The following is a 248,148-nucleotide window of genomic DNA, read 5'->3' as shown; positions in this document are numbered from 1 at the left end:
AGTGTAAGGTCGAGAAAAAGCAATAGGATCTGGGAAAGACCCAGAATGAAAGCTAAGAGAGCGTTAACCAGCTATGGTTCCTTTCTATCTAGGTAATTTCTCCACAACTTCTCTCATACTCCCTCTTGTAGACAGGCAGTCTTTATTCTGCATTCTCTCCACAGGCATGTTATTTGCATTATATTAATTTAAACATTTGCTTGTTCCTTTGCGGTATTCTCAAATCTTGGTATGTTTGTTCTATTTCTCCCCTTTTCCTGATCCGCTGAATGGAAATGTATCTTTATTTACCCTGGGTATCCAGTACAGAGATCTGTATCTGATGATTTCTTAATAGATCTTGTTTGCTCACTTTCCTTAGCATGTTCCCTTCCCGTTAGGCAGATTCTGGACTACTTGAATCCTGCGACTTGTTACTGCCTCCTACCCTGCCTGAAGAGCCCCCTGTAGCCTCAGAAGCTCCTCTCTGCCCCACCTTCCTCCTCACTTGGTCTCAGCAAGATTCTCCCAGCAGAAGCTGAAGATGCTGAAGGAGTTCTCCAGGGCATGTGCACACTCGTCTGGCTTCTTATCACCAGGAAGGCCAAAAACACAGAGGAACATGCAGCCCTGGGATAGATGATAAATAAAGAAATGAGACGTTTACCTAGGGAAGGAATATGACTTGCTTGAACTAAACCAGCTCCCCAAAATGAACCCAGACCCTATCCTTGAGCATTCTTCTGTTGGAAATAAAGGATTCTGCATGATTCATAAAATGGAAACTCTGGGCCACAACATAGACATTTTTATAAATCTTGATTTAACTAACTATTCAAGGAACTGAAATCTAAAACACAAGAAAAACTGCTATCAAGAACTTTTCAAAAATTTACTTTCTAGTATATATCTTAAGTCTATCTGCTCCCATTTTCTGCACTTACAATGTCAAGTATTAAGATTCTGCTTTTTTCCAAGATCCTTAATTATCTGAGAAAGACTTGATTACATTTACTTTACTAATAGAACCAGAAAAACATTCTTTATGCTTTCACAAGGATTCTTCAACAAGAATTTAATAAAAAATGACATGGAGAGTAACCCTCAGTAAGGCTGAAAATTAAATTAACAAGAACATCCCATTCCTTAATTAACAACATTAGTTAAAGTTTTAATGTAATATAGCTTGTTACAAAAGAAGCAGCAGAAAATTTGACTTAGACTTGTGTTATGTGGGAGATCAACTGGTCATAAAAGACCATTACTCCTCACTCAGCTTTCATGCTGATGGGTTGAGTTTCCTTGTACTTACTTTCTCAAGCATAAAGATCTGACTTAGCTGACCACCCTCTTTCTCAATGACCATGGAGATGTATAAGGCAGCCTCCTGGATAAGATGACACAAATGTAACATCCACGCTGTCTTGCAGAACTCTAGGCTGACCAAAACCAGAGTCACCGTACGGAATTCAGATATATACTCTATAGGCTGGCCTTCATCGATCTGTAAAGACATATTGAGTTACCTTGCCTGTATTTTCAACTATCAGTATCATGTTCAGGCATTTTAATTATGTATTTCATGGTATGTATGAGAAAATAACTTATGGGTCTCAGTCAAAACTTAAAACAAAATGCAGTATAGAAGATACACAAACCAATGCACTTGGATTAGAACTGTTTGTTGACTTTAGGCAGAATTCACTGATAAAATCTATCAAGATTTACTCTTTAAGAGTTAATTTGACACATCCATTAGTCATTACATCTCTTACTAAGGAATTCACATATATTCACATACAGTCAACTTACATTTACTAAACTTACACTCTCTACCCTGCTTACAGTATACTAAATTGTTGAAGAACAAACTAAAAAGCAAATATGGCTTCTACTTTCTAGGACTGAGAAATCTATCTAAAGGTTTAAGACATGTTCACCGTAGTATTATATTGGCACAAATGGGTAAATCTGCTGGAATTACAATGGGGAGCTGGAGATGAACCGAATAAATACAAAAAACTTGTCACTTATAGTTGTACACCTGTTTGCATGCACACACACACACACACACACACACACACACACACAGAAAGAGACTACACAAGGATTCAAGAACTAGAAAATAACCTTTTTCAAAAGGTTTTTCATTACGTGCTTCCGCAGTGTTTGGTCAAGTTCAGAGTGTGGATCCAATTCCAGTGCAGTTCTTAGAGTCTCTGAGAAAAGAAAAATAAAATGTCCCTGGCCATGTGGAGAATGAATGTTTATAATTTTGGGTTTAGGTAGAAAGGACAAAGTAACTTACCAGCACTTGTACGGTAATGTGGCAGATAATCGAGGCACTTGTCAAAATGCTCATCGAAATCAAATGGGTCAATGATCCTTGTATCTCTTAACTACAGAAAGGAAGTGGCTTAATTCTGTGCCCCACACAAGAAAGCCTGAGGATTCTACTCCTGTTATTTGCTTTTTATCTCCCCAGCCTCACTGTTCTACTACATCTATCTTCATAGGAGAATATTTCCAACCTCCCTCCTAAATTGAGTTCCAGTGGTTGTTGGTTTAGTCAGTCAATATGTGAACACTGCCAGATCACTGCCCTGTGCAGTAGGAAGGCATTTTCAGTATGTGAATAGATGAGGCTAGCCTCCTACCTTCACAGCTTCATCCTCCCTCATGACTTCCACTTCAAACTTATACTGCTCGCAGAGCATCCAGCAGTTCCAAGACAAGACAATCTCATTTGCCTGAGCCAAACGCTGAGCTAACTGGACATCGTCTACATCCTGCCCAATCACCAAGAGGTACTGCTGCCGCTCATCTCCAACAATAACCTGGGAAATCCGACCTGCAGACAGACCTATCCAGAAAAAATGAGATAAGTGGAGAAGAGCCAAACTCAGTCATGAGAGTAAAGCTACAATTTAAAAAAATCTTCCATCAAAGAAAAGCTCAGAACTAACCATGTCACTGATAAATCCTACCAAACATTTAAAGAACTAATATCAATTCTACTCAAACTCTTCAATCAAATTGAAGAGGAGGGAATAGTTCCAAACCCATTCTATTAGCCCAACATTACCCTGATAACAAAATCAGGCAAGGATACAACATAAAAACTACAGACCAATATTCCTGGTGAAGATAAAGTCCTCAACAAAATATCAGCAAACTGAATTCACCCACATACTAAAGATCATTTACCATGATTAAGTGGGATTTATCCCAAGACTGCAAGGATGACTCAACATATGCAAATAAAACAATGTGATACACTAGATTCATAGAACTAAGAACGAAAACCATATGGCCATTTCAACAGATGCTGAAAAAGCATTCAATAAAGTTTATATTCCTTTATTATAAGCAACACCCCATCCCCCAAAAAAATGAATATAAAAGGAATACATGTCAAGACAGTAAAGATTTATATGACAAACCCACAGCTAACATCATACTTAAAAGGAAAAAAATCCAAAGCCTTTCCTCTGATATATGAAACAATACAAGGATGACTACCTTCACCAATATTACTCAACATAATACTGGCAGTTGTAGCCAGAGCAATCAAGCAAGAGAAAAAGGAAAAGGCATTCAAATGGAAAAGAAAGTCAAATTATCCTTGTTCACAGAAGCCGTACCTTGTATTCAGAAAACCCTAAAGACTCTACCAAAAAAACTGTTAGAGCTAAAAAACAAACTCAGTAAAGCTACAAGATTAAAAAAAATGCACGAAAATTAGTGGTATTTACATATACTAGCAGTGAACAATCTAAAAAAAAAAAAATCAAGAAAGCAATGCCATTTAAAATGGGAGGAAGGCAGCAAACCACATTGCCATGTATGTACCTATGCAACAATCCTGCATGTTCTTCATGTATCCCAAAACCTAAAATGCAATAAAATATATATTAAGTAAATAAATTAATTAAATGCCTAAAAAAAAATAAAATACCTAAAAATAAATGTAACCAAAGAAATAAAAGATCTCTACAAGGAAAAGTAAAAGCTCTAATAAAAGAAATTGAAGAGGACAGAAAAATAAAATAAAAAGATATTCTGTGAACATGAATTGGAAGAATAAATATTATTAAAATGTCAGCACAACCCAAATCAACAGATTCAATGCAATCCCTATCAAAATGCCAATGACATTTTTCATAGAAATAAATTAAAAAATCTTAAAGTAAGTACTGAGCAACAAAAGACCCTGAATAGCCAAAGCAATCCTGAGCAAAGAAAACAAAGCTGGAGGCATTACAACCCTTGACTTTGAAATACAACATAAAGCTGTATTAACCAAAATAGCATGGTACTGGAACTGAACAGAGAGACTGGGAATAAATCCCTCCATTGATAGTTGACTCATTTTTTACAAAGGTGCCAAGAATATACATTAGGGAAAGTATAATCTCTTCCATAAACGGTGCTGGTAAAATTGGATAACCATATGCAGAAGAATAAACTTAGGTCCCTATCTCCCATCAAATACAAAAGTGAAATTAAAATGGATTAAAATCTAAGACCTGAATCCATAAAAATTCTAGAAGCTAACATCAAGAAAACTCTTCCAACCATTGGCTTAGGCAAAAAGTTCATGATCAAGAACCCATTCATAGGTGGGAACCAAAAAAAGTTAATATGAAGGTAGAGCAAGAATAATAACTACCAGAGACTGGCCAGGGTGTGTATGTGGATGGAAAAAGATGAAGAGAGAGTTTGGTTAGTGGTTACAAATGCAACAAAAATAAAAATAAGTATTTGGGACTTAATTAAACTAAAAAGCTTCTGCACAGTAAAAGAAATAATCAGCAAACACAGTGAAAGAAATTTTTTGCAGCTATGCAGCTGAAAAAGGACTAATATCCAGAATCTACAAGGTAATCAAATCTGCAATATAAAAATAAATAATCCCAACTGGGCTAAGGACATGAATAGATAATTATCAAAAGAAGATATAAAAATGACCAACAAACATGAAAAAATGCTCAACATCACTGATTATCAGGAAAATGCAAATCCAAACTACAGTGTAATACCACCTTACTCCTACAAGAATAGCCCTAATTTAAAAAAATTTTAAAAATAGATATTGGTGTGGACATGGTAAACAGGGAACACTTACATTGCTGGTGGAATGTAAGCTAGTGAAACCACTATGGAAAACAACGTGAAGATGCCTTAAATAACTAAAAATAGAACTACCATTTCATCCAGCAATCCTAAACATGTATAGCAACACAACTAACAACTGCAAAAATATGAAACAGTCCAAATGCCCATCAATCAATGCCCATCTTAAAAATATAAGATATATATACATACATATATATGTATCACTTTTTATTTTTATTTTTTTTTTTTTTGAGACGGAGTTTTGCTCTTATTACCCAGGCTGGAGTGCAATGGCACGATCTCGGCTCACCGCAACCTCCGCCTCCTGGGTTCAGGCAATTCTCCTGCCTCAGCCTCCTGAGTAGCTGGGATTACAGGCACACGCCACCATGCCCAGCTAATTTTTTGTATTTTTAGTAGAGACGGGGTTTCACCATGTTGACCAGGATGGTCTCGATCTCTTGACCTCGTGATCCACCCACCTTGGCCTCCCAAAGTGCTGGGATTACAGGCTTGAGCCACCGCGCCCGGCCAGTATCACATTTTATATATGTAAATATGTTATATATTTTATATATGATATATATGTAATTAATATAGTTATATATATATATGTTATACATCCACCCCCCCACACACACACACCATGGAATACTACTCAGCCATATAAAGGAATGAAATAAGGGCATTTGCAGCAAACTGGATGGAGCTGGAGACCATTATTCTCAGTGAAGTAACTCAGGAATGTAAAACCAAACATCATTCTCATAAGTGGGAGCTCATCTATGAGGATGCAAAGGTATAAGTATGATACAATGGACTTTGAGGACTCAGGGAGAAGGATGGGAGGGAGTTGAGTAATAAAAAAGACTATACATTGGGTACAGTGTACACTGCTCCCCCAAAAACTATTGAAAAAAAATCTGGAAAAATTTTTAAAAAGAATGAAATCCTGTAATTTGCAGTGACACGTACGAAACTGGAGGTCATTATGATAAGTGATATAAGCTAAGCACAGAAAGACAAATATTGCACATTCTCATTTATAGGTCAGAACTCAAAAAGTTAACATGGATGTAGAAAGTAGAACAGTAACTACCAGAGACTTGCCAGGATGTGTGTGTGGATGGGGAAAGATGAAGAGAAACGTTTGTTAATGGTTACAAATATACGGTTAGATAGAAAAGCTAAGACCTAGTATTTGACAAATCAGTAGAGTGACTACAGTAAATAATAATCTATTGTATATTTCAAAACAGCTTGTAGAGAATAGTGCAAATGCTCCCAGCATAAAGAAAAATTTTTAAGGTGATGGATATTTCAATTATCCTGGTTTGATTACAACCCATTGTATGAATGTATCAAAACATAACATGTACCCCACAAATACATACATCTATTATATATCACAAAAATATGAATCATAAACCAAAGCAAAATTTGTATTTTAATATAAAATGGATCAAGTTTTTCTATTACATCACAGTTGTGTTTGATGATGTACTGCTCAGCTTGTCTAGGCTTGTTACATTGTATCAAGGAACTATATTGGCTGCACTTGTGATCGCTGCTTCAGCAATTAATGCTCTTTTGATAAGTAAGCATCTTTTAGTGTTTACTATAAGCTATGTTGTAGAAATCTCTAATGAACTAGCAATCTGTAATACTCTCATTAGATAGAAATTATTATTCCTAATATGCAGATAAGAACCTGGGACTAAAAAAGGTAAAATGACCTTCTAGTTTAATTCCAGCGTTTTTATATCTAACGCTGATGCCTCTAAGATCCAGAATAATTACCATAGAATTTCAGTCCCTAGAGATACTGCTCAACAAAAGCCTTCATTGGTTAAACAAATTTAGTATACATTTTAAAATAAAATATGTTGTAGAATCCCATTCTTGAGAGTTTTCAATGCATATTAGCATACTAAAGGCTCCAAGAAGTCCTGCTAAGAGAATTGTTTAACTCAGCATTTTCCAAATTAATTTAGCCATAGGGCTTTTTGAGAAAAACTCAGCACTCCTCATAGCCAGCATTCCATAGAACACATTTTAGGGAACCCTGTACTGAACATACATTCTGCCTTGTTTTAAAATACTTGCTATTTCTATAAACTATGTAATCCTGTAAGCCTGGCACCGAAGTGCTGCTGTGTCACAAAACTCAATGAACAGTTCACTTATATGGCATTATAGCTCCTTACTAATAGGGGTAATAATCCCTATGGCCAAAAGTAGTAAAGTGTGTGTGTGTGTGTGTGTGTGTGTGTGTGTGTGTGTGTGTTTTCCTGTGGTTTCAGAATATAACCCTAGAGAAGTAGCAAGTTTACACCAAGTCTGAAGGCAAGCGCTGTTAAAAGAACAAGTATCTCCTTAATAAGCTTGATTTTCACCTTGAATAGTGTACTATTGTGAAAAGTTTAAGAAAACAAAGTCATGGTGGGGAGAGTTTCTATTTAATTAATGTAAAATAGAATTTAACGTATACCAAATAATGTACTTTCTTTAAATCTCAGTCCCTGGTTTTTAGTTCCTATTGCCTGTGTCTCTACATGGCTCATATAACATACCACATTATATTACTTCCTACGACTCTCAGCTCAGATGTGTTTCTAGACAGACCCCACAGTTTCTATTCCCTGTCCTTGAAGTCTACCCTCTGTCAACTAGATATTTAAACAAATGCTGGGTAACGAGTGTGAGGATGATGATGATGGTTTTAGATGCAAAGTTATGGACATACGTCTAACATAATGCCACACTAAGTGCCTTTTTTTCTAAATGTTTTTGTATTAGTCCCGTTTCATACTGCTATAAACAACTGCCCGAGACTGGGTAATTTATAAAGGAAAGAAGTTTCACTGACTCACAGTTCTGCATGGCTGGGGAAGCCTCAAAAACTTACAGTCACGACAGAAGGCAAAGGGGGAGCAAGGCACCTTCTTCACAAGGTGGCAAGAAGGAGACGTGCTTAGCGAAGTGGGAAGAGCCTGCTGTAAAACTATCACATCTCGTGAGAACTCACTCACTATCACGAGAACTTTTTATTACCTCCACCTGGTCCTTTATTACTTTTATTACTTTTTTATTACCTTCACCTGGTCCTTCCCTTGATACATGCATATTCTGGGGATTATAATTCAAGTTGAGATTTGGGTGAAGACACAAAGCCTAATCATATCAGTTTTTCATTTTCAATACAATTGCAAAATTAGTCAAATACACTGTTCTATTTTATAGTCACAGCACACAGTAATGAGCAAACCTAGGCTAGTCACTGCTATGTTACTCTTACAAGGAAAAGGAAAATTCACCTTTCTGTTCCAGCTTACTGGTATTTCCATTTCACTAGGCTATAAATAAAACGAATACTAGAATTACAAAACTTGAATGTTTTTCTCTTTCTAGTGGTAAGTGTAATTAGTGATTTGTTTTAAAGATATTTTTAAACCCCTTAAATGATTTAATTGAGATCAGTAACCCATGTAGCAAACAGCATGTTAGAGACACAACAATGGCTAAAACCCACTTTCTCTAAAAATTAATTAAAATTAATATTATTTTATCAAAATATAAGGAATGCCAAATTGAGCTACAATAACTAAGACAATACTTAACTTTTAATAGAACTAGCTCTAATTTCTACCTATATAGTTTAGACCCTTTAAAAGTATTCTATATAGAATATATAGAATAGAATATATAGAATACTTTTAAAGGGTCTAAACTAAGGCATTTAACAGTGTCAGACACAAATTTTTACTAATTGAACTAAATTAAGATGCTTTCATTTGCTATTACTAAAATTGTTTTCAGTGGGTAAATTTTACTTCCGTGTCCTAAACTACTTAAAGCATATAAAATACACTTTTTAATATACCAGAACTTACTGTTTCCCAGAATTTGAAGACTGGGTCATTAGAGTAAGCTGCACACTAAAGTGGAGCAAAATTTAGCCTAATTTGAAGTTCATTATTTGGCTTAAAAATTAACCAAATTTTACTTTGCCTTCTAATTTTATAACATTTTAAAGCTTATTCAGGTCACGAAGCAATGAAAATAAAAAACAATTGACAAATACACTTTGTTATTCTATTTAAACACTTGTCTACCTAGCAACTTTAGAAGTTTTCATACAGAATACAAATATGCTATTACCTTTCCAATCGTAAGCTGATAATTATAATACAATTCACAACTTAAAATTCTAAATTAGCATGCCATCTGTTGCTATGAATCTAAAAATATTGCCACATTTGGAAACTTTTAAACTTTTATTACATTAAAGCATGAAAATTTGGATTTCTGAACAACCAGTAACTTGTAAAAAAAAAAAAAAAAAAAAAAAGCCCTAAATTCTACTTACAGAATACGTTTAGGATGCACATGTTCTTGTGATTCTAACAATTTGAGGCCCCGTGGAACACAAAATTAAAACCAATTTTTAAACTTAACTTTAATAGAAATTGGCACAAGTATTCATAAATCTTAACTAATTTTGTTACCCTCCTTCAGATCAGTTTCTTTACTAATTGGCAGTCCAGTTAGTAAGTTGCTAAGTTACAAGTGGCTAAGTTCCTAAGTTGCTGGTTAGTAAGTCCAGTTGCTAAGGCAACTCAGCAATTAATGTATATTAGAATTGATTTCTTCAAATGTGCTATAACTACATGGCATAAGTTGGTCATTTATCAGAATACATAACTTGTCTCTCTGCATTAATGCATCATAATGGATTCAAAGGTTTACCTTTAATAAATTTTAAAACTATGAAACAAGTTTAAATGGTGTAAAACAAGAGTTAAGCCCAGCGCAGTGGCTCGCACTGGTAATCCCAGCACTTTGGAAGGCCAAGGTGGACGAATCACCTGAGGTCAGGAGTTTGAGACCAGCCTGCCCATTATGGTGAAACCCTGTCTCTACTAAAAAAAAAAAAAAAAAAAAAAAAATTGCTTGAACCCAGGAGGCGAAGGTTGCAGTGAGGCGAAGGTTTCAGATCATGCCACTGCACTCCAGCCAGGGCAACAGAGTAAGACTCTGTTTCAAACAAAAACAACAAAAATCAATATATGTAAATAACCTACAGAGACTTTGAAAAGATCTGGTAGTTGCAAAACAGGGGTGAAGATAGATGCATTTTCAAAAACTGGGTTTATTTCATGAAGGAAATTTGGCTTAATTAGAGCTTTCATGTTAACCAAGTTCAAAGTAATTGCAGATAGTCTCAAATTTTAAAATATTAAAAACATAAAGTTAACATTTACATTGAGTAAGAGTTATCTCTGGTTCTCTTTACCACAAAGCCATCTATGTACTTACATTTTTGAGCTTATAAATTTTTTAAATTATAAAAGCAATATATTTGCATAGCTTGAAAAAATCAAACCTTGTAAAAGATTTAAACCAAAACAGTTGTCCCCTGACTTGAGCCCAGAGCCAAACAACTTCCACTCATTTAATGGTCTCTTCGTTCTGCTTTGTTTTCTGCTGCCTCTAGATAATGTAACAGGTTGCTTTTTGTTGTTTTTAACTCTTTGGATAAAATATTTAGCCAACCTTTGACAGCTCTGTAAAGCTTCTCGCAACATTTTTCCACGTGTTAAACCTGTCAGATAATCCAACTGTCACTTTTTGTGTCACCTTCCTAAGGCCTGCCTTTCTCCCAACTCCACCAGAATAGGTTGCTCTCTGGGTGTGATGAACTTTCCCTTCTCCATTAACCAGAGATTTCCACTTGTCTCTCCATCTTTCCATTGTTGGTTACCCTATTTCCTGGATATCATGTCTTCCTATCTATTTCTTCATTTAGTGAAGTACATTCTCCAGCAGCCTCTAAGAAAGGGTATTATATTGTAGGTTTACTAAAGACTTTGCTTATTTGAAAATACCTTTATTCTATCTTTATACTTAAGAGAGCTCTGTGGCCGGGCACAGTGGCTCACGCGGGTAATCCTAGCACTTTGGGAGGCTAAGGTGGGTGAATCACCTGAGGTCGGGAGTTCAAGACCAGCCTGGCCAATATGGCAAAACCCTATCTCTACTAAAAAATACAAAGCATTAGCCAGATGTGGTGGCAGACACCTGTAATCCCAGCTACTCAGGAGGCTGAGGCAGGAGAATAGCTTGAACCCAGGAGGCTGAGGTTGGAGTGAGCCGAGATCATGCCACTGCACTCCAGCCTGGAAGAGAGACTCGCTCTCAAAAGAAAAAAAAATGAAAGAAATCCTACTGCACATTAAATTGTGCCTCAAAGTCTCTACTAAAAGGAAAAAGGTATATCACCTCCAAATGTTTATTTCATTTTTTCACATGAAGATGAAGGGATTTCAGGATTCCCTTAATTTTTTCAGCCTTTTAAAAGGGTATTACAGATATTTGCTATTTCAAATGCCTTTCTTTTTTAAATGAATATATTTATCAGGTTTTATCTTTTAGGGCCTCCAAATACACTCTAAGTTGAGCACCACAGCTAAAGTACATTATAAGTGTTTTGAAAAATACTCGCAATATAAATTTCTATTCAAAACAAAAATTTTAAATGTATCTAGTTCTTAATTTCCTATGCAAATCAAACTAAAAATTAAAGATAATTATACCAGTGTAGGATCTAAAAAGCACATACACACATAATTAAATGTATAAAGAATGGGTGAGCTGAGTGAGAGAATGTAAAAAAGGCACTTACTTGATTACTTGGCAACTGATCATTTATTTGAAAATGAATCTGGTCCTATAATTTATTTCACATCTTCTTAGTCTGAGCCATTTAATTTTTATCTTCTAACAGACCATGTAGCTGGAAAAACGTTTGTTTTCTTCACAGAAGTTACAAATAATTAATAGTAGTGAACTCTACGGCACCCAAGGAAACCTCAAAATCTTTTCAAATTGTACTAAATGTCTGAGATTTTGAAAGTAAGCAACTTACAATTATCACTATCAATTAATGACATTTTGCTATCAATTAATGAAAAGCCTTCCATTCCCAATTTAGTAATGAACAAAATTTGAGGCTTTTAAATTTGTATAGCAAATGTTTTCCACTCTCTTCCAGTTACCAACCCTTGCTATGCAACATAAAACATTTCTAGACTATCAAGCCTGTGCATATCTTCCCATCTCTTTTGCCTTAAAATACATAATTTAGCACACATCAGAATCACCTGGAGGGCTTGTTAAAGCAGATTACTGGGCACCCTTCCTAAGTTTCCAATTCAGTAGAACTGGAGCGAAGTCCATTAATTTGTATTTATCACAAGTTCCCAGTAAGGTTGATGTTGCTACTCTAGGAATCAGTAAAATTATCCTCAATTTCTTGCCCTCAGTTTAAGAAAATTTAGTAGCACTTCATTCCTTTCCCATAGGTTTTACTTTGTCTCAGCTTTATCTTCATTCTCCTTCTACCATTATTTCTGTATTTCCAGTATCTCCAATCTCTTTCTATATGCATTGACTCCCCCCTTTCTGCCTTCTAGACACACAGACCTCCTTTATGTTGTTGTTGTTGTTCAAACTTCCTTTTTAAAATATATACATATAAAACAAATGCACCACCTATTTAAAAGCTACCACCTATGCGTCTCATTAATCTGTTCACTGCCAAATTTCTAGATAAAAATCCTGGAATCAAAATCACTTGAAGCCAGGAGTTCGAGACCAGCCTGACCAACATGGTGAAACCCCATCTCTACTAAAAAAAAAAAAAAAAAAAAAAAAAAAAAAAAAAATTTAATTTAAAAAAATAGCCAGACATGGTGGCACATGCTTGTAATCCCAGCTCCTTGGGAGGCTGAGGCAGGAGAATCCTTGAACCAGGAGGCAGAGGCTGCAGTGAGCCGAGATTGCACCACTGCACTCCAGCCTGGGTGACCAGAGCAAAAGTCCACCTAAAAACAAAACAAAACAAAACAAAAAACCCACAACAACAACAACAAAACTCTACATTCTATTACTTCTCTCCATTACTTGGATCATCTTTCAATCAATTAGAGTCCAAGCAGGAAACAGACAGCACTCTCAACTCGGGAGAATTATTATTTAACTCTTTATAAAAGTGTGGGCAGGATGTAGGAAAACCACAATGGACACTGCAGTTAGTTGGCCTAGATACGATGCGACATCCTTTGCCATTCTTAGGCCTGAGGGTGAGGGAAAGCAACATCCCCAGAAGCTGGAGAGACTGTTGTATGAAGAGAGCTGCCTGACAGGAGCTGTGCCCTTCCCATGATTATGGCTCAAAACGACATCATGAGGGAGGGAAAAAAAGTTTCATTCTCTGTCTCCAGCCAACACGCCAATATTCTGATAGTGCTCCAAATGGCTATCAAGCCTCTGCAAATCTTCCCTTCTCTTATGCCTCAAAATACCAACTTTAGTACAAATTAGAATCACCTGGAGGGTAGTAACTGGATGTCAGAGAGAAAATAAGCTGATTGGTAAAGTTCTAGAGGTTAATCTCACAAGATATAGTGGCGTAGAGAACAAAGAATGGATCTGCAAATAAGCAATGCCCCATACCATACAGTCCATCTTTTTTGTTCCCAGCATCTTATCCTTTATTTAGGTAGATAAATTTATGTCCTCAACATAGGAAACATATGAAGTCCTACAAGCTACTATTTCATAAGACTGAGGTCAATTCAGTCATATTCTTCTGCTGTACACACGGAACATTTTCCAAGACTGATCATATACTCTATAGACTATAAAAGATATTTCAACAAACTTAAGACTGAAACAATGCAAAATATGTTCTCCAAATTAACAAAATTAAATTAGAAATCAATAACAAATGGATATTTGGTAAGAATGCACAAATATTTGGAAATTAAACAATATACTTTTAAGTAATCCATAGTTCAAAGAAGAAATCAAGAGGAAATTAACAAATATTTTGAATTAAATGAAAATAAAAACACAACACAAATAAATTTATGGGATGCAGCTAAAGCAGTGCTTCAAAGGAAATCTACAGGTCTATATGCCTGCATTTGAGGAAAAGAGCAATCTCTCTAAGTTTAATTATATAGAAAAAGAACAGCAAACTGAAGCTAAAGGAAGTAGAAAAATAATAATAATAAAGAGAACAGAACCAATGAAAAAGAAAAGAAAATAGAGAAAAATCAATGAACCTCAAGTTCCTTTTTGACTTCAATAACTTCTTTGACAATTTCAATGTTGATTGATATGATTAAGGAAAAAAAAGAGAGAAATTACAAGGATTGTAAGGCACTACTATGAACAACTTTATGCCAACAAACTAGACAACGGAGATGAACTGGATACATTCCTAGAAAGACAAACAAATGAAACTGAATAAAAAAATGTAGAAAATCTCAACAGGCCTGTAACATGTAAAGAAATAGAAAAAAATTAATAATTTAAAATCTTTCCACAAAGAAAAGCCCACACCTGGATGATTCCACCAGTTAATTTTATCAAACATTTAAATAGGAAATAATACCCATCATTAATGAACACTTCCATAAAAGTGAATCCTTCCTAATGCACTCTGTAAGGCCAGTACTATAATGATATCAAAGTGAGTAAAAGATAGAGGAAAAAAAGGAAAAGAAAAAGAAAACCACAGACCAATATCCCTCATGAATACAGATGCAAAAGTCTTCAATGAAATGTTAGCAAGTCAAATCCAGGACCTCTTTCTGAAGTCCCGTCATGGTCCACTTCTTGACTTACTGGTAAATTACTTAGCTAATATTTTTGTCTTGCACACGTATGTTATGGTTCAAGATTTTAAAAGATTTAAACATATACATATACAAGAAAGAAAAGAATGCCTGGTCTATGTCCTCAAAGTACAAGTAATTTAGTAAAAGACTAGATTAATAGAAAAACAAAAATAATGGCAGAACGACAAGTACCCTAAAAGGTCAAGTGTTACAAGCAAATGAGAACATAGCTGATACATGTATGTTACCGTTTTTATTTCATGTTGCTTTATGTTTGAGGGTGTATGGAGGGGAACAAGAAAAACTAAAAAGAAAATTATGATTGCCTTAATTATGGATATTGTATTGAAATTACTGTATCTGAAAAAGAAAGAAAAATTTAGGTAGGGATCTGCATGAGCAAAGCTTGAAGCACATTTGGGAGAAACATCAGGTCAAGTTTGGCTCCACCACTATATATATACTTTTTTTTTTTTTTTTTTTGAGAAGGAGTCTCACCTGTCACCCAGGCTGGAGCATAGTAGCATGATGTTGGTTCACTGCCACCTCTGCCTCCCAGACTCAAGAAATCTTCCCACCTCAGCCTCCCAAGTAACTGGGATTACAGGCGCCCACTACCACACTTGGCTAATTTTTGTATTTTTAGTAAAGACGGAGTTTCACCATGTTGGCCAGGCTAGTCTTGAACTGTTGGCCTCAAGTGATCTTCCAGCACTGGCCTCCCAATGTGCTGGAATTACAGGCTTTAGCATGACACCTGGCCATCTTTCTTCAATTTACAAAATGAAGAGAATATACATAAAATTAATCAGTAAGGCTTCAGATCTAAAATTTTATGAAACAGCTATTCATTACACTTATCATGAACAAATATATACACCCTGGCCTCCAAAAGTTACAGGGAATCAACCCAGACATTAACTAGCAATACATTTCTCAACTGACTGCATATTGCTCCTAGATAAAGCTAGATTTTCTTAAATTTATTTTTAAAAACCATCTCTTAAGGACTTGAATAAAAGTCCTGAAACCCAGTATTTTATCAACAAATTTGACTTTACCTAATTAGAAGTCTTCTGCATTTTGCAATTTTAAGCATATTCTGCCTCTGACATGCCCTTATCCCAATGTCTTACCCAACCATCACTTTTTCAGGCTTAATAATTCTGACAGGAGGAGAAGGTTACAGTCAGCCAAGATTGTGCTACTGCACACCAGCCTGGGTAATGGACTGAGATTGTGCCTCAAGAAAAAAAAGAGTTCTGTAATTGCTTTCATAAGTCTTAAAGATCTCTTTGTCCCACTGATCTTTTAAATTTGTCAATTTCTTCAATTCCATCAGGTTTTTCTTGAGGTTATAGAATTAGAGATGAACTGGAGCAGAATAATGTTATTTTGTTAGAGGAGAAAAAAAAAAAAAAAAACCTATCACTTTCTTGGGCTTTTTGACAACAATGTGCCAGGTAGCTATCTTCATGGAATTACTGATGAAGAAATACAGTTTACAGCAGTGTTTTACTAGCAAAAGAACTCCTATTTTTTCCAAATAAAATTATATATAATACCTCACTACATAAAACAGACCATAAAGTGCAACTGCTCTGGTTGTGGTTTGTAAAGGCCTAAAGACTAACAGAGTCGGTTCAGCTCGTGCCCCTTTCACAAGCCATCTAACAAAGACCCCCCGCAAAGAGTGCTTCCCGGGCAGCATGGAGGACAGCAAAAAAATCACCACTTTGGCCAGGCACAGTGGTTCATGCCTGTAATCCCAGAATTTTGGGAGGCTGAGACAGGTGGATCACCTGAATAAGGAGTTTGAGACCAGCCTGGCCAACATGGTGAAACCCTGTCTCTACTGAAAATGCAAAATTAGCCGGACATGGTGGTGCATGCCTGTAGTCCCAGCTACACGGGAGGCTGAGGCAGTAGAATCGCCTGAACTCAGGAGGCAGAGGTTGGAATTTGGAATGAGCCAAGATAGTGCCACTGCACTCCAGCCTGGGCAGTAAGAGCAAAACTGTGTCTCAAAAAAAAAAAAAAAAGAAAAGAAAAAGAAAAGAAAGTCATCACTTTATAACATCTGTAAGTATTAAAGATGTCAATATGTACAGAAGAATCAAAGCTTCAAATGAAATAAATCAATTACTTCAAAAGGCTTCTTAACTGCAACATCAATAAAACATTTATAAAATTCATTTCTTCTCAATTTACTCAAACACACATATAAAAATCCACAAGGTCATATTTAGAAAATTGGCCCTTTTAAACCTGCGTTAGAATAAACACAGCATCAACTTAACCATATACTGGCTATTAGTGTAGCACATCAGGAGGAATAATTAATAATTATTTCCATAATAAATGACAATATAGGAAAAAAATGTCAAACACATCAGTGAAATGGGTCATGATCATTTTTTATTGCACATTTGCTTACAGGTCTGCTGCTTTTGGGTAGAGCTAACCCTGAAATATTGAGTTAGTTTCTGTCATTTCACATCAACTAAATTATAGCGGTGAATTGCTTACGTCTCTCCCAGGCTTATCTTCCAGAAACTAGAACATTAACCTTTCCATTTTATCTAGGTACTGAAGCACAAATTTAACATTTGTTTTTTAAAAATTTAAACACACTGAAACAAACCAAACAACATCCTTTAAAGAAAAATGTCGATGTACAACTGAGGTTCAAAGAACTTCTGATTATGCAGTATTGTAAAGATAATGATAATCCAAACCCTCTTCCAAACTATTCAATTCCTGTATGTGTAATTAAGCATTTATTTTCAGAAATTGTTAACACTTTTAGAAACTGACTTTGTCACAATTAGGCTTTTTTAAGATCCTCCATCCCACCAAAAATAACCCACAATGACTCCAAATCTTATATTAAAAAAAAAAAACAAAAAAAAAAACTATTATCTTCAGACTAACTGTTCAGAATAATCAGTATTCCTATTCCCTTTCCACTGTACTCTACGGCTTAATGCAAAATGGAGAACATGTGATCCAAATAGAAATGTGGCATTTGTGCAGGTAAAGTTTTGAATAGACATGGACCACATGCATAGCCTGATTTTTAAAAAGCAACAACAATGGCGACACAACTATTAGACCAAAACAAAATTCTGGCCATTAATGAATCAGAAGTAATAACTGATGCTCCTACTTTAAACTCACCAATGCCATATTTAAAAAGTCAAGCAACAACACATACTTGGCAAAATTTTCTAAATTCTCAAACAAAAAAGTTATTTTTAATACTTCATCCCTGCTTATTTCTTACAATTCAATCACATATTTTCCTCTGTTAGATTATTCAGGAGAAACAGTTATGTTTAACCTTAATCTTTTTGTCTCACACATTTTTATATCAAGTTACTAAAATCACAATACTGAGAAATTTCTTTTTAATCATACAAACATATGATTTAACTGCAGTAAAGAAATTAGATCCTTTCTTAATCTATGTAGAATGATATCACAAAATCTCTAAGAACTCTTTTCCACAGCTTTTCCTTATATGAACAAACTCATAATTAAGAAAAATACACGTCCACTCCACAGTGAACTAGCATCCATGCTTATTCCACATAGGTACTGCCAGTGGTCCCTGCGGTGTCCTTTCAACAATGACAAACTCTTCAGGGTTGCCAAATGCCTCATAGAAAACCAATAAATCTTGTATAGCATGCTCCTCAATCTGAAAAGAGGAAGAAAAAGAAGATTCTTTACTCTTTTAATTATAAACTAAGCAGGATGTATTTGCTTTCCAATTTCCTTTTAAGGAACTACCACTTTCCATGGATACAATACAGTCTAATTAAATCAGGTATCCTGCATTTTAAATCAGGCATCTTGCTATCTCTGTGGCAAGGAGAAAGCCTGAGACCTAATGTAGAATAATGAGATACCCATGCTCTCTTGAATTTGAATCTTGAGCAGAAGGAAAAAGAAACTGAAAATGACTGCTAAAATTCATTCGTTCCAGTAGTTTTATTCTGTGAGATACTTTCTGTTATTGTATAAGTCCTCTAAATCTTGCTTCTGAGTTCTCTAGTGCTACTACGGGTCTTCTCTGTTTCCAAGCTGTGTCTGGTCTTTCAGTTAAATCTCTGGAATCTTAATATCCCTCGAATAAATTCTCTTTTCCTTAAGTAAGCCAGAATGAGCTTCTGTTGCTTACAATCTTAGAATCCTTATGATACAGAAACCAAATGTAGCACTAGATAATACTCCCAAATTCTCTGCTGATCACTTTTAAAAACTAAATGTAATCCAAAGCATCACCAAAGCTAAGCATATAAGCTTTATCCTAACTTATTAGTCATAAATTAATTGCCCTGAATATCTACAACTAATACATAAACTGCTAGATGCCTCAGTTGAATTTTACCTGGCATTTACATTTTAACTTCATAGATACAAGCACCTGTCCAAAGCAAACAAATGTGATTTTCTTAAAATCTAAATATGAAATGTAATTCTTCTCTAGATTAAACTCTACTAGGTAAGCCATTTACCTGAATCCGAGCCAAGGGTTTTTCTCGACTTCTAATAAGAGCTGCTTCCTGTTGTAGTTCTTCTTCTACAATAGATGCAAAAGTGACGGGGGCTACCATGGACGGAGCAGTCACTGAAGAAGATAACCAGGGACTGAAAGAATAAAAATAATGAGTTTCACTCATCTGTCTAAATTTTTACATGCAAAATTTTCTCTAAAATACTCTTCAGCAATGCTACAACTTTTTCCAGTGACCTAAAATATGAATGAACCTGGAAGCTTCTGCAGAGATTACAGAATGTTGAGGTGAGAAACAGAGTAAGAGGAGAACTAATGTTTTATTTGGACCAGTGTTATAGAACAAATTATGGAAATACCAGGAAATGGGGAGGGAGCAGAAACGACATAATTGAACAGAAAGGTAATTCAAACTACACTACAGTGAAGATTCAAGTAATACATTCTACTCAACACCATACTATTCCCAATTTTTTTAACATTCTCTCATTCTTTATTTTTTTGAGATGAAGTCTCACTCTGTCGTCCAGGCTGCAGTGTAGTGGCATAATCTTGGCTCACTACAACCTCTGCCTCCCAGGTTCAAGTAATTCTCCTATGTCAGCCTCTGGAGTAGCTGGGATCACAGGCATGCACCACCATGCCAAGATAATTTTTGTATTTTTAGTAGAGACAGGATTTCACCAGGTTGGCCAGGCTGGTCTCTAACTCCTGACCTCAGGTGATCTGCCCATCTTGGCCTCCCAAAGTGCTGGGATTACAGGCGTGAGCCACTGCACCCAGCCTTCACGTTCTCTTTCAATGCTAAGCAGCAACTTAACTTTGGAGGCCCATAACTTATCAATTAACCTTACTTGGGACTGTCTAGAAGTGGTAAATCTGAAATATGGTTGCTTTCTGGTCCTGGGGTACCATGAGTAGAGCATCTGCAAAACAAATGCCAAAATTAGTCAAACAGCTTATTAACAGATAAAGAGGAAGAATCGTAAGCTCCTGACTCAGGAGGCAAATTAAATGAGTGCAGTAAGGCTTACCTTTAAAATTGTAAGTAAACAAAATAATCTATATTTATAAAATGTTATGTATAAAACATCATAGAGCAAGATTCTGCAAAAAAATAGCCTATTTTTCTAATGATATTATATATATACCAGATAAACCAATAATCCCTAAATCAGATAATTAACAGTCAAATTTTGTGAGCAATTAATATACTACAGACTGACCTAATTGTGGAATTTTACAGCTAGAAAGGTCCCTAGTACAGATTATCTAGATTAATCCAATGCTCTCTTTCAGCAATGAGCAAACTGAGGACTAGACAGGTTTAACAACACAAACAGGACCTAAGATACTGACTTCATGATTCATTTACACACATTTATTGAGCATGTCAGGATTATTGTAGGTGCTGAAAATCAGGCTAAATAAAACTCAATCTCCTTCCCTCAAAAAATTCTGATAGGGAAGATCTAAAAATAATCATAAGCAATGATAAAACAATGTATAAGAGCACTATAATTAATCTACATTAATATGCATAAAATACTATAGATTTACAGAAGAAAAAACACAATATAGAAGATGGTATATGCTGATGGTTTCACTGAGGAAATGCCATGAAAGCTGAGAGTAACAATTAGAATTTTGGTTGTACGAATACATGGACCTATAGAAGATTTCGGTGATTAAGTAAAGGCAGGCTCTTCTCTTCAATAAACAACAACAAAAAAAATGCCTGAATTCAGGGTAAGGAAGAAACTTAAAGAGAAATAAAGTTAAAAACAAACAGTAGGGTCAGAGTACAAAATGCACTTGAAGCTAAAATGTTTAGCCCTGATGTGTGGGCAAACAAATTTACTAAAAGCCTAAGTACTTCATGTTTATTATCCCATTTAATCCTTGTAATACCCTGTGAAGAAAGTGTATATTATCCATTATAGAGATTAAAAAACAAACTCAAAGATTATATAATTTGATTCACAAATTAGATAAGTAGCAGAGAAATAACAAAAATCTGGTCTTTTGAATTTAGAATACAGTGTTTTTAGAGTACAGTGTTTTTTCCATGATCACACAGCTGCCTTTATTTTTACTATTCCCCTTATTCTGGAATACATTCCACTTCAAATGTCTTCTCATTCTTTTGGAATTGGCTCAAATGTCACCTTCTCTGTCCTCCTACAAAACTTCAATGATTATGATAAAGCATCATCACACACTGTTATTATTGTTTACATGTTTATTGTTTACATGTTCGGTCTGTTTTTTAAAGACAGTCTTGTCTGTCACCTAGGCTGGAGTGCAGTGACTCGGTCTTGGCTCACTGCAACCTCAGCCTCCCAGGTTCAAGCAATTCTCTGCCTCAGCCTCCTGAGTACCTGGGATTAAGGCGACCACTGCCACGCCCAGCTAATTCTTTTGTATTTTTAGTAGAAATGAGGTTTCACCATCTTGGTCAGACTGGTCTTGAACTCCTGACCTTGTGATCTACCCACCTTGGCCTCCCAAAGTGCTGGGATTATAGGCATGAACCATGGCGCCCAGCCTATATGTTCAATCGTAACTGCTAGACTAGTCTCTTGGGGAACAGGACTGTGGTTTATTCACCTCTGTATCTCAATGTCCAGCAGAATTGTTGGAAATAGTTGTTTATAAAAATTAACTCAGCCGGGCGCGGTGGCTCAAGCCTGTAATCCCAGCACTTTGGGAGGCCGAGGCGGGTGGATCACGAGGTCGAGAGTTCGAGACCATCCTGGTCGACATGGTGAAACCCTGTCTCTACTAAAAATACAAAAAATCAGCTGGGCATGGTGGCGTGTGCCTGTAATCCCAGCTACTCAGGAGGCTGAGGCAGGAGAATTGCCTGAACCCAGGAGGCGGAGGTTGCGGTGAGCCGAGATCGCGCCATTGCACTCCAGCCTGGGTAACAAGAGCGAAACTCCGTCTCAAAAAAAAAAAATTAACTCAAAAATTAATGACTGAAACAGAAATTCAAAAGGTATTTCTGTAGTCTACAACAAAGAAAAGCAGCGTTTTTTTAGGTTCTTTATTGCTTTAAATTACTGATAGCTTTTCTTAGAGATACAGGTACTAAATTACAAACTGATACAAGCCTTATAGTAAACCTGTGTGACAGGCATTATCACTCTCATTTCCATATTAAGAAACTGAGGTACAGAAAAATTCAGAAAGAGTAGTATAGTTATATTGAAACACAAATCTGTTTCCTAAGACTACAATTCCATAACTTTTTCCACTCACGATTTTTCAGCGTTTTCAATCCAAACAACGTGGAGTATGTCAAAATTTCATCTTAAAATGAACCAAATTTGTCAAATAAAATAGAGCTATGATTAAACAAATACCAATAACATTCTAAGCTTTCAAATAATAAATACAGCATTATTGTTTCAGATACTAGCAACACAGAAGTAGATAACCCAAAAGACGATCTGTGTAAAATTTAACCTTCTGAAACTAAACAGCAATATAAAAAGGTTAACTGAAATTTTCCTTAAAAGATTTTTGTTTAAGCTGGGCGCAGTGGCTCACGCCTGTAATCCCAGAACTTTGGGAGGCCAAGGTGGGCAGATCATCTAAGATTGGGAGTTCCAGATCAGCCTGACCAACATGGAGAAACTCTGCCTCTACTAAAAATACAAAATTAGCCAGGTGTTCCCCGAATAAAAAAAAAATTTTGTTCAAACCAAAAAACATTAATATTGTCACATTTACACTTTAAAAGAACTAAGTTATTATCTGCTCATATAGTTGGCCTTAAAAAATTGTACTAGCTTAATTAGAAAGATTTTTACGTAAGATTAGAACTCATATAATCATAATTTTTTATCTCACGAGCAGTTTTTCTCTTTTTTTTTTTTTTTTTTGAGATGGAGTTTCGCTTTTGTTGCCCAGACTGGAGTGCAGTGGCACAATCTCGGCTCATCAAAACCTCTGCCTCCCGGATTCAAGTGAAATTCTCCTACCTTAGCCTCCTAAATTCCTGGGATTACAGGTATGTGCCACCGTGCCTGGCTAATTTTCTATTTTTAGCAGAGATGGGGTTTTTCCATATTGGTCAGGCAGGTCTCAGACTCCTGACCTCAGGTGATCCGTCTGCCTCAGCCTCCCAAAATGCTGGGATTACAGGTGTGAGTCACTGTGCCCAGCCTCACAAGTAGTTTTCCTTACTAATTAGAAACACAAGCTCAGCCAGTCAAGGTGGCTTACACCTCTAATCCCAGCACTTCGGGAGGCTAAGGTTGGCAGATCACCTGAGGTCAGAAGATCAAAACTAACTTAGCCAACATGGCGAAACCCCGTCTCTACTAATACAAAAATCAGCCATGTGTGGTGGCAGGTCCCTGTAATCCCAGCTATTCTGGAGGCTGATGCTCGGGAATCACATGATCCCGGGAGGCGGAAGATGCAGTAAGCAGAGATCACACTATCGTACTCTCGCCTGACTCCAACTTAAAAGAGCGAGACTCCAACTCAAAAAAACAAAAACAAAACACAAGCTTATATTTTCTTTCCATAATTACATAAAAAGGCATTTAAGTGAAAGGAAATGGGAAATAAAACACATAAAATGAAAAAGAATACCCAAGTAACAATAAACAAATAAAAATTATACAAATTGCTCACTTTTAGATGCTAACACCCTCAAACAACATTGTCATTCTTGCCCTAACCTTGGAATAAACTCACATTTTCTACAACCAAAACAAGAATGTATAATTTGCGGAATTTCCTGAGATGAGTCCCCCACCCCTGCCACCCTAACTCCCCAAAGGACCATAAGCATTCCTGTCTTAACTCCCACGATTTCCTCTATTTATACTGTCCCATCTTCTATTATTTCTTCTTTTAAAAATCCTATCCTGTATTCAAAAGTTTATGACAATGAAAGGAATCAAATATTAAGTGATCTCTTTTTTTCTAATATTATTCACATGCCTATAAATATAATAATGAAATATTTAGAAATGAACATAAAAAGTGCTTATGATCTAACACAGCTCAAGCCCTTCTTCTCCAGTGAATACTTCCAGGCAACTCCAGCCCGTGTTCATTTTCCTTCTCAGAACCACTCATTTGGTACTTCATCATATTGCAATCTCTTTAATACTTCTATACCGTATCATAATTTCTTTTTTTTTTTTTTTAATAGAGATGGGGTTTCACCATGTTGGCCAGGATGGTCTCGATCTCCTAACCTTGTGATCCACCTGCCTCAGCCTCCCAAAATGCTAGAAATACAGGCTTTTCTTTTTTGAGATAGAGTCTCACTGGAGTGCAGTGGCGTGATCCCAGCTCACTGCAACTTCCACTTCTTATGTTCAAGCAATTCTCCTGACTCAGCCTCCCTAGTAGCTGGAATTACAGACATGCACCACTATGCCTGGCTAATTTTTGTATTTTTAGTAGAGATGAGGTTTCCCCATGTTGGAGAGGCTTCTGGCCTCACGTGATCCACCCCCCATCAGCCTTCCAAAGCGCTCAGAATACAGGCATGAGCCATAGCACCTGGCCCTTCTATCATAAGTTCATTCTTATTCTGTCACTTAGTTTCCATGTATGTATATTTATATTTATCAACTAGATTTCAGATACATTAAAGGCTGGGCCTATATATTCTACTTTTACTTATACCCAACAGAGACCAGTACCAGGTAGCCCATAATTTGCAAATTAATGAATATTCTGTCTGTAATGCTTTATATTTCCTTTTTTAAAAAAGTGTACTTGTTATATTTCCTATGATGGAAAAAAACTCTGAAACTCAAGCTACGTGTTTTCTTTCTCAGAATCACTATCAGTGACAGCCAGTTATTTAAAACATTAAATCCCATACCAAAAATACTGAAGCTATGGATATGTGATACTATCATAAACTCCGTTAAGTCAAACTTCCAAAGCAGTAAAACAGGGTACACTTCTCATAATTAAGAGCCCTGATGTTATAGCACACTCTAGTGATCAACTATAAAACCACAGATTCATATTTTAAGTTCCATGACATATCGTTATATATCCAAAAACATTTTTTTTTACATTTCAATGAATATTTAAAATATAAAAGTACAAAAATGATCTGAATTTTTCATACCTTTAACTTGATATATCTAAGACATGCAATATAACTAATTACGTTAGAAACAAATACTACTTGAAACAGAGCTACAATTTTAACTAATTTACTCATTCAGTCATTCACCAGACTCACTGAGCACCTAATACATGCTAGGAGACATTCTAAACACTGGTAGTAAAATGATGAACAAAGACAAACATCTTCCTTGCTCTCGTTGAACATATAATTAAACATATAGACATGAAAACATTTAGAGTACACAATTATTAAAGAATCACACTAATAATAACTGTGGAATGTACCAACAAGAAAGAAGTACTATGAGAACATACATCAGCAAACTGCCCCAGTAAGTCAGACTTCTCCAAAGAATATGACTGAATAGATAATCAAAGAAGAGTCAGAGTCAGTCTGTCAAAGGGTAAAAAGATGGAAAGAAGCAAAGTGCATCTGCGAACTAGAAAAAGCCAAGATGACTAGAATACAGAGATCAGGTTACAAAACCAAGTTAAAGATAGCTGGCAGGAGACAGACTATGTAGGGCTTAAAGGTCATATAAGGAACTCTATAGCTTTTATTTTAAAAGCAGTAAACGCCGGGCACGGTGGCTCAAGCCTGTAATCCCAGCACTTTGGGAGGCCGAGGCGGGTGGATCACGAGGTCGAGAGATCGAGACCATCCTGGTCAACATAGTGAAACCCCGTCTCTACTAAAAATACAAAAAACTAGCTGGGCGTGGTGGCGCGTGCCTGTAATCCCAGCTACTTAGGAGGCTGAGGCAGGAGAATTGCCTGAGCCCAGGAGGCGGAGGTTGCGGTGAGCCGAGATCGCGCCACTGCACTCCAGCCTGGGTAACAAGAGTGAAACTCCGTCTCAAAAAAAAAAAAAAAAAAAAAAAAAAAAAAGGAAAAAAAAAAAAAGCAGTAAACTCCAAATTTTCAAAAAGAACACAATGGCTTAATATATTGGAGGAAAGAAAGAAAGGAAAGACCAGTTAGGAAGGCAACTCTCATGGCCCAGGTGAATTATCACAGTAGGCTGAATCAGAGGTAATAACCCTGGAGATAAAATTTAGTATATGGATTTGAGAAATATTTAAGAGATAAAACTGGAATGCTCTCACAGTAGACTGAATATTTGTGAAGAAAATGGAAGTGCCAAAGACACAAATTCTTCCTCTTGACTGAGGAATAAAATTCAGAAAGAATAGCCTGTCCTTTGTTTTGTCTCTATTTTTGATTTTGGTTTTATGTGAGGGGTATGAGGAAAATATCAAGTTTAAATTTGGACATGAAGTTTGCAGTGTTTCTGAACATCCAAATAGGATGGTAGGGTTAACAAGACAGATAATTAAGTCAAGCTCAGATGACAGATATGGGCAGGAGTTTTGAGTCTTTAGCACATGTCTGGTAACTGAACATATGCTCATAAACATATGCTCATAAAATGGATAGTGTAGAAAAAATATAAAGTGACATAAGAAGATGACCAGTAATTGAACTTCAAGTATGATGAGTCATATAAAAAGTGGATGGTGTTGGCAATGTAAAGGTCACTGCTGAACTTAGCCTGGAATGTTTCCGTTTAGTAATAGGGCTGGAAGACAAAATGAATTAAGGACTGAGTAGGAAGTGACAACTCTTTGAAGAAATCTGGCCGTGAAGCGGGTGGAGAATTGGTAATGATAGAACAACTGCTAGAATAAAGTGTGCCCAGACCACATGAGAGACCTGAGCACTCAAAACCAGAGGGGAAGAATCTAGTTAAAAGGAAAAGGTTGAATCTTACATAATAAAGGAAAGGGATAATTAATAGTTTTAAGGTTTCTGAAGTGGGAAGTATAAAGATAAAAGCAGAGGTATTGGCCTAAAATAGGAGAGATAACTTTTCTACGGCAAAACAAGAAAGGAGGATAGTTCTACATAGGCAAGGGCTAATTTGTTCACCACTGTGACTCTAGTACTTAGTATAATGTCTGATATAAGGCTGATAATCCATAAATATTTGATTGCCAATTTTAAGACTATGCTTCTAGTTTTATATTTATTAGCTTATCATAATTATAATTTTAATTTATAAATTAATATGCAAAAAGGCTTAATATTTGTTTCATATGTTAGTATTCCATTTAAGGTTTTTGAGACGGGGTCTCACTCTGTTGCTCAGGCTGGAGAACAGTGGCACACTCATGGCTAACTGCATTCTTTACCTTCCAGGCTCAAGCAATCCTACCACCCCCACCTCCTAAACAGCTGGGACTATGGGCACATGATAATCTAGGCCCAGATAATCTTTTTTCTTGGTATTTTTTGTAGAGACAAGGTTTCATCATCTTGCCAGGCTGATCTCGAACTCCCAGACTCAAATGATCTGCCCACCTCAGCCTCCCAAAGAGCTAGGATTACAGGTATTAAGCCACCAAACCCAACCTAAGATTTTTATTGTAAAATAGTATTTTAATGCTAGAAGTATTTGACAAGTTAGGGAGACGACTTCCGATCTCTTCTGCTCTCTGATTTTCTGTATGGCAAGAAAATAGCTCAAGAACTCTCCTCCTAAATGTAAATATCTGTAAAAAAGAAGACAGTCACAATACTAACAATAAAAATATGCCTGAACATTTCATCTAAATCAGTAGTTTTCCAACATTGTTGTTAGAAGACTTTGACAGTTCCTCAGGGCAGGTAAGGTGACATTAAACTAGTATAGTTCCCAGTGCCCTCTCCTTGCTTCAGTCAGAAAAGTTTATATTATCTGTTTGATGCACTTGAATTGGACATAATATTTTTTATTTTGTTCTGTTTTGTTTGAGACCAGGTTTCGCTCTGTTACCCATGCTAGAGTGCAGTGGTCCAATCACAGCTCATTTTCAGTGAGAGCATTTTCAGTGAGCTGTGATTGGACCACTGCACTCTAGCATGGGTAGCAGAGCGAGACCTGGTCTTTTAAATTATGCACAGATTTTGATGTTTCATGGAGGCATTTAAAATATGAAACTTTTTTTTTTTACATACATTGGACTTTCTAAAACAGTAACAAAAACAGCTCGCCCAGGTATGGCAGATCATGCCTGTAATCCTAGCACTTTGGGAGGCAGAGGTGGGGGGATTACTTAGGGCTAGGAGTTCAAGACCAGCCTGGGCAACATAATGAGACCCCATCTCTAGATTCATAAAAATAAAAATTAAAAATTGCTAGAGAAAAAACTGCAAATACCTAAAGGTCCATCAACAGGTGCATGGATAAACTGACTGTGGTATACCCATACAATGAAATACTATTCAGCAATGAAAGATAATCAATGGATACACATAACAGTTTAAATAAATCTCAAAACAATTACACTGAGTAAAAGATGACAGATTTTACAACAGGTACATACTGCATGACCCCACTGACATAAAACTCTTTTAAAACATGCAAGCTAGTCTGTATTGACAGATTAGTAGCTGCTTGGGAGGGGGAACAGAGGGAAGAGAGCAATGGATTAGAAAGGAGCATGAGGAAACATCTGAAAATGATGCTTCTGTTCACAACCTTGAATGTTGTGGTGGTGTCATAGGATTATACATATGCTGAAACTACAGACTGTATACTTTAAATAGATACAACTGATTTTAAGTCAATTATCTCTCAATAACTATTTCAATGTTTTAAAGTGGAGAAGGAATTTAAACATGCTAATTTCATTCTGAATGTAAGAGTGTACAAAAATCTGCCTCATAAAGTTTTAAAGATTATTTCAGAACATAAAACCACTATACAATATCTTAAGGTAGAAAATACATTAGTTTTGTTTTATTACCTGACAATTTTTGACGACTGAGCATTTTTAATTCCTTTAAAATAAGCTTTTTTGACATGATCGCCTGAACTATGACTAGTAACAGACTTTTTTTCTTCTAGTAAGAAATCCCGGAGTGACTTGGATGAAACTGAATGTAGAGGAGATGCCCTGCAAAAGAAAGCAAGTATCATGTTAAAACATCCATTTTGTTTGTTTCCTATGATTTATGTTAGAGGAATAAAAAAGAAAAAAAAAAGAAGAAGAAAAGAATAAAGAAAATTTTAAAAAGAAACATCCATTTTGTAAAAGGGCACTGCTGGAAGTTATAAGCGAACAATAAGAGAACGCATATCAAAAATTTTACAATATATAATTATAGTTTTCAATGTGAAGTTGGATTCTTGCTGCCAATTGTGAAATATCCGAAACTATGCAATAAGAAAAAGCAATCAATGAAGACCAAGTCTAGAGATAACCCAGATGTTAAAATAAGCAATAATATTAAAATAGCTATTATAATTATGCATCAGATAACAATAACAACAACAACAAAAGCTTAGGATGAATTTAAAAATAGGTAAGCTCAGCAAAAGAAATGATTAAAAAAATAACAAAAATTCAAAAATTTTTTATTTTTTAAAATTCACTGTATACATTGAAGAGTCGGTAAACTTGAAGGTAAACCAACTTGAATCTGAAAAAAAGAAAGGAGAAGTTGAAGAAAATTATCCCATAGTGAGTTATAAGATAAAATCAAAAGGTCTGCCATATGTGTAACTGAAGCCATGGAAATAAACAAGAGAGAGACGGGAGACAAAAGGAAACAATGGTTAAAATGTTCCCAAATTTGATAGAAGATATAAAGATTCCAGCATTTTGGCAAACCCCAAAAAAGGTGAAACAAAGAAAACTATACGTAGGCACATAATAAATACACAGCTGGAAACAACGCTAAACGGAAAATCTTGAAAGCAGCCATAAAAACACAACAGAGAATGAAAGTGAGTAGTGTATTATTTGAAACAATGAAGCCCAAAAGATAGTAGAAAGGAATCTTTAATATGATGAAAGAGGTAAAATATGTCAACCCAGAATTCTATATCTATGGCATTAATCTTGAAATTAGATCCTCTTCAAGTCATGCCTTGAAATGACTACAGCCCTAGCCAAACCTTAACTGTGTCACTGTGGAAGATCCCAAGTCAGAGGCATTCAGCTAAGATTCCTGACCTAAAGAAATTATGATAATAAACGCTGGTTGTTTTAAGCTGTTGTTTAAGGATAATCTGTTATGAAGCAATAGATAACTAAAACAAGACTGTACAGAAATTAAGAGGCTAACAAAGAAATCTTATAGGGCTAAATGGCTCATGCCTGTAATCCCAGCACTTTGGGAGACCAGGCAGATAGATCACTTGAGCCCAGGAGTTTAAGACCAACCTGGCCAACATGGTGAAACTCTGTTTCTGCTAAAAATACAAAAATTAGCTAGGTATGGTGGCACATGCCTGTAATCCCAGCTACTCAGGAAGCTGAGGCATGAGAATTGCTTGAACCTGGGAGGTAGAGGTTGCAGTGAGCCGAGATTGGGCCACTGCATTTCAGCCTGGGTGACAGAACAAGTTGGGAAAACTGGCTAGCCATGTGCCAAAAGCTGAAACTAGATCCCTTGCTTACACCTTATAAAAAAAAATTAACTCCAGATTCACTCATAGGTGGGTGTTGAACAGTGAGAACACATAGACTCAGGGAGAGGAGCATCACACATTGGGGGCAGTTGAAGGGGTAGGGAAGCAATAACATGGGGAGAAATGCCAGATACAGTATGCACCTAAAGTTAAATAAATAAATTTTTAAAAAAATAAATAAATAAGACCTAACACCATAGAAACCCTAGAAGAAAATCTATGCAATACCATTCAGGACATAGGCACAGGCAAGGACTTCATGACTAACACAACAAAAGCAATGGCAACAAAAGACAAAATAGACAAATGAGATCTAATTAAACTCAAGAGCTTCTGGACAGCAAAAGAAACAATCATTAGAGTGAACCGGAAACCAACAGAATGGGAAAAAATTTCTGCAACCTACCCATCTGACAAAGGGCAAATATCCAGAATCTACGAAGAACTTAAACAAATTTAAAAGAAAAAAACAACCCCATCCAAAAGTGGGAGGAGGATATGACCAGAAACTTTTCAAAAGAGGACATTTATGCGGCCAACAAACATATGAAAAAATGCTCATCATTAGTGGTCAATAGAAAAATGCAAATCAAAACCACATTGAGATACCATCTCATGCCAGTTAGAATGGCAATCATTAAAAAATCTGGAGACAACAGATGCTGGAGAGGATGTAGAGAAATAGGAATGCTTTTAGACTGTTGGTGGGAGTGTAAATTAGTTCAACCATTGTGGAAGACAGTGTGACAATTCTTCAAGGATCTAGAAATAGAAATACCATTTGACCCAGCAATTCCATTACTGGGTACATACCCAAAGGATTATAAATCATTCTGTTATAAAGACATATGCACACATATGTTCACTGCAGCACTGTTTACAACAGCAAAGACCTGGAACCAACCCAAATGCCCATCAATGATAGACTGGATAAAGACAATGTGGCACATATGTACCATGGGATACTATGCAGCCAAAAAAAGGATGAGTTCATGTCCTTTGCAAGGACATAAATGAAACTGGAAAAGATTATTCTCAGCAAACTCACACAAGAACAGAAAACTAAACACCGCATGTTCTCACTCATAAGTGAGTGTTGAACAATGAGAACATATGGACACAGGGAGGGGAACATCATACATTGGGGTCTGCTGGGGGTGGGGGGACTAGGGAAGGAATAGCAGAGAGTGGGGAGATTTGGGAGGGATAACATCAGGAGAAACACCTAATGTAGGTGACGGTGGATGGATGCAGCAAACCACCATGGCATGTGTGTACCTATGTAACAATCCTGCACGATCTGTACATGTATCCCAGAACTTAAAGTATAATAATAAAATAAAAAGAAAAAAAATGAAAAAACAGAGAAAAAAGATGTTATAATCAACACAAAAAATTTGATAATTTACACAGAATAGACAAGTGTCTTTTTTAAAAAACCAAATTACTGAAGATAACAGAAAATCTATGTACACTGCATCTATTTTTAAAATTGAATTAATCTTACCTAGGTTTTTTAATTGCAGGAATTGACAAACTGATTCTAAAATTTATATGAGAATAAAAAATCCCAGATTAGCCAAAGCATTCTTTAAAAAAAAAAAAAAACCATGAAAAGTTGGAAGAAGACAAAACCATTTATAGTAATCAGGATAATATATGCTAGGTCTGAATGCATTGCCTCCAAAACTCATGTTGAAATGTAATTGTCACTGTGATAGTACAGAGAGATAAGACCTCTAAGAGGTGTTTAAGTTATGAGAGTGCCTCACAAACTGACTAATGCCATTATCACTAACAGTGGTTAACCCTTTTGGCTCTCTGTCACCCTTCTGGCAGATGATACCTTCCACTATACTATGAAGCAGCAACAAGGCTCCTGCCAGATGCTGGCACCTTGATATTAGACATCCCAGCCTCTAGAACTGTGAGCCAATAAACAGCTGTTCATTATAAATTCCCCAGTCTGTGGTACTCTGTTACAGTAGCACAAAATGAACTAAGACCATGTGATACTGGCATAAGGATTGACAAACAGATTTCTTCAAATATGTTCTATTGTTCTTTCCACTGACTATGCCATAATTTGAAAGTTTCTGATTTCCCTCAATTTTTCTTTCCTAACTCACAAGCTCCAGCTATTTTCCACCTTAACAGCCACAGAAAATTTATGGAGAAGGATTTTAGACATTTGTACCTACATAAAAATTAACCAGAATTTTGTTTCTCAGCTAAAGCAGCACTGTAATTTTGCTTTAAAGAATAATATTTTTAGCTTTAAAATGTTAACTAACTGAAATTGTTTAATATTGCATGTGTTAGCTCTAAATGGAATTTGAAAGAATTTACATTCAAACATCAAGCCAGGCCACAAAGACTATGTATTCTTCCACTAAAGATGACTGGTGAGAAATGTTCTATTATTTCTCCAAGTAAAACATTTAATTTTAGTCAAATCCCATAAATAGTGTTTTCACATTACATTTAAAATTCTCCTGGTTAGAACTTCAATCTAATGCAAAAATCCAATTATCTTTAATTCTTTCCATTGCCACACCTAACTGCCAACAGCAGGAATACAACTATACACTGGGAATTGTATGGATGAGGTGAATGAATGTGTGAACAAAGTAGTGAAAATCCTACCACAACCACAAGTATATTTAGAGTGTTAACTTGTAATTTGCTAATGAACTGCACATTTACCTTAATATTAACATAAACATATTTTTAAAAATCTTTTGAAGAAATAAAATCCATTAGATGATACTTCAGATGCTGATTTATCATTAAGAATGATTTTTAAAAGCAGATAAATCAGCCGGGCGCAATGGCTCATGCCTGTAATCCCAGCACTTTGAGAGGCTAAGGAGGGTGGATCACGAGGTCAGGAGTTTGAGACCAGCCTGGCCAACATGGTAAAATCCCATCTCTACCAAAAATACAAAAATTAGCCAGGCAAGACAGTGTGCACCTGTAATCCCAGTTACTCCGGAGGCTGCGGCAGGGTTCAAGACCAGCCTGGCCAACGAAGTGAAACCCCGTCTCTACTAAAAATACAAAAATTAGCCAGGCATGGTGGTGTGTACCTGTAATCCTAGCTACTCAGGACATTGTGGCAGGAGAATTGCCATTGCACCATGGCATTCCAGCCTGGGCGACAGAGCAAGACTCCATCTCAGAACAAAAAAATCACAGATAAATTACCACAGTCATGAATACACTCTGTAAATCTGATTAAAATGTTAACTTTAGGCTGGGTGTGTTGGCCCACCTCTGTGGTCCCAGCACTTTGGGAGGCCGAGGCAGGCAGATCACCTAAGGTCTGCAGTTCGAGACCAGCCTGACCAACATGGAGAAATCCCGTCTCTCCTAAAAATACAAAATAAGCCAGGCATGGTGCCACATGCCTGTAATCCCAGCTACTCGGGAGGCTCGCAGGAAAATCACTTGCCCAGGAGGCGGAGTTTGCAGTGAGCTGAGATCATGCCACTGCACTCCAGCCTGGACAACAAGAGTGAAACTCCATCTCAAAGAAAAAAAAATGTTAAAGTCAGCCATGAACAGTGATTCACGCCTGTAATCCCAACACTTTGGGAAATCAAGGCAAGAGGACTGCTTGAGCCCAGGAGCTCAAGACCAGCCAGGGATACACAGGAAGACCCACCTCTACAACAAATAAAAAATTAGCTGAGCATGCAAACCTGTGATCCCAGCTACGTAAGAGGCTGAGTTGGGAGGATGGCTTGGGCCCAGGAGGTCAAGGATGCAGTGAGACAAGAATACACCACTGCACTCCAGCTGGAGACACAGAGTAAGACCCTGTCTTAAAAACAAAAAAGTTCCAATTTTTTAAAAAGCCAATATATATGAGAGATGTTCTCAGGAAAACAATCTATTCAATTTTTACTTCAAGCATATATTACAAGTATTTATATTCCATGTGTATCTGATTAAAATTCAAGTGATATACTGAATTATGTGGTTATCTCATAATTTTGTAATCACATGAAAAATTATATCACATTATATTCACTCAGTAATTAATGCTGTATCTAGAGTTTGGGTTAAAATACTTTGTAGCCTTATAAGAATTCAAGAAAGAAAATTATTCAACAATTTAATAATAGACATTTCAATTTACACTAAAGTGCTTTGCTTTTTTGTACTTCATAGTTTCTGTGTTTTTAAACAGGATAAAGGTTTGTGGCAACCCTGCATGGAGCAAGTCTATCAGTGCCATTTTTCTAACAATACATGCCCACGTCATGTCTCTGTGTCACATTTTGGTAATTCTCCTGATATTTCAAACTTTTTCATTGTTGTCATATCTGTTATGGTGTCATATTGTCACATCTGTTATGTTACTATTATAATTGTTCGGAGCACCATGAGCCACATCCAGACAAGTTGGCAAGCTTAATTGATAAACGTTTGTTTTCTAACTGTTACACCAATTGGCTGTTCTCCCATCTCTCTCCTTCTCCTCCTTAAGTCTCCCTATTTCCTAAGAAACAACAATATTGAAACTAGACCAACTAATAACCCTACAATGGCCTTTAAGTGTTCAAATGAAAGGAAAAGTCACATGTCTCTCACTTTAAATCAAACGCTAGGAAGAATTAAGCTTAGTGACAAAAGTACCACCCTGATGAGTCATCAGTCATCCACATCAAGGCAAGATCCTCCACCACAAAAAGATTATGATTCGCCGAAGGCTCAGATGATCACCAGCATTTTTTAGCAATAAAGTATCTTTACATTAAGGTATGGTTTTTTTTTGTAAATATTATGCCATTGCACACTTAACAAACTACAGTATAGTTTAAAGATTACTTTTATAGGCACCAGGAAACCAAAAATTTCCTGTGACTAACTTTATTGCAATGTTTGTTTTATTGAGGTAGTCTGGAATTGAACCTGCAATATCTCCAAAGTATGCCTATACAGTTTTAAGAAGCCTTAAAAAAAGCATAAATTACTGACTGTAGACAATTCAGATACCTCTCACCTTGATGATAATAATTCAAAATAGCTATAATTCTCAAAAATTCAGAATACCTATAATTATCTAAATTATGTATAATCGGTTAAAAAATTTTCTTGGTGTCCTAAGATACATAAAGCTCATTACTCAAGTTTGTACTTAAGTTTTCCAACCATGTTTTTATAAAACAAATGTATAACAAATATCACTTATATTTGATAAATATTAAATATCACTTATATTTGATAAATATCAAATATCACTTATATTTGATAAATATCAAATATCACTTATATTTGATAAATATCAAATATCACTTATATTTGATAAATATTAAATATCACTTATATTTGATAAATATCAAATATCACTTATATTTGATAAATATCAAATATCACTTATATTTGATAAATATGAAATTCTTTTTTTTTTTTTTTTTTTGGAGAAGGAGTCTTCCTCTGTCACACAGGCTGGAGTATGGTGGCATGATCTCAGCTCACTGCAACCTCTACCTCCTAGGTTCAAGTGATTCTCTTGCCTCAGCCTCCCAAGTAGCTGGGATTACAGGCACACGTCACCACACCCAGACAATTTTTGTATTTTTAGTAGAGATGGGGTTTTGCCATGTTGGCCAGGCTGGTCTCAAACTCCTGACCTTAGGTGAGTTGCCTGCCTTGGCCTCCCAAAGTGCTTGGATTATAGGCATGAGCCATCATTCCCAGCCAGATAATTATCAAATTCTTTTCAAAGAAAAATACCCTATGTTTTTGGTCAAAATTTATGGTGTATTTCTTCCCATGTTTCTAAAATCCTCTTTAATATGCCATAATAGACTCCTTTTAAAATTTAGATAGTCCCTTCAATGTGGCACTCTAAGCTTATGTTGCTAATAATTACTAAGGAAAAATTTTTCTTATATTTGAAAGTTAGTCATAAGTTTCAGAAAATGACTACCTGAATACCTTCCTCTGAATTCCTAACATGTAAAGCAAAGTAATCAGAAAGGTATAAATCCACAAGGGCAAAAAGAGTAAGATATTAAGACAATGGCAGACTAAAAATAGCAACACATTTTTGAATGATAGCAAAAGAGATGGAACGATAAAACTGATGACGCAGAACGGATATAAAGAAAACTTGGCCGGGCGCGGTGGCTCAAGCCTGTAATCCCAGCACTTTGGGAGGCCGAGGCGGGTGGATCACGAGTTCAAGAGATCGAGACCATCCTGGTCAACATGGTGAAACCCCGTCTCTATTAAAGGTGCAAAAAATTAGCTGGGCATGGTGGCACGTGCCTGTAATCCCACCTACTCCGGAGGCTGAGGCAGGAGAATTGCCTGAACCCAGGGGGCGGAGGTTGCGGTGAGCCGAGATCGCGCCATTGCACTCCAGCCTGGGTAACAAGAGCGAAACTCCGTCTCAAAAAAAAAAAAAAAAAGAAAACTTGGCAGTCATCAGGTGGGTGGTGGCAGGAAGGGAAGCTCAGAACTCTGGAAACAGGCATATACTGGAGACAGAGTATGTATCAAATCCTAAAGTCGACATGAGGATGAAAATGTGAAAATTGCTGTAGTTTATTTAAGGAGGGGTTGAGAGTGCCAGATGTACTCCCTATCTCCCTGTGGTCACATGACTACATCTCCTTTACTTTTGCAGAAGGAAAATTTGATTCAAAGTCACTAGTAATAGAGGAAGGCAGGAATGAACTGTTGTATACAAAGTCTATAAACTAAATGTGAAAACCTATTACAAATGGCGACAAGTTTAGTCCCAGCTCTAACCTCCCTACCCTGAGATCTAAGGTTCCAGAATGCCAGCACCAAATGTACACCTTACAAGCAAAAAAAAAAATTAAAAGGCTGCTCTTTAGAAAAACTGAAACTAAAGAGACCAAGGAGAAAAGATATGGAGATAACCAACATATGGGAGGATTCAGGGTCCCTAAGAAACGGATAGGTGGGCACACCTATCAGTCTACTTGTACCACACAGGCACACAGAGCTTCCAATCAGCACTTAAAAGCAATCAATCAATAAATTGACAAAATGAATAAAATAAAACATATATAGAGAAGAATGAATAAAACATGGTTGTAAGTCAATGGGTATTTTTAGCTTGCTTTCTTTTGGTTGTTTATTTTGTTCAATATCATATTGGTAAGATTCATCCACACTATTGTATTTAGTCATGATTTATTCCTTTTCATTACTGTGTAGTATTCTACTATAAAAATAAACTAATTTATCCATTTACTGCTAATAGACATCTAGATTGTTTTTGGTTTGGGCTACTACAAATAATATATTATCAACATTCTTATACATGTTGTGCAGTACATAGGTGCATACATTTCTGCTGGGTATATACTAAAGAGTGAAAATGCCTACAGAGTACAGAGATCTTCAACATCAGAATGTTAAAGGGCATACTAACAAAAAAAAGGCATCAACGACAAATGAAACTCTTGATAAGGATTTTAATGCTTTAAACAAAGTCATGCAAATGTTCCAGAAAGTAGAATTGGAAGCATATATGTGGACAACAGAAGAGAAAAAGTGTGGTGTCTCACACCTGTAATTCCAGCACTTTGTGAGGCTGAGGCAGGCATATCACTTGAGGTCAGGAGTTTGAGACCAGCCTGGCCGACATGGTGAAACCATGTTTCTACTGAAAATACAAAAATTAGCTGGGTGTGGTGGCGAGCACCTGTAATCCCAACTATTCAGGAGGCTGAGGCAGAAGAATCGCTTGAACCTGGAAGGCGGAGGTTGCAGTGAACTGAGATCGTTCCACTGCAATCAAACCTGAACAATAGAGTGAGACTCCATCTCATAAACATAAAAAGTAAAAAATTTAAAGAAGCCCAGGAGGACCAGTATCTGACTAATGTGATTTGTAAAGAAAACAGTGAAGAGGAAAAGTATCAAAGTAATATTAGCATTACACAGGATTTTCCTAGAACTTAAAGACATGCTGTTGCCAATTAAAAGAGCCCAAGTATCCAGCATGTATCAAAAAACACCACTATTATGATACATTACTGTAAAATTTCAGAACAGTAGAGATAAAGAAAAGACCCTATAAACTTTCAGGGAAAAAAAAAAAGGTGGAGAAGAAAACAAGAAGTAACATAAGAAGATTTAGGAATTAAATGACACTGAATATATTCTCCAAATGATTTCCAATTTAGAATTCTGTTCTCATCTATCAGTGAATAATGAAGGCCAGAATAAAAACCTTTTCATGAATATACAAGCTCCAAGAAGATGTCCTATACATCCTTTATCAGAAACCTACTAGAATTGTGCTACATCAAAACAAGGAGTGTATTAAGAAAGAAAGAGAAAGCCACAGGATGAAGAAAACTGGGGCTCAAACACTGGAGAGAAGGGAAGAAAATCTGCAAGATGACAGTTAAAGAAAATCTCAAGATGACAGATATTCAGCACACCTGGAAAAGACCCAATTCAGATCACAAAAGAACACAGGACTCTAAGGAATATGCCTCCAAAACACTAAGTAAAACAACTTTCACTCATTTACTTTTTGCTTAAGGAAAGTGATTGATGCCACGGTTACAGCTATATTACCATGCCCAAAGAAGCTTTATCATGAGCTTAATTCTCTCAAACTTCAATTTAGTACTTGACAGTTGTTCCAATAACTTTTCTCCCTTTTTGGTCTTTCCATACTTTTGTTTAGGGAAAGCACAACTCAGTGTTGCAGCAGTCACACCATAAACCATACAACGGTAATGGCCAAATCTGTCTTATTTATTGCCTTATCATCAGAAACTAGCACAATCCCTTACATTTACAGGGTAACAAATGCTGTTAAATTTTAAAATTCTGCTAAACTCATCCTCTCGAGTTTTACCCTCTTTTCTCTTTCCCTTGGGTGTTCCTACCTCTTATTTTACTTTCTTTTTCAGTGACCATTCTTTGGACCTATTAGTAGCCATAACAGGCACTGATTTAGTTCCATTGGCAACGCTTAGAATAAAATTATTTGCCACTTTCTTCAAAATAATTAACGTTTTAATTGAGAAAAATATTCCTTCTTACAAACAAAATAATGTGGCCTTAGAAATACTGAAGGGATTCCCCTAAACCATGGGTAGCTGCCAAGATCCTCCCCAAGCGTTGTGAGAGAAAGAGTGTTCTACTGATCTTTTCATAAGGCTTCACACTCTTCGTATACTTCTCCAGTACTGGTTTCCAGATATTTTAAAACACGAAGAAAAGGAAGGATGGAAGAAAAGCTGGAGTACAACCTATTCTACATATCTCAAAATTATATTCTGAATTCTTTGGAGAGTACTCCAATTAATGTTACCTCTACGTGTAAATTCTAATGGAGAAAATGTAAACACAATGTTAAGAGCAGTGTTTTAAAAAGTGAAAAAGAACAAACTATGTTTATAACCATGCAAAGATACTTCTGGAGCATGCAAAAGGACAAAAAATTGGCATAGCGTAAATAAAATTATCTTTTCATATGTGTCTGACATATTTAATTTCTTATAAAAAAATAAATTAAATTTTAAATCATTTTAGCAAGAAAATCTAATTAGAATATCAAGAAGAAATTGTATCTATATATGAAAAATATATCCACGGTTTCATGTGTATGATGATGTATGTCATCATGATGTGTATGTCAAAACATCCCAAATCAAAAGAAAATAAACAACAACAAAAAAAAGTCTTTGTTTCCCAAGTTCCAATTTTTAACTTAAAAACAAAAGGGGAGGTGAACTATTTGAAATGACTTTAGAAATACTGGGGTTGGGAAGGAACTCCAAAGTCAATAACTACCTTAAAAGTGAACGTACAGATCTATATTAATTTTAATAAAAATAAGAGCATACCATGCATTCACTGGCTTGGGGGCTTTTGAAGGAGTGGTTAAAACTGTTTCCATGCTATTCATTCCTGAATTGTTTTCCTTGGAAGTCAATGCAATCATTTTTCGTTGCTTCTGAGAAAGTTTAACTCCATGAGAGACTGTTTTGCTGGAAATTAAATGAAACCAATTAGTTTCAGTGGTTTCTTCTGAGAAAGTTTAATTCCATGAGAAATCATTTTGTTAGAAATTAAGTCAATTCAATTAATTTCTGCTTTATAAAGGTTACTGGTAATAATAATGTTTTCTATTTATTTGTTATTTTACCATTATTGCATTAAAATGCCCACAAGTTTCAACAATGAACATATCAGTTTATACTAACAATGATCAAGCAATAGCTACATATGAGACCTCCAACATATCATCAGTTTCAAGAAGAACTTGCACCACAAGCCTTAACTCTTTGGCTTTCATAGCCAATAGTCCACAATGATCATTTTAGAGCCAGTTTCTGGGATGTAATACTGCATTCTACAAGAGCTGGCCTACCAACTCAACTCTATCTTTAGAACATAATTAAGAAATAATATTATGGAGGCTACATTGCCCAGAAAAGGATGTATAATTAACCATAACATCAAATGCAGAAAAATAATAGAAAACATGCAATAAGTCTCTCCAATTCTTAGGGTAAAAATATAACATGATATGATTTTTTATAATTTTTTTAACCAACCCTAAATTTGACTTTGGTGTAGCTCCACATTTTTGTCTACTTTCTTCAGTTTCCATGATGGTTCTGAGATCCACAACAGGAGGACTGACAGGACTAAAAGACATAAAAGGTTATTTTGCAAAGTATTCAGTTACCTATAAAGTCCAACCCCCAACTTCACTGAAACTACAAGTGATATGTAAGATTAATTATAAGAGTGTAGTTTAGATTTATCAGCTGTGGGCCAACTTCAAAAAGGATTTTTGAGTAAAAGCTACTTTAATATACACATATATAAGTATCAACTAATATATATCCAAAGTCATAATGTTAAGTGATACAGCACATATAACAGCTAATATGCATCCAAAGTCATAATGTTATGATATAACTGAAATTCCTATATTAAAGAAAACATTTTTTTAAGTGAAGCAATAGAAAGATTCTTAACTAAATCAGGCAGAACACACCAAAGTTCTAATTAAATTCTTACCTTTAGGTTGAATAATAAGGTTTGAAAATTACATTCTTTCCTTTCTATTTTTAATGAACAAAACTCATACTGCTGTTTAACAGTAACAAAAACAAACACTTAATAGAAAAATTGGGGGATACTAAATAATATTGGAGGCCCACCAGAGGGAGTTATACCATAATAAGGAAAAAATTCTACGCTCTTTAGAATTAGATGATTTCTGGCCAAGCATGGCGGCTCACACTTAAACAATCCCAGCACTTTGGGAGGCCAAGGTGGGTGAATCGCCTAAGGTCAGAAGTTCAAGACCAGCCTGGCAAACATAGTGAAACCCCACCACTACTAAAAATACAGAAATTAGTTGGGAGTGGTGGCAGGTGCCTGTAATCCCAGATACTCAGGAGGGTGAGGCAGGAGAATTGCTTCAACCTAGGAGGCAGAGGTTGCAATGAGCTGAGATTGCACCACTGCACTACAACGTGGGCAACAAGGGCAAAACTCCACAAAAAAAAAAAAAAAAAAAAAAAAGAAAGAAATACATGATTTTTTACCTAAATGAAATCTATGCTATGGACAAAAATAAGTTAGTCAGGTGCATTGGCTCTTGCTGTAATCCCAGAAGTTTGGTAGGTCGAGGCAGGTGGATCATGAGGTCAAGAGTTCCAAACCAGTCTGGTCAAGGAGTTCAAGACCAGTCTGGTCAACATGGTGAAACACTGTGTCTACTAAAAATACAAAAATTTGCCAGGCACTGCTGTATGTGCCTGTAGTCCCAGCTACTCGGGAGGCTGTGGCAGGAGAATCGCTTGAACCCGGGAGGCAAAGATTGCAGTGAGCCAAGATTGTGCCACTGCACTCCAGCCTGGGCAACAGAGAGAGACTCCATCTCAAAAAAACAATAAAAAAAGTCATATTATTTCACATTAAAGGGTAACCTGTTTCCTGTACTTTTTTTTTCATCAAAAAGAAATTCTACTTATTATTTACACTAGGAAAATACTTCAGAAGGAATGTAGAAATGTTTGCGAATATGTTAATATTGAGAATGTTTATTGCATATTGCTAAGCATTTTGTCAATGAGCGTAATACCAAAATAGCCAATCTATCTTTTGCTACCAAGCTATTTTTAAAATATGTTTAACAAAATATCCTAACATTAGCAATCAGAAGATGCTTCCAGATGTTCCCACATATTAAATATGCACCAATAAGGGTACTTAGGCAAAAAAAAAAAATTGAAGCAATTTCTGAACTAAACTTTAAACCAGGAAGCATGTAAAATGGAACTGCATAATCTTTGTTCCAACTCTGCAAAACATGGCCTATTTCAAAAGAATTACATAAACAGTCCAGATGATAATATAATCCGTAAGTCAATTAACAGATTCAGACCTTATCAACCATAGCAGGCATATAAACATGAAGTACAAGCTCAAATATTTTGAAAGAACACTACATTCTAATTATATCTACTCTTTCATTTGACTTTTCTTTTTTCTTTTTTTGAGATGGAGTCTTGCTCTGTCGCCCAGGCTGGAGTGCAGTGGCACAATCTGGGCTCACCGCAACCTCCGCCTCCTGGGTTCAAACAATTCTTCCACCTCAGCCTCCCGAGTAGCTGGGATTACAAGTGCACACCACCAGGCCTGGAGAGTTTTTTGTACTTTAGTAAAGATGGGGTTTCACCATGTTGCCCAGGCTGGTCTTGAAGTCCTGAGCTCAGGCAATCTGCCCACCTTGGCCTCCCAAAGTGCTAGGATTACAGGCATGAGCTACCTCGCCTGGCCTTCATTTAACTTTTCTAAATAAAAGAAAAATATATATAAAATATAGGCAAGTTAAAAGGACAATATAATAACATCAAATTAATATCCTCTGAAAATTAACTGTAAATAGTTATGTTTTGTGAAATTTTAAATACCCCTTCGCATGCTATAAGAGATAAAGTCTATCACTGACAAAATGGTCTTCCTGTGTAGCATTTTTAACCAATATATATTATCTAAGAAATAACTGCTGATATTAACTTTCTCTCTCTATATATGTAAAATACGATATTTGCTACTATTCACTGATGATAATACAAAAGCAACTAAATTTTGCCTGGCGTTGAGGGGGAAGCCTATTATAGCTGGTTGGCAATTTGTAGGCATTTAGGTAATTTTCTGTGCATGAGAAATTTATATTAATATTTCTTAAATGTTCACCATTGACATTTTTTAATTAGATTAAAAATGAACAATTATTTCTCAAATTAACAGTTACAGAATAAATGAAAATCCTACCTGAAAGAACCAGCAACCCAACTGGCAGAGTTGTTATTATCAATTCTGTTACTGGGAATGGGCTGTGGAGCAGATATTTTAAGTATTGGTGACTTTTCCCATGGTTTTAAATCTTCCCTAGAATACATAGATGATGTACCATTAACATATGGTTTGACTTTGGCCTGGGGAGAGAAAAAATAAACAGAAAAAGGTTAACAGGCACATAGTACAGTAACTAACACATAGCTGGTACTTAATAAATATTAGTTAAATTATAATGAAGAGTAAAATCTTATGACAATAAACCATCTAGTATTTTTAAATCATGTTCTTCTATAGTTTGTGCCTTAGCCAACTCTCAAATCACATTACTGACTATAACGAAATTATAATGAGCTTTGAGAATAATTTTTAGGGAAACCAGTTTGCGTATTAAATCTCTATAGAAATAGTAAACATGTAATATATAAAAGTTGTACAATAAGACACAAAGCAGTAATTTTAAAATTAATATCCATGGCTTGAGTATGAAACAAAATGAAAGTTTTTTATAAACGTCATATAATTCATTCTGATGTAAAGTATGGTGAATAAAACTAAAGTCAAATAATACTGACATCTCAAAAGGAACCCTAAAACTATTACTATTATAATAGGTCAAGGAAGTTATTAAAATGGTATTTCCACTGCCAAGATAGATTCTTCTGTTATTGCAAATCATTCACAATAAGCTCTTAGACTTCCTTTAAACCTCAATTGTCTTATAGACCAACTTAGTGTGAATATAAATTACTCCCAAACTTCTATCCTACATTTAAAAAACAAAAAATCAATCCTGGCCAGCCACCGTTGCTCATGCCTAAAATGCCAGCACTCTAGGAGGCTGAGGTAGGTGAATTGCTTGAGCCCAGAAGTTTGAGACCAGCCTGAGCAACATGACAAAACCCCATCTCTACTAAAACTACAAAAAAATTAGCTGGACGTGGTGCATGCCTGTAATACCAACTACTCTGGAGGCTGAGGTGAGAGAATCACTTGAGCTGGGAAATCAAAGCTGCAATGAGCTGATACTATACCACTGTACTCCAGCCTGGGCAACCAGAGTAAGACTCTGTCTTAAAAAAAAAGGAAGCAGGGCCGGGCACCGTGGCTCAAGCCTGTAATCCCAGCACTTTGGGAGGCTGAGGCGGGTGGATCACGAGGTCGAGAGATCGAGACCATCCTGGTCAACATGGTGAAACCCCGTCTTTACTAAAAAAATACAAAAAATTAGCTGGGCATGGTGGTGCGTGCCTGTAATCCCAGCTACTCAGGAGGCTGAGGCAGGAGAATTGCCTGAACCCAGGAGGCAGAGGTTGCGGTGAGCCGAGATTGCGCCATTACACTCCAGCCTGGGTAACAAGAGCGAAACTCCGTCTCCAAAAAAAAAGGAAGCAAATCAATCCTTGATGACTGGAACTCTAAAAGAAGGGGTAAATTTCTGTTGTCTCATGAATTCCTAAAGTTCCAATATGTTTTGTGGATGTGTAGGGGTTATGGAAAAGTGACTCTATCTCTATTAAGTTACACATTTTTTCTCTAATAGGTTAACAACTATGGAATCAAATTTTTAAGGAGTGTCTAAGAAATGCCCTCCCCAGAGTTGATCAGCCTAGGAATCCTGCAGCTTATTGTGCTAGACTAGAAGAAGAACTCAATCATTTCCAAATTGTTTTGCTCCGGTTAATACCCTAGAGGAAAGAGTCCGGAAAATTTGAAAGTAGGCTTATTTTCAAAACCATTTTTAACTGATGCTAACTGACGTTTCACAAGATAAATTTCAATAATTTAGCTACAAATATTTTTTCAATATGTCTATACAGTTATATTTTATATCAACATATTTTAGTTGCAGAAAGATTAGAAATAACACTATAAAGGGCTCAAAATTGCCATTAAAATCTTTAAAACTAGAAATGCTATGCAAACCTAAGAAAACTAACACAAGGACAGGCACGGTGGCTCATGCCTGTAATCCTAGCACGCCTGTAATCATAGGCCGAGGTGGGTGGATCACTGAGGTCAGGAGTTCAAGACCAGCCTGGCCATCATGGTGAAACTCCATCTTTAAAGAAAAAAAAAAAAAAAGGCCGGGTGTGGTGGCTCATGCCTGTTAATCCAAGCACTTTGGAGGCCAAGGTGGGTGGAACACCTGAGGTCGGGAGTTCAAGACCAGCCTGACCAACATGGTGAAACCCAGTCTTAAAATAAATAAATGAATAAATAAAAAAGAAAACTAACACTATATTGTGTGATTCTTATATACCAACCTGGAGACTGTTTTAAAACTAGAGCAAAAAATAAGGAAATATTAAGGATAAGCTATCTATAAACCTAAGAACTGAAGATAAGGAGGTAGTGCTTTAAAAAACAAACCTCAATCTTATCTGAATGAAATCCTGTTGTGAAATCAGGTGACTGTAAATCTCTAGGACTACCCACTCCTGCGTAGCTTCCTTCAGAGTCTGATGTCAATAGCTCTGGAAGAGATTCCATAGAATTGGTCTTACCAGCCTTTAATAATCCTAAAACATGAAATTAAAAGAAATGTAAACACACATGCATTAAACATATATGCATTACATCAGTAAACCAAACAGCGCTAAAAGCTTTCATCTATCTAGATTTAATAACATTCAAATTATATTGCTGGTACAAAAATCTTAATAATTCAAATTACCTGGAAAAAGAAATCAGTTTAAGTGGAAAACTGAAACGGAGGAGATTCTAAAACAACAGTTTTATTCATTACAAACACATACTAATTGTGTAACGAACCTGAGAAAGATAGGTCTTTGGGATGTGCTTTAAAAAGTGATTGAAAACATTCTTGTCCTCATGAGAAACAAAGGAGAAAGGCAAACTTATTAAAGTCCAGACCTCTCCCCTTTCCCTTTCTCATCTGCCTCTTTGTACAGTGGTCCCTGCACCCATCATTCTATGTGGGAGGAAACCTGGGACCTTTCTGCTTCTCACTTAGCCACTGACTGCTGGCTCCTTCAGAGGCTCCTGAAGAAGATGACTGTGGCTGGTTTGAGAGTGTTTTTCCCTGAAATCTCTGGTGACTGAGAGCTCGCTTGAAGCAAGAGGGTTGTTGTGAAATCTATATAACATTTCTTCTATTAGGCAAGCTAAATGCCTGTCCCCATGCCACACCTGGTATCCAGGTTCAAACTTTTGCTTAGAGTCAGGTGTTCATTTCCACCCATTTCAAATTTATTAGAATCTAGATGGAGTACCAAAATAAGATAAAATAAAGATGTTATCTAAGTTGTAACTAAAAGGTGTATAACTGATTTAAATATAAAACCTACCATCTCTTACCCATTCAAATAAGTGTTGGTCACTTTAAAGTAAATCACCTTAATAAGCTAAATGTTTCTTTTATTGTTATCACTGCAATTTGGAAAGAACATTAAAAAATTTTTTTTCCACACAATCTTTTTGAATATTTTTATATTTTTTAATTTTTTTTCTTTTCGCAAATTTTCATCTAAGAGAATACATCTAATTTTAGAATACTCTCAAAAGTCAGTTAGGTTAGAAATAAATCCAGAAAATAAAAAAGACAATTAATGTGGCCAACAATTACTTCTGGTCAAACACAGTTTCACAGAACATTGTTTGTCTACCTTTAAGATCAACACAAATGTTAAGCTTTTATGCAACCCTCTTTGATGGAATTGGCCTCATTCTCAAATTTTCTTCCTTAACAGGTCTTTTTGGCGTCCAGTTAAATTTAACCTTTCAGTTATCTTTGACTACAGATAACTTGGCCATAAAAAGAACAGTACACCAGAAAAACATGGACCTGAAATCAGAACAAATTTTATTTATTTTTTTCACTACTTCAAATCACTTAACGTTTTCTGCATTTGTTTCCTTAGATTTAAAGTAAGGAACATAAATTATTTCATGTCTCTTCTAGCTCTGAAATTCTAAGATTCTAACATATATGGTAAAAATAACATTATTTAAAACAAACCAAATATCTGCTTTTATGTAAGTCATGTAGGTGACTGTCTTTCAAGACTGTCTATCCATTATTCATCCTTCATCAATCCACCCCTGCATCCTTCTAAAGACTAAAGGTAATTCAGACAACAGAGAACACAAAATCACAGAACTTTAAATTTAGGAAAATCCTAAGATATGCCTCTAGGTCTTCTGATTGCCATTTCCAGTGCTTCATAAGTAAATTTTAGGCATAGGATCTATCCTTTTTATATCATTATCTAAAACTATTCTTGATATTATTAGTTTGAGCTTTAGTGAACATATCAAGCACTTCTGAAGCATCTCAGTAACAAATATTAAAAAAAAAAAACAAAGAAAACCCTTCTTCTTTGCCCTCCCTAACAGTTTTTTTTACCAAAGGGACACAAAACAATGTACTCTTCTATTTTTCAAAGTTGTTTGCATACGGCTGATTGACTATGACGTACTGTTAGTAGAAACTATACTAGGTTATGTCTTAGTGCTACAGACAAGAATACCCTACCATTTCTGAAAGCCATACTATAGTCTCATTACTTTATAGTCACACTTCATGTTTTATCTAAAGAAACTATTTAAAATGTATATAGTTTAATCTAGATCAGATGAATCTAGAATGTGAGACAGTCTGTAACACAATTACCCTGACCTTTCGGAAAAGAGAAAGCAAAAAACAAAAAGGTACAAGGATACTATACTAGTTAAAAGAAACTAAAGAGATACTAATAAGCAAAGATAATATGAACCTTTACAAAATACCAGTTTTGTTAACGGTAAAACAAAACAGACCATAAAAACATTTGTAAACAATTAGGAAAATCTGGTATGGAGTGTAATACTAGTTAACCCTAGTAATATCAACTGTCTTAGGTATGATAATGGTACTGTGGTTGTGGTTGTGTAGAAGAGTATTCCCATCTAAAAAGATTCATATTCAAGTATTCAGGGGAAAAGTTTCATGTCTACAATTTATTCCAAGTGGAACAATTTTTTTTAAAGTCTCTGTATTAACAAGTGTGTGTGTGTGTGTGTGTGTGTGTGTGTGTGTGTGTGTGTGTAACACAAGGAGGAAAGAAGAAACAGCAAGCAACAAAGAGTTTGCAAGAAAATGCAAATATGATGAGAAGTTAACAATAAATCTGAATAAAATGTACATAGATATTCATGGTATTTTTCTTTCATCTTTTCAGTAAGTTAAATATTTTCAAAACAAAAAAACCGGGGAAAAATATTTTAGCAAAACTATGTAACCTGGCCTTTACTTTCTAACAGGCTCACATAATGTCTAAATATATTTTATATTCTACTACCAGATTATAAACCTCTTATGCAGATGAATGGCATCTTACTTGGAGCACTGACATATTTAAATTGAATCAACATGATAATAGTTATCTCTGTCATGTTCTGTCAACCTCTAAACCCTTATGCCCCCCCAAGAAAGAGTGGTCTTTCTAAAAACAAATCTCATCCAGTCACACCCTATTTTAAAAATTCAGCAGCAGCCACCCATGGCCTTTAGAATAAAAAACAAATTCCTCAGTTTGACAAATAAGACTCTCCAAAATATGACCCTATCCAACCTATCTCCCATACTGAACTGTATGCACAAGAAATGTGCAACTCTTTCTCTCGCTACTAAGCTTGGGAATATGGCCCCCTTTGCTTAATACATTTATCTGCCTCCTTTTCTTAGATAACTTCATTCTTCAAGCCCCAGCTCAGCATTACTTTCCTCTAAGAGGACTTGTTTGGGTGCCTCTTTTGTACTCCCAGAGCAGACTTCAATTGGAATACTTATCATAATACACTATCACTTTTGGTACCTCCATAAGAACTGTTTTCTATTTCAGTAGCCCCAGCACATGGCATATATGAATAGAGACATAGAAGATTAGAACTGGAAATATATGCTCATTTTTCACGAACCTGTAGATGACGGACTCTGAATAATATCTGAAAGGTTATAACCTCCAGAACTATCTGAACGTTTTCGTGGCTTCTTTTTAGCTTTTGTTTTTGCCTTCTTGAACATAGTTTCCCTAGGAAAAAACAAACATAATTTCAGCAGAGTTTAGGGAGGTAACTAAGATAAATGCACATATTTAACCCAACAGCTACTTTTTTTTATATTTATACTTTAAATTTGATAGTCCTACAGACATTAGTTATATATTTACTTTTTATTATACTAAGGATAAGAATAAACATAAATACCTATTTCTTATGTCAGAATTTCTCAATTTCATCTGCCAATATCAATACAAAAGTGTCATATGTCAAAGATGGGAGTGAAGGGACACAGTGGAGATAAAAAGGAAGAAAAGGAGGAAAAGAAAAAAAAAGAGAGAACAGAGCTTACGAATAATTTTGTTCCATATTTATTTCTTCTTTCAAAAAGATATCTCCATCTTCTACTTCCAAATAGCTAATATCTGGTCCATCTTGATATGGTGTAATGACCCTTCTATCCATTGCTGGAATCTGCAGAATTGAAGATGTCACTTTTCAAATATAAAATCTATGAATTTTTCTTTTTTGGACAGACGGGGCTCTTGCTATGTTGGCCAAGCTAGTCTGGAACACCTGGTCTCAAGCAAACCTCCCGCCTTGGCCTCCCAAAATGCTGGGATTACAGGCCTAAGTCACCACACCCAGCCTAAAGATGTTTTTTAAATATGTAAGATATTCCATTTTTAATAAGAAAATATTTTATGTTTTCTATTTATACATTGCTATTAATATTTAACAGAAAAACCTTGAATATTCAATAACTTCCTAAATTTAGAAGAGGGGGTTGAATTTTGAACTTTATTCCATAAGCGTGGCAAAAAAGGAAACTTGAGAGAAAGTTCCACTTTATTATTAAACATAGATTAATCCATTTCTTAGGTATCCTATGAATTCCTGTTTTTGCACTGTCCTGACCTTTGGTAAATAAGAAAATACTCACTCTGAAGCTTTCAGTAACTTCACTCATAAAGAAATTAATAAATATTAACTTTATTATTAAGTATCTTTAATTTTAATTATCATACTTATCAATGAGATCTGTAAAGGAATCCTATATTCTCAGTTTTTTTTTTTTGAGACGGAGTTTCGCTCTTTTAACCCAGGCTGGAGTGCAATGGCGCGATCTCGGCTCACCGCAACCACCACCTCCTAGGTTCAGGCAATTCTCCTGCCTCAGCATCCTGAGTAGCTGGGATTACAGGCACGCACAACCATGCCCAGCTAACCTTTTTCGTATTTTTTAGTAGAGACGGGGTTTCACCTTGTTGACCAGGATGGTCTCGATCTCTGGACCTCATGATCCACCCGCCTTGGCCTCCCAAAGTGCTGGGATTACAGGCTTGAGCCACCGCACCCAGCCCTATTTTCTCAGTTTTAAAAGATCTTAACGTTATTAGGAAATAAGTCACTAGAAAATTATTCCATTGGTAAGTGTGATCTAATATACTACTTATCTGCTAAAGCTGGTAACATACTCACAAAAATCTTAAAACATAAATAAACCTTACCATTTTTCGGTAAAACTCAGAGAGATCCTTCAAAACACCATCACTTAAAACATCAAAAGACCTAAAATAAAGGATACAAAATTCTATCTTAAAACTCAAGTGACTTAATACCTGTCAAGATGTTTACATATGTAGATATTTCATATTGCCAAATAAGTAACAAAGTTATTTTTTAAGTATTATATATACCGGTTCTTTGGAAATAGATGTAGTTATACGTTACATATTTCAAATACACAGCAAAGCAAACATATTACACAAATATCTTGAATAAAACTCAAACAACCCTTTTTTGTGTGTGTATGTAATAGAGTCTCATTCTGTCACCCAAGCTTGAGTCCAATAGTGTAACCTCAGCTCACTGTAAGCTCTGCCTTGCAGGTTTAAGTGATTCTCCTGCTTCAGCCTCCCAAGTAGCTGAGACTACAGGCATATACCACCATGTCCGGCTACTTTTTGTGTTTCTATTAGAGAGAGGGTTTTGCCATGTTGGCCAGCCTGGTACCTACCTCAGCCTCCCAAAGCGTTCGGATTACAGGCATGAGCCACCACACCCAGCCTCAAGTAACTGTTATGAATAAATGTACAAAGAATCTTTTCTACTAAAGTTTTCATAAAAATTAACTAAATTAACCTGTGTAATGCTTTTAGAATACTGTCTAGCACATAGTTAATAGTCATTACTATTGAAATAAAATGGGCCGGGCGCGGTGGCTCAAGCTTGTAATCCCAGCACTTTGGGAGGCCGAGGCGGGTGGATCACGAGGTCGAGAGATCGAGACCATCCCGGTCAACATAGTGAAACCCCGTCTCTACTAAAAATACAAAAAATTAGCTGGGCATGGTGGCGCGTGCCTGTAATCCCAGATACTCAGGAGGCTGAGGCGGGAGAATTGCCCGAACCCAGGAGGCGGAGGTTGCGGTGAGCCAAGATCGCGCCATTGCACTCCAGCCTGGGTAACAAGAGCGAAACTCCGCCTCAAAAAAAAAAAAAAAAAGAAAAAAGAAAAAAAAAAAAGAAATAAAATGTAAAAATAAATTAGACAATGAAGGCTTAAAAGAAAACTGACACCAGGAACTCTAATCTCATATTTCCAGGTTTTCATGTTCTCATCAATGACTTTACAGTAAGTATAAGACTTTAATCTTATATTTAAAAAAATATAAATTTATTTCATTTTTAAAAGATCACTGTTAAAAACATTTCAAAAGTTTTCAGTAACTCTCTAATTTTAAAATGTATATAACTTTTAATCATCAACATTTATCAAGTTCTTTCCATCCAGGTAAACATCATTATTCACATTTAAATCACTAATAATATCTGCTTTTATATATAAATATCTGATTTTGCAACAATCATACAACACATGCACCTCACCTACCTTGCTTCAAGCAAAGCTGCCATATTCAATCCTATAAATTGTAAACATGACAGTTTCAACTGTTTTGCATTATACATTGCTGCAAATTCTAGGAGCATAGCAGCATTCTTCAGGGTAACTACAAAGAAAGAAAAGATTTGCAAAACTAGATGAAAAGCATGTTACTATAGCAAATTAAAGCACATTTATGTCTAAAGCTGTAAGATTTGAACATTTAGAACGAAGGAAAAAAAATATGTTCTTGTCAAAAATAAGTTAATACTGGGGCAAATATGTAACTCTTCTATCCCAGTATGCCAAAGTAATTTCAAAACATTGGCTATGAGGAAAAATCACACACAAGAATATTCTAAGCAAAACAAAACACAGAAAGAGCATAGTGCCACCCAAAAGCAAACACATAAAAACTGACAATCTTTTACCTAATATTTTCTGAATATTTTTTAAAAGCTTTCATTCATGAACAATTTTCCTTTTCATTTACATAGCAGTTATTCCCTCTTCCATAAAACTAAAATATATCAAACTAAGAAAAACTGATGAGATAATTCTATAAAATATATTATCTATCGAGTTTATGTGGGTATTTATGTAAGTATATAAATATATACATATTTTGAAAATACGTACATCAGAAAATCCGATATACTATGCAAAAGATTATGGATTTAGTTACAATCCTAGTAACGTTATATACAAAGTACTCATTTTCCTAGAGACTCTCCCAGAATATTCTACCTACATAATAGGTAACTTTCAGCTTCCTGTTCTCTCCACTATTTTTCTTACTTACTCTATCAGTACCAGCCAATAGAGGAACACAGCTGTTTTCTACATCTGGCTTCTTGCATTTCTTTTTCTTTCTCCCCTGTAATTCTGCGAAAAGTTGCAACTGCAGTCAATAATGGTCTCTGCCTCACTCCTGACTAATCTATATATTCAACTAATGATGAACACAGAAATGGAAGAAATGATAAAAATTAGATCATATAAAAACTTCTTTGGAGTTGTTCATTTGGGAACAAGTATCCACATATTCCTAATAATCAGAGACCAAAAGAGGTGGCAGCCTCCTTTTCCTAGGTTCTAGGAACCTCAAGGAATTAATAAAGGCAACTGTGCAGCCATGAAAGAACATCAAAGAAGAAGGCCAGGAAAGCCAACTGTACAAGTGTAAAATATCCCCTACATGTATATCTTATACTTGTTGTATGCTGTGTCCTTTATTTTAGAATATTTTTCTTTTCTTGCTTAAAAGGAGATCAGGGCTGTTGTTCTCTTTTTAATAACCAAGAAGACAGTCTACAGTGCTCAAGAAAAGTAAAAACAAAAAACAACCACCAAAAAAATGCTAAAGCCAAGACAAACTCCTAGCAAGTATGAATTAGAAAAAAATTGACAGGAATTCCCTTCACACTTCCTAAAGTAGCAATGAAGCAGAACACATATAAGATTTGAAAGCCAAAAAAGCTATCATGTGGAGGCTAAGGAAAGTTAACCTTTATTCTAGAGTAAGCAATAATAAATATGTAAACAGGGGAAGACATAATTACCTCCTACCGAAAACATAAAGAAACAGAAGACAGGAAAAAGAGCATTTAAAATACTACTGCAACACTACACAGAAGGAACAGATCAGTGACCTCAACTGCATAGAGACAGTGAGAACCCAAAGGTAGGCGAAACATGGCCAACATAGTTAAGAGGAATCAGTTTTGACAGATGAATGAATTTGAGTGTCAGGGCCAAAATAACAAATAAAAACTAATTTTGGATTTCAAAGTAGAGTGTTCAGGAGGACAGCCATGAAATTAACTAAAATAATGAAAGAACAGGAAAGAAGAGTTCAAGAAAAAAAGAGATGTGCTTTGTTCAGATATGTAATAGGAAAGCTGCATTTTAAAAAATCACACAAACAATAGGCCATGCACAGTGGCTCACGCCTGTAATCCCAGCACTTTGAGAGGCCAAGGCAGGTGGATCACAATGTCAGGAATTCAAGACAAGTCTGACCAACATGGTGAAACCCCATCTCTACTAAAAACGCAAAAATTATTTGATACCATCTTTATTATTAAAGGTTTTATGACATTTCAATAAAAATATTACATTTTAATTCTAAGTCATATATATTTTCACATATTTCTAAAATAAGAATTCACTTCCAAAGTATGTAATAATTTACATACTTTGGCAGGTTTTCTTGGTACCAAAAAAATGGTCTATTTTACCATAAGTGGAATCATAAAGTCAATAAAGTACATACTTGATGAACCTGAAAACACAGTTACTCACGTTTTTCAGTTAATGCTACTTCACAAATCTCTTTTAATCGGGTTATGAGAAGTTGGTCAGCCACCACAAGAACACTACAAATAAAATCTACATTTTGACATTCTAAAAACAGAAAGAAAACAAACATCAGTCTTTATTTCCTTGTAAACATTATACCTAGAAAAAAATCTGAAGTAATTAAGACACTAGAAAAGAGATTTAAGATTATTTTCTTAATGTTGAAAGGGCAACTATAATAAAAAGTAAATATATCAGAATATATTTCTAATTTTTAGGCAGAAAGCTGACAAAATTACACCAAAATGTCTTGGCTCATACCAGGACCATAAAATGGTCAACTTAAATTGATCACTTCAGTCTAGAAGGCTATTAGTATGCCCGACTTGTTTATAATCTCTCATGTTGTTAGAAAAACACTTCTCAAACTAATACAAAGAGGAAAAGTCACATCTTAGCATCACACTTCAACAATACATATAGGGTGGAAAAATAATACTCTCATGCTTTCTTATTTAAAACAAAATTTGTTATCTATGAGTACTTTTTTGTAACTACAGGAGTTACTTAATTTAAAACAACTTTCTTGGTCCGGGCACGGTGGCTCATGCCTGTAATCCCAGCATTATGGAAGGCAAAGGCATGAGGACCACTTGAAACCAAGAGTTAGAGACCAGCCTGCTAACAGGGAGAACATGTCTCTACTAAAAATTCAAATATTAGCTGGGTGTGGTGGCACACGCCTGTAGTCCTAGCTACTCGGGAGGCTGAGGCATGAGAATTGCTTGAACACGGGAGGCAGAGGTTGCAATGAGGCAAGATCTTGCCACTGCACTCCAGCCTGGGCAAAAGAGTGAGGCTCCATCTCAAAAAAAAAATAAAAACTAAAACAACTTTCTGGGTCCTAAGTTCTGCCCCTGAGCCACTGCTAAAATAACAACATAAATTGAAAGAAAAAAATAACTACAGAGGATGAGAAAGGAAAAAATGATTAAGAGGAAAAAAATCTGAAATAGAAAACAGCTTTAAAATATGAAGAAAGGAAAAAGTCACTAGGAATGACAGACTAAGAGCTTCTAATACGCTTATCTAAAAAAGCAATGAGACAACTGTGGAAAATTGTCATAATCAACTTTTTCAGAATTCTGGAAATCAGCCAAAAGCTTGCAATGATCTACGAAGTCTTTACTTAAGAAAAGCAGTTGAACTTCTGTTAAGAACAGTAGAATTTGGGGCACTGCAGCCTTTCCTATTCAGATATTCCTCTCTCCTTCTCCACAACGGTGCTGAAAATCAACAGCTCCACAATCACAGGGAATCACAGTGACAGCTGAGTAGCCACAGAAGGAGACAGAACAGTTAGAGAGCAACAGTGTCCTTATTTGACCTGTCTGTTAGTTTCCTGAAAATCCCACTAAAATGCTTATCTTTATTTGACCTGACTCAAAGCTTGCCCAGTGAGAACAGCCATTTATCTGGGGGAGAACAATTAGCAATTGGTAAAGATATCGAATTAGTGATCAAAAAAGTTCCTACAAAGAAGAGACCAGGACCAGATGGCTTAATTGGTTAATCTGACTGAATAAAGATGAATAATACAACTGATGAATTAATACAAGACGAATTAATATAATTCTCCACAAACTCTTCAAAAAGTAGAAGATGATGAACACTTCCCAACTCAGGTAAGGAGGCCAATATCATGCTGATATTAAAAACAGACAGGGGCATCACTGGAAAACTAAACCTATACCCCTTACAATTAAAGATGCAAAAATCCTCAACAAAATGCTAAGAAACTGAATCCAGTGACACATAAAAAGATATTATGCAACATGACCCAGCAGAATAAATCCAAAATGAAAGGATGATTCAATATATGAAAAATCAATCAATATGGTACACAAAAATAAGTATAATAAACATGTGACCAAAAGGAAAGAAAACAAGCATCATTCTTTAGTTCTTTGAAACTTAAGTAACAGAAAAACATTTGACAAAAATTGCACACCCTTTCACGATTAAAAACACTCAATAAACCAGGAATAGAAATAATCTTCCTCAACGTGATAAATGGCAACTACAAAAAACCCACAGGTAACATCCTAATTAATGGTAAAAGACTAAATGCTAGCTGGGCGTGGTGGCACGTGGTGGCGTAGTCCCAGATATTCAGGACGCTGAGGCTGGAGGATCTCTTGAGTCCAGGAGTTCTGGGCTGTAGTGCGCTATGCCAATCGGGTGTCCGCACTAAGTTCAGCATCAATATGGTGACCTCCCGGGAGCAGGGGACCACCAGGTTGCCTAAGGAGAGGTGAACCGGCCCAGGTCGGAAATGGAGCCAGTTAAAACTCCTGTGCTGATCAGTAGTGAGATCGCACCTGTGAACAGCCACTGCACTCCAGCCTGGGCAGCTTAGCGAGACCCTGCCTCTTAAAAAAAAAGAGAGAGACTAAATCATTTTTCCTAGGATCAGAAACAAGGCAAGGATGACCACTGTTGCCACTTCTATTCAACAAAGTACTAGTGATTCATCTAAACAGGGCAATTGAGCAAGAAAAAGAAATAAGGCACACTCAGATTGGCTTGTAAGTAAAACCATTTCTATTTATAGAAGACATGACCTTGCATGTATAAAATCCTAAGGAATCCACTAAAAAAACTACTAGAATTAGTGAACAAGTTCAGCAAGGTTGCAGGATATAAGATCAATATACAAAAATCAATTGTAATTCTAAACACTAGCAAAGGACAATCCAAAAATAAATTATTTTTTAAATTTCCTTTTAAAATACTATTAAAAATTCTTAATAATTCTTAACTAAGAAAGAGCAAGGCTTGTACATTGAAAACTACAAAAATCATTGAAAGAAATTAAAGACTTAAATAGACGTAAATAAATGGACAGAGAGCTAGTGTTAATGGATTATAAGACTTAAATATTAAAATAGCAATAATTCTCAAGTTGATCTACAAATTGAATGTGATTCGTACGAAAATCCCAGCTGCCTTTATTGCAGAAATTGGCAAACTAATCCTAAACTTCACATGAAAATGCAAAAAATCCAAAATAGCCAATACAATCTTGAAATCACAGAAAATAGGAGAACTCCCATTTCTCAATTTCACAACTTATAACACAGAAATGGTAATCATAAAGTGCTGTACTGGCATAAAGAGAATTCAGTGAAACAGAATTGAAGAATTAGAAATAAAACTTATTTGTCAGTTGATTTTTGACAAAGGTGCTAAAACAATTCAATGGGAAAATAAATGTCTTTTCAACAAATGGTGCTGAAAAAATAGGATATAGAGATGTAAAAGAATAAACTTAGACCCATAACTCACAACAAATACAAAAATTAACTTAACGAGAATGGTAGTTACTAGAGGTCAGGGGATTAGGGTAACGGGGAGATGTCGGTCAAAGAGTAGAAAATTACAGTTATAAGATGAATGAATAAGTTCTGGAAACCTTATAGACAGCATGGCAACTACACTTGTAATAATGTACTGCACACTTGAGATTTGCTAAAAGACTAGATCTTAAGTAGACTCACCACAAAACAAAAAAGGTAATTATGTGAGGTGATGGATTTGTTAATTAGCTTGATTGTGGTAATCATCTCTCTCTCTATATATATAAAATACATATTTAATATATATATTTTATATATTATATATATGAAATGTATATTATATATATCAAAATTATATATAGTAACAATGTATAATGTGGTGCTTTGATATAAAATATATCTGATATGTATATTTGATACATATTATATATCAAAGCACCACATTATATACTGTTACTATACACAATTTTTACTTATCAATTATACCTTAGTAAGACTGGGGGAAATATTAATTCAAAATGGATCAAAGACCTACATGTGAGAGACAGAACTATAAAACTCCTAGAAGAAAACACCTAAGGTAATCATCATGACCTTGGATTTGACAATGAATTCCTAGATATGACTCTAAAAACATGAGTAACAAGTAAATATAGATCATTGGGACATCATCAAAGGCCTGTAGTCCCAGGACTTTGGAAGGCTGAGGTAGGAGGATCACTTGAGCCCAGGAGTTCCAGACCAGTCTGGACAATATAGGGAGGCTATGTCTCTACAAAAAACTTGCATAAATTAACCAGGCATGATAATGCACACCTGTAGTCCCAGCTGCTTGGGAGGCTGAGGTGGAAGGGTCACTTGAGCCCAGGAGGCCAAGGCTGCAGTGAGCCATGACCATGCCACTGCACTCCAGCTTGGCCAACAGAGTGAGACCCTATCTCAAAAATAAAATAAAAATAAAAGATTTTGTGTTTTAAAGACACTACCAAGAAAATGAAAACAGCTCCGAGAAGGAGAGAAAATTTTTGCAAATCATATATCCTATAAGGGACTAATATCCAGAATATAAAAAGAACGCTTGCAACATCATAAAAAGACAAATAACTGAGAAAAAAGGTAACTGAATGATGTATTTATCCAAAGATACACAAATGACCAAAAAGCATATGAAAAGATGTTCAACATCATCAGTTATTAACAAAATACAAATCAAAACCACAATGCTGTATAACTTCACATCCATTAGGATGGCTATAATAAAAAAGGTTAATATTAATAAGTGTTGGCAAGGATGTGGAGAAACTGGAAACCTCACACTGTTAGTGGTAAAGTTAAAAGGTACAGCTAGCCACTGTGCAGTTTGGCAGTTCCTAAAAAATTAAACGTATGACCCAGCATTTCCACTTCTAGGTATACGCCCAAGAGAAATGAAATCATAGGCCCACACTAAAATCTGAGCATGAGTGTTCATAGCAGCAAGATTCCTAATAGCAAAAAGATAAAAACAACCCAAACATACATCAACTGATGAATAAATGTGTTATATCCACACGATAAATACTATTTGGCAATAAAAAATAATGAAGCATTGGTATCTGCTACAATATAAATTTTAAAAACTTTGTACTTAAGGAAAGTAAGTTAAATACAAAAGGTCACATGTTGTTTTATTGTATTTATATGAATTGTACAGAACAGGTAAATCCATAGAGACAGAAAACAGAAAAGGGGTATTCCAGGGACCAGGGATGAGACAGTGGGAACTGCCTGCTAATGAATACAAGGTTTCTTTCTGCTGTGATGAAAATGTTCTAGAATTATACAGTGATGATAGTTGCACAATTTTTAAATATACTAAAAACTACTTATTGTATGCTTTAAAAGTATGTTTTACGCTGCAAATAATTTCTCAATTTTTAAAAAGAAAGAAGTAGAGAAAAACATATCAGTGTTTCAGTTATCTTACTCTAAAGTATACAAATCTTCAGAAATCTAGTCCTCATTAAACTCTCCTTTACAAGACTACCCAGATTTCCTAGGCAGACTCAGAGGCCAGCTTCTTAAAAATGCATCTGTTTTTTAGAGGATTACTCTGTTGGATTATATTTGTTTTCTTATACGTTTGTCTTCTCCACTAGATTGAGTTTCTTGAAAATAGAAAGAGGTCTATTCACTTTTTTAAAATCCCCAATATACAGCTGCGGTTAAAAAAACTAATGGAATATGACAGAACATCTAGTATCATGCCAATGACTAAATATGCCTTGTAACTAAAACTTAGTGTTTTGCCTAACAAAGTATATAAATGGCCTATCTTCATAAATTCTGGTACAATTTTTAATCTGCTTCACTCTCAAGATGTATAACCATAAAGGGGAAAAATAGGTAAGAAAGAACTTTTATAAGTATTTGTTGAAACTATCCCTGTTGTCAATTCACTCATCTCCAGCATAGAAGTAGCTGGAAATTGAACTACTAAATCTAATTTCAACCATTACATACAATTCTTTTTCCTTTTTTTTTTTTTTTTTTTTTTTAATGAAACGCTTCACAAATTTGTGTGTCATCCTCGAACAGGGGCCATGCTAATCTTCTCTAAATTGTTCCAGTTTTAGTATACTTGCTGCCGAAGCAAGCACTAATTCTCCAAGAGTTCATTTTCACATGGGTAATGAAAACTTTTTCTGCTCCTTTACTATTAGCAATCAATCCTATTGCTTTTCTAAATTAAGCCTTTATTGGCCAGGCACAGTGGCTCACGCTGTAATCCTAGCAGTTTGGAAGGCTGAGGCAGAATAATCACTTGAGCCCAGGAGTTTGCGACCAGCCTGGACAACATGATAAGACCCCAGTCTCCACAAATAATCAAAAATAAATATTTTAAAAATTAAATAAATTCAGCCTTCAATGATGGTTTTTTCTAGTAGAAGTAAAGATTCATGTTGATTTTACCATTATTTCATTATATCTGAAATATCTACAATGTCCTAACTCTTATTAATACCTTTTATCACCACAGCTTCATCAGTATAGAGGTAGTCCAAAATAACTTTTAATATATCAGAATGTATTGGCATTTCCAGAGCTGCACAACTGGAAGCCTAAATAAAATAAGACAAAATAAAGTAAAATAATTCATTCTAAACAATAAAATATTATTACATTCTAATTTGGTTTATTGGTACAAAACACTCTGAACAGGATCAAATGCAAAAGAACATAAAATTTACAAAACACATGGCTAAAATAAGGTTAAATTTAATTTTAAAACATAATATGAAAAAGGAACAAAAAAAAACTCAGAAAACAAGAAACACAGTGGTATTCCTAATACATTTCTAATAATGGACAAATTTTTATTTAAGCAGCCTCTTGACAGTAGTTTTAAATTCTAAATGTTGCTATTTTCCAGCAGCCTCAAGTATAAATAAAGTTTAATATAAATGAAAAACTGAGCTAAAATATCAAGTTCTGATTTTGAATTTCTTTACTACATTATTTCCACTAAAGAAACATAGTTACCAACCTAGGTGCTTTTTACTTAAATCTTACCTCGATCCATGAGCTACTCAGCATACTATGAAAATATTCTAAAAGAAAAAAAAGTTTAATGCAATAAGAACAGTGAAACAATACTACAGCAAATAAATTAACAGCTTAAAAAAGTGCACCTACCAAGTCTAGCACAAAGAACACATTTATGACAAGGAAACTCCTTTCCATCCACTGATTTCATGGTCACATCACACAAAAATGAACTGCAAGAAAATGTTTAATTGAAGCAAGAGAAATTTCTTTACATATTTAATGAAAAACGTTATAGGATTTGGCTTGACTTTCAATTTTCTCTTAAAGGTAGGAGAGAATAAATACCTTCAGGAATACATACAACAAAACACTTTATCTTCCTCCACCTCAGGGAAGATAATAAGGTCCTTACAGTAAAGACAGTATTTGAAAAGGGAGCTGAATACAAATATTCAAAAAGTATTTTTTCTGATTTTCCTTTTTTTTAATTTCAGACAAACTGTTACTAATATAATACCAAGTGATATCGTATTTAAGTCTCTGTAATTCACTCATCTGTAATAGCTAATCTGGGCCAGTTTAAATACCTCCACAGTTTATCCTTCTCGAAAACCTTTTCATTTATAGAGGAAGTATGAACACTAAAAACAAACTTTTCTTTTTCTGAGATCGAGTCTTGCTTTGTCACCAAGGCTGGAGTGTAATGGCACGATTTCGGCTCACTGCAACCTCCACCTCCCAGGTTCAAGCTATTCTCCTGCCTTAGCCTCCCAAGTAGCAGGGATTACAGGCACCCACCACTGCGCCTGGCTAATTTTTATATTTTTTTAGTAGAGACAGGGTTTCACTATATTAGTCAGGCTGGTCCCATACTCCTGACCTCAAGTGATCCGCCCACCTCGGCCCCACAAAGGGCTGGAATTACAGGCGTGAGCCACCACACCCGGCCTTAAAAACAAAACTTTTAACCATATATTTAAAACAGTATAAAACTTAAAACTTTCTTATACTAGAGAAAATAATCATCACCATGATGACATATAATTTGGGGCTATTAACATTGCCTAATTATAACAAGACACAAAATTCAGGCAAGAAAAAATAAAAAGTTCCTCTATTAGAAAGTTATCAGAAAGAATAAACTCCTTTGATGTCTTCAGCAGTTAATATTTCATCAATTTACCTCAACAGTTCCCCAACATTTCCAGAAATGCAGAAGACTAGAAAAGGTAAGAGTGTATCTATCTATACATTTTGCTTCATATGTGGGTAAACAGAGCCCTATTTCCACACTTCTGTGCTAAAATATAGAGATAAAAAGTTAATCTTCCTTTCCTTACTTACCATTTCTTCTGACTTAGCTTCAGTTTATTACCAGTTTTCTTGGCAATAACATTAATTTTTTCATTTTCAAATCTGACTCCATCTAACCTATCAAGGATAGATAAAAATTAACAATTGACATATACATTCCCCTACAAAAATAAACATACAACAAAAAAAAATCCAACAAATTAGCTTACATCTAACTATAGTATCTCAAAATACCATACTTCTTCCATTCTAATTAGAATTCAAAATATATTAAATATTACTGACAACAAATCAAAGCCATAGCACAAAGTTTTTTTTTTTTTTTTGAGACGAAGTCTCACTCTTGTTGCCCAGGCTGGAGTGTAGTGGTATAATCTTTGCTTCCTGCAACCTCCGTCTTCCAGGTTCAAGGAGATTCTCCTGCCTCAGCCTCCCCAGTAGCTAGGACTACAGGCACTTACCATCATGCCTGACTAATTTTTGTAATTTTTAGCAGAGATCAAGTTTTGCCATGTTGGCCAGCCTGGTCTCAAACTCCTGACCTCAGGTGATTCACCCACCTCAGCTTCCCAAAGTGCTGGGATTACATGCGTGAGCCGCCACATCTGACCCCTTCATTATTTTTAAACAGAAAGCATGGTACACACTCCTCTTCTGCTCCCACCCTAAAACTAAAGTTTAACTGCCACGAGCAACATAAATACCTTAAAAAAGGAGAGAATTTCAAATAATCTGATTCAATATGATACTATGGTATTAGGCACTTTACATATACCAACAATATGAGGTAAATATTTTCTTTCCCACTTCATATACTGACAAACTGAGGTAAAAGAAAGAAAACTGCACCAGCCAGGAACAGTAAAGCTAAGAGACACATATGTCTTTCGAACCTGAAAGACCTTTCCAGCATACCACACTACCTGCCACTCCAGATCCCTGTTATATACACAAACCAGAGATCAAACCCACCAACAGCTTTCCTGTCCATTAATGTAATCCAAGAAGTCCCACAGAGATAGCTCTGCCAGCAAATAGAGGAATGACACATCCATATACCTCACCCAAAAAAGGAGGGGTAGGGAGAGAGAAGGGAGAGAAGGAGGGGAAGGAGAAAGAGAAAGAGATGGACCAAGTGGGAGGAGACTGGGGAAGGAGAAAGGAAAGAAAATTAAGGAAAAAAGGGTGGGAAATTTTGTCAAGTAGGACTGAATAAGGTACAAAAACAGATAAAAAGGAGCTATCATACCTACTGCTCAAATTACTGAAGCCAAATTTCTTTGCAACAGTTTGCAACATTTTTACAGGATCGTCTTCCCCAATATTTTTTCCTTTTTTGCAAGATTTAGGTTTGCTCTTCTGCCTTTCACTAATTGTTTGAGCTTGATTACTTTTGTAAACTTCAAATGCAGACTTCTGGTTATTATCTTCATGGAAATTCACTTTATTCAAGTGAGAATTCAGAGTTCCCTGATATTCTTCTGGGTTTTTGTTTAAGTGTATTCTTGGTTTGAAGCCATGAGTTAAAAAGTCACAAGTATCTGTGTATATAAATTGTAAAAGGTATTCAAACATGTCAGGATGAACCTTCTCTACCACAAAGAGATGGCACCCTGAAGAATCTTCATCTTTCCGGTAAATATCTGTACATTCTAATGTAGTATCATCTGAAAGAAACAATTTCTGAAAAAAATCAGAACGCGCTGCCAAAATATATTTATGTGCAGGGAAGATTCTATTGACAACTTGAAATGTCACATCATGAATGTTGTCCATTTCATCTGTTTCCCTCAACAGTTTGCCAAACTCTTCAAAAAATGATGATGAGGACACAGCTGGAATTTCATAAAGGCTAGAAACAAGACAAAAATAATTTATGCTTCAAAAAAATTAAGGAAATGCTTTTTCATACCTACCCAATTTTCCTTTAAAATGCAATTTTTTTGTTTTTTTGTTTTTGTTTTTGAGACGGAGTCTCACTCTTGAAATGCTTTTTCATACCTAGCCAATTTTCCTTTAAAATGCAATTTTTTTGTTGTTGTTTTTTTGTTTTTGTTTTTGTTTTTGAGACGGAGTCTCACTCTTGTTGCCCAAGCTGGAAGGCAATGGCACAACACTGGCTCACTGCAACCTCCGCCTCCCGCATTTAAGTGATTCTCCTGCCTGAGCCTCCCGAGTAGCTGGGATTACAGGCACGTGCCACCATGCCCAGCTAATTTTTGTGTTTTTAGTAGAGGCGGGGTTTCACCATGTTGGCCAGGCTGGTCTCGAACTCCTGACCTCAGCTGATCCATCCGCCTCAGCCTCCCAAAGTGCTGGGATTACAGGCATAAGCCACCACGTCCAGACCAAAATGTAATTTTTTAAATAGAATTCAGAAAATTTTAAATTTGGCATTTCCTAAAATACAGTAATATGGCACAAAGTCCTAGATACTGTATCATCCTTTTTTCTATTCCTTTTTATATTTGTTTCTTCTCTCAAACTAAAATAAGAACTAAGTTGTCCATAACCCTGGTTCTTACAGCACTGTAGGAATGCAATTACACCTTCTCAATCAACATTTCACCCTTCTCAGTAGGAAGACCAACCCTCCTGTGGTTTGCCTTGGATTGAGGAGTTTCTCAGGAAATGAGACTTTCAATGTTAAAAGGGGGGCAGACCTGGGCAAACTAGGATGCATAATTACCCTACTTGTAGAATTTCTTCCCTCTTCAATAGTACCCCTGATGTTTATCCTAACCAGATACTTAGCTCATGTGACTTAAAAGATAGGCACTGGGATTTATAGATGGCTCCACAACACTTCTTTTGCCAATTCTCATATTCAAGGGTCAGAAATTTTTGCAAACTGTATAAGAAATATTTATAATACTTTTTCAGAATCTGAGAACCTAGAGTACATCACAAAGTATGAAAGACAAAGACGGTGGGGTGTGGTCGTTCACGCCTGTAATCCTTGCACTTTGGGAAGCTGAGGCGGGGGCAGATCACCTGAAGTCAGGAGTTTGAGACCAGCCTGGCCAACATGGTGAAACCCCATTTCTACTAAAAATACAAAAATTAGTTGGGCATGGTGGTGGGCACCTGTAATCCCAACTACCCAGGAAGCTGAGGCAGGAGAATCGCTTGAACCCAGGAGGTAGAGGTTGCAGTGAGCCAAGACTGTGCTACTACACTCTAGACTGGGCAACAGAGCAAGACTCTGTCTCAAAAAAAGAAAGAAAGAAAGACAAATAAACTTTGTGAGTGCATGTACAGATATTTTCAACAAATGTCAGTTTGCAAACTAAAGGAAACATTCATCACTCCCAGTATAACAAATTCTACCTCTGGATTATCCTGTAAACATGATTATCTCTAAGGTCTCTATAGGTCTTGGCAACAGCTCCTCAATTAAATTTGCACCAGAAGCTACTGAAAACAAAAGAAAATTCAGTGATTGTTCCTTCTAAAAAATGAAATTTAATATACACAAGTATACCTTGTTTTAGGATCTGACTGCAAGATTGCAAAGTTGCATCCACTTGGATCTGTGCTGACACTAACAGCTCTATGTGCAAAGGTAAGTTTCTCAAGTCGAATTCTTTCATACACACTATTTATATCAGAGACACAAGATACGTCTGATGAGGAATTATGAAGGTTTGATACAATCTCTGTTTAAAAAAAAAAACTACCATTAATCAAGGTTTTATTGACACTACTAAAACGACTGTGGAGTAAATGGAATAGAAAAGCAGTTAGGAAAATATGGAAATCTCTTTCACATAGATTCAATGTTTTTGAAGAACTATACCCTCTCTTCAATGCATTTTGCACTGAATATATTGGTTGTATTATAAAGAAAATTTTTGGTGGATTGATCTCAATTATCTATGATTCCATCTCTTTCAACAAACACATCCTCCATACTGCAACCAAAGTTAGCTGTCTAAAACCCATACCTAGTAATTTATACTTCCTGTTGCCCAAAGGGAAAAAATTTCAACTTGGATTAAAAACATATAAATCTAGTTTATCTTCATAATCTGCTTGTTTATTTGCTTCCTTCCTTTCGTCCCCCTTTCTTGTTTGTATTCAGAAAATATGTGAGTGACCACACTGGGCTACCCTGTTAACAGTAGTGATACAGTAGTGAAGAAGAGAGATGTGTTGCTACCCTCATAGAGCACACAATCTAGCAGGGAAGACAGACATTACACAAATAATTACATAATTATAAGTAAAATCAAGACTATAAAGTCAAAGGATATAGTGCTTTCCACAAAGATATGAAATTTACATGAAAGAAATTACTCTGGCTGTAGTGTGAAGAATATTTAAGGTAAACAAAGCATAAAGAGGCCATTAAAGGAATTACTGTAAATCCAGGAAAAGAATTAAAAAATGATATAGGTTAGGTTATAGCAATGAATCTGGACAAAAGTGGAAAGATGTAAGAAAGAGTAACAAAATTTCATGACTGATTAATTCTACAGTAAGGGAATCTTGGTGTTAAAGATAACAATTTACTGAAATAGAAAACACTAAGAAGCAGAAGTTAGAGCATGAGATCATGAACTCAGTTTCAGATCACTAAATATGACTAAGACACAATTTTAAAGACTTCAACTTATAAGTTGAACCTATGTTCTAGTTACTCTCTCAAATTCACTCTATCTTAGTCTTAAGGGGCTTTACTAATATTCCTCTGACACTCAGCTATTCCAACTGCTATTTCAAGAAACTTATTATGTGGATATTAACAGTAGTCTCAGTGAACTGTAAATATTTACAAAATGTCTATTGCCCCTACAAGCTTCTGAGTGCCTCGGAATAGAGGCCCATTTTATGTGTTTTTGCATCATTAGAACTTTCCCCTATATCTGGCACATAGTAAATACACATTAAATGTTTACAGAATTGAATAATCTACAAAGAAGTAAAGGAAATATAACTAAATCACTAAATTTTACAAAAGTAAAATTTCTTGTGGCTTTATGATTTTGAAGAATATGTTTGTAATCTTCTGAGTAATTATAAACCTTCTTGATTTTGTTTTAGCACATAATAACTGAGTTATTCATATAACAGATGATTTAATGAGTGACTACATGTGCCAAGAAATATGCCAAAGGCTAAGGATATAGAAGAATATTCATGGCCCTTGCCATCACTAACTTTATACTTTAATAGGAAACAGTAATTAAGAAAACTAATCACAAAGATAAATATATAAAGGTAAACCTACTAATACTTGTCAATTGAAGCTAATACTTGTTAAAGGATAACTGAAAGGTACTTTTTATGTATCATTCACATATATGAACTGACCTTTCTTTTCAGAACTCTTCCTTTTTTCTTCAAACCATCTCCCTCTAAATCCTTCTCCATCTTTAGTTACAAATAGAATTTCATTTCTATTTAAAGCAATATCAGAAATGAAGACCTGACGTGGATAGGCCCACCGACACTGCTTCAGAGAGCTGTTGACTGATCTCCAGCAAAACACCTAAAATAAAACCAAATCACATTGAAATATAAAGCAATGTAGCATTTGAACAACTGAAACCTAAAATCGACATATCAAGAGACAAAACGGTTAAAGTAAAAGCTCTCATTTGAATGTTTCTATGTTCATGTTTCCACAGAAAAAGATAGATATTGTAAAAAAAGCAAGGTGATTTTAAAGAAATATCTTTCAAAAAAGTATATTAAACAAGCCTGAAGCATTAGAAATTATTTCAAACAGCACTCCTTTTAAGAAGTAGCAATTTCTAGTATTACTTTTTTGTGGCAAAAAGATCTGCTACAATGCTGAAGAAAAAGAAAATCTTAAAGCTACAACTTACAACTCAGGCTTGTAGTAATATCTCTTTACAAAAGAATAATCCCTCTGAAATGAAAATCCAAACTTTATTCTCAAGAAAAAAAGTAAATGTATACATAACTCAATTATACAGCTAAAACAAAATCTTAGAAAAATCATTACAGAATTCAATGGTTGTAAATGGGTTCTGCAAACTCCAGAGTTCCTGAGAAGTAGATCTAGGGGACTTTCGGAGGGATGGAGAATGGTGAGGAATGAGGTGTATTCAGGCTTCCCAATCCAGCTTTCTCCAGAGCAGCAACTGTTTTATCTGTTTATATAGTGGTATTCCAAGTATAATTTCATTTGAAAAAATTAGAACTGCTGATTTTTAAAAGTTTAGTTCCCTCATAATCAAGCTAAGCAAACTAGAATACAAAATGGTTATCTGACAAGGTCACTAAAAAGTTATTCACACAAAAAAAGGACTATACCGACAGAGACTGATTGATGCCTTCAGAGCTTGGTTTTCTTAGTGAGACTCTATTTTGCAGGAAGTAAATATCCAGAAGTATAAGCTATATCCATTTTAATGTGAGTGATACACATCCCAAAGTCAAATACAAGTTTTTATATTCAACTCTTTTGTGTAACCCCATTTGTTTCCTGCCATTGGTACAAATTAGAGCTCTAATTCTTTTTTTTTCCTTCAACTTTTATTGTACATTCAGGGGTACATGTGCAGGATGTGCAGGTTTATTACTTGGGTAAACGTGTGCCATGGTGGTTGGCTGCACAGAGCATCACAGCACCCAAGTATTAAGCCCCGTACCCAACAGCTATTCTTCCTCAGATAGTAATTCTTAGTTACTACTATTACCACATAGTTACTAGTATTAAAATCATCTTCATTCTCCATCCCTTTAATGTATGCCTATAATGAACCAGTAGGTGGAGCTTTATGATTAATTCTTCAATTTCTAAAATGTCAAACTTTACATCACATTACAAACCTCAGAAAACATTATTTTAATTTTATAAATAAAACTAGAAAGTTATCTGTTTTTCTACTCACACTGTATATTTTTCAGTATCATTAGTGTATAGTATATACTTTTAAAGATAATTTTTAAAATCTAAATATATTAGAGATGGCTCCCACCCTCACATCCTTCAAAAAAAAAATTTAGAGATGTATTTTATATAATATATATTAACATACTAATTGAAGCACCTATTTAAGAAAGTAATTTAAAAAAATATTTTAAATTAAGGCCAGGCATGGAGGCTCATGCCTGTAATCCCAGCACTTTGGGAGGCCGAGGTGGGCAGATCACCTGAGGTCTGGAGTTCCCAACCAGCCTGACCAACATGGAGAAACCCCATCTCTACTAAAAATACAAAATTAGTAGGGTGTAGTGGCCCATGACTGTAATCCTAGCTACTCAGGAGGCTGAGGCAGGAAAATGGCTTGAACCCAGGGGACAGAGGTTGCAGTGAGCTGAGATGCCCCTTTGCACTCCAGCCTGGGCAACAAAAGCAAAACTCAGTCTCAAACAACAACAACAACAAAAATTTTAATTAATAATTTTATTAGAGAAATGTACTGATATGTTTGCATAAGGAACTAAAATTAGAAATTTTTCTTTAAGAGATAAGAAATTCCTTACATATGGCTGGGTGCAGTGGCTCATGCCTGTAATCCCAGCACTTTAAAAGGCAGAGACGGGTGAATCACCCGAGGTTGGGAGTTCGAGACCAACCTGACCAACATGGGGAAACCAGTCTCTACTAAAAATACAAAAAATTAGCCAGGCATGGTTGCAGGCGCCTGTAATCCCAGCTACTTGGGAGGCTGAGGCAGAAGAATCGCTAGAACTTGGGGGTGGAGGTTGCCAGTGAGCCGAGATTGCACCACTGAACTCCAGCCTAGGCAACAGGAAGAGACTCCATCCCCCCCCCCCCAAAAAAAAAGAAAAGAAAAGAAATTCCTTACATATTAGTGATCCAGAAATCTTTTATATATAATGTGGATAGTTATATAACGTGTACATATATTATAATGCATACATTTGTATAAAACTAAATCTGGAAAAAAATTTCTAACTATGCATCAAATTTATCATACTACCCTATCTTTACTTTTCTGAGAATAGTTACATGAGGCCAGGCACAGTGGCTCACACCGGTAATTACAATACTTAGGGGAGCTAAGGCGGACAGATCACTGGAGGCCAGGAGTTTGAGACCAGCCTGACCAACATGGCGAAACTCTGTCTCTACAAAACAATACAGAAATCAGCCAGGCATGCTGGCATACACACTTGTAATCCCAGCTACTCAGGAGGCTGAGACATGAGAGTCACCTGAACCTAGGAGGTGGAGGTTGCAGTGAGCCAAGATCAAGACACTGCATTCTAGCCTAACCAACAGAGTAAGAATGCCTCAGAAAAACAAAATTACGATTACATTACATATCTCTTATTTATGCAATTCAGCCTCATTTATCAGTATTCAGTGTACATACCAAATAACAGCAAAATCTCTTTTCATTGTAAGCATAATACATAAAATTTTTTATTACAGTTTAACAAATCAGTATTGTGCAACATTAGATTAAACGCTGTCTGTCATACTTTCTCTAAATCACCAGCTGCATACTAATTAGTAATGGATGACTAAAACATACTATTTTGGCACCCAATACTAATCATTAAAGTCAACAGGAATCATCACTAACACAGGAATACATTTTCATGTTACCAGGTCTGCTATAGCAGATAGTTATAGCTATCAATTGAGAGTAAGATTACACTTTTACATAAATATATACTTACCCTTCCAGCTCCATCCATGGCAAGAATGCAAATTTTTTGACCCCCATTTTCTTTCAAATGTTCAGGATCAACCTTGTATTCCATATGACCCCCAGACACAAGAACTTTTTTCAAGTTCAATTGTCTACATGAAAAAAAAAAGAATCCTAAATTAATATGTTCTCTAAAATACACATGCCTAAACTTCAAAGAAGTTACTATTCAAACAATAATCTACAGGCAATTATTGTGAAAGGTGGAAGTAAAACGATGTGGTCTTTGGTATCCCTAGTTTTCCATTCTATAAATTTCCCCTATAAGGTGGCTGTTCCTTCCTATGGCATGTCTTTTTCTCTCAAATGCCTTTACCCACACCAACACACACATTAAATACCTAAAGTTCCACTTGCAATTCAAACATTCACTCTGGAGTTTAAATAACTGGTATGGACCAGGTACAGTGGCTCACGCCTGTAATCCCAACACTTTGGGAAGCCAAGGCAAGGAGTTTGAGACCAGCCTGGCCAACATGGTGAAACCCCGCCTCTACTAAAAATACAAAAAAAATTAGCTGGGCACTGTGACAGGCACCTGGAATCCCAGCTAATCAGGAGCCAAGGCAGGAGAATCACTTGAACCTGGGAGGTGGAGGCTGCAGTAAGCGAAGGTAGCGCCACTGAACTCCAGCCTGGGCAACAGAGGAAGACAACATCTCTAAAACAAAGAATTTAAGTTTCTACACAATTGACATTTTCTGCTCATGAATAAGTTCATGGACGGTATCTGTTTTACATATCAAAAGTATTTTGCTGCATTTAAATTTAGGTCCCTAATTGTTTTTTAAAAGTTACACCACTATTCTCTAGAATCCCTGTACACAACTCCTTCCACTAGTTGAGTTATCCCATTCTCTAGAACTCCTGCACAAAATTGCTTCCACTAGTTGAGCTACCCACCTCCAGGAATCATTTATATTTGTACAAAGACCTATTTCTGTACTTACATCTATTTAAACTAATAACATATATTTATAATGAATTTATCATAGTAAAATATTATGTAAATAGTAAAATATTAGTCTGAAACCTTTCTATAAAAGTTGTATACTTTGGAATGATACAATAAATAAGAGCAGCAAAAAACTACTATCAATTATAAAAGATTCAAAATGTATTAAAAATGTAGAAATCTGCACTTACATTACTTCACAATTGTTTTTAAGCACTGGCTCCTCAAAATGAAATGACAGGTGACACATTAAGAGTACGGTTTATATGAAAAGACAGGGAATTCCAGTTGGTGCACCCACCCATACTTAAAACTTTATGAGGCTAGGTGCATTGACTCACACCTATAATCCCAGCACTTTGGGAGGCTGAGGCAGGAGGGATGCCTGAACCCAGGAGTTCAATCCTAGACTGGGCAACACAGTGAGAATCTGTCTCAAATTTTAAAAAAATTATGGATTCTCTGCTTTGACTTGTCAACCAACTGCTAGTTTACTGCATGTATAACATGCTTTTTAAAAATATATATACTTATCAATTATAAACGTTGAGGCTGGCTAGAGGTTCATGATATATGATTACTTTTTAAAGACAAATAAATGTTATTTATTTATTAAAAAGTCTATACAAGAACCAATGATGAGAGTGTCACAAATCAAGAATTACAATTAATCTATTTCTGTGCACCTAAAGCATTAAAAAATATATATATATATATAGCTCATATTTAACTATATATTAAACGTAATTCAGAAATACCACTTTACAACTTACACAGAAATTTTATATATATTCACTGGATCCATGCCAAAAGACAAAAATCAAAGACAAAAATTCCTGATGTTTCTCCTCATTCAATTTTTTCCATTTGACATTTATAGAACACAGCATAAAGCTGACACTTAGCTATTTGCTTGAACAGTTGAATTATTACTCAAGCTATGCTTCTTTCACTGAAATACACATACTTAGAAGCCATCTTCTTGCACTGGTAGTCTGCAAGTAAGTAAACATCTCCCCTTGTGGTAACACAGACTGTGGCTCCATCACTTGCAGCAACCAAAGACACAGCGATGTCCTTATGGTGAAGGGCAGAGACCTGACGAGGAGCAGTTATACACTTTTCTCCATTGGGATCTAGTAAATAACCTAAAAAATTATACAAATGAACAAATCACAAAATAGCTCTTTTAAGAGTCCAATTTGGCCAAGGGTAGTGGCTCATGCCTGTAATCCCAGCACTTTAGAAGGCAGAGGCGGGCAGATTACTTGAGGCCAGAAGCTCAAGACCAGCCTGTGCAACATGGTGAAACCCCATTATTAAAAAAAATAGCCAAGCATGGTGGTAGACGCCTGTTGTCCCAGCTACTCGGGGCACTGACATGGGAGGATCATTTGAGCCCAGGAGGTCAAGGCTTCAGTAAGCCGTGATCGCACCACTGAATTCCAGCTGGGATGACGGAGTGAGACTTTGTCTCAAACAAACAAAGACATCATTCATAATCCCATTTTAACCGATAAAAATTAACAAGAAACAATTTTTAAGAGTCCAATTTAATTTCCAGATATTATCATTAAGGATTTCTTACCCAGTTGTCCACCATTTAGTCCCATAGTATAAACAGCTTCTCTAGCCCACAGGACTGTATGAAACCTGCCTGCTGCAACGCCAATGATTGTCCTTCCTTTCAGATATTTTGCCTGTATCTATTCAAAGACAAATAAAACTGCAATTTACTATATATCTATGATCTAGCACAATTTTTCAAAGATCCAGCAGACCAGCAAATATATGGTATAGTTGCTGTTAGTGCCCCCTCAAGTGCAAATGGCAGCTGTCACTAACAGAGCTCAGCACTTATACTAAGAACTGAACCCTTCTCAGAACACAAAACACTGTAATGCAGCCACTACAGTCAGCAGTTTTAACTAATTTTTATACCATGTCTGTTTTCTAATTTAACAGAAATTTTCTAATTTAATAGCAAATTGACATGGTACAAATATCAAATTATTAAACTTTTAGCTATATTTTTTTCTAACAAGCAGTATGCAAAACAGCCAGTCTCATTCTTAGTATAAAATACAGTGCTTTTAAATTTGATACTTCCATGATCTCTCAACAGTGGAACTACTGACATTTTAGGCTAGAAGACTTTTGGGTGAGATTGTCCTGTGCGCCACTGTGCACCTTCTGGAGAGGGCTGTACACATGAGAGTAAGAAAGTAGAATAAAGAACACTTGTTTTTGGACCCATGTCTCCTCATATCAATTTGTCACATGTGTTACCTGTGCAGGGGCAGATTTAATGATGCAAATAAAACTTAAGTCTCTGGGTTCCTCACTTGCATGAGCCCATTTTGTATGGATAAATTTCATATTTTTTCTTAAGGATGGCCTAAAAAGTGTTTTAAGTTTCAAACCCAAAATATCTGGACCTTCCTTTGCTTATAAATCCTCAAAAGAGACAGTTTGGTGGCTAATCTCCCAAGTGCTGAATTTCCCAAGTGCTTTCTTTCTTACTCCAAACAAATGCTAATATGTATTATGCTTAATTTCTCCTGTTAAAAATATAAGATAACAGGCTGGGTACTGTGGCTCATGCCTGATATCCCAGCACTTTGGGAGGTCAAGGCGGGTGGATCACCTGAGGTCAGGAGTTTGAGATCAGCCTGGCCAACATGGTGAAACCCTGTCTCTACTAAAAATACAAGAAAAAATTAGCTGATAACAGAGGTGTGCACCTGTAATCCCAGCTACACGGGTGGCTAAGGAGAGAGAAACCAAGAGGCAGCGGTTGCAGTCAGCCGAGATCACACCACTGCACTCCAGCCTCGATGACAGAACAGGACTCTGTCTCAAAAAATAATAATAACAATAAATAATAAAGACATTATATACCACTGAAGATAAAGTTAAATAACAGAAATAAGTTGCTCTGTTGATAACTTACATTTTTTTTGTCCATACAGTATTTATTGCAAATGTAAAGCCTTATTATTTAAAAGAGTCAAGTTTACCTGTCTAGGTACATTACAACTGGAAGGAGGAGGAATAATTCCTAATTGATGAAAAATATTTAGACCAAATGTATAAACACATCCATCTTCAGTTAATACAACAGTATGATCCTTAGCAGCTGCCACTTGGGAACAATTATGACCACTCAGTCCTTCCACAAGTCGAGGGACCTACAAAATAAAATTAACTTTAGTATACTGCATTAACCATATATAGAGATATGCAAATAGAATTTGATGATACTACATCCAAAATGACATGACTGATATATAGTTATATCTATCATAGGTAAATTCTACATTTCAGCAAAGGGAAGATGAGTTTAAAAGGATATGGTTGCAAGTTTATGAACAAAATAGAAAAGCCCAGTAAAACATTTCAGTGAAATAATTCAATTCAACAAATGATTTTTGAGCCCTTACCATACAAAAAGTACAAATTTGTTTGGTAAGAATAAAGGGAGCTCATCAAAATATTCACTGGTATATTGAAAAAAACAAAAACACAGAATCAATGCTTCCCTTCAGGGAGTAGCCAAACATATACCAGATTCCTTTGAAGTCATTTATCTGTCCTGGTTTCAAATCTTACTTCTGTCACTTACTACCTATTTGATCTCAACCAAATTTTTTAACCTCTATGTACCTCATTTTCCTCATCTGAAAACATGATTGCTATTACTAGTACCATCATCATACATAAAATGTAAATAATACCTGTGCCTCACAGGGCTGTTGTGAGGCTTAAGTTAATGTAGTAATTACGCATGAAAAGCATAAACAATGCCTGGAACAAAATAAACTCTCAAAAATGGAAGCTATTATCATTGCAGCTTTCCCTCCTTTTTAAAGCACCATTTAATAGATAAGTATACCAGAAGTCCCCACAAAAAAAAAAAAAAAAAAAACCTAAAATAACCTAGTGAACCAATTTTCTCAGAGGTAATGAAATAGATTTCTTCTAATTAGCACTAAGTTTCAGAAGCATAAATATCAACTTTGTGACCATACAATGCAAATACTGGCTCAATTTTAAGGCCACAGAAATCTTAATGAGAAGTTAAAAACAAAAACCAGAACTACTTCAGGAAAAGCATTTTACAATTAGTCTGCCTGCTTTCCTTTTTTTTGTTTTTGAGATGGAGTTTCGCTCTTGTTGCCCAGGCTGGAGTGCAGTGGCACGACCTTTGCTCACCGCAACCTCTGCCTCCAGAGTTCAAGCGATTCTCCTGCCTCAGCCTCCCGAGTATCTGGGATTTACAGGCATGCGCCACCACAGCCAGCTAGTTTTGTATTTTTAGTAGAGACAGGGTTTCTCCATGTTGGTCAGGCTGGTCTCAAACTCCCGACCTCAGGTGATCCACCCGCCTGGGCCTCCCAAAGTGCCAGGATTACAGGTCTGAGCCACAGGCCTGGACTAGTATGCCTTCTTTTATTTCAACTCTGGAAACATTTTAAAGCTTACTTTATATACTCTCCAGACTCAGTATTTGCTATAAGTAAAGTATTATTTTTCTTCGGTACTTCTGCATTGTATATAAATCCTTAATTTGAACATGATATCCAGGAAACAGATCATTTTAAATCTATTATTAATTGGTGTATAATTTCTTGCTTACAGTTGAAAAAAAATTTAGTTAACTGAATCCTCAAAATAAACCCTCAAAAATGGAAGCTATTATCATTGTAGCTTTCCCTCCTTTTTAAAGCACCATTTAATAGATAAGTATACCTAAAGTACCCACAAAAAAAAATCGTAAAATAACCTAATGAACTAATTTTCTGATAGGTAATGAACTAGGCTATCAACATTTGAGCTTATGGTAACTATTTTTCTAAAGTTACCTAAACAGTGTAATGACATTTCAATTACCAAGCATGTCTGTTCATCTCCATGTCCTAATCGCCCTCCAGGACCATGACCACAGGTATAAACCTGCCCTTTCTGAGACAGAAACACGGAGTGAAATTTACAAAGCACCACCTGAGAGAAAATAAGAGAACATTATTAAACTTCTCTGAATAAAATATCCTTTATTTTATAAAAAAGAAATAGAATGATGCTAATTGTTTAAACTGGATAATGTATACAGGGGAATTCATAAGACTTCAATTTCCACATGTTTTAAGTTTTCTGTAATAAAAAGAAAAAAATATATATATATATGTCTTAAAATTATGTCTAAAAACACTGACATAAAAAAAAGAACAAAGAAAGAATTAAGCATGTGTTACCTGCTGAAGAGATTAGCCAAAGGAAAATATAATTTTAAATCTTCAATTACAAAAATTAGTAGCCAGTTGTTTTTCAATTTCATGGAATACCAAACAGCAAGAAATGAGGAGGGTGCAACAGGCAGCATAAAGACTACCAAAAAGTAATATATGGTATTAATAAAAATAGTAGAAACATCTTCAGAGTATTTTTAAAAAACAATAATGCCATTTATACATAGGGTGGGGGCAGTATGTCCTTTTCTTTATCTCTAGTTTTATCAATGGATCTTTAATATGATACATTTATATTTATTTTCAAGTTTTTCTCTTTCCCACTTCCTTTCTCCCTATCTGCCTCAATCTCAGTCCCCTCGCTTGCCCCGATACACAGACTTACTATTCACATACTCCAGAAGACAAAATACTGAAACAGTTGAACTGCATCAGCAGAACACAGTAACAGGAAACTATCAGCAGTTTTAAATATATATATATATATATATATATATAAATTTTTTAAAACATATTTAACCCCAGACCACATACTGCCATTTTTCAAGCTCTGGTATTTTTTTTTTTTTTTGAGACTGAGTTTCGCCCTTGTTACCCAGGGTGGAGTGCAATGGCGCGATCTCGGCTCACCGCAACCTCCGCCTTCTGGGCTCAGGCAATTCTCCTGCCTCAGCCTCCTGAGTAGCTGGGATTACAGGCACGCGCCACCATGCCCAGCTAATTTTTTGCACTTTTAGTAGAGACGGGGTTTCACCATGTTGACCAGGATGGTCTCCATCTCTCGACCTTGTGATCTACCCGCCTCGGCCTCCCAAAGTGCTGGGATTACAGGCTTGAGCCACCGCACCCGGCTCACTTCACCTTAACAGTATTTTTTAAATCTTCTCATTTTTAAAAATTGTTTGCATTTATATTTCTTACATCATCTGCAAATATTTCTAACGTAGGATATAAAAAGACAAGTAAGAAATAAAGAAATCCTAAAATCATTTCCAGAAAGTCAAGGTCTTTTGGAAAACAAAACAATTATAAGCTAAACAAGCTCTAAATATTTACACATATCCTAGACCACTCAATTTTGTAAGCACAATATAGCTATCAAAAAAAGTAATGAAAAGATTATCTCACTTAGCTGTACCATAAATATCTAAAAAGTCTAAAAATAAAACCCAAATTTGTATTTTAAATTTACAATTTGTCAGTGAAATTCATTTTGTGAAATCAGAAAGAATACATTTCATTCAATTTTATATTCAATATTAGAAAGCCATTCTGCAATTGCTGACTTCGACTATTAAACAATCGTAGCAATACTAGACAGTTTTAAGTCCTCCAACTTTAAAACCCCTGAATTTTTAAACAGGAACTGAGCATGGCTTTTCACCTTAATTATCTGGAATACGTAATACTAACATTAAATCTCTGTCTCGTGGTAGTTAACTCATCTGGTTAACCCTTTTCAATAACTAATGGGGCTCTCTATATATTAACTGGTAATCAGTTAATATTCCCATACTTGCTTTCCCTTCCCTGACTGAAATTTATACTGATTTCCTTCCTCTCAAACCTATCCACGGTGCTTGCTTCACCCTCATTCTGTGGTAAATAAAATCCCTTAGATCTGTACCTTCACAAAATACTCCCACTGCCTTGCCTTCCCTGAAATGTGGCTTTCTCTTTGAGTACACTAGTTCACTCACAACCCAGGTAAGTGGAATATGCTGATATATTCCAAAGTACATGTACCTTAGGATCAGACATTTCAATCACCCTGTGGTTTCCTAATGTCATTATGATTCCTTCACTCTTGCCGTTAAAATCCCTGCTCCGTAACAACTCATGAAATAATGGTATATCACGTACTACCTCAGAAAAGGAAAAACAGGTGTCTTTCTTGTGCCACAATTCCAATCAATCATTAGCAGCTGCTAATGGTTGAATTACCATTTTAAGGAGGAGTCCGAGGACCTGCTCAAGCTCAGGAATAAAAAAAAAAATTTTGACTAGTATGTCTGCAAAAAGCTCCAGACTAGTTGTGAGCAGCTTGTATACTTGCTACCCCTGCTCTGATTTTTCACCATCTTGCTCACCCCTCTCACATCCACTACAGACTGGGACACCAAGCTTGATTCTTGCCCGTCACAAGTCCTTTCATTACTCTAAGTTCCTTCCAGGAACTTTTCATTCCTATATGGGCTTTTATGCCTATTCTCTTAAAATGTAATATTCTCTAGAGTTTAAGGATTCTATTTCTTTTTTTTTTTCCAATTGCTGATTGTGATGCATAAGGTTGTGACATTTAGTTTAAAAGACAGTGCTCTACAGAGTCCTAAACATAGTGGTCATGTAATTTATCATGCAAACATTTTTAGAATGAAAGGGGATACTAACAATTACACTAGGAAAATAATCATAAACCAGAACTGTCCTGGGCAAACTAAGACTATGTTGTCAAAGTAGCTCTAAAAACTGTCCGATAATTCAATCTCAGAATATAAGTTATGCATGATATATATGAATAATAAGTGAAAGTTGGGAAAAGCCAATACTACAGTGATAAAAACAAGCTCATATTCTGGGTCAAAGAAGCTTTATCAACTTCAAAAGGCAGAAAGAATATAACTAGGAAGTTGTAGGAAATATAAGCTGACATGGTAATTTAGGAAGACTTGAAAAAGTTCTCACATTCCAAGCCACAGAGTTTGGACTTTATCCAAAGGTGACTTAGCAGATAAAGACATAATTAGCTCTTTTTAAAGACAATTACCGGGGGTTGGAAATGAATGGAGCCAAGGAGTCAAATTAGGACACTGTTGTCACTGTCCAAAAAAAGAACTTGAAAAGGACATGGCACCTAGGTTCATGAGACAGAGAAGAACTAAACAGACACGCTCTGAGGTAGCATCTTCAGGATTTAGAAACAGATTTATAGCATTAAAAACTGAATAGAGTAGTTTAGGAGTGGCAAAAAACACTTCAGAAATTCAAATTTTAAATATTTTGAAAGAATATATACAGTACAACTGAAATAAAGCTCAAGAGAAAAACTGGGGCTAGAGATACACATACATACATACACATGTATACACAATGTTATACAGAAGGATTTGTCAACAGTAGTGGAATCTAGGGAAGTAGAAGATATCATGCATTGTAAGGATATGAGACCACAGACCAAATCTTTACAACAATACCAATTAAAATTTTACAAGTACTTACATTTAAGAACTCAGGTTCATAAAAAGCAGCTCTCATGTCTAGAGCATTTACAGACAACTTTTTGAATCCTACCCTTCCAAAAAATGCTTATCTGTCTCCATAAGTGATGAAATTTTAGTTCTATCTATTATCCAGTCTGAGAACCGAGACTTAGACATTTAATTATTTATTGTCAGTGTGAATATAAATAATTAAATAGAATGGCTGGCAGTTTACCAAACCCTCAGTTAAAAAATTCTACAGCCTTTCCAGACTGCTGTTATTCAACTTCACTTCAGATTAAATATATTCTTTTCATGATAAATAATAGCTTGGAACCTAAAAATGTTATTTTGTTACAAAAAAAATTCAAGAAAGGTGTTGTTTCTAAATTGAAATTAATTTATGTTTTACCGCCACCAAAATAAAAAAAGAACTCTGGTTCACTTATCAAAGATAACACTGAGCGTCAACAACAAATTCACTTGAAAAACAACTTAAAGAATTACAATGTTAAGGCCAGGCGTGGTGGCTCAAGCCTGTAATCCCAGTACTTTGGGAGGCTGAGGTGAGTGGATCATGAGGTCAAGAGATTGAGACCAACCTGGTCAACATGGTGAAACCCCGTCTCTACTTAAAAGTACAAAAAAATTAGCTGGGTGTGGTGGCGTGTGCCTGTAATCTCAGTTACTCAGGAGGCTGAGGCAGGAGAATTGCCTGAACCCGGGAAGTGGAGGTTGCAGTAAGCCGAGATCGCGCCATTGCACTCCAGCCTGGGTAACAAGAGCAAAACTCCATCTCAAAAAAAAAAAAAAAAAAGAATTACAATGTTAAACAGAAAAGCTAGAAAATCAAGAGGTCTACCTTCTTAAACTACATATATGTATAGCATTTTCTAATTTCTAATTTCTAACACGTGTTGCACAAATATCTCATATTTTAAGGTACTATACACTTAAATATAATTAAGGCTAACTAAAATAAAATTAGCAAAGTTCTGATTGATTTCTTCATTAAAATATGCGACTGTACCTTAAACAAGGTTATGTAATCCACATGAAAAGTTGAATAATCAAATGCAGAAGTTCTTTCTAATCTCTAAAAGTATGCAGACTGTACTTCAAAATACCTGCTTGATATAAATCCCACTCCTGGAGAACAGATCCACCAGCTCTGGATGATGTTTGCTATTCTGACTTCCATGACCCAGGGTAAAATTTGTATTATCGCCCCAAGTATAAACATCTGTAGGATCTAAAATGAAAATTAGTTTTTACACTTTTTATATTTTAAAACAAATATTAAGAGCTAATGTAACTACAATATTTAGAATATGCCAACACTCTTCTGTAAATGATTCTATTAATATGATATTAGATAATTCTAGAAAGGGAACATCTAAAGCATCGTACAGGTCTGTCTCAATGCAAGCAATAAAAATATTTGTTATTTGTTCCTTGCTTTTTTTTTTAATTGTTGAGACAAGGTCTCATTATGTTGCCCAGGCTGGTCTTGACCTCCTGGGCTCAAGTGATCCTCCTACTTTGTCCCCTCAAGTGCCAGGATTACAGGCATGAGCCACTCAGCCCAGGCTGTTTCTTGTTTTTTAGCAGTTAACGTTTAACTGCCAAATGAGTAAAAATACCACCTGCCCTATCTACTTAGTTTCCATAAAAATAATATCTAGAACTATATCAAATGTAAGATATTATTAATCCACACACATAGAGGTTCTAAATGTAGCAAATGTGATATTACTGTTTGTACAGGAACACTAACTTTCAATACATTGTATTTCATAGACACAAAATCATACTAGTGATTAAAGTGATCTCCATTAAACTGGAATAAAAATCACAGCTAAGTTCATGATATAAATCTTCATTTTTATTTTAGAAGATAAAGTCCTATAATGGAGTTACCACTGTTACCTGCAATGCAGTATTCAGGGAAGAAGTAAAAATACAGAATGTACCCTTACTTAGCTTGCTCACTAGTTAAATGCAAACTGTATAGTGCCCCAATTAAATCTTTCTTTTCTGCCAATTCCCACTTCCAAATCTCAGAGAGCAAACAAACTGTAGGGATTAGTGAAACTGAGAATGTGTGAATAAAACAGTAACTGGGGCCAGGTGTGGTGGCTCATGGCCGTAATCCCAGCACTTTGGGAGGATGAGGCAGGCAGATAGAGAAGTCAGGAGTTCAAGACCAGCCTGGCCAATACGATGAAAACTGTCTCTACCGATAAAACAAAAAAATAATAGCCTCGTGTGGTGGCAGGCGCCTGTATTCCCAGCTACTCAGGAGGCTGAGGCAGAAAAATCGCTGAACCCGGGAGGCAGGAGCTGTAGTGAACCAAAATTAAACCACTGCACTCCAGCCTGGGCTACAGAGTGAGACTCTGTCTTTTAAAAAAAAAAAATTTGGCTGGGCATAGTGACTCACACCTGTATTCCCAGCACTTTGTGAGGCTGAGGCAGGAGGATAACGTGAGTTCAGGAGTTCCAGATCAGCCTGGTCAACACGGCAAAACCTCATCTCTATAAAAAATACAAAAATTAACTGAGCATGCCGGAATGTGTCTGTATTCCCAGCTTCTTGGGGGGGCTGGAGTGAGAGGATGGCTTAAGCTCAGAAGGTTGAGGTTGCAATGAGCCGTGTTTGTGCCACTGCATTCCAGCCTGACTGACAAAGCAAGATCCTATCTCAACAACAACAAAAATAATAATAATAATTTCCAGAGACCCTGCTCAACAACAACAAAAAGAATACTAATTTCCATTCATTTTTTCCTCTACCTCAAATGCTGATGTTACTTTCTGGATATACATCAATTACTTCACAGTAGTTACAATTTTAACAGTCTTCTCATTTTAGATTGTACTTTTATAGACATAAATATGGACTGAAATTTTAAAATGCAAAATAAAAGTGTTCTGAATATGAAACAAAAAATATCCAACATAGACCAAAGTAGAATTTCTTGGCAGATATCCACACCAAATAAATCTTTCCCACCACTTTAATAAGAATAAAATTTCATTAATATTTTCTGAGCTAAGCTGTACCCTAATGGAATACCTCTGTAAAATCTTTTTTTTTTTTTTTTTTTTTGAGACAGTCTTGCTCTGTCACCTAGGCTGGAGTGCGATGGCACGATCTTGGCTCACTGCAACCTCCGCATCCTGGGTTCAAGCGATTTTCCTGCCTCAGCCTCCCAAGTAGCTAGGATTACAGGTGCTCACCACCACATCTGGCTAATTTTTGCATTTTCAGCAGAGAAGGGGTTTTACCATGTTGGTCAGGCTGGTCTCGAACTCATGACCTCAAGTGATCCACCCGCCTCAGCCTACCAAAGTGCTGGGATTACAGGTGTGAGCCACCATATCTGGCCCATTTGTCAAATTTTCTTACCAGTATTCTTGAATACTACATGAGTTGGTCTATCCTTCATTACAAGATCCAAAGCTGACAAGCCTTCTTTATCTTGAATATACAGACTGACACCATGCTAAAACAACAACAAAAAAAAGAAAAACACACATAAATATATATATTTTACCAATTACCTATAATCAGTAACTTCCTATTTTTATATATAATAAACAAAAAAGTCAGATGATCAAGCCCATAAGTACACTGAAAAAAAATTAGTAACAATTATCTCTCATACTCACATACATTTTTCTTTCACATACTGAAGAGAATAAGAAAAATCAAATATCCAATTCTTGCTGGAATAAGGAAGGACCAGAAAATGTAAAGAAATAAGAAAGGTAAATTTTAAATAAAAATTAACTGCATGTGAACATTTTTGATGGTGAAGCATGTCTGATGCCTGTAAGTCCCTAGGTCTGGGTCTGTGTCTGTGTGGAGGCGCACGTGTACATAAACATATAACTCTTTTCACATTTAAACAGCCATACTCAGCTGGACGCAGGGACTCAAGGCTGTAATCCCAGCGCTTTGGGAGGCCAAGGTGGGCAGATCATGAGGTCAGGAGTTTGAGACCAGCCCAGCCAACACAGTAAAACCCCTTATCTACTAAAAATACAAAAAATTAGCTGGGCATGGTAGCGGGCACCTGTAATGCAAGCTATGTGGGAGGCTGAGGCAAGGGAATGACTTGAATCCAGGAAGTGGAGGTTGCAATGAGCCAAGATCGCGCCACTGCACTCCAGCCTGGGCGACAGTGCAAGACTCTGTCTCAAAAAATAAATAAATACACAAAAGCAGAATCTAACTCCTTAAGTACAAATATAAAATAAATAAATAAATAAATAATAGAGAGCCATACTTTGCAAGGCATGATGGCTCACACTTGTAATCCCAGCACTTTGGGAGGTGGGCAGATAACCTGAGGTCAGGCGTTCCACACCAGCCTGGTTAACATGGTAAAACCTCGTCCCTAGTAAAACTACAAAAATTAGCTGGGTGTGGTGGCGTACATTTGAAATCCCAGCTACTCAGGAGGCTCAGGCAGGAGAATCACCTGAACCCAGGAGGAGGAGGTTGCAGTGAGCTGAGATTGCTCCACTGTACTCCAGGCTGGGCGACAAGAGAGAAACTCCACCTGAATGAATGAATGAATGAATGAATGAATGAATAAATAAATAAAATAAAGAGCCATACTCCAGGTCTTTACACATAATAACTATAAAGATTTCAAGACAATGGCAGTACAATATTTATATTAGGATTTAATCTTTATAATGCAATCATCCACATCTCATCTCTTTTCATCTTAAATTCTACTATATCTATTACTGATATTAAGACAATTATATTCTTTCATTTTTTTGTTTTTGAGACAGTCTTGCTCTGTCACCCAAGCTGGAATGCAGTGGTGTAATCTTGGCTCACTGCAATCTCTGTCTCCCAGGTTCAAGTGATTCTCCTGCATCAGCCTCCCAAATAGCTGGGACTACAGACGTGTACCACTACACCGGCTAATTTTTTGTATTTTTGGTAGAGACAGGGTTTCACCACGTTGGCCAGGCAGATCTCAAACTCCTGACCTCAAGTGATCTGTCCGTCTCAGCCTCCCAAAGTACTGGGATTACAGGCATGAGCTACCGCGCCTGGACATATTCTTTTATTCCTATATGTGTAATACATATTTTCTTATCTGTCTACTTAAATTTTCTATCATTGTTTAGTTGTGGCCTCCTGTAATTCACATATAGTTAGACTGTATCTAAAATCGAATCTGAGTGTTTCTATGTTTTATTTAATCGTTATGAGTACATAGTAGGTGTGTCTATGTATGTGTGTTTTAGGAGGAAATTTAAAGTAATTTGCAATTTGTAATACCCACAATTCAAATTCAAACACAAAATGTTTTCTGTCTCACTTACGTAAGGCAGTTAGTACACCCCATCCCTATCAGCACACTTTTCTCTTTGTGTCTTTTTAAACATGATATAAAAATACAGCAATGTTCAATTCAGATTGTTACTTCATGATAGTTTTTTAAATATAAAATGAACTCTTTTTCAAGAATAACTTTTAATATTTGCTTACAGTTTGAGTATTTCAACGTTTACTTAGACTTACCCATTTTAACTAGTTTAAGTCATCACTGCCTATACACACATAGTTTACCTAGGTACTTATAGACTGCAATGAACAATGAAGGTTTTAACTTCTAATGGTAACATGTTGGAATGCCGTTTGGGTTACTTGAGACAAAAGGGATGTGTCCGCCTTGCACGACCAGGCTCCAGTCAGGACATGAATTCTAACACCCTCCCTCAGCTGGGGGGCGTGAGAGGCGGCGGAGAACCGGGGAGGGGCGGGTGTCGCAGGAGGGAAGGAGCGAATGAGCGAACTGTAGAGCATCATCCTGACAGAGTGACGTCCGCAAAATGGTGGATCGCTTCTCCCGCTTCTACGAGGACCCACACTTCCCGGGTAATCACTTTGGTCAATATGAGGAAGGACACTTGGAAATTGAACAAGCATCACTTGACAAGCCTATAGAATCGCATCCTGGGACCAACACTAACACAGGCGCTCCAGCCTCCTCCTGCCTCCCGGCCCAAAGATGGTGGCTCTCAAACTCCTCTCCTCTGAGCTTCAGCTCTGCACCTCTGCCTGCGGATCCGGGGGAGCCTGGTATAAGGGATGTGTTTGCTCCTTTTCTACCGGTGCTCATTGCCATAACATACTAAGTTTTATACAGATCCAGGGGAAGCTGTAAAAGACATCGCTGATAGTGCAACCATTCTGGTTGGTGGTTTCTGGCTATGTGGAATTCCAGAGAACCTTATAGGTGCTTTACAAAAAACTGGAGTAAAAGGACTAACTGCAGTCAGCAACAATGCAAGGGCTGACTACTTTGGTTTGGGCCTTTTGCTTCGGTCCAATCAGATAAAACGTATGGTTTCTTCTTAAGTGGGAGAAAATGCAGAATTTGAACGATAGTACTTATCTGGTGAATTAGAAGTGGAACTGACACCACAGGGCACACTTGCAGAGAGGATCTGTGCAGGTGGGGCTGGAGTTCCTGCATTTTATACCCCCACAGGGTATGGGACCTTGGTACAAGAAGGAGGATCGCCCATCAAATACAACAAAGGTGGCAGTGTTGCCATTGCCAGTAAGCCAAGAGAGGTGAGGGAGTTCGACGGTCAGCACTTTATTTTGGAGGAAGCAATTACAGGGGATTTTGCTTTGGTGAAAGCTTAGAAGGCAGACCGAGCAGGAATAAACGTGATTTTCAGGAAAAGTGCAAGGAACTTTAACTTGCCAGTGTGGAAAGCTGCAGAAACCACGGTGGTAGAGGTTGAAGAAATTATGGATATTTGGAGCATTTGCTCCAGAAGACATCCATATTCCACAGATTTATGTACATCACCTTATAAAGGGAGAAAAATATGAGAAAAGAATTGAGCGTTTATCAATCCGGAAAGAGGGAGATGGAGAAGCCAAATCTGCTAAACCTGGAGATGACCTAAAGTAACGAATCATCAAGAGGGCCGCTCTTGAGTTTGAGGATGGCATGTATGCTAATTTGCGCATAGGAATCCCTCTCCTGGCCAGCAACTTTATCAGTCCAAATGTGACTGTTCACCTTCAAAGTGAAAATGGAGTTCTGAGTTTGCGTCCATATCCAGGACATGAAGCTGATGCAGATCTAATCAATGCGGGCAAGGAAACAGTTACTGTTCTAGGAGCCTCTTTTTTCTCTGGCAATGAATCATTTGCAATGATTAGAGGGGGACATGTCGATCTAACAATGCTAGGAGCAATGCAAGTTTCCAAATATGGTGACCTAGCCAACTGGATGATACCTGGGAAGATGGTGAAAGGAATGGGAGGTGCTATGGATTTAGTGTCCAGTACCAAAACCAAAGTGGTGGTCAACATGGAGCACTCTGCAAAGGGAAATGCACATAAAATCATGGAAAATTTACATTACCATTGACTGGAAAGCAATGTGTCAACTGGATTATTACTGAAAAGGCTATGTTTGATGTGGACAAGAAGAAAGGGCTGACTCTGAGCTCTGGGAAGGCCTGACAGTGGATGACATACAAAAGAGTACTGGGTATGATTTTGCAGTTTCACCAAAACTCATGTCAATGCAGCAGATGGCAAATTGAAATGTGGATATTTGTACCAGGCTGCGTGTTTTTCATTTTAAAAACACAGGATTTGGCCGGGCGCGGTGGCTCAAGCCTGTAATCCCAGCACTTTGGGAGGCCGAGGCGGGTGGATCACGAGGCCGAGAGATCAAGACCATCCTGGTCAACATGGTGAAACCCCGTCTCTACTAAAAATACAAAAAAACTAGCTGGGCGTGGTGGTGTGTGCCTGTAATCCCAGCTACTCAGGAGGCTGAGGCAGGAGAATTGCCTGAGCCCAGGAGGCGGAGGTTGCGGTGAGCTGAGATCGCGCCATTGCACTCCAGCCTGGGTAACAAGAGTAAAACTCCGTCTTAAAAAAAAAAAAAAAACCAGGATTTAATTGAAAGGACATCAATAATTATAATTGTGTATTTAACAAGTGGTTTTTGGTTAGTTTTCTTCTAGTGTTTCAGGCTTTACGCAGCCATATAAATTGTTCTCTAGGCATGCTGTGACATTTTAATAAAAAGAAAAAGGAGCATTAAAAAAAAAAAAAAGCATCCTGGGTTCATGCCTGTAATCCCAGGACTTTGGGAGGTTAGGGAGGGAGGACTGCTTGAGCCCGGGAGTTCTAGATCATTCTGGGCAACATAGTGAAATCTTGTCTCTACAAAAAATAAAAAAATTATCCAGGCATAGTGGTGTGTGCCCATAGTCCCAGCTACTTGTGAGGCTGAGGTGGGAAGATCGCTTGAGCCCAGGAGGTCAAGGCTGCAGTTAGCTAAAATTTTACCACTTGCCTGGGCAACAGAGCAAGAACCTCTGTCAAAATAAACAAACAAAAAAATGTGTCCTGGTTTTCCCACATCAATGAAATAATCAGCTCCTTTGCCCAGTCTTCCAGGTTACATGCTGTCATGTTATAATCTTAGCTGCTCAAGAGACTGAGGTAGGAGAATTGCTTGAACCTGCAAGGCAGAGGTTGTAGTGAATCAAGATTGTGCCATTGCACTCCAGCCTGGGCAACAGTGCACGACTCCATCTCAAAAAAAAAAAAAAAAGAAAGAAATTATAGGAATCATTGTATCTCTACATATGGTCATGTGGGAGCTTATCGTATAAGAGCATCTTGAGGGAGAAGTATGCTACTGTTGACTATTCAAATTTTGGAAATGGATTTTCACAGTCTGAATGCCAGAGTCTGATCAATTCAAGTGTGTTGAGAGGAACACAGGGACAGGTATAGTGGTTCATGCCTGTAATCCCAGAAATTTGGGAGGTAGAAGCTGGAGGATTGTTTGAGGCCAGGTGTTCAAGACCAGCCTGGACAATATAGCGAGACCCTGTCTCAATTCTTTAAAAAAGAAAAAATTAATTAATTAAAAAGAGAGAAACCAAGAGGACAAGGCTTGAGATAGGATTTTCAGTTATTAAAATCTTTACTTTTTAATTTATACTTCTACAAATTCTATTCATTGATGAGATGTGGGAGAGATGCTCAATAAATATATTTTAATGAAAAAAAAAAGGCAAAATGATCCTCCTGCCTCAAAGCAACAGATTACTAATAAACTCTCTCTATTCACCCCAAAATAGGTAAATTCATTCATAAGCCTATTAAAAGCATCTAAGTATAAAATAAGTTTATAAGCCTGAACATTTCATGCCAATGCTCTATAAGGAACAGATTGATTTTACCCAGATAGTCTAGTACAAAACAGTGGTAACCCTATTTGAGGTGTCTATCAGAAAATATAGGAAAGTTTTGACTTTCTTCCCCAAAAGCAGAGCATAAGATAAAAGATTTGCATGCAGGTAATATACTTGAGAAGAGATCCTATGAAGTAGTAGCAAGTGATCAGGAGAGTAAATTAAGGAAAGAGGGAAAATCAATACAATGATATGGATACTTGTGCATGACATTGACAGGACATTCTAATAGCCTTATACAGTATGTCACAGAATAACTGTACAATTATTGCTCTACAGGGGCCTAACTTTTCTTGTACTTTCGGTTGGCTATGCATGAATGCAAGCACAGAAGCATAAAATAAGAAGCATACGGTACATGCCAGGAACACGTACAGGTTATACCTACACAATGCTGCTAACAGCCTATGCACAACTGGACACTACAGCTATGGTTAGAATAAGAGATGAAACCGGGTGTGGTAGCTCACGCCTGTAATCCCAGCACTTTGGGAGACCGAGGTGGGCAGATCATGAGGTCAGGAGATCAAGACCATCTTGGCCAACATGGTAAAACCCCGTCTCTACTAAAAATAGAAAAATTGGTTGGGTGCAGTGATGTGTGCCTGCAGTCCCAGCTACTCGGGAGGCTGAGGCAGGAGAATCGCTTGAACATGGAAGGTGGAGACTGCAGTGAGCCGAGATCGCACCACTGCACTCCAGCCTGGTAACAGAACGAGACTCCATCTCAAAAAACAAAAACAAAAAAGGGATGAAGTCAAGATGACATGAAGTGGTCATCTGATGCACCAATCTTTTCGAACTGGTTATGAGCTAAGGTGAATGAACTAAGGTGAATATATCTCTCTGACTACTGTCACCCCCATACTGCCAAGAAAGTTAGGATCACAGTAAGTACCTCTGAAGTTCCAAGACACATGTGCAGGATATGCAGGTTTGTTAAACAGGTAAAAGTGCGCCATGGCTACACAGGTAAATGTGTGCATAGCTGCACCTATGAAACCATCACCTAGGTATTAAGCCCAGCATGTATTAGCTACTTTTCCTGATGCTTGCCCTTCCTTAAACCCTGCCCCGACAAAATATCTTGAGACTACATATTTTCCAGGGGGACAGAAGAGAGTTGTATTCTCCTCTCCTTCTTTCATGTCATCTATTTTTTTTTTTTTTTTTTTTTTGAGACAGGGCTTTCCTCTTGTCATCCAGACTAGAGTGCAGTGGCACAATCTCAGCTCACTGCAACCTCTACCTCCCAGGTACAAGTGACTATCCTTTCTCAGTCTCTTGAGTAGCTGGGATTACAGGCGTATGCCACCATATCCAGCTAATTTTTATATTTTCAGTAGAGATGGGGTCTCACCATGTTGGCCAGGCTGCTCTCAAACTCCTGACCTCAGGTGACTGGTAGCATACCTCAGTATCCCAAACAGCTGGGATTACAGGCATGAGTCACCACGCCTGGTCTCAAGTCTATTATTTATAAAGGTTTGATCACACAGTACTCTAATAAACTAGCCAGATGCCCTCCTACTAGAGAAAAAAGAAAAATAAGCATTATTTGATATTCAAAAGACACTGTTATAATATCATAAGCCAGGAATCATTTTAATAGACTACTAGTCCTGCTATTTAATTATCAGGGTTGGGGACTGGGCACAGTGGCTCAAAACCTGTAATCCCAGCACTTTGAGAGGCCAAGGCATGTGGATCACCTGAAGTCAGGGGTTTAAGACCAGCCTGATCAACATGGTAAAAATATTAGAAATATAAAATTAAAAATACAAAATTAGCCAGGCATGGTGGCACATGCCTGTAATCCCAGCTACTTGGGAGGCTGAGGCAGCATAATCACTTGAATCCAGGCGGCAGAGGTTGCAGTGAGCCAAGATCATGCCATTGCACTCCAGCCTGGGCAACAAGAATTAAATACCATCTCAAAAAAAAAAAAAAAAAATTAAGTTATCTGGGGAAGTAGGGACACAAAATTTTAATTGTTTATTATATTTAGTTTATACTTACTCTATTTTAGTTTGAGGAATATTTCCTTACTTATAATTTAGTTAATTGTTTATGGCCTGTTTCTCTATTCTGTGAGGTATCTGATACCCCTTCAATAGCTTTTGCTTATGTTACCATAGGTGGTTACCATAACACGAAAAAAGAACTCTAAATACATCAACATTTATTAAGTATTTTCCTATTTGTTCATTCCTTTTTTTTTTTTTAAGACGGAGTCTTGTTCTGTTGCCCGGGCTGAAGTTCAGTGACATGACCTTGGCACTACAACCTCCACCATCTGGGTTCAAGCAATTCTCCTACCTCAGCCTCCCGAGTAGCTGGGATTACAGGCATGTATCACTACACCCGGCTACGTTTTGTATTTTTAGTAGATATGAGGGTTTGCCATGTTAGCCAGGCTGGTCTCCAATTCCTGACCTCAGGTGATCTGCCTGCCTTGGCCGCCCAAAGTGCTAGAATTACAGGTGTGAGCCACTATTCCCAGCCATTGTGGTTTTGGTTTATCTCCCCCTCGTAGAGTAAAAACTTAAACGTTTAAGAAGAGATTCTGTCTTGTTCATTCCAACATCCCTAGCACCTGGATTACTGCCTGGCACATATCCGGCACTCAAAAAATATTTGTTCCAAATGCTTCACAGACAGTATATCATTTAATCCACATAACCTAGGATTCTGTTAAGTCTTCTGTTTACAAATGGGAAAAACTAAAGCAAGTTATTCCAGAATAATAAATAAACCGCCAGTATAAAAGAGCAATGGTATAGCAACAACAGATACAGCAGGACCCCACAAGCACAGTCTTTACCACCCATGCATCCTGTCATGGAATCTAAAAGCCAAAAAAAAAAAAAAACCTGCACAAGATAAAATGTCTCTATTCCAGCTTTTTGTAGGCAACAAGTTTCTGCTAAGGTTTTTTATAACTTTGGCAATCAGGAACTGACAATTTTACTGTGCAATTTAGAAATGTTATAGCTGCAAAGTTTTATCAAATGCAAATCCAGTTAAAATGTGTGTGGTTTCTTCCCGATAATCCATTAATACCTGAAGTACTACAGCCAGCATAAGAGATGGAACTGACATGAAAACACCTATCACTGCATCCCTTCCAATTCAAGAAGTGTTAGGTCAAAGGAAAAAAACTAAGCTGAACAAAAACAGTCTACCAACACGAGAATGCTGAATGGTCAAAAGAGGATTTAGGGGAAAACTTATCAGTAGAATTCATCCACTGTTATATAGCTATCACTGATCAGCAGAGCTCTGATGCTAATAAGACAGTCAAGCTAAGGGCAAGGTGGCCCAGGCACAATTCCCTGGCTTCTATGAGCCAAGGTGGTTAGAGTGATTGAGGATTTCCATGGGGCAATAAAATCCCAAAGGGAGGAAAGGACCAAAATTCAGTCCAGACCATAACTATTTCAAACTGTAGCCCTAAATGCTAACACCTGAATGGCAACCCCTAGGATGGCAGGAAACCCAAACTCAGGGACCTTCTCAAGCTCGACAGGGTTGGCAGTCATCCAATTTTCCAGCAGAAACTGAAAACAACAAAGCCAAGGTTTCACAGATGGAAAGGGGTAAGAATGGAGGTGACAGATGCTTTAACTCTTACTAACCTAGCTTTCCCTATAATTGCAATAAGGGAACTAAATAGATGCCGCAAGGTTTCAGATATAAGAGAAATAAACTCTACCATTAACAAACTTAGAAATGCTTTTCTTCATGGATAGTCCCTGGGGGAAAAAAGCAAGAAAAGTACTATTATTATTCTCTTTTTATAGATAAAACTGAGGTTCAAGATTCAATAATTTGTCCAACATGATTCAGTAAGTAGTAGTAGCAGATCAGCAGAGTTTAACTCCAAAAAAGAATATTTTACTATTACTATATAATAAAAATTCTTCTGATCAGTAAATGTTACCACATAAAAGCCTCTACAGAAATATTTTTTAAGTCAAAATTAAGTGAAGACACTGAAGGTAAGCTTCTTAACTTGACTACAAGTTCCTTACGGATCGGAACTGTTTTGTTCTTTTCTGTGTCCTCCACAAACTTGTATGACAAAATGCCCATCCAAAAAAAATTGTTAAATTTAAGGATGGACGCGGTGGCTCATGCCTATAATCCCTGCACTTTGGGAGGCTGAGGCGGGCATATCACTGGAGGTCAGGAGTTCAAGACCAGCCAGGCCAACATGGGGAAACCCCGTCTCTACTAAAAATACAAAAATAAGCCAAGCACAGGCCTGTAATCCCAGCTACTCGGAAGGCTGAGGCAGGAGAATAGCCTGAACCGGGGAGGCGGAGGATGCAGTGAGCTGAGATCGCACCTCTGTGCTCCAGCCTGGGCGACAGAGTGAGGCTCCGCCTCAAAAAAAAAATTGTTAAATTTAAAACTCATGACTTCTGACAGTGAGTTTGTAATTTGCATTCATTAGTGAAATGACATTGGGGTGTATCTCAAAACACTTCACTATTTGCCTATTCAGTACAACACACGTAATCTACTAGAAAGAAAACTTAATATAAATTAAACAATTTTAATGATCAATTTTGTTTTTTGAGACAGAGTCTTGTTCTGTCGCCCAAGCTGAAGAGTAGTGATGTAACCTCAGCTTACCGAAACCTCTGCCTCCCGGGTTCAAACAATTCTCCTGCCTCACCCTCCCAAGTAACTAGGATTACAGGCATGTGCCACCACACCCAGCTAGTAATTTTTGGGTTTTGTTTTTTTTAAAGATGGGGTTTTACCATGTTGGTCAGGCTGGTTTTGAACTCCCGATCTCAGGTGATCTACCCACCTTGGCCCTCAAAATGCTTGGATTACAGGCATGAGCCACCACGCCCGGCCCAATTTTTGTGTTTTTAGTAGAGACTGGGTTTCATCATGTTGGTCTGGCTGATTTTGAACTCCTGACCACAGGCGATTCACTTGCCAACGCCTCCCAGAGTGCTGGGATTACAGAGATGAGCCACCACGCCCAGCCATCAATTTCTTTTTTTGAGACAGTCTCGCCCTGTCACCTAGGCTGGAGTGCAGTGGCATGATCTTGGCAAACTACAGCCTTCAACTCCTGGGCTCTAGCAATTCTCAGGCCTCAGCCTCCTAAGTAGCTGAGACTACAAGCACACACCATCACACCTGGCTAATTTTTGTATTTTTAGTAAAAATGGGGTTTCACTATGTTGGTCAGGCTAGTCTTGAACTCATAACCTCAAGTGATTAACCCAACCTCAGCCACCCAAAGTGCTAAGATTACAACATAACCCACTACATCCAGCCTTATCAGTTTCTTTAGAACTATAAATACCATATGCTAACTAAACAAGAAATGAACATACTACTTAAAAACACAATTCCTAAATAATGTTGAACAACTAGTGTCCTTTTAAAGTTAGTAATACAGATATTTAAGAATAAACCATATTTTTTTAAACACTAAAAGCCACTGTTATGAAAATTTCAACTGGGAAATTAGACTGGGGCAGTTTACACGTAAGCAAATAGAAGGCCAGTAAACAGTAAAATGAAACTACTTTACCAATCAGAAAGTCTTTACCAATCAGAAACCACCAACCAACCTCTACCTAGAGTCTTTTCACTCTAACCAATTAAATATATTTTCTTTGTCTTTCTTCTGCATTAGCCTATAAAAGCTCACTGCTCAGGCTGCAGCACAGCTCTCTGAGCCTCTTCTGGTTCTGAATGTTGCCCGATTCATAAATTATTCTGTGCTCAAATAAATTTTGCTTATTTAATGTAAAGTTTCTCTTTTAATAATATATAAGGCTCATTAAATGATGTATGGAATTTAGTTCAAAATGATATGAGATGTATAAATAATACAAAATTGGCCAACAGTTCATTATACATAGTAAGCTTTGATAAACATTTTAAATTTTACATCACAAAAAGTTAAGTAAAAACGATACATGAAATTTTAATTCCAAACATGAGTTATAGTAGTAAGAGATAGCAAACAAGTGAAAAAAAAAATACAAATCTTTTCCAAAAAGTATGTAGGATGTATGAAAATGATTAAGAAAAACATATTCCAGACTAAATATGTTTAAAATAAACAAATAACACTTACCTTCAGTAGAGACCAAACACAATCAATATGTCCATAAAAAATGCTTCTGTGTAGTGCTGTCCATCCTGACTCTTTGTCTTTCACCAACAGATCCACTCCTTTCTGAATAAGCCAATCTAACACTCCTTTCTTTCCACAGGAGGAAACAAGGTGGAGGGCATTCCTGCCAAAAACATCCTTGATAGTTGCAGCATTGCAACAGTGACTGGAGAGAAAGGCCTTAATCTGGTTTTCACTCCCCTTTGTTACCACAGAAAGGATATCCAAAGCATGCTTCAGGGATCGACACTTTGATGTACAGTCAGGCATGGGTGAATTCATCCTAATTGTTTTTATATCACTGACTTCAGAATCATTAGATAAAATTAATTTCAAAAAATGAAAAAGCCAGGACACAAAGGTGCTAATTGAGGAAGAGTTACAGAGAATAAATGACCTTTTTAGGATAATTTAAATCCTCGTGACAATAGTATAAAACTATATATCTTTATACAATTTTTTGGCACTTAAATGAAAAAAATTATAAACAGCTCTGTCAAGTTTATATCAAATACAAGTTCCTCATTTAAAAAAATTCCACAGTTTCAAAATTATTCCTGGAGGCAAGCACCAAGGGGGAGTGAGGAGGGGAACTCCCCCTCCACACTGTCTGATTCTTTTAAATATCCATAATTGCAAGGGTGACCTATAAGAGAAGGAGAAAAGAGAAAATAAAAATTCAAAATCTGTTTCTCACTCTCTTTAAGTGCTTTAGAACACAACTACCTCCATATTTATTGGAATACTAAACTTGTGGGAGTTTTTTATATCCTACTGCTCAAAGTCATCACCAAGATCTGCTTTTTCCACAAAAAAATTTGCAACCTCCGGCATAAATGGATTAATTCCCTTTTTTCCTTAAATCTGTCAATCTTTCCTATTTACGGTACCTATATTTATACCAGTCATCCTTATTCCATCTTCCACTCTCATGTTTAAAGTTAATCTATATTGGTTGTGCTCTGGAGTTTCTCTTTCTTTCTTTCCAGTCCTTCATTCCTTCTATGCTGTATTTTTACACTCTAGTAGGTATGTCCCCACAAGCCATAAATATGCTCAAATCTACCATCTTTCTAAGAATCCCATCCCAAACTTATACCCCTAAAACTATATCATCACCACCAACACAACAATAACCAAAACTCTAAAAGTAATGGCCATTACTTTCAATGGCGAAACCCACAATCACTTTTGCACCAACCTAACAGCTCCAAATCTGTTTCTTCTAGTCTATACATTCTGTAATTTGATATACAGTCCTCATAAAAATCACTCCCCCCTTAAAATGTTGATTTGAACCAAAATAAATAAATAAATAAAACAAATAAAAATGGTAGCAAAGAGAAAAACAGATACCAAACCTCAAGTAGTTTAAAAGGTTAAAAATGGAAAACGTGATACAGTATTTCCCATTATCCATTTGCTTTCTTTCCATGGTTTCTATTAACCACAATCAACCTCATCCACAAATATTAAATAAAAATTTTAGAAATAAGCAATTTATGTTTTAAATTGCATGCCATTCTGAGCAGAATGATGAAATCTCATATTGTCCCACTCCAAACCACTCCACCTTGCCTGAGACATGAATCATCCATTTGTCCAGCATTGCCATACTGTACATGCTACCAACCCTATAGTCACTGAGTAGCCCTCTTAGATATCAGATTGAAAAAACATAGGAAAATATAGGGTCCAGTACTAGCTTCAATTTCAGGCATCCACTGGGAGTTTTAGAATTTGTCTTTGGATAAGTAGGGATTATTATATGTTGTAAAATAGTCCATCCAGTTAATTTTCATTCTTTTAAAGCTCTAAAACCCCACCATCTTTCTATTTTCAGTGTATGTATATTACCTGGAAGGAACTACTTTTTGGTGGATCACTCAAACCTTACATTAAAGAATTAAGATACAACAGAAGAGAATTCCCTAATATATATATATATATATATATATATATATACATATATATAATTCATTAGCATATATAAACATCTAAAGGGGAAAAAAGAATATTAAATATAAAAGGCATTCCATACTCTCATACACAGAAAGCAGCACCTACAGAATACTATGAACATAAATATGGAAGTGATTAAGAGCTAGGGTTTCTTAGAGTTTTACATATACAGATTCAAATATAGCAATGTCAGCTGTTATCAGTTAAGTAACTAAAAAATTCCATGATCTCTCCAAGTCATTTCTTCATCTGAAAATAGAGACAATCCACCCACCTCACAGTGTTACTATAATGAAAAATGAAACTACCTAATATGGTACCTGGCACTAAAAACTACAGAAAATAATAGTTTTCATTACTACTGTATATTCAGTCACAAAAAGACAATACATTTTAATTCCAAAATCCATGTTTGAGCTTCATTATCACTGTTACTACTTCTCCAAAGAAACCATTATTGCTAAAGTTACTAAAGACCTCCAAATTATCAAACGCTTTTGGATATTTTCAATTCTTATCTTACTTCCTTGCTTTATGTCTTTAAAACCTGCTTCCCTTAAGCAATCTAAAAGAGATCCTGAGCCAGGCATGGTGGCTCATGCCTGTAAACCCAGCACTTTGGGAGGCCCAGGCAGGCAGATCACCTGCTTTTGGATATTTTCAATTCTTATCTATCTTCCTTGCTTTATGTCTTTAAAATCTGCTTCCCTTAAGCAGTCTAAAAGAGATCCTGAGCCAGGCATGGTGGCTCATGCCTGTAAACCCAGCACTTTGGGAGGCCCAGGCAGGCAGATCACCTGAGGTCAGGAGTTCAAGACCAGTCTGGCTAACATGATGAAACTTCACCTCTACTAAAAATACAAAAATTAGCTGGGTGTGGTGGCAGGAGCCTGTAATCCCAGCACTTTGGGAGGCTGAGGCAGTAGAATCACTTGAACCTGGGAGGCTGAGGTTGCATGAGCTGAGATCACGCCATTGTATTCCAGCCTGGGCAACAACAGTGAAACTCCAACTCAAAAGAGAGAGAGAGAGAAAGAGAGAGAGAGAGAGATCGATCCTGGAAGGGCAGGAAGTCACAGAAGCATTTAAGCATGGGATCTCTCTCTCAACCACTTATTCCTAGGGCATTATCGCTTCCCCTGGCCTTCTAATGCTGGGTTTCTCTCAAATGTTCTATCCTCAGTCCTCTAACTTCATATTCTCCCTAGATAGTTTCAACCCTTTTCATGCTTTTAACTCTACCCTACACATGATTATAAATCCCCAAATCTGTCTCTTGCTCACATATTTCTCCCAAATTCCAGGCCCATATTTCTAACGCCTATTGTACTTCTTATCTACGTATTCAAAAACTGCTTATTGAAGGGGAATAAAGCAAAAGAAATAAACATTTAAATACCTAATACATATGGAATGCTTTACATCAGACAGGACAAGTAAACCACCCAAATCATACCACCAGTAAAAGAGGGAGTCAGACTTCAAACACAGATCTGTTTAATGAGGTCCATGCTATTTCTGCTGCACTATACTGTCTTCTTCAGCGCATCCACAGTAGGATCACAAGGCATTGGAAATACAAAAATAATTAGGATCTAAATATCTTAGATAAAATGAAATACAGGTTAATGGATAATACTCAGGTGGATGCATAGCTAGTTTAACATATGTACCGACTGAACAAAACTTATGATCTATTACACGGTTCCCATCATCAAAGGGTCACAGTGTGGTAGAAGAGACTAATTTTATTCATGCAAGTAACTAAAACATGTCATGATTATAAACCTACGGTCAAGATAAAACAAGTGACACACAGGAATAGGGAAGACTTCTACAGGCAATGTATAAACTATGCATAAACTAAGCCTTAAAATGTGAGTACCAGCCAGGCACAGTGAGTCATGCCTGCAGTCCCAACACTTTGGGAGGCTGAGGCAGGTAAATCACTTGAACCCAGGAGTCTGAAATCAGTCTGGGCAACATGGTGAAACCTGTCTCTACAAAAAAGAAAAAAGAAAAAAAGAATACATATATATATATACATAAATTAGTTGTAGTGGCACATCCCTGTAGTCTCAGTTACTCTGGAGGCTGAGGTGGGAGGATCACTTGAGACTGGTTAGTCGAGGCTGCAGAGAGCCAAGATCATGCCACTGCACTCCAGCCTGGATGACTGGGCAAGGCAAGACTCTTTCTCAAAAAAAAAAAAAAAAAAAAAAAAAAAAGAGTACCATATGCGTTTGCCTGATAAATTCTGGGTGAGAGCACATTTGAGGCAGAGGGGATAGTAAAAATAAAAGAACTAGAATCATCTTGGCCCATTCCAAAATTTCTAAATAATTCAGAAGACAGAATAGACTGGATTTTGAACAGCCTTATGTGCCTTTCCTTAGAGAGAGGAGGAAAAAAAAAAAAAAAAAAGGCAGGCCATCCAAAGACATACTTAGGATCTTGAACTGACAAGATGTGGTTAGGTAATTTTGGCTCAGATAACAGATATGGAAACTCGGAAGAACAGTAAGGTGTCAATACTTTGGAAGTGAGAAAAGCAAAACAAACCTAAACAACAGAAGAAACAAAAATTACAGATGAAATTTTCTTTTATACATTATATATAGTGCTCTACATAGATATAATCCCCATTTCAGCCTTATTAGTGCCCCTGTAAATATGATCACCTTCATTTTCTGATGAGGAAATTCATGTGAAAGTTTAAAATGCCTACCTAAAATAATACCAACACAAAAGTATTGTTGATCCTACATATTCTACAATACCAAACTGCTCTCCCAAAAGGCAGTTAGAAAAATTTCAATGAGAAGTAGTATAGTGTAGTAGAAAAAAAGTACCCACTCTGGGAGGCCGAGGCGGGTGGATCACGAGGTCAAGAGATCGAGACCATCTTGGTCGGCAAGGTGAAACCCCGCCTCTACTAAAAATACAAAAATTAGCCGGGCATGAGTGGTGCAATCCTGTAGTCCCAGCTACTCGGGAGGCTGAGGCAGGAGAATTGCTTGAACCCAGGAGGCGGAGGTTGCGGTGAGCCGAGATTGTGCCATTGCACTCCAGCCTGGGTAACAACAGCGAAACACCGTTTCAAAAAAAATAAATAAATAAATAAAAAGAAAAAGAAAAAAAGTACCATGCAATTCAGTTCAAAAGAGCTGAATTCAAAAGCAGTTTGGTAGGGCAGCTGGAGACTCAGAAGCTGAAGAGTCAAGCGATTCTGCCTCAGCCTTCCAAGTAGTTGGTATTACAGGCGCGAGCCACCACGCCCGGCTTAAAAAATTTCTTGAAGTAAACTCTAGTTTTACTAAAGTTTCTGCAAATGTTTGCAAATGTAATTATTTTTGGAAAAGAGTTCTGTCCTCATCTACCTTGCTTCAATTTCTAAAACAAATAAAAGTCAAGGAATTCAAAATACAAAAAGAAGAGAAATGATCAAGAACGGGCTGGCTAGCCTGTGAATTTACACTTTACGGGCAATGAAATACTACCGCTCATAAAAGTCATATCCTTTCAGTATTTCTGATAAATTTCAAATGGCCTACTTCGAGGCGTAAAAGGTGCTACATGAATCTCTAGCTAACACACCGAAGTTTTATAACTACGTTGGAAAACAGGAGTCAAGGACGGCCTGTGTTACCTAATCCACAGCTACACTGAAACTCTTTGAGCCACGCAGCTCTGCCTGTTACAAAAACAAAAGGCCTGTCTTCTCCGACTCTCTCACCCTCACCCTCCAAAAAGAATCGGTTCTTTTTTACACAGCAATGACCACTTTAATTCAAGTTCACGATCTGCTTCCGGGCAGAGTCAGTATCCCCACGGTGGACTCAAACTTGTGACTCCAGGAAGGGGATAAGGAACCCGAGCGCCCAGAGGAACGGCTTCAAATCCAAGGCTCGAAGGAAAGTGACACCACACAATTATCACAACTGGGAATGCCATGTCGCTGGAGGGCGTGTCCGGCAGGACTGGAACATAGCGCGTCGCCGGGACAGGCCAGCCATAGCTGAGGGGGGAGGTAGGGAGCCGCGGCAGGGACCCCGGCCACTCGGCCCCCTCCGCGCAGCCTCGCGCGAAGCCTTGCAGCCTCGGGGCCGCAGCGTCCCCTCCCAACAGTGCCCCCGCGCCGGCGTCCGCAGCCACCCGCACCCTCCGGAAGGCGAATACTCTCCCCTTGCCCCCGGGGCTGAAGGGAAGCGGCTCCGCACGGTCCGGCAGCTCCGAGCCCACCCTCACCAGTCGCTAGATGAAACTGCGCCGGTGGATTCCGCAGGGTCCACATACAGCCACACAGGGACTCATTCTCAGTGAAGCCAATAAGAGAAACCGAAGGGCGCCAGAGGGGCCTGTCCCCAGACCCGGGTCAGTTCTGGAGGCGGCTGCAATACAGCCCAGACTACAGGAATCGGAAAGGGGGATGTGGAGGAGGGACCCGAGCGGGCGGTACTCAGTAATAAGGCGAGCGCTGATTGGCTGGGGCTCGTGTATGCCTCTTGATGATTGGCTGGTGCCTGCCCAGAAGGTTTCGCGTGGCAGCACCTCTGCTGTGGCCTTTTCCCTGGCGGCCCGAAGGAACTTGACCTCGCCGGCCTTGGGGCCGCTGGCTCATTCCAGGGGGCGGGGTAGGGAGAAAGACCTTAGCGGGAGACTCTAGGCCTACAGCGGTGATGGGAGTGTCCCTTTCAAGGCCAGCCATCTCCCAGTTAGAACGTCTTTTCAGGCAGCTGGAGATTCTGTAGAGGGGCTTAAACCCGAGTGGAGAAGGAGACCTGACCAAATGCCTTGGTTACCCGGTCACTACGCAGCAGAAGCCAAGTGCACAGGCGTCTTGCAAACAAGAGCTTCCTCCAATAGCCCTAGTATAGGGTCACTGCAAAGCCAAAGGTGGTGTCTCCGTAGACCCAGCCTCACCCCTCTCTGGCTCGCTATCTACCCAGATTATTTGGCAGTCACTCCCTTGGTCGGAAGGCGTCACTGCCCTCTTAGATCGCCACCGTGGGACTAGCTGCCAGCCCGGGTCACGCCACTCAGTGCCTGATACCAGGCTTGCACTAGATTTTTTCCACTTGAACTCTGAATCTAAAGGCCATTTTAAAAGTGGTCGAGTGAAAAATAGGAGGGATAGTAGCCAATCATCAATACTAGGGTACTGAATGGGAAACCTACTGCTGCTCGAATGCCTAATACAGTAAGCACTCAGTAAATGATTGGTCAAGGAGGAGTAGTGTGACTCAGAACAAACAACACTAGGAGTCACGAGTCGGCTGTACAGCTGTGCCACGTTGTGAATTTTACAAGCCACTGCATCTACCTCATCTCTAAAAGAAAGGAGTTGCACATGTCTTCTTAATGCCCACTGAGCTATACTTGCTCTCATTTGAAGCCTTTTTTGTGGTAGGGTCGATTACTAGCCCAAAGCCACACAGTTGCTTAGCCAAAGAGAAAGGGAGACTAGGACCCAGCCCTCCTGCTACCATTCCCACTACAAAATTGTTTCTTTGCTCTTTGTTCCGAATACCCTACTTCCTACAAAACAAAAACCGGTTTGTAATGTAAAAATTGAGAGATTTTGAAAATAAGCTGGAGTTGTATCGCTGGATATTAGAAAAAAGAAAAGCTACATACAACGACTTTTATATTCACGAACAAAGAAGCCAATAATGGCAAATAAAGCTACTAGTGTAAATAAATGCATTAACCTGTGTTAATAACTTTTCTGTCTCTTACTTGTATCTGGGCAAGTTAATTCACTTTTCTGAAGCCTCGGTTTCCTCATTTGCAAAATGGGAGAAATAATGTATTTTGGGGTTGTGAAAATGTAGTGGTAGAGATATATAGCAGTTAGCAGACAGCCTTAGTAGCACATAATTATTTTTCATAAATAATGCTAATAAATCATTTCTTCAGTGGCTGAATTATTCCAAGCAGGCATTCATTAATTTAAAAATTACGACCAGGCAGGGTGATTCACACCTGTAATATCAGCACTTTGGGAGGCAGAGGCAGGTGGATCACTTGAGCCCAGGCAACACCAGCCTGGGCAACATGGTGAAACCCTGTCTTTACTAAAAATACAAAACAATTAGCCAGGCATGGCGTCACATGCCTGTGGTCCCAGCTACTCAGGAAGCTGAGGTGGGAGAATACTCTGAGCCCTGGGAGGTCAAGGCTGCAGTAAGCCAACATCATGCCACTGCATTCCAGCCGAGGCAACCGGAGTGAGGCCCTGTCTCAAAAAATAATAACGAAATAAAAGTAAAAATTACCAGGTCTCAGGCAATTTCTGGTAAGCACTGGGAATCCAACAGTGAACAAAATTACATGTAGACCCAGATATTCCCAAACTTATTAAATTGCAATGTTTAGAAGGATTACAAAGAATACTGTGATAGATTTAATCTGACTTCCTAAAGATGTGACACATGAACTAAAAAATGAGCGGGAGTTAACTCAGATAACTAGATAACTAGGAGATAAGTACATGAAGCAGGAAAGAAATAACATTTCAAGCCAAGGGATGTAGAATTGCTCCCTTTTTCCAAGGAAAATTAGATGGTTTCAAAGCTACTGATTATTTGCAAAACAAACTATTAAAATAATTAGAAAATGTACAAATGAAATACAAGTAAATGAAAAATACATTGTAGATGTGGTTAGGGAGGAAGAAATCAAAATTAGCCATTTGGTTTGATTTTGTAAAAATATTTTGTGTTTACACATGAAAGAATAGGTCAAAATATATCTACAATGATTGTCTCTGTGATAGATTATGGGTGATTCTTAATTTCTATCATTTTGACTTGTAATTTTCATTGCAATAATTTAAATATTACTTAAATGATTAAAAAATCAAAGTTTGGAAAAATAATTGACTGGAGTTTCTAAAGTAGGCTTTTTTTTTTTTTTTTTTTTTTGAGACTGAGTTTCGCCCTTGTTACCCAGGCTGGAGTGCAATGGAGCGATCTCGGCTCACCGCAACCTCCGCCTCCTGGGCTCAGGCAATTCTCCTGCCTCAGCCTCCTAAGTAGCTGGGATTACAGGCACGAGCCACCACGCCCAGCTAGTTTTTTTTTGTATTTTTAGTAGAGACGGGGTTTCACCATGTTGACCAGGATGGTCTCCATCTCTTGACCTCGTGATCCACCCGCCTCGGCCTCCCAAAGTGCTGGGATTACAGGCTTGAGCCACCGCACCCGGCCCAAAGTAGGCTTAAAGTAAAAAATAAAACCAGAGATGGCTTTAAAAGATTGCAGTGATGGGGGAGGGAGTAGAAAAAGAATAGTACAGGCATCAAGAGTGAAGCACTGCAGAAATGTTTTTAAACCACATGGCATCTATAAATAAACTCTCTAAATGCCATTTTTCCAAAATACATTGGTAGTACTACCCTTTATAATTAAAAGTACTAGGCCGGGTGCAGTGGTTCATGGCTGTAATCCCAGCACTTTGGGAGGACGAGGCTGGTGGATCACAAGGTCAGGAGTTCAAGACCAGCTTGGCCAAGATGGTGAAACCCTGTCTCTACTAAAAACTACAAAAATTGGCGGGGCATGGTGGCAGGCGCCTGTAATCCCAGCTACTCCAGAGGCTGAAGCAGGAAAATCACTTCAACTCAGGCAGCAGAGGTGGTAGTGAGCCAAGGTCATGCCACTGTACTCCAGCCTGGGTGAGAGAGTGAGACTCGTCTCAAAAAAAAAAAAGAAAGAAAGAACAGTACTAACATCATTATATGTATTTTGCTGTCTTTCAAGTTGTATAGGAGTAGGAAATGACAGTGATGGTGCCAGAAAATATTAGAACTCGGTTAGAAACCCAAACCTGATTAGGTACTCCAAGAATGATTATTAGAGGAAGATCAGTAGAGCAGCTGGCCTAGAGATGACTGGAACCTTATTGCTTGGCCTCATTCTCTTCTCCTCCACACCATCTTCCACAGGACAACACTGGTTGACTAGAACTTTCTGACACATACATATATATATATATATATTTTATTGCACTTCAGGTTCTGGGGTACATGTGCAGAACATGCAGGATCGTTGCATAGGTATCTACATGGCAATGTGGTTTGCTGCCTCCATTCTCCTGTCACCTATATCTGGCATTTCTCCCCATGTTATCCCTCCCGAACCTCCGCATCCCTTGCTGTCCCTTCCCTACTCCCCTCCAACAGGTCCCAGTGTGTGATGCTGCCCTCCCTGTGTCCATGTGTTCTCATTGTTCAACACCCGCCTATGAGTGAGAACATGCGGTGTTTGATTTTCTGTTCTTGTCTGACACATACATTAAATACCTCACATAAATCACATATCTCACCTCAGGTTTGCCATTAGGGAAGATAGCACTGAGCCTACTGTCTCAAGCACAAAAATTCCAGGGACCTGATGGACTCATGTCGATTTAGATTAGGTGAGGTGTCAAGGATACTATGATCGACAGCCTCTATTAGAGTCACAGTTAAAGTAGAGTGAAGAGTAGTTCCCCAAAAGAAAGCAGGGTGAGGCAGGCAAAACCATGAGCCACATAGGGTATTTGTGTTCTTTTGGATCCAGGTGTATGGACCCAGCTCCATTCTTCCTATAGAATTATTATATTTCCAATCCTCACTTACAAAAGGCCACCTCCTCACATATCTGTGAAGCCTTTCCAGATGGCCTTTCCTAACGATTATTCCCTTTATACTGCTTCTATCACTTATTCATATCATGTATCACGCTGTTTTATTTTTAAATTTGTTAGTTTTACTAGTAGGACAAGGTTCTAGAGGCAAGCTGCCTGTATATAAAATTGTACTACTATGCTTACTAGCTGTGAGACGTCAGGCAAGTTACATAAACCCTATAGGCCTACTTTCCTCATCTCTGAAATAGGGGTAATGGTATTGCTTTCATAAAGTTCTTAAGAAGTTTAGATGAGATTACATATATGTAAAGCTCTTAGTGCAACTTAATTGACATAACCTGAAATGAACTGCTGGATAAATGTTTCCACCAGATTAAAGGGTGGGATCGGGAAACAAGGAATAACCCACAAGGTGGCAGTATTTGAATACTACTTGAGAATCTTACATTTAAAAGTATAGTCTACCCCAAAAAAATCTCAAGTTCAAGGCAAAATACTGAAGAAATTCAAGGCAAATTCAAAGCCTACATGAAATAAACAGAATTTTGGGAGAAATCAAACCTATAAACTTAGCAGGCTTAGCATTCTATTATAATTAAAACACTGAATTCCCAAAACTTTCCTTTACTATGACTGAAAATGTACCATTTTCCTTTCCCAGCCCATCTTACTTAGAATTGTTTGTATTCCTTCTCTCCTTAGCTAAATAATCAAATCTGTGTTATCACTATTCAGAAGAGAGAGAGAGAGAAGAAAGAAAAAGAGTGGGTTTGATACACAGTAGTTGGAGCCTTATCTTCATTCCATAAATCTCTAGAACTAACAGAAAAGATATACTTAGGCTGGGCACCGTGGCTGACACCTGTAATCCCTGCACTTGGGGAGGCCAAGGCAGGCAGGTCACCTGAGGTCAGGAGTTCAAGACCAGCCTGGCCAACATGGTACAAACCCGACTCTACTAAAAATACAAAAATTAGCTAAGCGTGGTGGCAGATGCCTGTAATCCCAATGTCTCAGGAGGCTGAGGCAGGAGAATTGCTTGAACCTGGGAGACGGAGGTTGCAGTGAGCCAAGATCGCACCATTGTACTCCAGCCTGGGCGACAAGAGCAAAACTCCGTCTCAAAAAAATAAAAATAAAAAAGACATATTTAACATCACTAAACTCATCAGAGCACTGGAAAACAAGACCATTGAAGGCCCAGAAATTATGAACGTATCCTTGAAAAATGGATAAGAGGCTAGATTGGAAGAAGTTACAGCCTGCGGTTTTGTGATATATATTGGTTTTGGTCCACAGTTCCTGGCTCATAACTCCCATAGCCCTTGTTACAGTCTTTTGTTATAAAGTTGGGTGTGTTAGACCTCAGGAGCAGGCCTCTGACCTTCTCTTGCCCTTTTTCCAGTCTAATGTTCCCCACCTTTCTGATTCTGGGTCTTAAGCCCCTCCCATGAGAGTCCCACCCTATACCCTGCGGGAAGGAATGCTGATGTCATGAAGCTTCCATAAAAATCTGAGAGGACAGTGTTCATGAGCTTCCAGATTGGTGAACATATGGAAATTCCTGGAGAGTGGCACACCCAGGAGGGCATGGAAGCACCACACCCCTTCCTCCACACCTCACCCTACCACATCTCTTCATCTGTATCTTCTGTGATATCGTTTATAATAGCCAGGCGTGGTGACTGGTGCTTGTAATCCCAGCTACTCGGGAGCCTGAGGCAGGAAAATCACTTGAACCTGGAAAGCGGAGGTTGCAAGGAGCTGAGATTGCACCACTGCACTCCAGCCTGGGCGACAGAGCAAGACTCTGTCTCAAAATAGAAAAAAGCAATAACTTTTATAATAAACCAGTAAATATAAGTATATCCTGAGTTCTGTGAGCCACTCCAGCAAATTAATAGAGCTCAAAAAAGGAGTCATGGGAACCCCAACTTGAAGCCAATCAGTCAGAAGTTCCAGAGATCTGAACTTCTGACTGATATAAGGGGATGTCAGAGGCATTTGAACTATAGTGACTCCATCTTGAACAGGAGCTGGGTAAAATGAGGCTAAGACCTGTTGGGCTGCATGCCAGAAAGGTTAAGCAAGAATAGTCACAGGATGAGATAGGAGACTGGCACAAGATACAGGAAGAACCTGCTGATAAAGCAGGATGCAGATACGGGGCTCCATGGCTCATGCCCGTAATCCCAGGCACGGGAGGCCTAAGCAGGAGGTTCACCTGAGGTCAGGAGTTTGAGACCAACCTGGCCAACATGGTGAAACCCTGTTGCTACTAAGAATACAAAAAATTAGCTGGGCACGGTTGCAGGTGCCTGTAATTCCAGCCGAGATTGTGCCACTGCACTCCAGCATGGGCAACAAGAGCAAAACTCCGTCTCAAAAAAAATACAATACAATACAAAAAATTAGCACTGGGAGGTAGAGGTTGCAGTGAGCCAAGATCACACACTGCAGCACTCTAGCCTGGACAACAGAGTGAGACTCTGTCTCAAAAAAAAAAAAAAAGAAGGCCGGGTGCGGTGGCTCAAGCCTGTAATCCCAGCACTTTGGGAGGCCGAGGTGGGTGGATCACGAGGTCAAGAGATCGAGACCATCCTGATCAACATGGTGAAACCCCGTCTCTACTAAAAAAAAAAAAAAATACAAAAAATTAGCTGGGCATGGTGGCGCGTGCCTGTAATCCCAGCTACTCAGGAGGCTGAGGCAGGAGAATTGCCTGAACCCAGGAGGCGGAGGTTGCGGTGAGCCGAGATTGCGATATTGCACTCCAGCCTGGGTAACAAGAGCGAAACTCCGTCTCAAAAAAAAAAAAAAAAAAAAAAAAAAAGAAAGAAAGAAAGAAAAGAAAAAAATAAAATGCATAGAAAAGATATAAGCATAATAGAGCTGGAGTGGCTATTATAATAGCAGAAAAGCAAATTTGAGACAAAAATTGTGAGATAGAGGGATACTTGATAATAATAAAAGGGTCAGTTCTTCAGAAGAAATAATGTGCATGCAGTTTTGTTACAGATGTAGTAAAAGAAAAAGAGCAATAATGTGTATATGCCTAATCATAAAGATTTACATTCCTGATAACAGAACTTCCAAATACATGAAGCAAAAATCAACTAAACTAAAAGGAGAAATAGACAATTTCATGATCACAGATTTTAACACTCTGCTCTCAGCAACAGATAGAAGAGTTAAAGGAAAAAAATCAAGAAATTCATGGGTGATTTGAACAGTGCTGTAAACCACCTTGTCCTCTGTTGTGGTTAATGTTATGTGTCAACTTGACTAGGCCACAGGGTGCCCAGACATTTGGTCAAACATTATTCTGTGTGCATCTGTGAGGGTGTTTCTGGGTGCAAGTGAGATTTGCATTGGTAGGCTGAGTAAAGTAGACCACCTTCTTTAATGGGAATAAGCCCCATCCAATCAGGGGAAGGACTAGAACAAAACAGAACTCCTGCATGATTGCTTTAAAGCTGGAACATCAGGTTTTTTCCTGCTTTTAGGCTCAGACTTAAACATGGGCTATTCCTGGGTCTTGAGCCTGCTGGCTTTCATTGTGATACCACAACATCAGCCTTCTACTTCTTAGGCCTTTGGACCAGGACTGGAACTATGCCATTTGCTCTCCTGGATCTCCAGACTGCTGACTGCAGATCTGACTTATGAGTCTCCACAATCACCTGAGCCAATTATTTATAATAAACCTTTCTCTCTCTCTCTCTCTCTCTCTCTCTCTCTCTGTCTCTGTTGTTTTCTCTCTCTCTCTCTCTTTCATCTACACATCCTACTGGTTCTGTTTCTCTGGTGATCTCTGACTAATACAACCTCATTGAAGTTTATAGAGCACCACATCCAAAAAATGCAGAATACATTTTCCTTTCAACTGCATGTGGTATGTTCATCAACATAGATCATATAATGGATCTTAAAATGTCTTAATAAATTTTTAAAAATTGGAATCATACAGGAGTATGTCCTCTGACCACAATGGAACTACATTAGAAATCAATAAAAGTAAGATCTAGGAAAACTTCAAATATGTGTAAATAAACAAAATATTTTAAATAATCCCTTGGTCAAAGAAGAAATCACATAGGAAGTTAGATAGTATTTCACACTGAATGAAAATAAAAATACAACATATCAAAATTTGTATGTTGCATCCAAAGCAATGCCTATTCATAAACATATAGCTCTAAATGCTTATGTTAGTGAAGAAGAGATGTCTAAAAATCAACAACCAAAAGTTCCACATAAATAAGCTAGGAAATAAAAGAACAAAGTAAATCCCAAGGTAAGCAGAAGGAAATAAAGATAACAACAGAAATCAATTAACTAAAATATATGAAGGTAATAGAAAAAATTAGCAAAGCTGTAAATTGTTCTTTGAAAAGATCAGCAAAATTGATCAATTCCTTGATATAATTAGTTATTTAAAAAAGAAAGAAAGAAATATTGACAACCATCAAGATTTTCAAGAGTCTGAGACTGTACCCTACTGTGAAAGCTAACAAGTTAATCTGCCAGAGTTTCATGGAATCTGATTTTTAAATGAGATTCGTAGGTCAGAAACGACCACTTTACCACTCACAGCCAGCAAGCAGCAGGAGCATCACATTTGCGTTCGTTCTTTTAGACCATCAATTCCATGAGAAAGACACAGAGTAGCCCAGGTAGACATTATAAATGCAGTGGGTTGGCATCTCAGTTAAGGAACCTCAGGCTTAGTAACTTAACATGTTATAGTAGTCTGCAAGCAAACCTGCCTGACTTTTACCCCTGAGGTAGAAATTATCTTTATTGTACCAGAAAGTGAAAACAAAACAAAAAATCAATCCATCCTCGACTCTAGAGGGCTCCATTGTCACTATTTACCAAGCTATTTGCTATACAAACATCTTTAAAAGATAACCCCGCCAGAGTGGAGGCTCATGCCTGTAATCCCAGCACTTTGGGAGGCAGAGGTGGGTGGATCATGAGGTCAAGAGATCGAAATCATCCTGACAAACATGGTGATACCCGTCTCTACTACAAATACAAAAATTAGCTGGTTGTGGTGGCACACACCTATAGTTACAGCTACTCGGGAGGCTGAGGCAAGAGAATCGTTTGAAGCTGGGAGGCAGAGGTTGCAGTGAGCCGATATTGCGCCACTGCACTCCAGCCTGATGACAGAGCAAGAGACTCCATCTCAAAAATAATAATAATAATAAAAAAAAGATAACCCCAGCCGGGCACGGTGTCTCACGCCTATAATCCCAGCACTTTGGGAGGAGGAGGCAGGCAGATCACCTGAAGTCAGGAGTTGGAGATCAGCCAAACCAACACGGAGAAACCCCATCTCTACTAAAAATACAAAATTAACCAGGCATGGTGGCAGGCACCTGTAGTCCCAGCTATAGAGGAAGCTGAGACAGGAGAACTGCTTGAACCCAGAAGGTGGAGGTTTCAGTGGGCCAAGATCGCACCACTGCCCTCCAGCCTAAACAACAGAGCAAGACTCCATCTCAAAAAAAAAAAAAAAAAAAAAAAAAAAAGGATATCCCAGAACAAAGGCTGTCAGTGCCTCTACTCACAGGATGTGCAGAAATATGAAGGAACCCATAGGCAATTCATTCCCAACGAGAGCACCAATTATCAATATCAGGAATGAAAGAGCAGTTATCATCACTGATCCCACAGACATTAGAACAAAAAAATAAAATAAGAGAACACTGTGAATAACATTAGGTTAAAAAAAATGTTACCTCTGAGAAGTTGAGGGTAGGGATTGACTGCAAAGGAGTATGTAGAAACTTTCTGAGATTGTAGAAATATTCCATATCTTGATGAAAGTATAGGTTACACAGGGTACATGCCTTTATCATAACTCCACAAATATACACTTAAAATTTGTGCGTTTCATTGTTGCAAATTTTACCTTAAAAGAAAAAAATGATTAACAATACAAACCTTAGTAATTTTATCCTGAATTGGTACAGGGTAAAAATATTTAGAGATAAATGGTCAATATCTGCAATTTACTCTGAAATACATCAAGAAATCTAAGATGCATAAAGGGGTGAACAAATGGGTAGATATGTGATAAAGTGTATTAAAAATGCTAATAGTTTAAATTTGATGGACATATAGTTGTTCATAATGATATTCTTCTAAGTTTATGCTTCAAAATTTCTAAATAAAAAATTAAAAGAAAGAGTCTTAAAAAACATGAACAGTCATATGAAGAGGAGTTGATCAGGAGAATTCACTCAGGGATCATAAGTCGAAAGCCCACAAGAGGACATCTGCAAGCTGGTGTTAGGTGTGGTGAACCCCAAGTTTCTCTTCAAAGAATCAGGGTGTCAGGCCGGGCGCGGTGGCTCACGCCGGTCATCCCAGCACTTTGGGAGGCCGAGGCGGGTGGATCACGAGGTCAAGAGATCGAGACCATCCCGGTCAGCATGGTGAAACCCCGTCTCTACTAAAAATACAAAAAAAAAAATTAGCTGGGCATGGTGGCGCGTGCCTGTAATCCCAGCTACTCAGGAGGCTGAGGCAGGAAAATTGCCTGAACCCAGGAGGCGGAGGTTGCGGTGAGCCGAGATCGCGCCATTGCACTCCAGCCTGGGTAACAAGAGCGAAACTCCGTCTCAAAAAAAAAAAAAAAAAAAACAACCAGAATCAGGATGTCGTATGTTCAGCTCTGCTCGTCATTCTGCATTTTAAAGTGGACCTCCCTTGTCGCTTCACTGAACAACCTTTTCCACCAGGTTTTTGTCTGTGTGTGTGTGTGTGTGTGACGGAGTCTTCCTCCTGTTGCACAGGCTGGGGTGCAATGGCGAGATCTCGGCTCATGTCAGCCTCCACCTCCCGGGTTCCAGAGATTCTCCTGCCTCAGCCTCCCAAGTAGCTGGGATTGCAGACACCAGGCACCAGGCCTGGCTAATTTTTGTAATTTTAGTAAAGATGGAGTATTGCAATGTTGGCCAGGCTGGTCTCAAACTCCTGATTTCGTGATCCGCCCGCCTTGGCCTCCCAAAGTGCTGGGATTGCAGGTGGGAGCCACGGCGTCCGGCCTGATAAAGTGTTTTTAAGGTTCATCCACGTTGCCATATGTACCAGAGGTTCACTCTTTGCTGTGGCTGAATACTATCCCATTGTATGAATAGACTTTTTTTTTTTTTTTTAAAGACAGCATTTCACCATGTTGGTCAGGCTGGTCTTGAACTCCTGACCTCAGGTGATCTGCCCGCCTTGGCCACCACAGTGCTTGGATTACAGGTGTGCAGCACCGTGCCCGGCGAATAGATGTTTTATTTATTTTCTTATTACTTTGAGAGACATGATCTCATTCTGTCACCCAGGCTGCAGTGCAGTGGTGAGATCACAGCTCAGGGCAAGCTTGACCTCCTGACGCCATTGCACCCCAGCCTGGGTAACAAGAGTGAAACTCCGTCTCAAAAAAAAAAACTTAGGACTAGAACATTTATTCCTATGACTCCGTATTAATATTTGTGCTATAATGACAGGTACCTACCATTATCCCCAAAGTTAGACTTTCATACCATTATAACGGTGCTAAATATTAATTTCACCTGGAAACGCACAGGAAGAGGAATGATGAACAAGGTCCCTGATCACGCCTGTAATCCTAACACTTTGCGAAGCCGAGGCAGGTGGATCACAAGGTCAAGAGTGTGGGTGGCCGGGCGCGGTGGCTCACGCCTGTAGTCCCGGCACTTTGAGAGGCAAAGGAGGGCTGATCACTTGAGGTTAGGAGTTCGAGACCAGCCTGGCCAACATGGTGTAATCCCATCTCTATTAAAAATAGAAACATTAGTTGGGCATGGTTACACATGCCTGTAATCCCAGCTGCTTAGAAGGCTGAGGCGGGAGAATTGCTTGAACCCGGGAGGCGGAGGTTGCAGTGAGCCGAGATTGTGACATTGCACTCCAGCCTGAGTGACAGAATGAGAGTCTGTCTCAAAAAAAAAAAAACGAGTGTGGGTAACCCCCCCATGTGGGCACCGAGGAAGGAGAACTAACCAGATCCTTGGCACAATCAGTGCCTGAAGAATATCTTAGTTTACAGTATTATTACTCAGTTATTTCCTTTATATAAGCCTTTATATATAGTTACATATTATAGTTGCAACATTAGTGAAAAAAAAAACAAAAACATGAACAGTCATGTATCACTTAACAATGGAGACAGACTCTGAGAAATGTGTCATTAGGCACTTTTGTCATTGTGCCCACATCATTGAGTATCCTGACACAAACCTAGATGATATTGACTACTACACACCTATGCCATGCGGGATAACCTATTATTCCTTGACTACAAACTTGTACGCTATGTTACTGTACTGAATACTGTCGGCAATTGTAACCCAATGGTAAGTATTTGTGTGAGGAAACGTATCTAAACATAGAAAAAGTACAGTAAAAATATGGATTATAATCTTATGGGAGCACTGTTGTATTATGTGCTGTCTTTGACCAAAATGTTGTTATATGGCATGTGGCAGTAAATCAGTTACAATACATGAACCTTATTTGGATCATAATTTGGACACATACGCTGTAAAACCAAATAGTATGACAAACTAGAAAAAATTTGAACATTGGCTTGTTACTTGTTTATTGTTTTTAAATATTTATTTATTTATTTATTTATTTATTTATTTTGATAAAGAGTCTCACTCTGTTGCCCAGGCTGGAGTGCAATAATGCCATCACAGCTCACTGCAACCTCCGCCTCCCAGGTTCAAGCAATTCTCCTGCCTCAGCCTCCAAAGTAGCTAGGGTTACAGGCACTCACCACCATACCTGGCTAATTTTTTGTGTTTTTAGTAGAGAGGAGGTTTTATCATGTTGGCCAGCCTGGACTCGAACTCCCGACCTCATATGATCCACCCATCTCAGCCTCCCAAAGTACTGGGTTTGCTGGCATGAGCCACTGCACCTGGCCTATTTATTGTTTTTAAGCCTTTGTAAAGAGAAGCTGTTGGTCCTGAGCTCCATAGTCCCTCCCCCTTACCACTTCAGGGCATGCTACCCTGAATTTAGCAGCCACCAACTGCATTTTTTTGCCTGAAGCCTTTGCCTGCTGAAGTCTTCTTTGCCTGCCCCTGTGGCTTTCTGCAAGTGCTGAGGAGGTAATGCTTGCCAGATGCAGCCTTCTGCAAAAGTCTTAGAATCTTCCCTTCTCTGTCTCACTCCCTTCACTTCCCCACTGGTGTTTCCCTCTCTCAAACAGACAACTTGCATTCCAATTTTTTTTTTTTCATTCCAATTTTTGTCTTTGTTTCAGCTTCTGGAAGAACCCAAAACATAACATTGGAATAATAGCATTTCAGTTATTTTAAAAAAAAAAAAAAAAAAAAAAAAAAGACTTTTTCAGTTTTAGAGATATTTACTGAAATATTTACAGATAAAGTTATATTACTTGGGATTTGTTTCAAAATACAAGTGTTAGTGAGGAGAGTGGATGAAAGTATAGATGAAAAAAATGTCAGCCAAGCCCAGTGGCTTACATCTATAATCCCAGCACCTTGGAGGCCAAGGCAGGTGGATCACCTAAGGTGAGGAGCTCAAGACCAGCCTGACCAACATGGTGAAACCCTGTCTCTGTTAAAAACACAAAAATTAGCTAGGCGTGGTGGTAGGCATCTGTAATCCCAGCTATTTGGGAGGTTGAGGCAGGAGAATCACTTGAACCCGGGAGGCAGAAGTTGCAGTGAGCCGAGATCATGCCATTGCACTCCAGCCTGGGCAACAGAGCAAGTTTCCGTCTCAAAAAACAAAAATCAAAAAAAGAAAACAAAAAAAATAAAGAAAAAGAAAAAAATGTCAGGATGATAATTGTTGTCACTCAGTGCTCAACATGGTTGTTCATTATACACTTCTGTCTACTTTGTATATGTCAGACATTATATTGCAAATGATCTGTAGGAGATAAAACTAATAAAAAGAAGATCTGTTTGGAGGCTTGGGCACAAACTGTTGCCTGGGCTCTGACAAGCAGCCTCACCTAAGGAAGACATTAGTTTAAAAGCCGACCAGAGAATTTGCACAGGAATATTCAGAGCTACATCATGTTTGTAATAGGCCTAACTGAAAATATCTGGTGTGTCCTTTAGTGGGTGAATGCTTAAATAAGCTATGGCTTACCTGTACCATGAATGGTGCTCAACAACAAAAAAGGAACCAATTATTGATACACACAACCTAGACGGACCTCAAGCAACATACTGAGTGAAAAAAAAAATCTCATTTATATATTCTTAAAATGACAAAGTATAGAGATAGAGATAGATTCATGGTTGCCAGGGGTTTGGGAAGCAAGAGGTAGACATGACTATAAATAGGTAGCATGAATGAGATAATTGTGGGAACGATCTTGTGCAGTATCTTTTTTTTTTTTTTTTTTGAGACGGAGTCTCACTCTGTCACCCAGACTGGAGGGCAGTGGCAGGATCTTGGCTCACTGCAACCTTTGCCTCCTGGGTTCAAACAGCCCTCCCACCTCAACCTCCCAAGTAGCTGGGATTGCAAGCATAAGCCATCACACCCTGCTAATTTTTTTGATTTTAGTAGAGACAGTGTTTGACCATATTGGCCAGCTGGTCGCGAACTCTTGCCTCAAGTAATCCACCTGTGTTGGGCTCCCAAAGTGCTGGGATCACAGGTATAAGCCACTGAGCCTGGCCAAGGACTACTGCTTGTGCAGTATCTTGATTATAGTGGTGGTTATATGATTCTACACACTTGCATAGAACTGTACACACACACACACACACACACATACACACAATGAGTGCCTAGAGGAAAATCTGAAGTCAGTGGATTGTACTAATATAAATTTCTGTATTTAGTACAAGCCCAGTGGCTCACATCTGTAATCCCAACACTTTGGGAGGCTGAGGTGGATGGATCCCTTGAGCCCAGTAGTATGAGAACAGCCTGGACAACATAATGAGATCCCGTCTCTGCTAAGAATACAAAAAAGAAACTGGACCCCTTCCTGACACCTTACACTAAAATTAACTCCAGATGGATTAAATACTTAAACATAAGACCAAACACCATAAAAACCCTAGAAGAAAACCTAGGTAAAACCATTCAGGACATAGGCATAGGCAAGGACATCATGACTAAAACAACAAAAGCATTGGCAACAAAAGCCAAAATAGACAAATGACAAATTAAACTCCAGAGCTTCTGCACAGCAAAAGAAACAATCATTAGAGTGAATCGGCAACCAACAGAATGGGAAAAATTTTTGCAATCTACCCATCTGACAAAGGGCTAATATCCAGAATCTACAAAGAACTAAAACAGATTTACAAGAAAAAAACAAACCCATTCAAAAGTGGGCAAAGGATATAAACAGACACTTTCAAAAGAAGACATACATGAGGCCAACATATGAAAAAATGCTCATCATCATTGGTCATTAGAGAAATGCAAATCAAAACCACATTGAGATACCATCTCATGCCAGTTAGAATGGTGATCATTAAAAAATCTGGAGACAACAGATGCTGGAGAGGATGTGGAGAAATAGGAACACTTTTACACTGTTGGTGGGAGTGTAAATTAGTTCAACCATTGTGGAAGACAGTGTGGCAATTCCTCAAGGACCTAGAAATAGAAATTCCATTTGACCCAGCAATCCCATTACTGGGTATATATCCAAAGGATTATAAATCATTCTATTATAAAGACACATGCACACGTATGTTCATTGGGGCACTGTTTACAATAGCAAAGACATGGAACCAACCCAAATACCCATTGATGATAGACTGGACAAGGAAAATGTAGCATATATACACCATGGAATACTATGCAACCATAAAAAATGATGAGCTCATGTCCTTCATAGGGACATGGATGAATCCGGAAACCATCATTCTCAACAAACTGACACAAGAACAGAAAATTAAACACCACATGTTCTCACCCATAGGCAGGTGTTGAACAATGAGAACACATGGACATAGGAAGGGGAGCATCACACACTGGGGTCTGTTAATGGGGACTAGGGGAGGGACAGTGAGGGGTAGGGAGTTGGAGAGGGATAACATGGGGAAAAATGCCAGATATAGGTGATGGGGATGGAGGCAGCAAACCACATTACCATGTATGTACTTATGCAACAATCCTGCATGTTCTACACATGTACCCCAGAACCTAAAAAGCAATTTTATATATATTATATATACATATATACATATATATATATATACACACAAAAAAATACAAAAATTAAAAAATTAGTCAGGTGTGGTGGCATCCACCTATAGTCTCAGCTACTGGAGAGACTGAGGTAGTGGGAGAATCACCTGAGCCTGGTGAGTTCAACGCTGTGATAAGCAGTGATCATGCCACTGCATTCCAGCCTGGGCAACAGTCAGATCCTGTCTGTATTCTGCACTTTTAATTTGTACCACATGTAAGATGTAACTATGGAGTGAATGTGGGTGCGGGGTACCAGCAACCTCTATAAACCATTTTTTTGCAACTTCCTGATAATCTACAATTATTTCAAAATTAAACATCTTTTGAAAAGTAAAGAAATGGAAATAATTTTTTTTCTGATGAAAAAATATATGTAGTTAGAATTCACCCTCTAGATGCACTTTAGATGATCCCAATTTTGTTGGCAACACCCAAAGCATCGTAATCAGGACCCAATCAAACATATGCCTTATCTCCATCAAGCCTAATCAGGGTGTTCACCTGGCCACATCAGTGTCATAGAGCTTCTTCACAGCCAGTTTTGTTTGGTGCTTGTTGGCTTTAACATCCACAACGAAACCAAGTGTGTTGCTGTACCTGCCCAATGGGTTCACCTTGCCTGCTGCCTAGACAAAGCCAATTTATCGAGACAGGGGAACTGCAGTAGAAAAAGAGGAATTCATGGAGAGCTGGCTGTACAGGAGAACAGAGTTTTATTATTGCTCAAATTAGTCTCCCTGAGTATTTGGGGATCAGAGTTTTTAAGGATTACTTAGTGGGTCGGGTCAGCCAATGAATCAGGAGTGCTGATTGGTCAAGTCATAGATGAAATCATAGGGAGTCTAAGCTGTCCTCTTGGGCTGAGTCAGTTCCTGATTGGAGACCACAAGATCAGATGAGCCAGTTTATCTGGGTAGTGTCAGCTGTTCCATCAAGTGCAGGGTCTACAAAATATCTCAAGCACTGACCTTAGGCTTTACAATAATGATGTTATGCCCAGGAGCAATTTAGGAAGAGTCAGAGTCTTGTAGCCTCTAGCTGCATGGCTCCTAAACTATAATTTCTAATCTTTTGGCTAATTTGTTAATCTTACAATGGCAATCTAGTCCCCAGGAAAGAAGGGGGTTTGCCTTGGATTGTCTTTGTTTTAAACTATAAACTGTGGACTAAGTTCCTCCCAAAGTTAGTTCAGCCTATGCCCGGGAATGAACAAGGACAGCTTGAGGGTTACAAGCTAGATGGAGTTGGTTAGGTCAGATCTCTTTCACTGCCTCGGTTACAATTTTGCAATGGTGGTTTCACTGTTGTTGTCTTTCTTCTTCATGGCGGACTCAGCAGTCAGAGTAAACTTGATAGCATGGTGGTCAACCTTGTTTCTCCTGGGGGGCACTCTTCTGGGTATATTTGGGCAGCTTTCTGAGTTGCAGTGTCTTGAGCCGCCAGAAGGTGGGCAATGTGGGGATTTTCCACTTTTTTGTGTCAACAGACACCTTTCAGCACTACCTCTGCGCCTTCAAAGCCTTTGCTTTGGTTTCAGCTTTAGGAGGGGCAGGAGCTTTCTCCTTGCCTTCAGTGCCATCTTGTGAAAAAGTGAAAATAACGTTTTTAAAAAGGGCATCTGGGTTTAGTCAAGTCCTATATCCATTGTTGACAGTGCAAAAGTTCAAGCTTCCTTTTCTCTAACCAGAAGCAGGAGCAGTACAGTCTTTACCTGAAGCCCAGTATCCTAATTATTACAGGCTACATACCCTCTAAACCTGATTATAAGGCTCTCTTGGAGATTTGACAAGCTGCCCAACATCTTAATAAATTCCTTTTCAACTTAAACTAGATACTGTATGTTCTGTTGTTTGCAGATTTGAATACCGGCCACTTTTTATTCTAATAGTTTCAATTGCCTGTCTTTGTCTCCTGAGGGATATGGGAGAGTGATAAGTAAAGCTAAAATGTATCTCTACACACTGAAGCCACTGAAGAAATTGGCATAAAGCTAGAAATTAATAAATGGATATTCAATCTACCTCAAGAATATCTTTGTTATGCCACTGACTATAGCCTCTTGGGCACTTGGAAGCAGAGAGACTGGGATCTATGCTGCTTTATGATTATTAATGCTCTTCACTTTCTCTCTTTTTTTTGAGATGGAGTTTTGCTCTTGTTGCCCAGGCTGGAGTACAGTAGGGAGTTCTCAGCTCACTGCAACATCCACCTCCCGGGTTCAAGCAATTCTCCTGTCTCAGCCTCCCAAATAGCTGGGATTACAGGCGCATGCTACCATGCCCAGCTAATTCTTGTATTTTTAGTAGGGGGGGGTGGGGTTCATCATGTTGGCCAGGCTGGTCTTGAACTCCTGACCTCAGATGGACCACCTGCCTCAGCCTCCCAAAGTGCTGGGATTACAGGCGTGAGCCACCACACCCGGCCAATGTTCCTCACTTTCTCAGATATTTTTATTGTTGTTGTTATTCTGAAATCCTTAGGAAACCAGAACTCTTAGGTATCCTTCTGTGTCTAGAACACGAATTCTGCTTCTATACCTCATTAATATAGTGATACACAGCAGTGACCTCCCTCAGAACCCCTAATCACAGCCCATACTGGTTCTCAGATGAAAGAACCATTGCGTGCAAATCTCTCCTGATGTTAAGTGCAGTTTACATAAGGGCTCTGAAAGAGGGCTGCTGAAGAGAGCTTTATAAATACCCTATGTTATAGGAAGATCAGGGTGGACAAGACAACAGGCAAAGGACTGGAAAGAAAGCAAGAGAAAAGAACAAAATATATACTTCAGATAAAAGAAATAAGATTTATAGAAATTATTTTGGCCTAAGTAAAAGAAGGAGAAAGAGACCCAGAGCAGGATCTTTAAGAATCTCAGTCAATATTTTCCATATTTCTCTTACTATGACTTTGTATTAAATGTGTATGTGGGTGGGGATCCTTGCTGGTATTGAGATTTTATACCTAATTTATTCAGGTTATACTATGAATAAATTAATTTACAAAGTTTATAAAAGGAGAACTACGGCCGGGCGCGTGGCTCAAGCCTGTAATCCCAGCACTTTGGGAGGCCGAGGCGGGTGGATCACGAGGTCAAGAGATCGAGACCATCCTGGTCAACATGGTGAAACCCTGTCTCTACTAAAAAAAAAAAAAATACAAAAAAGTAGCTGGGCATGGTGGCGTGTGCCTGTAATCCCAGCTACTCAGGAGGCTGAGGCAGGAGAATTGCCTGACCCCAGGAGGCGGAGGTTGCGGTGAGCCGAGATCGCGCCATTGCATTCCAGCCTGGGTAACAAGAGCTAAACTCCATCTCAAAAAAAACAAAAAACAAAAAATAAAAAACAAAAAACAAAAGGAGAACTACACGAACAACTGCAATTGAATGATATTTTATGTTGGTCCAAAATAGAAATAGACAGTTTTATTATACATCTTTTTCTTGATCCTAGTTTTATGTTTGGGATTAAAATGTATCTATAAAAGCACTTTTAAAGTTTTTTATTTTATTTTATTTTATTTATTTTTTAAAGACGAGGTTTCACCGTGTTGGTCAGGCTGGTCTTGAACTCCTGACCTCAGGTGATCCACCCACCTTGGCCTCCAAAGTGCTTGGATTACAGGCGTGAGCCACCGCGCCTGGCCTAAAAAAATTTTATTTACTTATTTTTTTTTGAGAGATGGGGTTTCACTATGTTGGCCAGGCTGATCTTGAACTCCTGACCTCAGGTGATCCAGCCACCTTGGCCTCCCAAAGTGCTGGGATTACATGAGCCACTGCACATGGCCTTACAAAAGCACTTTAAAAAAAATTAAGATTCGATAGAGGGAATTGTCAGAGGTACACATGAAACCGCCTTTGCAAAATTATGACTGAGACAGCGAAAAAGATTTAACTTAACCCCATCTTTCTTTTAACCTCGTTGTTAGAAGCAAGCTGTCCTTGATCATTCCTGGGCTTAGGCTAAACTAACTTTGGGAGAAACTTAGTTTATAGTTTAAACAAAGACAGTAACAGCCCTTTTCCAAAGCAGACCTCCTTCTTGCCTGGCAACTAGATTGCCTTTGTAGGATCAACATTAGCCACAAGATTAAAAATTATGGTTTAGGAATCATGCAGCTGGAGGATACCAGATTCTGACCCTCCCTAAACTGCTCCTAAGATCAGTACTTGAGATATTTTGCAGACCCTGCGCTTGATGGATGAACTGGCACCACCCAGATCAATAACTAGCTCATCTGATCTTGTGGCCCCCCCCCAGGAACTGACTCAGCCCAAGAGGGCAGCTTAGACTCCCTATGATTTTCATCTCTGACCAATCAAGCACTCCTGGCTCACTGGCTTCCCTGACCCACCAAGTTATCTTTAAAAACTCTGCTCCCTGAAGGCCCAGGGAGACTGATTTGAGTAGCAATAAAACTCCCATCTCTTGCACAGCTGGATCTGAGTGAGTTACTCTTTATTGCAATTCCCCTGTCTTGATGAATTAGCTCTATCTAGGCAGCTGACAAGGTGAACCCCACTGGCGGTTACACACATGCTGACTTGCATAATGGTTCCCCTTCATAGTCTTGTCATTGTTTCTTCTCTATCATCTAAAATTTTTGCCATTATAGATTAAGACTTTTGAGAAAAACAAAAAACAAAAACAAAACTCCCAGGCAAGTTGGAGTAGCTCTGGGTCTGCCAAAGGCCACCTACTTTTCTGTTACACTTTTTGGTTTGGAATCTACTATAACACCCCCCGTTTCTCATGATGATTTTGATTTGCTACAATCCTGAGAAAGAGGTAGCAACTTAAATTATTATTAAAAAAATTTTAATGAAAAAGATGAAGCTCAAAGAGGTTAAGTGACTTGCTCAAGGTCACAGAGCAGTAAAAAGATCTCATCTCCCACATCAGAAACAGAGTAAGCCTGCCTAACACATCAGCTGAGAGAAAAGAGAGCCCTGGGGAATTTTCTCTAATCACCCCACATTAGCTACGTAGCACAGATTGCTTTCTACTTCTCAAACCCCATTGCACTTACCATCTGCAAAATTCACTTGAGTTCTTCCTCATATTTTTTCTTTGTCTTGCTTTTAAGTGCTTAGTAAGTTAATAGGTAAATGCTGTGTGCGCGCATGTGCACGTGCGTGAGCACTTGTAATCCCCTAATTAATCATACAAATATTCGAAACAAATTAGGCTTGTACTCTTACAAAATTTAGCACAGTTTAAAATAAAAATTTAAAATTAATTTTTATTTTAATTTAATTAGATTAGATGATAGCATAGAAAGTACAGACTTTGACCCTAAGAAGGTATAGAGAAAAGGAAAATTTTAGCAGAAGTAGGCCAGGTACCTTCTTGCCTATTGAATCCATCACTATTATTTTAACCATTCTTTTGCCAACATACTTGGTACATCTTGTCTTTATTGTTGCACATGACTGCACCAACCATAATCCTGGATCAACCTTAAAGTCAGCCTTCTTTGTTCCTTACGTTTGTTAGTCTAGAGACAAGGTTACAAGCAACAGAAAGATGATCTTACACTTGCTTAAGTAATAAAGGATATTTGGACTAAAAAGTCCAAAGGTAAAACTGGCTTCAAATGAAGTTTGATCTTGCAGCTCAAATGACGTGAGTAAAAGCAAGTTTCTTTTTGTGTTTCTGCTCTGCTTTTTTCAGGCGTGGCTTCATTCTCAGGCCAAGCCCTGACTATCCTAAGAGGCCTGTTACTCAATCCCTTTGCTTTCATATCCAGCAGGGAAAAGCAAAAACGTGACCCAGTACTGACAGTAAAAACCCTAAGTCACATGCCCACCATTTACCTAATTCCTCAGTTCAGGTAAATGGGACAAACTGATAAGCTTAAACTCAGTTCTGTGTCTAACATTAAAGCTGAAGATTGAATAATTTCCTTAGAATCACATGGATCCTCAAATGGAAATCAGTAGTTACTGGAAAGAAGGAAATTGATATAAATAACATATGTCCTCCATTTTTATTTATCTTGGCTGGTAGGTATTAATAGAAGAAATCAAACAACTTTGTAGAATTCACCAATGAAAATTTGTGCTCTCTAATGTCTGCAGAATTATTAATTACTCTCCCCTCCCTCACTTGTCACTCTCTGTAAGGTATTTTTCCTCCCTTTATTAACTTGATCAAGTATGTCTCTTTATAAAAATGAAAAACAAAGGTCACTGAAACCAATGCCTTTTTATTTTTGAGAGCGAGTCTCGCTCTGTTGCCCAGGCTAGAGCGCAGTGGTAGAATCTCAGCTCACTGCAACCTCCACCTCCTGGGTTCAAGCGATTCTCCTGGCTCAGCCTCCCCAGTAGCCTGGATTACAGATGCATGCCACAATACCTGGCTAATTTTTGTATTTTTAGCGGACATGGGATTTCACCATGTTGGCCAGGGTGGTCTCCAACTCCTGACCTCAGGTGATCCACCTACCTCGGCCTCCCAAAGTGCGGGATTATAGGCATCAGCCATCACGCCTGGTCACCAATACCATTTAACCGCTGTCCCATTTACCTCCCCTCACAGCCAAGCTCTCGCATTCTATATACACTGTAAACCATGTTAAAGTGAGACAAAAATAAGATCACTCTGCAACCCACAAAACATTGAGCAACCTTCTCTCCCAGCTAATATAAGTGACTGGTACTTCCTTACCAATCCTTCCTCTAGTCTCCCCTTTCCATAGATAAGATTTACAAAGACAGTAACAGCCCTTTCCCAGGGTATGAGATACCCAATCATAGAATTGCCTTCACTTTTTGATAGTAACTGTTTCCTCAGACTCCCCAAAATTATCCAGTGGAAGGTCAAACCCTCTAAATAGGTTCTAATGCCTTCTAACTGCAATGCCTCTCAGTTCCCCATGATGAGTGTTCTCCCTATTTACAACAGTAATAAAACCAGCTTGTTCAATTAATGATGTGTTTCTGGTGGCCTTTGGCTAGAGGGTGTTGACAGTCCTCACTGTATTTGTCACAGTATCTACTGAAGTCTATTGAAGTAGCCTTCATGTCTCCTTGAATTATTCCAACATCCTCCAAATGGTTTTCCCTGTCCCCAGTCTTATTTTCTCCAATTGATATTCCAGACTCCTTGCCAAAGTGATCTTTTCAAAACTCAGATATGATTATGTCACTCATCGCCCCCATATTCCTAAGAATAAAGTCCAAACACAATAGCCTGGCCTGTGTGATTCTCCTTGATCTAGTTCCCCAAACACACCAGTCTTATCAGTCACCAGCTCCCTAACTCCAGTTCCATGCGCCAGCCTTGAGGAACTTGCTTGCTGCCCTTCCAAAACATTTGTCTGAACTCTAGAATGCCTTTTAGACCTCTCCTGATGCCGAGAAATTTCATCTAGCTAACTTTTACTTGTTCTTAAAGACTTAGCTCAAGCATTTCTCATTCAAGTACTGAGAAGCCTTCTAGAATACCCCCAGAAGTCACTGGTTTGTGTGTGATACTCACATTGCACTGTATTTACTTACTTGTTTTCCTTATGAGGTTATCAACTTCTTGAGGTCTAGAATTTTGTTATTCATCCTGATATTCTCTGGCAGTGGACCCTACTCAAGGTTCTTCTCCTGCAATGTTTGAGAACAGAAATTGTGGTGTCAGAAGTTCTTCTGCTATTCCTGGAAATGGAAGTTGGGGTTGGGAGCTAAAAGCCAGAAATAATAAATGTCTTGCAATATACTGGATAGCTCTGCACAAAGAATCATCTCACCCAAAATGCCAGTAGCACATCCATTAAGAAACACTATAGGTTCTCAGTAACTGTTAGCTTAGGAATGAATAAATGAACATAAATGAATAAGTAAAATAAAGTAAAAGTGAAAGAATACATTAATGAATAACGGAAAAGGGAAAAGCAGCCTGAGCATTTAGAGACAAAAATGTACCCTAAGGAGAGGCACCAATGGGAGATTCATGCCTCGACAACTTAAAATTCTGTCTTCGTCATGTTCTCAGCCCTTTCCTCTAAAGCTGTGAGTGCAAGGTGCACTGAATTGAAAGAACTGATTAAAGTGAGGCCAGTGCGGTGGCTCATGCCTGTATTCCCAGCACTTGAGAGACGAAGACGAGTGAATCACTTGAGGTTAGGAGTTTGAGACCAGCCTGGACACCCTGGTGCAACTCCATCTCTACAAAAAAATACAAATATTAGTGAGGCATGGTGGTGGACACCTGTAATCCCAGCTTCTTGGGAGGCTGAGGCACCAGAATCACTTGAACCTAGGAGTGGAGGTTGTAGTGAACTGAGATTGCACCACTGCCCTCCTGCCTTGGCTATAAAGCAAGAAAGACTCTGTTTTAAAAAAAAAAAAAAAAAAAAAAAAAAAGAGCGGGGCGTGGTGGCTCACGCCTGTAATCCCAGCACTTTGGGAGGCTGAGGCGGGTGGATCACGAGGTCAAGAGATCGAGACCATCCTGGTCAACATGCTGAAACACCATCTCTACTAAAAATACTGCCGGGAGCGGTGGCTCAAGCCTGTAATCCCAGCACTTTGGGAGGCCGAGGTGGGTGGATCACAAGGTCGAGAGATCGAGACCATCCTGGTCAACATGGTGAAACCCCGTCTCTACTAAAAGTGCAAAAAATTAGCTGGGCATGGTGGCACGTGCCTGTAATCCCAGCTACTCAGGAGGCTGAGGCAGGAGAATTGCCTGACCCCAGGAGGCGGAGGTTGCGGTGAGCCGAGATCGCGCCATTGCACTCCAGCCTGGGTAACAAGGGCGAAACTCAGTCTCAAAAAAAAAAAAAAAAAAAAAAATACAAAAATTAGCTGGGCATGGTGGCGCACACCTGTAGTCCCAGCTACTCGGGAGGTTGAGGAAGGAGAATTGCTTGAACCCAGGAGACGAAGGTTGCGGTGAGCCGAGATGGCGCCATTGTACTCCAGCCTGGGTAACAAGAGCGAAACTCCGTCTCAAAAAAGAAAAAAAAAAAGAAAGAAAGATAAAGAAAAGTGAAAAGACTCACATGACAACATCTGGGGTGGAGGAAAAATCAGGCTATCTCAATGTGAGAGGGTAGGCTTTTTTACAAGGCCTCTGAGACCATTTGGTCTATGACATTTACGTCACCTTTTTCAAGACAAGACCATCTATTTGTGACTTGAATTTTTTATTCAACCACTTAACCTAAGGCCCATTACTTGAAGTTTATTGTTGCTGCAAATTAAAATCCGCAGGGAGCAGACATGCACTACGGTTTTATTTGCCAACATAAGTGCAGTGTGACTCACATCCTCCCTTCAGGGGGATCTTAGCGAGGTAAAACTTTTCCAGGGCTCAACTTTTCCTGGAATAGCTTTGTCATTAAAGACATAGGCACTGAATCAAAAGCTAATTGAATCAAAACTGTGGATAATTTAATCTGGAATTCTAGACCCATTAGTGCATAAATAATTGACATCAAGTGTCTTTTATGCAAGGATGCCAACTGTTTCTGGGTCCCACAGCTATCATTGCCAGTTTTAAAGACAGTATTTTAAACTTCTTCAATCTGTTTACACATCCAGTAACATAAAGATTTCAATGTAATGCCAACCCATAATATTAGCTGATGATTATGACCTAAACTGTATTTCAAAAAATAAGAGGCATTCATTAAAAGGGTTTGAAAAAATTTTACTCACACTTTTCTTGGAAATATTTTTCTAAACTTCAATTTTAATAAAGAAAATACCAGTAAAGTCTTCTTATAAGGATGACCATGAAGGACTTCTATTCATCTTTAATAAATGTAGACCCAACTCTAAGTGTTCTGCTTCCTCACTTCCTACTTAAAGGAAGGGGGGAAAAAAAAATCTCACTTCCTTTTCTTTACCATTCTTTTGAGACCTATCAAACTGGTAAACTACTCCATACTAATCTATTAATAGCAGCTACTGGGGCACTGAAATTGCCGTTTAGTGATGATACCTTAATTCACTAAATTCATTAGTAAATCTAGTACTAGAAATGTTTTCAGGTACTAGTTCAGGAGAGAGAGATTTGGGAACAGATCAGCTCTAAAGCAAGCATTACCTGGAGTTCTTCAATTTATATTAATGCTGTGCAAGATGATTCTGTGAAAGAAAAATAAATTTTGGGACCCACCCCCCAAAACAATAAGCCAAAAGGAAAAGTCAAGCTGGGAATTGCTTAGGGCAAATCTGTCTCCCATTCTATTCCTACAAAAGACAGCTGCTAAGATAAAAAGCTACATACCTCTCTCAAAAGGAATTTCCTGGTAGAGAAAGGACAGAGAGAACTCAAAGTCATCTCTCTGCTCACAGAGATAAATGCATCTAATTGCCTGCTTTGGAAAGGCTAATCAGAAGCTCCAGAGAATGCAATCCTATTTCTCTTACCTACCTATGACCTGGAAGTCCCCTCCCGGCTTTGAGTTGTCCTGCCTTTCCACACAGAACTAATGTACATCTTACATATATTAACTGATGTCTCATTCTCTCTAAAATGTATAAAACCAAGCTGTGCCTCAACCACCTCGAGCACATGTCATCAGGACCTCCTGAGGCTGTGTCATGGGTATGTGTTCTTAACTTGGTAAAATAAACTTCCTAAATTGACTGAGACCTGTTTCAGATAAAGATAGCTTCTCAGATTTTACTTTGCAGGAAGCTGCTATCTACCTATAATAAGCAAAGCTCATTAAGACTAGTTGAATGCATATAAGAATTATACTAAGGGCCGGGTGTGGTGGCTCAAGCCTGTAACCCCAGCAGGGATTTGGGAGGCTGAGGCGGGTGGATCACGAGGTCAAGAGATCGAGAACATCCTAGTCAACATGGTGAAACCCCATCTCTACTAAAAATACAAAAAATTAGCTGGGCATGGTGGTTTGTGCCTGTAGTCCCAGCTACTTGGGAGGCTGAGGCAGGAGAATTGCCTGAACCCAGGAGGCGGAGGTTGCGGGGAGCCGAGATCGCGCCATTGCACTCCAGCCTGAGTAACAAGAGCGAAACTCCGTCTCCTAAAAAAAAAATAATAATAATAAAATAAAAAAATTATATTAAACCCAATGAAACATATCTATTGAGCATATTATATACTTAGACACTCTGTTATCCAATGCAGAGGATTCAGGAAATGCAATTTAAAATTTAGCATGGAGATTAAGGTAGATCTATAACTATTATTGATGGTAAAGTGAGACACTGTCATAAAGAGACAATGAAATTGTGGGACTACAAAAAGAGAGCGAGATCACATTCAGTTGAAAGGAGCAGGGGAAACTTCTGTTTTTTTTTTGTTTTTTTTTTTTTTTGAGACAGAGTTTTACTCTTGTCCAGGCTGGAGTGCAGTGGCATGACCTCGGTTCACTGCAACGTCTGTCTCCTGGGTTCAAAGAATTCTCCTGCCTCACTCTCCCGAGTAGCCAGAATTACAGGCGCCTGCCATCACACTTGGCTAATTGAAAGTTTCTAATGAAGTTATCTGTGAAAGAACTGAGGGATAAATAGGAGCACCGGAAAGTAATCTATTTTTTCCATAATTGCTAAAGTACAGAAAAATTATAAAAGACTTCGAAATGCATCAAAAGATTACTGATGATTTCAACAGAAAATTAGGTGGTTTAGACAGGGTCATTGCTCCTTTCATTGTCTTTGAGATATTTTACAACTCTGCAAATTATAGATCATGGATAGCAATGCAAAATAACTGACTCAAAAACCTGCAAATTAATATTGTCAGGTGTAAATACAATTGATTTCTTTACTTCCATTCCTGTAATAAGCAAGTTTTGTGTTTATTTACTTATATATTTTTTAAAAATATAAGCTCTCAAATAAGTGATTATATTCCTGTTCATGATTGCAGACATTTACAAAATCATAACATCTGAGTTCACCTTAAGAAATAACTTACAACCAGGTGGGGTGGCTCACGCCTGTAGTCCCAGCTACTCAGGAGGTTGAAGCAGGAAAATTCCTTGAACCCGAGAGGCGGAGGTTGTAGTGTACCTAGATCACCAAGCCTGGACAGATTCCTTTGTTTAAATATATATTGTGGAAGGCTGGGCGTGGTGGCTCACGCCTGCAATCCTAGCACTTTGGGAGGCCAAGGTGGGCAGATCATGAGGTCAAGAGTTCAAGACCAGCCAGGCCAACATGGTGAAATGCCATTTCTACTAAAAATACAAAAATTAGCTGGGCATGGTAACTCACGCCTGTAATCTCAGCTACTCAGGAGGCTGAAGCAGGAGAATCGCTTAAACCCAGGAGGCAGAGGTTGCAGTGAGCTGAGATTGCACCACTGCATGCCAGCCTGGACGACACAACAAGACACCGTCTTGAAAAACAAATAAATATACACTGTAATGAATAATTTTCCTTTGTGGTAGTTCTGTGTTGGGCTGGCTCATTGTGGTTTACATGAGGGGACTTGGTAATGGATCACACACTCACTGTTATGCAAGGGGAGTAACTCTGAAAAGGATTTAAAAAACTTTCCTCAATTTTGCCATCATCCCTGAACCCAGTTGATTACTCAGGCTCATTTTATCAGGAGAATTCTTAGAAATACTGTCCATATCTCCCGAGCCTACAAGCCATTCATGTGATGTGACTCCATTCCTCCTACTAAACCCATGGGATCATCTGACCCAGGTCCCACTGGAGAATTACGTCTGTTAGGTGTAGGACGTACTGCATTCATTCAAGTATACATGTTATCTCCAGAGTTGGTTAAATGTGATAGACTAGACATGACGCATGTTCCTGTGGACCTCATCTCCTGGAGGACTTACGTAATTCCCAGGAGATGTTGAGGAGTATGGTACTGAATTGGCATTTGTTGGGTTTGACCAAGCTCTGCCACCAAACAGACCCATGTTCATTCTAGGCATTCCAGAGCCACCTAAAGCATTCACTGGGCATCTCATCGTACCTTCATAATTCTGTACTGTTGGAAAACAGATGCTTAGTCTGCAAAGAAAAATCAGCACTGAAACAAAGGATTGCTTAGGAAGTAATTTTTATCTTTTTTACCTCCTGCACTACAGGAAGGATACGCTTGCTAGCCATCTTGCCAAGACAGTACAATGAATAAAGGAGGAGCAGACATGTTTATCCCTTACACATTTGGGGTCATCCTTACTGCTGTGTCTGATCACCGTTGGCTGGAGCTAGACCTCACAATCTAAACTAAAACCTGATTGGCTAATAACTTAAAACTTTTCTAATCAGATAAAAGTAATAGTGAGCGGGACATGCCCGTGAGCACGTCCAGCACAGATATTTTGGTTAAAGTACAAGGACATAGAATATACTATGTGTTCGTAAGCACGGGATGTCTAACAGCTACATAGGATACGGCTTAACAAAGAGTTATTAGCACACTTATGATTTATTCTTTAACATGAAAGGAAACTTTAAAGAGGAACTTTTAACTTGCCACGGTACTGATAACCAAGGGTCAAACTGCAGCCCTCAGGGAACCACTCCTCTTGGAGGAGTCATTCTCTGCATCAGCCCACTCATACTTAAAAGTCCTTGTGGTCAAGTTGGGTTACACTGGGAGTCATGACTGACTTCCTGGGATACTCCCAAGTGCCTGTGTAGGTATCCTCAATAGGAACTTTGAACCTCCAGGGTGCCGGGGTGACATAAAAGAATCATAATGGGGCCAGGCATGGTGGCTCACACCTATAATCCCAGCACTTTGGGAGGCTGAGGCGGGTGGATCACGAGGTCAAGATATCAAGACCATCCTGGTCAACACGGTGAACCCCCATCTCTACTAAAAATACAAAAATTAGCTGGGCATGGTGGCATGTGCCTGTAGTCCCAGCTACTCGGGAGGCTGAGGTCAGAGAATTGCTTGAACCCAGGAGGCGGAGGCTGCAGTGAGCTGAGATTGCGCCACTGCACTCCAGCCTGGGTAACAAGGGTGTAACTCCATCTCAAAAAAAAAAAAAAAAAAAAAGAAAGAAAGAAAGAAAAAATCATCATAATAGAAGGTTTTTTTTTTTTTTGTTTTTTCATAATGGAAGGTTTTTGTTTCACTTGAGGGTTCACATGCTTCCCTTGTCTCTGGAACTGCTGAATAGAGTGCCCAAAATATACAACACCAGGTCCTGGTGTTTCCCCCAATGTGATTATTTTCTCCATCTTATCTCTGATAAAAATGTTAGGGGTGATTTCTCAGCTCCTACATGGAGCAGATATTCATATATGTGAAGTGCTAACTTCACCCAGGTCTGGCTGTCAGATGGGATAATGCTGCTGTTACTCTTGCCTTTACTGTACATTCTTGTGCTGAGAGTAACTCTCACTGTCATGCACCTGTTAGCCCATGACAGCCTCCCTGGGAACAGCCCTGACCCCATGGTGACCCATGTAGCCACCCTCACTATTGGCAGCCTCACACCAATGCCTTTTGCATTTGTTTATATATTTGTTTCCTCATTGTTTATTATATATGTGATATATTTAATTCTCTTATGAATCAATTATAGCATCTTACAGCTTCCCTCATTAATTAAAGAGCTATATAAAATCTTTGACATGTGTTAATTTTATAAATATATAAAAGTTATAATTGTATCCGATTTTAAAAATTAGTCTTTAACACATTTCATCTATGTATAATTTTGAGTAACTCTTTCTTCTTCCTTTCTTTGTCTGGAGACAGAATCTTGCTCTGTCACCCAGGCTAAAGTGCAGTGGCATGATCTCAGCTCACCACAATATCCACCTCCTGGGTTCAAGCAATCTCCTGCCTCAGCCTCCCAAATAGCTGGTACTACAGGCTCACACCACCATGCCCAGCTAAATTTTTGTATTTTTAGTAGAGATGGGGTCTCACTGGGTTGCCCAGGCTGGTCAAATTCCTGACCTCAGGCAATCCACCTGCCTCGGTCTCCCAAAGTGCTAGGACTGCAGGCATGAGCCACTGGGCTGAGTAACTTTTTATTAATATAACTTTTCTACTTTTCCCTTACTTTGAGCACTTTCATTTTTAATTTTTTTAATTAATTAATTTTTTTAGATGGAGTCTGGCTCTATGGCCCAGGCTAGAGTGTAGCGGCACAATCTTGACTCACTGCAACCTGCGCCTCCTGGATATAAGCAAATCTTCTATCTCAGCCTCCTAGGTAGCTGGGATTACAGGTGCATGCCACCATGCCTGGCTAATTTTTGTATTTTTAGTAGAGACAGGGTTTCACCATGTTGGTCAGGCTGGTCTCGAACTCCTGACCTTAGGTGATCCACCTACCTCGGCCTCCCAAAGTGCTGGGATTACAGGCATGAACCACTGAGCCCGGCCTCTTTGAACACTTTAATACAGACCTAAAACTGTATATAGTATGTGTGGGAATATGTAGGTGGACGTAAAGGATGAGATTAAGAGTTTTTCTTGTAAAGATCCAGCACTCCCAGAATCTTTCTTACCTAAAATTCAAACCAAAGATGATTGAAACAGAAGTTCTGAATCAGGAGGTTGTTTTGTAGTCCTTGGTTTCTAAGTGAAAATAAAGCATTTACTTGAAAAAATAGATATTAAATGTAGAATATATTTTCTTTTTCTTTTTTTTTTTTTTTTTTTTTTTTTTGAGATGGGGTTTCATCGTGTTGGCCAGGCTGGTCTCGAACTCCTTCCTTCCTTCCCTTCCTTCCCTTCCTTTCCTCCCTCCTTTCCTCCCTCCCTCTCTCCCTCTCTCTCTCTCTCTCTTTCTTTCCTTCTTTTGAGACAGAGTCTCACTCTGTTGCCCAAGCTAGAGAGCAGTGACACAATCTCAAGTCACTGCAACCTCCACCTCCCAGGTTCAAGTGATTTTCCTGCCTTAGCCTCCCTAGCAACTGGGATTACAGGTGTGTGCCGCCATGCCTGCCTAATTTTCGTATTTTTAGTAGAGACGGGATTTCACCATGTTGGCCAGGCTGGTCTTGAACTCCTGATCTCAAGTGATCCACCCACCTCGGCCTCTCAAAGTGCTGGGATTACAGGTGTGAGCCACTGTGCCCAGCCATATTTTAAATTTTCTATAACTAAGTCTTTTACATGTACAAATATCTTTATATGTAAATATAGAAAGATAAATATATACTTATAGATCTCCCTACATAAGTCTCTATTTATTTATAAATATCCCATTTGGGTACAAATCTTATTTATTATTCATATACTTTCTCCACTCTACCAGGACCCTCACTGCTGAGGGTGGCCACATTTTGAGTAGAGAACATCTTTGATTTTTTAGTCTACAGTTGCAGCTGCTGCATTTTTCTTTGATGTCATGTGACCCGTTTGTCACTGCTAGTCCTCTGCTGTTCTGCCATTGACATTACATAAGGTTATGGAATCTTCTGGTCCATCTCCTAGTCAAGCCTTACATACATCTTCCCTCAGAGGACTGTCTGCTAGCAGTCTAGTTTCTCCCCACTACCTATGTTCAGCCCAGAACAGAACATCAGATTCCTCATGTTACGGCCCTAGTGCCCAGTTTGTCAGCAGCACTAACATTTCCACACTGAGTTTTCTCCTTGCAAAGGTGTGATGTCCAACCAGGCTCAGCCGTTTCCTGGTGGAACCCATAATATCCGTCCTTCCCAGTTTTTATCAATGTACCTCTCACCTATCCCTAATACTCAGGAATTACTCCGTCTCCCTGTTTGAACATACAGTTATATTGTTTCTACAGACCTGGATTCTAGACCACGAAGATACAAATAGTTATTTATGTTCATCCCTATTAGTCACCTTCTATTTAGCACCTGAAGCATAAGAAATTCCTGTAAAAATAAGGAGAACTCTAATATGAGAGGTCATCAATAGCTTAGCTGTCTCAGCAGCATTTGAGTTTATAAGATGGAATCTCCTTTCATCTCTTAATTATGGCCATAAAACTAATGAAACTTTAAAAAGAAATCTAGACTCGATAAATAGGTTTTTGACACCTCCTACTGTCGCCAGGCTGGAATGCAGTGGCGCCATCTGGGCTCACTGCAACTTCCCCCTCCCGGGTTCAAGCAATTCTCCTGCCTCAGCCTCCCAAGTAGCTGGGACTACAGGCGCACACCATCATATCTGGCTAGTTTTTGTACTTTTAGTAGAGACGGGGTTTCACCATGTTGAGCAGGATGGACTCGATCTCTTGATCTCATGATCCACCTGCCTTGGCCTCCCAAAGTGCTAGGATTATAGGTGTGAGCCACCGTGACTGGCCTGCTTGTTTGTTTTCAAGTGGGGCAAAGAATAAAGCCCAACCTCCAACATCTACTCCTGCTCTAGCTGCATGACATTTACAAAAGCAGAGGCCAGACATAAGTGGACAGATTCCAAGAGGAGGGTCCTCTCATGTACAGCTCCTCTCCTGTCTTACTGTTGGGTCTCATGCTACTTAAGAGGAGCACAAACTAGTTTCTTACAGGTTACTAGAAAGCCAGAATAAATAAAAGGAAGGCTTTGTAAAAGAACCATATTCTCACAAAAACTCTGAGTTAATGCCTACTCAGAAAAGAAAGAAAAAGAGAGATGCCAAAACAGATTATGTATTACTTTAATTGAATCTCTGCATATGATTTGATTAAGGTGTTTTTTGTTGTTGTTGTTGTTTTGCCATATTTAAGGTTACAAGACAGTGTATTCATCACTACTTTACATCATATTATGTTCTGGTTATGTAATTATAAAACAATTAAACTGCCTTCATAAAATTATATGAAAATTCAGTGATTACATTTTAGAAATAAGCTGCTTAATCCCGTTCACTTTCTTTTTTTTTTTTTTTTTTTTTTTTTTGAGATGGAGTTTCGCTGTTGTTACCCAGGCTGGAGTGCAATGGCACGATCTCAGCTCACCGCAACCTCCGCCTCCTGGGTTCAGGCAGTTCTCCTGCTTCAGCCTCCCGAGTAGCTGGGACTACAGGTGTGCACTACCACGCCTGGCTAATTTTTGTATTTTTAGTAGAGACGGGGTTTCACCTTGTTGACCAAGATGGTCTCGATCTCTTATCCTCGTGATCCACCCGCCTCGGCCTCCCAAAGTGCTGGAATTACAGGCTTGAGCCACCGCGCCCGGCCGGGAAATTAGAGATTTGTCCCTTGAATCAGCAGATACATGATATGTCAGGAGGCATCAGGTAAGGTTTGAAAGTCATTCATTTAATTATCTCCTTTCACTTGAAGCATTTTAGACTTGCTCAACCACGTTTTACATTTCAATTCACTTTCACATCTATTAGTTTGTCTGCAAGATCATGCCAAAGCACAACAGGAAAAGGTGCTAAGAAAGTCAAGTCCTCTGAGCAAATTTGGTAGCAATCCACCTCTGTCACCAGCTGGCAAGCAGGCGATGATTGACACATGCAGATTTGATCAGCCTGTCAGAACCTGTACAGGAGAGCCCCTAGGGAAGGCAGAAGTGCTTTGGAAACAGAGCAGCTGGTGAGTGGGATCAGAATGGAGACCTGATCTTGGAAGTTATCTCACAGTCAAAGCAAAGCCAGTTTCAAGTTAGAGATCAGCCTTTAAAAGGACAAGCTGATTCTGGGAAACATGACTCATTTAGGTTAGACAGCAGTTTCTGATTTGGTGATGGTTTTTAAAATTTTTGTTTTCTTTCCATTTTGAACTTTGCTAACAGTGGGTCAACTTCTAAATCTATGGTTATTGTTCTCATAGATGTATATTTTTAATATGCATAATTGAAGATGTCTTTGGTTTTTCATGTCCAGATGTTTGAGAAAGATAAATTTAAGTGAGAAGAGTTGGAAGAGGGGAGCACTATTACGGTTTAGATGACATGATCATTTCCACTTTCTTAGGCTATTAACATTTCCTTTACCTGGTAGAATCAATGTTTTATTTTAGTGTGACAGAAAGAAGTGGGGTAGCAAGAAAAAGTTCAAAGTTAAAATACCAACACAGCAATTCCTCTGGATACTGAAAGAGTTTTCATCATTTCTGGTTCTCCACAAAGCAGATTAAAGCTTAAAACTTTCAATGAAAACAAAGAGACCCCAGGACTGAATTATCCCAATAGAAGGTTAAAAAAATAAAACCAAAAACCCAGAACTAGAATGAAACCTGGAGATTCCAAAGCAGACCCCAAGAGCAGGATTTTGTTTTCTGTGATTAAGTGCAATCACTAGATGATACAGAGCTTTTTTAGGTACCTGGCGCTAGATGGCACCATATAAACACCTTCATTTTCACTTCTCACATCTTCCCAAAGTAGTGAGGAAGGAGGAAAAATATCAGGTAAAGCAATCCTTTTAGTCTTCTTGCAATTGCCGCTGTTTATTAATTTAACTAAACCTTTAATTATAAACCTAAACACCTTGTAACAGATTTTCCAACACCTTAATCCTCTATCAGCAAGTATAGTTCCATTGACAGGAGACTGGCTCAAAGGCAGCTGTACGTTTGTTATTTGACAGATAGGAAGCTGAATAATAAGAAGGCAAGAAAACTGATAATATGTGAAAGAGAAGACAGGAAAAAGAAATACATTTACAAGAAAATGTATAATCTTGAATTTTCTTTGGTTTCCATTAAACTGCCTGTGCCTCAGAAGATTGTCAGTTTAATGTTCTATCAGTAGTACCATAATTTATTCTTTTGTTACACCATGAGGATAGAAGACGAAAAGGCCCGTGCTAGCAGGAGGCACAAGAAGAGATTATATATGCAAATAATTCTGTAGCTCTTGTACCAGGAGAGGGTTTGTCTTGTAATATTTCTTTGAAGTTACACAGAAATCTTTGATTGGTCTCCAAAAAGCAAAATTGTGAGGTTAAAAAGAAGAGGGAGAAAGGGAAAGAATATTTGAAAAGAGTATGCAAAGCTATAATAAAAAGTCAGAAGATGGATGATAACTGCAGCATCTGTGATTTTTTTTTTTTTTAAGAGCTAAGAATGGAGAGGATGAGGGGGTGGGTAAGGCATGCAAAGCAGTTCGGAGAAGCAAGGGTAAGTGTGTTCAAGCCTGGGCAATTGAGGACAGCTGGTCATATCCAGACAAAGTGTTATCTGTGTAACTGGCAGTGGGCAGGGGTAATCCAGCTAGCCTGGTGCAAGTCAGGTCGGCTACTCCTGGACTCCACTTCCCAGGAGAGGTGGGCTGTGTTCCACAGAGCTGAGGTGCCATATGCTGCTTTCTGCCCCCAGGAAAGAAGCAGACACTGAGGGAGAATTTTAAAGACTTAAAATTCCTGAGTGGATGACCACATCCCTGCAGCTGGCAGTCCTGTAGCTGGTGGTCCCACTTGTCCAGGAAAGTTAGGAAGGAATGGAGAGACGGAGGAGTTGGAATATGTGGGTAGGTACGGGATTGGGGATGAGTGAGGTGGAAGAGGGCTGGTTAAATGAGCTCTCCTCTTCCAGCACACAGTCATTCAGGAAACTTTCTCCCTTCCTCTGTATTTTAGCTTACAAACATTGGCTCCTCTCTGAAAAGGTCACCCTGCTTTTCTGACAGAATTTGTGACTCTAGGCAGCTGGGAATACCTTGGAACTGAAGAGAGCCTATTAGGAGAGAGAAAAAACGGAGTCTTTATTAAGCCAAAAAACAAAAAATGGAGAAAAGATTCACCTCTAAATTTTACTTAATGACAACAAAAACACCAACATTTCTCTTTGATTCATAACCTTAATAAATTCTACTTACGTTCGCAATAATTCCAAGGTGTTCTAAAGACACTTTTATATTAGAAAAGAGTTTCATATTAGTTTGAAGTACTCTGAGAAAGAAATGCCCTATTCTCCAACTAAAAGTTTTGGGAAAATCTATAGCAGAACATTTTTCACTCTCACTAATGAAGAAAGAACCCAATAAGGATTGTGAATTTTGGCGATTAGAGAGTTGTGTTTACGTCCATAATAAAATGTTAAGCTGCTACATCAGAGAAGCCTTGGTTCATTTATTTTGACACAAGTATTTGACATAATTTAGTTTCCTTGGTAAATGATCTGTAGACTCTTCAAAGTGTTGTTAGCTAAAATATAATTAATGTGAATTCATTCAACACACTTCATAATTTTGCTGAGAAATGAGACGTGAACACTGCATTTTGTGGTCCCAAGAGCTGGAGGAGGGGAGCAGAGAGAGGAACAAGGATGAGCAGTGTGAGTGAGATTATGCAAGTTTAGAATGAGACACTGGGAGGCACCGACAATGGAAAAAAGAATTGACGGAATTTCAATTTTGCTGCTGTAGGCGTGGGAAGGTGTGACACCTTTCCTCACTCATCATAAAGGTCACAGCTGACACTTGATATTCCTAACAAAAAGACAAGTTAACAAGAGAAAAGCATAACACGTTTTTAAAAATCAAAGTTTTACATGACACCAGAGCCTTCAGAAGTGAAGACCCAAAGACCTAGGGAAAACTGTCTGTTTTTATGCTCAGGTTCTATAGAGAATAAGCAGCTGTATAGATAGGCAGCTGGACAAAGGGCTATAATCCAGAGGTAACGGACGAAGGTGGAAAGCTCAGCAAGGCCTGTCCAGATTCATCTTGGCCTCACTGTGTAGTGAAACTTCCTCCCTGCCTATGGGGCAGGACCCCTTCTGAAATGAGGATCTTCAAGGAGGAAAAGAGAAGGGAGAGAGTAACCTTTCTAAGTATTATGACTTGCTTTGAGGGAGGAGGCTTCTAGTTTTTATGACTCACCTTGAAGAAGATGAATTCTGGTTTCTATGACTCACTTCAGGGGAGAGAGAAAGACAAGAGAAAGGAGGGTAGGAGAAGTCAGAGAGAGGCTTTGCTTCTGAGGCGATTTCTGAAGCCTTCCAATCTCCTTTAGTTTTATGTACTCAGTATGCCAAAGCACCATACGTTGGGGCATTGTTTTCTGAGCCCCAACACTCAGTTATCATTCAGTTTCAGCTTGAAAAATGAACTCTGTGGTGAATAAGCACACTGGACTAGTCACTGAAGCGTCTACATTTTGCTCAACTAAACCGTTAGCATTGTGAAGAAGGCTTTTGGGAAACAAAATATTGATATCTTGACTCTAATTACAAAAAACGTATACCCACAGTCCAACTAACTCCAAATGACCACATTATTGCAGAGTCTCTGAGAAATATTTTGTGGAAGTAAAATTTTGAGGGAGAGGCCGGGCGCAGTGGCTCATGCCTGTAATCCCAGCACTTTGGCAGGCTGAGGCGGGTGGATCACAAGGTCAGGCATTTGAGACCAGTCTGGCAAACATAGTGAAACCCCGACTCTATTAAAAACACAAAAAGTTAGCTGGGCATGGTGGCGGGCACCTATAATCCCAGCTACTCGGGGGGCAGAGGTTGCAGTGAGCCAAGATCGTGCCACTACACTCCAGCCTGGGCGACAATTGGAGACTCCATCTCAAAAAAAAAAAAAAAAAAGTTTTGAGGGAGAAAACATCAGGAAGGCTTGGAATGAGTCACTCTATCCCACAACTTCAACGGTTCTGTCCAGAGCCCAAGCGCCCGGTGTATTTGTAGCTTTGCTTCTGTGCAGGAGCTCTTGCTTCTCCACCTGAGCATCTTCTTTCTCATCCTTGCTGTAATTCTCTTTGTTCTCCCACACTGTTAATCCATAAAGTCATCCCCCCACCCTCTAAGACACTCCTGCTCCCAGCCAGAATAACAACATCCTCTGAATACCACCGTCCTTTATCTGAATTGCTTTCAGGTTGCTCTATAACCTACTTTACAACACTTTGTATCTATAGCTTTATTCTTCGTTGAAATATAAGCTGTTTGCAAGCAGTGACTTTGTCATAATTACCTTTTCAGGCAAGACACCCAAATATATTTAAATCACTTCATCTTCATGCAACTCCAGGAATAATATTCCACATGAACTGTGGGCACATTACTGGAATTTTCTCTATCATCCATTGCAATCTAGGTCACATGTGCTAAAAGCATTCATTTATGAATGTTTCCAACGTCTCCATCCATCAGTATTTTATTAGAAGAGCATGCTGTGTCCCAGAGCCATGATGACCAATTGTCCCAATTTGTGCAGAACTAAGGAGTTTCCCAAGATGTGGGATTTTCAGTGCTAAAATGGGGACTACCTCTGTCTACCACATTATTCCCCTCTATATTTCCCCACAAGGACAAGAAATGTATCCTTTCTGTGTCTCAGTCCTATTGCAGAGGGTTCTCAGCAAAATAGGGCAATGTGAAGAAAGCAAGGCTTCACACTACAGCCCAGAGGTTCATGGAAAACATTGGCACCCTCTTCATAAGGACGGTATCGGGTATACTGGGATGGTTGGTCACCCTAACCCTGCTCCCCAGCCCCCTGAATATTCTTCTGTTAGAGCTCTCATAAATGTAGAGTAATCTTTGATTTTCTTGTTTGTATCTCTCACTAGACTAAGGTTCTTATCTCTCTGCATCTCTAGCATCTAGCAAAGTGCCTAGTACTTAACTGGTACTCTATAAATGGTTGTGGAGTGGATAAGAATGAAATCGTATATGCATGAGAGAGCCACGATTGCACCACTACACTCCACATTCCAGCCTGGCTGACAGAGCAAGACCCTGAAAACGAAGGAATGAACGAATGAATGAAAGAAAGAGAGAGAGAGAGAAAGACAGAAAGCAAGCAAGCAACAACATTTTTTCCTCTTTATTTCCCTACAAGGACAAAATGTATCCTTTCTGTGTCTCAGTCACATTGTAGAAGGTTTTCAGAAAAATAGGGCAAAGTGAAGAAAGCAAGGCTTCAAACTGAAGCCCGGAGGTTCACGGAAAACCTTGGGACCCTCTTCACAAGAGGCACAAGGGACGTATCACGAGCAGCCTGCACCCTCCTCTCTTGTGCAACTCAAATGTTTTCTCTTTTAAGAAGGCTTCTTTCACCCTCCTCCCACTCTGGACAGAGTCAGATGCTTCCTACTCTGGGCTTCAATAGCATCTGTTTCTCTGCTACTCTGAGGGCATCTTGAACCATCTGTGCCTTATTCATTTTTGGATCACCAGAAGCTGGCATTATATCTGGTCTATAGTAGGTGCTTGTTAAATGAATAAAAGAAAATGTTGAAAGCACAGGGAAATTTATTCACAAGCGTTCCATAAGACAGAGATAGAAATGAGAGGGGCTTTGCTGAACTGAATTCAGGTAAACAATAAAGAAAGAGGCCAGGCACTTGTGGCTCACATCTGTAACTCCAGCACTCTGGGAGACAGGGGCTGGTGCATTGCCTAGTTTAAGACCAACCTGGGCAATACAGTGAAACCCCATCTCTACCAAAAATACATAAAATGAACCAGGCATGGTGGAATGTGTGCATGTGGTTCCAGCTACTGGGGAGACTGAGGCAGGAGAATCTCTTGATCCTGGGAGGTGGAGGTTGCAGTGAGCTGCGATCGTGCCACTGCACTCCAGCCTGAATGGATGAAGGGATGAAGGAGTGAGATCCTGTCTCCAAAAAAAAAAAAAAAAAAAGGAAAGAAAGAAGGAAGGAGAGAAAGAAAGAAAGAAAAAAAGGAAGGAAGGAAGGAGAAAGGAAATGAAACGGGCTAAATTTAAGAAGATACTCATAACAGCAACTTAGGTTGAGTAAGCACTTTGCATTCATTATTTCATTTAATCCTCACAACAAACCTCTTAACATTTAAGTTATCCCTGTTTTATTGAATACTGAAGGTCAGAGAGATTAAATAATTGTCATAGGTCACAGTTCATAAGTGGCACAGACCAAGCTGATTTTTTTTTTTTTTTTTTTTTTTTGAGACAGAGTTTCACTCTTGTTACCCAGGCTGGAGTGCAATGGCGCGATCTCGGCTCACCGCAACCTCCGCCTCCTGGGTTCAAGCAATTCTCCTGCCTCAGCCTCCTGAGTAGCTGGGATTACAGGCACGTGCCACCATGCCCAGCAATTTTTTTGTATTTTTAGTAGAGACGGGGTTTCACCATGTTGACCAGGATGGTCTCGATCTCTCGACCTCGTGATCCACCCGCCTCGGCCTCCCAAAGTGCTGGGATTACAGGCTTGAGCCACCGCACCCGGCCTCCAAGCTGATTTTATATTCCATTTCATTTGACTTGGATTAAGGAGTGTGGGAAAGCAGCTCCAAGCATACATCAGAGATAGAGGGGGGATGGGCAGGAAATACTGAGGAGGATATTACTAAAACTGTTTTAAAAGAGCTGTGGAACAATCACTCCCAAAATTCCCCTTGGAATATGATAAGTACATAGGACTTCCTCAAAGCTCTCACTTTCTCAGGTACTATAGATTTGGAGATTTGAAGGAGGACAAGCTGATGTGCGGGGCTTGTAATTTTATATTTCTGAGTGAAATGGGACTGAATATGATTATGTGATCTTTAGGGGAAGAAAAATTCAGTCTTAGACCACATCTGAAACCTAAAACCTTGAAGGAATTCCACTTATGAAAATGAGAATCCTTAAGAGAAAGGAAAGTTTGAAAAGGATCCTAGGGCTCAAAGTGTGTGTGTGTGTGTGTGTGTGTGTGTGTGTGTGTGTGTGTGTGTGTAGGTGGGGAAGTGTTCAAGATTAGATTTAGTTATATTATATTAGCTGTGTAAACAAAAAAAACCCCAAAACCTTGCTTACTTCCTATACCTGCAGTGGAGTTAGAGGAAAGTAAGAAACAAGAGAGACTTATTTTTTAAAATTTTGCTGAAATACATGTAGTACTTTAACCATCTTTAAGTATACAGGGTTCAATGTCAAAACAACATAGACTAACTTACCAATTAAAGTAACTTCTGGATGGCCGGGCGCGGTGGCTCACGCCTGTAATCCCAGCACTTTGGGAGGCCGAGGCGGGTGGATCACGAGGTCAAGAGATCGAGACCATCCTGGTCAACATGGTGAAACCCTGTCTCTACTGAAAATACAAAAAATTAGCTGGGCATGGTGGCGCGTGCCTGTAATCCCAGCTACTCAGGAGGCTGAGGCAGGAGAATTGCCTGAACCCAGAAGGCAGAGGTTGCAGTGAGCCGAGATCGCGCCATTGCACTCCAGCCTGGGTAACAAGAGCGAAACTCCGTCTCAAAAAAAAAAAAAAAAAAAAAAAAAAAGTAACTTCTGGATTAAACAATTGTGTTCTGATAAATATTCCGTCAATTCCAGGGTCATCTCTTGTGCTAGTCCGCTTTCACACTGCTACAAAAATACTACCTGAGACTGGGCAATTTTTTTTTTTTTCCCCGAGATGGAGTTTTTGCTCCTGTTACCCAGGCTGGAGTGCAATGGCGCGATCTCGGCTCACAGCAACCTCCGCCTCCTGGGTTCAGGCAATTCTCCTGCCTCAGCCTTCTGAGTAGCTGGGATTACAGGCACGCGCCACCATGCCCAGCTAATTTTTGTATTTTTAGTAGAGACGGGGTTTCATCATGGTGATCAGGATGGTCTCGATATCTTGACCTCGTGATCCACCTGCCTCGGCCTCCCAAAGTGCTGGGATTACAGGCTTGAGCCACCGTGCCCGGCCCGAGACTGGGCAATTTATAAACAAAAGAGGTTTAACTGACTCACAGTTCCACATGGCTACAGAGGCCTTAGGAAACAGTCATGGCAGAGTATCTTCTTCACTAGGCAGCAAGAGCTAGAGATGAGAGAGAGAGAGAGAGAGAGAGAGAGAGAGAGAGAGAGAGAGAGAGAGAGAGGAGAGAGAGCGAGAACGAGAACACAAGTGCAGCAGAAACTGCCACTTTTAAGCCATCAGATCTCCTGAGAACTCCGTCACTATCAGGAGAAGAAAATGGGGAAACCCGAGAACTCCATCACTATCAGGAGAAGAAAATGGGGAAACCCGCCCCCACGATTCAATCGCCTCCCACCAGGTTCCTCCCTCTACCTGGGGATTACAATTGGAGATGGGATTTGGGTGGGGACACAGAGCCAATCCATATCAGCTCCGTACTGGAGATATTCCTCCCTCTTTGCTTTTCTACTCAAGATAGCATTTGTATGGGAAAGTTCTCCTGGCAGTGCAGGCACTGGGCATTCATATATGATTTTCTATTGGTCTTTGTGACCTGGTGCATAGTGAGAAGTGGGCTCTGGACTAGCGTCCTCTGAAGTGTAACTGGAAAGTCCATTCTGCCTCTGGCTGTTTCTACCAGCATCCTTCCCCTAGGCTGTACTCTAGGAGTTGCACATCCAACTTCTGACTGTATTTTTCTGGAAGGGGAGAGACTTTGTTTTCTTTCCTTTGTATCATATCCTTCTTTTTCCTGGTAGCACTAGGCACACTGGCTCAGCCTTTATGGTGGATGAGTTATTTTCTCCACATCTTAAAAGAAACTCTGATTTGCATTTGCCAAGTATGGCTCTTGATAAGGCAGCCTTGTCATAACTTGAAAAAAAGGAATTACTGTGGACTAAACAAAACATTACTCTTATCACATATATAAAGAAAACTTTGAAATTGATAACGTTAGATCAATGATTGTAAAACATCTTTACTAGATTTTATCTAAATTCAATCTTAAAAGAAAAAAGAGTATGAAACTATTCTTCTTATTCAGAAAATGAACTGAAGAAAAACAATTCACTTATGTAAATATTTAATGAGTCTCTTCCATGTGCTTGGCATGCATCTTATTGGCTATATGTCCAAGAATTGGATTTAAGAAATGAGGGGAAACCCAGAGATAGGTAATGACTCCACCAACATACACACAATTTTACTTTAAATAACATGCGATGCTCCTACTTTTCACTTTTAGTCAGAGAAGCAATAGAAGGCTAAAAGTAAGTCTATAGGTTTTGATACAGAACCATAGATTACATGTTCTTTACTTCTGCAAGAAAAACTTTTGAAAGGCAAAGGAAATATTTTACTTCACTAGTCTATAGAATAATTATGGAAGTTTTGTTCATTTCAAAAAGAATATTCGATTCTATTTTGAATCTTTTGCCTTTAGAAATTTCCATGAAAGTTTCCTTTGACAATGAATTCATTATGTTCTAAGGTTTTTAAAAATTATTAGTCTTCTATATTTGATAATTACATTCTGATATATACTGTATCAAGCATATTAAGAATAAAAGCTTTCTTAATGTTTAATATCCACTTTTGACATTTTTGTCTTTTCTGGAATGAAATTGTGTGGACCAAAGATAGCTATCAATTTAATTAAAACTGCACAATGACTGAGTTTTTAATATTGAGATTAGTTGGACATTGATATCTCAGGCATAGCTGTTTAATTTTCATTAATATTAGGACAAGAAAAATTTTTATAAACAACATTCATATTTCCAGTTTTCCAGAAGTCTTTTAATATGGAAAAGGAAGGAGATCAAAAGATGATGGGAAGACCATGAGTTTTAACAGAAAGAATTCATCTGAAAAGAACTGAAAATATAAAGACATAGCTAACTTTAGCTACACCAAACCAAACTGAATGGAACAAATGTTAACTCTAACATTGTCTTAAGCTTATGCATTTTTTTCCTGGTTGCTCTATTTTGCTGCTGATATGATTAACACATCATTTTTATTTAACTTGTTGATTTTATCCTTATTCAAGTAGAGTATCAACCAGGTAAGGAATTGGGCATTGCAACTTTCTAAACACTAGATGAATTTTTATGGTAGTTGCCTGTCAATTTCAAATTAATCTGTACCAAAGAGCTTTAGTTTTCCTCTACTTCCTTACATTCTCTGCCAGACCTTAGTCACTTTACAATAGACCATAGAAAAGGGGGCAAAGTCTCTCATCCTTTTCAAATCTATTTTAGGCTCATGATCAATATCTCCTGGACACAAGCTTTGAGAAATTACAGAGACCTTTACCTTCTTCTATATTTTTCTAAATATAAAAGTCAAGGAAGGAGTGGAATGGACAGAAGGCAGCAAGATAAATGGTCTTACGGGTTTGGAATAAAATAAAAAATAAACCCCCTGGGTGTTGTAACATGAATGGAGGGTGCATATTACAGGTAAGCATAAATAGTGTTGGCATCTGGAATTGAGAGAATTATTATCATCTGAAGATCTTTTGGGACCTAAGGTTTTATTGTATGTACCTTCATAAAATTGTAAAAGAAGAAATTTTAGGCAATGATAATAGCTAAGCTAAGATTCACTGAGTATTTCCATGTGTCAAGCACTTCTAACAAGTTTTATTGAGTCTTCACAATCCCATCTGAGAGAAGTACTATCATTATTCTAGTTGTACAGGTTTAAAAAAATGAGGCACAGCATGATAAATTGTCAAAATCACAAAACTAGTAAATGGTGTGGTACTTATATTCACTGAAATAATACCCATATTCTACCTATAATCCACATAGCCTATATATGCAGATGTGTAAATACACATATGCATCCACACACCACACATACATATGTAAAAATATTCTCAAATAATAAAACTAAATCTAGTGGAGGAAATGTACTCTTGAAGGAAATGCTTTGTTAGAAAGTGGGACAGGAAGAAAGGGAGTTTTTGTTCCTAAAATCATTGAATGACTTCTCATTCAACAAGGAATATATTTATCCCTTGGTATGCACAGGCAATTGGTTCTAAGACCCTCTGGAGACCAACATCCAAGGATGCTCAAGTCCCTTATAGAAAATGGCATAATATTTGCTTATTGCCTGCGTACAGCTTCCCATATGCTTTGTTATCTCTGAATTACTTAAAGCACGTAATACAATGTAAATGCTATGAAAATGGTTATTATTTAGTATTGCTTTTATTGTAGTATCGTCTTTATTTATTTAATTTATTTATTGAGACAGAGTCTCGCTCTGTCACCCAGGCTGGAATGCAATGGCGCAATCTTGGCTCACTCAACCTCCGCCTCTGGGGTTCAAGCAATTTTCCTGCCTCAGTTTCCTGAGTAACTGGGATTACAGGCACCTGCTACCACACCCAGCTAATTTTTGTATTTTTGTAGAGACAGGGTTTCACCATCTTGGCCAGGCTGGTCTTGAACTCCTGAACTCAGGTGATCCACTTGCCTTGGTCTTCCAAAGTCCTGGGATTACACATGTAAGTCACCACAACTGGCCCATATTGTCATTATTTATTTATTTGTTTTTATATATTTTCTGTCTCCAGTTGATTGAATACAGGGATATGGAACCCACAGATACTAAGAATTGATTATGTTAGGCCAGTGAAGCAAAATGGCTGCCTAAAAGGGAATAAAACAAATGGAGATTCAATGAAAACAGCAAAGACAGAAATCTTCCAAGGAAAGCTGAGAACAGAGCTTGGCTGTTGGTCAATTCATTTGAGCCTCATTGATATTCAGCATTGAATGGATTGTATTACTTTCTTTCTTCAATAAAATCAGGTTATTATTATTGTGGGTAGGTTTTTTCTTCCCATTTGTGCATGGTTTAATACATCTCCCAAAATGAGACCATCATGCAGGGATATATTGTAAAACAGCATTAGAAGAATGAGAAAGGTGGTAGTAGAAAATCCACCGAAAGATACAGTAGAGAGGAAACATTATTCTGTTCAAGATAAGAAAATTATAATGGAGAGAAATAAGATGGTGATCATTAGCAGAGTTTAAGTTCCCTTCCCCTTAGAAACAGCAGAGAATTCTCATGACTCTCCAGATTTCTTGTTCAATGGCTTCCCAGAAGGTGGTAAGTGAGTAACAGACAATGCTCAGACAAATTAAGCAAGGGCTTCTAGAGAGGAAAGAAGATGATTCCATAGGCCAAGAGCTAAGGGGGAAGTCTTGGTTACTTTCAAAATTCATTACATAAACAAGAGTTCCAGGAAATACTAGAAAGTTGAATATAAAATGATTGCAACATTTAGGTGGCCAGCAAACATAGAAAAAAAAGCTGATCATTATCTAATGATCAACATCGCTGATCATTAGAGAAATGAAAATGCAGCGGCCGGGCGCGGTGGCTCAAGCCTGTAATCCCAGCACTTTGGGAGGCCGAGGCGGTGGATCACGAGGTCGAAAGATCGAGACCATCCTGGTCAACATGGTGAAACCCCGTCTCTACTAAAAATACAAAAAAAAACTAGCTGGGCGTGGTGGTGCATGCCTGTAATCCCAGCTACTTAGGAGGCTGAGGCAGGAGAATTGCCTGAGCCCAGGAGGCGGAGGTTGCGGTGAGCCGAGATCGCGCCATTGCACTCCAGCCTGGGTAACAAGAGTGAAACTCCGTCTCAAAAAAAAAAAAAAAAGAAATGCAAATGCAAATCAAAACTACAGTGAGATGCCATCTCATGCCATTCAGAATGGCAATTATTAAAAAGTCAGAAACCACAGATGCTGGAGGGGCTGGAGAAAAAGAGGAACCCTTTTACATTGTTGGTGAGAATGCAAATTAGTTAAACCATTGTGGAAGACAGTGTGGCAATTCCTCAAGAATCTAGAATCAGAAATACCATTTGACTCAGCAATCCCATTACTGGGTATATATTCAAAGGAATATAAATTATTCTATTATAAAGACACATGCACACGTATGTTTATTGCACCACTATTTACAATAGCAAATACATAGAATCAAATCAAATGCCCATCAACAATAGAGTGGATAAAGAAAATGTGGTACATATACACCATGGAATACTACGCAGCCATAAAAAGGAATGAGATCATGTCCTTTGCAGGGACATGGATGAAGCTTGAAACCATCATCTTCAGAAAACTAACACAGGAATGGAAAACCAAACACCACCTGTTCTCACTCATAAGTGGGAGTTGAACAATGAGAACATGTGGACACAGGGAGGGGAACACCACACACCAGGGCCAGTCAGGGTGTGAGAGGTAAGGGGAGGGAGAGCATTAGGACAAATAGGTAATGCATGAGGGGCTTAAAACCTAGATGATGGGTTGATAGGTGTAGCAAATCACCATGCTACGTGTATACCTATGTAACAAACCTACATATCCTGCACTTGTATCCCAGAGCATAAAGTAAAATTAAAAAAAAAAAAAGAATGCAAACCAAGGTCTATCACAGTTTCTCAGGAAGACAAACAATGTATCAGTGATTCTGATTAAACCAAATGGACTCTATAAACAGAAGTTGCTCAGGAATCCCTGAGATCTTTATGGAGAATAATCTTTGTATTTGATAGATAAGCTATGCAGGATTTTCTGTATTATTATAATTCTGTAGCAAGAATCCTTGTACCCAATTCAAATATTTCTTGGTTCTGAAGAAAGGGAAGAGCAAGGAGGGAATTATAGCAGTGGATAGATATTACATGAAATTAATTATCCACTGGGATTCTTTTTTTTGAGACAAAATTTTGCTCTTGTTGCCCAGGCTGGAGTGCAATGGCACGATCTCCACTCACTGCAACCTCCACCTCCTGGGTTCAAGTAATTCTCCTGCCTCAGCCTCCTGAGTAGCTGGTGGTGGTGCCCTCCACCACACCCACCTAATTTTTTGTATTGTTAGTAGAGATGGTGTTTCACCATGTTGGCCAGAGTGGTCTCAAACTCCTGACCTCAGGTGATCCACCCACCTTAGCCTCACAAAGTGCTGGGATTACAGGTGTGAGCCACCATGCTCAGCCTACGCACAGGGAATTTATAAAAGCCTGATTACAGGATGACTGCTTCAACCCTGTTAATGATTTTCCTGTTCTTTATTAATTGTGATTCTAGCTTTGAATCAATGTGATACTCCAGCATAGGCTCTGATAGTCTTTAAAGTTCTTGCTTCTGTGTTAAATGAAGATAAACTATAAATCTGTCTCCTGGAAATGTTTAACCTAGTATAAAGTTGTATTATTCAATGACTAACAGGTTATTATTTTTTCCCCAGTAAACTTTTTCTTTTATCCCTTTGACAGAATAGCAAGGTGGTATGTTATTAGCTTAATAAATAGATATACATGCACACCTATGGAGACGACTTTGCAGTTATAAACAAGTAAGTTGGGTTTTAAAAGTTCACATTTCGACCAGCTGATTGGAACTTAGAATGATTGTATATATACAAATATTGTTAGAATGTAGTGTTTTAAAAATATGCTCCCACAGAACACTGGTGTCCTACAAGGAATTCTGATTAAAAATAATAATAATAATAATAATAAGAGAGAGCAATGCTCTTTTTCCAATATTCAGGGTAATGTAATTCATGGATATCATTTTCTTGGTTTTAAAAGTTTTCCCCACATATGTTCTCTCAATAATAAAAGACCATTGTATTAGTCTGTTTTCAAGCTGCTGAAGTAGACGTACTCCAGACTGGGAAGAAAAAGAGGTTTAATTGGACTTTCAGTTCCACATGGCTGGGGTGGCCTCAGAATCATGGTGGGAGATGAAAGTCACTTCTTACATAGTGTTGGCAAGAGAAAATGAGGAAGAATGAAAAGCAGAAACCCCTGATTAACCCATCAGATCTCATGAGCTGTATTCACTATCTTGAGAATAGCATGGGAGAGAACGACCTCCATGATTCAATCACATCACCCTGGGTCCCTCCCACAACACATGGGAATTCTGGAAGATATAATTCAAGTTGAGATTTGGGTGGGGACACAGCCAAACCACATCACCATTTGAGAGCTTATTGTGAGCTAAATGCTTTATATGTATCATCTCATTTGATCTTGACGAGGATCACATTTTATAGAGAGAAAAACTCTTAATTTTCCCCTGGCTACTCAAACACTAGGTAGTAGAGCCAGTGTGATAAATTTAAAACATGTTCACAAAGGCTTTCACATTTCTCCCATTGACAGTCTGTGTCCCTTATCCTTAAATGTGGGCTGGCCTTAGGGACAAACTTGTAACCAATAGAATCCAATAGAGATAACACTGTGTGGCTTCTGAGGCCAGGTTAGAAAAGGTTATCAGCTTTCACCTGGATCCTTTGTGATGCTTTTCTAGTAGAAACTGGCATGTGAGAAATCTGACCATCCTGAAACCTTATATGCCAGAGAAGCCACATGTAGTTTGGTTTACAGCTCACTATCAACTGTGAGCCATGTGAGTGAGCCATTTAAATGTCCAGCACAATTGAGCCTTCAGATGCCTGCAGCTCCATGCCTGATTGAAAAGGTATGAGACACTTCAGGTGGAAACTACCTAGCTGTTTTGTTGTTGAGACAGTGTCTTGCTCGGTCTCCCAGGCTGGACTGCAGTGGGTGACCTCGGCCCACTGCAACCTCTCTCTGCCTCCTGGGTTCAAGAGATTCTCATGCCTCAGCCTCCCAAGTAGCTGGAATTACAGGCGTCCACTACAGTGCCTGGGTAATTTTTTGAATTTTTGTTAGAGATGGTGTTTTGCTATGTTGCCCAGGCTGGTCTTGAGCGCCTAGACTCAAGTGATCCACCTGCCTCAGCCTCCCAAAGTGCTTCGGTTACAGGCATGAGCCACCATATCCTGTCCTGGTGGTTGTTTTGTATCACTAATTATTGGGGAAATTAATTATGCAGTAATAATAATCAGAACAGCCAGTATTAGAACTTGAGTCTGCTGGAATCTAAATTTCATCTTAAAGTACACATTTTACTGCTTCTTGAAACTTCAGATACTGTTACTACTTTTTTTTTTTTTTTTTGAGACAGAGTTTCACTACTGTTACCCAGGCTGGAGTGCAATGACGCGATCTCAGCTCACGGCAACCTCTTCCTCCTGGGTTCAAGCAATTCTCCTGCCTCAGCCTCCTGAGTAGCTGGGATTACAGGCACGTGCCACCATGACCAGCTAATTTTTTGTATTTTTAGTAGAGACGGGGTTTCACCATGTTGACCAGGATGGTGTCGATCTCTCGACCTCGTGATCCACCCACCTCAGCCTCCCAAAGTGCTGGGATTACAGGCTTGAGCCACCGCGCCCGGCACTGTTACTACTTTTTAAATAACAAAATCTAGTAAGATACAATTATATAGTTTGTATTTAAATGTAGCATATCCATAGTTCTTTGGGTTGTAAAAAATTTTCCCGAAATTCTATTCTCTTTGACTGTTAACAAACTAGAGAATTGTATTTTACAATTAACAATCAGGTTCTCATTCACTCGGCTAACATTCATTGAGTGCCTATAATCTGTTAGGCAGTGTAAAAACTATGAGCCCAAGCACGAATAAGAATAAGCAGAAGCTTCATCAGCTTGTCAATGATACATGGCTGAGAGAAAATGGGGAGAGATGCACATATAAACAAATAGGACAACAAAATAAGAGTTCTATAATAAAGGAGAGTATGAAAGGGATGTTGGTTGAACAAATTTGAAAAGTTTAATTTTAGCTGGGCACAGTGACTCACACCTGTAATCTCAGCACTTTGGGAGGCCAAGGTGGGTGGATCATCTGAGGTCAGAGGTTCAAGACCAGCCTAGCCAACATGGCAAAACTCTGTCCCTACTAAAAGTATAAAAAATTAGCCAGGCATGGTGGCAGGCACCTGTTATCCCAGCTACTAGGGAGGCCGAGGCAGGAGAATTGCTTGAGCCCACAAGGTGGAGGCTGCAGGAAGTGGAGATTGTGCCATTGCACTCCAGCCCGGGCAACAAGAGTGAATCTTCATCTCAAAAAAAAAAAAAAAAAAGAAAAAAGAAAAAAGAAAAGTTTAATTTCTCAGGTAACTGCAGGAAGGAGGAGAGGAGAATGGAGAAGAATAAAAAAGACTCCCTGGCCTTGATAACCTATAGTACCAAGTCCAGAACATTCAAGAAGGAGAAGGGTGGAGAGAAGAACCCAAAAGACAAAAGCTAAGATAGCCCTTCTGTTAAAAACAGCTCTGGAGGGATTTTGGGTTTAAGAGAATCCAGAGGTAGGCACCCAGATGTTATTCTGCCAGGAGAGTTTCTCAGTTAAGGAATGCCTAAATTCAGTCTACCAGATGTTGACTTCAGATAAAGACATTTTATTTCCTGTAACCCCCTGTAAAATAATGATAAATTGGCTGGGTGAGGTGGCTCATGCCTGTAATTACAGCCTTTTAGGAGGCCAAAGCAGGTGGATCATGAGATCAGGAGTTCAAGAGCAGCCTGGCCAAGATGGTGAAAACTGTCTCCACTAAAAAAAAAAAAAGAAAAAGAAAAAAAAATACAAAAATTAGCTGGGTGCAGTGGCAGGTGCCTCCAATTCCAGCTACTAGGAAGGCTGAGGCAGGAGAATCACTTGAACGGGGGCGGGGTGGGGGGAGCAAAGGTTGCAGTGAGCAGAGGTCTCACTGCTGCACTCTAGCCTGGGCGACAGCAAGACTCCCTCTCAAAATAACAATAGCAATAATATTTTTTACTACTAAACAAATTTGTGTTTTCAGAGTAATGAATGAGGTAATGTCTAGGAAGATCTCTGATTTCCTTGCTAAAAAAAAATAATGGTACAGGGATAGAAGTTATCATTATTCTGGCAGTTTTGAGTACAGTTTAAGAATGAAGAAAACATCTACCTCTATTCAAGCAGTGAGGCCTAGTCAAGGGAGCTTTTTTTTTTCTTTGAGATAGAGTCTCACTCTGTTGCCCAGGCTGGAGTGCAGTGGCACAATCTCAGATCTCAGCTCACTGCAACCTCTGCCTCCCAGGTTCAAGCAATTCTCCTGCCTCGGCCTCCCAAGTAGCTGGAATACAGGTTAGTGTCACCACACCCAGCTAATTTTTGTATTTTTACTAAAAACAGGGTTTCACTATGTTGGCCAGGCCGTTCTTGAACTCCTGACCTCATGATATGCCCACCTCGGCCTCCCAAAGTGCTGGGATTACAGGTGTGAGCCACCGCTCGGGCCAGGGGAGCTATTTTTTTTTTTTTTTAACATAATGTATTTCTTGCCTGATTAGGTAGCAAGCAACGTTTTTTCATATACTGTCCCTTGCTCACATCCTTTATTTAGCCACATGTGTGACAGTTTATTTTTTTAGCGAGTCAGTAATTTTGTAACCACTTTTATTTTCTTACCTTTGTTTGTTTGTTTCATTTTTTGGTCTTTTGTTTTGGAAACTGTCTTTCTGGGAACTGTTAGAGCTGTCAATCACATGGCCTCATCAATTCTGCTAAAGGTGAGTTTATGACTCAGCCTGGCCGATAAGAGTATTGTACCTTTCTTCAAACACAGTTAACAGTGAAAGTTCATCATCATGGATGTCAGCATTAGTTAAACAATACAGCTGAAACCAAACTACTCCAGCTAAGACATCCCTAAGCTCTCTAGCCATCCTGGACTATTTTATTTTATATTCTTCAGAATGACTAAAGTCCTGCCTCCATTCCCCAACACCTTACTGGCAGATTAGGGGTCTGGTAGGGGTCTATTTCCTGATTCATAGATGCGCCTTCTGCATGTGTCCTCACATGGTGGAGGGGGCTAGCTAACTCGCTATGGTCTTTTAGAAAGGTATGACTCCTAATTGTGAGGGATACGCCCTTAAAATACAATCACCTCCCAAAGGCCTTTCCTCTTAATACTGTCACCTTGAGGATTAGGATTTCAACCTATGAATTTGGAAGGGGACACAGACATTGAGACCACAGCAAGTGAGGCACAAACAGATTCCAAAAGCCAGAGAAAAGATGCAGGGTTGATTCTTCCTCAAGGCTCGCTTTAGTCCATTCCCACACTGCTATGAAGAAATACCAGAAACTGGGTAATTTATAAAGGAAAGAGGCTTAATTGACTCACAGTTTTGCAGGGCTGAGAAGGCCTCAGGTAACTTACAATCACGTCAAAAGAGGAAGCAAACACATCTCTCCTCCGAGGGCGGCAGGCGAGACAAGGAAGAAGCAAAGCGGGAAAAGCCCCTTATGAAACTCAGATCTCGTGAGAACTCACTCCCTCTCGCAAGAACTGCATGAGGATAACCGCCCCCAGGATTCAATTATCCCCACCTGTTCTCACCCTTGACACGTGGAGATTATTACACTTCAAGGTGAGATACGGGTGGGGTGACAGAGCCAAACCATATCAGGGCTGAATCCTAATTTGAGGCGATGTCTTTGTTTTGCACAGAATGGGTGCTACAATATAAACCCTTCGGTATTTCCAGCCAGTTTGGCTGCACGTGGGGATCACAATTTGAGATGAGATTTGGGTGAGGTCACAGAGCCAAACCATGTCAGTGTGTTTCTAAATTATTTATTTATTTATTTAAGACGCAGTCTCACTCTTGTTGCCCAGGCTGGAGTGCAGTAACGTGATCTCAGCTCACCACAACCTCCACTCCCTGGGTTCAAGCAATTCTCCTGCCTCAGCCTTCTGGGTAGCTCGGATTACAGACACCCATCACCATGCCCGGCTAATTTTTTTTTTTTTTTCCTTTTTAAGTAGAGAAGGAGTTTCACCATGTTGGCCAGCTGGTCTCAAATGCCTGACCTCAGATGACCTGCCCACCTTGGCCTCCCAAAGTGCTGGGATTACAGGCATGAACCACTGTGCCCAGCCAAATTTAAAATTTTTAAAAATAAATTTGAAAGTAGCAAGAGAATGCATGAGCATTTACACTGACAAGTGAGAAATTGTACATAAATGCTTAGAATGGTACCTGATACAACTAATGCTGTATGTATGTATGTTTTGTGTTTATTGTTTCTTTCATTTTATTTATTTATTTATTTATTTATTTATTGAGAGAAGGTTTTGCTCTGCTGCTTCGGCTGGAGTGCAGTGGCGTGATCTCGGCTCACTGCAACTTTCACCTTCTGGGCTCAAGTGATCCTCCCACCTCAGCCTCCCAAGTAGCTACTAGTGGTACTCCCAAGTACTACACGCATGCACCATTGTGCTCAGCTCCTTTTTGTATTTTTTTGTAGAGACAGGGTCTCACCATGTTGAGCAAGTTGGCCTTAATCTCCTGGGCTAAAGCCTTTCTCTTGCCTTGGCCTTCCAAAGTGCTGGGATTATAGGTGTGAGCCACCGTGCTCAGCCTTGATGTTTTATTCTTTTAAAAGAGAAACATCCATTCATAAATACCTTCTTAATATAAGGCCATACAAGTACAGTAAGATAATGTGTTAACCTGCTTTGTATTGTTATAAAGGAAAATGTGAGGCTTGGTAATTTATTAAAAGATTTATTTGGCTCATGATTCTGCATGGTTCTACTCCTGGTGGAGGGTAAAAGGGGAGCAGACATGTCACACGGCAAGAGAGGGAGCAAGAGAGAGGGAGGAGGTCTCAGTCTCTAAACAATGCTTTCTTGTGAATTAATACAGTAACAACACACTCATTACCATGGGAGGGCACCAAGTGATTTATGAGGGATACACAACCCAAACACCTCCCGCTAGGTTCCACCTCCAACATCGGAGATGACATTTCAACATGAGATTTGGGGGAAACAAATATCCAAACCATATCATATAGATAGGTAGGTAGGTAGGTGGGTGAACACATACATAGATGGATGGGCAGATAGGTAGAAAAGTGGATAAATAGATTTAAAATAAGATATTAAACATAGTTAACATTACATTGTTGTTGTTATTTTTGTCGTTATTCTTACTATCTGGATTTCATTGCCCAAAGAGTGGCTCACTTTTATTATTCTTTTTATTTTTCTGCACTAAAATTGTGATTTCTATTTCTCATAGGGTGATGCAGCTACATATTTCAAGAAATGCAGACTTAACTGAAGTACACAAATGTAACTGTGTTCATGGTTTACTGACAGCACCATTGATGGAAGAGATAACTTTTATTATTAACAGGAAAATAAACACAGATAATATTACTTTTGTGTACTACTAGTAAGATCAAATTTCAAACACTTTAGATGAGGCTGATACACAGAACTACCTTCCTATTATTATCCCATTTCACAGAGGAGGAAATTGAGATACAGAGAAGTTAATATGTTAGAGGTTTCACAGCTAGTAGGTGGCAGGACCAGGATTCAAACCAAGGTAGTCCAATTCCGGAGCAGAATCTGTCAATGACTAAGTTACCTAACCTTTCATAAAGCCAGAAACAATAGGTCAGATAAATAATCTACCGTGGTTCATCTCTCTTAGTATTTTATTTTCATTTTTGGGAACACAATTCTAAAACTACTTAAAATAGTCTCATTATTCCTATATCAATGAATGTGGGAAAGCAATAACTTACATTTACTCATTAAAAAACAAACAAACAAGTATTTAATGAGCACCTACTAAATGCTAGAAACCATTCTGGGTATGGAGCTAAACAGTGAATGAAATCAATAATTTCATGGAACTTATGTTCTAGAGAAGTGTATATAGACAATAAACTAAATAAGCATAAATACATAAAGAAAAAGGAGAAGGTTGAGTAGACAGGAGAGGCCTCACCAAGCAAGTTGTTCATTTGTTTAGGAAGCCATAGAGAAAGGGAAAGAAATATTGTGTTCACTGTTTCCCATTTACTTCTAGTTTGTTTGTTTTTCCGCTAAGACAATTCTTGATGGGAAGCTAGGTCACCACAGGAACCTGCCTGCCATGATCTCAGAAATTCACGCTTCAGTGGATGCAAAGCCAGAAGGTTGCAGGCCCTTTCCATGTAATGTTACCCCGTGCTACGATGCACCCACAAGTCTGTAGTTCATAAAAGTTTCTTCTAAGCCAGAGTAGCCCCCGTAAGAGATCAACTCATCATTAAAGCAACGTGGGAGATTTAAACTTAGCCAAACTCCTTGAGCAGTTCAGTGTCCTTTCACACAGGACGTTTGGCTTGTCAAAAGAAGAGTTGGATTCCCTGAGGCTTGATCTTAAACTTGTCTGAAGTCAAGACACTGAATGAGATTTTTGCTTCTCTTTCTATTTTGTATATACGTTGTTTGTGCCAAAAAGGCAACATTGTCAAAGCACCTACAGAGATAATCACAACAGAAGTATAGAATCACACTATGAAATCATGCTGATAAAGAATGTGTTTTCCCATGAATTTTCATACATGATCTAGCCTAAACATTCCAGCAAACAATCCCCAAAACAGGATAAATAAAATTTGAGTAAAATGTCAAGCATAAAGAAAATATATTTTAATTTACCAAAGAGTTTGTTTCTACTCTTTGAAAAATGATTATTGTAAATGATGACCATTTACCTCGGTTTTCTCACCACCTTTTCAGGAAAGCCATTTCCCATTCATTAGACATAATCACAACCAGCATCTCTGGTTTTGAATATCATGGAAAACAAAAGCTATAGACCCAATATATTGGGTAATGCTATGACTTCAGGGCAATTTTGTACAACCAGTTCTCATAACCCATGCTGATTTCAGTCTGTTCAAACAAGAAACCCAGTGCAAGAAATATTAACAAAGAAATGCTTTATTTAGGAGTACACTCTCCACCTGGATCACTCCCCTCTTTCCTCTTCACTGACTTCTTCCTCATCCAAAACTGGGTAGCAATTATCATTGTTGCTCTACAGTAATAGTAGTCCCCTCTTTAAGGTTTTTTTTTTCGTGGGTTTTCCAGTTGTTTTCAAATTTTAGAAGAGATAAGAATCACCAAGAAAGTAATTAGACATATAAATACATATATATATATCATGTAATGTAATTTGTCACTAGACATATATTTAATATTATATATTTAACATATATATTTAAATTGACAAATTATAATTGTATATGTTTCTGGGATACAGTGTGATTTTTCCATAACATGTATACATTGTGAAATGATAAAATCAGGCTAACATATCCAACAAGTACTTATCATTTCTCTGTAGTGAGAACATTTAAAATCCATTATTTCAGCTATTTTGAAATAAACAATACATTATTATTAACCATAATCACTAGACCACCAGAACCTATTCCTCCTGTCTAACTAAAACTTTGTACCCTTTGTCTTTCTGTCAGTTTTGTGTTGCTATAAAGAAATATCTGAGGCGGGGCAATTTAGAAAGAAAAATAGTTTATTTGGCTCACAATTCTTTTTTTTTTTTTTTTTTTTTTTTTTTGAGACAGAGTTTCGCTCTTGTTACCCAGGCTGGAGTGCAATGGCATGATCTTGGCTCACCGCAACCTCCGCCTCCTGGGTTCAGGCAATTCTCCTGCCTCAGCCTCCTAAGTAGCTGGGATTACAGGCACGCGCCACCATGCCCAGCTAATTTTTTGTATTTTTAGTAGAGACGAGGTTTCACTATGTTGACCGGGATGGTCTCGATCTCTTGACCTCGTGATCCACCCGCCTCGGCCTCCCAAAGTGCTGGGATTACAGGCTTGAGCCACCGCGCCCAGCCAGGCTCACAATTCTTATGGCCAGAATGTACACTGGGCATCTGCATCTGATGAGAGCCTCAAGCTACTTCCGCTTATGGGAAAAGGCTAAGGAGAGAAGTATTCAGAGATCACATAGTGAGAGAGAAAGCATTTATCCTTTCTTTGTGTTATAAAAATCTAATGACATTCTTTTAGCCAATTAATTAATTAATTACTTTTGAGACAAAGTCTCACTCTGTCACCCAGACTGCAGTGCAGTGGCACGATCTTTACTCACTGCAATCTCCACCTCCCGGTTTCAAGCGGTTCTCCTACCTCAGCCTCCTGAGTAGCTGGGATTACAGGCACATGGCACCATCCTCGGCTAATTTTTTTATTTTTAGTAGAGATATGGTTTCACCATATTGGCCAGGCTGATCTTGAACTCCTGACCTCAGGTAATCTGCCTGTGTCGCCCTCCCAAAGTGCTCAGATTACAGGTATGGGCCACCACTCCTGGCCACTTTTGGTTATTTTTAAATGTACAATAAATTACCGGTGATTGTAGATACCTTCTTGTTTTATTAAATACTAGCTCTTATTTGTGCCAACTATATTTTTGTACCATTAACCATCCCCCCTTTCTCTTCACTACCCTTCCCAGCCTCAGTAACCATTATTCTACTCTCACCATGAGTTTAATTGTTTTAATTTTTAGCTCTAGCAATGAAGTGAGAACATGTGAAGTTTGTCTTTCTGTGCCTGGCTTATTTCACTTAACATTATGATCTCCAATTCCATCCATGTTGTTACAAATGACTGGATCTCATTCTTTTTTATGGCTGAGTGGTACTCCATTGTGTATATGTACCACATTTTCTCTATCCATTCATCTGTTGATGAACACTTAGCTTCCAAATCTTGCCTATTGTGAATGGTGCTGCAATAAAAATGGGAGTGCAGATATCTCTTCTATATACTGATTTCCTTTTTTTTGGTTATATACCTAGCAGTGGAATGCATAGTACTGGAAGTCCTAACGAGAGCAACCAAATAAATAAAAAAGAAATCAAAGGCAATCAAATCAGTAAGAGGAAGTTAAGGCTGAGCGTGGTGACTCATGCCTATAATTCCAGCATGCTGGGAGGCTCAGGCAGGCAGATCACAAGGTCAGGAGATTGAGACCATCCTGGCTAACATGGTAAAACCCTGTCTGTACTAAAAATACAAAAAAAAAAAAAAAAGGCTGGTCCAAAGGTACAGAGTTATCTTGATTGTTCACAGTCAGTTAAAGATCAAACTCCTTTTCTACTCTTTTCCCCACTCTCATTCCTGCACTTGACTAGTCTTAAAAAAAAATACAAAAATATTAACTGGGCGTGGTAGCATGCTCCCGTAGTCCCAGCTACTCAGGAGGCTGAGGCAGGAGAATTGCGTGAACACAGGAGGCAGAGGTTGCAGTAAGCCAAGATCACACCATTCCAGCCTGGGTGACAGAGCAAGGCTCTGTCTCAAAAAAAAAAAAAAAAAAAAATCAAGGAAGTTAAACTGTCGCTGATGATATGATCATATACCTAGAAAATTCTAAAGGCTAATTCAAAAAGCTCTTAGATCTAATAAATGAATTCCGTAAAGTTTCAGGAAATAAAATCAACGTACACAAATCAGTAGTGCTATTATACAACAGCAACAACCAAGCTGAGAGTCAAATCAAGAGCTAAACCTTTTTATGATAACTGCAAAAAATAAAATAAAATACTTAGGAATACAGCTAACCAAGAAGAAGAAAGTCTTCTACAAGGAAAACTACACAACACTGCTGAAAGAAATCATAGATGACACAAACAAATGGAAACACATCTCATGCTCATGGATGGGTAGAATCAATAGTGTGAAAATGACCATACTGCCAAAAGCAATCTACAAACTCAATGCAATTCCCCTCAAATTAGAATCATCATTCTTCAGAGAACTAGAAAAAACAATCCTAAAATTCATATGGAACCAAAAATGAGCCCACATTGCCCAAGCAAGACCAAGCAAAAGCAGCAAATCTGGAGGCATCATATTACCCAACTTCAAACTATACTACAAGGCTATAGTCACCAAAACAGCATTGTACTGGTGTAAAAATAGGCACATAGACCAATGTCACAGAATAGAGAACTTAGAAATAAAGCCAAATACTTATAGTGAACTGATCTTCGACAAAGCAAACAAAAACACAAAGTGGGGAAAGGACACCCTATTCAACAAACGGTGCTGGGATAATTGGCAAGCAACATGTAGAAGAATAAAACTGGATCCTCATCTCTCACCTTATACAAAAATCAACTCAAGATGCATCAAAGACTTAAATCTAATACCTAAAATTGGAAAAATTCTAGAAGATAACATCAGAAAAACTCTTGTAGATATTGTCTTAGGCAAAGAGTTCATCACCAAGAACCCCAAAGCAAATGCATCAAAACAAAGATAAATAGACTTAATTAAACTAAAAACCTTCTGCACAGCAAAAGAAATAATCAGGAGAGTAAACAGACAATCCACATAATGGGAGAAAATATTCCCAACTAGGCATCTAACAAAGGACTAATACCAGAATCTACAAGGAGCTGAAACAAATCAGTGAGAAAAATATCAAATAATCCCATCAAAAAGTGGGCTAAGGGCATGAATAGACAATTCTCAAAAATGATACACAAATGCTCAACAAACATATTAAAAAAAAACCTCAACATCACTAATAATCAGGGAAATGCACATCAAACCTATTGCAATACCACTTTACTCCTGCAAGAATGGACATAATTAAAAATGTTGACATGGATGTGGTGAAAAGGGAACACTTTCACATTGCTAGTGGGAATGTAAACTAGTACCAACAGTATGGAAAACAGTATGGAGACTCCTTAAAGAACTAAAAGTAGAACTACCATTTGATCCAGCAATCCCACTACTAGATGTCTACCCAGAGGAAAAGAAGTCATTATATGAAAAAGACACTTGCACACACATTTATTGCAGCACAATTTGCAATTGCAAAAATATGGAACTAGCCTAAGTGCCCATCAACAAAGGAGTGGATAAAGAAAAAAAAAAATATATATATACATAATATAATATATAATATATATATACATATATACACACACACACACACACACACACATATATATACACACACACGTACTACACCAGCAATAAAAAAGGTGAAATACTACACCAGCCATAAAAAAGTAACAAAATAATGGCATTTGCAGGAATCTGGATAGAGCTGGAGATCATTATTCTGTGTGAAGTAACTCAGGAATGGAAAACTAAACGTCGTATGTTTTTACTTATAAGTGGGAGCCAAGTCATGAGGATGCAAAGGTACGAATGATATAATGAACTTTGGGGACTCTGAAGAAGGATGAGAGGTGGGTGAAGAATAAAAGACTACATATTGGGTACAGTGCACACTGCTTGGGTGACAGGTACCCCCAAAATCTCAGAAGTCACCACTAAAGAACTTATCCATGTAATCAAAAACCACCTGTACCCCAAAACTATTGAAATTTAAAAATAAAATAAAATTTACTTTGTGAGATAATTCTTAAAAATTGCACTTCTCTGATGATTAGAGATGTTGAACATTTAAAAATATATCTGTTGGCCATTTGTTTATCTTCTTTTGAGGAAAATAATATATATACATATATATGTGTGTACACACACACACACACACACACACACACACACACATCTACATGTTCTTGAATCCTCCATCCCTTCCCAAATATTTTGGCTTGGGCAGGTCCTAGAATCTTCATTTTTAATACAAATTCCAAGTGGTTTTGTTAAAAGGAAGTTTGAAGACCACAATTTGAAAAACAGTGTTAAAAGCAGTGAAATAATTTTTCAAGAGAGGAGCTACATAAAATTGTAGATATATTCAGTGTAGAATGAAGGTTAAACTTGAGAAATGTGGAGATGTAGCATTACGAAATGTTCAGGCAGGGAGGGAAGATCATTCTAGTCTAATGCTTTCATTTCACACATGAGAAAATACAGGCTCTGAAAAGTGCCCAAAGGTTATATAATAAGTTTGTGGCAGAGTCAGGACTAAAAAGAAGGTCTTAACTCCCTGTTCAAACTTTTCCCCTCTTAGTTTTACATTCTAAAATGAAATAACATTCAGAGAACGAATCAGAAATGTTATTGTAGCTTTTTAATGTTTTATAGGGCTCTAGAGTTTCTCATTGTTTTTCTTTCTTTCTTTCTTTCTTTTTTTTTTATAAATTTTTTTTTTTCTTTTTTAAAGATGGGGTTTCACCATGATGGCCAGGCTGGTCTTGAACTCCTGACCTCAGGTGATCCACCCACCTCGGCCTCCCAAAGTGCTAGGATTACAGGTGTGAGCCACTGCGTCCGGCCTCTCATTGTTTTTCAAACTATAGCTCCAGTCTATTTAAACATTTTGGGAGAATAAGAAAGGAGTTGATCTCCACAAAAGAAGAAAAGAACATGGAAAAAATGCAGCTGGTAGCAGACACGCTTTTCTCTGTGAAGAGATTTTAAACAATAATTTTGTGTTGTAAATACCTGTAATTAGACCCCTCTATGTAACCACTTCAGTTTCCTTTTGGCTTTTCCAAAGAAAATCTTTCTTTTTTCTGCACAGGAAAGTCAGATTGTATCTTGTTGATACACACCTGATGAGCAAAGAGCATGTATCTTGAATGCCCAAACCCATTGTTATTACTTTTAAGAACCAGGTATTAAGTGCTTATTATGCCAACATGGAAAAACAATCCTTTGACAGACTCTTCTTCATTTTTGTTAAACTCTTCTGTGTTTCTTTTTTCTTTTCTTTTCTTTTCTTTTTTTTGAGACGGAGTCTCGCTCTGTAGCCCCGGCTGGAGTACGGTGGCATGATCTCAGCTCACTGCAACCTCCACCTCCTGGGTTCAAGCAATTCCCTGCCTTGGCCTCCCCAGTAGCTGGATTACAGGCGCCCGCCACCATGCCCAGCTCATTTTTGTATTTTTAGTAGAAATGGGGTTTCACCATCTTGGCTAGGCTGGTCTTGAACTCCTGACCTCAAGTGATCCACCTGCCCCAGCCTCCCAAAGTGCTGGGATTACAGGCATGAGCCACCGCACCTGGCCTCTTCTGTATTTCCATAGCATAAAAACCTACTTCATAGCTGTGTTGCTGGCAATTTTACACGAAACATATTTTACATGACTAACATATAAAATTATCATACAAATTGTACAGGCCTAATTGCTTAGAATAGTCACTATTCCAAACATTTTGTTTCTTAAAGGGAAGTATTCATCAGAAAATAAATTGCATAGTTAAAACTTGAAATCTGACATTTTTTTAAAAAAGAAGTAAGTTTCTACTTCTTCATAAAGTAGACAGTGAACATATTGGAGTAGAAAAAACACTAATGTCGCAAACCTTGTGTGACAGAAGGTCTAGTGTGGCTGCTCTGAACAAATTTTAACTTCAGTTTCCTCATGTGCAAACTGGAGGTGATATTCCAACCTATTAAAAGGCTTGTATGAGCTTATAATTGTGGGAAGATTAATTAGAAATTATTATTTAGTAGCTTATATGTTTATTTGCAGTGAAAATAGTATAAAGAATATTATAATGTGATACGAGGAGGAAATGATCACAATATTGAACATAAAATACTACCTATTTCTGGTAAAAGGGCAATACAATCTTTTGCAAGCACAGCATTACATAAAGCATTTCAGTAATGTTATTCAGTTTGCTTCCCCAGGGTCTTGAAACCAGCTCATAGGTGCTGACTTGTTCTAACCTCAAAATCTTCATTCTAGGCAGGAATTAAGCCAAGTCAAAGGAGACAGACATAGTGCAGAGAAGGGGAAAATACCTAGAGATAAATGATTATTATACTCTCTTTGATAGCCCATCAATTCCTTATATACAAATCTTAGGTGATTCTAATACCCAACTAGGTTTGGAATCAAAGCTGTAGATGTCTAATCCAGTAAGTCTCAATCTCTGATGCACATTAAAATTGAGAGGAATTTAGAAAAAAATATACACTCTTCACATACCCAGATATTTTATTGAATTGAACATCAGAATTTGTATTAGAAGTCTCCAATGATTTTATTATTAATAAAACTGTTCTAAGGAATTTAATAAGGAAGAATTATTCCCTTCTGGAGGAGAGGAGCTTCTTAATTCCTTATTCATTGAGGAAACTGAGCTCCTCTTCTCTAGAAGGGAATAATTAAATTTCTATAAGCAGGTATAAATATGATACTCAATTTAACTCAACAAATCTTTATTGAGGACCTACATGTATGTGGTATTCATGGCTACTAAAATTACCTATTGATTCATAAGAATGAAAGCAATTAAAAATTATACAAGGCAGTCCAGGTGTGGTGGCTCATGCCTGTAATCCTAGCACTTTGGGAGGCACAGGCAGGCATTATCACTTCAGGTCAGGAGTTCAAGAGCAGCCTGGCAAATATGATGAAACCTCGTCTCTACCAAAAATACAAAAATTAGCCAGGCCTGGTGGTGTGCACTTGTGGTCTCAGCTACTTGGGAGGCTGAGGTATGAGAATCGCTTGACCCCAGCAGGTGGAGGTTGCAGTGAGCCAAAATCATGCCACTTCACTCCAGCCTGAGAAAGAGCAAGACTTCATCTCAAAAAAACACACACACACACACACACACATATATATATAATATATATATACACACATATATATTTTATATGTAATATATATATTTTAAAATATTATATATATGCACATATGTATATATATATACATGGTAGAATAAGGTAAATGCCACAGGAAAAAAAGAAAGGTGTTTTGGTACTTCAAAGAGCTGAGAGATAGCTTGAGGTCTTTTTTAGGAATATGTTATATGATCTGGTTTTAAAACCAGAAAATGTTGACTTCTGAATATATAGAACTGAAAATAATACTATGACATGATACTGCAATTCTATCTCATGCTTCAAAAGTTGTCCTGTTTACCAAAAAACTGTAAAAACTGCTCATGATGGACACTAGAACTACCAAAGTGTCTTGAAAGGAATATCACAATAAATAAGGGTAACCCTGATTTCTTTTAACCTGTGTTTGTGTTTCTTTTAATTTGTAACTACAGAATTGTACTCACTATTGCAAAAGTCCTGAAAAATTACTTGAGAATGACTACTAGTGATGGTTATGAAATATGCAGTCTTTCCTGGATATCTTTTTAATTACTTTTTTAACTACCAAAATATATTCTAAAATGTCATGACTTCTCCAATTTCAGGGACACCCATCCAGTTCACCACCTCAGCATCTACCATCAGAATTAGCTCAAAGTCTCCTTTCTGGTCTTCTTTCCCTCTAATCTCTTACCTCATGCAATTCATTATGCATGTTGTGAAATCAGTCATTCTGAAACACTACTGTGTTTTCAATGTCAAATGTTATCTATTTTGCTCTGAATAATGTTATATTATTCATTCAAAGTTCAATTATTTCTTTATCAAAGTAATACATGCAAATAATTGAAGAATCAAAAAATATTACAAGGCTTTCAGCTGTCTCTTAAATCATCTCTTCAGATTCTTAATTTCTGCTTCCCAGAAGACACCTCGTTCAACTATTTTGGTTAGCTGTTTCTACTGAAATTATTTGAATTGACATGTTTATACCACTACTTCTAGATTTCTCAGTATTGGCCATTGTCTATTGATTTTCTGCTCTAAAGGGTGAAGATTTTGCTCAGCTATACCTCTTCCTTCCTGCAGCAAGTGTTGTAGGGACTGGGGATATGCCCGTGAACAAAACAAAGTCCCCAGTACTTACGAACTTACATTGTGGTATAAAAAGGCAAATACATAAATAACTAAATAAATCAATAACTGAATGACATAAAGTGACCCATAATATGAAAAAAAGGAAAGAAAAAGACAATAGGAAAGGACACAAGTCTCTTTCCTCCCTCTACCCACTATAGTTGTAATAAAACGTTTGATGTTTTCACTGATATGACTGGATAGCTACTTGACACTGAAGCATATACTGTACTATAATTACTTTCATTTATTGTACAACTGTTTCTTTTCTCTGAGACTGCAATTTTCTTGGCATTTGGTTTGTTTTCCACGTACTGAAAACGAATTCATTCCTACCATTCTGCCAAAACTATAAAATTTCTCTCGATATGGTCAAACACAACAGTTAATTCTCAGTTGTTTTTTCTCCTTACCCTCTTCTTCCTCTCCCATCATTCCTCACAGAGACCTCTGTCTCCCTGCTCCAGTGTTTTCCTGTAACTTTCCAGGCTTGCAGCATAGGTGTCATATGCAAGCCGCTTTTCATTATCTTCCTAGGATTTCCCTCTGCCTCTCCCCTGGGTGCATGTCCTTTCCCAGCTACCACATCTTCCTCTTTCTTGAGTTAGCTCTCCAGAGGCCTCTTGAGAAAGGGTGCACAGGATGTAAATTTCTGCAACCTTGAGTGACTGAAAATGTTTTTATTCTACTCTTACCCTTGGTGGGTAGCCTGGGTATAGGATTCGAAGTTGGAAATCATTTTTTTTGCAGAAATTAGAGACATGGCTTCATTGCCTTCTGGAGTTCAGTATTGCAATTTGGAATTCTGATGTCATTCTTGTTTCCAGTCCTTGGAATGTGACCTACTTTTTTCCACTGGAAGTCTTAGGGTTCTAAAATTTTAAAATAATTTAGCTTGCACAAGACCTTTTTTTTTTTTTTTTAAAGCAAGAGGCAGAAATATGTGATGATCACGAACACAGATTCTAGAGCCAGACTGCTGGGTTCATCACAGAACAGAGCTATTAAATAGCTCTATAATTATGGGTGGGTTACGCAATGTCTTTATGTTTCTGTTGGCTGTAAAATGAACCCACACTGTAGGGTTTGGGCAAGATAGCAGTAATATTTAAAAATGTCTAGAATAGTGCCTGGCACACAGCAAGCCCTCTGTAAACACAAGATATTAATATTAATCATTTATTTTGTTAAACATTTAGTAGACTTCCAATTTCCAAACTCAGATTTTCACAGCTCAGAAACCTATTTGTGTTATTTCTTTAATAATTTCCTCCCCTTCATTTTTTTACTTTCTTTTTTCTGGAATCCTTGCTATTAACTGAATTTCCTCAATGTTATGTTTCAACCTATCATATTTAAAATATCCGACTCTGCACCAAGAACCGTAGCTCCAAGGCGCCGGCAAAACCGCCTCGCCGGTCACAAGAGTCGCGCTGGCGACCCGTGGGGCTCCTCCGCTGGGAATCACCTGGTGCGTGAGCAACAAGAATTCATGTGAAGGTGTGGCGTCCTCTCATTCTTTGCGCTTTCACTGGGAGCTACAATCCCGAGCTGTTAGTGATCAGCCATCTTGGATCTTTCTTTTTTCTCTCTCTTCAAAATTTAACATTTATCTTATTGCCTGTTTTTTTTTTTTTTTTTTTTTTAAAGAAAAGGAAGAAAGAGAAAGAGGAAGAGGGAGAGAGGATGGGGGTATTGCTTTATTGCCCGGGCTAGAATGCAGTCTAAATATGGGTATGCCTATAATTGTCCTTAAAATATCACTATCAGGCCAGGTGTGGTGGCTCATTACTGTAATCCCAGCACTTTGGGAGGCTGAGGCAAGCGGATAACCTGAGATCAGGTGTTTTGAGACCAGCCTGGCCAACACAGCAAAACCCTATCTCTACTAAAAATATAAAAATTAGACAGGCATGGTGGTGGGTGCCTGTAATCCTAGCTACTTGGGAGGCTGAGGCAGAAGAACGGCTGGAACCCAGGAGGCAGAGTTTGCACTGAGCCAAGATTGCGCCACTGCACTAGAGCCTGGGAGACAGAGTGAGAATCCATCTCAAAATAAATAAATAAAATCAATATTTTTGTTTCATTTTTTGAATGTGTATGCATAACATATGCATATATGCACATCATTACACATGTTTGTGTATTTATACACACATTTAGATACACACATTTAAAACTGTATGCATGTTTTTCTCTTTTCTTTCTGAGAATATTTATTATAGGTTTGTAAGTTCTGAAATTTTCTTCTGTGTTTTCTCCTCTATTACTTTTTATTTTATTTTTTGAGATGGAGTCTCACTGTCACACAGGCTGGAATGCGTTGGCGTGATCTCAGCTCACTGCAACCTCTGCCTCCTGGGTTTAAGCAGTTCTTCTGCCTCACCCTCCCGAGTAGCTGGGATTACAGACAGCCACAACCACCCCCGCCTAATTTTTGTGTTTTTAATAGAAACAGAGATGTCGGGGGGAGGTGGAGGTGAAGTTGGGGAAGGGGTTTCATCATGTTGACCAGGCTGGCCTCAAACACCTGATGTTAAGTGATGGGATTACAGACATGAGCCACTGTGGTTGGCCTTTCTCCCTATCTATTATGTTAGAGGCTTTTCTCTAGTGATTCTTACTTGGTGATTCATGGCAGTCTATTCATATACAAAAAGGAGGCTTTCAAGCTATGGGACTTCTCAACTGGTGAGAGTTGCTTTAAAGAAATTGAGCCGGGCGTGGTGGCTCAAGCCTGTAATCCCAGCCCTTTGGGAGGCCGAGGCGGGTGGATCACGAGGTCAAGAGATCGAGACCATCCTGGTCAACATGGTGAAACCCCCTCTACTAAAAATACAAAAAACTAGCTGGGCATGGTGGCGCGTGCCTATAATCCCAGCTACTTAGGAGGCTGAGGCAGGAGAATTGCCTGAACCCAGGAGGCGGAGGTTGCGGTGAGCCGAGATCGCGCCATTGCACTCCAGCCTGGGTAACAAGAGCGAAACTCCATCTCAAAAAAAAAAAAAAAAAGAAAAGAAAAAAAGAAATTGAGTCGGGTTAAGCATCCCCTGAAGAGATTTCCCTAAGTATCAATTTCTGTATATCTTTGATATTGCACTTGTCAGTTATTTCCAGTTTACTTCTTGCCTAGGGGTATTAAGTCTGGCTACCAGTGTTTCGGGAGCAGAATTAGGATAGAGGGTAACTGTTTTTCATGCAGATTCTCACCAAATCCACTTGTGTTCAGTATGGTGTCTTGTATCCCAGCTCTCCGCTCTGTCCAGGGTGAATCCAGGTTTTGTGGGACCAAAAGCATATAGATTTGGGGGTCCCCTCTTCCAGACCAAAAATAAATAAATAATAAATGATGAATGCAAAATTAAATACCGGAACTTGGAAGGGACCTGTGCAAGTGAAGGGACTATGCTTCATGTTAAAGCCGACTCCTCATCTTGATTCCTACCAGGGTCCCAAAGGAGTGGTCCTGACTTTGTTGGCTGAAGAGGGTATCTGGGAGTTCTAACTGCTGCTTGTGGTCTTTTCATTAATTTTCTTCTTTTTAGTGCTATTCCATGCTCTGGTTCTTCATGAGGAACCAGTGTCATGTCCCAAAGCTTTATGGCCCTTACAGTTTAATACGTGTGCTTCTGTTGGGGCATCTGACACGGCAGGCAGTTAGACTTCAGTGATCTCTGCTGAGCTGCCTTTTATCACTCATTCATCTATTTTCCATCATCTAAAATGTGTGACTATCTCTTAGCTGCTGTTATTGCCCACCTTGCTGTCTTTGTTCTCACAGTGGTTTTATTCCTTTTTTTATTCTCTTGCTGCCATTTAAGTGGGGATTTTAGGAGAGCAGAGAACTAAACAAAACAGGTTCAATTTTGCATATTTAATCGGAAGTCTCATTCTATCTTTGGATATTTTTGTTTGTCATTAATTCAATATTTTATTGCCACTTACATAAATTCATTATAAAACTCAACATTTGTTGTGCTACATATTTAAAAAATAAATACAATACTTCAACATGACCTGTTGTTTTTTGTTCTTTTGTTTTTTTTTTTGAGACGGAGTTTTGCTCTTGTTACCCAGGCTGGAGTGCAATGGCGCGATCTCGGCTCACCGCAACTTCCGCCTCCTGAGTTCAGGCAATTCTCCTGCCTCAGCCTCCTGAGTAGCTGAGATTACAGGCACACGCCACCATGCCCAGCTAATTTTTTGTATTTTTAGTAGAGACAGGGTTTCACCATGTTGACCAGGATGGTCTCGATCTCTTGACCTCGTGATCCACCTGCCTCGGCCTCCCAAAGGGCTGGGATTACAGGCTTGAGCCACCGCGCCCGGCTGTTCTTTTGTTTTTAATATCTTTTTTTATTTTTATTTTCTTTGTAGACAAGAGTTTCACTCTTGTTGCCCAGGCTAGAGTGCAATGGCACGATTTCAGCTCACCACAACCTCTGCCTCCTGGGTTCAAGCGATTCTCCTGCCTCAGCCCCTGAGTAGCTGGGATTACAGACATGTGCCACCACATTCGGCTAAGTTTTTTGTATTTTTTAGTAGAGATGGGATTTCTCCATGTTGGTCAGGCTGGTCTCGAACCCCCAACCTCAGGTGATCTGCCTGCGTCGGCCTCCCAAAGTGCTGGGATTACAGGTGTAAGCCACCACGCCCAGCTGTTTTTAACATCAAGTTTAAGGGGTACTGTGGTTTTAGTTATATGGATGAATTGTATAGTGGTGAAGTCTGGGCTTTTAGTGTAGTCATCACCTGAGTAGTGTACGTTGTACTCAGTAGGTAATTTTTCATCCCAGACTCCTTTCCCACCCTCTCTTTTTCTGAGTCTCCAATGTCCATTATAGCACTCTGTATGCCTTTGTGTATATATAAGCTTAGCTCCCACTTACAAGTGGAAACATGCTGTTTTTTGTTTTCCGTTCCTGAGTTACTTCACTTAGGATAATGGCCTCCAGTCTTCCAAGTTGCTGCAAAAGACATTATTTCACTGTTTTTTGAGGCTGAGTAGTATTCTATGGGGAGGGGGGTTGTCAATAGGCACTTAAGTTGATCTTATATCTTTGCAATTGTGAATTGTGCTGCAAGAAACAGGAGTTTCAAGTGTCTTTTTGATATAATGACTTCTTTTCCTTTGAGTAGACACCCAATAATGAGATTGCTGGATCAAATGGTAACTCTACTTTTAGTCCTTTGAGAAATCTCCCTACTGTTTTTCATAGTGGTTGTACTAATTTACATCCCACCAATCGTATAAAAGCATTCCCTTTTCACTGTACCCATGCCGATATCTATTGTTTTTTGTCTTCTTAGTAATGGCCATTCTGACTGGGTAAGTGGTATCTCATTATAGTTTTAATTCACATTTCCCTGATGATTAACATTGTTGAGCATTTGTTCATGTTTTTTGGCCATTTCTATATCTTCTTTTGAGAAATGTCTACACATGCAATTTGTCTACTTTTTAAAGGGATTTTTTTCTTGCTAATCTGTTTTAGTACTTGGTAGATTCTAGAATTCGTTCTTTGTCAGATACATTCAGTTTTTCAATATTTTCTCCCATTTTGTAGGTTGTCTAAATATTCTGTTGATAATACGGTGTTTCTTTTTAGCCAATAAACCAACACTTGTTAGCTCAACAATCTAGTCTGTTCTCATCTTAATCACATTTTAGAAAGAAGAATATTCAAGAAAATGTCTATACTTTTTAATAACAAAATTAGGAAATAATGCATGTTAGAAAAGGAGTTTGTAAACATGTTCCCTATGTTTTGTGGAAAAACTTTTGCCTAGTTTATTCTTCTAGATGCTGTTTGATAAATGCTTGTTAAATATATAAATATGCCCAGAAATAGTCCTATTTCATCAACTATGCTCCTTGGAACCCCAGATTTCCAAGAATACTTCAGTAAGTACAGTCTAAGAAAGAGATATGTATCAAGTAAGTTTTGTAAACTCTCAGTTCAATGAATCAGTTTTTTTACATCAAGACTTCTTAGAGCCTTAACTATAATATTAATTGTGAGTCTTTAAGGAGGGAATAATTACTAGTATTTTCCAAACTTATTGTACTACCAGTCTTATTTAGACAGCATACTACTAACTCCTTACAAAACAAATTACATCAAGATACAGTATGAAAATTTTTTATCAATAGCATGTTTCCTAATTCTGTTAAAAGACATGATTTTCATCCTATGAAAGACCTAATTTTCATCTTAAAGAGTAATTTTAGTTTTTCCATTATCAATTCCATTCTAGATCCTGATCTCGTATGCTTATTCTTTCAAAACCCTTAGGAATATCCGTTTGACCATTTTCTTCCAGGATGTAAATAATAGAGGTGGCAATGAAAAGCCTGTGTCAGAGAAATTTTAATATTAGATATTGGGGGGAAGCAGGGATGAATAAAGGATAACAGTGGGATGGTGTGGCAAAAGCTAGATCACCCAAAGAGTCCTGAACTGAAGAGCTTGCTTATACACTTTAGGATCAGGGTTAATTTTTTTTTTTTTTTGGAGACAGAGTTTCGCTCGTTTCCCAGGCTGGAGTGCAATGGCGCGATCTCGGCTCACCGCAACCTCCACCTCCTGGATTCAGGCAATTCTCCTGCCTCAGCCTCCTGAGTATCTGGGATTACAGGCATGTGCCACCATGCCCAGCTAATTTTTGTATTTTTAGTAGAGATGGGGTTTCACTATGTTGACCAGGACGGTCTCGATCTCTTGACCTCGTGATCCACCCGCCTCGGCCTCCCAAAGTGCTGGGATTACAGGCTTGAGCCACCGCGCCCGGCCGGATCAGGGTTAATTTTAAGGCAGAATCAGGTAGAGAAAGGAATAACACCAAAGATAGTCATTAGGTTCTCTCTCCTCCTTATGTTCTTTCTCTGATCTTTAGTGTTTGCCAAACTTTCTCTCTGCACATAGTAAACCTTCAGATTTTGTTGCCAAGGCGACTAAGACTGATAGAACTAGAATCTTCAAGGGAAGGACATAGGAATCTGTATGTGGAAAAGATGACTCAGAATTGGCAGGGTTAGAAAATACTGCCCACTAAGACACAACTGTGTTTGTGACTTGCCTGGCCATTTCCGACTCTGGCCTCCACTTTGCCCTCACATCTATAGTTATCCAGCTAGAGAATTTGAACTTACCTTCTGTCATATGTGTTTGTTTAGCTTTGGATTCTGATCACACAATTTCTGAGCCGACTATCTCATCTTGGTTCTGTTTTTCCCTCTCTACTTAATATTTCAGACTGGCATTAAACTGAGTAGATTCCCTTTCTGATTAATCTTGCCAGAGCAGCTCAGAAAAAAATGATCTCAATACTTTAGGGAATTGGATGTTAAATAGAGTCACAGTAACTGAAGAATAGTTATAGAAGGGAATTTTTTAAAAGAGTTAACAAAAAATTCACAAAGTACAAAAAAAGCAATAACTAAGAAGTATAATTCTTCTATCTTGCTTCTGCCGGCTACAGAGTTCTGCATGAAGGCACTGGCATTTTATGAATTGTTCTGGAGATACTCTAATGAGTTTACAAACATTGTCTAATATGTGTGTGTATATTTCTTTTACACAAATGTATCATGACATCTACTCTGCTCTGCATGTTGTTGTTGTTGGTTTTACCTAATTTATCTTGGAGATTGTTATACATTGAATTGTATCCGCCCAAAAAGTATCCTGGAGTCCTAACCCTTAATACCTCAGAAAGTGACTTTATTGAAAATGCTTGTTGCAAATGTAATGAGTTAAGATGAGGTCAAACCGAAGTAAAATGGGCCTTCGATCCAAGGTGACTGGTGCCCTTATGAAAAGAGACAGAGACACACAGGAGGAATGCCATGTAACAACAGAGGCAGAGTTTGGAGTCATGCAGCTGCAGGCCAAGGAATCCCAAGGCTTTCTGGCAAATTACCCGAAGCTAGGAAGAGGAAAGGAAGGATTCTCTCCTACAGGTTTCGGAGGGAGCATGGCACTACCAATGCCTCGATTTGGGACTTCTGTTTAGTAGGTAGCTAGTCAGGCATGAGAAGGGCAGGAGAGGGCCCCCCACCACCATGAATGTCAGACAACCATCAGGTGGTGATTAGGCCGTTGTTAACTGTCTCTCTAAAATAACTATTGATTACAGCCAGGGCTAGGGAAAGGTAGTCACCTTATGCATAGAAAAAACCTGAAACTGGTGATCAGCAGCTTCCTGGTATGATATCAGGAGTTGAGTGAGTAGGCTCAAGCATGCACATCAAGAGGCAAAATGACGAAGTTTAACTGGTATGTTACGACCTTCCAGGGACATTCCACCAGTAAGGGAAGAATGCCTGAGGTGAGCATGTTCACCTCCCAACTGCTAGCAGACCACTGTGCATGAGGACAGCCCAATCCAAAGGAGGAATCAGGGGAGAAGGGACACAAGACCCCAGAAACATGCCAATTTCTTTTTTTTTTAAGCATGCCAATTTCTAAAACCCCCAAGTCAAAAGGTCAAACCACACATTTGTCCTTCAAGTCACCCTTTTGGTCCTCTTCCAAGTGTACTCTCCTTCCTTTTGTTCCTGCTCTAAAGCTTTTTAATAAACTTTCACTCCTGCTCTAAAATGTGTCTTGGTCTCTCCTTCTGCCTTATGTCCCTCAGTCGAACTCTTTCTTCTGAGGAGGCAAAAATTGAGGTTGCAGCAGATCCATATGGACTTGCCACCAGTAACACTTCTAGCCTTCAGAACTGTAATACAATAAACTTCTGTTATTTTTTCTTCTTTTTTGAGACAGAGTCTCACTCTTGTCTCCCAGGCTGGAGTACAATGGCACGATCTTGGCTCACTGCAACCTCCACCTCCTGGGTTCAAGTGATTCTCCTTCTTCAGCTTCCCAAGTAGCTGGGGATTACAAGTATGTGCCTCTACACCTGGCTAGTTTTGTATTTTAATAGAGACAGGGGTTCTCCATGTTGGTCAGGCTGGTCTTGAACTCCTAACCTCGGGTGATCCACCCACCTAGGCCTCCCAAAGTGCCGGGATTACAGGCATGAGCCACCGTGCCTGGCCCCAAACTTCTGTTATCTTAACCCACACAGTTTGTGGTACTTTGTTTCAGGAGTCTTAGGAAGTAAATAGAAAGACCTTTCCGTATTAATAGAGACCTGTTTCATTCTATTTGACAGCTGCATAGTATTCTATTGTATGGTTGGGCCATAACTTATCTACTAGATAAATAAGTTATAAACATTTATGTGATTTTCCAATTTTTGTCACTAAAAACAGTGCAGAAAGTGAACGTCATACATGTGTCACTTCAAATGAGTGAGATTATCTTGAGCTAAATACATAGGGGTAGTGAATTATCAAGTTGAAATAAGATGCTTTACATGTGAACAAGTTAAGAATTACTGTGACTTAAGTAACCGTAAGTTTCCACAGAGGGTATAGTAAAATTGTGTCAGCCAATAATGATGATAAATGGGATGACTTTGTCTTGATTCCTCTCTCATCCCTCCCCCAAGTTGCCCACCTGCTATGAAACCTCTTAAACAAGCCTCTCCTCTCTCTGGATCTCTGCTGCTATTGAATTTCTAATGTTATATTACCTAACATCTTGGGGTGATTATAAGGATCAAATTTTTTAAAAGTTTGTGAAAGCAATTTCCCTACATAAAGACAGGGATTTGCTATTGTCTGTGGTGTAAAGCAATGTATGATAACTTTACTATGCCTTTCATCTACATTCTATCCACACACACTTGTTTTGGGTTATAGATCTGCTTCTCTTATTTATGTTTACTATGTTTCACTACATAGTAATTTATTACTGCCTTCTCCTTGATATTTGCTCAGAACAGTATGGTATCTTTTCTACAAATGATACAACCTAGTAAATATTTATTCAGTATTGTTTTAGATAAATTTTTCATCAGTGAAAATTCTTTATTTCCTAAAGATAGCCTGAGCATTTACTTTTATAGAGTATAGTTTCCATGAAACTTTCTCCTTCTTTCTTCTCTTTTTAGATTAGAATAACCATTGAGAATATATTTTTAACCAATTGATTGAAAAAAATCAGTACAAGATCTATTTAATTGTCACACCAAGTTCATGTTAAGGGCTGCACAAAGGAAGGAGGTAATTTCATCTTGTTTTCCTGGATCATGAAGGCTTTTCTTTTCTAGGCAGGGTTTAGGATTGGGACCCTGGTTACACGATTGTTATTCTTAGTATCCTCACCCTCTAGCCTGCCAAGAATTGTCAGAGTTAAGAGCAGGCTGTTGTTTATATAATTGGTGAAGTGCTAGGAAGAGTTCTAAGTCTTCCTGCGTCTCTCCTAGATCATTCCTACCTTCAGAGTCAATGCTTTTTATTTATTTATTTTTATTCTTTTATTATTTATTTATTTATTTTCTTTTTCCAGTAATGCCTATAAGCAAGAGTCAATGCTTTTGCCAATTCCCTCCCTCAAATGTAAATAGTCTGAAGGGATATCAACAGCCTGAATGATATCAATCATTTTCAGTCATCAGCAACTCTGTGTGAATTGGCCCATTAGATTCTTTCCTGCTGACAATGAATGGCCAAGAAGAAAGTGTGAATTCAACAGAGTTTTCAAGGAAATGAGCTGTGTTCAGCCTCTGCCAGGAGAGGGCAAAGTCTGGTGACATGCATTTCACTCAGTCTTCTCCTTGTGCTACTGACTGAGCCTGGAGCCTTTGAGGGAAGAAGTCCTGGTATTGCAGAGGCCTAGAGTTTGAGCTAAAAGGACCTTCTTCATTGGCCTGCAGGGTCAACTCTATAGGCAAATCGTAAAGAAGTAGCTATTATATTTTTCTAAACTTTCAGTTTGACAAGTATTTATTTTGGCAAAGCTCAAAATGCTATCTGGCAGTCAAAATGGTTCATCACAAGAAAACACAATATTGGGAGAGGCTGTTTTCTGAACCAAGTTCAGAACTTTTCCCCATTTCTGTGGCCATTGTGTGGCTACCTATCTCCATGTACTCTGGTAGGATCTATATTTTTATTTTTTATTTTTTTAATTTTATTTATTTATTTTTTTAAAGATGGGGTTTCACCATGATGGCCAGGCTGGTCTTGAACTACTGACCTCGGATGATCCGCCCACCTCGGCCTCCCAAAGTGCTAGGATTACAGGCGTGAGCCACCGTGCCCAGCCTGGGGCTATTTTTTCAAAGGAAGCTTTCTTTATTTTTTTGTTGAGATAAGATATACATATATAATTTACTACCTTTACAGTTTTTTTTTTGAGATGGAGTTTCGCTCTTGTTACCCAGGCTGGAGTGCAATGACGCGATCTCGGCCCACCGCAACCTCCACCTCCTGGGTTCAGGCAATTCTCCTGCCTCAGCCTCCTGAGTAGCTGGGATTACAGGCACGCGCCACCATGCCCAGGTAATTTTTTGTATTTTTAGTAGAGACGGGGTTTCACCATGTTGACCAGGATGGTCTCGATCTCCTGACCTCCTGATCCACCCGCCTCGGCCTCCCAAAGTGCTGGGATTACAGGCTTGAACCAATGCGTCCGGCCTCGTTACAGTTTTTAAGTGTACAGTTCAGTGGTAATAAATACATTTATATTCTTTTTTTCCCCTTCTCTTTTCTTCCTCCCTCTCCCCTTTCCAGTCTCTGGCAGCTACCAGTCTATTCCCTATCTTCAGGAGATCCAGTTTTTCAGCTTTCGACTGTGAGTGAGAATGTGCTTTATTTGTCTTTCTGTGCTTGGCTTATTTCACTTAACATAATGGCCTCTAGTTCCATTCATGTTGCTACAAATGACAACATTTCATTTTTTCTTATGGCTCCACAATATTCCATGGGGTATATATACCATATTTTCTTTATATATTCATCGCTGATGGGCACTTAAGTTGATTCCATATTTTGGCCATTGTGAATAGTGCTGCAATGAACATGAGGGTGCAGATAACTCTTTGATATATTGATTTCCTGTCTTTTGGATATATACACAGTAGAGAAATTGCTGGATCATGTGGTAATTCTATTTTCAGTTTTTTGAGGAACCTCCATACTCTTCTCTACAGTGGCTGTACCAATTTGCATTCCCATCAACAGTGGATTAGGGTTCTCCTTTCTCCACATCCTCACCAGCATCTGTTATTGTCTATCTTTTATATATAAGCCATTTTAGTTGCAGGAAAAAGATATTTAACTTTGCCAAATATTTTAAAGCCAACAAGATAATCAGTATTTTCCATTGCACCCTACTTGTTGTCTGAGATTTGCTTGAAGGATTGACTGCCTGCCTTGTTCTCTCTCTATCTCTCTCTCTCTCTCTCTCTCTCTCTCTCTCATACACACGCATACCCACCCACCCACCCACACCCACCTACACACACACCTTTCCAATTCTCACATGACTAGAAAAACTGTTGGAAAGAGCTGATATCCCATCTAGATAAACCTACTTGGACTCTTGGCTACATTTTTAAAGAATTAGCTTTCATTTCAGAAGCAATAAAAAATTGTAAATTGAAAGCACCTCATGGAAGAGGCATTCACTTTTCTTGAGAACAGCCAACAAAGTGTAGGTGGTTTCATACATTAGATTCACCCAAAGATGTTTCAATACAAATATTGCTCTCTGTTATTGATTTATTGAACCTGTCATATTATCTCATTGGGAAATTTTTCCTTTATGAAAAAATTTTCTCTAAATAAAGAAGACTCCTTTTTCAGTAACAATATTATTTTTATTAAATTACTGACATCTCCTCTGCTTAAAAAACATGTTCAAGCCTCTCTCCATCACATATCTATATCTTTCTTTGTACACTGTTTTCTACCCAATTGAATGCTTTATGTCTTTCCTTCCTTTCCTTATAGACTCCATGTCCTAACCTCTCATTTCCTCATCAATCAACTATAATAATACCATTATATGTAATAGTTAATAATGTGTGTTGGCACTATGTGGCTTACATTTCTTCCAGGAATTAAATAAGATAGGTATCATTAGTAACCTTGTTTATACAGATGAAAACACTGAGGCTTAGAGAGTGTGAGTAGGTTGCTCAGCAAGTCAGCGAGTAGGCGGCAACCACAGAAACCCTAGTTTTGTCCTATAGGTGATGTCTAAGTCATTCCCATTATCCACAGTGTGTACTGTCTCTACCAACTTACTGTAACCCAATCACTGACTCTTGAAACACAAGGGTTTATCTCCGGTCTTCATCATACTCAGTCTCCCAGCCTCAGTTGTCACAATTGGATACCTGGGACCTTCCTCCAGCTTTTATTTTCACAATATTACACTCTTTGTGTGTCTCTACATTTCTAACTATTCTTTCTGAACTTTGCTGAGTTAGCCTCTTATATTGTCTCTTAAATGTTAGTATAATCTATAATTTCCTTTGCCCTTTGAATGTCTTCCCTGAGTGATTTCAGTGACTCCTATGGCCTCAACAATGATGTCAACTCTAATTCCAGGGTCCCTTTCTCTTGAGCCCCAGATTTATCTCTACCTTTATAAGTACCACAACCTAGAAATATACAAATCAACCTCATTGTCTTTCATTCAAAGCCTGTTTCTCGTATTTCCTCCCTTATTCTACAATATATTTTACATAAACATACAAGCTAATAGATGGAGTACAAGAGACATTTTTACATCTCTTTTCCTTTCACTCCCACATTTAATCAGTCACAATGTCCTGTGTTTTCCTTTCCTTTTTTTCCTTTTTTTTGAGACGGAGTTTCGCCTCTTGTTGCCCAGGCTGGAGTGTAGTGGTGTGATCTTGGCTCACTGCAACCTCCGCCTCCTGGGTTCAAGCAATTCTCCTGCCTCAGCTTCCTAAGTAGCTGTGACTACAGGCATGTGCCACATGCCAGACTAATATTTTATTTTTAGTAGAGACGGGATTTTGCCATGCTGGCCAGGCTGGCATTGAACTCCTGACCTCAGGTGATGCACCCACCTTGGCCTCCCAAAATGTTGGGATTACAGGCATAAGCCACCACGCCCAGCTGTGTTTTCTAACTTACAAATTTACCCATGCACCTTCATCATTATTTCTGCGGCTTTAGCTCAGGCTTTCATCTTATCTCTTCCCTTTCGGGAACTAGTATTATATGTTGCACTTTATTGTACTCCCTACAATACCTAGCACAATTCTGTATACAGAAACAGACCATCAGACATTTGTTCATTCGATAGATGCAGTAGATGAAAATCCATACAATAGTTATGCTTTGTGAAGATTATTCTACCTTTTAATACTTACATAGGGTTTGCTATTTACCAGAGATTATTCTAAATGCTTTAGCTATATTACCTAATTTAATCATCACAATAGTCTTTAAAAGTACATAAAGTTATTATTCATATTTTATATATGGGGAGACAGTCACACAGAAGTGACTTTACTTGCCCAAATTTATGATGCTAATAAACAGTGGAGCTAGCGGTGCTAGAATTAGACTGCAGGCAGTTTGGCTTCAAATCCATGTTCTTAACCACTGTGCTTCCTTACGTTTCCTTTTGCTCTACTTCTATGTATTACACTTAAGTTCTAATTACTTTCTCCATTATAGCTATAAAAGTATAGTAGATACTAAATTCACAAACTTATAGATGTGAATCTGGAACTAAATTCATTTCTCTGCCTCATCCAGCCCCTCATCTAATTCTATAGCACTTCAGAATCAAAATTAACTCAAGACTTTGAAAGGAAACTGGAGAGTAAATTAGGGTCTACTGATCCAATGACATGTGAGATGCATCCAGTATGGCTCCTACAGCTCAAAGCCAGGTAGGCCTCGGGAGTAGGATCTGGACCACTTGGAGAATACCAGCCCTGTCATTTTGGACCACGGGCAACATTGAGTTGAAAAGACAAGGCTGTAAAGCAAGACAAAACATAATTTGGAGCTGCCATATAGAACAAGGTGAGTACACAGTCTAGACCCCATGAGTGAAGGTGAAAGAGAGGTCCACATGAGAAATTAAAGTCAGCAGATACAAAGGGGTAAAGCATACAAAGACACTGAGAGTCAGTATGGGTCATCGGAGCAGACAGAAGCAGAGAATGCATGCCAAAGACAAATGTGCCCTCCAAATCATGATAAACAGATGTCAGATGTCTTACACTCTGTGGTAGATTGGAAAGGTTGTAAAATGAGTGTCAGAAAACCTGCATTATAACTTGGTTCTACCATCAATCAGAAGTGTGATCTTGGAAAAGCTATTTAAACTATCTGGAGCTCACTTTTCTTAGCTTTAAAATTCAGCGTTTCAATGTAGTGACCTCTGATAGAGAGTTACAAAACCTAATTATTCTTCACACAGTGGTCCTAAGGATTTTTAATCACAGCCTCATTAATGAAGAAACATTTGCACCTCCATTTGGTAAGATGCTGCATGGGCAAATCTATAAATTATTCACAAATGTATAAATTAGTATATGTATCACTTTACTAATATATTAAATCATAAAACACAGAAATATAAAAAGAATGAAAGAAAGATGAACCAGACCAGGAGATTCCCAGGTGGAGGAGCTCCATGGGTCACCAGCGCGGCTGGTTTGGCCACCATGGCTGCTTTGTTGGCACCCTGGGGTGGCGGTTCTCCGTACAAAATATACGGGCCCTGGCACCGCTTTAGCTGGTGACTGGAGCTCCGGGAAGGCAGAGTCACCCATTCATCTGATTAAAAAAGGGACTGAAACAGGGAGCCAGGCCAGGAGATTCCCAGGCAAAAAATGCCGTGAATCTCAGCGCCACCGTTTCAGCCGGTGCAGTGGATCCCGACACAGGAAATCACACAGATCCCAGCAACTTTTTAAGAGTCGACTGGAACACCTGGGAGACAAAAAAAAAAAAAAAAAAAAAGGCTCTCAGGCAGGGAGCCAGGTGATCAGGCTCGGCTGGTCCCACCTCCACAAAAAAACAGCAATTGGAAACACTCTGGGTTGAGGGTTTTACTGCAAGCGCAGCTGAACCCAGGAGGGTCCAGCTTTGTGGGGGAGGGGCATCCACCATTACTGAGGGAGTCCACCACTACAGAGGTAGTTGCCGAGACAGCTCGCCATTGCCAAGACAGCCCGCTGTTGCTGAGGCAACCTGCCACTACTGAGAGAGTCCTCATTACAGAGGTGGGCCCGCTTTGCCAAGGCAGTTCTAACTACACCCATATAAATAGGACTGCAGGGAAGTTTACATGGCAGCTGGGTGGAGCCCACAGCAGCAAAGCCTCTGCAAGCAGACATTTACTAGGCTACCTCCTCGCTGGGCAGGGCAGTCCTGATAAAAAGGAAGCAGCACAACAGAAACTCATAAATAAAGCCCTAACTACCCGGGACAGAGCACCTGGGGAAAAACAAGGGGGTTATGAGTTCTGCTGCAGCAGACTTAAACGTACCTGCCCGGCAGCTCTAAATGAACAACGGAGATCACAGCTCAGCACTTGAGCTCCTATAAAGGACAGACTGTCTCCTCAAGTAGCTCCCTCACCCCCGTATATCTAAAGAGTCACCTCATAAAGGAGAGCTCAGACTGACATCTGGCAGGTATCCTTCTGAGACAAAGACAGCAGAAGAAACTGGCAGCAACCCTTACTTCTGGGACAAAGACAAAGACAGCAGAAGAAGAAACTGGCAGCAACCCTTACTGTTCTGCAGCTGCTGCAGGTGCTCCCCAAGCAAGCAGGGCCTGGAGTGGACCTCAGGAGTCCTACAGCAGAGGGGCCAGACTGTTAGAAGGAAAACTAAGAAACTGAAGGAAATAACTTCATCATTAACAAACTGGACATCCACTCAGAGACCCAATCTGAAAGTCAACAACTTCAAAGATGACAGGTGGATAAATTCACAAAGATGGGAAGAAACCAGTGCAAAAAGGATGAAAGCATCCAAAACCAGAATGCCTTTCCTCCTACAAGGGATCACAACTCCTCACAAGCAAGGGAACAAGGCTGCATGGAGAATGAGTATGATGAATTGACCGAATCAGGCTTCAGAAGGTCGGTAATACAGGTATTGATCGATTTATGACCTATGCAACTTACGACCTTTCGACTTTATGACCACAATCGCTAGCCACGACTTTTTCACGTCTGGCAGCGCAAACGTTGCCCAGCTGGGTGTACAACAGTGCGGACCAGCTTCCAGCAGCACTACCATCTCCACGTGGACCATTTCAACTGCTATCCCACACTCAGTATAGCACTTTGTGTTTTGTACATGTTTATATATTTTGATATGTTTTGCAATTGGGAAAATGTTTCCTATGGTATTTTTTACACCTGTATTTTGTATTTTTGTATGCACCTGTATTTTGTAATTTTGTATGTTTTGCAAATATTGAATCAGTTGTACTGGTAATGCAGTGTTTTACTTAAACCTGACAAATGTAAAAATAAGAAACAAAATGGTGTAGAGATGATACAAATGGCATAAAATGAACCAAGAAAATTAAGATATATAACAATAATGAAAGAAAATTATGATAAAATATGACTTAAAGGTTTTTATAACATCATTTCACAGTACTGTATATATAGCCTACTCAACTTACGACCAAATCGTGTTACGACCAGTCTGTCGGAAACAATCATGGTCGTAAGTCAAGCACTAGCTGTAAGAAACTTCTGGGAGCTAAAAGAACATGTTCTAACCAATGCAAAAAAACTAAGAACGCTGAAAAATGATTTGATGAAATGCTAACAAGAATAGACAACTTAGAGAGGAATATAAGTGAATTGATGGAGCTGAAAAACACAAGAATTTCACGAAGCATGCACAAGTTTCAACAGCCAAATTGACCAAGCAGAAGAAAGGATGTAAGAGGTCGAAGATCAACTCAATGAAATACAACAAGAAGGCAAGATTAGAGAAAAAAGAGTAAAAAGGAATGAACAAAGTCTCCAAGAAATATGTGACCATGTGAAAAGACCTAATCTACATTTGATAGGTGTACCTGAATGTGATGAAGAGAATGAATCCAAGCTGGAAAATACTCTTCAGGATATTATCCAGGAAAACTTCCCCAACCTAGCAAGGCAGGCCAATATTCAAGTCCAGGAAATACAGAGAACCCCACAAAGATATTCCTCAAGAAGAGCAACCCCAAGGTACATAATTGTCAGATTCACAAGGGTTCAAATGAAGAAAAAAATGCTAAGGGCAGCCAGAGAGAAAGGTTGGGTTACCCACAAAGGGAAGCCCATCAGACTCACAGCAGATCTCTCAGCAGAAACCCTACAAGCCAGAAGAGAGTGGGGGCCAATATTTAACATCCTTAAAGAAAAGAACTTTCAACCAGAATTTCATATCCAGCCAAACTAAGCTTCATAAGTGAAGGAAAAATAAAATCCTTTGCAAACAAGCAAGTACTCAGAGATTTCATCACCACCAGGCCTGCTTTACAAGAGCTCCTGAAAGCAGCACTAAACATAGAAAGGAACAACCAGTATTAGCCACTCCAAAAACACACCAAATGGTAAAGAGCATACCAAATGGTAACAATGAAGAAACTGCATCAACTAATGGGCAAAACAGCCAGCTAGCATCAAAATGGCGGATCAAATTCACACATAACAATATTAACCCTAAATGTAAATGGGCTAAATGCCCCAATCAAATTGGATAAAAAGCCAAAACCCATTTGTGTGCTCTATCCAGGAAACCCATCTCACATGCAAGGATACACAAAGGCTCAAAATAAAGGGATGGAGGAAGATTTACCAGGCAAATGGAGAGCAAAAAAAAAGGAGGAGTTGCAATTCTCATCTCTGATAAAATAGACTTTAGAGCAACAAAAATCAAAAGAGACAAAGAAGGACATTACATAATGGTAAAAGGATCAATGCAACAAGAGCTAACAATCCTAAATATATACGCACCCAATACATGAGCACCAGATATATAATGCAAGTTCTTAATGACTTACAAAGAGACTTAACTCCCATACAATAATAGTGGGAGACTTTAACACCCCATTGTGAATATTAGACAGATCAACCAGACAGAAAATTAACAAGGATATCCAGAACTTGAACTCAGACCTGGATCAAGCAAATCCTAATAGATATTTACAGAACTCTCTACCCCAAATCCACAGAATATACATTCTTCTCAGCACGACATCGAACCTACTCTAAAATTGACCACATAATTGGAAGTAAATCACTCCTCAGCAAATGCAAAAAAATGGAAATCATAACAAACAGTCTCTCAGACCACAATGCAATCAAGTTAGAACTCAGAATTCAGAAACTAACTCAGAACCGCACAGCTTTATGGAAACTGAACAACTGGCTCTTCAATGCTGACTGGATAAACAATGAAATGAAGGCAGAAATAAAGATGTTCTTCGAAACCAATGAGAACGAAGACACAACATACCAGAATCTCTGGGATACCTTTAAAGCATTCTCTAGAGAAAAATATATAGCAATAAATGCCCACATGAGAAGCAAGAAGAGATCTAAAATTGACACCTTATCATGAAAATTGAAAGAGCTAGAGAAGCAAGATCAAAAAAACTCAAAACCTAGCAGAAGACAAGAAATAACTGAGATCAGAGCAGAACTGAAGGAGATAGACACAAAAAAACCCTTCAAAAAAATCAATATATCCAGGAGCTGGTTTTTCGAAAACATCAACAAAATAGACAGACCACTAGCCAGATTAAGAAAAAAGAAAAAAGAAAATAATCAAATAGATGCAATAAAAAATGATAAAGGGGATATCAACACAGATTCCACAGAAATTCAAACCATCATCAGCAATTACTACAAACAACTCTATGCACATAAACTGGTAAACCTGGAAGAAATGAATAAATTCCTGGACACTTGCATCCTCCCAAGCCTAAATCAGGAAGAAGTCGAAACCCTGAATAGACCAACAACAAGGTCTGAAGTTGAGGCAGCAATTAAGAGCTTACCACCCAAAAAAAGCCCAGGTCCAGATGGGTTCACAGCCGAATTCTACCAGACATACAAAGAGGAGCTGGTACCATTCCTTCTGAAACTATTCCAAATAATCCAAAAACAGGGAATCCTTCCCAAATCATTTTATGAGACCAACATCATCCTGATACCAAAACCCAGCAGAGACTCAGCAAGAAAAGAAAAGTTCAGGCCAATATCCATGATGAACATAGATGCAAAAATATTCAATAAAATACTGGCAAATCGATTGCAACAGCACATCAAAAAGGTTATCCACCATGATCAAGTAGGATTCATCACGGGGATGCAAGGCTGGTTCAACACATGCAAGTCTATAAATGTAATTCACCACATAAACAGAACCAAAGACAAAAACCACATGATTATCTCAATTGATGCAGAGAAGGCCTTTGACAAAATTCAACAGCCCTTTATGCTAAAAACCATCAATAAACTAGGTATTGACGGAACGTATCTCAAAATAATAAAAACTATTTACGACAAACCAACAGCCAATATCATACTGAATGGGCAAAAACTGGAAGCATTCCCTTTGAAATCTGGCACCAGACAAGGATGCCCTCTCTCACCACTCCTATTCAATATAGTACTGGAAGTTCTGGCCAGAGCAATCAGGCAAGAAAAAGAAATAAAGTGTATTCAAATAGGAAAGGAGGACGTCAAATTGTCTCTATTTGCAGACGACATGATTGTATATATAGAAGACCCCATTGTCTCAGCCCAAAATCTCCTGAAACTGATAAGCAACTGCAGCAAAGTCTCAGGATACAAAATCAATGTGCAAAAATCACAAGGATTCCTATACACCAGGTGTCCCCAGACTTTTTACACAGGGGGCCAGTTCACTGTCCCTCAGACCGTTGGAGGGCCACCACATACTGTGCTCCTCTCACTGACCACCAATGAAAGCAGTGCCCCTTCCTGAAATGCGGCGGGGGGCTGGATAAATGGCCTCAGGGTGCCACACGTGGCCCGTGGGCTGTAGTTTGGGGACGCCTGCTATACATCAATAACAGACTTAAACAGAGCCAAATCAAGAATGAACCACCGTTGACAATTGCCACAAAGAGAATAAAATACCTAGGAATACAACTAACAAGGACAAGCCACTGCTCAACAAAATAAGAGAGGACACAAACAGATGGAGAAACATTCCATGTTCATGGTTAGGAAGAATCAATATCGTGAAAATGGCCATACTGCCCAAAGTAATTTAAAGATTCAACACTAACCCCATCAGGCTCCCAATGACCTTCTTCACAGAACTGGAAAAAAACACCTTAAACTTCATATGGAACCAAAAGAGAGCCCACATAGCCAAGTCAATTCTAAGCAAAAAGAACAAAGCAGGAGGCATCACACTATCAAACTTCAAACTATACTACAAGGCTACAGTAATCAAAACAACATGGTACTGTTACCATAACAGAGATATAGACCAATGGAACACAACAGAGGCCTCGGAGGCAACACAACATACCTACAACCATCCGATCTTTGACAAACCTGACAAAAACAAGCAATGGGGAAAGGAGTCCCTGTTTAATAAACGGTGCTGGGAAAACTGGCTAGCCATGTGCAGAAAGCAGAAACTGGACCCCTTCCTGACACCTCACACTAAAATTAACTCCAGATGGATTAAAGACTTAAACATAAGACCTAACATCATAAAAATCCTAGAAGAAAATCTAGGCAAAACCATTCAGGACATAGACATAGGCAAGGACTTCATGACCAAAACACCAAAAGCATGGGCAACAGAAGCCAAAATAGACAAATGGGATCTAATCAAACTCCACAGCTTCTGCACAGCAAAAGAAAGTCATTAGAGTGAATCGGCAACCAACAGAATGGGAAAAAATTTTTGCAGTCTACCCATCTGACAAAATGCTGATATCCAGAATTTACAAAGAACTAAAACAGATTTACAAGAAAAAAACAAACAAGCCCATTCAAAAATGGGCGAAGGACATGAACAGACACTTTACAAAAGAAGACATATATGAGGCCAACAAACATATGAAAAAATGCTCATCATCACTGGTCATTAGAGAAATGCACATCAAAACTACATTTAGATACCATCTCATGCCCGTTAGAATGGTGATCATTAAAAAATCTGGAGACAACAGATGCTGGAGAGGATGTGGAGAAATAGGAACACTTTTACACTGTTGGTGGGAGTGTAAATTAGTTCAACCACTGTGGAAGACAGTGTGGCGATTCCTCAAGGACCTAGAAATAGAAATTCCATTTGACCCAGCAATCCCATTACTGGGTATATATTCAAAGGATTATAAATCATTCTACTATAAGGACACATGCACACGAATGTTCACTGCAGCACTGTTTACAATAGCAAAGACCTGGAACCAACCCAAATGCCCATCAATGATAGACTGCACAGGGAAAATGTGGCACATATACACCATGGAATATTATGCAGCCATCAAAAACAATGAGTTTGTGTCCTTTGTAGGGACATGGATGAACCTGGAAACCATCATTCTCAGCAAACTGACACAACAACAGAAAATCTAACACCGCATGTTCTCACTCATAGGTGAGTGTTGAACAATGAGAACACATGGACACAGGGAGGGGAACATCACACACTGGGGTCTGTTGGGGGGAAATAGGGGAGGGACAGCAAAGGGTGGGGAGTTGGGGAGAGATAGCATGGGGAGAAATGCCAGATATAGGTGAAGGGGAGGAAGGCAGCAAATCATGCTGCCATGTGTGTACCTATGCAACAATCTTGCATGTTCTTCACATGTACCCCAAAACGTAAAATGCAATTTAAAAAAAAAAAGAAAGAAAGAAAAAAAAGGAAAGTTACCTGGGTTCAGCTGAAGCGCGAGCCTGCTCCACCCAGAGAAGCACTCTTTATGAGAACCAGTGGGAAGGAGCCTGAGCCGCTGGAACCTATTCCCTGTGAATCCATGGCATAATAGGTGCTAAAAAATAAAAGACCTCTAGAGTGTAAAGAAAAAAAAAAAAAAAGAAGAAGCCTAGAATAATTGCCATCACATGTTGCAAGTTGAATTCCTTGTAATCAATAGGATGACAAATTAGTAAATTCTTAGAATCAAACAGGGCTTCTCACTGCTTCTTTACCAGAAACTCAGTAATGTATCAATCTAATAACCAATGCATTTACTTATAGGAATACAAAAAAAAAAATTGACATTTCAGCATTTTAGAACAGAAAGCAGAACTAGCCTTTGAAAATATACAAAAAACTGTTTTGAAGTTAAGAAATATGTATCCAATTGCTACAGTTCAGCTTCTTTCTGATTTATGGTAGTATGTCAAGTTTCTCTTAGTCACCCTTCAATAATAAAGAACTGAAGTTTTAATACAAAAGATATGATTTTCATAAGGGTGATAACCTACAGAACTTCCTTCTACTGAGTTAAGTTATCCATCTGCTATAGCAAAATGGCAGATAGTGGATCATTATTTCAGGCACAAAATATAGGGAGGTGCTTGAAAATTTCAAAAATGAAAAATAAATAAAGATGAAGCAAATACTATAGTTTTAGGTCTTGTCAATTGTGATGGTATCGTATTATTAACTAGCATCTCAAGACACAATCTCAAGGTAGGGTAAGGTTTATCATTATAAGTGTAAATGCCTACTTCAAATAGTCCTTGACAATTTTTATTTTCTTGCCCATTTCTCGTTCAGATATGATTAGTTAGTCATTATTTTTATATTGCAATTTGGCTGACAAAGAACTCTTACTTGGATTCAGAGAAATATTAGCAATGTCATTTTCTTGTTCACTCGCTCTTATATTATCAGGATAATCTTCACTATAACATTTCTTTGCTCAAATGTTTTTGAAACATGTATACATTACATGAATTTAGTTAACTATATAACACAGTGTACAAAGCCACTTAACCTGCCTTCTTTGGTTCCCTCAACAGTAGACCCTGAATCAAAGTCTTAAGTGCAGGTAATTTTGTTTTCTTTCTCAAAACTTTTATTTTAGGATTGGGAGTACATTTGAAGGTTTGTTACATGGTAAACTCAGGTCACAGTGGTTTGGTGTACAGATTATTTCATTACCCAGCTGAATGTTTATTACAGCACTATTCACAATAACAAAGAGATGGAATCAACCAAAATAACCATCAATGGCAGATTGGATAAAGAAAGTGTAGCCATTTTATTGGGAAGTGATCCTGGGAAATAAGATAAAGTGTATGTCAATGAGCATGTTGCTTTTGTAGGCCCAGTCTCAACAGCAACCCTGTGAGAAGCTGTGTGGAGAACCCCTCAAGACATCCTTTCTTGGATAATGGGGAGGCTGGGGCATTTATTCACTTACTTTCTTTCCCCATTGGTTGATGGTTGCCTCTAGTGGCATGAACCCCTCTCACTTCAGGTTGCATCTGTTTTTGACAGAGCAAACTCCATGGTGTTGGAGAATCAGAAGAAGAGGGAGGCTGGTATAGAGGTGGAGCGCTTGCAACAAACTGCAAACCACACCTAAGGTGAATTCAGGTGGGCCCCACATGTATGGGGTCTGGTGTTGACAGGGTCTGCTACACTTGGCAAGGGTTAAGGTTAGAATTAGGGTCAGGATTAGTAAACTCTGATAGGTTGAAGCAAACAAAGGAAAACGTGCATCAGCATCGACCTCTCCCTCTCTTTCCGCAGGATATATTGAGAACCACATTTTGGCAATGTATTAACTATTAATATTAAGTATCATTTCTTTCATATTTTTTGATACAACATGTAAACCAAAGCTCTAATATTTTCCTTCCACACCTGGAAGGTCATCTTGTATATCTCTTGGGAACTTAGGATCAGTTCTCTAGCACAGTGACTCAAGGGCCTGGTGCCTCAGGCTGCTGAGATGTCTATCTGTTCTGACAAGGGCTGCCTCAGTGCCCATGAAAACACACCAGGTACTTCAAGTTCTGGCAGCCTTTATGTCTCCAGTGAAAACTGTGGATTCTGACAAGAATTTACCTGCCTATTCTCCAAGGGCAAGTGTCAGAATACCCTGCAAGTCTATGGAGGGTGCTAAAACATGAAGGAGTTCACTTACAGGAAGTACTTCAATGAGCTGCTGATTAAGAAAATAAAAGAGAGGCAGAAAGAAAGGCAATGGCATCTGTCTACAAGTTGGTCTACAGCGCAAATCCAATTATTGCATCATCAATATTCGTAACTGTGGCGAAGCCAAAATTTTCTCTAAACACATTTTTGGCATCATCATAATCCTATATTTTAATTTAGATAAATGAATTTCAACAATTTAACATTGAAAGGACATTAATTAGGTAATTCCTATACGCTAAGCCACTGTAAAAAGTGGTATTGGTTATTTTAAAATAAGTAAAACTTGGTCTCTTACAATCTAGCAGGGAAATTCATGCTGCATATGAGTTACCATAAAACAAGGTGGTCAGAATTAAGATCTGTAAGAAAAATACCAGGGACTGTGAAAATTCTAAGGAATGACTTCTACAACAAGTAATTTATTATTTCATATGATAATTGCTAAGCCTAGCCCAAATTCCATGCCCTAGCGATTTCCTTAAACCTAGTCTACTTGGGAGCCTACCAAGTTGGCATTTAGTAATAAGTAGATTTGGGTTTAGAAAAGACAAGAGATCTGTATTGGCCTTTACCTCAGTGTCAACTATACTGGGCCCTAAAAGGGTCTTTAAGAGACAAAGCCGACTATTGTCTTGTGGCCTACTTTTAAGCCACAAACTTTTTTTTTTTTCCAAGATGGAGTCTTGCGGTGTTGCCCAGGCTGGAGTGCAGTGGTGTGATCTTGGCTCACTGCAACCTCCACCTCCCGGGTTCAATCAATTCTCCTGCTTCAGCCTCAGGAAGCTGAGACTGCAGGCACGTGCCACCATGCCTGGCTAATTTTTGTATTTGTATTAGAGACGGGGTTTCACTATGTTGGCCATGCTGATCCCCAACTCCTGACGTCAGGTGATCTGCCCGCCTCGGCCTCCCAAAGTGCTGGGATTACAGGCATGAGCTACTGCACCCCGCCTGGTCTTATGTTTTCATATTAGCTACACTGCAAGGTTCTTACTGTCTCCTATTTATATTATATTTAACAATCACCTCATCCCATTTACGAATTACTCACAAATCACTCTTTAAAGTTAACATGCTTCCAATGTGATGAAGTAATTCTTGACAACCCTAATCTTCACTTCTATTTTCCTAAAGTTTTAATTGGCAGGTCATTAAAAAAAATATATCTTTTCAATAACTGTTAAGTTAGTTGTATGGTTTTTCTTCTCTCATCTATAAATATTATGAATAAAACTAAAATTTCCAATATTAAGTAATATTTGAATTTCTGGGAAAAATGCTACTTGTCTCCCTGGGAAAATCTTCCTTTTGTATACTACTGAGTTTCGTTTACTAGTCTATCTGCAACTAATTGTATGTGTTATTTAGCTATAACTTTTTTTTTGTTTGGTACTGATGTTGGCATATTTTGTGATTAGAGTGTTAGGCAAAGGAATCAGAACACAGCACCAGTGGCATCTGCTGCAGCTGTGAAATAGGGTTTATTAGAGGTACAGAGAATTCACAAGTAGAGAAGTAGCAGAATGCCTAAAATCTTCTAATTTCCCATCCCACAGTTTAGGCCAGAAGGCATGCCCCATGGCCACTGTTGCTATGGAGAAGGGTCCTGTCCCATTAGGTTGAACATATTTATCAGGACAGGAGGAGCTACCATGCAACACTGGAGCTCTCTAATTTGGAAAGTGGCCTGTTAGATGGGCGTGGGATTTTCAGACCTCACAAGCTGCTATGGTCTGTTTTCTCTTCAACTGACTCTGACCTGCTAAGCCAACTTTGCTAAATCATCAAATAGAGGAGGAAATTAGCCTCAAAGGCCATCCATGTTTGTCTCTTCTCACGGGATCTGCTTGTCTTTTATAGTAAGTTAGAACACTTTTCTTCTTTTTCAATGTTAGGTACTATCTTAAATAGTATAAAGGTAATACATCTGTTCCTTGAATTTTGATAGAAGTCATCAATAAAACTTTAAGGTTTGGCACCAATTTAGGGATAGCTTTGAAAGCTTTTCCACATTTTTCCATTATTTTTCTACCCTTCTTTATGATAGTTTTCCTAATTTAAGCATTTCTAGAAATTGTTAATATTTATATTTTCCGAAGTTATGGCATAGTACTTTCTTATAATTTGAAATTTGTATTTCATTTCTGTGGTTATATCCCTTTTCTTTTTTTTTTTTTTTTTTTTTTATTAAAGACGGGGTTTCCATGTTAGTCAGGCTGGTCTTGAACTCCTGACCTCAGGTGATTCGCCCACCTTGGCCTCCAAAGTGCTCAGATTACAGGCGTGAGCCACCATGCCCAGCTGGTTATATCCCTTTTCTTATTCTTAACGTGTTTTTGCTCTTTTATCTTACAAGATCTCTCATTTTAAGAAAAATTTGTGGCCAGGCGTGGTATCTCACGCCTGTAATGCCAACACTTTGGGAGGCCAAGGTGGGTGGATCACAAGGTCAAGAGATTGAGACCATCCTGGCCAACATGGTGAAACCTCGTCTCTACTAAAAAATACAAAAAAAATTAGCTGGGCGGCATGGCGCGTGCTTGTAGTCCCAGCTACTTGGGAGGCTAAGGCAGGAGAATTGCTTGAACCCAGGAGGCAGAGATTGCAGTGAGCCGAGATTGCACCACTGCACTCCAGCCTGGTACCTGGTGACAGAGCAAGACTCTGTCTCAAAAAAAAAAAAAAAATGAAAATGTGTATATATTTTACAAATCATCTTTTGGACTTATTTGTTAATGATGTCATTTAAAAATTTTTTTAATGTTTGCTTTTTTATTAAATCTCTGATTTTCCTTAGATTTTCTTGTTCTTTATTTAAATTTGAGAGTTTGGTGTTTAAATAACTTATTTTCATTATTTGACGACAAACCTAGTTAAAAAATGAGTTTTGGCCAGGTGTGGTGACTCATATCTGTAATCCCAGACTTTGGGAAGCTGAGATGGGAGGATCGCTTAATAGCAGAAGTCTGAGACCAGCCTGGGCAACATGGCAAGACCCTGTTTTTACAAAACAATAAAAAATGTTAGCCGGGGTGGCACACACCTGTAGTCCCAGCTTTCTGGGAGGCTGAGGTGGGGAGATCATGGGAGCATGGGAGGTTGAGGCTGCAGTGAGCTGCGATCATGCCACTGAACTCCAGCCTATGCAACAGGGTGAGATGCTGTCCCAAAAAATAAAATCATGAGTTTTTTTCCTAGTAATAATAATGGCTAGCATTTATAAAGTTCTCATAATGAGTCAGAAAGTCTTCAAAACAGACTTATATAATGTTTGTACTATTCTATCCCCATTTTCATATAAGGGCACAGAGCACTTAAAATGTCTGCCCAAGCTTCAAAGTAGTATAACCAGGATACAAACCAAACTTTCTAGGCACTAAAACTTGTTCTTAAATGATACATAATGTTGCTCTAAGTTTCACAATTCTTTTTTTTTTTTATGAGACAGTCTCGCTCTGTTGCGCAGGCTGGAGTGCAGTAGTGCCATCTCAGTTCACTGCAACCTCCACCTCCTGCATTCAAGTGATTCTCCTGCCTCAGCCTCCCAAGAAGCTGGGATTACAGGTGTGAGCCACCATGCCCAGCTAATTTTTTGTATTTTTAGTAGAGATGGGGTTTCGTCATATTGGCCAGGGTGGGCTCAAATTCCTGGCCTCAAGTAATCTGTCTACTTCGGCCTCCCACAGTGCTGAGATTACAGGAGTGAGCCACTGCACTCAGCCCACAATTCTTAAAAGATGCTTTTTTCATATTTCCAACTTGTCTACAATTATAAAATTTCCTATTTGTTAATTGAAAATTACATTTTTTATTTCCAAAGAGTACACCTTTTATTATTAATTCTAATTTTATTTTCTTATGGTAAGAAAAAATGACCTATTTTATTTCTGCTTTTTGAAATTTATTTAAGTTCAATATTGCCTAAGAAAATCATATTTTGAATTTATTCAATGAGCACTAGAAAATGAGTATGATCTATACATATATAATGTAATTATAAGCTGCATTACATTATGATTCTTCATTCTTATTTTTTATTTGCATAATCTATCAAAGATTCTATCAAAGTGCATCTGAAAGTCTCTACTACAAATGTTCTCTTAATAATTCCTGTAGTTTTTCTTCATATATTTTTGTTATTCATTGCATAAAACTTTATGAATATTTTCTTCATTATGAATTAATAAAATTACCCTCTTTTTGTTTCTTTCTCTTATGTCTGATAATAATTTGCTCCCTACTTTTTATTGTTGTTTGCACTATTTAATGCATTTTTACCAGGGCTTTGGTTTTTAATCTGTCAATCACTCTTTTTTTTTTTTTTTTTTTTTTGAGACGGAGTTTCGCTCTTGTTACCCAGGCTGGAGTGCAATGGCGCGATCTCGGCTCACCGCAACCTCCGACTCCTGGGTTCAGGCAATTCTCCTGCCTCAGCCTCCTGAGTAGCTGGGATTACAGGCACGCACCACCATGCCCAGCTAATTTTTTGTATTTTTAGTAGAGACGGGGTTTCACCATGTTGACCAGGATGGTCAATCATTCTTATAAACAGTATACAGTTTGTTTTATGACTCAGTCTATGAGTCTATTGTTGATAGGAGTTTACGCTATTTCACTTAATGCCATAACTGATAAGTTCGTTCTATTTCTGAATCTTTAAAACCATTTTGGTTTGACTCTCCTTTTGCTATTTCCTTTTAACTAATTAACTTATTTTACCCTTTTTATAGAGTGGTTCTTACTTTTTTTTTATAGTAACTTGGAACATATGCACCCTATGCTATCTATTAAACTTTACTTTTTTTTTTTCAAAAAAAATTAGAATATCTTTTTTTGTCCCATACATTTTTCCCCTCATAACTCCAGAGAAAATTTCCATTTGAAAATAATAGTAATACGTCGACTTTCTCTCTTTTTTTCCCCCAAAATCATCAAAAAGAACAGAAAATAAGAAAAAAATGCACTCATTTTTAGTGGAACAATGATAGAGCTAACTCCCCAAATAACACAATAGGGGAAATGGCTCCTAAAAGTAGTGGGACTGAGCCTCAAAGAAGAAAGAAGACACCTTAAATGTAGATTTCAGAAAAAGTGTCAGAAAGCACATTTTTGGAAAGCAAAGAACATACCTTGAGGTGGAAAAGATCAATCTTGTATTTAGCACAGGATGCAAGGTCTACTGGCAGTTGCTTCCTTGAGACTGGATTGACTCTGTGAAGCAGAGGAATGAAGGCGAAATCAGGACTTTCACAGATCAGTCATATTTGCAAGTAGTCAGTCTTTGCGGCAGAAGAGGGGAAGAGAAGCTTCGCATTGTGAAAACTTACACACTTGATTATTTCTTTCTGTGGGGACACATATAGGTTAAAGTGGCTTATATACAACATCCTGGATCTTAAGGAGAATTCTAGTTTCCTGGAACATGGCCAAGATCGCCTTCACTTCATGAACCTTTGACAAATTGCTGGTCACTGAAAAGTCTTACCTGTCTGAAAGGTGAGTAATCGAAAAGGAAACAGGACAAGAATGGGAAAAAGAAATACCAGAAAAAAACCACCAAAAAATGTTGCATTAAAGCAGATGAAAATAGTAATCATGTATTCTGACCTAAATTTGTTTTTGTTTTTTTGATACGGAGTCTCACTCTGTCGGCAGGCTGGAGAGCAGTGGTGCGATCTTGGTTCACTGCAACCTCCGCCTCCCGGTTCAAGCGATTCTCCTGCTTCAGCCTTCCAAGTAGCTGGGACTACAGGTGCACACCACAATGCCCAGCTAATTTTTTTATTTTTAGTAGAGATAGGGTTTCACCATGTTGGCGAGGATGGTTCAATCTTTTGACCTCAGATGATCCACCCGCCTCGGCCTCCCAAAGTGCTGGGATTACAGGTGTGAGCCACCATGCCTGGCCCTGACCTAAAATTTTTAAAAGACAATATTTATAGCAAAAATCTCTATAAAACAAAAGCAAAAAGAAGAGATACTAGAGTTCAACAGATGCTGAAAAAAAAACACATCCAGATGATTTTTAAAAAGTAAAAAATGAAATGTTATAATTTTGAAATGAAGGCCTTAAGTATGATACAAAACACAAAACCCGAAAGAATGAAAATTTAGACCCTATCAAAATGAAAAACCAACATGACAAACTTCCAGAACCAAAGTCATTAAACAAATGCAGAAATATTTGTAACTAATTTAATAAGGTACTAATTTCCCTAGTATGTACAAATCTATTGGGAAAAGAAAAAAACAACAACCCTTTAGCTAGACACAGCGGCATGTGCCTATAGTCCCAGCTACTCTGGAGGCTGAGGCAGAAGGATCACTTCAGCCCAGGAGTTCAGGGCTGTTGTGTGCTATAATCACACTGGTGAATGGTCACTGCACTCCACTAATGGTCACTGCAACCTAGTGAGACTCCCACCTCTTTGAAAAAAAAAAAAGAGGAAAAAAAAAAAAAAGAAAGAAAACCGTTCACTGAAACAAAATGAGCAAAAGATTTGAACAGATGGATTCAAAAAGGGAAATGTAAATGACTTTTAAACATATAAAAAGATTGTCAATCTTATTTTTAACAAGAAAAATACAAATCAGAGCCATACAAAGATTATATTTCACATATAAGACTGGAAAAAAACAATTTTAATACCATAGTCTCAACACTGTTGGTGGAAATATAAATTGTTACAATCAATTACATCTGAACAGTGCTTTGGCAACACCTATCAAAACTATAAAAACCTATATCCTTTAACCAAGAATTTAACTTCTAAAGATTTATCCTACAGATATACTGGCCTACGTGGAGATGACATTGTACTCATTCATTGCTGTATTGTTTGTAATAGCACAAGACTGAAAATATCCTCAGGGGGGCGTTTAAAGAAATGGTGGTATGTTCGTTCATGGTAGATTACATCAATAGCCCCATTTCTTCAGACAATCCTTTACACAAGCCTTTTGCCATGGTACTTTGCAGGGCTCTTTCACTTTTGATGGGGTATAATTCCATGCACCTTGGCTTTAGTATGATTTGCTTTCTTATAGCATATTGGCAAATGCTAGGCAAGCAGTACCTTTTTTTTTCTTGTTTTTTTGTTTGTTTGTTTGTTTGTTTGTTTTTTGAGACGGAGTTTCGCTCTTGTTACCCAGGCTGGAGTGCAATGGCGCGATCTCGGCTCACCACAAACTCCGCCTCCTGGGTTCAGGCAATTCTCCTGCCTCAGCCTCCTGAGTAGCTGGGATTACAGGCACACGCCACCATGCCCAGCTAACTTTTTTGTATTTTTAGTAGAGACGGGTTTTCACCATGTTGACCAGGATGGTCTCGATCTCTTGACCTGTGATCCACCCGCCTTGGCCTCCCAAAGTGCTGGGATTACAGGTTTGAGCCACCGCGCCTGGCCGGCAAGCAGTATCTTAAAAAGGATTTACATGATTTAGGTTTGTTTGCTCTTGTGCTTAACCTGTTGCCATAAGAATAGCATGTTTAGGCTATTTCACTGGTCTTAGGAGGAAGGTCAGAGCCATTTAGAGCAGAACTGTCTTATATCCATACTATGGAATACTACGCATTAAAAAAAGGAATGAATTACTGATACTATCAACAACATAAATGAATCTCACATTAGTTATGCACAATGAAAGAAGCCAGATTAGAAGAGCACCAACTATACGATTCCATTTATATGAAATCTAGAAAATTCAAATTAATCTGTAGTGACAGAAATTAAATTAATGGTTGCCTGGGGACGGGATGGTTTAAGGGAGGCATGTGAATAAAGGAATTACAAAAGGGCATAAGAAACTTTTGAGGATAATGAATACGTTCATTTTCTTGAATGTACCGATGGTTTCAAGGGTGTATACATAATTATCCAATGGTACAGTTTAATTACAAGCAAAAGAACATTTAAAAAGAAACCTAATGTTAGGATTTGCAAGACTGAGTAATAGGTGCACAGGTTTTTATGCTGTTCTGTACTGTTGAGTTTGCGTTTGCTGTATTTAATAATAAAATATTTAAATATTTTATTCAGTTAAAAAAGAAATCTAGATTTTCACAGTGGAGTGAGTTGATTTAATAAAGTAGTGGAAACAATAAATTTCACAAAAATAGAGCCTATGTCTGTCTTCTTCATGACTGCTTCCTCGGTTCTCAGAAGAGTGCCTAGAAGCACTTATCACATACTCCAAAAACATCTTCCTATTTTAAAGAAGCTTCCAATTCCTTATGATGAAGCTTGGAAGTTATCAAACAATTTCTGAATGACAGCCTATACTCTGAAGGGTGGTTGTAGAGATTATCAGAAACCTTGTAATGTCTTTAGTTTTCTTATGGAGATTCAGGGCTTGTATTCAGGCAGTCTGCAACAACAAAGCTCTATTAGTTGTTTACAGGTGGCAGCCTCTGATTATTGAACAGACTGATTGGTGTCTATTCCATACTGGTTGCAAACCATTTTGAATCTCAATCCTTTGTAAATGTCACCCACATCAATATTTTGGGGGTAAAAATACTGCCTGTTGTAACACATTTATCTACTAAGCTTCCATTGAAGTTCAGTATCGGCATCCTTTAGTGTGTGCTCTGCACCCAACTCCTTTATCCTATCGTTACCCACACGGCTCAGGCCATACAGTTGACGCTGGCATGACTTTATCTCCCTAGTTAAGCTCCTTAATGTCCTTTTTCACTCCAAAGTAATATGATCAATTTCTTTCTTTTTTTTTTTTTTTTTTTTTGAGACGGAGTTTCGCTCTTGTTACCCAGGCTGGAGTGCAATGGCACGATCTCGGCTCACCGCAACCTCCGCCTCCTGGGCTCAGGCAATTCTCCTGCCTCAGCCTCCCAAGTATCTGGGATTACAGGCACGCGCCACCATGCCCAGCTAGTTTTATTGTATTTTTAGTAGAGATGGGGTTTCACCATGTTGACCAGGATGGTCTCGATCTTTCGACCTCGTGATCCACCCGCCTCGGCCTCCCAAAGTGCTGGGATTACAGGCTTGAGCCACCGCGCCCGGCCTAATATGATGAATTTCTATTTCAAAGTACATAACATCTTTCATACTCTCTTCCTCAGCTTTCATATGGGGATCTAAGCTGAATTTGATACTCAATTTTGAATTTAAACATTTCAGAGTGCTAAGAGCCATCTTATTGACCTCTGTACTTGAGCTTACTGGACAGGACTTACAAAATAGATTAGAGAAGCCTGGGTCATGTACCCAAACTTTGGCCTAACTCTATCTGCTGAACCTCTGCCATGGACATGCAATACATTGCCTGTCAATGTGCCAGTATTATAAATTTTTTTGAGGAAAATTGCTGGCTTTGGAGGTAGTCCTGTTTGGAAGACAAAGTGAGTACTACAAAAAAAGCACATTAATAAACATTTATTGAACTGTATTGAATTTAACTAAAATGAATTGAATTTGGTTGGTGGCTACAATTGCAACTGCTCCCATTCTTGACTGAATTCCAGTCTTGGTTTAGAACCTATCTTGGGCAAGAACTATAGACATGAAAAATCTTCAATGTCACCTCCAAAGTGGAATTAATGTACACTAAAAAAAGATATCAGGTAACATTGCTAATTTAAATATTTACCACAATTTCATTTTAAAAGACAATAGTTTAAATCAAATAAGATCAGTTCTTAAAACAGGTTTATTCTAGTTTTCTCTAGGTATTTTTTCACTTTATCATGATCAAACTTGACTCTTCAATAAAGAATTATTAGAATTTCTCTTGGTCATTACTTAAAATATAGAAGCTGACTGAATATCGTGTATCTGAAATATTAAATTCAAAAGAGAAACAAATTTTAAATAAGTTTTCTGTAGCATTATGATACTTAGAATTATGTCTATATTCTTATCTTCATAGTGAACAAATCACCAAGATTTGTAGATTCTCTTAAAAATTTATACAAGTTGTTTTCAAACGTTCTAAAAACCAATGTTTCCTTTCAAAACAAAGATTTTATAAAGCCTTTTTTATTTTATAAAATGTGTCTTGATATGTAATTTTAAAAATACATACTATATTAACTAGAATATTAAAGGATAAAAGAATAGTATTAGTTAATATGTAGCACTACATATAAATACTTGGGCATAACTATAATGGAAAACCTAAGGAAGTGTTGATATTCTTCTGCCTACTTATAAATAAGCTAAAATTTAAGAGAAGTTAGACCAATATTCATACGAATGTTGAAATAATTTTTTAAAATATTAGCCATTTTGAAGTAAGAATCACTGCAAATGTAACAACTACAAACGCAAACTGATACTATATCGATGATTTGAATAGAATGAGTGGAATGGTTATTGGAGATAAAATCTTGGTAAAGTTCCAAACAAAACAATATATATTCTTTCTTTACAGCGTAACTGTTCATGGAAAATTGAATGTATAATAAAACCACACTTTAAGTATTTGGAGTTTAAATGCAAAATGAAATTGCTTCTAGGCTGAGAACTTCAGGTTCTTATCTAGTCACACTGAGGATAAATTAAGATTTCTCTTGGTTATTATTTAAAATATAGACATTATCTGTAATCTAATATTTAGAATTATAAATGTATGTAGTATTACTTTCAAAGTGAACAAATCATCAAGATTTGTAGATTATCTTAAAAATCTATATAGGTTGTTTTCAAACTTTCTAAAAGCCAATGTTTGCTTTTCAAAAATATATTTTAGTGGCACTGTGGGCAGTGCCACTCTGTTGGAAACCATTGGTGTATGTAATATTATAGTCTATATAATAACCACTGGTCTATATAACCTGTTGTTGCCATGCCAATCTTTTACTTCTACTTTATTTTGGCTCTTTGTCATCTGTCACTTGAATCACCCAACTTTTCTGTTTTGTCTTGTCTATAATTTGTCTTTTAAACACATAGCAACTGTGATGTTTCTAAAATGCACTTATGATCATGCCATTCCTCTGCTGAAAACTTCCACTGGCTTCCTGCCACTGCAAGATAATGCAAATCTTTGTTTTTTGAGACGGAGTTTTATTCTTGCTGCCCAGGCTGGAGTGCAATGGCGTGATCTCGGCTCACTGCAAACTCCGTCTCCTGGGTTCAAGTGATTCTTCTGCCTCAGCCTCCCAAGTAGCTGGGATTATAGGTGCCTGCCGGCTAATTTTTATGTTTTTAGTAGAGACAGGGTTTCACCATGTTGGCCAGGCTGGTCTCGAACTCCTGACCTCGAGTGATCCACCCACCTCAGCCTCCCAAAATTCTGGGATTACAGGTGTAAGCCACCGTGCCTGGCTGGGATAATACAAATCTTTTAGACTGGAGGTCAGTAACCTGATCCCTCTGTATTTAAAATCTCATCTTGTACCATTCCCTCTAATGTCTCAATGTGTCCTGTGCTGTATCCTGTATAGTCTCTAGAAGTGAACAAATTCTCTGGGATTTTTCACCAACTTGCTGATCTTTTGTCTGGCAAGCTCTTACTAACACAGTCTTCCTTCAGTAAGCATGGGGATTGGTTTCAGGACCCCTGTGGATACCAAACCCCACAGATGCTAAAGTCTCTCATATAAAATGGCATAGTATTTTTTATAACCTACATGCATCCTCCCACAGACTTCAACTCATCTCTAGATTATTTATAATACCTAATATAATGTAAATGCTTTTTATATAGTTGTTTTACTGTATTTTTCGTTTGTATTATTTTTTATTGTTGTAGCGTTATTTTTTACTGTTTATTTTCAATCCCCAGCTGGTTGAATACATGGGACAGAAGCTGAGGATACAGGCTGATTGTGCTTCAAAATGTAACTCCGGCATTTCTACCCTAGTAAAACCTTTTGACAGTCTCCCCACTCCATTACATATTTGCACTTACCATATGTTTTGTAACCATTTGCTTTCCCATTAGACTGTGAGTTATCTAAGGGTAGGGATTTTTATCCTATCTACCTTTGTATTTCAAGTGAATCAAATAGGTGGACAGTATACAGTGGAGTCTTAAAAAAGCATTTATTGAATTAAAGTTGAGTGATCGTGTAAGGGTGACTATTTGGAGAGTTTGCATATTACTATATATAATCATCCCTTGTTATCCTCAGGTGGTTGCTTCCAGAATCTCTGTGGATACCAAAATCCACGGATGCTCGTTTCTTAAGTTAAATGGCATAGTATTTGCATATAACCTATGCACATCCTCCTCTATACTTTAAATCATCTCTAGTTTGCTTATAATACCTAATACAATGTAAATGCTATGTAAATAGTTACGTGGGGTTTTTTGTTGTTGTTGTAGTTGTTGTCTGTTTTTTTGTTTTGTTTTGTTTTTTTGAGATGGAGTCTTGCTTTGTCGCCCAGTCTGGAATGCAGTGGCGCAATCTCAGCTCACTGCAACCTCTGACTCCCAGGTTCAAGCGATTCTCCTGCCACAACATCCCAAGTAGCTGGGATTACAAGCATGCACCACCACACCCGGCTAATTTTCATATTTTTAGTACAGATGGGGTTTCACCATGTTGGCCAGACTGGTCTCAAACTCTTGACCTCAAGTGATTTGCCCCCTCAGCCTCCCACAGTACTGGGATTACAGGTGTAAGCCACCACACCTGCTGAATTGCTTAGGAGATAATGGTAATTTTTTTAAAGGTCTGTACATGTTTGATACAGATATAACCATCCATTTTTTTTCTTTTGAATATTTTTCATCTGTGGTTGGTTGAATCCAGGGACATGGAACCCACAAATACAGAGGACTGACTGTAATTGTTTTCGTTTACCTTTCAACATTTCCTCATCCTCAAAAAATCATATATTTCCAGTCAGTTTATTTTCTCCAGTCTATCACAGCCTTTTAGCTTGCTCTTTAATATTTATTTAATCTCCAGTGAATTTTGAAACATCATTATATTTTTCTTTTACTAGCCTCAGCACTTGTTGTACTGACTGATGACACAAATACATTCCTTTTGACGCAATCTCAAGTTTATATTTTACTTAATTTAGTGTACACATCTCAGAAAAGAAGCCCATTCTTTCTAAAGCGATTTGAAGTTTTCTTTTTAATCATTCACAATTTTAAAAATATTTCTTTATGTATATACATATATATACATATATAATTTTTTTTTTCTTTTTGTCAAATTGACCCCTCAAGTTGATGGTTTTAGTTTTAAGTGTTGGTTCATGGTTTCTGACATACGTGCTTGTTGTTCACCAACACTTGACTTTGTTTTAGTTACTTTTCAGATTTGACAGTAGGCACTTGTATCAATTCCTTTGCTAATTTGAGGCAGAGATCAAAACAAGCTAGTTTTAAACAATCTTGGTGTTTATCCATGCTGGACCACGCAGCTTCTCTCTGCTAGTTATCATGAGGGTGGTCAAAACCACTCATCATTCTTTTTATACCTATCTTATTCCTTGCCTAATCAGGATTTAGAAGCAATATTTCAATAATTTACTAATCTTTTCTAAGATGTGATCCTTTGCGTCATTATAAAAAAAAACTGGTTCCTATAGAAACAATCTTCTAAGTAAATGATAGTATAGAAACATTTCCTGGAGCCTACAAAGTGACCTCTTGAAATACACTAAATTAGTTCTTATCTGTTGGAACATTCAGATCCTTCCTTTATTTCACTTTGGGATAGAAGAATAAATTGGTAAAAATGTTCTCTGCAATCCTCTGCCCTGCCTTAGAGTATGTAAATAGCATCATGCACAAAAAATTTTCAAGCTGTCAGGAGTAAAATAAGTATGATAATTTGGGATAATTAAATGCTTAAGACAATCAAAATAGAACTGATCCTAGTAAGCTTTTCTCACTTGAAGGAAATTTCTTTAAAGAGTAGTTACTGATCTAAATGTCTTTCAATAGGGCTATTAAAATAATTGTGGTACAACAATCCAGTTTGAAATATTTCAGTCTTTAAAAAACAAGAAGCATACCTATACATATGGACATAGTTGTTTTTAAAAACGATTGTGAATAATTCATACACTATCATCCCATTCACATAAAATAATTGCAGAAATAGGGGCAAAATATATACAAAGAGAGAGGGCACTGCCTGGAAAAATACCACACCAAACCATACTTAATTCTACATTGAGAGCTTTTCTTTTGGTGTCTATTTCTTTCTTCTACCAGATTATCAACTGCTGTATTGCCAGATCAAATACAGGATACTCAATTAAAGTTGAATTTCAACTCTAAGCAAAAAAATTTTGCGTTTTCCAAATATTGCATGGGACATAGTTATAGTCAAAAAGTATTCATTGTTTATCTGAAATTAAAGTTTGAGTGCCCTGTATTTTTATTTGTTAAATCTGGCAACTCTGACTTAAAGAAACTTTAAATTATTCATCCTTGTACTCCTATTACTAACATAATTACAGAGATATAGTGGATTACAATAAACAGCATGAGGGGGAGTAATTTAGAAAAGAACAATCAAAACAGGTGATTTTGCTAAGTATGTTACATATTTATCTAAATTCTCATGGAAATACTTTCAAATTCCATTAGCGGTCCTATTTTACAGATTAAGAAACAGAAGTATACAGAAGACACACAGTAAGCAAGTATCAGAGCTAGAAATGACCCTGAGTTTCTGGGTCCCTATTCAGCACCCATAAGCAAATGTCAGCTGCAGGAAGGTGGAGGGGGAAGAAGTAAAAAGGGAACAAGAGGTGAGGTTTACGTTCCGCCTAAGTGGAACAGAGTAGAACTTTGCACAAACTCCTTAATCTTGCCTAAAGGCAGAATGTGGGATGTACTATATGGGAGGCAGGCAAATCTGGGCCTGGTTCCCACCTCCATCACTCATTTGAACAAGTTACGTAATTTACTTTTGCATCAATTTTCTTGTCTGTAAAACTGGAGTGAGAGGACCTAACCTCAGTACTGACGTTAAGAGTCAATGAGATATCTGTGAAGTGATCAGCACATATTTGGCCAGTGGAAGACACTCAGTCAAGCTAACTTAAAGCCCCAGTTTTTTCATTTGTAAAACAGAACAAGAAAAATGATAGCAACAAGCAATAATACTGACAATATTTATTTTGCCTCTGAGTTGTTTTGAGGATCAGATGAGAATATATATTATATTTCTAAACTCTAAAGTGTATCTCACTCTCCTAAAAAAGCAGTTGCTCTTCAGATCAGGACCAGAGTTCATATCATGTCTGAGCATTATTACAGGTTTTTTCCAATGAGTAATTTTATTTTTAAACTTATCTACAGTAAAATTGACTCTTTTGGTGTAAAAAGTTCTATGATTTTTAACACATTGTATGGGTTTATGTAACCACCACCACAATCCGGATACAGAATATGACTACATCTTTAGAAATTCTTTTTCAAAGTGTTTTACATTCATGTTGCAAAACACTTTTAAAAATAAGAAAAGGGATTTAGATAAACGTGCTGAAGATGCAAATTAATGAAACTGGCATTTTTGCACAAATCTCTGCAGTTTCCATTTCTTTCGGCTGTTGTCTGAGCCATTTTTGCTGTCAGCTTTGCAGACTATCTCCTCCTATAAAAGTAATCGAGCATCCACTGGGGAGCTGGGGTCTTTCTTCACATTAAAAGCACACGTCCCAGCCACAAGCTTAAGCATCCTTCCTTATTTGATCCTTTTTATATGACCAGGTTTTAAATTTCCGAACCATGTTTCCCCTAATTGCCATTTTTCTCTCTAAAATGAAGAAGCCTGGAATAACCAGCACCTTCTTATCCTTTCGGGGAAATTATTTAATTGGGACAAAGGGGTTACGTAGTTACAGAGAGCAAAGACAGGGCTTTCGGAACTCAAAACCTGTCTGGTATAGTAACAGATCCTTCCGGTAATCAGCTATTCAATCTGTCCCTTTCCCCAATCCCATCCTCTCCCCAACCCCATCCTCACCCCAACTCCATCCTCTCCATCACCACCTGCCAGATGTCCCCTGGGACAATCGACTTCGGAACCAAACTTCTCTCTCAGGTCAGCTCCCGCAATCCCTACTCCCCACCTTGGAGCTTCCCTGGTTAAAGTGATTTTAACCGAGCTACATCTGGAGAGTGGCGGGGGGAGAGTGGCGGGGGGAGGGGGGTGGGGGGGGACCGGGCGGGTCCGCTTTCCGGGTGACTCACGTCTTTGCTATTTGCCTTTTGTTTCTAGGATGCTTTGGCTGCCTTTCTCTTCCATCTGCTTTTAATTTTGGTAGGAAAAAAGCTAATGAATCCCCTCTCCACTAATATCTCTCTCTCTCTCTCTCTCTCTCTCTCTCTCTCTCTCAAAGTTGGCGCGCTCTCTTCACAAGTTCCGTCACTACCCAAGAAGTGAGGGGGCGGGACAGTTGGGAAGGCGTTAATTACACCTAAATCTGAAGTTTGCGGCCTCAGGTACCACTTTGAAACAGAGTTTCTGAAGCTTTCATACAACCTGCTGTGCGTTTGCTGCGGCCGCCGTTGTAGATTTTCAGCTCATTTCTTTCTGCTGCTGCTTCGCGCTTCTCTGTCATGCCTAATCTATCTCGTCACTGCCAAAGGCACCCGAATCAAGGTGAATTCCACGAGATTCACCAGCGGTTTTGCTCCTGTCCAAGGTAAATACAATATGCAAAATGAGGAACCACCCAAGGATGTCGGGGAGGGGGGAGAGAAAGGGATTCCCTCACCTTTTCCGGCACATTCCTCGTTAATTTCCACCAGGAGGAGGCGCGCAGCCCAGTTCCCCTAGTCTCTCTTCTTAAATCCCTCTACCTACGGCAGCCGAGGTTGGCCGCGAGGCAAGAGTCCCCCGACAGTCCTGGCCCTCCCCCGCCCCCCGGTTGGTTTTTCCCAGCTGCGGAGGTTGGGAGGTTGGGCCAGGGGCTGCGGTGCGAGCAGGATCTGCGCCCGCAGCGCGGAGCCGGGAAGTCGTCGCGACTCTGGTGGAACTCGGAGTTGGCTCTGGAGGCGGCGGCGCGGAGGTGAGCGGTCGGAGCCCGCGGCCTGGGAGAGACCCGGGAGGCGTCGCTGGGGCCCCTCCCCATCCTCGGGTGGAGAGTAGCGTTGGTTCGCGTTGCCTCCCTAGCCCAAGTCCCATTGCTGCTTTGTTCCCAGACGCTTCTCTCCTCTTTGGAGATGATTTGAACCCTTTCGGATCCGAGGGGCTGGCGGGGGCGCGGGCTTGGGGGGGGTGGTGGTGGCGACAGCTGTAAGGCCCTCCACTTCCTGCTAATGCGAGAAGGTACAAAAAGACATGAAAAACTCCTGTGACCTGAAACTTCCCTCGCTTCCTAACCGGGACCGGGAGGAGAGGTCCGGGCGGGGGCGGAGACTCCCGGAGGCTGACCTTCCGCGGAGGCGGTGCGGGAAGGAACCGAGAGAGGGAGAAGTTTGGTAGGGAAGGAACTGGGGATTAAGTGAGAAGTTAGACGCGGGAGACGAGTCTCCTCGGGAAAGGCGGGAGGCCGGACGGGTTTATTGAGTGTGGGCCAGAGGAGAAGGAAGACTTTGCGCTCTGCGTGTCGGACGCGCGTCCCCCTCCGGAGCAAGGGTGACTGGAAGGGTTGGGGAGGCGAGGCCGGGGTGGGCTTTCTGAGGGAGGTCTCTGGGACAGAGTGGAAGCGACCAGACTCGAAAAGGCCGGTTTTGTACTCCGGAAGCCGCTTCACGCCTCTCTCCTGCTTGTCCCAGGTCCCTCAGAGGATCCAGCGAGGGGCGCCAACCAGAGGCGAGGAAGTGCCACCGGGGCAGCGGCAGGAAGAGGTGCGGGAGCAGGAGCGCGCAGCCGAGCGTCCCGAGCCGCCGCCGTGCGTACTTTCTGGAGGGAGGGGGCGGGGGAGCCGGCCCGGAGGCGAGCGAGTTAGCCAAGTTCCGGCCGCGGCGCCCCTCCCTCGCTCCCACGAGAGGAAAGTTTTCTGCTGTCGTTTCCGCCGGCTCGCGCTCTACCGGCCCAGTCCCCCGAACCTTCGGGGCGGGCGCCGTCCCAGCCCAGCTCCACGGAAACGCGAGCCGCGATGCCGGGGGGGTGTTCCCGGGGCCCCGCCGCTGGGGACGGGCGGCTGCGGTTGGCGCGACTGGCGCTGGTCCTCCTGGGCTGGGTCTCCTCGTCTTCTCCCACCTCCTCAGCATCCTCCTCCTCCTCCTCGGCGCCGTTCCTGGCTTCCGCCGTGTCCGCTCAGCCCCTGCTGCCCGGCCAGTGCCCCGCGCTGTGCGAGTGCTCCGAGGCGGCGCGCACAGTCAAGTGCGTTAACCGCAATCTGACCGAGGTGCCCACCGACCTGCCTCCCTACGTGCGCAACCTCTTCCTTACCGGCAACCAGCTGGCCGTGCTCCCTGCCGGCGCCTTCGCCCATCTGCCGCCGCTGGCCGAGCTGGCCGCGCTCAACCTCAGCGGCAGCCGCCTGGAGGAGGTGCACGCGGGCGCCTTCGAGCATCTGCCCAGCCTGCGCCAGCTCGACCTCAGCCACAACCCGCTGGCCGTCCTCAGCCCCTTCGCTTTCTCAGGCAGCAATGCCAGCGTGTCGGCCCCCAGTCCCCTTGTGGAACTGATCCTGAACCACATCGTGCCCCCTGAAGATGGGCGGAATAACCGGAGCTTCGAGGGCATGGTGATGGCGGCCCTGCGGGCGGGCGGTGCACTGCATGGGCTCCGCCGCCTGGAGCTGGCCAGCAACCACTTCCTTTACCTGCCGCGGGACGTGCTGGCCCAACTGCCCAGCCTCAGGCACCTGGATTTAAGTAACAATTCGCTGGTAAGCTTGACTTATGTGTCCTTCCGCAACCTGACACATCTAGAAAGCCTCCACCTGGAAGACAATGCCCTCAAGGTCCTTCACAATGGCACCCTGGCTGAGTTGCAAGGTCTGCCCCACGTCAGGGTCTTCCTGGACAACAATCCCTGGGTGTGCGACTGCCACCTGGTAGACATGGTGGCCTGGCTCAAGGAGACAGAGGTAGTGCAAGGCAAAGACCAGCTCACCTGTGCATTTCCGGAAAAAATGAGGAATCGAGTTCTCTTGGAACTCAGCAGTGCTGACCTGGACTGTGACCCTATTCTTCCCCCATCCCTGCAAACTTCTTATGTCTTCCTGGGTATTGTTTTAGCCCTGATAGGTGCTATTTTCCTCCTGGTTTTGTATTTGAACCGCAAGGGGATAAAAAAGTGGATGCATAACATCAGAGATGCCTGCAGGGATCACATGGAAGGGTATCATTACAGATATGAAATCAATGCGGACCCCAGGTTAACAAACCTCAGTTCTAACTCGGATGTCTGAGAAATAGTAGAGGACAGACCAAGGACAACTCTGCATGATGTGTAGACTTAAGCTTTATCCCTACTAGGCTTGCTCCACTTTTATCCTCTGTAGACACCGCTGACTTTGACTAAAAGCAGTGAAAGGGGATTTGCTTCCTTGTTATGTAAAGTTTCTTGGTGTATTCTGTTAACTGTAAGGCGATGAACAACTGTGTAGAATGTTTTACCCTCTTCTTTTGCTTGGAACTCCTTACACGTGTGGAGGGATTTTTCAGGTTTCAGCATGAACATGGACTCCTTGCTGTCTGTCTCTCTCTTAGTACAGTTCAAGGTGTAGCAAGTGTACCCACACAGATAGCATTCAACAAAAGCTGCCTCAACTTTTTGAGAAAAATACTTTATTATCAGTTTTATTCTCATGTGCCTAAGTTGTGGAGAAAATAATTGCATCCCATAAACTGCCTGCAGACGTTAGCAAGCTCTTCAAAATAACTCCATAGTACACAGGAGCATCTGCATCCAGGAGCATGCTTACATTTTACTGTTCTGCATATTACAAAAAATAACTTGCAACTTCAGATAACTTCTGAAAATTAAAAAAAAGTAAATTGCTTTTTTGATTGCAGTTTATATGAGACTGTACTGAAGTTGTTTTTTTTTTTTTTTTTAATAAACTGCATCGAGATCCAACAGACTGAATTGTTAAAAAAAATAATAAAGATTCTTAAAAGAATTACAGTGTGTTCAAGTCTGCTTTGAAAAAAGGATCAAGGGCAATGGTGTTCAGTAGTCTTGGTTCAGATGATAATTACTAGCATAGCTGAGAATCAAACTGTAGCAATGTCTAAATAGACTTGGGAGATGGTTTTGAAATGATGGATCCTTTTAGTGTTGAAATGGAGAGTTTGAGTATTCGTGTGACTAGACTTATGGTCCCAACGTTAATGCTATTTATGAAACAGTTTTGTAAAAGCATAACTAAGCTGGTAAAAGTGAAGTGTGCTATACAATAAACAGTTCCCAGTTTGGGGCTTTGTCAAGGCTAATGAAGTTATCGTTAGCATAAAACAATAGTATTGACTTCATAAAACTATTTGAAATTGTTCTGTGGATTTTTAGAGCAGAATGTAAAACAAATGCAAACAAATAAGATGAAATTTCTTAAAGAGAATATTCTGAAAGATATAAAATATAAATTTAAAAAACATTTCTCAGTGTCATCATTTAAATTGAAACTTAGGTTTTCTTGAGGATATTTTAAAGAAATATTTAAAGTAGAACATAAATGATCTTTATCAGAGACCCAGCTAGTATGTTTAAAAAGTTGACATGGTTGAATATGAACTTGAGGAAGTTACCACAGCTAAATGTCTACACCAAAAACAAATGTCTCAAGTTTTTACAGGTTCTTCAGTTCAGTGTTTAAGAATTTCAGGATATTTTTATTTTAGCTATACTGTTCATAATGTAAGTATATACACCTTTGTGAAGAATAAATCACATTTAGGTGTAAATACAGGCAATCATTAATTGATACCATCCATAATATACAAGGCTTTTGTTTGTCAGTTTATTATCTGCCATTTAAGCTGAAAAGTAAATTAACCAATCTTCAAGCTCTTATATCAAGCGACTTAAATATAGCCATTATTGCTTAACTAAAAGTATTAGGTAAACTTTCATCAGTAAGTCTTAGGGCCTGCTTTTCCTTTGAACTGGTTATGTCCTGCAGTACTTTATCTTTGAAATATAACCTACATTTCCATATTTTATAAATAAGATCAGATAGCATTTTAGGTTCTAGAAATCTTTGCTGATTCCTTCTTTGAATTAAATTCAGAAAATTTCAAAGTAGGACTAAAAGTATGTAAGTCTTTTCCTTTTTTAGGTTAGATTATGTAGTCGGAATATGAAGCTTGAATTCCTTAAATTCCATAAGGCTTGTTTTATGAAATATAGTGTTTATTATTTAAGGGTTATATTTCAGACCCTATAATTACCTGAGAAAAGGCTAAATATTTGGCACTTAATATTCCATCAAGCAGTTTCAGTGTTCATCAGAAATTCTTAAAGTGTCTCATTGCCATGATTTGATAAGAACAATGAGATTCTAATCTGTCAAAAATAATGATCACTATCTTAGCAAACTGTTGATGAACTTCAGTTGGTAAGTCTGCTGATATTTTAGAAAACAAATAGTAATATTGATAGAGCCTCTATTGAGAAGAACTTTTTCTTCACCACATGATAATCTAACAGTTTAAAGTGGAGCTTTATCTAAAAACCAGGAAAGCAGTAGATTCATTAGTCTAGCTTTTCTCATCAACTCCTTGAAGCAATGATGAACCTGTGATAAAGTGAAGCCAGGTTTTCCCTGTTAAGTAGATAGCTTCTTTGAAGTTACAATTTATTGCTGCTTTTTCATTCCCTACTTACTCTTTTGTATGGATTTTCCAGTTGCTGCTGCTTTGTTTTCCATCACATCACTCCTCTGCTCTTTTCCAAAATATGGAAATAAAAAGTCAATAAAAAGAAAGAACACCTTATTCTTAAGATAAAAAATGGTTATTATTTGACAACTACTTAATATTGTGCAGCCCTAATACTTAAGTCTGTGAGCCTACAAAACATTCTGAGTTTCTTGGAAGATAGAGGCTGTATATATTTAATACGTATAAATGTAATAACTATAATGTAAGGAACTATTTGATCTCAAGGGAAAATGGGAAATATAAATAATATGGGAAAAATTAAAGTATCACTTTATTTAAAAATAAGACAAGTCTGTTTGTTTTAAATACTCTTCTTACTATTAATGCATTATTGACTAGAAACCTGCAAGTATCCATGTTTAAATTGTTATTTTAGTTGGTAATAGGCTTTATTACTGAATGTAACATTTTCAAGATAAAATACCCTTCATTTATCCTTTACAAGTTTTCATTTAAAGAAAGTTAGGAAAAATACTTAGAAGTTCAAGGACTTGATAAATCCCTTAATTTAAAAAGCTATTCAAATATCCAATAAATTTCTATTTAAAGTAGCAAAAATTTTAGGATAATACAGCTATTTGGCCCTGAATCATAACTGCCCCCTTTGATTATAACCGTTGAGTTTGCAGCATTCAATGGTAACCTATAAGACAAATTTGTACAGGAGCTGATAGATATTTCTAACAAAATAAAGGGACTTTGAAGCACATTGAATATGATTTTTTTAATGAATAGGATTTTTTAAATGAAAAAGTAGGGGCTAGGGGGAAGGCTGGTTAAAATAAATGAGCAAATCACAAATAATACATCCTTTAGAAATAGCTTGATTGGCAGTAAATATGGATTATGCTCATCTCAGTATTTAATTAGAAATAACATATCTTTGTTTTCTGTCTTTAATTAAAGTGGCTGTAAAAAAGGTCCGGATGAGATAATAACTAAGATTGTTTCCTTAGGAATTCTGTTTTACTCTGTCCCTTTGACTTGATGTTCTAAAACGAGGCTTACCTTGTTGAGGACCTAGAGGCTTTGCAACTCTAGACTGTGACTCTTTAATATAATTTCCTCATTCCATTTTAATTTTTCTCCCAAGACTACACTAAAGGAGAGCGAGGTTAAAAACACTTTTGCACATGCTTCCTCCTGCTCCCAAATTCAGTCATCCAGCTTTCAGAGCAGCACCATAAAGTGAAGACAGACATTTATTAGATGAAATTCTGGTTTCACTTTTACACTTGTGCAAGGGATTTTTAACAGTAAAGGAGAGGAAAGGGAGTAAGTTATATTTCTAGATGATATATGAAAATTACCTTGACAATGTATTTTTAAAATCTTGCACCAATACTGCAGTGCTGCACTAGAAATAATTAGTTTAAGAAATTAGATTCCACATTGTCTAGGCAATCCTGTCTCATTTTAGATGAGGAAAAACAGCTTGAGGATGTTTTGTATATTTTCCCATTGTTACTCTTAGAGACTTTTGTTTCAAAAGAGCAGGCTCATTTTATTTTGTTTTATCTTAGAACATTTTAGCAGCTCTTTGTCACGGGTTAAAAAAAAATCTAGATTTAAAAAAATGTTTACAGTTTATATCATTTTGACAAGAATACAAATTATTAGTAGTTCAAAATTGGAAGGGCTCTTAGAAGTGTCAAGCTCAGCTTTCCATTCTACAAATGAAGTAACTGGTAATTGTGACTTAGTATGTTATATAATGACAACCAGGACAAAATCCCAGGGTTCTGGATTGCCCTTCTGGTGCTTTTTTTTGCCAGATGATGGCATTACTAATTGCCTACCTTGAGGCCTTTGAAATCTTCCTGTCTCATAAAAAAAGGCAATTGCTTTGGTGAATTTGTTTTATTGTTTCTGCTTTGAGCAAATGCTTCAGTTTGCTCTCAATTTTACTTATAGTTTGTTAAAAATTACCATGTTTTCTTTTTCCTTTTTTTTTCTTTTTTCCATCTCTGGAAGTCTTGGCTCTTCAGGGTAAAAATTGCCGTGTTTTAACCCCCCGAATATATTTAAATGTTTTCAAAATGATTTTTTATAACAGTTTTATCAGTCTATATTATATTATGATAAGAAATATTTTGGAAATTTAATAATGATGTTTCTTTGGAAAAGAAAAACAAAAACTCTGGAATGCTGTGCTGGTTTGTGTAATTCAACCTTAAAGGTGAGTTAGCTCAGCTGGTGAGAAACTAAACAAATAGAGACCAAGTTCATGACCATTAAGTCAGTCAATCGCCAGGTGAGACAGTCAGCTTTGCATTTTCTGCTCTGTTTTTGTAGCTCACGCCCATTCCAGGTGCATGCTGCCATCCTCCAAGGGCCTGGACCAAACAGGGAAGTTAAATCAATGCAAATCCATTATCACCCTGGAAAACCAGGGGACTGACCAGCCAAACACTGACAGCTCTGGTGCTGATGTGCCAGTTTACTGTCTTTACATATGCAGAACACATACTACATCTCAGTTTCCTCACATCGTAGTATTTGAGCTGCAGATTGCAAAGGGCTTATAATTTATGTGAATTTTGGGAAGCTAGCATGAGTACCTTTCAGTGTATTGCATGGGAAATTAATTAGGTTTACTTTATTATTTTTAAAAAGTGTGGGTTAAGATTAAGGATCATGATTACTATATCGTACACTTACACATAAATGTTTATAGAAACACAATTTATATTTAGCTGACATTTTATAGTAATAGGACTTACTTATGATTCACAATGTAACTTGGTTAATGTAAGGAACCATTTGGTCTCAAGGAAGTAGAAGCTTAAGATATGACCCTCTATAATACTTTTTGTGAAAATTAAATATTTAAAATTATGTATGACCCTCTATAATACATTGTGAAAATTAAATATTTAAAAGTATGTTTTAAAGAACCGAGTATGTAATTGAGATAGGCTTAAAAAAAAAGTTTATAGATTTATTTTTCCCCTCTTCCCCTTAGTTTTGTTTTGTTTTGTTTTGTTTTGTTTTGTTTTTGAGGTGGAGTCTTGCTCTGTCACCCAGGCTAGAGTGTGGTGGTATGATCTCAGCTCACTGCAACCTCCACTTCATGGGTTCAGGCAATTCTCCTTGCCTCAGCCTCCCGAGTAGCTGGGATTACAGGCATGCACCATCATGCCAGGCTAATTTTTGTATTTTTAGTAGAGATGGGGTTTTACCATGTCGGCCAGGCTGGTCTTGAATTCCTGACCTCAAATGATTTGCCAGCCTTGGCCTCCCAAAGTGCTGGGATTACAGGCTTGAGCCACTGTGCCTGGCTATCAGTTTTGTTTCTAATACCTGTTACTTTCTTCCTCTGAAGAAAGCCATGACACATAACATTTCAAGGTCACTGTGCACATGGGAATTGGACTCACTGCAACATTAGGTGGGTCAATTTACAAATACACATAACTTTATGACAGTTTCTCTCAATTTTATAATACAGCATTCTATTGTATTCAAGGGGGACTTTAATTTTCACTTAAACACCTTCTATGGTTATTCTTTTTTTTTGTTTGAGACAGAGTCTTACTCTCGCCTAGGCTGGAGTGCAGTGGCGTGATCTTGGCTCACTGCAACCTCCACCTCCTGGGTTCAAGCTATTCTCCTGCTTCAGTCTCCTGAGTAGCTGGGAATACAGGTGCATACTACCACGCCCAGCTAATTTTTTAAATATTTTTAGTAGAGACGGTGTTTCATCATGTTGGCTAGGATGGTCTTGATCTCTTGACCTTGTGATCTGCCTGCCTTGGCCTCCGAAAGTGCTGGAATTACAGGCGTGAGCCCCTGTGCCCAGCCTCTGTGGTTACTCTTATAGATCATTTTAACACTTGGTATGAAACACTTAAAAAACATTTTTAAATGAATTCATGTCTTGTAGAATATTTTGAAATACAGGAAGGAAGTTTACATGAGTAACACTATGACTAAGGAAGAAAAGCACTAATATTAGGATAAATGGCCTTTTTATGTTACATGTATCTCGCCTTTTCACTTACAATCTTTTGAGCATCCTCCACTGTAATAAAAAACTATTTTAACATCTGGTTCTAGTGTACTGCAGACAATCATATATTTTATACATATAGGACATTGCTTGCCATTTTAATTGATGATTTGGCTCTTGCATTGGATTTTTAAAAATGAATTTCTGAGATAAACTTGCTTCTAATCTAGTTGTGAGGACAAATATTGATAATAACTAACATGGAGTGCAGCTCTTCACATATGAGATCTTATTCTCATTTGAAGAGGAAATTGAGGCTTAGAGAGGATGGATGACTTGCCCAAGAACAACTTGGTAGTAAGAATCAGATATAGGATTTGAACTTTTTTTTTTCTGGGGAGGGTATTTGGGGAGCCTTCAGGATCCAAGCTCTTAACTCCTGTGCTAGAGAAGATGTGAATGATAATGTGTGCTTTTTCTAGCATAGAACATGATAACACCGCCAGAGATTCAAGTTTCAAAGTAAGGAGAGGTCCTGTCTGGTCAGGAGAATCCAAAAAGGGTTCGTGGAAGAATTTGCTTTTAAAATGATTTTGAAGAAGAGGCAAACAGAGATGATGGATAGAAGAGAAAACTCAGGACAGAGAGATTAGCATAAGCAAAGAGAATGGAGGCAATTGAAGACAAAGTGTTTTTTGGGAATAGTAACATTTGAAGTATAACGTTTACAAAGGAGAATAGTGGAGTATAAAACTAGAAAGATAGATCTGCAGCTATGATAAAAAGTTTCTATACAATTTAGTGGACAGCGGGAGAGCTCCTGGAAGTCTATGAGCAAAAGAGTGATATACATAGCTGTGGCTGTACCCACCAAGGATGAGATCAACCCCCTTCGCAAGTTGGTTTGGATATCAAGACTGACGAGACCACACACACATCAAGAGAGTATGCACAGGTTTATTACTTGCATACTGTGACCTTCTGGGGAGAGCAGGACTCAGGTTTGTTTTTCATTGTGATCAGGTTTGGGGCTACGGTGAAGCTTCAGGCTTGTCTGGTATTCATATCCCAGCAGATGCCAAGGCATGAAGTTCACAGGCCCTGATACAGGCTTGCTCAGATAAGGGACAAAAAGTGGGAGGAGTAAGAATGGACCTTAAAAGTTAGAAGTACTTGAACATCACAAATGGAATCAGACTCTATTGCAATTCACCACTGATGTCTGACTGATGACTGAAATGTGCCAGGGCTCATGTAACTGATTTTGAACTTGTTTAAATAATTATTGTACTCTATGAGACTTGCAGCATGAGGTCAGTGGAACTCTCAACTCTCTTAAAGAGGTCAGCAGGAGAGGTGAGAGTTCCCCTGAATGTCTTCTTCAAAAGTCCATGGTGTATATTTTAAGAAGAGAAATGCAGGCCTCAGTCATCATCAATAATTTCTGAAACTCTGGAGGAGATAAGAAGTGTCTGTGAGGCCTTTTATTTTACCTTTAGTGGAGCTGATGTGTGACATATGTTTATATTTTGGTTATCTGTAAGGCAAGAAATTCCCAGAGTTTTTTTTTTTTTTTTTTTTTTTAGCCCAAATGGGTGACCCTGGATAAGGAATTGCTCTTATTGCTACAGATCAGACTAACTGGCTAGATAATTAGTAATGTCCCAATAATGTAGACAAATATACGCATTGGAGCAATTGTTGGCTAAACATCCTCTAGTGCTAAGATGATTGCATGAAGTTTGGTTGGTTGTGCTGGCTCTTGAGTCCCATCAAGGGATCAGGGATTTCCTGGTTAGGGAATTAACAGCAGCAGCTCACTAGAGGGTGTCATCACATTTTATGGCAACCTTGCATATGAAATCCCTTTTCTGGTTACGCAGTTCATCCCAAGGGACTCTCCAGGTGGCCAGTGGGCCCAGGAGAAGAGTGGCCTACAGTGCCATTGCCTCTGGCAAGGGGCTGAGGACAGGAGAAAATACGTCCTCCTATAGCTTGGATATGCCAGAAGGCTAGGGCTTGGTTCTGGTTTACAAGTACTGTTTCCATCTTAGTCCAGAGGCCTCTGTAACTAACTGTGCTGAGTCTGCAGAGTGCTGTGTCAATGATCCAAGCCGTAAGAGGCAGCTAGGTACATAGGATCACAGGCTCAGGGGCTGGAAGGTTATTTGTTTCCAGAAAGGCCCAGTGTGCAACCAGCAGTTGATGTTCAAATGGTGTGTGGTATGGGACTGAGAAGGGCAACTTCCTGTATCAAAAGCCTGTGGGCAATTTATGGGTGATCCAGAGATCCCAGGAGGCAGGAGAGGAGGTTGCTAAAACCTCTGTTGCACAATTTGAACAGATTCTAGAGCCTTTTGTTAAAAGAGACCTCATTCAAGGTGGGCTGTATTAATCCATTCTCACACTGCTAATAGAGACGTACCCGAGACTGGGTAATTTATAATGGAAAGAGGTTTATTTGACCCACAGTTTAGTATGGCTGGGAGGCCTCAGGAAACTTGCAGTCATGGTGGAAGGGGACGCAAAAACATCCTTCACATAGTGGCAGCCAGGAGAAGTGCTGAGCAAAGGAGGGAAAAGCCCCTTGTAAAACCATCAGATCCCAGCCTGGCCAATACGGTGAAACTCTTTCTCTACCAAAAACACAAAAATTAGCCGGGCATGGTGGCACACACCTGTAGTCCCAGCTACTCAGGAGGCTGAGGCAGAAGAATCTCTTGAACCTGGGAAATGGAGGTTGCAGGGAGCCGAGATCATGCTACTGCACTCCAGCCTAGGTGACAGAACAAGACTCCATCTCAAAAAAAAAAAAAAAAACCCAAAACCATCATATCTCATAAGAACTCACTCACGATCACAAGAACGGAAGCATTGGAGTAACAGCCCCCATGATTTAATTACTTCTCACTGGGTTCCTCCCACAACTTGTGGGAATTATGGGAACTATAATTCAAGATGAGATTTGGGTGGGGACACAACCAAACCATATTGTTCTGCCCCAGCCACTCCCAAATGTCATGTCTTCACATTTCAAAACACAGTCATGCCTTCCCAACAGTCCCTAACTTAACTAATTCCAGCATCAGCCCAAAATTCCAAGTTCAAAGTCTCATCTGAGACAAGGCAGGTCCCTTCTACCTATGAGCCTGAGAAGATCAAAAGCAACCTAGATACAGTGGGGGTACAGGCATTGAGTAAATATACCCATTCTCCATGGGAGAAATTGGCCAAAACAAAGGGTTACAGTCCCCATGCAAGTTCAAAATCCAACAGGGAAGTCATTAACCCTTAAAGTTCCAAAATGATCTCCTTTGACTCTATGTCTCACATCCAAGTCATGCTGATGCAAGAGGTGGGCTCCCACAGTCTTGAGCAACTCCACCCCTTTGGCTTTGCAGGGTATAGCACCCCTACTGGCTGTTTTTTTCTTTTTTTTCGCTGGTGTTAAGTATCTGTGGCTTTTCCAGGCACACAGCACAAACTGTTGGTGGATCTACCATTCTGGGATCTCAAAGATGGTGGCCCTCTTCTCAAAGCTCCACTACGCAGTGCCCAATGGTGAATCTGTGTGGAGGCTCCAATCCCACATTTCCTTTCTATACTGCCCTAGCAGAGGTTCTCCATAAGGGCTCTGCCCCTGCAACATACCTCTGTCTAGACATCCAGGCATTTCCATATATCCTCTGAAATCTAGGCAGATGTTCCCAAACCTCAATTCTGCATACCCCCAGGACCAACACCACATGGAAGCTGCCAAGGCTTAGGGCTTGCAATCTCCAAAGCCACAACCTGAACTGTACCTTGGCCCCTTTTGGCCACAGCTGGAGCCTTTTGCACAGAGCAGTGGGGCTTGGAACTGGCCCAGGAAACCATTTTTCCTTCCTAGGCCTCTGGGCTTGTGATGGGAGGGGCTGCTGGGAAGGTCTCTGACATGCCCTGGAGGCATTTTCCCCTTTGTCTTGGTCAATAGCATTCCTCTCCTCAGTACTTACGCAAGTTTGTGCAGCAGGCTTGAATTTCTTCCCAGAAAATGGGTTTTTCTTTTTTTCTGCATTGTCATGCTGAAAACGCTTCAAACTTTTATGCTCTGCTTCCTCTTGAATGCTTTGCTGCTTAGAAATTTCTTCCATCAGATACCCTAAATCATCTCTCTCAATTTCAAAGTTCCATAGATCTCTAGGGCAGGGGGAAAAATGCCATCCATTTCTTTGCATAGCAAGAGTAACCTTTACTCTAATTCCCAACAAGTTCCTCATCTCCATCTGAGACCACCTCAGCCTGCACTGTATTGTTCATATCACTATCAGCATTTTGGTCAAAGCCATTGAAAAAGTCTCTAGGAAGTTCCAAACTATCTCACATCTCCCTGTCTTCTGAGCCCTCCAAGTCTAGGAAGAGACACACTTTCCTGTCTTCTTCCCTCCAAATTGTTCCAACCTCTGCCTGTTACCCAGTTCCAAAGTCACTTACACATTTGCCAGTATCTTTATAGTAGCACCGTACTAGCTGGTACCAATTTACTGTATTAGTCTGTTCTCATGCTGCTAATAAAGACGTACCCAAGACTGGGTAATTTACAAAGGAAAAGTTTAATTGACTCACAGTTCAATATGGCTGGGAAGGCCTCAGGAAACTTACAATCATGGCAGAAGGGGAAGCAAAAACATCCTTCTTCACATGGCAGCAGCAAGAAGTGCCAAGCAAAAGAGGGGAAAGCCCCTTTTAAAACCATCAGATCTCATGAGAACTCACTATCATGAGAAGAGCTACATGGGGGTAACCACCCCATGATTCAGTTACCTCCCACCAGTTCCCTCCCATGACATGTGAGAATTATGAGAACTATAATTCAAGATGAGATTTGGGTGAGGACACAGCCAAACTATATCATAGGCCAATTTGCAAGTAGTAGCATAAGTGAACTTAAGTAAAATTTCTAAGTGAGGAATATGTTGTCTTCAGAAACCTAAAAAGTCCTAAAAGATTGTTTGCTTATCTTAACATTTTGGGTGCTAAGAGAAGGCTACTAATTGTTTTCTGACAGTGTCAGAGATGGAGCAGTCCTTGACTGAGAAAGTAATTCCTAGTAATTTAACTGATACAGCAGGGCCTTGTCCTTTTTGTTTGTGTTTGTATTTCTTTTTGTGTTTGTATTTTCTAATGAGTATGTCAAATGAATCTTTCAAAAGGAGGATGCTGTCAATGTAATATCATATCTGTGTTCTGGAGGAAGGTGGGTGTGATGAAGATCATGGCAGCAGAGTTTGTGTGGGAGGGCAGGGTTGTTGAGATATCTCTTGGACAGTCAGGTATCAGGTAAAGTTGTACTGTGTCCCTTTGAAGGTGAAGGCAAATTGGAACTGACAGGCTGCTGAAATACAAACTTAATAGAACATATTTGCCACATGTATATTAGAAAAGCATTCTCCAGTTACTGATTGGATAGAATCAGTAATTTCAATAAATTCGGGTCTGAGAGACTTAATTGGGGTACCATACCATTAAGGTTGTGATAATCTGCTATTAGATGCCATTCATTTTTATCAAGTCTGAGCATTCGCTAAACTGGGCAATTAAAAGGGAAAATAGCAGGAATGATGGTGCCTTTCTTTTGGAAGTCTTATATGGAGGATTTTCATTCCTATACGTCTTGATTTAATCTATATTGGACTGTATTAACTATTTTAGCTGTCAAGGAATGTCCATGGTCTTGGTTTAATCTATACTGAACTGTATTAACTAATTTAGCTTTTAGGGAAGGTCCATGGGGTCCCATTTTGTTAAGCCAATTTTAAGTGCCAAAAACCTAATTTTATTTTGATTTATTACTTGTGAGGTCAAAGAATTCATGCACACTATGGGATATTTTAGGTCAATGGGCACTGTGGCCATGGGAAATTTAGTTAAGGCAGTAGTTTCAGTGGTAAAGGAGAGACATGAATAATTGTCATCATAGACAGTGAGCAAGCCAAGATCAAGAAAAGAAAGACTCTTAGGTGGAGGTGGTCATCAACTAGACAATGCAGTTCAGTCTGCCAGTTGTTTTTTGGCTCCCCTGTGGATGGCAGGATCATCATCTCCCCATGCCCCCACCAAAGTGGTTTGAATATTAAGATTGAGAATAATCACACACACACACACACATACACACACACACACACACACACACACACACACACCCCAAGAGGTTATGTAAGGATTTATTATCCATATAATGGGACTTTCTGGAGAGAGCAGGGCAGACATCCAAGCTAGTATAGAAGGGCTTAAGTAAAGAGAAAAGAGTGGCTCTGATTTTGTTGGGGGTAAAGGGTTAGACCAGGATAAGAGTTCTTAGGTTTGCTTGGTTTGAACTCCCTCCGCTTCTCCTCTAATTGCCATTCATGCTAAAGCAGGGGGGGCGTTGTGAAGGAGTACGAAGTAGGAAATGGGAATAACTGTGGATTTATTAGTTTGCCCAGATGTGGGGTGAGAGGAGAAAAGGGAGGGGTAGTATATATATATAACAAGTTTATCTTCTGCATGTATGGTATATGGGATTATGGGCTAAGTGGCCAAAATAAATAATTCAATTTCAAAGTTTTTAAAAAGTATTTTTTGATGTTATACTATAAACAATCACTACATTTTGATGGCATTTAACATATGTGAAGAATGGTAATAAAATAAGACCCTAGTTAAGATATCGTGTGTGGAAAAGAGGACCGTAAGAATGCCATTTGCAAATCTAAAAATTAAAAAAAAAATGCAATAGCTCAACCACTTCCCTTAAAAGAATAGTAATACTGTTTTACTTTGACTTTCTAGATGAGCTCATAAATTTCCTTTGTGACATTGCATGATCGGTTTTATGCTATTGGCTGCATCCATTTTTGGGAAAATGGTTTCCAGAAAGTGAAACTTAGTTTTGAATATTGGTATAAGACCAGTGTAGATAAGTAAGACATTTCAAGCCTCGTTTTGACTGTATTGACCTTAATTATCAGATCTGAGGTCTGCATTTATCATATGAATCAGATGGTTAAGAAGTTCTCCTTTTAGAGCTTAGAAAACTTTGTCATGTCTTTTCGGCTTAATCTTAGCTGGGCAGTTGTCTTCTGGGTAGAAAAGCTGAGAACAAGCGTTCCCGCCTTTCTTTGCCTGCCAGAGTGCTAACTCTGGTGTCCCCACCAAGGCCCAGCTTTAAGGGTTCCTCTGCTGCTTATGTAAACTGACCTAATGTACACTGCAATCAAGGTATTTCAGATAGCCTGCATCTTCACATACAAATCAGCTGCTTCTTATTTTAACTGGCTTTATTCATCATAAAACCAAAATTACCATTCAGTCCAAAGAAACAACTTTTTTCAATTAACTTGACCTTTAGAATAAGATAGAAACTGAATTTTTAGATTGACTTCACTCTTCTTCCCCTACACCTGACTCTTTTGCATGTGCACGTTGCCATAGTGTTAGTCTAAAGATATTTGGTAAGTGATGTTAACAATACCAATAAAAAGCAAAGAACCATTGAGTCGGATTTTTCTGTGTGTGTCATCTACCCCTTGATTGGAGGTAATTGCTTTGGCATTGAGGAAACCTGACTCAATTCTATGACTCTGTGTGAGGAAAAAAGTGGCATTTAACTAAACATAACTAGCAATGTTGATGTTTAGGATATTTGACAATTTGTTACTGTCCTTGTTTTGCTTGAGAAACTCAGTTTGCAGCCAGCATTTTGCTCAAAGAACTGAGTTCAGAGAATCAATGGTACTTGACTGGATGGGACTAGTTTTGGCCAATCCTTGAGTTGAGTGGCGCTCCAAGCCAGATTGAGGCTTGACTCAAGTGGACTTTCTTACTGGCAATGGCTTCTGAAGATTCTGGCAGTACTCTCCATGGGAGACTGAGAGCATGAATCTGGATTAGGGTCAACTGTGAGTGGCAGAAAACTCAGAGTCGAGGTACATGTATTTTTCTTTCATTTTTAAGAGAGGAGGTTTGAATCAAGAAGTGATATGGCAACTTTGTTCCACCGACTTCTCAGGAGATTTCTAGCCTTATTGTTCCTGTGTACCTAGTAAGCAGCCCTAACCCTTTTGGTCTAAATTGGCTTGAGTCTACAATCCTGCGAGGATGAGCCCTTGGGAGGCTCCACTTTGTCCTCTAGTAACAAGTGGACCAGTCTTTCCAGGATGCCTTTTATGTCTCTCTCTGTCTCTGTCTCTGTCTCTGTCTCTGTCTCTGTCTCTCTCTCTCTCTCTCTGTGTGTGTGTGTGTGTGTGTGTGTGTGTGTGTGTGTGTATGTGTAGAGGGGATAATCTCCATTTTTCTATATTTTTAATTTTTTCTCTGACTTTTTTTTTTTTAGGCAGAGTTTTGCTCTTGTTGCCCAGGCTGGAGTGCAATGGTGTGATCTCGGCTCACCACAACCTCCGCCTCCCAGGTTCAAGTGATTCTCCTGCCTTAGCCTCCCGAGGAGTTGGGATTACAGACATGCACCACCATGCCTGGCTAATTTTTGTACTTTTAGTAGAAACTGGGTTTCCCCATGTTGGTCGGGCTGGTCTCCAACTCCCAACCTCAGGTGATCTGCCCGCCTCGGCCTCCCAAAGTGCTGGGATTACAGGCGTGAACCACCACAGCTGGCTATAGTTTGCTTATTGAAAAACAAAACATCTATTAATTGTAACTATGTTGAAAGCATTGCATTTCCTTTTGGACTATGCAGGTTTTTGTTTTTGTTTTTCCTTCTGAAGCTAAAATGAATCATCTCACTGTGGTTCACATTAGTGAGGTTTCAGAAAATATTTATCCAAGACTTTCTAAGGGTCAAGGACTATGCCAGGGTGTGTGTGTGTGTGTGTGTGTGTGTGTGTGTGTGTGTGTAGAGATGAATACAAAAGATGAATACGATGGAGTTGGTACCTTCTTATAACAGAAATCAGGCAAATACACAGATAACTATAATACAAAGCAAAATGTGAATAGAAAGGTACATAGGGTTGGGAAAACCCAAAGGAAAGATTATTTTTATTTGGATGACTCGGAGAAGATTCCATCGAGTCAATGTTATTGGATTTGGGCTTTGGAGGACTAGAGTACTAGAGGCAACTGCTGATTGTCTACGTAACAGCTATTCCCCACACCCCCACCTTCCTTCTGGATAGTATAGAGGCTATTCATTTTATAGGCTGAAATGCTTGTGTTTCCTGCCTCCTGTGAAGCTAGAGAATGGGCATGGATGGTTTCTTTCAACTGGCACCTTAACAAAGGTCTACTGAGGGCATGCTGGAAAACATTTTCCTTCTCTTATAAAAAAGAAGTATCAGAAGAACTTCTCTCCCCTTCCTTTTTATTTTTTGAGACAGAGTTTCACTCTTGTCACCTAGGCTGGAGTGCAATGGCACAGTGTTGGCTCACTGCAAGCCCCACCTCCTATGTTTAAGATATTCTCCTGCCTCAGCCTCCCAAGTAGCTGGGATTACAGGCATGTGCCACCATGCCTGGCTATTTTCGTATTTTTAGTAGACATGGGGTTTCACCTTGTTGGCCAGACTGGTCTCAAACTTCTGACCTCAGGTGATCCACCTGCCTCAGCCTCCCAAAGTGCTGGGATTGCAGGCATGAACCACCACGCCGGACCTCTCCTTTCCTTTTGAAATAGGTATGTGAGGATGTGATGCCTGAAGCAGTGGCAGCTACCTTGTTGACTATAAGGAAAGAAGTCTGAAGACAATGGTCAACATGCCAAAGATAGCAAAATAGAATGATAGAAATCACATGGCTCCTTCTAGCTCAGAATTCTTGCTATGAGAGGTAATAAATGTTTATATGTTTAAGGCACAGTTAGTTGAGTATTCTGTTACAAGAAGCTATGAGCATTCTAACTGACGGATTAGTAGTATTTTGGGGTCATAATGGGGAGTAAGGCAGGGTGAGGTGCTGAAGAGAGACTATCCCAATCCACATAAACAACATGAGCAGAACTGTTTAATGGAAAACCTTAGGTTGCACTAGGGAAATAGCAAATGGTTTGGTTTGGTTCAGATAAAGAGAGGATGGCAAATAGGAGGAGGTAACTGGTAAGATTTGGGACAAGGTCATGGAAAACTTTGGAGCCATTCTTAAAAGCTTAGAATTTACTCAATCAGAAACAGTAAGCTATGGAAGGTTTTTGAGTAGAAAGAGCTGTAATAAAAACTATGCTTTCTTTTTTGAAGAACACCTGCTCTTTTTACATATACTGTATAACTTTCTTATGGTTACACTTTTTTTTCCTGTTAAATTTTCTGTCCTGTCAACAAGAACATATAATTTACAAAGTCAAAATTAGAAGTACAGAATATTATGCATTTCACATCACTGTTCTTTAAACTTTAGGTATAACTGCTTAACAATTTTGATTGCATAAGGAAGGTAGTTTTCCTCTGATTGACTCTCATTTAAGCATCTCTAGGATCAAATGATTTTATGGACAGAATGGAGACGAGACCTCATATTAGCAATGCTCATTCTATTTTTAATATGCAATTATTTTGTACTTTACCAAGGGGTAAAGAAATTTTGGATTTTTTTTTTAAATGAAGTTTTAAAAATTACAAAAAAATTCTTCATTGTTAAATATTTGGGAATTTTTTTGAAAAATGGGAACAAGAATTAAATCAACATATTTTTCTTAGCTTCAGATCATTATTTCCCTTTAACTTTTTTTCCTGAAACTAGTTTATTGTTAGAAGATTGAAGATGATGCATTAAAATATTTAAATTTAGGTAGAAAATATGTGACTGGATTAAATAAATCTGATTTCATGATTTGACAGTAAATTGTTACATTATCATTTAGATAATGTTTTCTTCAGGATACAAGCATATTATTCATTAGGAGTCTTAGTTTAGTTCAAAAAATGAAAGTAAATTATCTCCAAGTAAATGGAGCAGTTGCTCTTTCTTTGTAAAAACAGAGATTCTCAATTTTGTTTTGGATTTTCAGAAGACAATCACAATCCAGTAGAGGTTACTCTTGCTCTGAGCAAAGCTTTTTATAATTTTGTCAGAGGATTTGCAGCATAATTTTGTTATCACAAATTCTGAAAATATTGCATACAAGATGCATAATATTTGATAAATGAGGGCAGAATAATAAACATGGCCTACCTCAAATATTGTATCAGACAAAACCAGTTGTTGCTATTATATATTTGACGTCAAGAATTATCCTTTTGTTTGTAACTTGTAACTTGTTTATTGCATATTGGGACTGTTACAGCAAACCTCCAACAAGATGGGGGGGATTTCTAGAAAAATTTAAGAGTCATGTTAAAAGTCCTTTACATTCATTATTTGATTTAAATATGAAATATGAAATGTTTTTGAATTTAAAAAAATTTAATTATTAGTTCTGAAAATTAACAAAAACCCTCTCTCCTTTACAAGAAACATGTGTAGTTGTGTTTTAGAGCAGTGCCTCTCAAGCTACAGTGTGCAGAGGAATCATTCAGAGTGTTCGTTAAAGGGTCGTTTCTGTTTGAGCAGGTCTGGTATGGAACCTGAGATTCTACATTTCTAACAAACTCAGTGCAGAAGCGGTTGGTCTGGGGACTACACTTTGAATAACAAGATTTTAGAGGAAGAGAAAAAAGAAAATGCATTTGGAAAAGTGTCTGATAGATCAATTTAATTACACATAAATTGCTCATGAAATGCTGGCATCAGGAAAGGCTATCATTGAATACTAAACAATTCACAACTGCAATAATGTGTGAGATTTTAACTCAGGTACATTTTCCAAAACATTTTTCTTTTGTGCACTTACTAACTCCATAGCTCTGTCACTCTGATACAACAAGTTTAAACTAGAGTCGACTGCAGACATCAAACATAAAATACGAGTTTATATTTTGGATTTGTGTATGTAAGGAAACTTGAAATGAGTCTTTTCCAAGTCTTTGAAGATATGCAAATGTAGTCATTTTCATTAATAACTCTTAACAAGTAATTAATACTGTGTTTGGAATTTCACAGGAGCTTATGCCTTTCAAATGCTAGATTTGTGTTTGATACCCTTCTGCAGACATTCACGCTAATTACCTACTGGCCTTTCATAAACACCCCAGAGTGGGAAAGGGAGAAACTTAAGTAGAACTAATCCTGTAACCAACAACAGTCGAGATGTTCATTATGTAGACAGTGTTTTTGTTTGTTTGTTTATTTCCTTTCCTTTCAAAATGTTGAAATTTGGGCACTGAACAGAAATTTAACAGACATTTCTACAAAGCAGATTTTTCCCTCATCTCCTGAGTAAAATCATCTAACATAAGTAAAGGTTAAAGGAAGTAAATATTTATGTCAGTGGTTACAAACTGCAATTTAATAAGTTAGGAGCCGACTCCTCTGGCTCACTGTGTTGGCTCCAGATAGATAGGAGTGCCCAGGCGTGGGAGCAGGGCTCACCCAGCAGTGCTGCTTCTGGTGAGTGTGAACAGGGCCCTGCAGGCAGCTCCTGAGGGGGAGAGCTAGATGCAGATTAGTTTTTTTGAGAACTGGCAGTTTTCTCTGCCTTACCTATGGATGTCAGCAGACTAGTCATTAAATGTATTTCTGTCAAGGTTCATTTGCCGTATTTCAAGTTCTTTAAAGATCAAGTCTGAGGTCAGCAGTGAGGACCACAAATCTTAACTAAAAGTTACACCTTTATCATAAGCTACAAGGATGTCAAACCCTGGTAAGTCAGTTGCTAGCCTAAAGAGATTTTTATTTCACTTTAAATTCTCAGATTTTCACTGTCTCCTCATTAGCATGTCAATCTCAGTTTCTATGGTAGGAAAAAACTCCCTAATTACAAAATCAACGTAATTAAAAATAAACCTCTATGAAAGAACAGACAGGTTGAGCCACAGAACTTCAACAGAGGTGTTAGGATCAAGGTTATATGGTATCAGAGACAGCTGAGTGCTCATTAAATAGTAACAGGACATTTCATAATATATTAGTACTCAGCATTGTTAACCCCTGTTCTCGTCCTCTTTTCCTTTTCCCCATAGCAAATTGATTTAACCTCTGTTGGGCATTTAGCGAGTGTCCACTTTATGCCAGGCATTATCCGAAACAACACCGTGCTAAGCTTTCATTCTGGCCTCTGCTCTAGCACAGAGCCCTCTCACCATTCTGTTTATACTTTGTGGCTTTATACCTTGGGAAGTCTTGAGGAAGTTTTTGGTGACTTGAGCTATACAGAGATGAAGGGATGGTCTCCAGCCAGAGGACTTCAGTCATCTGCATCCATTAAGATGTATGTCCTGATTGGGCTTCATAAGGAATATTCTCAGAATGCCAGAGGCTACATGGAACTGTGCCAAGTGCTCCATTACACCTGTGCAGCTGGCTAAACTGAAGAACTGCTCGGGTAGCACTTTTTATTTGTTCAAAATTGTTTCCTTTAACTGCCCTCAAGATAGAAATACAGAACTTAAAATATTAATTAAGAAGCTTAAAAAACAGTAGTAATCAGAATGACAGCGTCAAAACCTCCGAGAGTAAGGCAGAGTAAACGAAAAGCAATTAGTGATGTTGCAATTTAATATGTTTTATTGCTCAGAAATTTGAACTTCTTTTATCAAGACACGGGGTTTTGCCCTAGATTTAATTTTAAATTAATTTACCTTTCAATCTTTTTTTTTTTTTTTTTTTGAGACGGAGTTTCGCTCTTGTTACCCAGGCTGGAGTGCAATGGCGCGATCTCGGCTCACTGCAACCTCCGCCTCCTGGGTTCAAGCAATTCTCCTGCCTCAGCCTCCTGAGTAGCTGGGATTACAGGCACGCGCCACCATGCCCAGCTAAGTTTTTTGTATTTTTAGTAGACACGGGGTTTCACCATGTTGACCAGGATGGTCTCGATCTCTCGACCTTGTGATCCACCCGCCTCGGCCTCCCAAAGTGCTGGGATTACAGGCTTGAGCCACCGCGCCTGGCTACCTTTCAATCTTATGGTATTGATCAAGGGATCAAGATTGTATTGAGTATAGTATATAGTACTGACTTCTCAGTCCACTGATTTTCTGAGCTTTTAATACCTCTAATAATAGCCCATACTACTGGCTCTTGCCCAGGTCACACAGCACTTAGAGATGCAATCTAGTGGATGCTGTGTAAAATCAAAATCAAGTCTTGGGACTATTATTAGCCTAATTTTGAGAAGGTGTAATACACTCCAAAGGGTTAAGAGACATGTACTTTTGGCAGGAATGGGCAAGTGAACCTCAGATGTAGCTGCAAAAGGCTTCCAATGTTGAACTTTTTCCAGGAAAGACACTGGCCTCTCTGCTTCTCTTTTGAACACAGCTGATTTAGCCACATTTTGATGTGGCAGGGTGTTTCTTAAAGCAATTCCAAGCATGAGGGGAGTCTCCTTGATGTTATGTTCTGTGTATTTGTGTCCATGTGCACATGAATGTGTGTGTGTGCGTGTGAGCATGGGTGTGTATATTTTCACTTCTAACTCACCTACTCCTGAACCACCAAGCAGTGCTGGGGCTGTGAGATTTTCTGCCTGTATAGTTCCCGCTTGTGCCATCGGATTCTGTCAACGTTTCTCTTTATCTTGGATAACTCTTTCAGGAGTCACTTAAAATGAACTGGAAGTTTATAGAACTAATTTAACATTAACAAATTCATTTTGGGTGGTGTTTTTGATGAAAGCAAATAAAAGTGAAAGTTTTCATTTTCTTTGGTTGTCAGTTGCAGACTGAGGTAGAATCTAGTAGCAGAAATTAGAATAACAGAAAACAAATTATGTATCTTAAAGTAGCTTTTCAGTTGGAAGATGGCCAAGTACAAACTTGAGTATATATTTTTTTTGCAAATGAACAAGATGCTTACAGACAAGGCAGCAGGAGACTTAATACATTTGTACATTCTCAATAACCTTGATGTATCACTACTGTTAACTTACAATAAAGGAGGAAAACAGCTGGCAGGCTGGAAAATAGTTCTTTCGGAAACCTAGTTTCATGTATAGTGAAACTTTACATGGTTTCATTAAAAAACAATAAAAAAACTTTTTTTTAATGTTCCATTGATTTTGCAAAATAATAGAATAAATACAAATTGAATACAGCAGTTTTTTTCTAGGAAGAACCATTGTTGGGCATTTTCGTTCAACTACTTAGAATTGGGAAAATTGTACCTCCTGCGGATAAACTGTTAATAATAATGGTAACTGTCTACTTTTAGTAAAAAGTTTATTTACATTACACAAAAATCCTCATTTGGATGAAGCTTTTAAATAAGGTGGTTATTTCTGAATAATTTGCTTTCTTCCCTGTTGTTTATGTAGCTCTCCATTTTGTACTCTTCTAGGACTTTCAAAAATGAGTTGAACCCACTGTGACACTTATTGTTTATAATATATCATTAAGAAAAAATACATGTTTCAGAAAACTAAGCCACCCTGTTCTAGGAGGCTCAAACATTTAAATATAATACATTTTTGGAAAAAAAAATATTGTTTTTTTCTAGCTGAAAGCAATAGCAGTTTATATTATTACAAGTTTTAAAAATTTTCTTTTCCTAACCATGTTCTGTCAACACAAATATGCCTTCTTCCTTTAAGAAAATCATATTAAAAATGACCACTGGATATCATTCTTCCCTATATTTCGAGTATATTTGTTTTAATTTTTCTAAAAATTAATCTAATTTATATATTTCCCTTAAAAATAACTGTTATGGACCAGGCAAGTGGCTCATGCCTGTAATCCCAGTACTTGGAAAGGCTGAGGTGGGAGGATCACTTGATCCCATGAGTTTGAGACCAGCCTGGGCAATATAGTGAGACCTTATCTCTACAGAAAAAATGTTTTAAGTTAAATAAAATTAGCTTAGCATGATGGTGTATACCTATAGTCCCACCTATTCGGGAGGCTGAGGCAGGACAATCACTTGAGCCCAGGAGCAGAGGTGTGGAGGCTGAGATCACATCACTGCAGCAAGACTGTCTCAAACAAACAGATAAACAAATTGTTATGGAAAAATTACCAAAATTAAACTATTTAGTTAGATTCAAAATGTATGTACTAAGTACTAATGAAGTCAGTCAGTAGCTTATTTATTTTACTTATTTCACACAGATTATTCCTAATCTGTAGGCATCTGTCATTTTTCTGGGCCACTATAATATTTTTTAAAGAGGTGAAAAAATATATAATTCTATTGATTAACAAAACTTCCAAATAATGCATGCTTACATATTTTTCTTGACACAGTAAACAAATATTTGCTTAAATGCAAGCCTGTAATCCCAGCACTTTGGGAGGCCGAGGTGGGTGGATCATGAGGTCAAGAGATTGAGACCATCCTGGTCAACATGGTGAAACCCCGTCTCTACTAAAAATATAAAAAATTAGCTGGGCATGGTGGCGCGTGCCTGTAATCCCAGCTACTCAGGAGGCTGCGGCAGGAGAATTGCCTGAACCCAGGAGGCGGAGGTTGCGGTGAGCTGAGATCGCACCATTGCACTCCAGCCTGGGTAACAAGAGCGAAACTCCGTCTCAAAAAAAAAAAAAAATTTTTTTTGTTTAAAGCTTTCATGAATTGAAACATTTGGACATTGAAATGTGATCCAAAGGGAACTGAAACATTATCCAAAGAAAATGCATTTTTAAAAATCAGATCCACAAAGTTAACAAAGCAAGAAATATGTTTCATATCTCTCACCTACTAGCTCATATGATGGGATTCTTCTAAATTTATTTTCATTTGGATGACAAAAGCACATGCACTTCAGCTTAAAGTTTTGAATGGAACAAGAATTCAGAAATTATGTGTTGATGTTAACTACAGTAGATTGCATTTATATTTTGAGATAGGACTTCATGTAGTATTTCAAAGTCTCGGATAGTATAAACAGGAAACTGGAGTTTAGGGAGGCATTCACAGAGTAGCATTACTAAAACCCTGGGCTGTGGAATCAAACAGGACTATGTTCACATCTTGGTCTTTCTTACTTCCCATGTGCATGAACTTAGGCAAGGTACATGGCTTATGGAGTCCCAATCTTCCCATTTATAAAGTAGATCTCCTAGTAGTATTTGCCTCAACGTGTAATGACAGTTGAGTGAAATAGTGTATATAAAGTGCTTGGCATATAGAATGTGGTCAGTACATATCTGTGTATCAGTTTCTTCCCCTGCCCACCTGATAAGCTCAGTGACAACTTAAATCATATACTTACATCTCATCTATTTGGAAAATTAAGTTCATTTAAAAAATTGTTATAATTAAAAATTTATAAGAGTAGTAACACTTTCATATAGCTTTATTACATACAAATCTTTTATTTGTGCTCAGTTGATGAAGAGGTGAAAATACATCAATGATCCTCATTTTTCAGGTGGGAAACTAAAGTGAAGAAAAATTAATGAAATTGGCCAGAGTTGCATAAGACATAGCCTAATAGGAATTAAGTATTTAAGATTTCACAGATTTAGAACTTCATTTGAATGGAAGAAAACAAATTATATAATGAAATGGTTGACATAATTGATTCTATAAAGAGGGTGTTGAACACAGTAATTTGGAAAGTATGGAGTTTTCCTTTGCAGTTGTTTTTTATGCTAATAATAGTAAAAAAGTTTTCCATTTACCTTAACTGCTTTCACATTTATTTCTAGAATACTGACAGAAAACAACAACTTTTGAGTGACGGGTAAGTCTTATATTATGCCAAATGAAAATATTTTTTCGTGTACTTAATTTTAATGCCAAGTTCATGCTTAGCTTAGCTTATGATACACATGTGTTTCTCGAGAACTGGAACTGTAGTGGTTGTCATGCATTCTCACATAGATATTGCACTCTGTATTTCGTATAAAGTTCTATTCTCAGCCACATATAAATTGCTACTTTGCTATTCACAATTCTGTTATATACAATTACTCAATTTTGGTTTCACCAAGATACATATTATTTGCCATTTTGTTGAAATGTGCCCTGCCAAAGTATGCTTGCTGTTAATAATTATCTGACAGATTAAAGCAATTAAAAAAATCAATATGGTGGCCTAATTCCCTGGTCTGTTATTTAAAGATCTTTTCACCTGATTAACCACTCTATATCTGCAGACCTATGGGAAGAATTCCTAATTTTATTCCCTCTTCATTTGCAATAGGGACTTAAATGTCTGTTGATCTTATCAAATCATTTTGAAGAATTTAGGAATTTTGTCAGAATCATTAATTCAGCCAACCTGATTAGTCCATTTATGCTGTAGCCCCAGGTTTTCTATATCCATATATGCCATTTGGACTTACTAAGGCATGGAAAGAGTCTCACAAAAGAAAAACTTTTATATTATTTAAACAGTGCCATATCCACAAAATAAACAGTATGATGTTCCTGGTTCACGAAGCAAGCACCTTGCCCTCTCTGGGTCCCTGGTGAACTGCTACTCATTAAACCCAGATACATTTGGACATCAGACCCCCTCTCTAGCAAAGAAAGGGGTCACCACTAGGAGAAATGCAGGCCTGCCAGTCAGAGTCATCTCCCACCAGAAACCTGCTTTAATGAGCATTTTCTTCCTTCTCAGGGCAATCCTCATGCTCTCACTATGCTCTCAGCAAGAACACCTGGGATTCTTCAGCCTTGCCATGTGTGGAGAACAGCCCAAAAATAGGCCTGCTAAGACTTCCAAGATGGATTGCTAGACTTTGTGAGTCACCTCTGAAACCTAAAGCTCTGTGCTTTGTGATTTTTGTTTGCATCATTAGGATGAAGAATTTCAGCAAACCTAGCCACAATTACTCGTGACTAATCTTAGCAGATAAAAAAGTAAGCATTTTCTCTTTCAAACCCACATACATATACAAAAGGTAAATAAAACCTTGAATTGGATAACCCTTTCCTAGCTACTCTTCAATAAAATACTCATAAAACAAAAACTTTATAGTATAAGTATGGTATTCTACTAAAAATGTAAAATATATTTCCCAACTTGGTGCAGCTTTCTAAATATACATTAACATCTCATGCATTAAATAGATTTCACTTTGTGTCTTCATAACAGGAAGGTGAGTGAGGTCTGGAAGGATTCATGGGAAGGCTGGGATTCTCATGAGACTAAAGAGTAAACCAAACTGGGCTCTGTAGAATACATAGAATGAGCTTTATCATGCAAGAGCTATGCTTTGCCAGAGTGACCCTCCTGTCCTCTATTCTGTATCCTGTCCCATGTTTTATGATTAAGGAGACATATCAGTGTTAGAAGGCTGTATGTTGCTAGTATGCACCTATAACAAGGTACAAGTTAGAACCTGGAAATAACCTGGAAACAGAAAAAGGATGATCTAATACAATGGCATGATAAATATGGATTCATTGATCATGAAAATTCAAGTTGTCTCCTATTTAATAGAGAACCACATACATTGTTATATAACTTCATGCCTCAAACTGATTCAAGGCTGAAATATTGGGATGTACATGTACACTGGCAAGCAAGAGTAGAGGAAAAGTAAAAGAAAAAGAGAATGGAAAACATAGAGTAAGAAAGGAAGAGCACAGAAAGGAAACACATGGAAATGGTGGCACTGGTACCATTATGTATTCCAGAGCCAAAGGAAACAAAGAAAAACACGTCTGAATAAGCTATGACCTCTCAGTTACTTATGGCATAGGGAGAAAGGGAGAATGTGGTTAATGAAAATGCAGATAAAAACTGAAATGCTAATTTTGGCTGGTAGTTTCAATTTGCCTTAACCATCTAAGTACATTTTTCAAAGCTTAAAGTGTTTTTGTCAGGTTCAAGGAATTACAATGTTTAATGCCTCACATACATGTCCAGATGATAAATGATGACCTACATTTCCAACACCCCCATTAGCCAATGTTCTTAAATCACTTGAGCAATATTAGCCCTCACAAACTTTAAGAATTCCAAATATTATTACCCTCCTTAGTTTGTAGAGGAGAGAAAACAGAGATTTGTATAAATAAGTGAAATCGATTGTCCAAGATATACTATGTCTGTTAGGACTAAGTTAAAATGTAAATTCCCCAATTTTACTCAAGTATGCGATCTTATACCCATTTTACCTTCTACCCAAAGTTACTGGTTCCTAGACTAGGAAATGCTATAATTTTAGAAGTTTCCAAAGGAATGCAAATTCTTTTAGGCAAAATGTGACTCACAATGCAAACACAGGAGCAATTGTTTAGTTCTGTAAATTCTAAGATAGTGCAGGTCTGATCAGAAATGTAATTATCTAAGGCCAGACTAGAATAATAATAAAAACTGGAAGAGAAGATGTTTTTCTATAAATTAAGTTTTGGAGGAGTAAAATATATATCCGGAAAGCAGGTTTCTGCCTTTCAGAGGAGAATATTTTCTTAAAGTTCGAGAAAGGGTGCAAGGGGCAAGGGTTGGACTGGTTCTCAGAATACTGTGGGGACTGGCAGAAGACTAGGGTGCTGGAGCTCACCCACATGGGCTTGGGAGAACCGATTATTACACTTTCAGAAATTCTGTGAGCCTGTTTTTAATTTTAATCATTAATAAAAATTATATGTATGTATCTATAATATATATAATTTATATATATATATATAAAATCTCAGCTCACTACAACCCCAGCACCTTCACCTCCTGGGCTCAAACGATCCTCCCACCACCTCAGCCTCCCAAGTAGCTGGGACTAGAGGCATGCACCTCCACACCTGGCTAGTTTTTTATATTTTTGTAGAGATGGGATTTTGCCACGTTGCCCAGGCTGGTCTTAGAAAACTCCTGGGCTTAAGCACCAGCCTCCCAAAGTGCTGAGATTACAGGCTTAAGCCAGGGTGCCCAGCCTAAAATTATGCTTTTAAAAAAGTAATAAATACTTAAAATTATTTAACTGTATTTTACTATTATCTGTGCCATTGAAGTTATTTATGGCTATTTGTATTAATGGTAGGAATGCTAAAAATGGCATGTGACTATGCATTTCTTTCTAACTCTACTTTCAGTAACTTAAGTGTTAAAACTTAAATTTGATAATGGTGGGAGTATTTATAGGAGGGAAATTGGCAAGCAGTACAGCTTGATTTATTGTTTTGTTGATTATCTAAATCAGGATTCAGTAAACAAGGGCATGCCTGCTATCTGCTGTTTATAAATAAAGTTTCCCTGGAACACAGCCATGTCCATTGACTTATGTACTGTCAAAGGCTAGTTTCATGCTACCACGGCAAGTAGTTTTGACAGAGATGTTAGACCCACAAAGCCTAAAATATTCACTGTTTGTCCCAATATAGAAAAAGTCTCCATACCCTTCATCTAGACTTTAAAAAGTGATGAGTAAAGTGTTAAAAGTGCAAATTAAACTTAAAAGCATGTTTTATTAGTAGCTGTTACATTGTGAATAGCACACAAAATTGAGGAAATATTTTTTTCGATATCGGAAAACTTACCTGATCCAGTAATGCCTCACAGTATTGACTATTATGTTTGAACTTAAATATGCTCAACCAAGAAAAAGTTTTAATTTGATGAATATAATCTGTATGAGTGTGGGAGACAGCTTAATAGATCAAATGTCAGACTTAATGACAACATCGTTATTGGTTCAGAAGTTAGTGGATTGCCTCACACCCATTAGAATGGCTACTATTAAAAAGGCAGTCCTAGAGTGGTGACTCACTCCTATAATCCCAGCACTTTGGGAGGTTGGGGCAGGAAGATTGCCTGAGTCCAAGTGTTTGAGACTGGCCTGATGACATAATGAGACCCTATAAAAAAATTTAAAAATTAGCCAGGCATGGTGGTGTGTGCCTATAGTCCCAGCTACTTGTTGGAGGCAGGAAGGTGGAGGGTAAGGCAGGAGGACCACTTGAGACCAGGAGGTGGAGGCTTCAGTGAGCCATGATTGCACCATTACACTCCAGCCTGGGTGACAAAAGTGAGACCCTATCTTAGAAAAAAAAAAAGGCAGAAAATAGGGTGTTGCCAAGGAGGTGAGGACATGCAGAAGCTGGAACCCTTGTGCACTGCTGGTGGGAATAGAAAATGGTGTAGCTACTACGGAAGACAGTACAGTGATTCCTCAAAAAATTAAAAATATAACTATTATATGAACCAGCAATCCCGCTTTTGGATATATATCCAAAGAATTGAAAACAGAGTCTTGAAGAGATATTTGTGCACCCATGTTCATAGCAGCATTATTCTTGATAGCCAAGAGGTAGAAGCTATCCAAGTATCTTTCGACAGATGAATGGACAAACAAATGTGGTATATATATACCATGGAATATTATCTAGCCATAAAAAGGAAGAAAATCTTGTGACATGCTACAACCTGGATGTTCTTGAGGACATTATACTAAGTGAAATAGCCAGTCACAAAAGACAAATACTCTTTTTCACTTACATGAAGTATCTAGTCAAATTCACAGAAAGTAAAGAAATGATGATTTCCAGGGGCTGAGGGGAGAAGAAAGCAAATTGTCATTTAATGGTCATACAGTTTAGTTTTGCAAGATGAAAAATTCTAGGGATTCGGTGCACAGCAGTGTGAATACACTTTATACTACTACTGAACTATACATTTAAGATTTGTTAAGATGGCAGATTTTATATTATACCTATTTTTTTTGTTTTTGAGTTGGAGTCTTACTCTTGCCCAGGCTGGAGTGCAGTGGTACAATCTTGGCTCACTGCAACCTCTGCCACCCTGGTTCAGGCAATTCCCTGCCTCGGCCTCCCAAGCAGCCAGGATTACAGGTGCCTGCCACCGTGCCCGGCTAATTTTTGTAGTTTTAGTAGAGATGGGGTTTCACCATGTTGGTAAGGCTGCTTTTGAACTCCTGACCTCATGATCCACCTGCCTCGACTTCTCAAAGTGTTGGGATTACAGGCATGAGCCACCGCGCCTAGCCTATGATGCCTATTTTACCGCAATTTTAAAAAAAGAGTTAGTGGATTGAGATACAACTCCGTTTGTCAAATTATAGTTAATTGCAACCATAGGTTGTCTATAGATACAGGTATTGAGCAAAAATCAACTAAAGCATTCTGTGAGAATCAGTTGGAACTTATAAAGTATATTGCATATTTTATTATAATTAGTAAACTGTGTGCTATGTATCTTTTATATTAGTAAAGTTTAAAATAAAATGACATACATATGTAATATAGTATATTTTATATATATATACACACACACACACACACACGCATACACGCATACACACACGCATACACACACGCATACTCCCAACGAAGAGCTGGTTGTTAATTTTTACCAGCACAACACTGTCAGGATTAGGCTTGCTTTCTTTTCTCCCAAGAACTGAGATCCACTCTGGTGGAAGGGCATTGGCCTGGGTTCTGGCTTCCAGGTTCTATTTCTGACTCCTCTGCTTAACTATCTGGATGACTCTGGGCAACTTGCTTAGCTAGACTCTCAAGTGGTAGTTTCCTCATCTGTTAAATGAGAGCCAGACTGAGTAATCTGTAAGATTTTCTGCTATAAAAATCTATGCCCATGACATTGTAATTTCCATGAAATTAGGGAATGTTTTTAATCTTTGCATTTACATAAGCATTTAGCATACTTCTTTGCACACTCAATTAATGTCTGTCAAATTAAGGTGAATAGCATTCTTCTCAAAATGTTGGTGGATTCTTAAATATAGTAATAGCTAATATTTCCTATCTTACTGTGTACCAGCTGCTTTATCTCATGCAATTCTTTTAATTCTGTTTAGTAGGTAGTTTTCCATTCCACTTATACAAAGTAATTGGGATTTCCTGAGATGTCACAGCTAATAAATGGCAAACTGAGATTCCAACTTGGATCTGTCTCACTTCACAGACGCCCTCTTAACCACTGTGCTATATTACTTTTTATCCAGAATCAAGGTCTTCCCTGAAATGCTAATCATGGAGGAGACTTCTGCAATGCCAGAAAGTGAAATGACAAATAATTCTTTACAAATATTCATTGCAACCCTACAGGTGCTACCATCTGTGTCTCAAATTTAGTTTGTGGCACGATCATCTGCAGTTCTGAAATGCATATTCCTAGGCCCTGTCCCCATACCTATGCAATCAGAATCTCTAGGGGTGGGGCCAGGAAGCCACTTTTTGTTTGTTTGTTCGTTTTGCCCACGCCACTGCATTCTATTGCCCAGGCTGGAGTGCAGTGGTGTGATCTTGGCTCACTGCAACCTCTGTCTCCTGTGTTCAAGCAATTCTTCTGCCTCAGCCTCCCAAGTACCTGGGGTTGCAGCTATGCACCACCACACCCCCCTATTTTTTTGTATTTTTAGTAGAGATGAGGTTTTACCATATTGGCCAGGCTGGTCTTGAACTCCTGACCTCAGGTGATCCACCCACCTTGTCCTCCCAAATCGCTGGAATTACAGGTGTGAGCCACCGCGCTCGGCCAGGAAGCCACATTTTTATCTAAACTATGATTTCGATATGGGGAACCTGAGACCACATTTAAAAGAAGCACCAGCCAAGAGCAGGTACTTTCAGACATTTTTAACCACAACTCAGAGTTAAGAAAACATTTTATATTGTGACCCAACATTCATATACCTGTGCTCACAAAAATGGGGACATTGTGATATTTTCTGACTCTAATCTATTCCAATCCATTTTACTTTTTAAAACTAATGATCAAGGTTCATAAATTGATTTTATGCCCCATTAGCGGGTCATAATTTGCAATTTCTAAAATATTGACTTAGAAAGGTTCTATTTGTACCACATGCCTTCTTTTTTTCCTGATTTAAGAGTTTGCACATTAGCGAGACAGAAAGTCAGCTGTCATTCCTGCACACCTCAGTTAGCTCACGAGATTATTCCAGGCAAGGCTGAATTTACTCTTATCCTCTCTTTCCGGAAAGAAAAAGATGAAGATTTTTCCCTTACATGGGTTTTTGAGAGTGTCATTTAACTAGTGATTTCCATTAGTCCCACCACTCCACCAATACTAGATAGGGCAGCTCTGTGTCCCATTAGTGAGCTCTTTCCCCTTCAGCTCTGTGGGCCAGGATGCAGCGCCCAAATCTGAGCATGTCCTACCTGGCACAGCACAAGATTAATTTAGCATTCAGCATAGGGTGTGTCCCACTGTTCCAGACTTTCCTACCATTCGTGTTGTAGGTAGGAATAACGTTTCAAGTGTAAGCTTGTGACTTCTTTTTTGCTCCTGAAATTATCGAGCAGGGGGATTTCTGAATAATTTTGTGATGGATTTAGCTAAGAAGAGTTTTATTTTCCTCCTGCTGCTGAAACAATCTCAGATACCTTCATCTTAGCAAGTCCTTTACATTTCATTTGAGAATTAAGATATGGAAGCTCTTTCCAGGGTTATTTTTATGGGATGAATGTGTAAGCCAAAAATAGGAATTATCATTTGGTTATGAGGAGCTACATTTGGGATGATCAGGCACAAATTCCTAATTTATTTTATGTTAGTAAGGGAAGGCTGTGTTTATTTTTCTTCCTTTCCTCTCCTTTTATTCTTATTTTTTCCATTTATTCAGCCACCTATTTGACATATATTTATTGGAGCCTACAGTGTACCAGGCACTGGGGTGAAAATGCAATAGAAACATGTCCTGATACTCAGGAGACTTCAATCTAATGGTGAGGGAGACTCCAGTTAATCAACAATTATAATGTTTTAATGAAAGAAGTATCTGACTCAGGGCAGTCAGGTAAAGCTTTTCCAGGAAGATGACACCGAGCTAAGTCTCAAAGGGTAAGTACAAGTGTGAAGAAGCCAAAGAAGGAGGTAATAGAGAATTTGTCTTAGTTTGGGTTTCCTGAATGCAAGGACTTAGAGGCAGGTAGTTAATTTACAGCATGAGCCCCAGAAGCTGGAGTGAGAGAGTATGAGACAGAGAAAGAAAGACATAGTCAAAGTAGTACTGAGTTCACTGCCAACCATGGACAACTGGGACTTGTTTCCACTGGGACCTTGGGAGGAATGTAGGTACTTCAGAATTCTCTCTCCTCCCAAGGACAAGTGGTGGGGCATCTGTCCATTGTCTCCTATCTTTATTGGAATACAGGGAATGTGTGTGTGAAGGATGGGGCCGAGGGAACATGAAGAAATGATTGGTTCTCCTCATTCTTTGTGGCCAGTGACAAATGGGTTGCAGTTGAGGGAATTTAAAATATCTTGGATTATTTTTTAAATGTTCTTCATTTTATGTGAAAGTTGAGGCCTGCTTAAATGTTCCTCAGTCCAGCTCATGATTCCTTACAACTTGGATGGATTATTTCCATAGTCTGATCTCAGCGCTAAGTGTTGTGAACGTTCATTTGTTTCCAGATTCTGTGTTTTAGTGAAAAGTTAATAGTCTCGACAAGGACTGTTCTCTTGATGGCATTTTGAACCCCTGTGTTATATAAGTGTAGTAGTTTACCATAACATACTTTCTCATATGAAATGAAATATAATATTTTAAATAGGAACATCTGTGGAAATAAACTTTTGCTTGATAAAAACCTATCTCAAACTGCTTCTTGGGTTTTGTTATTCCTGGTTTTTATGAGTGTAAGAAACTAATCAGAAGAATTATATTAATTTATTCATGATCAGTAAGCAATAGAGACCATACCCAGTCTTGTAATTATAATGTTAAAAAGAACACTATGAACTAATACATGAAAAAATGTGGATAGAAAAATGGTTTAATAATTTAAAAGCAAGATATAAAATTTAAGAATATAATTTATCAATAAAATATTATTTTCTCAATATCCTCTCACATCATATAATCAAGTTAGAACAACTTTCTTCATAATAAAGTAATTTATAATAGAGACTAGTCTCTTTAATAAGTCAAATGAATTTTAGTATGAGAGATAAAAAATCATTGCCAGAAATATTAATCAAATGTTGACCTGCTTTTTATTCTTTATATTTTCCAGATTCTATTTTTGAAATGACTAATTTATAGTACCTCCTGTAAACATTACAATTTATGACTTTTTATTATTTTAAAATTGCCATGCTGAGATTACTTTTTTAGCAGATTCAACCTTTTGTTACTTTAAGATGAAAAAGGGCTTAGTTGTAAACAGCTACTTCAAAGTAGAGGTTTATGAGATTTAAGAGTTTTCTTAACAGCACTAACAAGAAAAAATACTACAAATAATGACACTCCATCACTAGTATGCATTTTTATTTCTTTTTTTCCTTGGAACTTTGGAGTAAATAACCCATTCTTTGTGGGTAACATGGTCTTAAATAATCAAAAAATATTTTTTAGGGTAAAAACCTTTTACTTCATTTGAGAATTTATGTCTTATGGAATTAGGTTTTAAGGCTGTGGATGCTCAGATACAATTATTTACAAAGTCCACTGACTGCTTTATGAACAAGGCACCTTATAAATGCATATTATGACACCATAAAGAATAGACATGCAAGTATTGTCATGTCTGCTCTAAAAGTAAAGCTAGTGAATTACAGATTATAATTAGAATGAGAGACTAAATGATATTTAAGGCTGTGTGCAGGGCTTATTTCCTGAAATACATGGCTGCCAAATGCTTATCATCACATTTTAAACATTTATTTAAATCCAAGGGCCCAATCAATTTTTATACCCAGTTTTCAGGACCACCTGTCTCAGGCTACAGTCAGCATGCTATTAACT

General features: G+C 38.4%; 2 protein-coding genes, 1 long non-coding RNA gene, 1 other non-coding gene and 2 pseudogenes across 4 annotated transcripts; 2 read left to right on the top strand and 4 right to left on the bottom strand.

Moving 5' to 3' along the window:
- Window positions 1–17,182: 17,182 nt before the first annotated feature.
- Window positions 17,183–103,522, bottom strand: IBTK (inhibitor of Bruton tyrosine kinase). The gene is made up of 29 exons (XM_003922980.3): window positions 103,318–103,522; window positions 97,069–97,753; window positions 85,087–85,183; window positions 82,802–82,926; window positions 78,119–78,229; window positions 76,246–76,416; window positions 74,814–74,931; window positions 74,193–74,373; window positions 72,239–72,362; window positions 68,927–69,104; window positions 67,095–67,269; window positions 64,860–65,462; window positions 63,641–63,727; window positions 62,444–62,526; window positions 62,321–62,358; window positions 61,773–61,869; window positions 55,413–55,514; window positions 53,118–53,235; window positions 51,733–51,793; window positions 50,574–50,695; window positions 50,141–50,253; window positions 46,592–46,740; window positions 44,195–44,358; window positions 41,455–41,547; window positions 40,741–40,884; window positions 29,214–29,363; window positions 20,163–20,234; window positions 19,310–19,442; window positions 17,183–18,489 (listed from the first exon to the last, which is right to left on the bottom strand). The coding sequence occupies exons 2-29, from the start codon at window positions 97,387–97,389 to the stop codon at window positions 18,358–18,360; spliced, it is 4,062 nt and encodes a 1,353-aa protein (XP_003923029.1). The 5' UTR covers window positions 97,390–97,753; window positions 103,318–103,522; the 3' UTR covers window positions 17,183–18,357.
- Window positions 61,301–61,403, bottom strand: LOC120363413 (U6 spliceosomal RNA). The gene has a single exon (XR_005578969.2). It is a non-coding gene; the product is annotated as a U6 spliceosomal RNA (small nuclear RNA).
- On the top strand, window positions 87,719–89,327 carry LOC101042638 (succinyl-CoA:3-ketoacid coenzyme A transferase 1, mitochondrial pseudogene; annotated as a pseudogene).
- Window positions 103,523–113,337: 9,815 nt separating the features above from the next.
- On the bottom strand, window positions 113,338–211,576 carry LOC141584292 (uncharacterized). The gene is made up of 5 exons (XR_012517255.1): window positions 211,491–211,576; window positions 211,256–211,409; window positions 199,956–200,037; window positions 127,442–127,537; window positions 113,338–113,626 (listed from the first exon to the last, which is right to left on the bottom strand). It is a non-coding gene; the product is annotated as an uncharacterized LOC141584292 (long non-coding RNA).
- Window positions 132,242–134,237, bottom strand: LOC101036631 (single-stranded DNA-binding protein 2-like; annotated as a pseudogene).
- A 121-nt stretch (window positions 211,577–211,697) lies between the features above and the next one.
- Window positions 211,698–214,793, top strand: TPBG (trophoblast glycoprotein). Its single transcript, XM_074397771.1, has 2 exons — window positions 211,698–211,784; window positions 212,494–214,793. Exon 2 carries the CDS (start codon window positions 212,817–212,819, stop codon window positions 214,077–214,079), a length of 1,263 nt encoding a protein of 420 aa, XP_074253872.1. The 5' UTR covers window positions 211,698–211,784; window positions 212,494–212,816; the 3' UTR covers window positions 214,080–214,793.
- Window positions 214,794–248,148: the final 33,355 nt, after the last annotated feature.

The sequence above is a fragment of the Saimiri boliviensis genome, chromosome 4 (assembly GCF_048565385.1).
Source record: "Saimiri boliviensis isolate mSaiBol1 chromosome 4, mSaiBol1.pri, whole genome shotgun sequence".
NCBI lineage: Eukaryota > Metazoa > Chordata > Mammalia > Primates > Cebidae > Saimiri > Saimiri boliviensis.
Note: the sequence above shows the minus strand (reverse complement) of the source record. Positions and strands in the feature narration are given on the sequence as shown.

Excerpts from the sequence above, each read along its gene's own strand:
- TPBG (XM_074397771.1), top strand. The coding sequence starts at position 212,817 with ATGCCGGGGGGGTGTTCCCGGGGCCCCGCCGCTGGGGACGGGCGGCTG.
- IBTK (XM_003922980.3), bottom strand. The coding sequence starts at position 97,389 with ATGAATTCACCCATGCCTGACTGTACATCAAAGTGTCGATCCCTGAAG. Across the intron at positions 78,230-82,801 it reads GTGGGATTTATATCAAGCAG|GTGGTGCTTTGTAAATTTCA; the intron begins GTATTTTGAAGT and ends ATTTTCTCTCAG. Across the intron at positions 51,794-53,117 it reads GCAGCTTTGCTTGAAGCAAG|GTCTTTTGATGTTTTAAGTG; the intron begins GTAGGTGAGGTG and ends CCTTTATTTTAG.